We start from the raw sequence: 288358 nt of genomic DNA on the forward strand, positions 1-288358 counted from the left end.
GGTGTGTGTACGGACACAAGCAGGCTAAGAATTCAAATTTAAACTTCATGCTATTCCTCAGAGAGTTGGGGGCCGTTTTTGCCTTCCTGTCCTTGTCTGCTGAGGGTCTGTCTCTGTACCACAGACTCCAACCTTCTCTGGCCAGCTCTCCCTCGGAGAACCGCCCCTTCACCCAATTTCTGAGATAATGTGGGGTGTTACACGCTGTCCTGAAGTGTTAGTGTACCATACCTTAGGCTGAGCTACTAGGATTTGCCCTTAAGCCGAGAATGTAACACAGGGAGAGAGAAGACGCCCAGGTGCATTCCCGGACTGCCTCAAGAGAGGGATCAAATGGGGGCTGGGCTGTGCAGATGCTGGGCGAGGGGAAAGGGTGTCTGGGTGGAGGTGGAACCCTCTAACGCCGGTGCATACGGGAGGTGTCTCAACTGGATGAGAACACAGGGATAGGGATTCAAAACCAGTCCTCAGAGTGCCAGGTCGCCAGAGAAGCCTGCCCATAGCCTTCTGGCTACAGCCGGGTCCTGGGAACCCCACATCGAATCGCTCCAGGAAAGACGCTGGGTAGTGGGAGGTGGGGAGTCTGCCGCTGGGATCCCGAGTCTGTGGTTGCCGCTGCCCGCGCATTTCTTCGAAGTCTTACCTCGAAGGGCCGGGTCCATCCGTGCGCCCTGTGCGCGCCTGGAGAGTTTCCCGCAAGCCCTCGGCGCCACGCTGGGGAAGACCCATGCGGGGTTCGCCCCCCGCCCGTGGCTCAGGAAAACCCTGGGAGCCGCCCGGACTCGAAGCGTTTTCCGGAAACCCCCTCTCCAGGCGAGTTGCGGGAAAGCAGCCGCTCCGCAACCAGGCGACCGACACGCCTCCCCAGAGGAGGGTCCGAGACCCTAGCGTAAAGAGAGCGGGCCAGGCTAGGAAAGCCCCAAGCTCGCGGGAGAGACTGGGAAACCCCGCCCCCCAGTATTGAGCCCAGAAGGAGCCCTCATTTTGGGGGGGCGCTCTCAGTCCTTGGTCAGCAGAAATCATTACGCGCACCGGAGTAAGGACACCTCCTACCTCAGTCCCTAAGGGCTGGCGAGGTTCCGCCCCGCGCCCCCCACCAGGCCCGCCCCCCGCCCCCCTCTATGTCTGGGCTGGGGCGCCGCTGCCCCTTTAAGAAGCCCAGGTAGGCAGGCCAGGCTGCGGGAGCCGCTCCTATGGCAACCCGCGAGCTGCGGCGGCTTCATGAATATTCCGGGGCGCGGGAGCCCGAGCGCTGCCGGAGGGCGCTCCGGGAGAGGCGGCCGCTGATGTAAGCCCGGCGGGCCGCTGGGCTCCGCTTGGCTGCGGCGGGAGTCCCCAGGACCCGCCCGCCGGGCTCAGCCAGAGGAGGCAAGGCAAGATCGTGGGGTGGCCGGCCGCAAAGCCCGGGTGGCCACACACACTGACAGCCCCAGCCGCCCGCCGAACGCACGCCCGGGAGCCACGCGGACAGTGCGCTCTCGCTCCAGAGCGGTTCCCGGAGCGCGGCGGCCGCAGCGCCGCTGCTGCCCGCGCCCATTGTTCCCCGCGGGGGCGGGGCGCCTGGAGCCGGGCCGCGCGCCGCGCCCCTGATCGCAGGAGGGAGGGAAGAGAGGGAGGGAGCGTGGGGTCCCCGCGCCCAAGCCCGGCCGGAGAGGAGGCGCAGCGCGGCGAACCCGGGGACCCGCGGCCGGACTAGGAGCCTCCCCTCGGCGCGCAGTCGGCGAGATCATGGGCTCCTGAGGCGGCCCCGGGTCGGCAGCGAAGGACGCGTCCCCACTGGCCGGCGCACCTGGAGCGGGTCTCCTGTGCCGCACCCGCACCACTGCCCCCGGCCCAGCCCCTGACACCATGGACAAGCTGCCGCCGTCTATGCGCAAGCGGCTTTACAGCCTCCCGCAGCAGGTGGGGGCCAAGGCGTGGATCATGGACGAGGAAGAGGATGGCGAGGAGGAGGGGGCCGGGGGCCGCCAGGACCCGAGCCGCAGGAGCATCCGGCTGCGTCCACTGCCCTCACCCTCGCCCTCGGTGGTCGCCGGCTGCGCGGAGTCCCGGGGTGCGGCCCTCGGGGCGGCAGACAGCGAGGGGCCGGGCCGCAGCGCCGGCAAGTCCAGCACTAACGGTGACTGCAGGCGCTTCCGCGGGAGCCTGGCCTCGCTGGGCAGCCGGGGCGGCGGCAGTGGTGGAGCAGGGAGCGGCAGCAGTCACGGGCACCTGCATGACTCCGCGGAGGAGCGGCGGCTCATCGCCGCCGAGGGCGACGCGTCCCCCGGCGAGGACAGGACGCCCCCGGGCCTGGCGGCCGAACCCGAGCGCCCCGGTGCCACGGCACAGCCCGCAGCCTCGCCGCCGCCCCAGCAGCAGCCGCAGCCGGCCTCCACCTCCTGCGAACAGCCCTCGGCGGACACCGCTATCAAAGTGGAGGGAGGCGCGGCAGCCAGTGACCAGATTCTCCCCGAGGCCGAGGTGCGCCTGGGCCAGACCGGCTTCATGCAACGCCAGTTCGGTGCCATGCTGCAACCTGGGGTCAACAAATTCTCCCTAAGGATGTTCGGCAGTCAGAAAGCGGTGGAGCGTGAGCAGGAAAGGGTTAAGTCAGCCGGGTTTTGGATTATCCACCCTTACAGCGACTTCAGGTAAGAGGCCAGGTGGGGATGCTGTGGATGCCTTGTACAGTTGAAGGCATGCTTTCTTCCCAGTCCTGCCTCCCAGCCTGAGTTAACTTTCCTTCCTTGTGCTGGAAGCTCACAGAGAAGTGGGGTGCCTGTAGCATCGCAGACACCCCCGGACCCCTGCACCACACTGGGAACTTTCTCAGTCTTCACGTTCCTGCCACCTCTTTTCTAGGGTCTGGGCTGCATTGGAGACAAGCTCAAAGGTGTTCTGTGCCTGGCCTAGCCCTGCCTGCAACCCGGGTAGAGCTCAGCTTATCCAAGCCATGCACCTCCCCCTTGGAGGCTGCAGAGTCAAGGTGGCCATCCTAGAGGTAGTTCCAGGTCATTCAGCTTGCAGAGAAGGGTCATGGAGGGAGATAGACATCTTAGCAGCTGGGCCAGCTCCTTGGGTGCTGACTGCAGGTATTAATGTGGTTGCTGGGCCTGTGAAGCTGCAGCCAGATTCCTGGAGGACTGAGGTCACTGGCACCTCAGGCCCAGGATGAAAGCCCTCTGCACACTTTACCCAGCCCCTCATGCAGAGTGGTGGGACAAGGAGCAGGGACCCTGATACAGCTAGCTTTCACACTGGCAGGGCAGAATGACCTTGCTCACAGTGGTCAGTGAAGATGTCTGGTGTCCTGACCGACATGCAGCTGTCTATTGATCCCCAAGTAGTCCAGTGTCTCATTCCCATCTCTAGGGGATCCTGTCCCCTCTTGCATCTCCTCAGTCAATACCAATGATCAGTGGATATGAATCGGGCCTGTGGACAGAACTCTGTGGAAGGAGAGGCTGTGAGTTGCCTCTGGTTTGCAGCAGGAATATCTTTATCCCGGTCATGGTTCTGAGCTCCTGCTCACAGCCTCCTGAGGCTTTCTTAGCCCACCAGTTTAGATGAAGATCTAACCGGGTTTTCTTCCTGTCTCTCTCTCAGTGTCCTGCCCCGTTTGTCTCCCTTGCCTGCCTACCTGCTGGCCTCCCTGTATAAAGGAACATTTGGCCGACCAGAGCCTCTTTACAAACTCCAGGGAAGCTGGATTTGTAATGAGAGCAAAGCTATTTTCCATCCAATGAGAGAGATTTCTTTGGCTGGGAATGACCAGTCAGACAACACTTTGGTGGCTTAAAATAGGTGGTGAATAGAGAGGCAGCCTCTTTGGGTTCCTTTCCCCTTTTCCTTTTGAGAAATTGATTGTTCTTTCTTTCTGACCCTCCTGTCCTCAGATAGCAAGGAGGCGGTAGGCTTGCTGGACAGAGCTCTAGCCTTCAAACTGTGAGCAAAGGTGGACCCTCCTCAGGATCGTTAGTGAGCCTCTGTGTCTAGGACTGGGACCGGACGCTCCCATGTTGCCCCCGCTGTCCCTGGGTATCCCAGGCTTCTCTTCCCTCAGTGGTGGTGACAGTTAGGTCCAGCACCGTCACTTGAGACTGCTGAGGTACTTCTATCAAGTGCTCAACTTTTCTGCCCATCTTTGTGCTGGGAAACTTCTATTCATGGTTCTTATCTTCAAGCCCATTTGTCAGCCCCAGGCATGTCTTACATGCTTACAAGCACTGATGGAGAACCTCCTGGCTGCAAAGCCTTGCCCTCCCCACCCATCTTCCCTTAGATGGTCAAGATCTGGGACTGAAGCACCCCCTCCCTGCCCCCCCCCAGCCAAAGCTTTCCTAGTCTTAGCTGTGACATCCATAACATGCTGGTTTGCAGTCCCCTTTCTGTAGAGCCTCCACCAACACAGGCTTTGGGGACACTGGAGAGGGTGGACACAGGAAGACAGACAACAGAATAATGGGCCAACCTTTTTTGTTTGTTTCTTTCCTTTTTTGAGATAGGATTTCTTTGTGTAGCCCTGTCTGTCCTGGAACTCTCTCTATAGACCAGACTGGCTTCTAACTCAGAGATCCACCTGCCTCTGCCTCCCAAATGCTAGGATTAAAGGCTCGCACTGCCACTGCCAGCCCAACTGGGATTTGATGTGGGTTTTTTTGGCAACAAGCAGCAGAGACTAGCAGCTGGAAGTGCACAGCTTCTATGCCCAGCCTTGCAGCTGGCTGATGCTGAACCTGTAGGAAGGAAGACGGTTCAAGGCAGACTGTGTGCGTCTCTGGAGGGCAGTGGTCATGCCCCTTCCTCTTCTTAGGCCCAAACAGCTAATCTTGACTTCAGAAATCAATGAGACAAGGGACTAGCTGAATCTAAGCTTAGAAATCACTTCACTCCTTCCGAACTTCCACTCCCCCTGGAGAATCCAAGCTTTGAATCATGAAGTTTCAGCCACTGGCCTTGGGCCTTTATCTGGAGACAGCCATCATTACCCACCAGAGCTTCTGCAAGTGCTTCCTAGACCCACTGAGGATTTATTCATCATTTTGACTGGCAGGAAGCATTGATCCAGCAGAATTGGTTTAATAAAGAATCAGTGGCAAACTATGATAGATTGAGTTTGCGGTTTGAAGTTCGGGGCTGGCTATGATGGGCTGCTTCTGACATCTTTCCTGGGAGAGAAGGGCTGGGTACCCTTCCCTGAGAAGTCATAGGCTGAAGTCACCAGAACCTGGACCATGGCTGAGAGAGACTAGGTGATTCCTGACTATCCTGCTTCTTGCCTGTACCATTCTCATTACCCCAGGCTCCAGACTTCCCTTCCTTTCCAACACTCCATTAGCCTTTCGAAGCTCATACTCACAGTTTGTTGATGGGGGAAGCCAGCGTGTGACAACCCTCAGGACATTTTCTCTCGGCCATCGCTGTTGACCAAGGTGCCAGAACCAGTCCTTTTTCCCATGGGAGCTCTGTCCTTGAAGCCTGGGTTTGATAGTTGGACCCTAAGAACACATAGCACATTAGCTACGTAATTCTGGTTTCCCAAGAAGACGGGGAGGGGCAAGAGAGAGCAGGGACCCTGAGAGAAGGCGTAGCTGCCTTTGTCCTGGAGGCTGATTAGCCAAAATTTCAAACGCCAGGCTCAGGGAATTGACCTGGGAGTGTGTATGTTGGAGATGTGTGTCTGAGACTGTCTTGGGGCTGTGTGGGTGGACACAGTGACTATCAGGGAAGCTCTTATCTGAATATTAGCTCTGGAGCTACTGTCGTGCCCTACACAGTAGCGAGTGGGCAAAAGCATGTTTCTCTACACCTCCTTGCCCTCTCCTGGCCTGATCCTTTTAAATCCAGGAGGAAAGGAAGAGACTGAAGGATCTAAAAGCATCCTTTTATTAGGGCTGAAGCAGTTGGGCTTTGAAACTCTGGCACTGAGATGATGGCAGGGCCTAGGGTTTGCCTAAGCAGACTTCTTGTTGCTGCACCAGCTCAATGCCATTGCTCACTACACATCCCTCCCCATCCTGCTTGCTATTAGTCCCTGCTTGAGTTATTAACCTGTGAGCCTCACTTTTCCTGCCCAGAAAATGGGACTTCACTTCTCTTGTTCATTTCCGTTAGACACAAACTGTGCAAGTGTAGGCACTCAGAGGTGAGAGTCTACAGTGAGCAGCCAAATATCTTCCCTGCCGTCACTCTTTCCTCCCCTTGGTCCTGGGAATAACACACGGATCTCTGTCCTGGGCTCCGGCCATGAGTTCTGAACCAGTCTGTTGTCAGACCTCACTGAGAGCCTGCTAGAAACTACCAAGTCAGTATCTAGAAAAATACACATATATCTAGGCACGTGCAATGTGGCACACAATTTCCTGCGTCTGGGGTTTCCCATGAGAATCATGTGGGGGCTGATGGCTGTGGATTCTATTGCAGGTCATGGTAAGAGAGTCTAGGCCCTCTGGGGGTGGGGCACCAGCCTTCCTTGGAATCTAGTATGGTGTGTGGGGGGGTGTCCCTCTGTAACCTAGACTTAAACTTCCCCTTGCCAGCAGAGTGCAAAAGCAGCCGGGGATCAGACTCAGAAGACTGAGAAAGAAAAGATCTGTTTGGCAACCCATTCCTTGACTTACTCCAGTGTACTCTCCCTTGCAGGCTTGGGAAGGACTGGAAGGAGGCAGCCTGGCTCTGGGTCTGGGAGTTTGGAGGCTCTTTCTCAGGAGGGCCTTTCTTGGGCCAGCTGCTCCTGCTGGCAATGTGGGAAGCAGGGTGAAAGGCATGGCAGGCACAGGCAGCAGGGATGGGAGGGCGCCATTGGTGCAGAGGGGAATTCCAAGGTGAGCTGCCTGCGTGGTGCTGTTGGCTGGCACAGTGGGTAGCGGACTCCCCAGCTGTGCAGCCTGCCCCACCTCACAGGGTTAGAGCTAGTGACGCTTGGGATGTGCTGTCTTCGTAAGTGCAGGGGCCTGGAGACCCACTGGGCCAGAGGGCTAAGCCCCTTGGCTATCTGACTCTCCCTGTAACTTGCTTCTAGCTCCTACATCTAAAATAACTATCATGGGTCTGGGGGCTGCCTTCTCCTGTTCGGTCTTGTCTCTATCCCTTTGGGTTTTTTTTGTTTGTTTGTTTTTGTTTTCGAGACAGGGTTTCTCTGTGGTTTTGGAGCCTGTCCTGGAACTAGCTCTTGTAGACCAGGCTGGTCTCGAACTCACAGAGATCCGCCTGCCTCTGCCTCCCAAGTGCTGGGATTAATGGCGTGTGCCACCACCGCCCGGCCTATCCCTTTGGTTTTATGAGCCAAGGATTTCGTACTAGTAGGTAGCAGACTTCACATAGGGAAACCCAACAATGCTCTTCTGTCTATTCATCTCCTCCCCAGGTTGTAAGGCTTTGCATTCCCACGTCCTTCTTCCACTTATCCAAACCATCCATCAGTCCCTCCTGGCTACTTAGTGGAATTGGGTGGAACTCCGGTTGTTTAAATGCAGCTCCGCATTGGGATGTTACCCATTTCACTCTGGAACTTTGTTAAAATGCAGCTTCTAGCGTGTAATCGTGTTCCTGGTGCCCTGGTACCAGGTGTGGAGTCCTGAGCTTACAACCCAGATGCGTAGGCCATGCTTGCAGAGCTCTGAGCCTGTTCCTTCTGCCTTTGGCAATGGAGCCCTTGGCCTCTAACCCCAGTCTCAGCTCAGGGCAGGATGCTGTAAGGTAGGTGGGCCAGGCCTCAGAGATCAGCTTGCGCCCTGGGATGTCAGATTCACAGCCTCATCTCCTGTTTCCTACGCTGTTGTTTGAGGTTTAGTTGGGTTTGCTGGCTCTACATGCTGTCTTCTAGGGAGGCTGAAGAGCAGGAGGAGACGAGGGGACACCATACAGCCACTTTTTCAGCTTCTCGCCTATCCTAAGGGTCAGAGGCAGGAGCCTGAGAGAGGGAGAGAAGGAACAGGGTACACAAGGATGTTGTACCGCAGTGAGATTTCTGAACGGCATTGTCGATGAGAGTCCAGAAGTGACAGGGGTAACAGTGGCCCGCTGGGAGGGGATGAGGCACCCTGAATAGCAGCTGCCTTTAGTACCTTGAGTGTGGGATCTGTCCCAATCCTGTGTTCACCTTTCCTGCCCCTGGCTGTGGACAGTAGCCTCTTCTGTGGTATAGGCTTGCCTGTCAACTTTTTTCCCTCTCCTGGCCTCCATTCAGATAACAGGGAGGAGGACAAGTGTCATAGGAGCTCGAGTGGCCCTTGTGTCTGCCAAAACATTGGATACCAAGGGGGAAATCATGTAGAGCCGAAGGTCCTAGCCCAGTCCCCTAGGTTCTTATCGTATAACTGAGGCAGCCGTGGTTCCAGCCTGACTTGAGAGCGCTTACAAAGCTGGGCTGTCAGCTGCTAATTAATAGAAAGGCCACAGAGGCCAGCCAGGCAGTCCTGCTTGGGCCCAGGGGATGCTGAAGAATCCACGTTTCCCAGCCAGAGAGTGCCACTGGAGGGCAGGGGCATTATCTTGGCTTTGGAGAGGATGCTCCCTGCCAGCCAGGCTTCCTTGCTAAGAAAGCAGTGCCAGGGACCTGGAAATCTGTGGTCCCAAGGGCCAGGAAAGCACTCAGAGATACTTTCTACCTTCACTGCCATCAAAGGCTGGGGCAGGAGACTGCAGGGAGACATGGTGAGTTCTCTGGCTTGAGAATGCTCAAGATAGCACAGAGAGTACTCAGGTACTGATGAACAGCATCCCGTGGACCACATACAGTGCAGAGAGTACTCGGGTACTGATGAACAGCATCCTGTGGACCACATACAATGCATAGAGTACTCAGGTACTGTTTAACAGCATCCTGTGGACCACATACAATGCATAGAGTACTCGGGTACTGATGAACAGCATCCTGTGGACCACATATAGTGCAGAGAGTACTCGGGTACTGATGAACAGCATCCTGTGGACCACATACAGCACAGAGATGAGCTGTTTGGCTAGCATGGTGCATCGTGAAAGATCTGAGTCAATGCGTTAAGATAGCAAGATAGGACATGGCACTATAGGGGCTGAAGACATGGCTCAGTCAATAAAGTGCTTGCTGTGTACATACTGGGGACATGAGTGTGGATCTATAGCACCCACATTAATAATTTTTTTAAAAAAGCCATGTGTAATTATTTGTGCCTTTAATTCCAGTGTGGAGGAAGAGACAGGAGGATATCTGGGGCTTGGTAGCCAGCCAACCTAACCAAATTAGTGAGCTCCAAGTTCAGTGAGATACCCTATCCCAAAAACAGTAAGGTAGGGAACAGTTGAGGAAACTGCCTGATGTTTGGTTTCCACACACATGCAAACACACGCACGCACACACACACACACACACACACACACACACACACGGTATGGTTGGGGACTTCTCTTGAAAATACTGAGAACAGATTTGGCTTCAACATCCCTACCTCACAGCCAGGAGAGCCAGGGGAAACCAGTGGTTCACTATTTAGTTGGGCCCGTGTTGTCCATCTTGTTTCTGAACCCTAGCTGTTCCTATCTGTCTCCTATCCAGCCTTACCATTTGCCATCTACTACCCTAACCCTTATCACTTCAAAGTTCACAGCCCTTCACTCAAATTGAGAGACTAAAGTCAGGTCATTTATAGACCATTAACCACCATTGTGTAGCAGCTGCCATATGCCAGGTTGTTCAGGGAGCTGGGTACATTTTATCTCTTTGACTCTTCAGAGTGACCCCAGATGGTTTCATCTTGCTCATCTTATGGACAAGGCTGATGTGAGGGTCAGGGAGAAATTTATTCGCAGTCACATCATTGGGAAGAACCAGGCCTGGCATCCAAACCTCATCTGTGGGACTCTGAACTTCCATCCTCTCCCCCTCCTCTTCCTCTTCCCCCTCACCCTCTTCTCTCTAAAATTTTAATTATACAAGTATTTCTAGAGAATCAAAAATATGGAGGGCCTCAGAAAAAGGGGTGATCAGCAGGTACAGGAAATCCATTAGGTCGCAGAGCCCCAAAGGAAAGACCTGAGCAAATCCTCCTCTAAAGCCGTCCTTGTGTAGACGGAGACAGAGGAGCTGAGAAGGCCACAAAGGAAGTTCACAACAAAGGCAAAACCAGAACCTACTGGGTTATGTGACGTCTCTCTACAAAGGCCTTAAGACCCTATTCTCCCTCTGGCTTTCGAACAGGGCTTCCAGCCAAGTCTTCCTGAATGGTCCTCACCCCAGCCTCATCCTTCATGGAAACATACACCCGCGCTGTGGGTACAGCTGGGCGGTAAACTGCACACCGCGCTCGGCTACTGATGATGCAAAGAGATTGGGAAAAGGGAAAAAATGTTTTAAGCTCATCTCGGGAGCAGAATCTTCCTTTATCTGACAGTTCAGAGCATGGGGACTTAGCCATATTCCAGCTCCACTTCAGGGCTGTCACTTTTGAAGTCCAGATGCCCACCCACCTCATTGTCCCCTGGCAGGTCTTGACTGATGGGTAGACAGTTGGGATTTTGGTAGCACACCAGGGTACCATCCACATACCTGTTCCAGGAGGAGAGGGACAAATAGCCAGGGTAGACAAGAGAAACAAACAGTGCTGTGATTTGTTTATCAAATCCTTTAGAAAAATGAGGCTGTGGAGTAGGTGTGTAGATTAGTACTTAGCTGAGGCTGATGTCAGTCTGCGATCAGGGTCAGAGTTCTGTCTTAGAATGTGGTCTGGACTCAGAGTGTGACCAGTAGGCTTAGTTTGTGATTAGGATCAGGGCTCCGCTTATGATCAGGATAAAAAGTCATTCTTAACTGGGATCGGGGGCTCATAAGTTAAAGGCTTGGCTCAGGTTTGGGAGCAAAAGCCTCTGAACCAATTTCTATGTCCTGGAGGGCCCAGAGCTTGGAGCAGGATGGAGAACACTCACCGCCAGGTGCTCTCCTCGCCTTCCCGGAGCTCCCTTGCCTCTTCCCATCGGAGCCAGCTGCCTTTGGTCCTCTCTGGTAGGCAAAGAACAAATTATCAATAAGTGTCAGTGCCCCCACTGCTGGAACTGCCAAGTCTCACACATGACCACTCCCCACCCTACTCTGCACCCTCATTGTTGGGGCTGGTGTCTGGTGTTCCCAGCCAGGCAGCAAGGCCCGAGGTGCCCGGAGAGAGTATGGGCTCCATTATGGAACTCCCTTTGCCCAGGGCACCTAGAACTCTAGAGAGCATGCAGCAGGGGTTCCAGGTCTGATCCCGGCAGCTGCGGGGGCCCGATAATTGTACTGGTGATTCTGCGTCTGTCTAAGCATTTACCCATGTGGGTGGATGTGTTATGTCTGCGTGAACGAGGCTTTCAGAAATTAATACATAACGGGGCTGGCTAATGCGTTCTTTTCTCGGCTTGAAGAGGAGCAAGATAAGAGGATCATGCCCTCCGGGAGTCTGTATGTTCCAGGACTGTTTCCATATGTTGTGGGAAAGAGGAGCCACCACTCACCTGACAGGGGAAGATGCTAGCTCCTTGTAAGGATTCTGGGTCTGGTTCGGGGGAAACAAAAATGATAGGCCAGTGAAGGAAGTCAGTCAGAACTAGATCTGAGAGAAAACAGTCCTGCTCGCTTTCTAGGAAGAAGATGGTTGGAAGCTTGGCCACCTGCTTGGGGTGGACGTTGTCTGTCATAGAGGGAAGGTGATCAGACCCTTGCTCTTTGAATCTGCACTCCTTAAGCAGTGCTTTCTCAACTTCCAGGCCTCTGGCCCTGTTACCTGTCTGCTCCTGCTGTTGCTGTGTGTGCACAACGAGCCTGCAGCTGCCTTGGAGGATGCTCCCTCCTCCTTCCCCACAAGGCCCAGAAGGCAGACACTGCTATCATAATGTCACTGAGTGTGTGGCCTGGAGCCCAGAAGTAATTACCCTGCAGTCCCCTTGAAGGCTGGAGCAGCCTTTGTCAATGATTAACACAGGTCCCTGGTCACTGACTGCCCAGTCAGCCATAGGTTTCTCCTTTCTGCAGTCCCTCAGAAGATAGGACACACCTGTGTTTCCCATGGGCACAGCAAAGACCTGCAGGCTCCCAGTTCTCATTGAATTTAGAATTGTGGTCTAGCTGAGAAGTTTTAGCAGATGAGCTAAGGTTAGTCCACCTGGAGTCCTTGCTTTTCCACCCTGCATTGACCTAAGTGTGAGTCCTCCCGTACCAGGAGTTTGTCCTCCCATCCTTATCCTGCCTAGCCATGGAACCCCAGCAAGCTCCTTCCCTCTCTCAGCATCCAGGGTCAGGACTTGGGCTAAGCCTGAGAAGAGAGCAGAGCTAATTGCACAAATAGGTATTGAGCCTGCAATCCTGACGCCATTAGTGCAAATTGAGCCAGCAGGGTCCTGCTGACCAGTGGAGCTGATGAGAAAGTACCTTGACTCTACTGAGCCATGCCAGGCCAGATCCTGCAGTTTTATAGCCTCCAGTCCTGGAGTAGTGGGGGCGTCTCTGGCATCTTTGTGCTGAGGACTTGCTAGCCCTTAGATGCAGGGAGCTTTCCATTGGTGCCCAGCCTGTAGAGTTTTAAGAAGACTTTCTTTGCTATGTTCCTTGGGCAGCCTCCCCAGGGACCAGCTTGGGGCAAGGGCTTCGTGGAAATGAGCTGAAATGTCATCGTGTTGCCTAAGGTCCTGACTGTGTTCCCATAGCTCCTAGGGGCAACGCCAGAGACTTGTCCACTCCTGGAAGCTCAGAGCTGGCCTTTCAAGAGCTCTCAGTGTTAGGACTCATGGAGACTGCAGGTCATGCTGGGTGGCTGTGGATGGAGGAACCCAAGGGCCAGTAGGTCTAACAGCTACAAAGTGACTGCCATTCCAGCCTCAGAGGCTCTTGGAACGCAACTTCTAGGACAGGGCCAGGGAAGAGCATGAGCATCAAAGGCGAGTCTAGCCATGCGGGTTTAGCTAAAGTCTTACTTCTCTGGCCTGTTTTCTCCATTTGAATATGAGAAGGACTAGGGTCGCATTTTACCAAGGTCCCAAAGCGTGGGTGGTGGCCACTGCAGTGTCTCCACGGGCTTTATGTAATCACACTGACTGGCCTCCCCAAAACGAGGCTAGGCAGGTTCAGTTCTAGGAAACACTCTGCCTTCCTTCACTTTTTTTCTGCTGTGGTAAAACACCATAGCCAAAAGCAACACGGGGAGGAGGGTTTATTTGACTTATGCATCTAGATCATAGCTCATCATGAAGGGAAGTCAGGGCAGGAACCTGGGAGCAGGAACTGATGCAGAGGCCGTGGAGGAGTGCTGCTTATGGAGTTTGCCCCTTGTGGCTTGCTCGGCCTGTGGTTTGTCTGTTTTATCAACTCAGAACTACCTGTCCAGGGGTAGTACCACCCACAGTGGTCTGGGCCCTTCCACATCGATCATCAATCAAGAAGATCACTTGCATACAGGTAATCTGACAGAGGCAAGTTTTCAATTGAAGTCTCTTTTCAAGATGACCCTAGCTTGCATAAAGTTGATGGAAACATAGCCAGTGCACATCTCTACTGCCTCGTGCCCCTGTGTGGTGGGCTCCCCTAAAGGCTGTCTGACCGTAAGCACCTGCTGGGATAGTTTCAGCTTGCCTCAGTCTTGTATTGACTCCCCAGGGCCCTAGTCAAATTCTGACTTCTCTGCCCATGCATGTCCAGTCCTGTCCCTCGTCTTTAGTGAACTGTGCCTTGCCTTTTCTTACACAGGCTGTTATAAAATCGGGCTGGGAGGGCCTTCGAGGATCTCAGCCCTCTCTTAGCCTCCTTGCTAAGATAGTTTTCCAGGGGATAACTAGAGACTCATCTGGCCCCAGGCCCTCAGAGCCCATGTTCTTCAGTGTGATCCTTACTGCTCAACTGACCCGTCTCGGCAAAGCAGGGTGGACAGCAAAATTTCACTTCCTCAATGGAGTCACTGTGGTCCAAACCCATTGGAGGGTGGGACAACTGGAGCCGTTTTCTCCTCCACTCTGATAGGCCTTTTTGCAAGGGCAGGTGAGCCTGGCTACCTAATTACCCTTGGGGGTGGGGTGGTTTTCGTGTGTCCTCTATAACAATAGTCTGTTTTTGTCTCACTCTCCTGAAGAGACGCGCAGACGGCTCCTAGGCAGTGGGACCTGAGCCTTCTTTGATTCTAATAAGTGTATCTAAGTTTGTTAAATGTTGGTCCTTTTCCCCATTTTCTTCAGACCGTCTTCTCTCTCTGGGTGTTGGAGCTCTAGCCTGAGGGAGCTCAGCATCTGACAACTTGGAGTATTGTAGAACAAGCAGATGTTCCTTGTTGTGCAGTTGTGTGTGTGTGTGTACTGTGTGCACACACGCATATGCATGTGTATATATTTTTAGTTTGTGCTTGTGTGTACAGACAAAGCATTCAGAGAACTCAACCCCTGGGAAAAGCAAGGCGTTATCATCTTGAATTCTTAGCAGCCAGGCTAGGAGGAAGACATGTCTTCGAGAGGTATAGTTAACAGTTCGTTCCCAGGGAAATCTACAATCCTCATGGCTCCTGAAGCTCCCAGAAGAACCCTGGCTCTGGGCCTGCCTTTCAAGGGGTCCCTGTCTTTCTTCCATCCAGGCATCAGGCTGAGGCCTCTGAGCCGCACTGTTTTCCTTTTCTTCTCCAGGCTCAGCCCTCTCCTCGGCCTCTGTGGCCTCTGTGGTACCTTCAGTGTGCCTGACCTTGCCCTCTCTGTGTACTTATGGGGACTCTGAGGAGGACTTTGAGAGAAAGGGAATACCGAGAGACACAAAGAGAACTGAGATCCTGTGGGCTCCTGGCCCCATCTTCTTCCATATTGCAGGCCTCAAGCCACAGTCCTGATCCCTGGACACACTACCCTCCCCCACCCTCGGTCCTCTTTGAGACTGTAGTAGCTAACAGGCCACACGGTCCCATTTTCCCTTTGAGCCTCAACTAAATTCCCTTCCGGCAGCCCACAGCTTCTGGGATGCAGAGCCAAATAAGTCCCATCTTCTCCCCCAGGTTAGGAAACAGCAACATTTGCCACTGAGTTGGCCTCCAGGTCGTCTCTCCTATGGGGCGGGTCTGCCCATCTCTCAGGCTGATTGCTGCTTGGCAGAGACTTCACAGGGTCCCCACAGCTCTCAGGTTAGGCCTTTTGTTGGCACAGAGTGATGATGGTGGGGATAATGGCCAGCGTGTACTGGTTACACACGCCGTATAGTGTGTTAGAAATAGTATCCCGCAGCCAGGGATACAGCTCCATTGATAGAGTGCTTGCATGGCACACTCAAAACCCCAGGTTCAGGGCCTGCCACCGCGTAAACCTCACATGGCGGCACACACCCGTAATCCCAGCACTCTGCAGGGAGGGAGGCCAGAGAATCGGAAGTTCAAAGTCATTCCAACCTAGGCTAAAAAAGACCCCAGGAAATAAGAGCATTTTAGCTAATTGCACCAAGATCACTGATGTAGGGACTAATGATCTTATTTTAAACCTAAGAAAACAGGTTCAGACAGTTGAACGTGACTTACCAAAGGCCACGCAGCCTGTCAGGAAAATAGCAGAGTACCTAGCCGCCATCCTGCTGCAGCCTGGCTCCTCAGAGTGTGCCCCTGGCCTAGCAACCTCAGCACAGCATGGAGCCTGTCAGCAACACAGATGCCAGGCTCTATCCTCAACTGCTAAGGCCAGGCCTTGGGCAGCCCCCCAGCTGTCTGTATCCCACCGCTGAAGGAACGTCATTTGGAAGGGGTGGTTCAGTCATTGTCCACAGTCTGCCTTGCCCCCATTGAGTAGCTGACACCAGTCTTCACTCCATCATGAGGGGCTGGGACCTTAGCCTTAGGAGAGAGAAGGAATAAAGGATCATTCAGGGGCTTACTATGAGAACTGAACAATTGTTACCCAAGTGAATGACAATTGAGGAGACAGTGGAGACACATGCTCACAGCCCAAGCCCAGCTGGCAACTCTTGGTTTTGAATCTGTGTCTGCAGCAGCCTAGGCAGCTGGGAGCAGCTACCTGGGAGCCCTGTGATTCTGAGTCAGAGATATTGAGGTGGGTTAAAAATAGAGCTCTGGTGGCCAGGCGGGGATGGGAGGAAGAGAGCAATGGCTCCACTGTTGTGGGGAGCCCCTAGGGCCTGAGGGGGGCTGGTCAGGAAGGAGGGGTAGAGGAGTGTGCTCCCCTCTAGAAACCTGAGCTGAGAGGGTGAAGGGAGATGGATAGGTCAGCTATGATTGGGGTGACATTAACATGCAAGCCCAGGGCAGAAGCCAGCAGGGTCTTCTCACCAGCAGGCAGCAGCCAACATATGACTGGGGTGTAAGGCAAAGGAAGGGGTAGCCCTGTCTAGGGGCACAGCCAACAGGAACCTGCGCAGAGAGCTGAGGGTGGCAGGGGTTCTGCCACAGTGGCCTGTGGCCTGCGGGCTGGACTCATGATTTTGGCTGTCGTCTTTAGAGAGTTTAAAATAAAAGGCTGAACTGGTGAAGTAGCTTGACCCTTGCCAAGCATGTGTGAGGCCTTGGGTTCAATCCCCAGTACAGCATAAAACCAGACGTGACAGCATGTGCCTGAAATTCTATCACTCAGGAGGTGGAGGCAGGATATTCGAGGTCACCCTCTGCTATACGTCCAGATGGAGTCTAACCTGGGATACATGAAACCAGTGAGGAAAAAAATGCTGGGAGAGGGGAAGGACTGGTGATGGCAAGAGAAGGGTCCAAGGCCCCTGGAGAGGGAAGAGGTCGATCTCCAGAGGCCGATGGAAGAGCCACAAGCTCCTTTGGGCTTAGAAGGAAAGGAAGAGAATGGAGAAAGGAGTCTAGTGGCAGAACGGGAAGGGAATCCTGGTGTCTTATCTCTTCTCGGTCGAGTGGAAGGCAGTGGTGTCTGCTAGTAGAAGGGACAATAGGTGACTTCAGAGTTTCTGGAAGAGGGGCCATGGGTTGGGGCGGGGCATCTGCTGTGGTCTCCTGGAAGGACCTGGCAGGGCTGAGGGCCCAGCTGAGAGTGGGGACAAGGGGTGCTCAGGAGCCTGGTTGTTTAGTTGAATGGGGTTGGGGCGCGTCCTGCTGAACCCCATGCAGACATGGAAAGGGAGATGCTCACCCAGGCCAGGGTTGTGTTTTTGTGAAGACTGTTCCAGAAAGTCAGCGTGACAGGTGAGAATGTGCTTAGGGAAGTGGTAGGGCTGGACAATCGTGTTTGGGACAGGCAGCTCTTTGGGGGAGGATCTGAAGAGTCAGCAGACTGTAGCTCCTGGGACCCTGAGGCTAACCAAGCACAACTGCAGAAATCAGGAGGAAGGGAGGGCGGAGAGGCCGTGCACTGAAAATGCAAAGCTGGAGCAACTGGAGGTGCCTGCTGGTCTAGTGTGTGTGGCTGCAGCGGACAACTAAGAGGGGTCGTTATCACTGAGACTTCCAGCTCCCAGGAGTCTGGGTTTGTCTGAATCTGTGGTATAGAATGGAAGTCATCTAGAGTGGTGGCAGGACAGAATGCAGCAGAAGGTTGCAAGCCAGGTGCCGGGATTGCCACAGTCCCCATGGGTAGCAGATGAATGCTGGAGGGTGGCCAAGAGATGACAGGATGCCCAAAGGATCCGACAGACATTTCTACCAGAGGCAGGTAGTGACAGCAGGAGGCAGGGGAGGATGCTGGCTCACCCTGACCTTGAGGTTTGAGGGGCTCGGTGGAGAGTGATGGTCTAGGTTTGTTAAGCGGGGGAATGTGGATGGGTCAGAAGAAAACGAAGAGGCTGAGGAGGAAGGAATCATGGAAGAGTGTCCAGTAAAGAATTGGAGGGGGGCAGAGTTTGGGAGTAATAAAATACCGCCAGCCTAACTCCTATTTCTGTGGAGTAGTTAGGGCAGGATTCTGGAATCACGCTGTTTGCCCTTGAATCCTTGATCCACTGTATATATAGTAAGTTCTCAGCCTGATGAGCCTCAGTCTCCTTGTCTGTAAAAAGGGCATAACCAGTGTCTGCATCTTAGTGTCTTGCAAGGACTAAAGAAGACAGCCCACATACAGATCAGTGCCTGGCAGGTAGCAGGTGCCTAACAGCTCCTGACTGCTGCCCCACATCTTACTGTCTGTTGCCACAGGGAAGTTCCTTTGCTGAACAGAAAAACTGGCAGGCAGTACACGATTGGAGGAGATTGTCTCAGCTCCTGTCACTTTTCTGAGACTTGACGACTTCTGGGTTCTGTGATTTGTTGAAGGGCTAGCAAGGAGAGTAGGTGGAGAAGTTGAGGATGAAGGGGCGGGGGGAATCTGCTAACACAGAAGCCCAAGGCAGGGAACACAGGCCAGCCTTATGAAGATGAAGACATTGAGCCTTGGACAAGGGGGACAAGGGAGAGGACTTCAAAAGCTAATGTCTTCAGAGGAGCAAGACTGTGGATGAGAAGGAGCCTGGGAGGGGAGGACCATGGTCTTGTTGGCTACTTTGAAGGAGCTAAGAGTCAGAAGAGGGAAGGGGTGGCTGGGCTGCCAGGCGAAGGAGCTTGGGCCTTCTGCAGTACAGGTTCCCATAGGGTTCGGATCAATGGTCACTTGCTCATGACTTGGAAAGTTAATGCAAGAATGGAGGGTGGGGGCCAGGTAAGAGGGAGGGGCAAGGGTGCAGAGATTCAGATCTGTGGCAGAAAGGGTGCTTTGAGACATCATAGGAGAAGCCAGAGAAGACCCAATAACTTCCGAGGGACTTGTGAGGACAGGTAGGGTAAGGGAGGTGTGTAGAGAGCTGCTAGGAGATTGTGAGCCTTGGGTGCAGTGACAGATACGCAGGTTGTACCTTTCAGCTTGGAGGAGGATGCTGAGTTCAGCTGTGTACTCACTGGGTATAGAGACAGCTGGCCCTCCAGGTGGGCACATTGCACAGGCAGGTGGGAAGGTAGGTCTGGTGCTGGGAGGAGAGTGGGGGCCTGGAGCAGGGACCATCTGCACACAGGAACACGAAGAGATGGGGTGCTGCTTAACAGGGTAGAGGACCAGGACTACAGTCAAAATCCAGGGACCCAGGACCAAAGACTTGCCCTTCAGAAGCCTGCTGCCTGCTAAGAGGTGGGGCCAGGCCTCAAGCTGGCCGAGACTTTGGGTTAGAGGTTAAAGAGGCCCAGAGGAGGTAGCTCAGATGAACATGGAATGATGGGAAAGATTTGAATGGCAAGACGGTGGCATTCTCTTTCTTCTGGCAGACAGAATTCGTGGGGGATAATCATTTGTGCCAAAAGATGTGTACAAGTGGGTATGGCTGAAGGTGCATGTGAGGAAAATGGGGACACAGACAAGTGTTTACAAAACACACACGTGTGTATGCATGATGTGCAGTCTGTGGTGCACACACACGTGTCTGTTTGCCTACATATTTGCTCACAAGCAAGCATGAGCTTGTGGGGAAACGAGACTAGAGGAAGCCATTTTCTTCAGCCCGCATGGAAGGAGAGGGTTCTTTGTCTAGTCCCAGAGTCTCTGAGTTCAAAGTCAGGAGCTGCCATCTTCCCTGCCCTCATCTCCATAGAGGGTAGCTCCTCCCCATGGGATACCCATGGGGTAGACCACCCTGTGAAGTAATCCAGACACCATGGCAAAGGGCTGTTTGCCTATCTGCTATTACTCAGTCACTCTACACATGGGTCCTGGTCCCTCCGTGTCAGCTTCTGGACCTCCACTCCCAGCCATCTGCCTGATCGATCCAAAGACGAGGTAAAGCCCAAGGCCTGGGAGACAATCTGACACCTAACCTGACCAGAACCCAGCTGTTGCTTTCTGACCAGAACTCATCCGCACTGGAAGGGACAGGCACTTGAGCGCCGCAGAGACCCAGACCTCTAATTCTGTCGTGTACCAGTCCCACAGTGTCTTGGTCTGACTGCCTATTGCCTCCCTATCGCAGCCTGGTGCCTGCTACCATGGTTGGCCATCTTGGATTGTGATGTTATTTCTGAGTGGTGTTGGGGGCAGCAGTGTGCTGTGGGAACATTGGGCACCTATCTTGTGGTTTCAAAAATGCTACTATCCCCTTTGACTTTAGTTTTCTCTTCTGAAGGATAGGTACAATTGTTTCTGGCTGACAGTCAGCTAATGACCACGTGACTTTTAACCCTGGAGAGATCTTCTGTCCCCCCCATCCAGACCAGACCTTAGGAAGCCCTGATATCAGGAAGCTCAGTCCTCTCAGATTTTCCCCAATAACCCTTTCTTCTTCTGCATCTGGGGCAGGGGTGCATGTACCTTGGTAGGACCCTCTCCACCCTGACTCAGTTCAAGGAAGGTTCATCTGTCCCCTGCACCCCACAGAGCTGCCTAACCCCCAACCCAGACTCTGGTTTAATTGACCTCTCCGAATCTTGTCTCTGCTCCTCATAAGCCGTATGGCCCTGGGAAAATGCTTCTCTTTGAGCCTCGGTGCTATCATCTGTAGAGCACAGACAGTGGTAACTGTGGTACAATTGTGAGAGTTAGATGGTCCAATTCATGGAAAGCACAAAGTTAAGTACTCAATCCTTGTGGAGTGTTTGGGGACTCTTTACAAATAAAGGCTTTTCTGTCTTCAAGGAGCCACCAATAAAAAGTCCTAGTCATGGGAAGGATACTTCTGGCCACCCGGACTGGGCGTGTAAAGAGACTACTGAAGATGCCAGCAGGGAGGCTGTTGCCAAGCTCCCCTGGCTGGGCCTGCAGACTGGGGCTGGCAGGCGTGACGGGCACTGTCCATGGTGCTGAACACAATTTTGGGCTCAATTCAGAGATTTGTGCAACCATCTGGCAAAGAGCATAGAGTCACTGTCTACAAGGCCAAGGGCAGTTCCCAGAGCCCGAATCTTCTCACCTTCTCCGGCAGCGCTTTCCCGGTTTCTCCCGTCATGGTTACCAAGAGCCACCTCTTCAGATGCCCAGCTGCATCAGATGGTTTCTTAGACCCCAAGGCTACTCCTGCAAGGGGACCGTGAGTCCCCTCAAGTCAAGGCATTTGAATGCAGAGGCAAACAGATGCTGTCATCTGATCAGTCAGGTGCTGTGGTCCCTGGCTTCTTCCGTTTATTACAGGTTCCCCTCTGGCCCTACTTCCAGTAGAAGTTTTGCTCCAGCTTGTCACTGGAGGGTCCATCTTTCACCTCTCATATCTTTCCTGCCAGTCGATTGACAGAAATCATTTATTTACCCACTTAATAATAAGTGGCATGTGTCAGAGCATTTTCCTGGTCTCAGTTTACTTGGTTCTTCTGACAAGTTTTGCTGGCGCGGTGTGTGCGTCAATGAGAATCTGAACAGATGAGAAAAACAGAGGCAGGGGCAGATGCAGGGTTGGCCAGCCCTAGAAATCTAGCCCTTCCAGCAGGCTGATTTGCCCCTCACATAGCTTCTGGGATGCTCTGGGATGGTAGAAGGGAGAGCCACTATTCCGACCCCAGCCCAGATCGGCCAGAAATATCTGGAGCACCTGGAAACTCGAGATTGAAACAGTCAGAATGTAAGGAAATGGGTGGTTTCGTCTCATGCAATTTAGTTTTATGAAGACCAGTAAATGCAAACATTCTCCTGTTAATTACTGTCTTGAATTTGGTCTGTAATTGAGGGAACTAGAGCTGGGGAGGGGTGGGGTGTAGAAATCCGCCGGAGTGGCAGGCCTGCTGGAGTCAGCATTCCCAGCCGCTCTGCACCCAATCTGTTAATTTTAGAAACTCCTCTAGCCTGGGTATATTATTAGATTTGTGTACGAAGGGCCACATGGCCCTAAGTGGCTCCTCTGTGCCACCGTGTTTTTGTTTGTTTGCCCCAGGAGATTAAATGAAAAGGAATGATGGTTCTCTCTCTCTCTCTCTCTCTCTCTCTCTCTCTCTCTCTCTCTCTCTCTCTGTGTGTGTGTGTGTCTCTCTCTCTCTGTGTATGGGTGATTTCATGCTGTGTGCGTGTGTGAATGGGGATACCTAGATGTGACTTTAATGAGTATATGCATCTGTCTTTGAGTGACTCGTGTGTGACTGGGCAGAGTGTACCCAGATCAAGAACGCTCCGTAGAAGCTGAAGTTTGACCCACAGCTCACTGGTGGATGCGCCGTGTGTATGAAGTGTGTGGAGGTGTATGACTGCTGGGTAACACCCCCATATCCATGTGCAAACTGGGCAGAGAGATGGGAAAGGCATTTTATGAGGAAGAGGGACGCTGTAGAGCTGAAGTGAGAGAAGTTAGGTCACGATTACAGGACTGCACAGTGAGGAAACAGAGGCCTAGACTGAGGAGCGTGGTCCTGCTGGATATCACATAGAATAACAGTGACAGAATCAAGCTGGAAGTCAAGCTTCTGCCTCCCAGGCACCTGCTGGGCGAGTGGACATCCCCTGGTCTCTTGGTCACGCTCTGTGGCATGGCTGTCTGACAGGCAGTCTCAGCCATAGCTAAACCTCGGGGAACCTCAGACTAGCCTGAGCCTGGGGAAGATGATGTCAGTTTCTTCTGTCACTAAGAAGTAGTTTCCTATTTGTCCCCTGAGGTCATTGTTTGGCTTGTTTTTCAGCTTGACTCTTTGGGGTGGGCTGAATGGGAAAGATGTGACACCTGAGGAGCTCACTGGAAGACAGGGGGTATCCTGGGTCACTGAAGAACCTCTGTCTGTGCCGTGCCCCGTGTTTGCAACCTCCACCCTTGCCCTGAGGCTCACATGCCTGTGTCCCCAAGTGCCTCAGAACCCCCCAGGCTCTTCCCCATGTGCTTTCCCACAAGTTTCCTTTCTACTCTGTAGCTCATCCTCTCTTTCAGGGTGACTGACCCCTTGTTTCTCTGGGCAGATTTTACTGGGACCTGACGATGCTGCTGCTGATGGTGGGAAATCTGATCATCATTCCTGTGGGCATCACCTTCTTCAAGGATGAGAACACTACACCCTGGATCGTCTTCAACGTGGTGTCGGACACATTCTTCCTCATTGACTTGGTCCTCAACTTCCGCACGGGGATCGTGGTGGAGGACAACACAGAAATCATCCTTGACCCACAGCGGATTAAGATGAAGTACTTGAAGAGCTGGTTTGTGGTGGATTTTATCTCCTCCATCCCCGTGGACTACATCTTCCTTATCGTGGAGACTCGCATCGACTCCGAGGTCTACAAGACCGCGAGGGCTCTGCGCATCGTCCGCTTCACCAAGATCCTCAGCCTCCTGCGCCTCTTGCGGCTTTCCCGCCTCATTCGGTATATCCATCAGTGGGAAGAGGTGAGTCGTTGGACAGAACCTCTGCAGGAAGGCTGGGTTCCTGCCAACAAAGCAGAGCCAGTGGGTGCTCTCTGAGTGCCACGCACTGCACCCCTGTGTCTGCACTCTGTGCGCTGGCACCCAGTTCGCTTAGGGCAAGGGGCAGGAGGTTAAAATACACAAACCCACACAGAGAGAGAGACAGCGACACGGGTCATCCTTGAATTCCCCAAGAATGCCCCCTTTATTGTGTTCAGGGGCAGATTATGGAGAGATAGCCACGCCCCAGCCAAATCCACCTGAAACCACTCTCCTGCATCAGGAACTCCTGAAGGTCTCGTGCTCAGAGCTGCTGTAGGCACTCAGATCAGGGGATTACAAGAAATTCAGGATCTGGGGTCTCACTGCTTCCAACATCTGAGAATTGGAGATGACTTGCATGGCTATAGACGGCATGCCTGTTCCAAAAAGCATGCAAGCAAGCATTAGCAGTTTCAGGACTTCCTAGCCTGTTTCTATACAAAGCACTTTCCAGATTGCATCTCATTCAAGCCCATGATGATCACAAAGGGCACCACACAGATACCTGTAGACACTCATGCACATGCTATGTAGGAGTGGGACTGGGTTGTTGATGCTACAGAGTTATGTTAAATGCAGAAATCTGGATTTGGGGGGTACAGATTTTGTTGGCAAGTATCTTAGATTGGGTTTTTTTTAGAATGTTCTCCAACAGCCTGGTCTACAAGAGCTTCAGCCTGGTCTACAAGAGCTAGAGTTCCAGGACAGGCTCCAAAACCACAGAGGAAACCCTGTCTCAAAAAACCAAAAAAAAAAAAAAAGTTCTCCAAGATGGGGATTTTCATGAAAGTGATATTGTAGGGGGAGGGGAGGCATCTTTAGGAAAACACAGCAAGGAAAAAAGGGCAAGAGGGCCAGGAAAATGAGAAGTCAAGTGAGGGGAGACACCAAAGACCCGTGGGGAGTGCTGGCACAGTGCATACCACACCCTGGACTTGTCCTAGTCAGGAAAGTGTTGTAATAGGAGCAGCGGGGCTGCTTCCTGCCACCCGGCTAGCTTTAGCTTTACCCGAAATAATTACACGGAAACTGTATTCTTTTAAACACTGACTGGCCCATTAGTTCCAGCCTCTTATTGGCTAGCTTTTACATATTGATCTAACCCATTTCTAATATTCTGTGTAGTACCACAAGCTAGTGGCTTACCAGGGAGGATCTTAACCTGCGTCTGTGTCCTCCAGGAGAATCATGGCGACTGCCTGACTCGGCATTCTTTCTCCCGGAATTCTGTTCTGTTTACTCCGCCTACCTAATTTTCTGTCCTATCAAAGGCCAAGCAGTTTCTTTATTAATTAACCAATGAAAGCAACAGATAGATACAAGACCCACCTCCATCAGGAAAGGAAGCTGAGATGTTTACATTCCCTTGCTGGGGAGTCAGTAGTCCTGGGTATTCCAAGGTCTTGTGCCCACAGCCGAAACAGTTTCCAGATTCCACATAGGTGCTGGCTTCGGAGCCAAAAGTCCCTGGGTCACGGGAGTCCTGTGTATAAAACTGTAAGGAAATTCAAGAGTCTGAGGGCTATGGTTACAGAAACTAAATTTAGGAAAACCTCAGATGAATTTGATGGGTCTACACCATTCTGGAGATTTCAACTCACTCTGAGCTGGAGCGCTGGTCCATATAAGGCAAAGAGAAGGGCTAAGGCGTGGGAAAAGAGATGCCGGTGACTTTGCCGAGTGTTGGGGACTGAATTTGCTACCATCCTCGTTTGCTTTCTGTTGTTATAAACACCGTGACCTAAAGTAACTTAGAGAGAAAAGGGTTTATTTCATCTTAAAGCTCCACCATGAAGGAAGTCAGGGCAGGAGCTCACGGCAGAACCTGGGGGAGGTCACAGAAGAACACTGCTTAGTTACCAGCTCGCTCCCCAGGGCTTGCTCAGTTTGCTTTCTCAGACACCCGAGGACCACCTGCCCAGCCCTTTCCCACAGTGGCTGGTCCTTCCCACGTCACTCTTCCATTAAGAGAATGCCCCCAAGGGCTAGCCTGCAGGCCACACGGATGAGTACATTCTCTACTGAGATTCCTCCTCTCGGATGACTCTTGCTTGTGTCAAATTGACAAACACTACCGACACAGGTTCCCCATTTTGTTGGTGATAGCCAGCAGGCCTGGCTGGGAGCTTTCTCAGGTGTGTGTGTGTGGGGTGCGGGATATGCTGCATGAGACACTCACCTTGGCGTGCAGTTTAGACTGTGCTAAGCAATCTCATTGCCAAGGTGCCTCTCCCCACGGGCCTCCCTGTCTTCAGAACCCGTGCTTGGCTGGGCTGAAAGCCCACGATCAGGTTCCGACGTCCCTGCCCTCCAGCCCTGCGGCTGACGGCAGATTCAGGTCAGAGGCGTCGTGAACACACGTGCTGTGGAAGAAGTGTCTACACCAGCTCGGCAGAAGCTCTCCGCAGCAGAAATTCTCTCGGGCTTGGAAAATTTGCATGATTCCTGCTGACGAAGAGAGGCAATGACTGAACCAAGGTCACAAAGCGGCCCACTGGCAGAAGTGAGGCTGGATCCAGTTAGCTCCCTTGGCTCCCAGCAGTGTGGTTGTGCCTGCCTGGTGTAACAATACTTGGCTTTTAAATCCAACACACACACATTGCTTGACTCTGTGACCTTGGTACCACCTTGCATCTCTCAGCCTCATTTTTCTCTACCTATAAAATGAGTATAAGTAATATCTGGGTTTTTTTTTTTTTGGAGGCTTTTTCATGAGGTTTTCATAGAGAACTACTTAGCAAATGTCCCTTGGCACCAGTCTTAGTTATAGTGAACAAGGCAAATGGCAGAGTTCGTCACCCTCGTTTTCCAGGTGAAGAAACTGGTAATTGAAAGGTCCCCCTGCCCTACAGGTAGTCTTTATGGCCATGGGTCCCTGTCTCCTGGCCCATGACCTGTGATCTAGTAACATCCCCTCTGTTAGCAGGGAGCAGCCATGACGGGTGCCTGGGTTCCATTTGGTCTGAACCAGTCTTGCCAAGCATCTGCCTATGTGCTTTGTCCTGGACAGAGCCCTGGGTACTCAGCTGTAATAGCGAATACCAGAAGAGGGGTGGATCATGGGGAATTGAGCCTTGGTGCATGATGGGCTATATTTGAAGTTCCCAAGGGACAGCCAGTTACACAGAAGGACTGGTGAGCTGACCTACCGTGAGTGTCTGAAAGAAAGGAGGGTGGTATTTTTCTCAACGTGACCTGGCAGGCTTCTCTCCTTGTGGAAAGACAGGACCCAGGTGAACCCTTCAGACCCAGAGCTCACTCCATCCCTTCTCCCTCCCCAGGCCCACGGCTAGACTCAGGAGTAGCAGCCCTTTCCTTTCGTCGGCATTGGTTTGGGTCACCAGGTCCCATCACCCCTGGGGTCAACCTCCCTCCTTACCTGGTGGGAGTTGATAGAGTGGCCTGTGGCTGGGCTAGCTGCCCCTGGGGCAGAGAAAAACCTGCACTGTCCCTGCACCCTAGGCTATGGGAACTCAGACCCAGGGCTGCTGTCTCCGTTACCCCTCCGGCCTGGCTGCCCTCTGGGTTATCCAGACCTCACTGGGCAGGCTACAGTCCTAGGCCTTCCCTGGGGACGACAGAGGTCCCAGGGAGCCCGAGGCCCTGAACTGAATGCTGCTTCCGCATGGTGTGGGCAGGAAGGAGATCCCAGGTGGCCAGATGGACGGCTCCATACTCCTGCACTCTCGCCCTTAGCTCTTCTGCAGCTTAGGAGGAAACTGCTTTGAGCTGGTTTCTGCCTGTACTCAGCCCAGCCAAGGGCTCCCCTGGGATTAGAGTGGGGTTTCCCAGCTGGCCCAAGAAACCCCACCTCTGGATCCCTCGTAGCCCATTCTTCTCTCCAGGTGTCTCCCAGCCTCAGCTTGCTGGACAGTGGCATCAGAAAGACCCTCTGACCCATATCTACGTAAGAGCTAGGGGATAGAACAGGTGGGGATGTAGACAAAATCCTGTCCTATCTCCTCTTCAAATCCCTACGTAATTTCTTTCTTTGGGGGGCAGGGTTCAATTTCTAAGGAATCAGGAGTGCATTGGTGTTTTCTGAGGTTGGGGTGTTCAGGCCATGGTTGTCTTTCTTGGGAGTGGTGGTGTTAGCTGACCCCAAGGGCCTGACTGACTGACAGGCCCTGAAGGAGGAAACTCTAGGGTGGGGCTGAGGAGTCAGCTTGCCCAAGGCTCCCTAGTGAAAATGTGGAGTCTCCAGGTACCTGATCTCCCGGCCTTCCCTGAGTCCTCCAGCCAGCCCAGCCCAGTTTTGCTGGAGTTTTCCCTAGACTTGGTAGCAGGGTGGGCAGAGTGGCTTAGGCTGGGCATAAGCTTCCTCTGTCCCTAGCGATCTAGGTCAGCAGTCTCCCTCAGAGCCTCTTCCAGCCAGCCTCTCCCCTCCCTCTGAGGTGTGAGCTTGTCGCAGGCACGCAGGCTATTGTTAGAAACCGTGGTCGCCCCCCTTCGGATGTTCCACTGCAAGCCTCAGCACGCCAAGAGACCCATCCCAGAAGCCGCCTTTCTCAGAAACCTGGCAGGATGCGGGCTAGGAGTAGGAAGCCAGGCCAAGGAGACCCCCTTCCTGTAGGACTCAAGTTCACCATCTCTCTCAGATTCTAATGGTTGACATCTCTGTGGGAAGCAGCCCTGGAGGACTGGGGCTGGCCCTACCTGCTAATGTCATCGTGGGCCCCCACTGTGACCCTCAGCCCAGAGCTGCAGGCCAGACACCCATGTACTGGCCTCTCTTGGATCTTGGCTGGTCCTTCATGTAGATGGTTGTTCCTCAGATGCCAGTAGGTGCTTGCTTATTTCCTTCAGGAGAAAATGAGTCTCTAGAAAAACTCAGCCAGGTCCAAGAAGAGGCCTGACTGGAAAATCCATGGCAATCTGAGGTCTGATCTATGTTGAGAAAGTAGCTCTGAAAGGGCTGGGCAGGAGACGAAAGGAAAGGAGCCAACATCCGTAGAGTACCTACTGTGTGCCACCGTCGGCCATTATTTCAGCTACTGCCCAAGATAGCTTTGGGTACAGGAGCTGGCAGTTAGAGGCCTGTTCCACAGGCAGGGAAACCGAGGTCCCCAGGGGGCATGCTAGGACATGGAATACATGTTGCTTTACCAGTGAAGCTGAAAAATTGCAGGAGTGGGCACAGGTTCCCAGAGTGCCTGGCAGGCAGAGGGTGAGTTCACTTGCCACCTGCCTGGTGAGTCTCTAGCAGCCTAGAAGGAAAAATGCTCAACCCCCTCGTCAGGGCCAACGTTGTAATAGGACGCCTTAATGAAATATAAAGCGCAAGGCAAATATTTGCCCCGTGCAGCTGACTGGCAGGTGGCATGTGGCCCTAGCCCGCCGTGGGGACCCAGCGCAGAACAACTTCTTTCAGCAATGGCCAGCCTCTCCTTGGCAACCATATCCTGGGTGCTGTCCAGTGAGGCAGCTCACACATGGGCATTCTGCTTCACTTGGCTCTGAGGTCACACACTTCTCCCCTACGTCCGGGTCACCTCAGCATCCACACCCTTCATCACTCGGTGCCGTACAGCGCTGCCCCAGGCTCTCTGTCCACCTGGAAGACAAGACACCATTATTCTTTCCGAAGAGGCCAAAGCAGGCTGTTTGAGCTGCTCTGCCTAGGCTGCACAGCCCTTTGGACAGCCGTGTATGTACTGGCTGGTACCTGCTTATCTTCAGCTCCATCACTGCCACTGTCTCCTTCACCTCTGTCTTTAAGCTCCCCTCGGTTTCCGAGACTCCGCCACGTGCTCCATGCCATAGTAACGGCGGAGACTGTGATGAAGGCGAAACTAGACAGGCTTTATCTTTGAAGAAGGTTGGTTATGAAGAAAGCGCAGGGGAGTGGGGCTGGAATGTGGCTCAGGGCCAAAGCACCTGCTGCGCGAGTCCGGGCACCTGAGTTCAGACCTCAGGACCCACATGAAGCCGGAAGCTGAGGCTCATCCTTGCCATCCCAGTGTTCCTTCAGCTAGCTGAGGGACCAACAAGGTGAAGGCTGTCCTCTGACATCCACGCATGTGCACTGTGGTACATACAGCCCCCTAAAATAAAGTATCGAGGGTGCAGAGAGGAGGCTGCGTGAAACATGTCCATCCTGATGCTTCTGTCTTTATGACCCAGAGTGATTTGGAGAAAGAGCAGGAACTGTGGGCTGCGACAGTCTGAGATACTTTGCAGCCAGGCCTGAGGCTTCCTTTGGCTTCCATATGGTATCTGTTCATTCATTTAAGCACACACACATGCATGCAGGCAACCAACAGATGTTTTGTGTGCATTTCATGGAGGAATACAGATACAAAAGCCAGAGGGGGGTGTGGTTCGTTTTGTATGCCAGTTAATACGTCTCCTTTTAGATAGAGACAATACCACAGATGAAATCAGTCAGGGGAGAGTCCTGGGAAGGGCAGGAAGAGAGGGCCACTGTCTACTTCACATAGCAGTATGGGAGACCTTTCTGTGGATGCAGTAAGAGTCGGAGGCTGAGGAGCCAGAAGGACATGGGCAGATGGGATGGCAGACGTGACACTGGATCCCTGTGGCCCAGCAAGAGCTGGCTGGGGCGGGCATTCAAGGACCTGAGGGAGGCCACCGTAGCCAAAGGCAAAGGGCCAGGGGCAGAGCAGAGGAGATGAGGTGAGAAAGTAGCTGGGTCCCAGGATGCTGAAGCTATGGTCAGCAGGTGGTGTGTGATTTGAAATACCGACGGGGTCACTGGAGAGCTTCAAGTCAAAGGTGACACATCCTGCTTATATTTAAATCTTGTTTTTTATATAACGTGTTTTGATCATATTCTTTCCCCTCCCCAGCTGCTCCTCATCTCCCTACTTATCCAAATTCATGTTCTGTCACTCAAACCAAAATCAAAATCAAAACTAGAAGAAAAAAAACAATGAAAACATTGCTCATCTTGAAGAGCTAAATCTAGTTGCTTGGTGGAGAATGGGCTGGGGGGATGGAGCCCCACACAGTGTGCAGATTGTCCCTGTTTGATGGCTGCACAGTAGACACTTGAGGATGTCTCTACAGGAAGAGGAGCCTGAAGATCCTGTTTATGTTGCTGGCCTGTGCAGCCAGGGAAGAAGAGGCTTTGGATGTGTCCGTGTGTAGATAGACAAGGAAACAGCTGGGCACGCAATCCAATCTGTCACTCTTGTCTATTCATGTGTCCTAGACATAATCAACAAAAATAGGTCATCTCTGGGGCAGAGGGGAGAACAGAAGGAAGTTGCCCTTTCTCCAGTGAGGAGGTGCATTGTAGCTCTCCTTTGGAGGTCTCTTGTGATGGACAGTGGGAATACACCATGGGGAGTCCCTTCGACAGTGAGATTCTATATAGGGTATAGCTAGACAGGTCCCCTCTAATGCAGTCCATAGCCAAGAAACACTCCACAGAATTGTGCTGCCCTGATAAACCAGGCGTGGGAGGAGGCAGGAGCTGTGCTGCTAGTCACAGCCTCTGACTTCTCTGACCTTTGGGCCCCACTCAGCCTCCTCTGTTGCTGGATTTCCATGTTCCCAGATCTCTTTTCCTGTGTGTGGCTGACTCTGAGCTTGGGTGGGCAGGGGCAAACTTCCTCCCTGCCCCCGCCCCATATGGAAGGGGCTTTCTTGGGTACCAACTAACACACAGTGGCCTCCTGGAGACATGGAGTAGTAGAGAGTCAAGAGTTTTTCTGAAGGCACAGCCTTGAGATTGTCCTACGAGCCCTTCACTCTAGAGGGACCTCTGCCTGCAGGAAAACACCTGGAAGGCTCACTGAAATTCTTTCTAGACCACGCAGTGCTTGAGGGGGAGGGTGTGGTATTGGAAGCTAGCATCCCCTAGCTAAACAGTTCAAAGCTAACTTCTGGAGCCTGTGAGATCTGTGCTCCCAGTGTCCTGCCCAGTGCCTGTACCTGAGATCTGTGCTCCCAAGGTGCTGCCTTGTGCCTGTACCTGATATCTGTGCTCCCAAGGTGCTGCCCTGTGCCTGTACACTCCCTTGACCTCAAGTCATTTGCCACAGGGACAGTCCAAAAAGAGGAACTAGTTGAGCCACGCTCTGATATGGTCCCCTCCTCTGTGTGTGTGTGTGTGTGTGTGTGTGTGTGTGTGTGTGAGAGAGAGAGAGAGAGAGAGAGAGAGAGAGAGAGAGAGAGAGAGAGAGAGAGATTTCTTGGTGTCATTTTTCTTGTTATTGAGACAAAGTCTCTCCCTGGTCTAACCTCACCAAGTAGACTAAGCTGACTGGCCCGTGAGCCCCAGGGATCCTACTCCTCTGCCTTTTCAGTGCTGGGATTACAAGAGCATGCAACTACCTAGGTTTTTAATGTGGGTTCTGGGGATCAAATGAAGGCCTTCAAAGCCATCTCCCCAGCCCCTGGTGTGGTTTTCTGGCAGTTCTAGCTTTAAGCCTGGCTCTTCCTCAGGGCGTTGTGCTGGTAGGGTCTATGAGAGTGGGGCCAGAGAACATACACTGGTTAACAGTTTGTCAGCCCAGTTCAGCTGTGAAGATCTATGGTTTATGGAATTCCCTTGTGCTGCGTTAGGGACAAGTCTGCTTCTGTGGGTCCCAGCTCATACACACCCTTGAGGCTGCTGCCCTGCCTGCTGTGGCCACTGTCTCTGCTGTTAGTGCCTTAGGGCCCTCAGACCAAGAACTGAAATACTAGAGTCTGACTCCGGACCTAAGATTCCCCTTCTGGAATGGGCTTGGGTCTTAAATGGCATCTCCAGGTTTATAATTTGTGCCCAAAGCCACCCATCCAGAAGGAATGCATTTTTCTAGGGACAGTATGGAGGGATCAGAACTAGGGACAGATAGCTGGAGGGCTCCCAGCGTCTCCCAGACTAGAGGCAAGGCCAGACCTTCTGCAGACTTCCTAACCTCTCCCCATCCTCTCCCAGCCCTGTAACCTTGGGGTCCCTGACAAGCTCAAGTCTCTGCTGTACATTGGTGTATGGCAGCTTTGGAGGAAGAGCTGGGACCAGAGAGGCTACAATGCACCCGTCATGGCCAGACCATGCCGCACTGCAGCTTGGCACACAGAGCCACACATGGAGATGGACAGGCTGCCGTGGGCTGGGGTGGAGGCACTGTGGTTCCTGATTCAAGTGTAAGAAACAGCAGTACTACTATTGTGTAAGAACTAATCATGAAGGTTAATTATTAATAACATTGTCTCACAGTGGCTTGTGATTTATTGAATACTTCTAAACTCAGTACTAAGTATTTCATATGTATAATTTAATTCTTTTGACAACCACTCAGTCATGAATTTTTCTCACCATTTTCTGTGTGAGGAAACACGATTAAAGAGAGATTCCTTAAGGTTTCACAGCTAGGAATTGGGTCAGAACTAGGTCTGGGGTCAAAACCTATCTGAACATGGAGCCTGTGGGTTCCCAGGACTGGGCCCTGATATTCCAGTAACAGATTTAGGGAACACTCATGTCTAGGGCCTGACTCCAGAACATGGTTCAAAGCATGCCTCAGGCTACGTGGTCTGTCCCTGGTGTCCACAGGCCCTCAGCAAGCTGATGAGGTGGCCTCTCTGCCCACGTTTTGTCCTGGAGAGCGGCGCCTCCCACGGGAGAATATCTATATCTGCATGGATGCCGGGAGTGTCACCACGGCACCCTCTGTCTTGACTCTTCTGAGCCTTACGCATCATCTTCCCTACCCAGCCCCGGCCTGCACACACACACACACACACACACACACACACACACACACTCTAACCGCTCACTTGTCTTGGCCATGGCTTGCCTCCGCAGATCTTCCACATGACCTATGACTTGGCCAGTGCTGTGGTGCGCATCGTGAACCTCATTGGCATGATGCTCCTGCTCTGCCACTGGGATGGCTGCCTGCAGTTCCTGGTGCCCATGCTGCAGGACTTCCCCCATGACTGCTGGGTGTCCATCAACGGCATGGTGGTGAGTACACTCCTTCCTCTGGGCACGGAGTCTCCTCATCCCTAAGCAGGGATGGATAGAGAGGCTGTGCAACTCCTGAATCCCAGCATGGGGGTGGGACCCTCTGTTCTTTTCCGTTTGAGCTGCCCCTCCTGACACAAGCAGCCATCCACAGCGATCTTGGCTGTGGATTGTTCTTGCCACCTTCTAACTTTTCCCATTTCAGTCATGCACTGTAACAGCTAGTCTGGCTTTACCCAAGGAGACTGAGATTTGGACTATCCTGAGTTGTGGGAGTGTGACCGAACTGAGCTGATGGCTCCTGCCTCCCTAACCACGCTCCCTAGAAGCTGAGCTGAGAAAACCCAAAGGCCACGAGGGCGCTGTTAGTAGCACAGACTCCAGGCTTGCACACAGCCACTCACTGCATAGCCCGAATGCTCCAACCCCCTGAATAGACCCACCTCCCAGCCACCTGGCAGTACTGAGCATGGCAAGTGGGCAGGTTGTAGAATGACCCTCTCCAACATTGTAAGTGGATGAGAGAATTGGATGATGAGAGAATTCAAAAGCCATAGGACAGAACCCCCAGCTACAAATAGGAAGGGTCCCCAAGAAGGGCTCCCTATGGGTATTTTTCTGTCTTTGGTGAACCCCCTGCCTCTCCTCCTAGTTAGTCTGGTGTGGTCTGAAAGCAAATCCCCAGGGCCCCAGGGGATGAAAAACTGGCTTTAAAAGAGGTGAAAGAGACCCCGAGGCATCTTCGGCATCAAACAGACCTTTACAAAACAGCCTTTTGATGAGCTAAGTGTAAGGGAATCAGCCAGATGGGTTGAATTTCCCTTGTTCCCAGAGGCTCAGCAGTGTGGCCGGAAGCCCTGACAGGAGGCAGTTGGGGGCTGCCCCTAATCTTCAAGGCAAGGGCCCAGGCGTATTCCACCCCTGGAGAGCATCTCTACCGACCCTACAGGCTCTAGTGGGGAAAGGGCCAAGGACAGAGTTCATCTAGTGGTCCCTCTTATGGGGGCATTTCTTCTGTGTGTGTGAAGGTAACAGGCCCACACATACCTTTAGTGAATTTGGTGAATCCAAGAGGTGGCCTTTCTGAGCCCAGTGCTCCCACAAGGAGCCTTCCTTCAGACACCGACTGGCTTCGCGGACGAAAATAGCCAAGACTCCCTCCCATCTCCCTCCTCCCGGCCCACACACTGTGGACTCAGGAGAGTCCACCTTCAGGGCCAGTGGCAGGAGAATCAGGGGCCATAGCCCTAGGCAGATGAGGGCAGGGTTCTGAGAGCGACAGGAAGCCCCAACTGCTGCTCACCCAAAATGAGGACAGTGATGTCAGCTCCTGCAGAGCCGTGCCCCCCAGGGGAAGCATCACTAGCTTTATAATTGAGGTCAGTGGGGAAATGGGCTTCATTTGGCAGCTGTTTAGGGATAGGGGATGAAGCTACTCGGTGAGGGAAGACAGCAGGGTAGTTCAGCCCGGGGCCATATGTCACCCAGCCAGAAGAATTTAGCCTTCCTCTCCCTTGCCACTGAGGTCAGACCAGGGCCGGCTGGCTCACCCCCTTAATACAACTTCCTGTGTGATCCTCGTTTCCTCCTCCCCACCCTGCTGTAATAGAAAGGCCTCGGTTTTTCTCACTGCCGCCCTGGGTTTCCAGTGCCAGCTTCCCTGTTCATCACAGACAGCAAGGCTGGGGAGCCCTATGCCTGAAGGTTGGCAAGGAATCTCGTAGGTGCCAGCAAGAAGGGCCTTCCCTGCTACCAGCCCAGGCCTACTCTCTACCCACCCCTGTCCATTCTGTCCTCCTGTGCTCTGTCTGCAGAATAACTCCTGGGGGAAGCAGTATTCCTATGCCCTCTTCAAGGCCATGAGCCACATGCTGTGCATCGGGTATGGACGGCAGGCGCCCGTAGGCATGTCTGACGTCTGGCTCACCATGCTCAGCATGATTGTAGGTGCCACCTGCTATGCCATGTTCATCGGTCATGCCACTGCCCTCATCCAGTCTCTGGACTCCTCCCGGCGCCAGTACCAGGAAAAGGTAAGCTGAGCATTGTGTACACCCAGGGCTTTCTCAGGAGGACCTGCTTAAGAGGAAGTGGCACCCAGGCCTACAACTGTCAATACTATATTGGAGAGTCTTCCTGGATGAGAACCTTGTTGGTCTCTGACTTAAACCTTCTGCTCTGGGCACAGCCTTCCTTCCTCTCTGCTGCAATGGGGGTAGGGGTGGGGGTGGGTGGTTTGTCTCCTTACTCGGAGGGACCAGTGCCATCATTATTGCTAAATCTAGTAAGGCCTTCAAGCCACACTTGACAGCAACCGGCAGGGCTCCCACTCCTTGACTTCTCACTTGGTCTCGGGACTGCTGCCTTCACCTGGCCTCTCCTCTCACCTGGACCCCAGGTGTTCTGATCCTGTTGAGGCTTCTTAGGTGCTGGGTTCTCTCATACTGCTCTCCCATGCCACGGTCATCTGTATGCAGGTGGACCCAGGTGCACAACCAGCCCATTTTATTCTCCCCTTGTGTTTCCTGGGTGGCCCATGGACCACTCACCCTCATCATGTGTAAAATCAGGGCAGTCCCACCTACTTTCCCTGCTATAGCAAACCTCCACTCTGCTCATTTGACTAACAGACCTCAGGAGCTCAGACTCTAGACAGGAGCCATCAGCCAAGTTTGGTGGCACTGTCTGATGGTCACTTGAAAGCCCTGCTTCCCTGCTTCCCTTTCTCTCTGGGTCACTACAGCCATGTCGTGACTGTAGTGACTGAGGACTATGGCCTGATTTAGTCAGCCTCGGTCCCCTTAGCTTCTCCTCTGACAACTCCGTGTGTGGTCCTGTCACTTCTCTCTGTGCAGAACAGGGCTGTATGAGATCTGCCCTGGGGTCTGTGAGGGGTAAGCCAGTTAGCACTGTATTCATACAGAATAGGTGATTCAACATTCACAAACTGAATAGCAACTTCTCTTCACTCCCGTGCATACGCCTGTAATTTTAGCACTCAGGAGGCTGAGGCAGGAGGATCAAAATTTCCAGACCAGACTAGGGATATAGCTCAGTTGGTAGAGTGCTTGCCTAGCATGCACAAAGACCTGGATTTGATCCTTGCACTGTATAAACTGGTGTGTTGGTATGTGCCGGTAACTCCAGCTCTTGGGAGGTAAAGGCAAGGCGATCAGATGTTCCAAGGCCATCCTTAGTCTCACAGGGACTTCGAGTCCAGCCTGTATGAAGCCATGTCGGACTCTATACCAGCTCTTCATATGTGTACACACACGCACACACGCACACACGCACGCACGCACACACACACATGCACACACACACAGAGAATCGTTTCTTGTGTAACAGTTCTTGTGAAGGTTTCCCGTTGCTCCTAGACAGGCATTTTCACCTTGCACGTACTGGCCACAATTCAACTAATGTTCAGCTCAGTTCATACTGGGTCTCCCACGCTCTTGGTCTCCATAGGTGCTCCTGCCTCAGGCCTAGACAAGGCTCTAACAACAGAATATCTCTTCCTTTCCTTCGCCTGCCTTCTCCACGTCTTATCTTGAACTTAACTTTCTGTGACCCACTTAGTCCCAGTCTGTCATGTGACCCCACGGCACCCTCTACTGCTCTTTCACCCCACTTTGCCTCCCGTAACTAAATAATCACATATAGCTGTGTGGTGATGGTGCATCTACCCTCCCTGCTCTGGCTCCTCAAGGGCAGGATCCAACTCCTGTCCATCGTGTTTAGCACATGGCAGACCTCAGGATCCATTGATCCTGCTGGTCTGCCTTGGCTGCTGTCCCCTGGAAGGGTGACTGACAGAGGGCATTCACTCAGGTGTGGAGGTCCAGGTCCTAGGATGTTAAGAGAAAAGCTCAGGCCAGAAGACAGTAGAAAAGCCTGTCTGAGGAGGCAGAAGGAGGAAGCAAGAGAGAATTCTAGGCCAGTGGTCATGAGGTGTACAGGCAGTGGTGTGGAGGAGGTGAAGGAAGCAGCGTTCCAGGAGAGCACTAATGGGGAGAGTCAGGGCACAGGACTCAGGCCAGGCTTAGGTGAGAATCAGTCTATAGTCAGCTCAGGGCCCAGCCTGTGGTATACAGAGCAGGGATTTGTGTAGAAATGACATTATGGTCTGCTACCCCATGACCAGAGTGAAGCTGCTTGTGACTTCTTCAAGAATCGTCTTTATTTTATTCTGGGTTCCTGGCTTGTCGAGTCTTCCTGTTTACTCAGGAAGTCATCTCAAACGTCTTACCTCTCTGGTCCCCTGCCCCCCAGCTCTTCCCTGGACTATTTCAGCAGCCTTCTCCCTCCTGCCTGGTGTTCCTCCGTTTGTTGAGATGTAATTCTCTCAAACCCAGCTCCAAATGTACAGCTGCCTGCATCACAATGGCTGGTCAGGAAGCTACTGCCCTGCCAGGGCTGTGGCCCTCTGGACTGGAGCTGCCTTTAAAAAAAAAAAAGATTCAGCCAGGCGGTGGTGGCACACACCTTTAAACCCAGCATTTGAGAGGCAAAGGCAGGCAGATCTCTGTGAGTTCAAGGCCAGCCTGGTCTACAAAATGAGTTCCAGGGCAGCCAGGGCTGCAACACAGAGAAACCTTGTCTTGAAAAACAAAATCAAGCAAAACAAAAACAAAAAGCAAAACCAAAAAAGACTGAAGGTCTCAGCTGAGGCCTTATCTACAGACACGCCTCACAAAGGGTCAGCCGTCCTCACTTCCACGTCTTGTACTCCGCCCCATGCAGCATGTACTTCCTGTCACTGGGCCTGTTCCTGCTCCTGGCGGGAGTGGGCGCCTTCTCGTCCGGAGTTGGTGACTCCAGCGTGATGTAGAAGCACCAGATGTCTGAAGGAAATTTGATCCCTCTCCCGGTCTGTGGACAGTCCCTGCTCCCACTTACCTCCATAGTTTCCCCCCTCCGTCACCCCACAGGGTCAGGGCCATTATTGTGGGTACGATGTGATTACATTACAATGAGCCAAAGTTGGCCAAGAAACTAAGTCTCTCACCACCAGCCTGGGGTGCTGGGAAGTGACGCCCGGTTCTGTTCTGCCTCTAGTATAAGCAGGTGGAGCAGTACATGTCCTTCCACAAGCTCCCACCCGACACGCGGCAGCGCATCCATGACTACTATGAACACCGCTATCAGGGCAAGATGTTTGATGAGGAAAGCATCCTGGGTGAACTGAGTGAGCCACTACGAGAGGTGAGCTGCGGACAGCCTGGGCAGTGTGTGTGTGTGTGTGTGTGTGTGTGTGCGCATGCCAGGCCGTGCTGGCACACAGTTTCCTCACCTCTTCCTTTCTGTGTCCCAACCCGTGCCATCTGTGGAGCAGGAGATCATCAACTTTAACTGCCGAAAGCTGGTGGCCTCCATGCCACTGTTTGCCAATGCAGACCCCAACTTTGTGACGTCCATGCTGACCAAGTTGCGCTTTGAGGTCTTCCAGCCTGGGGATTACATCATCCGTGAAGGCACCATTGGCAAGAAGATGTACTTCATCCAGCACGGTGTTGTCAGTGTGCTCACTAAGGGCAACAAGGAGACCAAGCTGGCTGACGGCTCCTATTTTGGAGGTGAGGCTGCCAGGGGCCCCCAGGAGGACAATCATGACTAGAAGCAAAGCTGGAGGGATTCCCTGAGATCATAAGCACAGAGGGCCCTTCGTGGCCACAGCCTGGGCGTGGCCACAGTCTGTGAGGCATGCTATACTAAAGTACATAAGGCTGGTGGCTTACACACCATAGAACTTGGTTTCTCAGCTCCGAGTCACAGGCCAGGGTGCTGGCCTGGTGGGTTCCATGGAGGGTTCTCTTAGTGATAGACTATTGCTTTCTTGTGTCTCAGATGGCAGAAAGAGCATGTGTGCTGTTTTCCTGGCCTCTTCTATTACATCGGTGTGCATGCATGAGCCTGCATACACCACCCATACCACCCATACTCACAAACCATAACATCTTGGTTAGGGGCTTAGGAAGTTAGGGGACAACTTGGGGCAGCCACGTCTCCTCTTCCACCACGTGGGTCCTGGGCATCCACCTCACATCATCAGATTTGACCAAGTGCCATACTGCTGAGCCATCTGACCTGCTCTTCTCTAACCTCTTCTGCAAGGGCACGGATCACCTCCCAGAGCCCCACTTCTAAGTACCAGGTCGTCTTGTGGGGATTTCATCACAGGAATATGGGGTGGGCACAGGCATTGAAGAGGGGTCGGCCTCAGAGATAGAAACAGCCCGACATCTATTGGAGGCTGGGCTGGTACCTAGTATGGCTGCAACCCAGCAGACAGCTTTGTGAGCTCACTGTACCGAGCAATGGGGACCAAGGTCGGGATGGCCAGCTCTGGGTGGCTCGGATATTCTGTGTCTAAGTAACCCTGAGTCCTGCTATGCCCGCAGAGATCTGCTTGCTGACCCGAGGCCGGCGCACAGCCAGTGTGAGGGCGGATACTTACTGCCGCCTCTACTCCCTGAGCGTGGACAACTTTAATGAGGTGCTGGAGGAATATCCCATGATGCGAAGGGCCTTTGAGACTGTTGCACTGGATCGCTTGGACCGCATAGGTGAGGGGCAGGATGGGCAAGCGGGAGGGCAGGGAAGCAAGTGAGCACATTCTCCGCATTCCACTCCCCTCCCCCACCCTCGCGGTGGCCTGAGTGTCTGCTCTTGTTCTGTGGCTCAGGCAAGAAGAACTCCATCCTCCTCCATAAGGTGCAACACGATCTCAACTCGGGCGTCTTCAACTACCAGGAGAACGAGATCATCCAGCAGATCGTGCGGCATGACCGAGAGATGGCCCACTGCGCTCACCGCGTCCAGGCTGCTGCCTCAGCCACCCCAACCCCTACGCCCGTCATATGGACCCCACTGATCCAGGCGCCGCTGCAGGCTGCTGCTGCTACTACGTCGGTGGCCATAGCGCTCACACACCACCCTCGCCTGCCCGCCGCCATCTTCCGGCCCCCTCCGGGACCTGGACTAGGCAACCTAGGGGCTGGACAGACACCGAGGCACCCAAGGAGGCTGCAGTCCCTGATCCCTTCTGCGCTGGGCTCCGCTTCGCCAGCCAGCAGCCCATCACAGGTGGATACGCCATCTTCATCTTCCTTCCACATCCAACAGTTGGCTGGATTCTCCGCACCTCCTGGATTGAGCCCTCTCTTGCCCTCCTCTAGCTCTTCCCCGCCTCCAGGGGCCTGCGGTTCTCCACCAGCCCCCACACCATCCACCTCTGCAGCTGCTGCCCCCACAGCTGGGTTCGGCCACTTTCACAAGGCGCTAGGTGGCTCCCTGTCATCGTCTGACTCCCCGCTGCTCACCCCATTGCAGCCAGGCACTCGTTCCCCACAGGCTGCTCAGCCGCCACCCCCGCTGCCTGGGGCCCGAGGAGGCCTGGGACTCCTGGAGCACTTCTTGCCGCCTCCGCCCTCCTCTAGGTCACCATCGTCCAGCCCTGGGCAGCTGGGCCAGCCTCCTGGAGAGTTATCCCCAGGTCTGGCAGCGGGTCCACCAAGTACACCAGAGACACCCTCACGGCCTGAACGGCCATCCTTCATGGCAGGCGCCTCTGGGGGTGCTTCTCCTGTAGCCTTTACCCCCCGAGGAGGCATCAGCCCTCCAGGTCATAGCCCGGGCCCCCCAAGAACTTTCCCAAGTGCCCCACCCCGGGCCTCTGGCTCCCATGGTTCCCTGCTCCTGCCACCCGCATCCAGCCCTCCACCTCCCCAGGTCCCACAACGCAGGGGTACATCGCCCCTCACTCCGGGCCGCCTCACACAGGACCTGAAGCTCATCTCAGCCTCCCAGCCAGCCCTCCCCCAGGATGGGGTGCAGACTCTCCGCAGGGCCTCCCCTCACTCCTCGGGGGAGTCAGTGGCTGCCTTCCCACTCTTCCCCAGAGCTGGGGGTGGCACCGGGAGCAGTGGGGGCCTTGGGCCTCCTGGAAGGCCCTATGGTGCCATCCCAGGCCAGCATGTCACTTTGCCTCGGAAGACATCCTCAGGTTCTTTGCCACCCCCACTTTCTTTGTTCGGGGCAAGAGCCGCCTCTTCTGGAGGGCCTCCGCTGACTGCCGCACCCCAGAGGGAACCTGGGGCTAGGTCTGAGCCAGTGCGCTCCAAACTGCCGTCTAACCTATGAGCTGGACCCTCCCGCCTCTTCTTTTTTCTCCCTCCTTTCTTCCTTCAGGTTTAACTGTGATTAGGAGATATAACAATAACAATAATAACCACTAAAAAAAAATACCCCAGAAAAACAAAAAGACAGCAGAAAATAACCAGGTATTCTTAGAGCTATAGATTTTTGGTCACTTGCTTTTATAGACTATTTTAATACTCAGCACTAGAGGGAGGGAGGGAGGGAGGGAGGGGAGCAGCAAGGCCCAAAGGAAACAGCCAAAGGGAGGCAGGCAGGGTCTCTGGGGCCTGGGCAGGGGTGGGGTGACCCATGTTCAGGGTCCCAGCACAGACCTGTCATTGTATTGTTTTTAGAACAAGAGCTCATCAGTCCCTTTGCTGTGAACTTGGAGCCCACTCTGCTGGGGCTGCCCTAGGGTGTGTTCTCAGGAGCCTCCTGTGCCAGAGTCCCTGGGACGCACAGGGTCCTTAAAGGCCCTGCATTTTTTTTTCTACTGTAAAAGTAGCAAGATATGTATATGAATATGTATATGTATGTAAGATGTGTCTATGTATAGCTATGTAGTGCTCTGTAGAGCTGTGTAGATATCGGCTCCCACGTGCGCACGTGTGTGTGCAGTCTAGTTTAACCCCATGTTGCCAGGACACCCGGATCACCTTACATCAGCGATCTGCTGTGGCCCGCAGACTGGGCACTGCAGGCTCTGGGGGGAGTCCTCCCTCCCAGCCCTCAGGGAAGGGATCCCCTGGACCCGTGCAGCAGACCCTCCTTCCCTATCTCTGGGCTGCAAACCCAGTTCTCGACCCACCTCTAGTCCCACCGAAGGGGAAGACCCCAGGCTGAGCCTTTCACCTCCCAGGGCCTCAAGCACACCCGTCTCACCTCCATGGCCCTCAGTTTCTCCAGCTGTGCAATGGGAGGTGAGGGGAGCTTCTGTTTATTGAGTCTGTTCTGTGCTAAGCACTGGTTACGCTTACCCACAGGCTGTGAGGTAGATACTTTGATTTCCCCATTTCACAGGTGAGGGAACTGAGGTCGAGGGGGTCACTTTTCCAGACACACATAGCCGGGAGCGGCAGAGCTGGGCTGGGCCGAGCTGCACATCAATACTTCCCTAAGGCTAAAGCCTGTACTCCTGCCATCAGAAAACAGTGTTCCATAGAGCCCTGGTTTTTGGTCCCTAAGCAAAGTACAGAAGGAAGAGATGGGAACTTGGTGGCAGTCAGGCATCAATACGAATCCTAGCTCTGCCACTTCTTAGCTGTGTGGCCCTGGGCAAGTTATCTGACCTTTCTGTTCCCTCGTTAGTGAAATAAGAACAACTATGGAACCTCCTCACAATGACCAGTGAGAACCAGATAAGAAAAAAGGCACGACATGCCCAACCCAGTGCCTGGCACACAGCAGAGTAGGTGCTCAATAAATCAAGTTTCTTCGCCACCCTTTCCCCATAAACTTAGCTCATTGCTCCAGTGAACTATGGCGAGAGCCCAGGGAACTTCAGCTGACGGCTCCAAGATTTAAAATCTCAGGACTCGGGAGGTGGCTGGGCCTCCATCACGGCCCCAGGAAGGTGCATGGCCAGTGGTGGGCTTGAGCCAGGCCTTGAGCCATAGGAAGAGTGGGAGAGTAAGTAAGGAGGAGGAGGAGGGAGTGCATGGGGGGAGGCTACTGTAGTAATGTGGAGTTGTGGAGCTGGGCTATGGGGGGTGGGTGGGATATTCAGGCTGGGGGCCAGAGGAGGGCCTTGGATGACAGGTCAAACTGGTGTGTGGGTTTGGCTTCAAAGGCAGCAAGCAGCCTGAGCAGACTCCAGAGACATGAGAGCAACTCTGATGTCTCCTGAGGTTTGATCAGCTTCTCCAGCAGGACCTTGTCTATAGGTTTAAGCTGGTAGGGCTTTGAGGCCCAAGATGAGGAGGGCTGGTTCTACCATGCCCATGGTCCCCATGCACTGGCCAGAATGGTGGCATGAGCAGGTTTGGCCCTGGGATGCCCCCAGGGAACCCCTCTCTTATGGTCTGTAGGGTGTGGAATGCAATAATTTAGGGGAGAAGGGATGAAGGCCCTAGGAAATCAGCAGAGCCCTAGTCTATACGGGGACCAGGGAAGCTTCCCCAGACCCCAGCAGTCCTTGGACCTGAGTTCTGTATCCTGCCTTCAAGGAAGGCGGCTCAAGGAACCAGCAGGACTCCACCCAAACCTGTATCCCATTCTAGGACATAGGAGAGGAGATGGAGGGCCTGGGATATGAGGAGTGAGGAGTCCCTTGTCATCAGGCCTGGCCTAGCCACTCTTCTCTACCGACACATGCATTTTATAAACGCTCTGACCACTGGCCAACTCCTTGGTGACTACGGAGAGGCCAAGTCCAGTCAGCAGGACCTTCCACCCCCCAACCTCTACAAGCAATTTTCAAATCTTCCACTTTTAAAACAGAAAACGGTTAAACACGCCGTCTTGTATATTTTATTTAAATAAAAAAATTCCAGCAAATGCTGACTAATTTTGGAGTCAGAGATGGGGGTGGTAAGGTTCACAGGGAGACCTGGAGTCTCCAGAGAGGGTGTGGAGGGTGTGGGACACTGCCTCTTGAGCACCTATGGGTGCACATGCACGGACCTGCCCCCCACCAGAAGCGTGGAGTTGAGTTGCATGCAGAAGTGTGCGTGGGAGTATGAGGCCTGACTAAGAGACAAGTGTGCACCCGTGTACAACCTTTGGTGGCCCTTGAGGAGGGTGAGAGTTTATTCCAATGTCACTAGTTTAGGGGGAAGTAGAGATGGGGACCCTGACATAGGTCCTCCTCCCAGCCTCTGCCAGGGCTCCACAGTCTCTGTGAAGGAGGAGGAGGCCAGTACATGGACACATGAACTCCATCCACCTAGATGCTGAACAGGGACATGGCCTCTTTCTACAAGAGGGAGGGCGCGTGTGGGCCGAAGGTGACCGAGTACAGATGTGGGGCTCCAGCACCCCAAGGGCAGACCTGGAGCTTGGAGGTGGTATTGCACCAACTTCTACCTCACACACTACCTTTCTACCTAACGCTTGGCTGCAGAGGACACCTGAAGGCCTTTGGGCCGTGACAGATAGGGCAGGTGTCTGGGATCGGAAGACCAGTTTTCAGGTTCCTGGTTGATGGGGGAATACCATCCTGTCTGCCTAAGGAGGGGGAAATCCTCTGGAAAGAGCAGGGAACCTGGCCAGTTGTTCCCCATCACTGCTTGCCTAGGCTGTTTCCGTGGTGACAGACCTGGGAGTCCTGTTGCTAAGCAGACAGCTCAGCAGGCCCAGCGTCCCCATGACAACTGCCCCCTGTGGCTATGTGGCAGTGCTTCCTCTAGGGACCCTACTGGCATGGCATAAGCAGGGCTATATTCAGCTGCTGTGGAGGCAACTTGGGCTGGACCACAGTGACCTCTGGGGCCAGGGGAAGCCTTTGCAGGCGTAGTGGGATGAGGTGGGATTAGAGGCAGGTCCTAATCAAACTCGAAGTGGGTGGCTACACCAGTTAACTGTTTTGTTCCTAGACTTCACAGGGGGCAATTAGTAAGTGCTTACTGTATGCCAAGCGCTGGGTGTTTCCTGTTGTCTCATTTTATTTTCCCGCCAACTCTAAAGTCAGACGGAGCCTCGATAACTAAGCCACGGAAAAAGGGGTGGGAGGCTCAGAACTGCTGCTCACCAGATGCCCCTCAGCCAGAGTGACGGAGCTGGAAGCTTACTCACCCAGGAGACTCAGGCCTTGCCCATGTGCTCAGCAGAGGCAGGGGGGGGGGAGGAGCTCTGGTCCTGGGCGCAGACGATTATAATATAGAGTGATGGTCTGTATAGAATTAAAACCCACAGTGAACATGGCGGTTGGTTTGTTCTCCTGTTATCCTGAACTAACAGTTATAAAGAGTCGATAAAATGCTCCTTCCTCCCCACATCTGGAGATTCCACCTCTCCCACAGCTTTAGCCTCATGGGACAGTTACTTTTCTTCTGGCGCTCAGAAAGGTAAGAAGGCACAAGGCTCTCTTGAACCTCAGTGGCACTAAGGTGGACTGGAAAATTCAAGTGTGTGTGTGTGTGTGTGTGTGTGTGTGTGTGTGTGTGTGTGGTGGTGTGGTCCTGGGGATCAAACCCAGGGCCTTTTACACACCAGGCAAATACTGTACCACTGAGCTATGTCCCCTGTGTTTTGTTTCTTGAGATAGGTCTTGCTAAATCACCCAGACTAGCCTTGAACTCAGTCTGTCGCCCAGGCAAGCCTTGAACCAATGATCTATCTGCCTCCGCTTCCTCTTGAGTAGCTAAGATCTGCATCAGGCCTGGTTCAAAAGACTTAGAATCCTCTGATCCTCCGTGGAAGCCATGTCTCATCCCAGGCACTATGCCTTGCTTTCCTCAGCAGAACTGCCTAAGGGTGTTCTCAACTCTCTGGCCTCATTTCCTACCTTGGGGGTCACTTCTTCCTAAGCAATGCGGCTTCCACTTCTCCCCGGGAAAGGCTCTGAGCCAGTCCTCTAGGTCCACATAGGAGAATCCAGGGCTGGTGTTCATGCCTGGACTTGCTGTTCTTCTCAATGTCAGACCCCATTGGTCAGGTTCTCTCCAGATTTGGGGTGCCAGCTCTCCCTACTCAACCCAGACTCAGCTGTAATGGGTCCTCTTCTTCCCAAAGGTTGGTGCTGCTGGGGCCTCTGGTTTTGGCCCTATCTTGTCACTCCATATACCCCTTCTAGAATGACCTCACCCTGCCCAGGGCTTTCTCCCTATGAAGGCAGAAGCCTCCCACATTTCATCTCAACCCAGGCTCCCCATGCCCTGAGCCTTGTCTGAGACTTCCTCATACTCTTCTGATGGATGTAGGCGCTTCCATCCACTGCTGATCATGGCTCCCAGTGCAGCTCAGAGCTTGCTCCTGCTGACCCCTGCCTTTCCCTCCCTCTGCCCCTGCTGAATCTGCCCCTTCTTACCCCTGCCTGCCCCTGCTGACCCTTGTCCCTCTTGACCTCTGTTCCTGCTGACCGCTGCCCTGCTGACCCTTGCCCCTGCTGACCCTTGTCCCTGCTGACTTTGCTTCTTCAATTCTTTCTCTCGAAGGTGGAATATTTCAGAGAGGCAGAAGACACAGTCCATGTGACGATATTAACAATCCTAACTATTTACTAATCACCTAGTTTAAGGAACAGAACATAAAGAACACCTTTGACGGCATCTTCTCTGTGACCATCTGCGGCCCTACTTCCCCAGGCAAAACCACTTACATGAGCTCTAGCTTTCACTCCTCCTTACTACGGAAATAAGGCCTCTATAGAATGTACTTGGTTGCATGCCAAGGCGAGAATTTAGAAGGAGCTTCTTGGTCGGGTGAAGGACGCTGTTAATAATTTTGTTCAGAATTTCTGTATGTGATAAAAGATAGTTTTGTCACTGTTTTAAATTTCTCCACAATGTTGGTCTCTAGGCTTGGGGATGTCACTCAGTTGGCAGAGTATTCACCTAGCATGTAATAAAGTCCTGGGTTCAACCCCCAGTACTGCATAAAACCAGGTGTGGTGGTACATACTTGAAACAGGAGATGGAGGCAGGAGGATCAGGACAAGACTAGCTTCAGCTACATAAACAGTTGGAGGCTAGCCTGGACAACATAAGCCCCTGTTACAACAAGGAGTATCTTTTTATTGTCTGTAATGGGGTAGGACAAACTCCCTTTATCTCTGTATTCCACTGAACATATTTATAGTTTTAAATGCTTGTTACGCAAATGATACCATGCTGTGTATGCTATTATGTTTACATTGAAAAGCATCACTTTGGGATGCTGTGGATGCAGAGAACTCATAGCCTCTTCTTTACTTGCATAGGACTCCAGTCTGGGGACGGGAAAGGCAATTCTAGTTCTCACCCTTGCAGACGCTGCTATAAAAACTCCTGATGAAGGCTCCCGTTGAAGCTCATCCTTAGGCTCCATATCCAGTAGTGGAATATATGAGTCATGGGCCAATTTATCTTCTTTTTATAAGATAATGCCAACTTGTTTTAAGTAGTTCAAACAATTTACACTCCCACCTGCAGGATATGAGTTATTCTTGCTCCACATTCTTGCCAGTAACTGGAGTCATCAGGCTTCTTACTTCCCCCAGTCTAGTGCTATTAATTGTGTTTTAATGAGCAGATCCCTAATTACTAGTGAGGTTGGGTCTTTGTTCATATACTAATTTGCCATTTATGCTTCTACTTCTGAGAAATATGAATTCATGTGTTTGCTCCATTTCTATTGTCATTTGTCTTTTTGTTGATTTGTAGGACCCTTTTTTAAACACACATCTATTAGGAAAGCAAAATAAATATTTTATTAACTGTGTCACAAATATCTTCTTCCTGGGTATGGTTGGTATGAATGCTCTCTCGTGCTCTCTCTCGTGCTCTCTCTCTCTCTCCCTCCCTGTCCTTCCCTCTCTCCCCTCTTCTTTTCCTCTCTCTCCTCCCATCTTTTTTTGACACCAACACATACATTTCCAATGCTGGAAAGTTCCTTAGTGCCATCTTTGCTTATGATACCACTCATACTCTGTTATGTATGTGATTCACTCACTTTTCTCGTAGCCCATTGCCTCAGGGCCACAGCACAACTACTAAGGAGGTTGTATGTGTAGGGTGGGGATACTTAGATTATTTGCCAGTGTCAGTTTATTTTGTATATTCTATAGTCATGATAAAATAAACTGACTAAAAGCAAAGGGGAGAAAGGGCTTGTTTGCCTTACAAGTCCAGGTTCGTTATCACAGGGAAGTCAAGGCAGGAGCTTAAAGTGCCATACCAACAGTCAAGAGCAGAGAGAGAATGGACACATGGCTCCTGGCTTACTGCTTACCTTCAGCTGGTTTTCTCCTTTTAGACTGTTTAGGACTCCCTGCTTAGGGAATGGTGCCGCCCACAGCGGGCTGCATCTTCTTGTATAATTTTCAGGTGATTCTGAGCTGTCTCTGCCAAATTAATAGTTAAAACAAATTAGCAACACCAGTCCTTAACATCCTGGCCAGTTCTTTCAACATGGTTTTATAATTGTCTTCATCAAGGTTTTTATATTTCGTTGGATTTGTTCCTAGCTTCTCATATTTTTGTTACTATTGCTAATTTTATCTATGTTTCTTGCTGAGGTATAATTCATGTGTGGCAAAATTCACCGATTGTAAGTGTCTACTTCCACAAGGTCTTACAACCACGACAACAATTAGGATATAGAATGTTTCCATGGTTCCGTCCCATCCCCCTTCAATTTCTTCCTCCTGCTTGATTCCCAGCAGTCTGTTTTTCATGTAAGTGAACTCATGGAGCACTTAGCTTATACCTGCCTCATCCTTCATCTACTAATGCTTCCGAGCTCTGCCTGTGGGATGCTCTACTCCCATGTATGGCTCAGTCACAATTTGTTTATTCATTCAACCATCGATGAACAACTGGGCTGTTTCTATTTTTGGCTATTAAGAATAAAGCTTCTACAAATATTTGTGTTCAAGTCATATGAATGTGGATTTTTAAAACACTTAAATTGACAAACACAAATTACATGTATTTATCATACACAACATGAGTCTTTGAATTATGTACTTAGTGAAATGGCTAAATTGAACTAATTAACATGTATTACTTCATATATCATATTTTTGTGGTGAGAACACTTAAAATGAATTCTTCTAATGATTTTGAGATGAATATAGGTTTTCATTGATCATAAATACCCAGGAATGGTTCTCTTGAGTCATATGATTAGTATGTTTGTAATTTTATAGGAAATTGCCAGGCTGTTTTTCAGACTCTTGCATTTCACCAGCAATTTTACAGATATCTTAGTCACCTCACATCCCGACACTTGCAGTTGCCAGCTGCAACGTCACTACTCTACAGGTATGGAATGCTAAATCTGCGTTTCCTCAAGTACTAAAGATACCACACATCCTTTTAGGTATCTGTTTCCTATCCAAATATGTTCTTTGGTAAAATCACTATTTAAATTTTTACATGGTTGTTTCTATTAAGTCTTTGATATCATTATTATTGAATTATAACTAAAATAGTCAACACTGATATTCAACATTGATTCAATATTCAACTTTATAAAACAATTGGGAAATATTTTCTATGAGTTTGTGACTTACCTTTTTATTTTCTTATGTCTGTAAAAGGTGAAATTTTTTTAAAACATATTTTTTTATATTGGGTCTTTGAGAATTTCACATCACATATCCCAATCCTGCTCAATTCCCAGTCCTTCCAAATCTGCTCCTCACACCCATATAATCTCTCCCAAAAGAAAATTTTTAAAAAATAATTAAAACAAGCAAAACCCCACATTGTTCCTTTGTCTTTCCCGCCTCTCCAACACCTCTTCATCCATCTTAGTGGCCTTGGGAGCTGCAGTGTGTCCACTCAGCTTTACTTGCAAATGTTCATTGCAATGAGTTGTTGGTTGGGGTTAAGGCCTCTGGCTTCTAGTACACCATCAATGCGGACCCTCATCAAAACTCCTGATGTCCTTCATGCACTTGGGCAGGCTACAGATGTGTAGATGATGGTGTGTGCCTTGGATGTGGGTCTGGATAGTAGACAATCAGGTCAGTGTGAGCCTCTGGGACTGCCCCCATCTGGGCAAGGGGCAGAGCCAGCTCCTCTACTCCCACACCCAGTGGTGAGAGGTGGACCATCTATCCTGAGTGTGGGGCCAGTTCTCTTGTCGGGGGGAGTCAGGTCTTCTGCTTCAGTGGCCAGTGAGAGGCAGAGCAGGCTCTCCCAGGACCAGTGAAGGGATGTGCCAGCTCACCTCGATCCTTGAATATTTTTGCTGATGTCCAACTTGCCATTTTTTTAAAAAAAAATTGTGTTTTATGGGTAGATAACAAAAATGGCAAGGTAGAAAATATCGGTATCACAGAAAAATCAGAAACAGCGTGATGAAATGATCTTAAAAAACAAGACACAGCCGGGCGGTGGTGGCGCACGCCTTTAATCCCAGCACTTGGGAGGCAGAGGCAGGCGGATCTCTGTGAGTTCGAGACCAGCCTGGTCTACAAGAGCTAGTTCCAGGACAGGCTCCAAAACCACAGAGAAACCCTGTCTCAAAAAACCAAAAAAAAAAAAAAAAAAAAAACAAGACACAGAAAAACCAAATAGGAAAATGTCAGATGTAACTCCTACCATATCAGCCCTATCAGCAAGTGCATTACATGTAAATAGACTAAACACTCAAATTAAGAGCAAAAGACTTGCAGAACAGATTAGAGCCCATGATCTAGCTATATACTGTCTACAAGAGATAGATGTTATCTTCAAATATCTCACCAGGTTGAAAATAAAAGAATGTGAAAGATAGACCAGGAAAGCAACAGTCAAAAGAAGACCAGAGTGTTATTCTAATACCAAAACGTACTTTAAAACAGAATTATTGCTAAAGCCAAGGGCATTTTATAAAGAAAAGATGGTTAATCAATAAAAAATGTAACATTTAAAAAAATACATACCCTCAAATGCATGAAGTAAACCTGAAAGAAGTAGACAAGCCAACAGTAATTGCCTACTAGTGCTCCCTTTCAGCACTGGACAGAGCAGATAGATGGAAGAGCTGCATGAAAGTGGAAGGCTTAAAGCCAGCTATGGTGGTGCACACCTGTATCCCAGGAACGGGGGGACGAAGGCAGGAGGATCAGAAGTTTAAGGACACCCTGGACTAATAGGAGAGCCTTTCGTCAAGAAACCAAACAGTAAGTGGACGACCTAGACAACTTAGACCAACACTTACTCCAACAGCATGCTGACGTGCATACAGAACCTTGTCCGAGACAGACCATGTGTTAGACTACAGGTTTTAATAAATTAAGAGATGAAATCATATAAAGTATATTCTCTGGTCATAAGGGAATCTCTCTCTCTCTCTCTCTCTCTCTCTCTCTCTCTCTCTCTCTCTCTCTCTCACACACACACACACACACACACACACACACATAAGGCAGACACCTTGCCACACATGGGATTCAGAAACATCGGTAAGAGAGAAAGGTCTCACTCTCTCTTCCTTCATTAGAATTAGCCCTTATTCTCTTTAGAAAAAAATCACTTAAAAACATTTAATTTATCCAGTTGCCTGATTTTTTTTTTCTTTTCAGATCTGGTCCAAACAGTCCTGAAAGAAGCTGTTCCTTCTTGAGTGGGTTAGATCATTCTGCTAAGCTGCTTCATGACCCCTAAACCTCCGGTCAGGGCTGGAGAAGCCGTTCTTTGCTAGGCCGTTGCTCAGCATTTTCCATGCTGGGTGGCAATTTCTGCTGTGAAGTACCCATGCCTTCCTCTGGGCTGGGAACAACTCAGCAACAGACTGTCTAACTCATGGGGCATCCTCAGCATACGCTGCACTGTATCTGTAGGCTGCAGGAGGATCTGCAAACAGTGTATAATTCCTAGAGTTTCTGGTGAGAAAAACCTGTTCTGACTGGCCCAAAATATTCCTTTCTTCCTATCACATGCCCACTCCATGTTCTCCTTGGCTCTATCTAGTTCCAGCTAGCTTTCCTTCTGTGTTACTCTAGAATGCTCATAAGCAGTTTCTTTTTTTTTTTTTTTTTTTTTTTCATAAGCAGTTTCTTCTGCCTACCCTCTCCCAGGTAACTTTGTCTATGGAGCCTGCGCTGTCATTTTGCCATCAAGAATTCCAGCTCTCCTGTCCTTTCAGGAAGCTATACATTACCAAGAATTCTCAGCAAGACCCTTGTGTGTCTGTGCGCAGTTCTGAGGACAGAGCACGGAGACTGGAGAACTTTGGTCTCACCTTCCACCTGTTAGACAGGGTCTCTTTTATTTTATGGATTTTTATTAAACTCTACATTTTTCTCTGCTTCCCTATCTCACCTCTCCCCTTCAATCCTCTCCCATGGTTCCCATGCTCCCAATTTACTCAGGAGATCTTGTCTTTTTCTACTTCCCATGTAGATTAGATTCACATATATCTCTCTTAGGGTCCTCTTTGTTGTCTAGGTTCTCTGGGATTGTGATTTGTAGGCTGGTTTTTCTTTATGTTTAAAACCCACTTATGAGTGAGTACATATGATAATTGTCTTTCTGGGTCTGGGTTACCTCACTCAATATGATGTTTTCTAGCTCCATCCATTTGCCTGCAAATTTCAAGATGTTATTTTTTCTTCTGTGTAGTACTCCATTGTGTAAATGTATCACATTTTTCTTATCCATTCTTTGGTCGAGGGGCATTTAGATTGTTTCCAGGTTCTGGTTATGGCAAACAATGCTGCTCTGAACATAGTTGAGCACATGTCCTTGTGGCATGATAGAGCATCCTTTGGATATATACCCAAAAGTGGTATTGCTGGGTCTTGAGGAAGGTTGTTTCCTAATTTTTGAGAAATCGTCATACTGATATCCAAGGGCCTGAACCAGCTTGCAGGAGTATTCCCTTTACCTCACAACCTCTCCAGCATAAGTTGTTATCAGTGTTTTTGATCTTGGCCATTCTTACAGGTGTAAAATGGAATCTCAGAGTTGTTTTGATTTGCATTTCTCTGATGACTAAGGATGTTGAACATTTCCTTAAGTGTCTTTCAGCCATTTTAGATTCCTCTGTTGAGAGTTCTCTGTTTAGGTCTGTACCTCATTTTTTATTGGATTATTTATTCTTTTGATGACAAATTTCTTGAGTTCTTTGTATATTTTGGAGATCAGAATTCTGTCTGATGTGGGGTTGGTGAAGATCTTTTCCCATTTTGTAGGCTGTCGTTTTGTTTTGTTGACTGTGTCCTTTGTTTTACAGAAGCTTTTCAGTTTAAGGAGGTCCCATTTATTGTTTCTCTCAGTGCCTGTGCTACTGGTGTTCTATTTAGGAAGTGGTTCCCTGTGCCAGTGCGTTCAAGTGTACTTCCCACTTTCTCTTCTATGAGGTTCAGTGTGGCTGGCTTTATGTTGGGGTGTTTGATCCATTTGGTCTTGAGTTTTGTGCATGGTGATAGATATGGGTCTATTTTCATTCTTCTACATGTTGATATACAGTTATGCCAGCACCATTTGTTAAATGATTTTTTTTTGCTTCTTTGTCAAAAATCAGGTGTTTGAAGATGTGTGGATTAATATCCACTGGTCTTCCTTAGACAGGGTCTCTTTGTTGTTTGCTGCAGTGTATGTCAGGCTAGCTACACCATGAGTTTTGGGGGAACTCTATCTTACTGAAGTACTGCAATTATAAGCATGTGCTACCTGCCTAGCTTTATGTGGGTTCTAAGGATTTGAACTTGGGTACTTTACTTACTGAGCCATCTCCCCAACCTCAGGACTTGTTTTTGAGATCATGAAAGGTACCCACTTTATCCTTAACTTACTAGGTTGACCCCCAGCCTGCAGCATCTGATCTGCCATATGTATCTTGACTGGATCCAGTCTTGTGTCCTTGAGTATTCCAGAAAACACTCTGTGGGTGGATAAAACCAGCTTACTCTCTCTAACCAGATCTGTGCACCCAGCTCAGCCTCTGCACTGGCCTGCTGGAGTTTCAGCATTGACCCCAGTGTCAAGAGTCTGAGCATAGGCCTGACACGGGATGCCTAGGAGCTGCCCTCTTTCAGGCGTCTACGTAAAGTCAAGTACCTACCTGCCTGTCTTCCGTTTTTTAGGTTCTCTTCTGACACCTCTAACTCAGCCCAGGCATACTTCTTCTGCAAAGCCTTCCTAAGGATGTGCACCCTTTCAGTAAGAGCTTGAGCTGTGACAAGTTCCCTCAGCACTGGGTCACGATGCATTAGCTCTCTGACTCCTGGTCTTACCATTTTCATAGGGGAAACTCATTTAGTAAAAACCTACAGTGCGTTAGGCACCAAGGTCGAGAATTCAAACACATAGTCAGTCCTTAAGGAGGGCATTAAGTATTGGAAGAAACAAAAACCGAAACAAAAAAGAATGGTTAGGGGACTGGTTAAAGATGAATACACAGCTACTGACAGGGAGCCAGTGGTGAGGTGAAGAGAGGAAGAAGAAACAGTGCAGAGGCCACACAGGTCTATTATGCAGAGGCAGTCTGCTCTGTGGCCAGGCCACACAGGAGAAGAGATGGGAAGAGGCCAGGTGGGTCACACAGCTATTCTGCAGGCCACTGCATAATGTTGAGCAAGGGAGACAGAATTTAAGAGTTAGAAAAGATACTGACCTGCTGTTAAGGGTCATCACCAGATTGCTTAACAGACAAGGAAGTGGCACTCTGGGAGACATTTGGGAGGTAGGGCTGACAACTGGCTGAGCAATGAGCTGAAGTATGGTGTGGAGAGCTTAAAGTTGTTCCCACATTCCCATCGACAAGAGGTGTTCATAGAGTGCACACACCTAGCAGCCATGTGACAAGAGCTCTGCTCTAGGACCCCGAGGATCTGCCATAGTCCAGGACCTTTTAGGACTTGGACACTGTTGGCCAGGGTCTAACTGTTCTGAGCACAGGTCTTGAGCCGCCCCTTGATACCATGGATTTCTTAGCTTCACTCTGAACTGAAGGTCTGGCTTTCAGAGAGCCCATTCATGCCAAGCTCTTTGATGCTCATCTTCTCGTTGTCTAGATGCTCTAATCTCAATTTGGGTGGTGCCTTGTGCCCAGAGCAACTGTCACTTAAGACTCGGGAGTTCCAAGGCAACTACTTCATACAAGGTCAAATAGCATTGGGAGACACCACAGATTCTCTCTCACTTTACAAAGCTCTTCCAGATGCCTCAAGCCATTTTTTTCTTGATCCCCCCCCCCCTTAGGAGCACCACCCCAGTCTTCTTAAAGGTACAGTCTTCCAGGCCCACCCTACCCATAATTAAGGAAATTTCAAGTTACTCTTTCTCTGAAATGTAAACTATTCAGCTCTAGATCTTTCATTTCCCAAATGAAAGTTGGGTAAAGGACATATTAACATGAACATTAGCCACTGGGCTTAAGTGTAGTGATATGTTTTTTAAAAGATTTATGTGCATTGGTATTTTGCCTGCATGTATATCTGTATGAGGGTGTCAGGTACCCTGGAACTGTAGTTACAGTGAGTTGTGAGTCTCCATGTGGGTGCTGGGAATTGAACCCGAGTCCTCCAGAACAGCCAGTGCTTTGAACTGCTGAGCCACCTCAATAGCATTTTATTCCACTATTACATAGCATGGAGAATTTAAAGTATTATTTTATGCCCTTGTTGATTTTAACTGTCAACTTGACATGGCATCGAGTCATCTGAGATGAAAGTTTCCATGGAGGAGGAATTGTCTAGATCAGATTGGCCAGCAGGCAAGTCTATGGGGGACTGTCATAGTTTTATAGGAATGCCCAGCTAACTGCAGGTTGGCACTATTCCTAGGCAGGTGGTCCTCAACTGTCTAAGAAACTAGCTGAGGATAAGCTGGCCTGGGGGCCAGTCAGCGATCAGCATCTTTCATGCTTCTTTACTTCCCTGCAGGTGAAGCAAGTTCCTTGCTTGAAGATCATGCTGTGAAATAACAAGCAGGTCTGCTTAGACTTCTCTTGTGATGGGCTGGGACTAGGAATTGTAAGCCCAACAAACCCTTTCCTCCCCTAAGTTGCTTTTGGTCAGTGTTTTTATTATAGCAGCAGAATGAAACTAGAACATTTCCCTTCAGTTAGTATCTCATACCTTTCCCCCTACTATCCCAGGATTTCTTTTCACTGGCTGCTAAAAACCTAAAGTTCTAAGTATGGCACTTGTTGGGATCTTTAGTGTAGTCAGAGGTGGCTCCTCTTGGCTTCCTGCTTGTCTACATGGCCACAACCAACCATTTGGTGGCTTGATACTCTCTAGTCTTTCCAGATGGTACTTCCTATTCCTGGCAGGAAGGTGGCCAAAACTGTGAGAGGATGACTGATGGATCAGGGAAGCCCTTCTTTGTTTCTTTTCCTCTTTTTCTTTTTTCCAGAGCTTTGTCAATGTTGTTCAACTTGGAGCCAGTCTTGAAAGCTCAGAACAAAGTTGTGGGAACAGCATTATTTCTTAGGACTCTGCAAGGCAGGCAGCTTATCTTTCAAGGGCACGCTAGGGCTTCAAATGGGCAAAGGTGCTCAAGTGGGAGGGACCAGGTACTACAACACTAATGACCAATTAGGGTCCCTGCAAGGTACGGAGGAGCTATGGAGTGAAGCCTTCCAGCTGGCCCCAGACCTTATCTTTAGGGTTGCTTGTCCACTCATCCAAGAGAAAGGCATCTGCTGTTGTCCGAGGCTGCATCTAGCCCGAGGCAGTCAGAAAGCAGTGAGAAATTCTTGGCTGTATTGAGATCACCACATGCCTGCAGAAAGACTCACAGAGCCAGCACTGGAAAATGTGCCAAGAGTGCCATCTAGGGATGCAGAGGGGATAGCTCAGGTGATTGATGGGGCTGAAAAGGGATGGATGTGGAGGAGACAACCATACAGGCAGCTTTCTCATGCTGGTGTAGCAGTGCATCTGGTACTGGACCAGAGGTGAAGGCAGACAAGCATCCTGGGAGCTCTGGGGGCTCAGACTTTATCCTGAGGCCAACCCAACACCACTAATGGGGATGGTAGGTGCTATCTAGGTTTCCAAGAACAAGATGGCAGCAGAGCAGATAGACACAGGGGTGGAAGGACACCACACTCTATCTAGGCTAACAGATGGCAGGGGGCACTATTCCAGGCCTGGAATACAAGGAATCTTACACAGGGAATGCAGTCTCTCCAGCAAGGAAAACCAGCTCAGCCGGTGCTGTATAATTCAGGGTGCTTTTGGTGTCATCTGTCATTCTTCAGGCTACCTAGTCCCTCAGGGTAGCAGCAGCAGGAAGGTGACAAGAACAAGACACATCTTTGGGGCTGGTAGTCAGATACTTCTTGGATCACTTGCTACCCCTCCCCAGGCTGTCATTTCCAACTCCTGTCTTTATAGCAGTTAGAGCCACAGGGAGGTTACTGGAGGCTAGGAACAGGGGCCCCCAAAGCAGTTAGAGCCACAGGGAGGTTACGGAGGCTAGGAACAGGGGCCCCCAAAGCAGTTAGAGCCACAGGGAGGTTACTGGAGGCTAGGAACAGGGGCCCCCAAAGCAGTTAGAGCCACAGGGAGGTTACTGGAGGCTAGGAACAGGGGCCCCCAAAGCAGTTAGAGTCACAGGGAGGTTACTGGAGGCTAGGAACAGGGGCCCCCAAAGCAGTTAGAGCCACAGGGAGGTTACTGGAGGCTAGGAACAGGGGCCCCCAAAGCAGTTAGAGCCACAGGGAGGTTACTGGAGGCTAGGAACAGGGGCCCCCAAAGCAGTTAGAGCCACAGGGAGGTTACTGGAGGCTAGGAACAGGGGCCCCCAAAGCAGTTAGAGTCACAGGGAGGTTACTGGAGGCTAGGAACAGGGGCCCCCAAAGCAGTTAGAGTCACAGGGAGGTTACTGGAGGCTAGGAACAGGAACCCCCAAAATAGTTAGAGCCACAGGGAGGTAACTGGAGGCTAGGAACAGGGAATCCCAAAGTCATTTTAAGGGAAAGAACTTTTTGACCAGACCACAGTTTGATTGGATTAAAAAAGTGTATTGGATTTCCAATACTAAATAAAAACATGAAATTGTTTTTAAAAAGCCATAGAGATTTTACAGCATCAACTACAGAAAAGGCCAAACAAGTGTGTACAGAACCCAGTCCCAGCAGTCCTCCGGGCCCCTTGAGCAGACGGCAAGGCAACAGACACTTTGTTCCACACCCTCCCGAAGGAAGCTGCTGAGCTACAGCTCAACTAGGACACAAGACACACAATGGTTTAGTTTCCAGAATCACAGGAAAATATAAGACATGTATGAAATTGTGAAATGGTGTAATACAGAATAGCTTTGCATTTTCTGAAGTTAAAAAAATCCCCCAACTTTTAAGTTACTTTTTTAAAAAATATGTCCCTCCCCCACCACCGCATTGCAATTCTGTGGCAGTATCCAGGTACCAAGGCCCTGAGGTAACAGAAGTGTTGGGGTTCATGGGAAGGAATGCCCTAAACATCTAAAGTGTTCTGTGGGCAAAGGCTAGACAGTTTCTGAGGAATCCAGCCTCCAGGTGGCCAGAATGCTGACTGCTTTCTGTAGGACAGTCAAAGCACACTGGTTGTCCCCAGAACCCTTCCTGGTGCCATCCTGTGACCAGCTAGAAAAGCAGCAGGAGTTAGATATCCCCCCCCCCCCCCCAAAGAGTTCACCTTGTTAAAAAGTAAAAATGGTAAAATAACCCACGTTCAAGGGTAGGTAGGCTAGGGAATCCACGGGTGGTCTGAATAATAATCTCACTGGCTATAAAGTCCAAGCCCGACTTACTTTCTATACGGTCTTCCAGGATTTGTTGGGGGAAGAAGACGCCTGAGGGTTAGTCTTATACTTTTCATTGTATATTAACATTAAAAAACAAAACCAAACACACACCTCAGCTTCTTACCTCTTTAAAGAAAAAGACAAAAACTCTGCAAAGGCAAAGGCTTCTGTGTGTGGCTACATCCTCAGCACATCTGGAATCTCCCGCTGCCTCATTCTAACTGGGGTTTGGCTGAGCTGCTGGGATAGGGGAGGTGACTGCTTCCACTGACCCTCTCTCCACTCTCTCTGTCCTCTGCTCCTTGCAGAATCATGTTCCAAAACATGTGAGGAAGCCCCATGGGCACCACACCATCCTGCTCCATCCTGGTTGATGCTTTTCAGGAGAGCCTCTGCAATGCAGAAACGAGAGCTTCCTGGCTGAGGACTCCCGAGAAGCAGGAGTCCTATTTGGAATAGAAACCCAAGCTCCTTCCTTAACTTCCAACCTTCCAAGCAGAACCAATGACAGCAGCACAAAGGGGTTTCCACCCTGTGCTTTCTGATTTCTCAGAGCAGTCAGGCTCTGGTTCTACTTGGCATCACTCAAGTAACTAAAAACATCACTGGGGTCCTCAGTGTGGACATTCCAAAAGGACATGACCAAGACACCAGGGCAGCTAAATCATCAAAACCACCCACCGTACAAGAATTTATAACCAGATCCAAATAAAACTCCAGTTGCTATGTAGTGAAAAAAAGATGGACATGCCAGGAAAGGACACTAAAGATGCTGCTTCCATTCTCTGCAGGCTTCTGAACAATGTACAACGACAGAAACATTCATAGGACCTAAGCAGCCCCTCCATTTCCTAGTCCCAATCCCCAACCCCACCCCAATACTGAATCTGCACAGAAAACAACAAACAAGTCTTTTCAATGTTACATTTCTTTCAAATAGATCTGTAATCTCACAGTGATGAGAGGAGAAAGTCAGGCCTTTAATAATTACAATAAAAAAATAATAAAAAAGCTTACAAACAGCAATGCAACGTCCCCCAACCCCAAAGTGATGGATTAACAGCTGGCAGAGGATGCAATGTCTCAGAATTAAAAAAATAAAAACAAAACCCCAAACAAGCCAACCCCTGTCAATGGTGTCAAACAACCCCACTGTCAATGACTTTCCATAAGTAACTGGAACCAGCAATCAAGCGTCAACTGCTTGCAGAGAACATCACAGACTTCCTTGGCTTTTGATAGTGTTTTCTTTAAGATAAAATAAAATAGGACACAAAATTGTACATATAAATGCCAATGTCTACACTCCATAAACGTGATGCAGCTGCAGCACGAAGACACAGCCACTGACCACAAAGTGAAAGGCAGGTTGCACTTCTTGCCTCTTCCCTGGACACAAAATTTTGGCCCATGGTGCCCAGTCCTGCAGACTATCAGCAGGCAAAGGGAAGCTGCCTCAACAAAAGCGTCATCCAGGCTGACCAGGAGAAGGCAGGTGGCTGTGCCTGGAGCCAGCCCCATGTGGAGGCACTGGCTGGTCTGCTGGCTCCTGCTCTCAAGTGCTGTCCTCTCGTACTCTGTACAATTCCTTGTTTTCAAGGTTAAGTTCCAAGACTTCTAGACTCAGGCTTGGAGTCATGTCCAGGTGAAGGTCATCAAGCTGTTGTGATGGCATTTAGGTCCTTCATTAGTCCTTCCAGGTGGGCCATCTCTTTGGTCAGCTCATCTGGTTCATAGCTCTACAGAAGGGAGAACACCATTACTGGGAATTACCCGAAGAGCTGTCCAGAAAGGAAAGCCCAGAGTACCAAGTGGACTGGCCAAAGCTGCCCTGGGAAGCTGGCCTACTGAAACCAAGGATAGCTCAACAAAGTCAGAAGCAGCAGGATATACTCAAGGCCATTAAGAAAGATAGCATTTCTTGACAATTCACAATGCCTTTCTCCCTACATAAACACACCCCTCAGCCCACAATGAACTCACAAAGCAGAGGCCCTATTGCTTTTCTCTTCTAGATTTCTACCAGACCAATATAGTCTGTGTGCCCTGGCATCTCTGGGCTTACGCTTTCTCTTTCGAGAACCCCATATTTAGAAATGCAGATGTGTTTCTGGGGTTTGAAAACAGTCTTAGGTACTTCCTTTTCCAGTATCCTCCTCAGTAAAGGCACAGAGTGGAGCTCAGGGGTGAAGGAACATGTGTGGTTCACAATGAGAAGGGACCAAGTAGAGGGGACAGAACTGAGAGATGTGCATGACTACCTGTGATGGGACGATAAGACCTATCCGAGTAGGTATGGAATCAAACCAAACCCACAGCAAATTCCCACAGAATGTGGGGATGCCCCAAGGATACCTGCCCAATGGGTGATTAAATGGCTTTACAACTATGGGTGGCAAAGACCTGAGCCCACAAAACAGTACAGTCAGTCAAAAGCATGCAAGCAGTCCCCTTGGGTCATCCTGGCTAAGCTGAGGGCCCCATGAACTTACACTCTCGGAGTCTTCCAGCATCCTGGTGGTCTCCTGTACTTCCGGGGCACTGGGAACAACCACTGGCATAGGAGGCCGGCTCCTTCCTAAAGTCCCGATGGAGGCTGTTTTGACTGAGTGAATGTGGTGGTTCAGAGCTGAGGGGTAAAGGGCATTATCAGCTTGTGGCTAAGGTTGCACCCCAGACCTCAGAAGTCCACTAGAGGTCTGAATGTGGTCAATGTGAAGGAAGCACACAGGGATCCTGCTCTGAAAAGTTATTGGAGCAAGATGGAAGGAGCGTTCTAGGGTCTCCAAGATAGAAAACTAATATCCTCACCCAATGGTTCTCAAAGGTTACAGAATGCCTGGGAGTCAAAGCCATTCATTATGCCACTTAAAGTAACATTTGCCTTTTTCCTGTTTTGCATTTTTTTATTTTTTTAGGGTGCACAGCAACATGGGTTAAACTGTTAAGAGCCTTAGAAATGAAGGCAGCAGCCATAAACTGAACTCATCCAGGGGCATGTTCTTATATTTAAAAAGCCAGCTTATTATTCTTAATGAAGCAGTAAAAATTTGTTTTATTAAATCTTAACTCTCAACTACATGACTTTTAAATGCTGTGTGTAACCAAATGTAAATGTTCCTGCTGTATACCACAAATGGCACCGTCTTCAAGAAGGGCACCATGACAGATCGACTGCCAGCTGAAATTCTAGCATGTAATAACAAAACTTTTCATTTAAAGATGACTGGCAAACGGGCCATTCAGATATTTTCTAGAAATGGAAATAAGTGAGCTATAAACGTAAGGAAAATGATGAATACCGCCATAGTTAAAAATCAAAGTTTTCAGTGTAACATTTTGAAAAACTTGTCACCTGACTGTGAAAACTTATATGCAAGGAATATATGAATATTTGGAGGGTTTTCTTCCAAATGTCCAATGTGTTGTTTCAGTATTATACATCTGAAGTGCAAGCCAGATCAAAACCACGTAGTGGAATGGAGTGTGGAGTCCAAGGTTGATACAGGTTGCACAGTCTAAACCAACCTTTAAGGAACTACAGTTTATCACATTTTTATCATATCAGAAAATACCCAGACTGGATTTAGTGGCAAGTGTCTGAAATCCTGACACTGAGACAAGAGGTCTGAGAATTCTAGACCAGTCTGGGAAAAACAGAAGTCCCTCTTTCCAAGAAAGAATGCCTGTAAGTATCTGAAAGGTGGCAGAAGTATGCTGCTGCTTGCTGACTACTGTCTATGAGGGCAGATCTGTTGTGCGATTTCAACCCCTTCAGCCAGTGGCTTCTGGGGGTTACAAGTCATAAAGTATCTCTTGTCTGCATACACAACTGATTAAAGCTGAGGGGAGGGCTCTCTCACTCTACACTTGCTTGCTCGCTTGCTCAGGTGGTGGGGCCAGAGGAAGGAGCAGTTGGATCAGCAGCTGGATCGTGGCAGCATCTGTTCTGTATCAGTGAGTGTTTACTTAAATCCTTGGGACCCTTTTAACACGTAACACGGATTTTTAACAAACAAAACAATGGATTACAGCAGACTGAATGTAGGAGCTGATATGAGAATCCAGTAATGATGTGGGAAGGTTATTTGTCAATCTGTTGTTTCACTGGTTAATCAATAAAGAAAACTGCTTGGTCTGATAGGTCAGAAAATTAGGTAAGTGAAGTAGACAGAACAGAATGCTGGGAAGAAGGGAAGTGAGCCAGACGCCATGCCTCTCTTCTCTGGGTCAGACGCGATGAAGATCCATCCCAAGATGGACATACACTAGAATCTTCCTGGTAAGACACCACCTCGTGGTGCTACACAGATTATTAGATATGGGTTAAGCAAGATATGAGAGTTAGCCAAGAAGAGGCTAGATATAATGGACCAGGCAGTGTTTAAATGAATACAGTTTGTGTGTTGTTATTTCGGGGCATAAGCTAGCCAGGCGGCCAGGAGCCGGGTGGCAGGAACGCAACCCACAGCTCCTTCTACACAGTTGCCTTCCATCAAATCAGTACTAACAATGTTAGAGAAACTCTAAGACAATGACATCGGTTCCCCCAAAATGTGCTATTTATCTTTTAAATGAATTAATTAAATACTGAAAAATGTTTTAGTTCCTGGTGCTAAATACTGACACGCTCCATATGCAGAAAAGGTTATTTTGTGTTCTCTGTAGCTTTTGAGATGAAGAGGTTTGAGACTAAAAAATTTGAGAACCACAGACTTACTTGTTATTACAGACCACAATAAGCAATGGCCAGTCCATGGCTGAACTATGAAGTACGGCAATGAGCGCTCCCTATCTTGAGACTCCTGGTTTTCAGCCCTGACCTCCAGGCCCTTCTTTAGCCCTGTAGCATCTTTTAGAGTAAGGTAATTTCAGGGGCCTATACAGACCAGCTCTGTTGCTCAAACCTGTGTCACTGGATTTTTAACACTAAGGAGTCTACATGGAAAACAGTTAAAAATTCAGCTCCTCTCACCAAAACCTTATGCTCATACATATTCCCAAAAGGGAGGCGATGACATACAGCTTCTCTAAGTTGCTAGGAAAACCTGGAGGGTATTTGATTTTCTTTTCTTTAAAATGGGGGTGTGGGAAGAGACTTCTACCCTAAACCCGAGCCAAAGGGTCTCCATCAGTGCTGCTCTCCTCACTCACCTTGCTGGGACAGTAATGGTGTGCTTGGCAATGCAGGATCATAGATAGGAGGTCCTGGGGGTGGGATTGCTGGCACAGCAAAGCTTTTTAATGGATGGGAAGGGCGAACGTGGGCTGTGGGAAGGCTCTGGCCTGAGTCTTCCTCTTGGGAGCTGGCCAAGTAAGAGGAGCTGGTAGCACCTTCAGGATCCTGGTGATCAGTGCAACATGTTTGAGATGAGGAGGCTGGCATGGTGTCCGTGCTGGGGGTATTTCGAACAGATTCTATAGCAAGAAAGCATAAACATTAGTATTTCTTTACTATTAAATACACATTTTTGGCACTTCCAAGGGATTCCCTAAACCTGTTCAATAAGCACTTGAAGAAATCAGTGCTAGTTCAAAGACACATGGATCAGGACTACTGCCAAGGCTAAGAATGGATGGCCTAATCTAAGAATTCTAAAACAATCTTGTTTCAACCAGCTGTTTCAATTTTTTCACTTAGATACTTAGGTAGTTCTAAGTTTGTAGATGTAAAGGACTTATTATGGAGTTAATATGAAGGCTCCTAAGACTAGTGTAGAGAAAATTTCAAATTTCATTCACCAACTGACAGTCTTAGAAACTAAACTAGCCTTTCATAGACAACCATGTCTAGTAATAAAGGCTGGATCATACCTGGTAGGAATTAACTTTGCCAACAAGGGTTTGGTGGTATCTGCAGATGAGGCCAGTGCTCAGACACTGCACAGTCATCATCATCACCAATGTGAATGGTTTTGGCACACAACAATAAAGCTTCACAGTAGCCTAGAGGTCTACATACAGCTGGAGATTATTTCAAATGAATGATATGTTTATCCAAAGGGAAAAGGAAGGGTCAGCCTGGAGAACGGAAGACTCAGGAAGAACAAGGCAATAACCTCAGAGGTACAAAGAGGGAGAAGTGTCCTGAGAGCAGCACAGTGGGGCAGGAAGAGCACCAGCTCTGGAGTCAGCCAGTCCTATACTCTACTCTGGGAATACTAGATGATCATTCATTCACATATGGCAAAGTCACTGAATTGCTGAGTCTTAGTTTCATCTATAAAACATGGAGACAAACACATAATTCATTGAGTATTAAATGAGATGTATAAAAAGATCTGAAACATAGGGCCTTAACAGAGAGGATATTTCTGTAGATACTGAGCATTTATTCTATGCTAAGCACTTTATATTTATTCCTCAGAGTAACTTGGGAGGTACTGGGAGGGTAAGTAAGCAGGTTACCCATATTAAGGCCCAATAGAGTAGAGCTTGAGTCCCTGTTCTAACTCCCAGGTTCAGGTTCTGAATCCCTACCTATTTCTTGTCTTTCTATACCTAAAGTCACTTGTCTCTCTCTGCAAAGTAGAAACAGCAATGCCAGGGACTGAGGAAGATTTTCATATAAAGTGAACAGGGCAGAACCACCATCACATCCAGAAAAGAGGCAAGGAGACCAGTCTGGGAACAGGCTGCAACAGATAGTCTGAAGTTTTTTGTTTTTTTTTTTTTTTCCCTCTGATTTTTATGAGTTCTCAGTCTTAAAAACAACACAGAAGCCATCTGCAGCAATCTAACATACTCCCTTGCCTTTGTGAAAAAGCAGTCTGTTCCCTTAGGCTCTCAGGAGACAGGACAGACCACCTCTTTAACGTAGATGAAGATGGACACTCATGTGCTGTCTCCCACTGCTACTCCAAGTGGGCTAGAACAATCTTGCCAGGTTTAGACACTTCTCATCCTCTAAAGGCTATGCTAAGGAGGCCACTTCTCAGCTTGTTCAAGTCAGCTATCACTGTGGCTGTGCCTGTGATCCAGGCACAGGTAGAAGCTGGTTATGAAGGAAAATAAGAGGCTGTGAGAGAGAAATGGGTCTAAGTTCTGACCGTATCACGAGGTAACAGAAAATATGATAGGTCAGCTCTGTGTACAGAGGCCTAACTGCCTCAATTATCTTTAACAAAGAGATGGCAGGAAAATAAGAAAGGAAAGCTCAGTTGTTTGCATAAGTCACAGCCTAGCTGCTGCCAAAGACTGGGGTTGCCATGTATCCTCCAGAGCAGGGCACTAGCACACTGCATTCTCAGGAGGATGCTCTCTCACACAGTATCATTTGTACCTACTAAGACACTAAGTTCTAACTAAAATACAAGGCTCTGTAAAACTTCTGCTTTGGTGAAGAGTCCTTACTTTCCAGAGTTGTTTAAAAACACACAAAGTTCACAATGGTCAAAGAGAAAGTGCTCTCCCCATGGTAAGTAGTAGCAAATGTCCCCAGAGCAGGAACTACTTGGCCGGGCTCCAGTTCTGTACAAGTTTCAAACCCAAGGCTATGAAAATAGCAGTCTAAGCTCTACTGACATAAAGTCTTGGGGAAATACAAAGCAGGAGAACTTGAATCACTTCTAGAAACTGGTCTATTTTTTATTTTTCTCTCTATTTTCCCAGAGCACTTTCTGTCCCAGCACATATAGAAGAGAACTTTACCAACAAGAGTAGAATACTTGGATGAGATTGGTGAGAACTTCCAGTCTTCTAACTCCCAAGCCACTTCCAGTCCAGGACAAAGAAGAAGAGGGATCATCAGGCCAGGAGAGCTAGCCATACACTCATGTAGTTCCTTATATGAGGATTGTGTGGGCCAGATTCCTTAGCCTTCAAAACAGCAAGTGTGACTGGGCACACAAAACTGTCTTCCTCAGAGCAGGGTTGGATTGAAAAGTTGATTCTGGCACTTACTGTTCTATGACATTGTGTCTGCAAGACAGACTTTGGTTCCCATGCAGCTGGCTGGAATAACTATATATTCCTAGTGTAGATCTGAAACCTACATTTGGAAGGAGATACTAGGCAGGCCAAATTCAGGCATGGGTTCATGCAGCACCATCCAAACCAGAAATAACACTGGCAGAGTGCAGCACCGAGAGCCACTAGACAGTCCTGCAGACAGCCCCGAAAGCTCTGACCTTCATTGGTATTCTGGGTGTATTAATGACTGATCAAAATTTGAGGTCAGAGAGATTGTAAGCAGTGGTGACTCAAACTTCTAAATATTAAGTTTTGAGGCTCTTTAAAAAATGGAGCTCACTAGAATTTTCCTCATTTCTTAGAACTTCCAACATTTTTTTTTACCAGTAATAATGGTTAATAGGCAAATTTCAAATTATGAAATTGTAGTTGGTACATGTAAGATGTTACTAGGATTTGCAGCTTAACACTAGAAGATCAAAACAGTCCATTCTTTTTGCTATTTCCTCCTCATTTTCATTCTTTCTTCCCTAAAACTGTCTGATGAAGCTCTGTCTTAAGATTTCCATTGTTTGTCTGGCAAAGCATTTAAGACACACAGAAGACTGTTATTCCAGTTTCCTATATTTTGAAGCTGTGCCCCCCTCCCCCAACTTTCAGTCTATTGGCAACCTAAGGTGGCCCTGCTCTCTCCTGGATGCTTCCTTATTCTGGTCAATAGGGCAATAACCTGCACCTAATGACTGTCCTACAGATACCCCTAACATTAGAGTGACTGAGACAAAGGCAACCACTGGTTTCTAAAAGCCACTCTGAATACACTTCCCTTTCAAATGGTAGAATTAAAAAAATTGAAGTTGCAAAAAGGGACAATGGTGCAAGACTTGTTGGAAGAAGAGAAGCTTACTCAATTCAAGTTACTGCTGCTTTTTACTAAGATAACACCTTGCACTGAGTAAGTACTTCAACTTAGGGAGAAAAATACAGTAGATCTTACAGAAAACAAACTTGAATCCATCACAGAAATGTAATGATAAACAAGTAACAGTGACAATTTCTATATATGGCAGGTCCTTCCCCATTTCCACTTGCCAACTCTTGGAATGCTTTCAACATCTGGGCTTGATCCTCATCTCTCACCTGTGGAATTGGCCCTGTCTGAAAGGGACATGGATGTGCCAATGGGCCATGGGCTGCTTGGGTGGTGGAGATGGCTGCGGGCTGGAGAAGCGAGGCTGCTGGAGTGGAAATGGTGGTGAGGGTTATCGAGGGAATGGATGGGATGGGCACTAACCACAGCTGTGAATGAACACAAGACAGAGAGATGCTTAACATGCTTGCACAGACACATACAAAAGTCACCCTTCCCACCTCCCTCTTAACCAAATCTTTACTTTGGCTTTTTGGTGGTAGGTGGCTAGACAATCAGCCATCAATTTTATATTTAACTAAACAAATGAACAAATTTCTAGGTATATTCTATATTTGTACAGAATAAGAAAGTCTGAGGGATATATTCTGTTAACAGGAGTAATTTTTCAGGAACAGGGTGTTAGGATTAAGGAAGTATTTTTTCTTTGCCTTATCTGCATTTCTGAATTCTTCTATTATAAACATGAATCACACAACTATTACAATATCTATCTGAATGTCGTAAAATGTAAGACCATAAGTAAATATTTCTATTATTTTTTCTGTCCTGCTAAAATGACAATTAATTAATTAAAATGACATTCACTCTTGATTAATGGGTATTAATAAGTAGCTGTTTAATCAACTTTAATATATTAAAAGGAATGTAAATAAAAATTTTAACCATCATACCTCAATCTAGTAATGAAAGTATGAATTATAATAGCACAGCACCACTTTTTACTATGTCCAGCCTGGGGCTCAGTCTACCCATTAGCATTTTAAGGCATAAATGGATGTTCCTAGTTTCCTTTCCCTTTCTCTGACTAAAAATTCAATTTAAGTAAAGAAGAAAGTTCTGAATAGGTTCCATATGGAAATTCCTATGAAGCCTCTTTAATAAAGCTTCCTGTTTAACTTGAGATTTAAACAGTAAAAAGCAATACACCTAGAGTCAGAAAATACATTTTTCTTAGGTATGCTTTAGAGCAGCTGAAGAACAATGTTTATGATCAAGGTAACTAGCTGCACATTGCCCAAACAGGCAAACATGCAGGTACGGTAGACAAGGAACATAGGGATTCCCGTCTCCTTTTCTAAACAAGGTTTTCATAAATTTTAATAATCAAACTGCATTAGCACTTTGGAACCTATTAAAATATCTTCTGTTTTGTGGGATCTCCACAGATCTTTGTGGGGCTATCAACATCACCTTAGAAAGAGAAACCCCAGACCATGGAATAGATGCATTTCTTCTCCAGAGGCTCTAGCAGGTCCATGGGAATAAATTACAACCATTAAAGTTAGCTGAGAAGGGTGATCATTATTCTCAGATCAAGATCTCCCCCGGGGCAAGAGAAGTAGTTTGCAAAGTGAGATGCTTAAGAATCAGTATTTTCCACAATTCAGGCTAGGGGGAAGGAGTAAAATAGAGCTTGACCTAGGATGTGCAATCTGAGAGCATTCTAGGGACAGATGGTGAAATAAAACCAGAACGGACTTTGTTTTAAATGATATTTCAAGTGTTTCCAAATACATAAATAAAAAGTGAATGTGTTGGTATAGAATGAAGTTAGTTGAACCGGAACTTGATGGGTCTGCATAGGGTTTGGATCTGACCTCATCCCTATGCCAGCAAGCCCATCTAGCTCTGCTCAGCTTCTCAGACCAAGGTATGTGGATGCACCAGGGGCACAGCTGCTAGGTGGGTTTCAAAAATAATCTCTCAAAGCTCCAAGTGGACCCCAGCACCTTGTTTTAGATTCTTTTTTTTTTTTTTCCTTTCTTTTTTCTCTTGTTGTCTTTTGAGATAGGGTTTCTTTATGTAGCAGCCCTGGCTGTTCTGGAACTCACTCTGTAGACCAAGCTGGCCTTGAACTCACAGAGATCCTCCTGCCTCTGCTGCCCGAGTGCTGGGATAAAGCTGTGTGTTACCACCTCCCGCCAGGGTTTCAGATTCTTTTTTGTTTGTTTTTTTTTTTTTTTTTTTTTTTGGTTTTTCGAGACAGGGTTTCTCTGTGGTTTTGGAGCCTGTCCTGGAACTAGCTCTTGTAGACCAGGCTGGTCTCGAACTCACAGAGATCCGCCTGTCTCTGCCTCCCGAGTGCTGGGATTAAAGGCGTGCGCCACTACCGCCCGGCTGGTTTCAGATTCTTGAATGAAAGATTCTAACAACTACCCAACTATTTGGGCACAAATTACATAATACTGTGTATTCATGCGTATTTCTTCCTCACAAACCAAAACCAACCAACTAAAACAAAAGAGAGAAAATGATTGCAATCAGAATTGTATCTTTTTTCTTTAACATATTAAATAAATAGTTTGATTTTTTAAGTTTTAGAAATAAGCCAGTTCAGGTAGAAACTGAGCCCTTAGAACATTCAAATTACCATCTTCTTATAAGTAAAAAACAAAAACAAGGGAAGTAGATTAATTTATTCTTTTTTTGTGTTTTTTAAACTTGAGGTATCTATATAGGAAACCTATTAAAACACATAAAATACGTTTTTCCCCTGTATGATTCCAAGTGTAAGTCATTCTTCCTGCTATGGACATTAAGCTTAAGTTACTTGTAAAAACTGCTTATTTTGAAACAGCCTTATTCTTTCAGAGCTGATCTCCCTTTACAATCTAGTGTCTTCTCTGGTTGTGCACTGTGAGGGTGTGTGAGTGAAGGAAGACAAACGTGCACGCTCGGAGTTTCCATCAGAAGTGTGGATGAGACCTTTTCCAAGTAGAGGATTCAATGGCACCGGTGCCTGTGTAGGACATTCAGAGCTGGTTAACCTCATTATTTGAGTGATGTGGCGATATAGTCTCTTAACTGCAAGACCCACATTGCCAGCTAATCTGAAAGGCCTTTTTACACTGAAACAGAAGCACGGGAAAGGAGAAAGTAGACTGAAAATGATGACTCATCTTTGTCTTTCCCTGATCTGGAGACAGGATCTGACTGTGACCTTGAACTCCATTCTGACTCAGTCTCCTGAGTACTGGAGTTACAGGTATTTATCACCATGCTTGGCACTTTTTGATTTTTAAAAAGATTAATTTTATTACTTTAAGCTATGTGTGTGTCTGTGCACATGAGTGCGATGTTCACAGAGGCCAGTGGTGAAAGATCCCTCTGCCGTTGGAATTAGAGTTGGTTGTGAGCCGCCTGATAGGAGTGCTGTGAACTGAACTTGGTCCTCTGCTCTAACCACTAAGCCGTCTCTTCAGCACATTCCTCTCTTTTGATTCTCAATACTAACATTTAACTTATTTTTAATTTCAATTATTATGAAAGGACTTCTAGTAACATAACTGCATGACAAAATGAAGTATGGGTTAACAGAGCAAAAATGTTTTAAAAACTCCATGCTGCATTTTTTTTTTTTTTTTTTGGTTTTTTTTTTGGTTTTTCGAGACAGGGTTTCTCTGTGGTTTTGAAGCCTGTCCTGGAACTAGCTCTTGTAGACCAGGCTGGTCTCGAACTCCCAGAGATCTGCCTGCCTCTGCCTCCCAAGTGCTGGGATTAAAGGCATGTGCCACCACACCCGGCTCCATGCTGCATTTTTGAAACAACTTTATAAAGTCTACTAAATAAAAAAGTTAAAACCCCACAGAGCTATCAGTACTGATCACATGCATGACTTTTGGCAAAGCCCAGTTGCAGTATCAGGAGATGCTTTCCTGTCTCTCCTGGGAGAGTACAGAATTTATTTTTTTAAAAATGATCATGTGTGTGTGTAGGCATACATGTGCTATAGAATGTATGTGCTATTATGCAGGTGGAGAGGTCAGAGAACAGTTCTTGAGAGTTGGTTTTTCTCTTGCTACCACACGGGAAGCTGAGAACCAACTCAAGTTCTTAGACCTGCACGTAAGCATTGCTCTTCTCTGAGCCATCCTGCTAGCTGGGAAATTAGCTTTTGAATCTATCTATAACTTAAAAAATGTTACTATCAAGAATATTTAATTTTTATTTTTATGTGTATGGATGTTTTGCCCGTATGTGCACCATGTATATGGCTGGTGTCTGTGAAGGCCAGAATCCCCTGGTCAGGTGTCAGGATCCCCTGGAACTGGAGTTAGAGATAGTTGTGAGCTGCCATGTTGGCACTGGGAATCAAACCTGGATCTTCTGGAAGAGTAGTCAGTGTTCTTAAGCACTGAGCCATCTTTTCTAGCTCAAAAATAACATTTACTATGAAACAGAACAATACTTTGTTATTTCTTCTTCCTGTAAGATGCCACAATATTGTCAGTTGATCTGTATCTTGCAATTAAGAGAAGTTAAAGAGACTACTCATCGCTATTTCCCACCATGACATGGAAGACTGGTAGCAGTGGGGGAAGACAGACGCTTCTACTTACGCTGAGGTGGCTGAGAGTCAAAAGGCATCATCATTTTTGGTCTCATTCCCCTCCTCCCAGCCAGTGTAGACATGCTGTCCTCTGACTCATGCCCTAGACATAAAATATAGAGGTTAGTAGTAAGTGTACGCCCTAGGCCTCTGAGCAGCCTCAACGGTTACACATTTCCAGTGAAGGTTTTGCGATTCACAAACAATGTACCAAGCCAAGGAATTTACATTTGTAGCATTAAGCAAATTCCTGCTGAGATTCAAAAAAGATGATACGATGGTGCACACTGTACTTTAGTGAGATGTGTGTATAAGCATCCTTATCACAGAGGTTTTGAATGCCACAGTGACAGCTGAAGTCCAAAGGAAAGGACACAGCCCAATGCACACACATGAATTAGGTGCTTCAAATACTCAACTAAAGCCTGATAAGAGATTTAAAAATATCTAGAAGGCTGCTCGTAAATGATACATAACCTCTCCCTTTCTCTAACAGCTAGCTATTGTTCATCAAATACTGAAGAAAAATAAAAAAACCCAAGATAAACATTTTTTTTCCCTTCAAGACAGGGATTCTCTGTGTAATAGCCCTGGATGACCTGGACCTCACTCTGTAAACCAGGCTGGCTTTGAACTCACAGAAATCGGCCTGCCTCTGCCTCCCAAGTGCTGGGATTAAAGATGTGTGCCTGCAATATACATTTCTTTAAAATTAACCTCTTACTGGAATTGTCAAATTCAGGTAACCTTAAAAAGTGGAAATGGTACCTCTGTATGAATTCCGCCTTTGATGGATATTGCTATCCATGGAATTGTCGACTGGTGTGATATCTTGAGAGTTTCGAGGGATTGGAGTATCAGTCATGACAGGGTTTGGATCTGGAGACTTGTCAATAGGCTTCAACTCCAGTCTCTCATGATGGATCCATAGATCTGGGGGCTTCACGTCTTTGCAGTTGCCCTTATACTTATGGGAACCATTCACTGATTTGCAGGCAGCTCGTTTCCTAGGCACAGAATTAAGAGTAGTCTTTAAAATGTATTTCTTTTGAACATATTTGTTAAAGCACTATGTGATTAAAACTGATTTTCTGCTAAGTATGGTGTCACTGGCCTATAATCCCAACTAGTTAGGAGGCAGAGGCAGGAATATAAAATAGTCAAGGCTTGCCTGGCCTAGTTCAAGGGCAGTCTATGCAAGTTAGCATGATTTACTCTCAAAATAAAAAGTAAAAGGAGGGACTGGAAATGTAGCTGAGAAGCAGAGTATATGTTTAGCATTGGGAAATCCTAAATGCAATCCCCAATCAAAACAAAAAAATACTTCAACCCAAAATAAAACAACAAACTCTCTAAAGTATCCTGAGAGATACTTTAAACAAAGGCAGAAATGGAAACAAACAGCAGCAGCAGCAACAACAACAAAAATCAGAGACAATTATTTCTGGAAATAGTAAATGTGGTCTTGTTTGTTCATATATTATTTGGATACTATGTCAGAGCATATCTGAATATTGTCCTTTTTTTTAAAATTAAGAGAGTGAGCTAGCATTTAAAAATAGAACCTCTAAAGCAGAAGGTTCCTCTACAAGTTTCCACTAGACAGAGAAAGGACAAGATGTAAAAATACAGTAAGAAGAGGTAAACACTAATGCCCAACAGAGGATGGAGGGAGTCATTTTCTAGGACCCCACCAGGACTATAAATAGGTGGCGTCAAGAATGTGACAGCAGTCCCCACTATGCTGTGGTGCCTTCCTTCGCTCATTCACTCACTTTCCCAGTCACCTTGTTTCTGTCAGATCCTGTGCTACACTTCTGTGTCCTCAGCACTTTTGATCAAGTGAGGAAAATGACACCAAGTATTAATCTTAATAGTTGGAGCTTAGGTAGACAGGGAATGTGCAGAATAAGTGACTTTTATGCCGAGACTTAACGGGGACAGCATGTGTATTCCAGGTGGTGAAATCAGCTTATGCAGAAGCCCTCAAGTGGAGCAGCAGCCTGGCCTACTAGAGGGATTCTGTAAAGTCCTGAGTGATGACAGGGCGAGCCATGAAGAGAATGAGGGAAACAGTGCTCAGGAGGCAGCCAAAGACCAGACCATGAAGAGTTTTTACAGCAGTACTAAGAATATGAACTTCCCTCTATAAGAAAGGAGAAATAATTTAATGGTTTTAAGCAAGAGAGAAAGAAGGTCAATCTTGAGTTAAAACTTTATCCCTACCATGTTGTGAAGAATGAGCTTGTGAGGTGGAGGCAGGAGAGAGTCCATCGTGCTGGCCTGTGGCAGTGGGAATGGAAGAGGCAGATTTGAAAGGCATTTTTAGGAGTCAGAAATGATAGAGTGAGAGGTGAACACAGACTGGGTTCAGATAAAGAAGAAAAAGAAGTAAATGGTGAGGCCAAAGCTTCTGACGCAGGCCACTTACACTGAGAATAGTAGACTAGAAGAAATTTTACTGAAAACACTAGGAATTTTGGTTTGGACATGTGTGTATTAGGTACTTTTTCCATTGCTATCTGGTGTGAAGCAATTTAAGGAAGGGAGGGTTTGCAATTTGAGGAGTACATCCCACCATAGCCAGCAGAGAATTGCTGGTCCTGTAAGTACAAAGGAAGAGACTACCCAAGAGGTGGGGCTGGGCGAGGCATCCTCAAAGCTAACTCTCAGGGCACACTTCCTCCAACAAGGATCCATACCCTTCATAATAGAGCCACTAGCTATGGACCAAGTGTTCAAACACAGGAGCCTATAGAAGTAGGCATATTCACATCCAAGCTACACCCTGAGTTTAGAGAAGAAACGTGAAAGAAGCAACAGGGTGTGTGCGTCTGATACTCAGAAGAAAGAGGCCTGGCTGTAAATAGAAATAGTTTCTGGGAAGCATACAATAGATGAAACCACAGAGGCACATGAGGTCATGTGGAAGGGCTTGGAGAAGAGAGGAGGTCCTGACTCAGGCTCTGAGGAAATGTGTGTAATCCACTGAGAGCAACTGTGCTGAAATGGTTGGGACAGAAAGGACAAATAAAGCTTCAACATGTAGTGAAGAAAAAAAAAAAAAGACTCCAAGCTAGTAGAAACAAATACAATGGACCTGCATACCTGTGCTTCACAGTTTCAGATTCAACCAACTTCAGTTGTAAATATATTGCTTTTAAATTTCACTGAATGTGAACTTTTCCTTGTCACTCTTGAAGCAATAGTATAAAAACAATTTGTACAGCAATTACTTAGCAGTCACATATGATTAAGATGGGGAGAAATAAATCCCTCATGTTGTTTGGTGAATTACAGAGTACACCTTCACGGCTGTTCTGTCACTAGGTGATGTGACCTTACAGGACCACTGTGTCATATGTGGAATCATTATAGGCTGAGCATTCCTAATCTGAAAGCTTGAAAATCACTGGGCACAGTGGCACATACCTGTGATGCCAGCAGTTTGGAGGCTGTGAAGTAAGTGTTTTAGCTTTGAGGCCAGCTTGCTGTAAAACCTTGCCTCAACATACCAAAAAATTACTCAGAAAATTTTAGTTAGATGGTGATATGAAGAGGTAGCTCTCTCATCTCCTACAGTTTGGATGTGGTTCGTCTCCCCCAAAATTATGTGCTGGAAAGCTCTTTAGTGGTAATAAGAGGTAATGGAATCTTTAAGAGAGGAGTCTAGTAGGAGGGAATTAAGTCAATGGGACATCACCTTGGAGGGGACTAAGTAGTTCTCACAGGACTCGAATAGCTCCTAAATAGCAGGCTGTTATGGTGGAATCTGGTATGCATTCCTGGGATCTTCTTTTGTATATAACTTTTTGTTTCTCTGTCATCCTGTGGCCAGGGACCACATGCCAGAACCATGCTATTTAGACCGTTCAGGCCACCAGAATCTTTAAACAAATAAAGCTGTTTACAAAGTGACTACCCTTAGGTATTTTAATGTAGAAACACAAAATACACTAATACATCATCTGACAGCTTCTCTCTTCTTGAAGTAGAATCTTGGGTAATCTGTGGAGTCAGGGAACTAAAGAAAACGTGTTGAAAAACAACAAGGGCCTAAACTTTAAACTCTCTATTGATGTTGACACTGTAAATTGCTATAAAAGCCACTACCTGAACAAGAGATACTTCAAGTATTAAAGAGGAAGAAAAGAACAAGAAAGACTCATTATATTTCAGTGGCTAATAGAACACCCAGAAGCAGCTTAAGGGGAGTTGAGGGGCAGTGCTGCAAAGATTTGATGCAATTATTTTAAACAAAGGGACCCAAATCTGTTGGACTTGCAAATTCAAATACAGAATACAGAACCTATTTTCCTTGTTTCAGTCTGAAGACCCTCTTATTTTTTTTTTTTTTATCTACTTTGAATTTTAACTCCTTCTAAAGCACCATGGAACTCTTTATTGTGAGTGTTTATGTGTGTGTGTCTGCCTTAAAAGACCAGGCTGGTCTCAAACTCTCAGAGATCTGCTGCCTCTCTCTGCCTCCTGAGTATTGGGATTAAGGCGTGCATCACCACTGCTTGGCTTAATTTTGTTTTTTTATATACTATTAAACATCCCAAAAATACTAACATTAAATATAAGAGCAAATTCATATAGATAGATAAGTGAAGCACCAAATGCAGAAACCTGCAGAAACATTCTAAAAAAGCTGTTTTTCAGGCTTTTAAGAAAAACAGTTTTCCATAATCAAAAGCAGACAAGAGGCATAGATAAAGGAGCCATTCTTGTCTTAGAAGAGGTCTGTAGTATAAACTATGGAAAGCTATTTGACAAGAGAGATTTAAAATTTCACATAACCTATTTGACATAAAATAATTCAAATAGCAGTTACAAGGGAGCATATTACCTGTCCTATGTATGGGAAATAAATACATTAGCTGGGTATGGTGGCACATGCCTTTAATCCCAGCACCAGAGGCAGAGACAGGTGGATCTCTGTGAGTTCAAAGCCAGCCTGGGGGCTGGAGAGATGGCTCAGCGGTTAAGAGCATTGCCTGCTCTTCCAAAGGTCCTGAGTTCAATTCCCGGCAACCACATGGTGGCTCACAACCATCTGTAATGATGTCTGGCGCCCTCTTCTGGCCTCCAGGCATACACACAGACAGAATATTGTATACATAATAAACAAATAAATAAATATTAAAAAAAAAAAGCCAGCTTGGTCTATACAGCAGGTTATTGGCCAGTTAAGACTACACAGTGAGAGCCTGTCTCAATTTTTTTTTTAAATTATGAGCTATAATATTTTATATAAGTTCATAGTTTCTTCCACCTTGGCTGACACACAGGCTATGAAAAAGCCTATTGTAGGTCTGCTAGAAACTCTATGTGGTCTGCTTGCTGCGTACATATACAGATGTGCTTTCTGGATTTTGCGGTAAAAAGTAGATTTATTTTTTCTTCATCCCATTAAAGTTTTATTTTTATCAACTCAATGTTTTGCTTTTTGTTTCTTTCATATATATGCAAGCGTGTATAGAGTCCAGAGATTGACACCTGGTGTCTTCCTCTATACTCCACACTGTATTTTTTTAAACAGGGTCTATCACTAACCTCAGCTCTCACAGACAGCAAGGCTAGCCACCCAACAAGCTTGAGGACTCTGTTTGTCACCCCCTTTCACTCCACTCTACTGGAGTCAGAGATGTGTCCTGCCGAGTCTGACTAAAACTCAGGTCACGTTTGCATTTTAAGCACTTTAATCACTGAACCACATTCCCCAGCCCATATTTTTAGTTTTGTAAACACTTTTTTGTTGCTATTATTGTTAAAAAAAAATAAGACACAAGGCTGGAAAGATGGCTCAGAAGTTAAGAGAATAAACTGCTCTTGAAGAGGACTTGAATTTGCTTCCCAGTACTACTGTAAGTTGGCTCACAACCATCTATAATTCCAGTTCCAAAAGTATCTGAGGTCTCTGTGCTATACCTACATATAGATATACATACACATAACTAAAAATAACAATAAAACACCGGGACACAAACATACATATCAGCCCAGGCTGTACACAGAATCAAATCTTTGATGCCACTGTCTTGTACGTCCATTGTCCATATCTTGTCCTATTGGAAGGTCTTTGGAGAAAACAATATGTATGCCACTGTGTGGTCTCCTATGATTGACAGTGCCTTCTTCTAGATGCCCTTCTGAGGACCTGCCCCACTTCCTGATCAGGTCTCTCTACTTAGAAATGTCTATGGTGGGCTGTTTGGTTTATCTCCTTTCTTCAACAGATTTTTTTTTTCCCAACAGAATTTTTAATTCATAAACAGCACACCAAGGATATTCCTGCTTGTAGATGCAAAATTTTTGGCCTGGGATAGGGGAAGATATTTTCAAACTTTTTATTTTTTAAAGACTGATTTTTATTTTTAATTATGTGTACACTTCTGCAGAGACCAAAAGTGGGTGTCAGATTCCTTTAAACTGAAGTTACAGATGGCTGTGAACCACCCAAAGCAGGTGCTGGGAACAGAACTGGAGTCCACTACAAGAGCTGTACATGTTTCTAACTGCTGAGCAAGTTTCCTAAACCCACTCACTTTTCAAACTTTTTCAGGAGCTTGCTGAGGCTCACAAAAGCCTGTTAAACCTTAACTAAATTTCTTGGCAGGTCTTTTTATTCCTCCTCCCATGGTTTCATTTTTTCCTGTCTCTTCAACTTTGTGTTCAGTAGATGGCAGGAATATTTCAGCTCCATTTAAATCTTGTGGGACCTTGCATAATATACATATTCCCTAAGACATTCCCATGATAGGGGCATTGTTGAATTTAAAGTGGCTCTTCATGTACTTTATGGTCTTTAATTCTTTGCATCACTCTAAAAACATAAGCAACATATAAGAAGCAAAAAACAAACAAAAAGTCAAAAAAAGATATACTACAAGTTTATGGGTGTAAGTTACATTTTAGGGATCCTTACTTCTTCTGGTGAGAAGTGGTACGCCGGGTACAAAAGACAGCGATGATCACAACCACCACAATGGTGATGACACCAACAGAGACAATGATGACCAGCAGCATATTGCTGTCTAGAGGAGAGGTGGGGCTCCCATGAGGGCTGTTGCTGCCTGCACAGGGAAAATGGTACACCTGTTAATTTGTTAGGTGATTTAAAGATATACATTCAATCAGGCTATTAAAGCATTCCAAGGTATTTCATGGAAACTTCCTTCATACCAGCTATCAGAGTTCCACATAATGTGCCACTCAAGGAAACTATTTCTAGATTCTAAGTTCCTAGGGATATGGGAGTTTGCTCCCCCCACACCCTCAGGGATTAGCACAGAGGTTTGCTCAAAGAATAGCATTTCGTGGAAACCTTCAAGGGTACTGACATGGTAGAGCTTCCAAAGCTCGAAGGTTCAGATACTTTCTGACAAGTATGTCAGAGATCTTGCCTCTCTGGTGTCTTGTAAGATGTGCAGATTCATTTTTAAAAGCTCCATGCTGAGCTGCAGAGAAGTGTGAGTTCCTGGGTTCTATACCAGAACCTTTGGGTATGGTGACACAAGCTTATAATCTCAGTGCTGGGGAAGCAAGGCAGGTAGAGCTCTGGTAGGCAGAACATTGGAGCACAGGGATTGGTCAGCCGAGCCCACTTTGTGAGTTGCAGCCCAGTGAGAGACCCTGTCTTAAAGTGTGGACAGAACCTGGGCCTCTACATGGACCATGTATATAACACCCACCCACCGCCCAATCACCATTTCTAAATTCTTTGGTTTTTTCTTTTTTCTTTTAAAATCATATAAAATGCATATTCCTATAAAGTAAAAAGTTTTCCTTAACATACAGATGTCTGAAATTACAAAATCAATATTTGAAAACTAATCTTTTTTTCATAAGCATACAGACAATACAATTTCCTTATTCTACTTCAGCAGGAAGCAGGTCTAGACGCATGTATTATTTTGACAATTATTTATTGAGCGGTTACTATGTGCCAGTTATTATTGTAGGTATTCTAGATGCAACAGTGAAGAGCAAAGATGTGAATGCTGGGGGTGGGAGGTTGGCACAAGCAATAAACAGATAAGAAACTCTAGTTCAGCTATGACAAAAGCAGGGGAAGGTGCTACACTGCGGAGTGACTGTGTGGGTGACTTAGACTGAGTAGTCGAAAAGCTTTTCTGAATCTAATGCGGCTCTGCCTCAAGTGTAAGGTCTCTTTCTTTCCACAATGTTGGAGAAGCAAGGCCTGGAGCCTGCACCTGCATATCCCTGTAGACAGCTTCTAGAACACACAATCTGGACTCTAAATTCAACTTGTTTTCATTTGCATAACTGTATTAATAATTTTTTTTTAAAAAGAAGCTTCTCTTAGAAATGGCTTTTGAGCTTATAATTAGACAAGAAGGATCTCATTATACAAAGGCCTGAGGGAAGACACAGAAGGGTAGTGGTTCTTGACCTTTCTAATGCTAATGCTGAGACCCTTTAAGGCAGTTCCTCATGTTGTGGTGATCCCCAACCATAAAATTATGTCGTTACTACTTCATAACTGTAATTTTGCTACTGTCTGAATTGTAATGTAAAATATCTGATATTTAGGATGTCTGATATGTGATCCTGTGGGGATTGTGACCCAGAGGTTGAGAACTGCTGCTCTAGAGGGAGGGAACAGAAACTAGAAGGACCCTCAGGCATATTTATAAATCTGTGTTCCTCCCAACTTCGGTGGGCTAAACCTCTCATTGCAGTGTATAGAAGTCAATGAAGAGATGCATTACTACTCAAAGTGCTACAAATAAGCAACTATGAATGCTCAGCTAGAGATGGAACATCTTTATCAACTCTTGGTCCCTAACCCCAAAGGCTCAGAACATTATGGAAGAGGTGACCCTTGCTTAGCACTAGAATTTCTGTTAGACTGTTTGGTGGCACATGCCTGTAATGTCAACCCTTTGAAGACTGAAGCAGGAAGATTACAGTAAATTGAGTCCAGTTTGGGTCACACAGTGAATTCCGGTCTTACATTTGGTTATAGAATGAGCTCCTGTCTCAAAAACTAATCAACCAACTAACCAGAAACAAAGTAATTAAGAAGTAGGATGTTGTAGAAGGAACTTTTATCAAGAAGGCTGGGGAGACCACTCAGTGGGTAAAGTGCTTTGACCTGAGTCTAAATCCCTGGCACCCACAAATAAACTAGACATGGTGGAATACAATTATAACCTCAGTATTGGTGGGACAGGGACAGGCAGATTCCAGGGCTTGCCAGCCAACCAGTCTAGCTGAAAAAAGGAGCGCTAGGTTCCTAAATCAAAACTTTTCTCGTTGTGTGGGAATCCCTTCCAACAACACTGGATTATCTGACCTTCCAACTTCAATTCTATGATTTTACAGACATTTAAGTACAGTGCTAAATCTGAGGCTGATTTAGAATGGCTTAAGAGCTTATTCTTCTACATTTGGTTCAATCATTTTTATCTTTCATTTCTAAGAAAAACTTAAGCAAATAACTTACACTGTACATACTGACCTTCAACGAGGTAACATTTTTATATTTGGGAAAGACTACAGTACTAGAACCAATAAAATTAACCATACTGCTAACTTAACGCTGCTGTCAACAGAAATACTAAGCTACTGGGCTAGATTCTTGCAAGATGGGACAACCTGGTAAACCAAAAGCTAGGGAATTTGGGACATAGAGAACATCACAGGTGAAAGTATTTCTTTTCTGCATTCAACACAAATAAGTTTTCATTTACTTGGATTTAACTTCTAATGTTATGAGTCAGACAAAAGTTTCTAAGAGTAAGAAGGGGCCATCAAAGGGGCTGTCAACACTCTTGCCTGAGATCATTGTTACATGTATTTCTATATGTCTGTCCTGGATTACTGGAACAGTTTCCTTTTCCCCCTGATTTCATCTTCTTAGTTCTCAATCAATTCTTCATGGTTCTCAGACTAATAATAGCAGATACTGATAAATGGTAGTCTTAGTTTATCAGTACCGTTAGACACTCTACATATGTGATTTGTAGGAAAAAGTCCAGATTTCTTACCATTGCTATCTGGGCTGTTGTCAGGCTAGTTCTAACCTACGTGCACACCCCACTCTACTCCAGGCAGCAGGGCCCTAAGGAAAGCAGGTTAGGCTGCTATGCCTTTGCATGTGCTGTTGGTGCATCCCAGAACGTCTGATGCCCATCTTGACATTTAGCAGGTTTTTTCCTCTAAAGATTATTTTTAGTTATGTGTTTGTATCTGAGTGTCTGTGTACATGTGTGTGAATGCCTGTAGAGGCCAGAGGAGGGCACTGGATCTCCTGAAATTGGAGATATAGGTGACTGTTAACCATACAACCTGGATGATGGGAACTAAATTCCAATCTACTATATAAACAAGAAGTGCTCTTAATTACTGAGCCATCTCTTTAGCTCTGAATCTTTTATGTACCTTTTAGGATATGGAATAGATAGTATCTCTTTTATAAAGCCTTCCTAATTTTCTATCAATTGCCTTTTTACTTTCTTCCTCCTCTGGTCTGCCATAGAGTCTGAACCTTCAAAATACAAAGTACAAGTGGATATCTAAATGAAAGAAAAGACAGAGGAAAGTTACTTCCTTACAGTCTTGACACTTATACTGTCTAAAGTCAATGTGCAACAAATGCATAAAGAAAAAAAATTCTAAACAATGGTAGTATAAAACTTTTAGAAGCATTCAAGTGTGTCTGGTTCTTCTAAATGTCAGCTGATTTCCCCAAAGCATGGGCATTAGACAGACAGCTGAAGTGTACAAAGTTATTCACTGTACTCCCATGTTTATGACGAAGAGATGATGAGACAGTGAAAACCAATTCTAGTGACTACTGTTTGGACATTTTACCACCTGGATACTTATAGCTGGCATAGAATCACCTGCATGTGACAGAGAAAAAAGCGCAATCAGAAGACAGAGGTCTGAATTTTGGTTGTATGCCAGAATTAGCGGGTGGCCTCAGACACACCACTTTTCCACTGATTTTCTTACTATATCAGCTGGGAATAATGCAGTGTGTTCCCTTAATTCCCGGAGTGCAGGAGCAGTGGTAAGTTTAAGTGTGAAAGTAACTCAGAAATGCTGAGTAACATTCTGTGGAGAAGGAAGTGACCTTTTAAGAAACAAAATTATTTATTTTTTATTTAATGTGTACAGGTGTTCTGCCTGCATGTATGTTTGTACATCACATTCACACAGGGTCCAAGGAGGCCAGAAGAGGATGTCAGATCTCTTTGAACTAGAGTCACAGACAGCTACCATGTGTGTGCTGAGCAATAAACCCGGGTCCTCTGCTCTTAACCATGTCTACAGCACCAAGAAGGAAGTGTTACTCAACTGAGGGTACTAGCTTGCAGAATGGTAAAAAAGTAGAATTTCCCCCCCTAAAATTCACAAACTAAAAATAAGTAAAGGAGATGTTGAGATTCTGAAGCAGTTCTCTGGCTTGTGACAGGTAATAGCTAATTCTACCAGAGGGCTAATTTTTGAAAGCCCAACTCTTTTCTGGAGATAGTAGGGAACAGATGGTTTGTTTAGGCATCAATCTTGTCTCCTGCCAGCTACATGGAGAAACAAGATTCTATGATGACTAGGCTTCCAGTAGTAATTCAGCAACATTTGTCGCAAAATGGTCAATGCTAGATCTGCTAAATGAAACACTACATCAACATGCAATAACCCAACACTGAAGCTATAAAACACATTTGAAAAAATTAAGCAAAACTTCCATAATGTCTGTAGCAAGCTGAAAAAAGTCTTAGAGAGGGCTTTACCACTCATTGGAGGTTTGTAGTCAGATCCTAGGTCTGGCAGTCGGCTTCCTTTTCCTGCTGATCCTAAGGCTGAAACAGAAGAAATCATGTCAATAACAAGTCAACATGTAGGTGTGACAGTCCACTTCACAGCTAGTTGAGTGCTTTCTAAACACAAATCATCTCAGTCTATTCTGTAACAAAATGTAACAACACAAATAATGGGTAAATGCAATTTGTGCGCCAAGGTAAACAAATAGCTTTCTGTGCAAGAAGGTATCTAGAAGACTGATGTCTCTGTTTCAAGGCCATGACCAGACAACCACTCTGTTGATCAGAAGTGGAGGACTCTCCCATTTCTCTAGCCCAGGAAGTGAGGCTCAGAGCAGACACATAGATGTAGTTTCTTTTTATAAAAGAAACCAAGGGAATAAGTGAAGCTGATGCTTGTACCAAACAACTGTATTCTCCAAAGGACTTGGTGATGCTGATCTAGCTTGGCTGGTATCAGTACTGTTCTGTTTTTTTTTTTTTTTTTTTTTTTTTTTTCCCAGTTTATGAAGTTGCCCTTCTAAATATAAAGTTAACCTAAGCAAGGGCAGGAAGGTAAGCAGAGGTTCAAGTCGTATTCTCACTTTTCCTTTTTCTTTCACCTAAGCATTAAAAAACAGAAAAAAAAAACAGCCTTCCTTTCAGTTGCTTACATAGGTCACTGTCATCTGATCTTAACCCCAAGTTCAAATAAGTGAGGCTGCTGATTCAGGCCTGGGGTCTCCCTAAGCAGCAGACCCCAGGAGACAGAAACATCAGGTTTTTGATTTATAATCCTTATTCTTGGTTTTCAGTCTCTTTCTTCACATTTATACCAAAACTCCTTAGGGGAAGCCCTTCCTCCATAAAGTAAAGGTATTCCTCAATTCTAAGTTACTAGCCAGAAGTTAGCAGCAGCAAGCTCTTGAAAAGAGGCCCGCAAGGATGGTAAATACAAGCTACTCCTTCCAGTTAATAGCACAGAGTGCCTAAGAGATCGCCCTTGAACACCTGCTCCACTACACAGCAGTACTTTGATGTTGGGCAAGTTATTTCATCATTTGTGCCTCTTTTTCCTTAAGTTAAAGCAGGGATACCAAAAGCACCTACTTTAATACACTGTTGTGAGGCTAAATGAAAACTTAAGATCATGAAAAACTATGAATACTACTTGGTGTGTAATAAATGATCCATAAATGTTAACTATTACAAACATAATAAATTCAGGGAAGAATATACTCTTTCCTTTTATGGAGGCAGAGCACATGGAGCGCTAGTAAAGACTTTTGAGAGACAGTGTCACAAATAAAGCTTGATTAGAAGTGTATAAACTACAGTTATTTCTGCAAAACATTAGCACTAATGTCAATTCCTCTTTCCTCTTGGAAATTATCATATTTTAAAAGAAACAAAAGAAACCCAAATATAAGGCTGTGTAAGTGGTTCATTTAATAGAATAAATCTAGAGGCTAAATATAATTTGGTATGTTCTCAGAAGCCAAAAACCTATATAAGAAAGGAAAAGAAGTTCTTGACTCCTATGGTACAGTTTCAAGATTTCTAGGGCATATTTTAATTTAATTTAGTCCCTGACCCCTTTTCCATTGTTCATACTTATTACTTTATCCTCTTATTTCTGAGGCTATCATTTCTCCCAAGTGACACACACTACACATCAAGATTCCAGTTGTACTTCATATGCTATTACCTCAGGCAAAATCTAATTGGCAGAGATACTTGACATTTTAAGGTTCTTCATATTTAAATGTTCATAATCATTATGCAGGCTACATTTAAATTAAACTTTCCAGAGCACTGCATCATGTAAGAAAATAAAACAAAACAAAAACCAAAAAAATTGTCAGTGAACATGCTTTGCCAAGATTATTAGTTTATATTCCTGTATTTCCTAATATTTTCTTTAATAATTAAAGAATAAAAAAGAATTTCAAAGGATGAATCTAGTACCCAAAACACGAAAAGGTAAAGAATTTTAAATAGCAGAGGCATGGAACAACTAAGTGTCGTGTAACAGTTACCAAGTGAAGGAAGAGAGCAAAGCACATTTATATTCTCTGCATATGCAACGTAATGACTTGTGAAATCCCATTCTTGCAAATACTCACTAAAAACTATGCTTGAAGTTTTCTCCCATGTACAACAAAAGACTTGTTGAATACAAACACATGTCCAAAGTCATGAAACTCAATAATACCTCAAGTTCTGACTCTTTCTTGTATTAACTAAGATCCAAAAACCTTGTATTTCTGATTACTACTCTTAAACCATGAAAGAAATGATCAAATTTACTTTCAGCAGTCTTTTGCAGTATGGAAATCCTCAGGGATAAAAGTCACAAAGTACAGCTACCATGCCACCAGAGCAATTACAAAAAAAAAGTGCTGACCAATGATTTCGAGACTGATGGCATTAAGGCTCATGCTTTGTAAGTGTTCAGGCCGTATATCTTTTATCCTTTTATAAAAATGGCCATATTTAATATTTAAGAAAATAAATAGAAAGAGCTGTAAATTAACATATTGCAAAGAATTCTTGGTTGCAGATAAACACATATTTAACAGAATTTATGTATGTGAGAAGGAAAATATGGTATTTGCTGAATTTGATATTAACTTCTCATTTAAAGAAATAAAATTCTAAATGTTACAAATAAGGAAGGTTGGTATACTGATCACATTACGCCTCAAATGCTTATCACTGTTTATAACACTAGCATCTTAATACCTAAGGATAACCTGACATTCACTTAAGGCCAGCCTTGAGGTTATCCAACTCAGTTTTCTTCCACCAATGGATTTAGCCTCTAAGTAAATCCCTCAGCTTTTCAGACATCCCAAGGGAAATAAACATGGACTCAACTCTACTTTGGCCAATAAGTATGTGTGTGGTATTTAACACATGGTACTAATTTTCATGGGGAAAAGATGAAACAAAAAGCTCATAATAGGTCACAAAAGAGAGAAATGAGAGAGAGGCCATCTACTCATTTACCTTGGTCATTAGGCATTTTATCAGAGGAGTCCGCTGACAGGCCAAGCACAGGGGAAGAGGAAACAAGAGCAAGGATCACCAGCTTTGAAGATGGACAGACAGAAGTTTTAAAGGAAAAAATAAAATTCCCACAAACTTCCAAATAAATCGACAATAGAAATTTAGGTTTCCATATTTCCACAGACTCAGCACCCAACTCAATTTTATTATCTAAGTTTGCTTGGCTTATTATTTTATATTCATTTTCTTGAGCTTTACATAAATAACCCCTTCCAGTCTCATTCTCTACAACGATTGCAATGTAACGGTTTTATGTTAAGAGCCTGCGTGTGTTGAAAGAACATCTGTCACAATAATATGTAGTATAACTCTATTGAAACCAAAAGAATCACTTCTGAGTTCTCAGATAAAACTTTAAGATCACTGCAATTCTTCTGCTCAGATATGTAGAGCCAAAGTTCCTGCCTATGTGGACTGGGAGAGTACAGATTTGGCAGTCAGTGGGTAGGAGACGAATTCTTTGGAAGTCTTCACAGTGAGGTTGGCAAGTTCATTACCAGCATTCTCCACACTACCCACAGTTTCTACATGCTGCAGTCCCACTCTTTAGACAGCATATTGAAACCCTTGGCTCAGGGAGCTTTACCTTTAGGTGTTCTGAACTGGACAGCTTCAGACATGGGCCCCATGCCTTTGGAGTTCCGGGCCTGGATTTTGAAGTAGTATGGTGTATCAAGTGTTAACTCTTGAATCTGGTGAGTCAGTCTGTTTCCCACAACAGGTTCAATGACCCAGTCATGTATCTCTGCATTCACATCTGTGCTGTAATAGATGATGTAACCTGTCCAAAGCAATTAACAGGAAAAGAAATTCCATTTCTGTTTTTCTTTTAGCAATCAGGGAGTCAATAAGTGCCTATGATTTAAAATAATATAGTTTTGAGACTTAGGAATGGTATGACATGATCAATTAGCTCCAACCAACGTCATCTCTTAGGAGAAAAATGCTTGGTAGACTGGAAAACCTCTGACAAAGTTCTAAAATTGGGACAGGTGAGGCCACAGAAACATGTCACCAGATACTTCCACCAGGGGGCACTCAATCCCTATAGACGAGGCAGAAGCATACCTGACTCACACTGCAAAAAAGTGATTTATTGTTTAAGGTTTTAAAAGACAAAGTAAAAAGTAATCAGAGTCAAGGTATTTCTTTTACAGAAGAGGCAATGTAGGATCCTAAAAAAACAAGAAACAAAGCCTAGAATTTACAGAAAAGGACATCGTATCCAAAGTTATAGGAACACGATGGAGCACCCCTTTAGTCCCCGCAACTGTGAAACAGCTACAGAGTGAGTTCCAGCCAGGCTATACAGAGAAACCCTGTCTCAAAAAACCAAAACAGACAGACAGCCCCCACCCTCCCCACCCTACTCCACCCCTGCCAAAAACAAAACAAAACAAAAACAAAGTTACATGAACAAAATGCTAAGAAACACATTATCTTTCTCAGTCTTTAGGCCACCTTCCTCATATTTCAAAGGGTAAACTGGTTCTTCAGGACACTACTAATATGGCAGAGGCTCCAAACAGCAGACAGTATCTTCTCTATTATGGGAAAATTTCTCTCCAAAGCCCAAGAGAAAAAAACTACAGTTCCTTTGTAGACCTAGGATATTCAAGCTTTTAATTCTAGTAGTGAGAGCACAGAAACCTGAAGCAGCAGTTTGGGATACTGGTGGTTTAAAAGCCTAATGGGTTTGGGGGGCTTTAGCGTAGAAGAACAGTTTATGCATATTAGGTAATTCCCATAGAACTAAACACACAAGTTCAAAGCCAGTTACCTGGGCACTGAACAGCTTTGTGGAAAATAAACATACCCACCAAGCTGCAGTAGCACAAAGGCTGTACGCATACTCTAGCCCCACAAAATACTGTTAAGCCAAACTACTGGCTGGCCACTCAATTCCGTGCTACTCTGGGCAGATTGCACTCCCTGCTCCAATTTCAAGGACCAACATGGCTCATAGCACTCCCTACAATGACCAAGTCAGCCACACACTCCCACTTCGACTGACAAAACAGCTCTTGCCTGGAGTCGTGCATGGTCTAAGGCATCTCACCTGTAATCTTGCCGTTAGCTTCAGAGGGAGGCTGCCAGTTCACTATTATGGTCCTAGGTTTTCCTTCTTTACTCACAACGGTCACATCTTTAGGTGGAGAAGTAGGAACTACAAAACAACAAATACTGTCCACTTCAATATAATTCACAATTTTCCAACTCTTTTCATTGATAAGGTACAGTAAATGTATAGGACAAAGACAAAACCCTCTGGTTTCAATACCTCAAGTCTATGTGTAACCAACCATTTCTAAGAAAAAGAAGACTATACAAAGTATCAAAGGAAAAAACAGAACAAAACAAATACTATGAGGACAGAGAAAGGGCCTGTGGGCTGGAGCCAGGGATACATACTCAAGGGAATCAAAGGCCACACTGCTTTCAAGCACAGACTCCTGTTTGGCATTGTACAATCACATCTCCTTAAGGCTTCAAGCTAGAAAGGCATGTGTAGTCAGGACACCAAACTGAGAGTAGTTACATAACTGGTCCCAGATTGTTTCCTCTCACTTGATTTGGCTTATCTGGTAGGACATTCTAAAGTGTGAAATAGTTTTCTCTCTTGCTTCAAGCCAAATAGGGCTTTTAAGAGCTCAATTCCCTCTAAGAAAAAATTTACAATTTGGTATTTTTCATTTTAAGCTCTCACTGAAAGCATACCACCAACTGCTGATATTACTGCTCTAAATAAAAGCTGTTCATCATCAGAAAAGCCAACAAGAAAATGACCTTTCTGTATTATACCCGAGAACTTTAAATGTAAGGCATGAGTAGGAAAACACTCAAATCAACTTCCTAAAACACTGGGAAAGCCTAGTGAAACAAGCATCCTAAGGGAAAATAAAAATTTCACTTATTAGTCAAGAAGCTGGAAGTAAAGCAAAAAGATATTATTAAAATAGAGGAGCTGAATGTAGTGGTGCACACCTTTAATTCTAGTATTCCTGAGGAAGAGGCAGGCAGGATCTCTGTGAGTTGAATGTCATCTTGATCTATTCAGTGAGTCTGAGAACAGCTAGGGCTACACAGTGAGACTATGGCTCAAAACAAAGCCAAAACAACAAGCAAGCAAGCAAGTAAACAAACAAAAGAAACAGAAAAGAAAGCAAACTAATGACTATTTACCTTTTTATATACTATATTCCTAACTTTGCAGTTCAGTCCCCTTTCCTGTAGAAATTCCAAGCAACTGTGCAGAACACCCAGAATGTGGAAGTTTAGTTTTTCATTATGCCAGAAACAGGCCAAACTATACAGATTCTCAAGGTCATTTATATCCTCATCACAGCAAAGCCCAAAGGAAGTGAAAGAAGGGGCTTAAAAAGAGTGAGAAAAAGGAAACAGATCTCAAGGCTAGCAGCATACTCTTTCTTTAATCTGCTTAGTTATCCTCTCTCCCTTACGTGTATTTACAAATACCAAAGGCTAGTTCAGTTAAAAATCTTACAGAGCTGCTTTCCAATAAAGCCCTGGTCTACCAGTAAAGTGTTCAGACTAGGCAAACAAGGCTGAACAACTGCTTGGTCAAGGGCAGATCAATTCATTTTTTTCAATTTCAATTTGTCAGTGAAGCAGGATTAATGACAATAATCTCTTATATCTACCCACAAGCTTTTCCATCTGTTCCTCATTTTACCTTATAATACTCTTCTAAAGTAGAAAAGGGGTCGATTCCACCCAAAATGGAAGAAACTGAGATTCAAAAGGATTAGATAACATGCTCATGTGAGCATAGTCAAAAGAAAGCTGACCTGAGATTAAATTCAAGTCTCTTAATTTCTAAAACCTAGACTGTCTTGGATTATACTATTCTGCTGTTTACTAATGTTCTGGCAAAGTGATCCAAACATCCACAATAGTTGAAATGGAAAATAAAACTCAAACGCAGCTGTCCACTGGGTTCTGTAGAGATGTCAGTACGTGTCCTCCCCTTGCATAGTAAAGGTGGTGATAAGATGTCCCATGGCTGAGAATGTGGCACAACAACAGCGTGAACTTCTACAGGTTTTCATAGTTTACAAAGAAAAGAAATGCCACATGACATGGTTTTACACTATACATACCTAATTCAAACGTAGCTCCATGAGCTGTCATACTCCATGTGCTTGATCTTCTACCTTTGGTCACCATCACAGAGAATTCATATAACGTATTCGGCTTTAAGCCAGTAACCAAATAGCTTAAAGTTGTTGCATTTGCAGTCTGGAAAAGTACGAATCAAGAACTTTAAAACAAGAAAACACCACTGATTAGCTTTTTTTTCACCCATAGCAAATGTTTAGTACCTTATACTTGGTGTTTGCTGGGATGTTGGTCTTCCACCGGACTGTGTAGTAGCGGGAATCTGTAATCTTCTGGTGTTTGGGCAGGGAGTTGTCCGCCCATGTAATCCTTATGGTGTCATGACTCAGAATGGAAGCCTGAACTCCCACTGGTGGCATCATGGGAGTGGGATCTGGCACTGGAGTGTATGGAGCATTAATAACAAATAAATCAACTTCAGAAGTGTCTGGGTAAAAAGTAATTAAGAAAGGGAAGTGGCATTTTAACATAAACAAAAATAAAAGGGAATGCGGGGAATATAATGGAATGGAAGATGAAAAGTGGAGAAAAAGAAAGAAAATCCAGAGTTAATAGACAGCCCTCATTCATTTAGAATACTTCTACTGTGTTTTTTTTTTTTTGTTTGTTTGTTTTAGGAAAAGAATTGCAGAAAATGTTAAGCAAATTAGTACTTGACTATATTCTCAACCATACTCTAAACACTGAAAAATGATAACTGAGTGATTATGTTAACATATATTGCTTGAATTTTTGTTGAATTAACTGAAAACATTACTGTCAAAGGATTATAGAAAATAAAAACTGCTCTTAAAATCCAGAGTATAATACCCGAATAAACAATAAAAAGCTCATGTTCTGTTTCAGATTTTAGTAACGTTTATTGCATGGTACATGAGTTACTAGTGCCCATCACTGGACATATGATGGTTCGTCTCTCAAAGCTGAATGTCAGTCTATGGTTAAGCAAATTCAGGCTTGCTGGCATTTGGAGAGCAGAGGCAGTAGAGATATGGCTCATAGCTGAATAAATCCAAACACTCATCTTCCTTAAGAGAAGGTAAACTAACACCAAGTTGCACTGTCTGCTGTATTTTCTCCAGCAGTCAGAATAAGGTAGAGAACAAGTCCCCATCAGTTACAATGCCGTAATTATCATGGGTTCAAGTGCACAGCACTGCCAGGATCACAGCACTTGTTTGAGGAAAGGAAGAGCATACTATTGCTTTGTTCAACGCAGCAAATGCACTCTTTATTGCAAAACAGAGAGGAAAGTGAGTAAAAAAACAATTATCAAGGGCCACAGCTGGAGTGCAGGAGAGTGGGATCTCTGGGTTTTCCCAACTCCTAGCTAGATTTTCTAAATACACACACTTGTATTAAAAGTTATCATTTTAAAATAATTTATTTAAAAAATTCAGGTTTTAAATGTTGTTTCCCCATATAATGAATGTGACTGGTTTTATACATAACTAAAAATTGGAAATGACACAGTCCCTGTTTATGAAAAATTGCTACACTAAAGAAATCATCTTCATGTGTGTATTTTCTGTACAATGAATACTAAAAATAACAGAGGGGCAGTCTAAGACTTTGTTCTAAAGCTTGTCAGAATACATACTAATTAGTTACAATGAACCTTCATATGCAGAAATAATTATTCTTTAAGGAACATCTTATATGTGACAACTCTTGTGTAAAATAACCAAATTACATGACTTAGAAGCATTTCCTTGTACATTTATAATATTTCTGCATTCTTAAACCATGTGAAAGAAAAAATTCTTTTCTATTGTAGTTCAATTTAAGAAGGCAAAGGTCACTTTTTGAATATTTTTTTTTGGGGATGAGTAATAAGCTGGCTTTCTTTGTACAGAATTCTGTTAGTTCCTGGTTTTCTCACCTGAACTATTTCTAACAGAACTTTTAAGTGGTAGGTACACAGGCCAGAATCATGGAGTAATGATGTTTGTACAAAGTAGAGGCTTTAAAAAAAGGGACAAAGATTATCTTTTAGTAAGCAAGAACACTGCCAAGTCTGTACAGTTACTTAAAGCATCCTTATGTCAGCTTGTGATACTGACACAAAGTCATGGTCAACAAATGGAGAAATGCATTTATAAAAAGAAATTCTTTTGTATTTAGGATTCTATAAAATTATGTCTATCAGTGTTTTGCCTGCATGTATATATATATGCATCATGTGTGTGCCTCGTGCTCTCAAAGGGCAGAGGAGGGAGTTAGATTCCTGAAACTGGAGTTATGAATGGTTGTGAGTCACCATGAAGGTGCTGGATATGGGATCCGGGTCCTCTGGAAGAACAAGTGTTCTTTACCACTGAGCCATCTCAACAGTTTCCAGTTCTAGGATTGTTAAAAAGTTCACAACTCTAATATACTGACTTCAATAAATTTTCTCATTCAAATCTAAGAAGTTTTACAACAGTACAGAAATTTTACATTATATTTATATTCTTTCAAAGATATTTAAAATATTATGAGTGATTACTGATCTCTTATAATAAATATAGCTGATCATATGGGTAGTGTCTTTGATTTTTATCCCTTTACATGAACTTTATGAAGGTCACAGAAAAAAATATTTTCCTAACCAACTCAGATATCTGACCATAAACAAATGTTAGCTTCACCAAACACACACATATATATATGTATGTATATATATATATACATACATATATATACACACACACTTATTGATATGCTATGATGTGTAACCTATATTAATATGTGTGTGCATATATATATACATAAAACCCTTCATTTTTGATTCATTATAGTTATACCATGTCTAAAAGATGAGTTATAGTTAATTTTCTCAAACTGTATATTCTAGATTCTAACATATTAAAAACATGTATATATCTACAAAGAATAGCTTACATGACAGACAATAGTTTAAATGAGAAAACCAGGAACTAACAGAATTCTGTACAAAGAAAGCCAGCTTATTACTCATCCCAAGTCTGCATTTCGAGTTGCCATGTATTTTTCCTTCACAAACACCCATCATACTCTACATAAGCAGCTGTGAAAGTGCAGATGACCAAAAGAAACAGGATGCCCTACCTGTGTGAGGTCTGGTCACAGCACTCTCATAAAGGGGGATGCCTTCACCAACATTGTTGAATGCTTTCAGGGTAATCACATAATGAGAGCTTGGATCTGAGGGAAAGAAGTCCAAACAATTTTTTAATGTTCTCTACAGGATTTAAGAAATACAACAGTGACTAACTAATCATGGAAAATTCATAAAAGGGTTAGAGTTTTTAATGGGATTGGTTATTTTGGAATATGAAGAGATGTGTAGATAGCAGTACATGAGGACAAAAAAAATGGTTGCATCAGTTTCTTGGATTTAGTCTTCAGAGTGGAGGTAGACTATTTTTCCTCTCCTGGAGTTTACTAAGGTTTAAGATGCACATTGTATTGTATAAGGCTTTTGTGTACCAGAAGCCTTCAGGTGCAGCTTGAAATTAAACCCCTTCTATCCCGGACCACAACACCTAAGGTAGAGAAACAGGAAATAAACTGAGAGTGCCAAATGTCTCCAACATTCCAGGGAATCTCCTAATCCAGAGCAGCCAACTTCTTGATGAGACAAGACATGCCCAGGATTTGATGGCCTGTAGTTAACTCCATAAGATGAAGAGAACAATCTCTCTAGGGCAGTGTTTCTCAACCTGTGGGTCTGAACCCCCATAGGGTTGCAGTTCAGACATTCTGCATATCGAAATTTACATTATGATTCAATGTCAGCAGCAAAATTACAGTTACAAAGTAGAAACAAAATAATTTTATGGTTGGGGGGTCACCACAACAGGAGGAAGTATATTAAAGGGTTGCAGAATTAAGAAGGCTGAAAACCATGGCTCTAGGGGATCCTTCAAATTTTCTTGTTAAATTCCAAGAGGTGGCATTAAGCAACAGGTTGGACAGCATTTACAAGATAGAACCTGAGAGTCATTAAGCCCTCCCTTCTTGCTGGACAGTGGTGGCACACACCTTTAATTCCAGCACTCGGGAGGCAGAGGCAGGTGGATCTCTGTGAGTTTGAGGCCAGTGTGGTCTACAAGAGCTAGTTCCAGGAAAACTAGGGCTGTTACACAGAGAAACCATTTCAAAAAACAAAAAACAAAACAAAACAAAACAAAAGAACTTTATTCTCGGCAAACAAACAAGACTTTCTGATTCTGTTCCTCACTATTTTCTCCTTGTTCTCAGTGTTTCCTCTTCTCAGGTCGCCACCATTCCCCATTCTGAGGGCACTTTCAACCCTCGCCCTATACACACGCTAACCTATCCATTCAGAAAGGTTCATTTTACAATGGTAACCCCTCTAGTTATATCACCTGTATCACCCATTCCCCCTTAGAACTGTGAATACATCATCATCGTTTGGGGTTATTGAGACAGGGATTCATGCAGTCCTAGCTGGCCCTGAACTTGCTATGTAGTTGAAGTTGGTCTTGAACTCTGGTTCCTTCTGCTTCTACTTCTTGATTGTTAGGATTATATATGCATGCCACCATGACCAGCTCTCAGATATTTTTAAAATGTATTCTTCCTAATAGCTGCATAATGTCTTTTTCTTTGCTTTCTCTCTATACAGTGTCTCAGACACTGTAGTTGTTCAATAATCATCTGTTAACTGATCAAAAAAAAAAAAAAGGGTTTGGGCAAAAGGATACAAAGTTTAGTTTAAATTTTGGGCCAGGTGGAATATGGGTTACAATCTAGATGTAGGCGTCCAGTGGGCAGATGCTTGTATTGAACATGAAGTTCAGAAGACATCTTAAGTTAGATGAATTCCTAAATGAACTTCTTCACCTCTGACTTCTTTCACTAAGTATTTTATGAATCTATTAGACTAGTAAACCTATTTTATTTTATGCCAAACTTATTTTGTTTTTGCTATTTCTCAACATACATAATTCTTTTCTAATAGAGTCTACTGCTTATTCTCTTTAGCATAATCTGTGTTCCTTCTTGCTGCTCTGTTTCAAACACTATTCTGGTTCAAGCTTTCAAGCCCAGCTAAATTTCTTCGTGGACTGTTCTATGTACCGTGTTCAGGTTTTCCTGCTCTGAATGAGCACACTTCACTTCAACTTACTTTCCTGTTTCCTAGGTTTTCCTTTGGTTCTCCCACGAGACTGAAAGTTTCAGGAAGTCAAGGACTAAGTCCTGACTGCACTGTAAAGGACTTTTATTTTAGAAGTCTCATAAGGGAAACAGTAGGAGGCTGGTCATCACAGGAACATTTTTATCCACTGAAAAGCTTTGGTTTACCTATCCAACAATTGCTTATAAGACTACTCATGTGGAGAAGCCTCCTGGGTTTAGTTGATCTGTCTCTTTTTAGAAAGAAAAACAGAAAATATATTTTGTTTTTGACTACATTTATAAAATATTGCCTATTTTCTTCCATTAAAAATTTGGTAACTCATTTGTCAGGCACTTAAAACTGTTCTTAGAAAAGGTGTTTAAAAAAGCAATGGTTTGAAAAAAAAATCAGCAGAGATTATGAATTAAGAGACAAGTTTTTCAGAGAAATATTAACAGTGACAATCCAATTTGGAAAAGTTATCATACACACCCAACTCAATTCATTATCATCTTACTATTATAATATTAACTTTAAAAATTACATTTATTTATTTATATGTAAGTGTGTGGTCATGCACAAGCTACAGCACATGTTTGATGTCAGAGGACAACTTGCAAAGTTGGCACTCTCCACTATATGGCTCCTGGGAATCAAATTCAGATTGTTGGGCTTGGTATCAAGTACCTTTACTTGTGGAGTCAATTGCTGTTCATAATTACTATTATAAGAAATTAGTAATTCTGACTTCTTTGCTTTTAAAATTAACTGAGATATTAGTAGTATAAAATAAATGTATTTAAATGGATAGTAAGTTTTGATAAATTTATATATCCATGTAATTTATACCTAAGTAGAGAAATTAAGACATTTCCAAGTAGCTATGCTCTTGCCATCAATTCTTAGTACTCAGGGTTCTATGAAACCACTGGTCATAATTTGTCACTTGTAGATATATTTTGTCTATTCTGAATTTGATAAAAACACAATAACAGACTATATTATTTTGTGTTTGGCTTTTTACTCAGTATGTTTCTTAAACTCATTTCTGCTATGTGTACTGACAGCCAATTCCTTTTAATTACTGAGTAATTTCTATGAAAGGATATTAATTTACTAATAATTAATAATGACAGAAATTTATAATTCTACCCCCTTGAGGCTACTATAAGTAAAGCATTCTTTTCAAGCTTTTAAGTGGTCATGTGCTTTCATTTCTCCTGGTTAAGGATCTATGAGTAGAGCTGCAAGGTTGTATGGCAAACTTCATAAGAAAGCTCTATTTTATAAAGTAGTTGTACTATCAGTATTTTTTACCAGCAACTGTGAGAATTCTAGAGAACGTACAGAGGTTTTTTTTTTTTTTTTTTTTTGAGATTTTATACTTGCAATTCTCTGACAACTAAAACCACTTGTATGTCTTCTTTAGCATAGTGTCTAGCCAAGCCTTCTGTTAATTTTGACTGGGTTTTCTTTTTACTGAGTTGTAATAATTTTTATATATTCCAGGCTAAAACTCTGTCAGAGTAGCTAATATTTTCTTCACATCTGTGGCTTACCTTTTCATTTCATTTTTATTGATTTTTTCAACTACTGGAATCTTAAGATTCACCAGTAACATATATATATATATATATATATATATATATATATATATATATATATATATATACACATACATACATACATACATACACTTACTAGTAGGTGAATCTGATGGGAAACAAGATATTTGCACAAAAATCAAGTTATTTCCTTAGTGAAACACATACTAATTACAAAGAAAAGTGATAATTAGCATCAGATACCATTTTGTGTGTCTAATATGAAGCACTAAGAAAAACCTAACACTTGTCATTCCAGAGGTACTGTGGAAATGTTAGACAAGTCAAATCTGAGGGACATAAATTGCATATATATATATATGTATTTCTAAACGTCTTTCACCAAGGTCGGGGAAAACAACACAGAACTGGTTCTAAATAAAGGCTAATGAGACACAATGACTAAACACAGACCCTGAACTAGAAAGTTGTATTTTCCTTTTGTCATTAAGGACAATGGTGAGAAAAGTGTCAAATATGAAAATTCTGTCTCAACTTTAAAGTCTTTATTTCAATAAGTAGACTATTTAGAACAATTTTTTTTTTTTTTTTGATTTTCCTAGACAGGGTTTCTCCATAGCTTTAGGTTCCTGTCCTGGCACTAGCTCTTGTAGACCAGGCTGGACACAGAGATCCGCCTGCCTCTGCCTCGCGAGTTCTGGGATTAAAGGCGTGCGCCACCACCGCCCAGCTATTTAGAACAATTTTAATAGCATTTCATGTTAAAGCTAATGATTAGTGAGAACTGTCATGTCTGCAACTGAATTTATGCTTCAGGGGAAATGTGTATATAGGAAAACAGAAAAGGACAAAGGAAATGTGGAGAAATGTTAATCCTGCATATGCTAGGTGAAGAATCTAAGGAGAATATGGAAAAATCCTTTCCACAAGTGTTGTAATTTTTCTGCAAATAATGTAATGAAAGTTATAAAGAAATCACATACATGACTATCTCTTTTACTTAGCAAACATACCCAGGTTTTCAATGGTGTAATAACGTTGTTTATAGTCCACTTTGATGGTCTGTGCATGAGGGCTGCCAATGCCATAACCGATGGCATAACCTCGAACCACAATGTTCTGGTTCTCTGGAGGAGTCCAGCTTACTACGATGCTAGTGACAAGTGGACGGACATGAAGAGAGCTAGGCACTTCAGGAACACGAGATTCTGAGAAGAAGCAAAAACAAAAATGAAATGTACTTTCCTGTAAAATGTTTCACTATCCTTGGGGGAATGATGTTTTGCTCCTGTCACAATAGTGGGCTTTAATAAATTTCTCCCCATTTCGGATCAAGAATTCAATGAGAACCTATAACTACAGTGAAATATAGCCAGTGGTTTTATTTTTTTTCTAAGACCCAAATGGTTGCTCATTTCATTCCCTAAACTCTATAGGTGTAATGAGAAAGGTATGTCACCAACAAATTAGAAACCTGCTGTTAAAAGATCGATCAAGTATCATATTACAACAATGGCACCAATTATTTCTTTACCTAATCAATGATCTAGAAAAAAATGACACTGAAGCCACAACTGATTCAGTCATTAGATGATGAAGAGGCTTTAAAAGGTGACAGCTTAAGGCATCTTTCATGTATATTACTCAAGGCATAAATTGCTACCTTAGTTCAAACTCAGAATAGGAATACAGGTCTTTGATCTCCCCAAATCTAGCACCATCACTGCTAAAGGAACTAACTACACATAACCACATGGAGTTATGTATAAAACAAACAAGTGAGAAAAAGCACAAGGTTTCCAGGTCTCAGAAAAAAAGGGAGCTGCAAATGAAATATAGGCACAATGGATGTGGCTCACCCTTAAATTTTAGATTATCTATTTACTTACTGGTTTCAGTAAAGAAACCCAACTTCAAATGTCTGTACATTTTATTGTTCTGAGCCTGCTAACTCTGATACTTTTTTACAATGTCTGGAAAACAACCCCTTCAGGAACTCTGTTGCTTCACAAAAACAACAGCAGTATGTCACACTGCTTAAGCCACAAGCTTAAGCCAAAGTCAGTGGCTTTCCAATCTGATTAACTGACAATAGTTAATATCTACCATGTGCCATTATGTTTAATCTTACCATCTAGGTCACTTTCAAAAGTTTCAGCAGACAGCCAATCAGTTGCTGGTCCTGTACCATTGACTGTGAGAGCAGCTACTCGGAAGTTATATTCTGTCCCCCGATCAAGACCTGTGAATCAAATAACAAAAAAATATAAGCTGAAACAAGAGATTTGGAAAACAGAAAGTTAGTAGTATCCTATAAAATGAAATACCTCTGATATGGGATTTCCTCTTTATGCTGTGGTTACCATTAATGAATAAAGAAACTGCTTTGGACCTATAGCAGGGCAGAACTTAGCTAGGCAGAGAAAACTAAGCTGAATGTTGGGAGGAAGAAGGGCAGAGTCAGAGAGAAGCCATGGAGCCACTGAAGACAGACGCTGGTTGGAATCTTGCTGGTAAGCCACAGCCATGTGACAATACACACATTAATAGAAATGGGTTAAATTATATGTAAGAGCTAGCCAATAAGAAGCTAGAGCTAATGAGCCAAGCAGTGATTTAAATAATACAGTTTCTGTGTGATTATTTCGGGGCTAAGCGGCTGGGAACCAACAAGTGGCCTGCTGCTACACATCACACCTATTCAGTTCACAGCTTAATAAAGTGTAAGTTCATAAATAACAAGCAATATACAATACAGGGTAGCTCTCAGTGCCCACACCACCTAGGAGAATGCAGAAAGCAGCAATAACTAACCATATCCCAGGAAGTTAGAGGTTTTTTTTTTTTTTTTTAGAGCATGAAGGCAACTTTGGGATTACTTAATGCAATGCCTTTGATTTTGTTAAAAAAAGGAAGCCATGACCAAAGATAATGAAAGAGTTGTTACAAAGGAACAAAATCAGCTGGTTTCAGAAGACACCAAAACCCAGAAAAGAATGTAAAGATGTAACTCCTATCAGGTTACCTCTGTTCTTTGAGACCTGCTATAACCACAGCAGAAATAATTTAAACATCAAATATGGCCTAGAAATCTATTTTTCAACAGCCAGTTGGCCAAATGTATTTATAGTAAGTAAAAGAAGAAACCCCAAACTTTCCTATTATGCAACTCTTTATTTACTACCAGCTTTAATAAACTGTAAGATTTACCAATACAAAGGCAACAAAGATTCACATATAGAAGTCTACCTACAAAGCAGGATGACAGTTAATATGACGAGTTATGCATCCATTCATGCATACATTTTTAGAATACTTAAATACAAGACACTGACCATTAGGGTTATTAATATTAGTCTACCTCTCTATACCCAAATAATTGGGATCTTTGGACAGCAACACAGTACAGAAACCCCAGTCAAGGCAGAAATATTAAGAATGCAGGTAACTAGTCTGGGATGCGAGGCGTGCTGGAGTTAAGGTAACCAACCCTGGCACATGATGAGAAGAGACAGAAAATTCTGCTCTGTATGTGCCATCCTAAATCTGTCTGATCACAAACAAGCAAGGACAGAGAGAGGAACAAATGCTGGTTCAAGTCAATTCACCTCCCAATTCTTGTTATTTATTATCTTATATGTATGGGTGTTTTGCCTGTATGTCTATGCATCACAAGTGTGCCTGGTGCCCTGGGAGGCCAGAAGAGGGTAATTGACTCCCTGAGACTGGAGTTTGACTGTTGTGGACCTCCGTGTGGGTGTTGAGAATCTAACCCAGGAACTCCTGAAGAACAGTCAGTGCTCTTAATGACGGAGCCACTGCTCCAGGCCCATTACCCATTACCATCTTGTCAGAGAGTGCTAAAGAGGGCTGCACATTTGTTTGTAATTGTTAGTGGACAAAACCTTAGAATAAAAACAAACATGGCACAACAAAAATATGAAAGAAACCAATTATTCAGTTACCATTCCTTGACCTCTAGAAGGGTAAGAATATATGAAAGAGCAGGCAAGAGAGAGTCAAGTAAACAAAGGCTAAGTTCCTCTCTCTCTAAATAACAGAAAGAGCTTAAAAAACAAAACTAAGGCACACAGTAAACATAAAGCTACAGTAATGTGTGCTAATGTGGCAGTGTAACCGTTCTGTCCAGCTATATATTAACTGTACAATCCAAATGTATTTCTGGTTAATGCTCCAAGGCACCAAGAATCTGTTTTTGTTCACATTGTATATTTAATGTTAGTTCACACAGATTAAAGCTTTTCATTCTGTGGATACTTGGGACATGCTTATAGAGAATAGCTATCCTTTTCTAGATTCTATCTTCTGTTTCATTGGCCTTACGTATTCAGATTCTCAAGATTCCCCTGAAAAGGAGCCATACCCTTTCTTAACCAACTCTATTTTTCATAGCTATATAAAAAAAGAGAATTCCTAGTGATCTATAGAATGATCCTTTATTAGATAGGTATTTGGGTTGATTTTTATAAGATACACTTCATTCTGTAATATATAAAAGGAAAATGATACAAAACAGTATTTCTGATAGAATTTTCTAACTTCACACTGCTCATAGCAGCAAATGTAATTATAATACTGTAGCTATTCAAATACTCTACAGGTCACATGAATCTGGCACAATATAACAAGTTTTGTTACCAACTAGGTTGAGTAAATTCTCTTAATTTTTACATTACAAAATAAGTGTTATATACTCAGAAAACGAGACAATAAAAAGGAAATAAAAATCAAACACAGTTCAAGCCTCAGAGATGGAGGAATTGGCAAGAGTATTTTCCATTAATCTGCATTAAGTTAAAAATGAATTATTATAAGTTTTCGAGAACCATTTTTAATTTGTTTATATAAAACATTGCTTAGAACAGTTTCAGACTAGCATAATTTAAAGTCTGAGAAAGAACCGCCTTTTGGTCACTGACTATATGCAAAGGAGCTTACCTTCAATCAGCTGAGATAGCTGTGTCCCAGTTACTAAGGTCTCAGTGACATCACTTTTTCGGGAGGCCTTTCGGTAACGAATCTTGTAGCCAATAATCTGCCCGTTTTGTGTGGCTGCAGAAGGGGGCTGCCAGTGAATCACTATACTCTGAGAAAAAGCAGTACAAGGAAAAGACTGAACACTTCAAAGGGGTGGCCTTAACTATGTACACTATTAAGTCCAATTTCACTATAGAAAGAGGAGAATAAGCACGTAAGAGTTCACGATACTTGAAGCTTCATCAAATTATCTATTTAACAGTCAGTCAAAAATAATTCTAACTTACTGGGCATGGTGATGCACATCTTTAATCCCAGCACTTGGGAGACAGAGGCAGACAGAATTCTGTGAGTTTGTGGCCAGTCTGGTCTATAGTGAATTTAGGGTCAGCCAGAGATACACAGTGAGACCCTGTTTCAAAACAAAACAAAATATAAACACAAAAACAAAACTTTAATTAAAAACTCCCAATGATCAACTGAGGGGAGATAAAAAGCAGGTATGTGACATGATGCCATCTAAAAAAATTCATGCTTGAGAGCCAAATGATAAGAGAAACTACCAAAAACCCCTCATGTTTTAAGTCTATGATTTTTGTGTTGCACTGCATAATATCTAACCTTGGGTGTATGCAACCCATGGCCACAGCTTGGACATGCCTGACTGAGTCTAGATTTATCTCCTAAGTATTTTATCTGAATGAAAACATTAAAGTTCCGGAAAAGATTTAGAGAGAAAATAGAAGGTCAGACACATACAGATTAAGATTAGATTATTGTTAGGTGTAAGAATTATTTTCCTTCTTGAATACAAATTGGTTGTTAATTAAATAATTTCTATGGACAGGAATGGTGGAGTGTAGGTAGTCCCAACCTAGAAAGGCAGAAATTGCAAGATTAAAAATATTTGAGGCTAGCCTGGGCTATACAGTAAGTTCCAGGCCAGTCTGAATTATATACATACAAGTAAGACCCTGTCAAAAACAAAACAGAACAAAAAACAAAAACAAAAAAATGAAATGAGAGAGTGGTAAATGTTTCCTGAAGAAGCATGACATAGTACTTTTTGAAAAGACTTCTTGAGTATCAGAGACGTGTACATGGTGGATATGCTGTGAACAGACACCAAAATCTATGCCTACCCGTCTTTGGTTTATACTGGCATCGTGTCATCATAAGCAACTTACTTTTTTTTGCACAATTTTATATGGTTAAGATCTAAAATATCATATTTACATAAAAACAGCAATTTGCTTTGTAGAGAAGCTAAAGAAGTTTTAGTATCAGAGAAAGGAAAGAAACAGAATAAACAAGTGGAGCTCTTAGCCCAGCTTTATACCTATGCTGTCTTATCTTCCTGCTTGATTTTAAATGTTTTCAGTTACATCCTAATTTATCAGGTTGTTGATGTTGTTATTATTATTATTACTTTTATTTTTCAGGCAGGGTTTCTCTGTAGCTTTGGAGCCTGTCCCGGAATTAGCTCTTATAGACCAGGTTGGCCTCGAACTCTCAGAGATCTGCCCCTGCCTCTGCCTCCTGAGTGCTGGGATTAAAGGCGTGCGCCACCACCACCTGGCTAGGTTATTTTAAAAAGCAAATGAGTTATTGAAACACTAGCCTTCATTGTTTTAATGTTTGTCTAAGGGAACTCTGGCTCTCTAAGCCCCTCTAAAGCTTAGTATGCCAGTAAAGAGAAGAGAAGCAAACTTTACCTTTGAATTCCTCACTTCTAAGGACAGATTCTGAGGAGCAGCACTGGGAACTAGACAGGTTAAGAAAAAAAAAAGGAAATAATTCAACCATCCACATGTTATTGTTCTTGGCCAGACTGAGCACAAATGCACATCTCCAATACTAACTATGTGACTAGGTCTGAATTCAGATAACAATGTCTTATGCTGATAGCTCTAGGGCTATCAACCCTAGTGTGGCCATGCTTGATTCATGTTTTAAGGTAAGACCCTTTCATATGAGTATCCATCCTTACTCAAATCAGGCTGATTCTCTGGAAATCACATAGTTACTTCAGGGGTGTACAATGTTTTTGAATCTCTAGACCAGCAGTTTTCAACCTGTGTGTCATGACCCCTCTGGGAGTTGAACAACCTTTTCACAGAGAGGTTGCATATCAGATATTTATGATTCTTAACAATAAAAAATTACAGTTATGAAGTAGCAAAGAAATAATTTTATGGTTGGGGTTACCATAACATGAGGAACTGTATTAAAAGGCTGCAGCATTAGGAAGGTTGAGAACCACTGCCCTAAACCCCAAACTTCTAGACTTCACATATATTCTGAACCTTAAGCATATTTATTCTCAATATCAATCATAGGCAAGAGTCTCACATTTTCTGGAACCAAGTCTAATAAATGTGGCAAGTGACTGAATGAATTATATAATAATACGGACCAAAATGGGATAGACACACATCGGCAAGTTTGGCTTTCTTATGGACTTTGTAAAGTGGTTTAGAAGGCAATTCTTAAGAAGAGAAAAACCTTTAAAAAAGGAAAGCTGCATCCCGTATCCCCAAGATCCCCCCCCATCCTCTCCTCCCTTTTCTCTCCCCATTTCCCCTTACCCCCATCCCACCCCACCCCCAAGATAAAGGAAGGTTGGACAGGGGAGCAGGGAAGCACATATCTTAGTTAAGGGAGCCACCTAAGGGTTGGCAAGAGACTTGAACCTGGAGTGGCTACCAGGTGCCCAGGGCAATGTCCCCAGTTAGTTCCTTGGGCAGCTGAGGATAGGGAACCTGAAATGACCCTATCCTATAGCCATACTGATGAATATCTTGCATATCACCATAGAACCTTCATCTAGCGATGGATGGAGATAGAGACTGGAGCACCGAACTGAGCTCCCAAGGTCCCACTGAGGAGAAGGAGGGAGAACATGAGCAAGGAAGTCAGGACCACGAGGGGTGCACCCACCCACTGAGACAGTGGGGCTGATCTATTGGGAGTTCACCAAGGCCAGCTGGACTGTGACTGAAAAAGCATGGGATAAAACCGGATTCTCTGAACATGGCGGAAAATGAGAGCTGCTGATGAGAGGCCAAGGACAATGGCACGGGGTTTTGATCCTACTTCATGTTCTGGCTTTGTGGGAGCCTAGCTAGTTTGGATGTTCACCTTCCTAGACCTGGATGGAGGGGGGAGGACCTTGGACTTTCCACAGGGCAGGGAACCCTGACTGCTCTTCGGACTGGAGAGGGAGGAGAAGAGGAGTGGGGGGAGGGGGAGAGGGGCAGGAGGAGGGGGAGGGAAATGGGAGGCGGGGAGGAGGCGGAAAATTTTTTTTCAAAAAAAAAAATAAATAAATAAAATTAAAAAAAAAAAAAAAAGGAAAGCTGCAGCAATGTACCAGAGCACGCATTTAGATGTGAAGAGTCTGGGTCTGCTGGTCAAACAGTTACATAGCTAACGTTCTTACTATACTGGAACTTAACACAAGAACATCTAAAAGTTGATGGGCCATGTTCCTTCCTACATCTCCCTCCACATAATGATAGAGAGCAAAGAAAACTCAAGCAGACATCATTAGTTTACCCTCTATTCACCAAATGCTAGTTCTAGCATTCTCACCTATTCCTCTCATCAGGACCTTAGGTTCTCTATCATCTGGTGACCACATATCAAAATAAGGACCTACTGAACCTCTGTCTAGGAAAATGACATGGGCCTCAAATCAGAGTCAGCTGTACAGGTCTGAAGTAGGACCCAGCATCTGTTCTGAAAACATTTCCACCCTCACAGCCAAGATTTGTTGCAAGCTACAACGTGGCAAGTTCTCACTCCGGACAGTGCTCTCACAGCAGTTCACTCCTGTTTCCAGTTCATGTGTAAGTTATCTACAAATGAACTTGCATGTGATCTACTTGATCAAGGTATTCCTTTTAGGTGGCCTAAGACCTGGGATTTACCTTACTTCTAAGTGCTGTCTTAAACCCCCATGTTAAGAAACTTGGTTCCACTCAGTTTTCAAGGTACTGTGGTCAGTAGGCCAACCTATTTAAGTACAGTTAAAATTTGGCTTACATGTAGATTTAAAAGGCCTTTTTCCATAAATTTTTTTCCCCAAATCATGACCAACTGGTTTATGCAGTTAGGTAGCCCAACTATAATTTATATTGTATTCCTCTTTTTTATCTGAAAAATTCTCAAGTCCAAAGAAAAGAACAAAGCATAGTACAATAAACACTGTATTCTCTTTCTAGATTCACTAATTACTAACATTCAGCAATTAGTAACATTATTTTTCCATTATAAATATAAATGAGAAATTGCATAGATATAGGCTTATCCATTGTTTCTGAATTATCTGAGAGATGGCTGCAAATCACTGCGACAGGTCACTCTGAAATACTCTAGTACATATATGTCTTAAGAACAAGGGCAGGCTCCAACAAAACTAAAACACAACAATCATATTTAGAAACTGCAATTTTGATATAAAAACGGTATCAAATATACATAAATAATATGTCTAATATTTAGCAAGCTTAATACTAATTAGTGTATTGACAGTATCCCAGAGATGCTTTTGTCCCTACTATCTAGGAACCAAAGATCACACATATTTTATATCCCATGTCTTTACTCTTTAGATGATTTTTCTATAAGACTAATAATACATTTTAAGAACTGAGGTCAGTTTTTATATTAAAAAAAAAGTTGCAGAACTTTTCTATATTTGACATATCTGTTTGCTAGGCCGAAGTTAAATTTTTGGGTAGGAAAACAATAGAAGCAAAGTTGTATCTTTATCCATGCTTCTTTCCTAGTGATGAAATGTTCAATCATCTGCTTAACAGAGTCAAACTATAGCTTTTAAAGCATGCATGTTTATATATATGAGCTATATACAAAAACACATATTTAAAAAACAAAGAATACTGAATTTAGATGAGTTTTATCAGAGAGATACCCTTACAGTAAACTGCTATTTTCTTTCTTTTTTAAAAAAACCCCATTGATTTTGACCTATGCAATCACTGGCAAGCTGTAGTGAAAGTACTTCTGTTAGTCATGGGTATGTGCATATAATTTAGTTTAAAATATAGTCACAGGTGAGAAATCAAACTGTCACAAGATATCTATTAGGAAAATAAGTATGGCTGGTATGTAGAGTAAGGCTAATCTTCCAACTACCATGAAATGGTCTGTGCAGTAACAAGCAACAGAAGTCACCTACATAGAAGACAAAGACTGTACTAAAAATAGCAAGAACCCATTTAGTATTAGCTACCACAGTTGGTGTTACCTAAAGCTGACATAAGAAAAATACTCAAAAAGGTTAAGTGACTTGAGCTGTAAGGGGGACAATGGGGCTATGAACAGAATTTTCTTGACATCAAAGCACATGATTTTACAACTAATTAGAGTCACTAAGAATGGTATTTTGTTGCAAAGAAAAAAAAGCTCACCATCTGATAATGTTCGAACAGCAACATCTTGTGTGGAGACTCCAGGACCATGTTTATTGTAGGCCACCACTCGGAAACTATACTCTGTGTATTTTTTCAGTCCATTAATAGTGTAGGAGTGACTTGAAACATCAACATCCTTGAATGAAATAGAATACTGTGTGTGTTGTATACACACACACACACACGCACACACACACAACACACACCTCTCAAGCCAAAAGAAATGCTACAAAATGACTAAACAACTTCTGCACAATACAGAGTTTTAGCCCTCTTACAGTTATTTATAGCGAAAGCATATTAGTTAATCATAAATAATAATTATTTAGAAATATTATTTGACATTTAGTAACCCCTGCTGGTAAAAGCTACAAAATAAATCAGCACAACAAAACAATACCATCAACATTTAATTTCCTGTATCTCTCCCTCACTTTGATTTCTAATCAACTACCGAGCTTTGGAAGATCTGGGGGTTGGGGGGTACAAAACTAGTGTATCTGTGCATGCTAGGCAACTGTTCTACCACTGAGCTGTATCTGCAACCCCTTTAGTTTTTTAGAAACCAGTGGTTCTAAAAGATCATGTCATTTTATACCTGTTCTTTATCAGTCCCTTTTTCCATGTAGTACAATTTGTAATTCTGAATTTCCCCATTGCCGGACAGTGGTGTTTCCCATGTGACAGTGATAGAAGTAGGTGACGTGGCATGAGCTCGGATATTAGGTGCTGGGCCAGGGAGCTGAACTGAAAAGAGAATTTCAAGAGCTCAAGATATAAATCATGTTTACTGTAGTTCTTAATCACTCTCGGTGATACTGTCACAATGTCACAAACAAAAGCTCAGAAGACAATTGATTTAAGTTCTTATAGGAGATATACATTTTTCTTTACGTTAAGTCAAAGTCAGAAATTACCTATGACATATCTTCAATTTATTAAAAACAAGAAAAATACACAAAGAATTCCTTTGTCACTTACAAACTTTCAAGAGTATGTTTGTGTATGTGTGCACGTGTGTGTGTGTGTGTGTGTGTGTGTGTATTCACTGGTACAGACTGTGGAAACCGAAGGTCAGCTAGGGTGGATGGATGATCAGAGCCCTGGGACCCACCTGTCCCCCATTCCTTAGCTAGAGATGAGGTATATGCCCAGCCTTATATGGGTGCTGGGGATCCAAACTCCAGTTCTTAGACTTGCATGACAAAAACTTGAATCACTGAGCTATCTTCCTCAGCCCCCAATCTGGTTTTGTAGAGGAATAAGGTAGCACACGAAAGCAACCATCACTGGAGGATCTCTTTCTTTTGTTGGGTGCTAAACAGGCCCACAGGGATGGGCAGAGGTCTCCTTCACAGGAACTCCCAGTTTAGCACGGAAATCAGGCATATTAATAAATCTCAACAGATTCATTTGGTGGCTGTAATGAAATAGAAAAAGAGTACAGGATTCTGTTGTGTGAAGGGTTGCTTAGGTAAGGGGAGGGAAAGGAGGGCTGGTGAAGACTTCTTGGTATTACAAATAATCTGTCTTCTCAAACAGCAGAGAGAAAATTATTTGTTATTGGGGAAATCAAGGGGATAAGTGGAAAGACAATATTATATGACTTGTATGGTTGTACCACAGAATGGTTGTGGAAGAAATAATGTTGAAAACAAGAGCCAGACAGTGAGGACCCTTTGTTGTTCTGCTATAGAGTTTAGATTTTCCCTAACAGTCAGACCCATGTTTAGAAATGATGTGTGGATACATGCACAAAAGAAAAGCAGCAAAGCAACAAAACTAGTTAAAGGCATAGCATTTGCTTTAGTAATAGTCACCATTAATTAGTATTATTATTCCCATTATAGATGAGTTTTGAGGTGAAGAAGCTTTCCAAGTGATGGGAAATATATAATGGTGGAGCCAGAAGTTGGTCACTTTCTGAGTCTAAAACATAGGACTTCATGGAGATCAATAAGAAAACTGGGAAAGTACCTTCAAGGGAGTGGCTGTCCTCTGTGGACTCCTAATTTCCACAATGGCTCATACATTAATCTTTTCAAAATAGTCTTTTCTTATGACTAAGAGTTCTTTCCCACTGGTATACCAATCCTAGCTAGCTGCCCATGCCTACACTTTGGGAGATGTCCTGTATTTGAAACTAAGTTTTCTAGCACTAATGTCTCCATTATGGACACTGTTAGATTTAAGGCCAAAGAAGGGGAAATAAGTTAAAACAAACTGGTTTACTCAAATAGCAGCACTATGTCTTAAGACGTGTTTTGCTTCAGAAGTAGATCTGAATGTAGTCACTTTTAACAGCTGGTTGCTTTATTTAGTCATGAACCATGCAAGCTATTTGTTCAACATTAATAGCACAGTTCAACATTAATAGACAGGTAGGGTTTGTCACATTTCTGTTGCTGTGAAAACTTTCTTCTAACTTAACTAAAGAGGGGAAAACAAAATAGTTCATCAATTCTCTTGACATCACTTTCAATATACTCATTAATGAAGTGCAGGCAAATATGATCCTTAAAAAAGGCACTAATGATTCATTCAAACCAGCTGTACAGTGGTATAATAAACAGAAGTCTTAAATTGACTTATAAAGCTAAATAGTCAAAGTACTTCCCAAAGACAGCTAATTTAACATTCAGACCTCTCCATATACTTCATACCTTCAGGAGGAGCAAGGTCCTCTTTACTTTACATGTCTCTATTGTCAAATTCCAAATGCCAACTGGGAAGTGGTGACACAGGCCTTTAATCCCAGCACTGGGGAGGCAGAGGCAGGTGGATCTCTGTGAGTTTGAGGCCAGCCTGGTCTATAAAGTGAGTTCCAGGACAGACTCCAAAGCTACACAGAGAAACCCTGTCTTGAAAAACAAGACAACAACAACATCAAAATTCCAAATACTTCATCAAAACTGTTTGTTCCTACTGCTTATACCTCATTTAACTGGTCTTTCTTTCTCTGTTTTCTTTGAGACAGGTTTCTCTTTTAACTGTCTTGGTGGCTGTCCTGGAACTCGCTTTGTAGACTATGCTGGCCTCAATCTCACAAATATATGCCTGCCTCTGCCTCCCCTCTGCCAACTGACTGCTGGAATTAAAGGTGTGCACCACCACCTGGCCTAACTGCTCTTTCTTGACCATAGCTCTTCAACATGTCATGGCAGCACCTCACACTATTATGTATTTAACTGCCTGTTTCTGGTATTATTTGTAAATTCCTTTGGACAGAATCAAGGCTTACTATTCTTGTAGGTCTGAACTACCAAACACAGTGAAAGACACACAGTTAGGTACATAATAAGGTCTCTTTTCCATATGCTGTCTCTTTCACTTCTAAACTTGGCAATGATACTTCTAGTTCAGAGGTTTTCAACAATTTGATCACAAGTCTGAAATGTTCATGAAAGCTATAGACTCTTTCCAAGGCGAATGTGAATATATATAGACACACAGATATTTTCATTTTCAGAAGGTTTACAGCACCAGGACAGACTTCTGCACCAGAACAAATCCAGTGGTCCTTCCTTCATTTTCATCATGATTCACTTTGCATGTGAACTGTTTGATCCTATTTTTGGGATTTGGGTCATGCAGCTTTCTTCCCCAAGAATGCTTGTGCTATGTCAAATGTTTTAAGGTCAACCCCAGGCCCCATATTTCCTAGGTTCCTTTCTATATTTTTATACAACTTCTTCCTTGCTCTGAATTCTAGTTCAGTATCGTTCATGTATGGTACCTGGACTTAAAAGCTAATGACGGATAATGGAGTCTAAAAATCAAATGGACAATTCCCACACTTATCTGAAAACAGTCAACTGTGAAATTTAACACCCTACCCTGAGATGAGAATGCATTCCCCTTAAATCAACTCTGGAGACTCTTCAAAACTCTTATGCTTTTGCCTAGTGTCCAATACTATGGTGATCAAAGTCCTCTTTGCATATCTACTACTGTTTACCCTTAAGGACAAATCTTACTTGTTACCGTTCCTGTATCTCCAATATTGTTCATAGAACCTGTCATAAGAGGTACTCAAATATTTGTTAAGTAATTTGCTATAATATGAAAAATTGAAGGCTCTTAAGTTCTTTCCTTTATCCCTGAATTATTTCTGTTCCATTATTGATAAATTCATCCATTCTTCTAAGTTCCCAGATAGAGAGTTTCTACAAATGTATCTCACATGTTCTCCACTAAAACAAAGTCTTTTTTATTTAGGCTCATGAACACAGACAAGCTAGTGTAGGTACAATAAAAGTAAACTATAGAATATTCTAGGGAAAACATGGCTTATGGTGAGAGGCAAAACTTCAAAAAATCTCAGGAAGGGAAAACACTATATGACATTTCTTACAAATACAGGCCTGTAGTTTATAATCCAAAGTTAAGGCATACAGGACATTTATAATATAAATAAACTTGACACTTGCCTTAGTCACAGAAAGCCTTAGAAATATAATTAGAGGTAACACTATTGAGCACAAAAGAACACAGATCCAAAGTAAGAGCACCAAGAAGTTCTAACTAGTGAGGTATGCTAACATAGGGCACTCCAGCTGGTGACAAGTATAAATACACACTTCCTGTGCAAAGCACAACATTAGACATTACAGCAACTGTTCATAAATAGGTTATATGAATAAAAGCAACTGAAGGCATGAAATGATGATGTATCTCAGAATCACACAGATAAAAGAGTACAAAGGATCTGAAGACAGGTTCTACAAGACTTTTAAACTAAGTCGTAAAAGATCAGTGCAATACGAACATAAAGGAAGTAGAAATACACTGTCCTTTTACTTGTTAGTGATTGACAGAAATTCATTTTCACATTCAGAAGGAGCTTGAAGCTATTATGCAAGACAAAAAGCTGACAGGACTCCAAATTGTCTCCCTCTAGGTGCGGCCAACAGACAGGTGAAAGACTTACCTTCAGGCTGTGTTTCTACTCTTAGAGGAGCTGAACTCTCTCCAGAACCATGTTTATTTTGAGCCATAACTTTGAAGATGTACACGGTTGCTGGCATCAAGTTTTGAATAGTCACCTGCATCTCTCCTGGCTGACTGGTATTCTCAACACGCTCCCTTTGGATAAAGAAGGGGTTTTGAAAGAACCTGGTCAATACAAATATTTTTAGATAGTTTCAATTTCTAGATCATGTGAAAGTTCTAATTATTAAGTTTCACTTATTCTCAAAAGGGTTACCAGGAAGAACAGTATATGGTGCAGACAGAAGAGCAGATCATAAATACAGGAATGATCTTGATTAAACATTACTGGCATCACTGATTATAGCTAAATACACACACACAACCCAGCAGTGTGTGTGTGTGTGTGTGCGTGTGTGTGTGTGCGTGTGTATGTGTGTGTGTATAACGAAGAGGCCATGAATTGGAGTGGAGATAATGAGAAGAGTTGGAGGGGAAAAAGAGAAAATGAAAACAAGGTAATCATATTTTCAATAAATTTTTTTAAAAAAGAATCCAGGCGATGGTGGCGCACACCTTTAATCCCAGCACTTGGGAGACAAAGGCAGGAGGATCTCAGTGAGTTCAAGACCAGCCTGGTCTACAAATTGAGTGTCAGGACAGCCAGGGTTGTCTGAAAGGTGGGGTAATGAGAGAAATCAGAGGCATTACTGAAATCTGGAACAAATTTCTATAGAATCATTATTTTAAAAAGTCTATGTTATATTAAGACAGTGTTGGATAAGAAGCTAGGAAACTGAATTCCAGGTACGGTAGGGCTGTTTGCCAGCCAAAAGACTATGATCAAATCACTACCTCTTTTTGGACCCCACTTTCTTTAGGTATTTAATGCAAAAATGAGACAGCATGGGCAAGCTTTTTTTAGAAGTCCATATGGTAAATTCAAGCTTAGAGGCAAACACTTCCTTATATAAAGATTAAAAAGCCACTATTTTAAAATATAGATACAACTATTAACTCCTGGATCATAAAAATAACAACTCTGATTTGGTCGTGTATCCATAATATGAAACTCTGGAACTAGACTAACAGCTCAAATACTTCATCCACCTTGAAAATGCTTTTAGTCCTGGGAATAACTCTAAATTCTTCATTTAATAGCCAATACCAGAAAAGAACTGCATTTTTTAAAAAATAAAGAGGACAAAATTTCATAGAAATTTCGAAAGGCAGGCAACGGACACTCTGGACTACACAATTTAGGTACCCAATAGAACTACTACTTTTGACCCATGCATATAGTGACATCTGGTGGTTATGTTTTTAAATGCAGAAGTAGAGAAATTTGCCTATAAGGTCTACATTCTTACACTGTATTCTTAGTATACTGTGTAAAAAAAAATGTATTCTTCTCGTTCTATGAATGACAAATATAAGCTCAAGAAGGTTAAATAGTTTATATTATAAAACAAAAATAATCACAATAGATTTCTTTTCCATTTTTAGACTTCTTTTATTCCTTCATTGCTTGTATTTAGAAATCAAGTTTATTGAAGCAACAAAGTTGGCCTCTTAAAGAATCTTCTCCAATACGTTTACCGTATTTGCCTGACCCACTCTATGTCTCTGCTCTCATCTTCATCCAGGCTATCAACTGCTTGTGTCTAGATCAACATACCTTCTTTCTCTCTGGTTTTATTTTTTCTTCTTCTTCTATTATAACCTTAAAAAGTGCTCTCAAAACACTGATAACTACAAACTGTTAATACAGTCAGAGGGCATAACCGCTCACAGGTCTAAAATGGTCCATTCTCATTTGATTATGCCAAGATTCTAACTGGCACTTCAACATCTGGTTCCAAATTTTATTTTTAATCTCAAACTAATTTCTACCAAAAGCTCTGGTCAAGGAGGCGAGCTTTATGGTCTCATCCTCACACCAGACACTCTTGTGCCCTAGCATTTGTCATTATAAATGTCTCACCTAGCCCACTTGCAGCTGCTAAATGACATCGTCAGGTTTGTAAAATTTCCTGAAAAGGTAACAAAGGGCATAGAGATAAGCTGTCTCTGATACAGTGTAAAAGTGAGTGGACACTTGTCTGTGGGCCTTTAGATAAGGCTGAGGAATGTGACAGACAATAAGCCAAGTATAATTACTTGTTTGGAAAATGTATCTATGGTAGACGGATTAAAAAAGGCAAAGTTCCTGCTCGGGAAACAGTGTGTGTTATGCACAGGAATAACTAGATGCCTTCTTCCCTTTGTAAACTCACATGACATTTGCAGTAAAATGCCAAAATCACCTGTGGGTTATTTTGACACTCAATTCCCTAAAGTCCATGTAGTACTACTGCATCCTTCAACTCTGTGGGTGTGAGTTTGGGTTTTTCTTGGGGGAATGCTTTGCTTTTTTGTTTTGTTTTGGGGTGTGTGTGTTGTTTTATTTCTTATTTTTTGCTGTTTTCTTTTTCAGTTTTCTTTTGTTTTCAGCCCTTGCCACTCTCTAATCTTCCTCTGTTGTTTTATTTAATGTCTTTCTTGTTCATTGTACTAGTAATATTGTATATCCTTTTACGAATAGGACTGTTTGTTCCCTTATCTTTGTAAAATCTCAAGCATCCTGTTTTCAGCAAGCATTATCCAACAAGCAGTCCAATCTATCAAAATAAAATTATGCTAATGAGACTTCTGATGGGGCGAAATCACTGGGCCCTGCATCTGCTGAGCTTGGTAGACTGGCCATAAAAACAGTAAGTATATAACAATTACAGAAATCCCAGTATAAAAGAATAAACTGTACTTGATGTATTAGGGCCCTAAGCTGAGCACAATGAAAGAATCTACAACAGTCAGCAGGTGAAATGGGTTTTTCACAGAGTTTATGATTTGGTGGGAAAACAATATAATATAAATACCTTAGGTTGATCAAATATTATTATAGTCAACTGTCAATATTAGGCATTTTAATATATACGGAGAGTAACAGTAATGTGCTGAGGCAGAGACTGTCTTGAGAGGGATTCATGTATAGAAGGATTAAGGCATGTAGTTTTAGCTGGGAAGAAGAAAGGAGAAGGGAGACTGGGAACAAAGGTTTTAGTGATAAGTAGACTGGCTTCACTAGAAAATGAGTTTAATTGAGAAGAAAGAAAATGAAGGTACACAGAAAATAAAGCCAGACTGTGGATAAAGTGGTCTGGAGATTCTAGACACCCTCATGTAAACAATTTGAGCTCTTGAGATGGGTGGAGATACCAGGGAAAATTTACCAACAATGCTCTTACAGAAATTACTCTGAAGTACTCTTGTGACATCAAAGAGATTCTGTAGGTACAGAACTACATTCATTTGACTAATAAATTAACCTATTTTAATCTCTACACTTTCTGCTAAATCATGAGAAAAGGATAAAGTTCTAGAGTTAAGAGATGTGTTTCAGTGGCAGTTTATCTAGCGTGCATATTGATTTGATTTGGATTGAACCCCTGAACTATAAACAGAAATCAAAACATACCAGCACAGTCCTGGCTGTATCTGAATGCTTATACCTAAATAGCTCTGCTTTCTTTCATTATTTCAGAAAGATAGGGAAAAATACTAGGACTTCAGTATGCTTGGAGTTTACATAATGACCCAAATGACTTTAGGGAAAACACATTTCAATAATCTTATTTTCTGGACTGAAAATTGGTACAAACCCTGTATGGATAAAGCAGGGTGGCTATAACTAGGCAGGGGTGTAAGAAGATGCAGTCCACTGGCCTAAACATCCAGGCACTTACCTAGCAATCCCTTCTTTGGTGTAGAACACAGAGTAGGTGAGGTTGTCCCCATGAGGATCTGATGCAGGTGTACGCCATGTCAATTTGATAAAGCGGGTAGAGACCAGAGAGGCCACGACATCCCGAGGAGCTGAAGGCAGTGGTCCAGTTGTGGCTGGTGCTAGATGGTCAGTAGTGGCACTGGTCAGTGAAGTGGGAGGTAATGTTGGGATGGCAACATCTTGTCATGTGCAAACATTGGGGAATATGAAGGGCAAACCACGACGGTTTTTAAAAAGAGAACAGAAAAACAAAAAACAAAAAAGAAAAATAAACAAAACCACGATGGAAATAAAATAAAATGAATGAACATAAAAAAGGTCATTAAACTGAAGGCTAACATGCAGGCATGGAGCAACTACTGCAAACTAATGGGATTTTTCAAGACACATCACTGTAAAACAAGCAGATTTTCTGATCTGATAAGGGTTGTGGGTAAGGTACAGGGAAGTGACAGTTGAAAATAACACATCTCAAAGGACACAGCAGTGCCCAGGTGATTTTCTTAATATTGAAAGCAGCATGCAATATCTGTCAAACTTTGTATACAACTTTCATAGTTTGGTGGACCTCAGTATCTTCTACTTTATCAAAATATGGAAACCTATGTACAATGACTATAGTATAGACAATCCTCATTACACTCAACAAATGGCCCCAAGGGAAAAGTCTGAGGATACGGTAGGGCTGTATGACTTTGATATAGAACTAAAAAGATTAGAAAGCTAAACTTTCAACTTTAATATTAAGCTCTGTTCTCCATATTGGCAATATCCAGGGAAGTGACAGCTTTCCTCATCTTGATAAATTATACTTCATTCGTCATTATGTCAATCCATTTAACTATAACATTATAAAAATTGCATCACAAAAATTCTAAGATCACAAAAATAGTATAGGTAACTTAAAATCCTCTGCAGGATCTTCACCATAATATAGGTTAAAACAGTCGTGGACATGAGGTACTGGTTGCAAGAGGTGAAGCAGTGGCACAAAACATCCATGGCTAACTTGATCTTCCTTTCTAATTTTACAAATTTTACTCCTTATACTCAACCTCTTCTTTTTAGAGACAAAAGGTGCAAGTTTAATCTCACCCTACCGCGCCTGAGAGAAGGTCTCATATTTTTTAAAAAAGTTACTATACACTTCCTGAGGAAACTGATAGAAAACAGGCAGAGATGAAACAATTAGTAGACTTTGTGACTCCCACAACCACCCATTTGGTGGAGATTGAACCCAGGGCCTCCAGTGTGCTAGAGAAGCCCTCTTATCTTACTAGTTTTGAATTAAGTGGTAGAACAGGGAACAGTCTCCTAGAAGTATTTAAGCCCTTTCCATACGGAATTCTGCCTCTTTATGTGGGCCCGTAAATAATTACAACAATTCTGTCATCTATACTACCTTACTGCCTTCATCTTAGAGAGGAAGGCACTCTGGAGTTAAAACCACCTGTCCTGGGCCATAGCAAGTAGTGGAGTAGTAAACCTAACTTGGACTTTTAGTTTAAAAGGGCTCTGAATTTAGCCAACAGAAGACTGAAAACTTGATTTCCAGTTTGGGTATGCCACTTACTTGTATCATTTTGGGCAAATTGCTTATTTTTTCCTGCTCTCTCCTTTTTGTGTCTACCTCCATAGAAGTTTAGTCTGTCAAAATGTAAGATTATAAAGTTTTCCTTCAGCTGTAAGTACACACTTTAATGAGACACATATCAATATGGCAAGTCAAATTTGAATAGCCACTGAGAATGTGTTCATGTCCTGCATGCCTTGATAGTATGTTGCCTCAGAGGAAATGTCTGCCTCTCGTTCACGGCTTTCAGAGTTCTTTTATGTCAGTTTGTTTACATAGCAGCTTAGGAGGTGGGGCAGAAATGGACTTAGATGCTGAGAGGAAAGAATCAGGAACTTTCAGGTTTCTGGCTTAGCAGACTGGGCTGGTAGAAGAGAAAATATAAATGAAGACAAGGGACTGAGGAGTAGATGGTTTGTCTTAGGTAACAATCACCTATATAAGAAATGTATACAGGCAGCTGCAGATATGTATCTGATTATTATTTTTTAAAAAGTCACTAAAAATCTTTGTAAGGTTCAAAGAGTAATCTAAACACAATTGCTTCTAAAACATATAAATATACTTTAAATGTTATCTGTCTTACTAAGTCCCATTTTCTCCTTATTTACTGACTGGAAAGCAGAGTTAGTCCATCATATAAGAGGCAGTAATGTCTAGTGGGAAGAGTCTTGGATTGAATTCAAAGATTCATGTTTAAACCGTGACCCAGACACTTCCTAGTAATGCCAGCGTGGCAAGTCAGCCTGCTCTGTGTCAGTTTCATCTATAAATCAGGAGCAGTAGCACTCCCTACCCGTGTCCCATATAACAGGAACCAGATGAGTGCTAAACAAGAAAATACATGTATAATTGGCTTTGAAAGGGCAATGTGCACAATACTTCCCCCACTGAATGGGATGAAAGCAGCTAGGGAGATAATGTAAGCAGGGGAAAGCAGGGGAAGGGCGTATTGGGTAAATCATTTAGACTGGGAAGTTTGGTTGTCCTCTGATCTTCTCATGAACATTTCTGTAATTCATTAACATCATACAGCATTTATTTACAACACCCATGTTCACACTGTACCACCTCGTACGAATCTACAAGCCCCTTAAAAACAAAAGCTCTACTTGTTTCATCTTCAAACCACTCACATCCTCTGTCTACTTTAGATAATCAATAAATTCATATTACTAAATTAATAAGTGGAAGAAAATTCAGGAATGCTTCAATGGAGACCAATGTTTCTAAAAGCTCATCCAACATTTTTATCTTTTTAGTAAAGCATGAACAAATAACATTATATAAGCAAACTAAATTTTCAAAAGGGACATTTATTTCATGTACATCTAATCAAAGTGTAAACATTACCAGATTATTGTAATAATGTAAACAATCCCTCACTGATCAAGGTAGGACGAACCTATGCACACTGCAGCTCACCTTCCCAGGTGGGTTCTATGTCCTACCTAAGCAAGTGAGGGAAGGAGACTTATGTGACCATATAGACTCAAGGAAGAACTAGCTTATACCAGCATCTACAGCAAAATAGTACAGACTGGGACTCTGGGCTTCTGACAAGATGATCTGAGGAGGTGGATGACAAAAATCTCATCCCCAACAGCAATGATAAAACTAGACAAAACTGCCCAGACTTGAAATTGACCAAAGGCACAACACAAGCTAAAATGCTGTGGAATAATCCTTCTGTACACTGTGACGACATGCTGCTCTCATTGTCAACAAAAAGCTGAATGGCTGAAGGCTAGGCTAAATTTTGGGGGTAGAAAGAATGTTGGGGAGAAGGAGGAGGAATCTGGGGAGACACTATGAGAAGAGCAAACCTTGGGGCAGCACACAGATTAATAGAAATGGGTTAAGTTATAAGAGCTAGTTAAAAAACTTAAGCTATTGGCCTAGCATTTGTAATTAATATTAAGTCTCTGTATGGTTATTTGGGGAGCAGCTGGTGGGACAAAAAAGTCCACCTATACCAAGAAGCATTTGTTAATGAAACTAACATTGAAGGTAAAAACAGTGTCTGGGTTATCATCCCATTTTTGTTCAAGTGGCCAAGCAGGACACAATGGGCTCTGAAAATCAATGGTTTTGCTGTCATTGTCAGAGAGGGCTCACTGATGTGCAGGAAGAGCTAGTACTTCCTAGCCTGAGGTGATCTTTTAGGGGCAATGAACAACTGACCAACCATGGTACACGGTATTCCATGAGGTAAGAAAGTGCTACGAAAGCACTCTATACATCACAGGATGACTGAAGTGATGTGTATATGCTCCAGAGACTGAAGGTCCAAGTCATCCATGTATCCCCAGTTAGTGAAGTCATATGTGTAGTCATGAGACAAACAAGAGCACTTAGCACAGAACAAAGAATGAGGCAGCTTGAAAAATAACTCAAAGTTTGAAGGTATTCCTCAAACCACACCAAGATCTACCAGTTCAGAGCTTGAAGAATTTGGACATAATTTTAGACTAATTTTTGGCTAACAGTTTATATAGAGATAGAGGTGCTGGGTGTGGTGGTTCATGACCACAACCCTAGCACTTGGAAGGCTGAGGCAGGAATCATAGGTCAGTCCAGGATCAGGTGGGGGAAAAAATACAAGACAACTTTCATTTATGAATGATGTAACTGTCTATATAGAAAATCCTCTGGTTAGAGAGATGGCTCAAGAGCACTGGCTACTCTTCCAGAGGTCCTGAGTTCAATACCTAGCAACACCATGGTGGCTCATAACCATCTATAATGGGATCTGGTGCCCTCTTCTATCATGCAGGTAGATATTTACTATATCTACCTGCATAGTAAATATCTATGTGCATAGTAAATAAATAAATCTTAAGAAAAAAACCCTCTTACATCTACTACATCTTACTAAGTTTAGTAAGGTCAGAGGATATAAAACCTTGTATTTTTTACATCTGAGAAACAAGCAATATAAATATGAAATTAAAAAAACAATTCAGGAGCTGAGGAGATTACTCAGTGGTTAAAAGTACTGGTTGCTCTCCTAAGGGGCCCAGGTTCAATTCCCAGCATACACATGGAGGTTTACAGCCATCTGAAACAGCAGTTCTAAGGTATCTAAGCCCTCCTTTGACTTCTATGGGCATGAGGCATACAGACAAAATGTGACAAAGCAAATACATATACATGTAAGCAAGATACCCATACACATAATTAATTTAAAAAGGATTTGTATTATTTTTTATAAAAACTCTAATCATAAATTTCTTTCACAATAGCACAAAAAAGTCAAGTCATTTAGTAATAAACTCAATACAAATATAAGAATTATACATCGAAAACTACTGTGACAAATTAAAGAAAGCCCTAGAGACACTTTTATGCATTTGAAAGTCTAAAAAATGATGAAGGCAAATCTTCTGAAAGGTTATTTGGGTTTTAGTATTAGAATGTAAGCTAAATAAATTTCTGGGAACTCTTTTTATTTGTTTGTTTGAAGACAGGTTTTCTTTGTGTAGCTCTGGCTGTCCTGGAACTCACTCTGTAGACAAGGCTGGCCTTGAATGCAGAGATCCGCCTGCATCTGCCTACATGTACAGCCACACTCAACCTATTACTAAATAACAGACATGATGGCATAAACTCCTCTTTGTATTAAACAGAAAAGTATTTCAAGTAAATCAAAATGTATTACGAAATAAGGCAGATAAGAGGAAAGTAAATTTAATGGAAGAAATTCTGGGATGCTAAATACTTCAAAGGCTCAGATTGACAAGTCACAAATCAATAGATCTTGAGGAACTATCAGTACATCTGGAAGCAGGGATGACATGAAAAGAGGAAGTATATGAAAGTGTGTAAAGGAGCTATGAGATTTCACAATCTTCCAGAACATCTATACTTAGGAAGCCATAGGAGATCTGGGGTGACTACAAAAGAATTAAGATGGAAGATAACACCTCAGTTACACCATCAAGGTTGACATCACCAAACACCAAGCACTGATGGATATCATGTACCCTGATACAAAAGCACTGCAAGATCACTTCTCATTTGTATTTCTTTAGAAAAAAAAAATCACATTGGTGTAATCATAAGTCCATTCAGAGAACATTATATAAAATACTTGACAAATATTTTATTTGCTAAAGTGTCGAAGATATGACAGATCAGAAGTCTACAGAATTTGTCAAATTGAAAGAGATAGACAAATCATTGTTATGATATATTTTCCTTTTTTACACTGTGATGCTGTATTGCTCTCACTGGTTTAAGTAAAGAGCTAATGGACAATAGCTAGGCAGGAAGAGGTGAGGAGGGACTTTTAAGTCAGGGAAAAAGAGTATGAGGAAGAAAAAGGCCAGGGTCACCAGTCAGACACAGAGGGTGCAGGTCATGTAGAAAATGAGGTAACAAGCCATAAGGCAGCACATGAATCAATAAATATGGGTTAACTTAAGTTGTAAGAGCTAGTTAGTAATAAGCATTAGCTATCAGTCAAGCACTTATAATTAATAAGTCTCTGTGTTGTTATTTGGGAGCTGGCTGGCAGGATAGAAACTTCCACCTAAAAAACATAAATGTAACATGGTATCCAAAAGACTCAAGAGGAACAAACTCCCTACAACTCTCCTGAGCTTCTTTCTTGCATATTTTTCTCCAGGAGCCTGCTCTATAAAGTCTATCTTTCTTTTTCTTTTTTTTTTTTAAATATTTATTTATTTGTTATGTATACAATATTCTGTCTGTGTGTATGTCTGCAGGCCAGAAGAGGGCACCAGACCTCATTACAGATGGTTGTGAGCCACCATGTGGTTGCCGGGAATTGAACTCAGGACCTTTGGAAGAGCAGGCAATGCTCTTAACCACTGAGCCATCTCTCCAGCCCTAAAGTCTATCTTTCTAAACCCAACCCTTCCATCTAGCTCTCTGACCTTGCTAGGTGGTCTGCTCCCAGCTTCCATAGGTAAGAGTGCCATTACCCACCCCAGGCAACAGGAAGTACTTCAGGAAAATAGATGGGGCTCACTTCACTTGTTTCCCTAATCTTAGTGGTCATGATCCTAACATGCTTTCAAGTATTTAAAATAATTACTTTATTCTTTGTCCAGTTTTCTGGTTGTTTACTGCAGAAGGAAGTCCAGAACTACTCTGTGATAGTCATATGTGATTTAAAAAGACTGCAGAAATTATTAGGTAATTAAAAAAAATTTCTTTCAAATAATACCATAATAAAAGTTTCTGGATCATGATAATAACCACAACATATAATTAAGTACAACAAACACAAGAAGCATAGGCTTTCAGGATAGTTTGTATCTTTCAAGAAAAGGTAAAAGAGGAAATATATTCAAGATTGTAAAACTTTAATTATCCAACATTTTGCTGGTTAAATGTTATGTTATTAATTTCTTGATGCTAGTGCTCGATTTTTATCTTCACAAAAAGAAAAGAGGATAATAACAAATCAAAAGGAGACACATATACATGGGAGTGTGGGGGGGGTGTTGAACAGTGGCTATGGTAGCACATGCCTATAATCCCAGAACTTAGGAAGTGAGACAAGAGGAATATGGGTTCCAAATTAGCCTAGGCATCTACACAGGGAGACCTTGTCTCAAAATACAACAAATAAAGTCACCTAAATTGAGGACAAGGATCAACTGTAAATTGTAGAGCCTAGTATGCTGGGGACCTTTCTTGTTGCTGTGAGAAAAATACCTGTAAAAAGCAACTACCAAAGAAAGGATTTATTTGGTCTCATACAGTAACCATAGCAGGGAACTGTGGCCATAAGACCAATTCTAGCTGTGTCAGCAGGAGAATGATTACATTATGCTCCACTCAGGAAGAAAAGAGATGAATGTGTTGTCTTAACAATGGTAGGATCAGGTAATGTAGTTCAGGCTAGTTTCTATAGCTACAGGAAACATTTTAATCCCACCAAGTTCTTTGAATTGAGTGTAGAAATGGTTTGGCTAAAGACCACCACCACTTTAGGAGTAAAGCCAGTGGAGTCATCCTGATAATATATATGGCACGATATTCTAACAAAAACTTAAAAGATACCCTATCATTTCAGATTCTATCTATCAAGTAATGTCTTCACAATATCAGCAGGGTAGAGATAGGCTGTTTTTTTAGGTGCCATTAGAAAATCAACCAAATTGTTAGAGATGCCATTCTAAAATTACTGGCAGGATAGTTCGTTTCCCCTGTGGCAAACAGCTGAAAGGAAGCAATTAAAACAAAACAAAACAAAACAAAACAGAAAAAAACCCAGTAACTTTTAAGAAGCACAGAACAACTAGAATTCAATAAAACAACAACTCTAAAAGATGAGAGAAATTCAGAAGACGCATCCACATTCAACTAGGGAAACAACTGTACTAGGCTATTAGTCACAGCGCTTTATTTAAAATAATAACAGTAATGGAAGGATAGAAAAGTCATATATCATTTGCTCCTGAGAGCAATTTGTCACTGACAAATTAGAAGCCACTGACAGGATGGGGTTGTTACAATGACTTCATGCTGTATGTAGTGCTCCCAATAGTGTTTCTCAGTGTATTCGACAAGTTTCACAACTTGGTAGTGAGACGCGTAAGAAATGACAGATTTTTTTTTATATTAAAGAAGCTTTAATAATCCTTTGTCCTGCTTTTAAACTCTCTTCATGGTCCCTCTGACAACCATACTTTTTTCCCACCTCAAAGCTCCTCCTCCATCTTCCTCATTCTCTCCAACTTCCTCAATGACAGATTTTTTTTTATATAAAATTCATTACTATTCCCAAATTTTAAATATGATAAAGAAGCAAAGAAAATTAAAGCAAAGGAATAATTCTGTGTAATGATGATGACTGGGAACTAACATTTTCATTGTCACAGTTCTTGTCAGGACAAGAATTTTTTCATCAAAGCTCACGTAAGGAAATTTTATTAATTCTAATATTCTGATTTTCAGGTAAAAAAAAGTCATAATACAGCCTGGTCTACAAAGAGAGTTCCAGGACAGGCTCCAAAGCTACAGAGAAACCCTGTCTCGAAAATCCAAAAAAAAAAAAAAAAAAAGTCATAATAATTTTCAAGGATCCTATGCTTAGAATAAGGCTAATTTGAAATAGCACACACTTCTTAGTTATGCTTGTGAAAAATCTAAGATGAATTTTAAAAATGAAAGATACATTGACTTATAAAACTAAAAAACCCCCTTTTCCAAGGTTTGTATGACAGAAACAATGATTGATTTGACACCTACTTTCGGCCTGAAAATCATTTCCCTATTATAATCAGTATTATTTAACTTCTAGAAAGAGAAATAGCAAACTGTCTATAGTGCAAATGACTCCCAAATATCTTTGAAATTTTCATGCATATTCAAATAACCTTATTGGTGCCAGTGTAACAAGGAAGGTTTATCTAATTTTAAAATCATTTGCCATGTCTTTAACATTCATAAAAGTTAATCCCAAGGATTAAAAACAGATATATTCAAAATCCTTTATCATATTTAAACAAAATCCATACAATTAATAATGAGTCAACAACTCTGATATGGAAACTGATTTAAGAGAGTACACTTACAAATTAAGGGCAGAAATTATAATAAGTAAATGAACTCACTGACTGTCGATATTTATTGAGATGGTACCTGTTCAGCAATGACAGCAAAGTTCTATGACATAAGTGATACAAACAGTAGACACAAATCCTTTTCTTGCAGAAAACATAAAGGAATTTTGCACATCAAATGACCGTGCCATGCATAATACAGAAAGTAGGCCAAATAAACATTCAATGACATCAGATATTTCCTTTCTGGTAGAAGCCAAGAGCACTAGCAGCTAAAATGGCATTTAGAATCAGGCTTTGACAAACAAACAGGATTTGATCATGACGTGGGGGGGGCATCTTAGCATACCAAAACAATCTAAGTGATAATGTGTAAGATGAATGAGGACATAAACTTAACTAATTTGGGGGCAGGAACTGTATGTCTACAGTATTACACAGTGTTTAATGTAGTTGTTCTCCTGTAATTCAGACAGGTGAGAGCCACATCCTAGTTCAACAGATATACTAGATGTGTAAGCCTCAATAAGTTTACTTAACAAGTTCAGGCTTCAGTTCTTACAGTACATACACACAGGAGCAGTAGTCTTATACACTATCTATTCATGAGGGGAGGGGGAAGGGACAGAGAGAGAGAGAGGGGGAGAGAGGGAGAGGTTCACTGGTAGAAACAAAAGAACAGAGAAAACCTATATCTAAATTTGTCAGAGGTTTACTTTTCAAATGAGCAGAAACAAGAAAAACTGGAGATATTCCACAAAGGATGCAAGAAAACAAATAAGTAATTAGATAGAAAAGTATCCTTGGAACACCTTAGAGTGTGTCCTCCTTTTGCTCATACAAGTGACAAGTTGTACTAGTTTTATAATCAATCCAAACCTTTAATCTCCTTCCCTCCAACCTATCTTTGGTTTTTGAGACAGATCTTATTATATAGCCAAGGCTACCTTCTAACTCACAATCCTCCTGCCTTAGCCTCTCAAGTGTTGGGATTACCAGCATGTCACCACATCTGGTTTACTTTTATTCTTTTTTTCTTTGTGGCTGGAGAGACAGCCATGGGTACTGGGAACCAAACTCTTACATTTTTGGTTGTGAGCCTAGCCTTTAACAGCTGAGCTATCTCTCTAGCCCTTACTTTTATTCTTAACTGATCTAAAATTGTAACTGTATATTTAAAACATTAACAGTAAAAATGGATTGGGATTAATATATCATGCACAAAATGATTTATCACATTAACATCAATCAAAACAAAACTGGCACTGGACAAGAGGACAGCAATCAATACCACAGTGCTTATTTAACATGCTCAATGCACTGGGTTTGATCCCTAGCACTATAAAACAAAGTTTTCTTAAAAATAGGACACAGATTTAATTATATCAATGTACCGATTAGCTATAATAACTTTAAGAAAAGACTTCAGGCCGGGTGGTGGTGGCGCACGCCTTTAATCCCAGCACTTGGGAGGCAGAGGCAGGAGGATCTCTGTGAGTTCGAGACCAGCCTGGTCTACAAGAGCTAGTTCCAGGATAGGCTCCAAAACCACAGAGAAACCCTGTCTCGAAAAACCAAAAAAAAGAAAAAAAAAGAAAAGAAAAGACTTCAGAACAAGGAAGCTTACCCAGGGATAGAAAACAGTCTTCCATAGTAATAAATCTATAAAATTTTCTTTCTTTTATTTTTGTTTTTTTGAGACAGGGTTTCTCTATGTAACAGTCCTGGCTGGCCTTGAACTCACTGAGATCTACCTGCCTCTGCCTCCCAAGTGCTAGGATTAAAAGTGTGTGCCACCACCGCCGGGCCTATAAAATTTTCAAGAAGACATAATCTTAAACATGTATGAACTCAACAAGAGTACCAAAGTTACAGAAATTTATAGCATGGATGCCTATGTAAGAAAGGAAATTAGTGACAATCAAAGGAGAAATATTAGAGAAAATAAAATCAAACTAAAAAATAAACTTGTACCCAGCATCAAGGCTGCAGGGAGGAGGTAGAAGAATAACACAGACAGAAATTACTAATATTAAATAGAAGCAAAAATGGCTGACCTCGCAAGAATAAAAAGTGAATACTACACATAATTTAAATTAAGCAGGAAGCACCAGGCTCCTCTCTGCCCTGCATGAACCAAGAGCCTATGATCAGAGCAAGGGGGAAATTTCAAGCCCTACTTGTTAATTATGTACATGACTTTGAGTCTTAAACCAATCAGATGGGGAATCTGGGAAGGGGGCAAATTCTGCTAGCCTACTGTCAGAGAGGGATTTCTCACTACTTTATAAAATCACTGTCAAGTGTCAAATCAACATGTCAGCCATTTTTGCTTTGCTACTAGAGACTGGCATTCCTTTCTGCAGAATGACATAAAGAAAACTGTTTCACCCTCCTCCCCAGTCTCTTGAATTTTTATCTTATTTCCAATAGTTGTATATAGCTAGTTTCTTACAAAATATACAATATGGAAAAGGGAAAAAAGTAACCTGATAGTAAAGAAACCTGACAGCAATACATTTGCCAAGTAATTGGGTTAGAATCATTGGTGCTCACTAAAAACACAAAGGATGGTGACTTGTACTGTACCCCAAAACAGAAAAAGTGGTATTAAATAAAAGCAAAAACACTTGAATAAAGTGTGGACCTCATAATAAAAAGGTTCAGTATTGATCAACAGCAACAAATGAGAGAGAAGTAATGTAGGTTATCTGGGGACTCTTTAGTTATCTTTTAGGTGCCTATGGTGCTTGGGTCTATGAGCATGTGAGGAAATCACAAGTGGGTGTCCAATGTCCTCCCTCCACTCTCTTCCTTTTAGGAAGTCTCCCCTTAAATCTGGGATTCCTTTTCTCTTGGTTAGGCTGGAAACCAGCAAGCCCAGTGATCCTCCTGTCTTCACATTACAGGCATTATGCTACCCATATTATGTGGGTGCTGGAATCCAAATTCTAGCCCTCATGACTGCACAGCAAACAAAGCTGAGTTCCAGAACAGTCAGAACAGTTATATAGAGAAACCCTGTCTCAAAAAAATCAGAGAGAGGGAGAACGGGAGAGAGGATGAGAAGGGGGAGGGAGAAAGGGAGCAAGGATGAGAGAATGAGAGGGGGAGGGAGAAAGAGAGGATGAGAGAATGAAAGGGGGAGGAAGGGGGAAAGAGGGAGGGAGGGAGGGAGGGAGGGAGGGAGGGAGGGAGGGAGGGAGGGAGGGAGGGAGAAAACTGGAAGTGTATGGATTTGTTTCCAGTAGTTAAAAAAGCAAACTTGGGGGGAAGAAGAGGGTAGGAAGGGAATATAGGAAGTGACAGTTAAAACTAAGGGCTATCTGAGTGTTGTATGGAAACATACCACAATAGAAGCCCCTTAAAATATATACATATATGAAAGAAACCTAAATGGAAAGACCAAATAATGGGGGAGACAAAGCCCCAACTAGACATCTCTTGCCACCAAATAAAACTTGCAGTGCTGAGAATGGGTTATATCTAATCACATTGTTGGCCAATGGCACCCCATGAAAACCCTCAAACAACCCAGGCTTTCCCAAGTCTATTGGTTGCTCTCCACAAACTGATAGTAAGGCCCTACTGCTGAATACAACACATTAATTCATTGAACACAGAGAAGACAAGCTGGTGCCTACCTAGAGCCTTTATCCCTACTGACTAGCATTCATGGTTCTGGAAGGTATTTTCCATGCTACCAAAGGAGAAAGGTAAACACTAACCTTTAGATCTGCAATAATGACCTGCCTGCAAGCCATGCTGGTGTAATGGTAGCACAGAAGTTGTGGGAGTACAACTGCCAAACAGTCAGGAGTCTGTGTTGGGATGAAATACAATGTGAACCACCAACACAGTCAAAGCTATGTATTCTGAGTACCTGGTTTCAGTGCAGGGAACAGAATTCTAAGGATCAACTCACAGATTTAGAGGTCTTTCTCTGAAGAAATTAACTCACCACTAGTAGAAAAGTAATTTTATCATCTAGTGGTACTCTGTTTAGTTATTATTACTATTATTATGTGTGCTCTTGTAGTGAACTGGTGTTTTAAACAAATGACTTATAAAAACAATTGAAGGAAGCTATAAAATAAAATACTCCGCCCATTCTGCATGCACGAGGGATGTTTCAGTATCAAGGAAATCATCTGACTTTTTCCTGACATTAAAAAGATTCATTTAAAAAGGTGTGTCAGATGTCAATGACGCACCTACCTCAGCAGTGAGCCCCAGAAAAAGACAGCTTTTTCTTTCCATTCTAAACCAAAATGCTGTCTCTCAGATAAGATCTCAATACCCCAGGGGAAATGAGACAAAATGTATAAAGGGATTTCTATTCCTTACACATTTTGACCAACAAAAAAGAAAAATCAATTTTGCTTCAATGAGCTTAATAATTTACATTAATTATAATCATAACAAATTTTCAAGATGTTACATATAAAAAACATTAGCATTTTTGAGATTCAGTTTCAGAAACCAAATTCTAGCAATTAAAAAAAAATCTCTTCAGATTATGTATAAAAAGCAAAAGAATTCAAAGAGTCCTAGTAAGATCTTTTACAAGACTACTTTAATGTACTAAGATTTATGAATATGAGAAGGAGAAACCAAAAATTAGGGGGAAAACCAAAACCACCACCACCAAGCCAGAATTCATATAAAAAGCCTTTATATTTACTTTACTATTTGGCATCTACAATACTTAGGTACACCCTGCATAAAAGAACTCAGATAATAATGCTGGTGCAAATCCCAAAGCATCAGGACAACTTTACAGTACTTATGAGGCAATAATAACATTGAATGTGATAATATTAAAATTTTTCTCAAATGCATTTCAACTATACTTATTTCTAGTGATTTCATATGCATGTATCAATTAGGAGGGAGATAGTCTCAGTGCCAACATTCTTAAATCTAAAATGAAAAAACACAATGATCCAGAATTGACTTGTGTGAGATCAAACCCACAAGTATCCAGATTGTCAGTAATGCCTTTCAGACTCAAATGATATTCTGCCAATTATGACATTGCTGTATAATTTAGCATCTTTTAAATATATCTTCCAATTAAATTAAAGTTACACATAGTATCCTCCTGGTATCTTTGTGCTGCATAACATTCTGCTACTAATAGCATCAAATTCAAATTTAAGTTTGCTCTCTGAAAATTTTCAACTGCATCTTTGAGTCTGGAAAGCCCATTTTCAGGGCTTCATCAATTTAACTACCAAACACCAAAAATTATCACCAAGGCTATAAGTTGCTACCTGGGTCTCATAAGTTCTAGTATTAAAATCTGTGACTGATCATTAGCAAAGGTGAAATTCATGTTAAACATTAAACAAACTATACTTTAAGTTAGCTTTACCAGTTACCTAAACCTAGCATGTATTATATTATAGCTCAAGCATAATGACAACCAACTTTCCTATCCCCAAAAGACTAAAGATTATAATTATATTATATATAAAATTATATTATAATTTATATAACCCTTCTCCCTTACACTAACTCAATAAATCATAGATCTGATCCTATCTTCTTTGGTGGGGACATCTATCCAACGTTTAATGAATGATTACCATGTAAAAATCTTTAAGTAACACAAAGAAATGTTCTTGTTATCACTTAGTTGAAAGCTTTCAATTCCACATGTAATTGGTACAGAACTGTTAACAGAATTACCTCATTTTCCTCCTTGAAACCAGAAAATACACCTCTTATACATTAATTGTCTTTTTGTGGTACCTCTGCATGTACCTAAAATCTGCTAAGGTCCTCCAATCGCTAGGCAAACCCCAATGCTATCTATGACTAGCTACTAGATTATCTGGTTTATATATGCCTTCTTGAGATGTTGACTTCTGTAATAATTTCTCTGAATTCTTTTAAGCTGAGCTGCCCGTTATTCTCCCAACACATGTTAAATCTTTCTACACTTTGATATAACTGAATTGCCTCATTTTTTTCATCTTCATGTAACCTGATGAATCTAGAATCCCATCACTTATCCTTCTGGGCTCAATTCAAATGTTAGTGTTCAAAGTATTCTTTATCTTGAAAATTTGACAGAAACGATTTCTTCCTGTTTAAAAACAGTAATACTTTGGCATTCAGCAGAGCTTACAATACATTATTTAGACTCAAAGAATAAAACCTCTACCCTGGCATTTTGAGAACCTTTCAGGTTCAATCAATTTTCAGTTATTAGGGTGACCATGCAATAATATTATATATACTCTGACACTTCTGAGAGTTACAGAAAGTTTTTTTTGATAATTATGACAGAAGTAAACTACAGTGATCTCAAGCCTACTAGACACTTAGCCATCTTTCTAAAATGATATAGCTGACCAACCTTGTCAGTAAGAATAACCACAACACTGACCTAAAAATCTGATTTTTGAAATGAAATGGGAAAACACACACTTTTATCTTAGAAACATTAAAACTTGCTAATGTAACATAATTCTAAAGTTAAATCAGGTGTCAGTTCTGACTTTCATGCTAACTACTTATTTTAAGACAAATCACTTAGTTGAATCTCTAAGTCTGCAAAACTGAACACTTAAACTAAGATCGATTCTAGCCAGACTGATTTTTTTTAAACATCACCTCCCTTACTAGTCTGCACAGACTTGCCAGAGAGCTAAGAATATCTATTTATATAGCACATGTACTCAGTAAAATCCTTGGTTTAACAAATCTCTTTGTTTTTGAAATGGGGTTTTGCAATTTATCCAAGGCTGCTCTTCAACTCAACTATGTAGCCCAAGATGGGCTGGGACTTGAATCAATCATCCTGACTTAGCCTGGATCAAATTTGCTGTTAACATTTTAATAAATTATACTTTACCATACCATTTGTATGATATGATTTGTTATTCAGGAACTATCTAACATACAATGTCTAACAATTACCGATAGTCGTCAAATATGCAACCTACATTTTTTCTTTCATAGCACTGCTTCAAAAATTAAGAACTCCATGAGCAAGGAAGTTAGGACCGCGAGGGGTGCGCCCACCCACTGAGACGGTGGGGCTGATCTAATGGGAGCTCACCAAGGCCAGCTGGATGATGGAGCATGTGATCAAACCGGACTCCCTGAACGTGGCTGACAAGGAGGACTGACTGAGAAGCCAAGGACAATGGCACTGGGTTTTGATCCTACTGCATGTAATGACTTTGTGGGAGCCTAATATGTTTGAATGCTCACCTTCCTAGTCCTGGATGGAGGGGGGAGGACCTTGGACTTCCCACAGGGCAGGGAACCCGACTGCTCTTTGGACTTGAGAGGGAGGGGAAGGGGGATGGGGGAGCAGGAGGGAAATGGGAGGAGGGGAGGAGGTGGAAATTTTTAATTAAATAATAAAAGAAAGTAAGAACTCTTATCATAAAATTACTTCAAAGTAGAAACTATGACAAGGAGATTAAAATATTTTATGTATAATTTCTAATAGTATAACTTGGCTGCCTCTAAATTTACTATACAAATTTTGCCATTTTCTGAATGCTTAGATTACAAGTATGAACTATCATACCCAGCTCAGTTTGTTTTATTTATCATATAACTTGGATATTGTGCTAGCTAGTTTCATGTCAACAAGCTAGCATCATCAAAGAGGAGGAGGCCTCAACTGAGAAAATGTTTCCAGAAGACTGGACTATAGACAAGCCTATATGGCATTTTCTTAGTGATGGATGTGAGAGAGCTTGGTCTATTTGTAATGGGGCCATATGTAGGCTGGTAGTTCTGGGTTCTGTAAGAAAGCAGGCTAAGCAAGTCATGGAAAGCAAGCCAGAAAGGCACTACTCTTTAATGGCATCTGCATCAGCTCCAGCCCCAGGTTCCTGCCCTCACTGCTTTTGGTGGTGATCTGTTACATGGAACTGTGAGTGAAATACACTCTTTCCTCCCCAAAGTTGTTTTGGTCATGGAGTTGCATCACAGCAATAGTAACCCTAATTAAGACAGATATTTTCCATAATAGAACTCCTAATTCTTTTTAATATGTTTTAAAGCACTGTCTTTTATTGGTTTAATTAACTTGGTTATTTTCAGATTTAAGCTAATTTAAAATATAAATCTTTAAACAGCTTGTAACTATAGCTTCAAAATAAATGATTAGCAGATTGTTTGAAAAATATGCTAAATTCTTTTTTCTCAGATGAGCACCTATGTATTACAGGCTGGCCTTGAACTCACAATCCTCTTTTCTTTTTCTCCTAAATGCTGGAATTATAAAAGATGGTATCATCACACCCAGGTAAACAGGAAATTATTCTTCAGCTGTACTTTTTTTTTAAGTATGCTATTAACAAGAACTCAAAAACATGACTAATAGGATGAGCTTAATAGCAAAAAGAAAATAAGCACTAATATGTCCATTAAATACTGGGAAATGTAAAAATCACAGAAAAACACTACTGTAGATAACAAGTTTATATGTGAATGTAAATATATGTATGTACATAAAAGAACTATGAGCTCCTTTGGATCCTTCAAGTCTCAACTTGAATATCACCACTTCAACAAGGCCCTCTTTTAAATATACTTATTTAAAATAATTCCCACTCTATCCTCTAGAAGTTTTCCCTCTGTTTTTATTTTATGTATATGTGTTCTGCTACAGGTGTACCTGTGCACTACATGTATGCAGTGCCCAAAGAGTCCAAAGAAGGCACCTGATCCCCTGGGGTTAGATTACATGCTGTGAGCTGCCTTGTGGGTACTGAGAGAACCCGGATCCTCTGGGAGAACAGTCAGTGCTCTTAACTGCTGAGCCATTTTTCAAAAACCTCCACTCCCCCTTTTTTGAGCCTCATGCTGTAGCTCAGGCTGTCCTAGAGCTCTCTCTGTGTAGTTCTGGCTAGTCTTTAATTTATGGCAATCTTTGTGCCACAAGCTCCCAAGTACCAGGATTAAAATTATGAGACTCCATGCCCACCTCCTTAATAATTCTTTGTATATGGGTAGTGGTAGTGGTTGTATGCATAAGTGTCCATATATTTAGTCCAGATTTCAATGTTGAGTGTCTTCTATCACTTTCCACTATTTTTTTGAGATAGGGTCTCTCAATAAATGTGGTGCTGACTCAGTTGGATTGGCTAGTTAGTAAGCTCCAGCACTGAGAATACAGGCACACACTGCCATATCCAGCTTTTCATGTGGGCGCTAGGGATCTGAATTTAGGTCCTCATGCTTGAATGGCAAGCACTTTACTAAATGAGCAATTTCCAAATCCCAAATCCCAATAATTCTTTATCAGTGTACTGGTTATTTTTCTTGTCACTGGGGCAAACTAATAATACACAATGGAAATAACTCAAAGAAAGGAGGTTTTAGCTCATTGTTTCATGGCAGAAAAGGCAGAGCAGCTGGGACTAGTCTGGGCCTACATTTGTGAGTTCTACATGTGTGAGGCCTACATGAGGACTTTCCCTCACATCTTAGGCTGCCTACAACTCTCCAGCGAGGCTGCTACATCCCTGTACCTACTAGCCTTGCCTCATGCCCACAAGTTCCACAACTTCCCAAAATAGTGAGACTAGGTTAAGACATATGGGCCTGTGGGGGATTGATTTTACATTCTTTGAATTTTCTTTAAGCATCACAAAAGCTTTAACTATTTTGTTTATATTTTAGTTGCTTGATGTTTCTCTAATCTAACAGACAAATGTTCTATGAAGGCAGAAGACAATGTCTTCTTGTTGGCTATTTCAACCTTACCACTTAGCACAAACTACGTTTCTGTAGGTATATGGGATTTTACTACATATATATGGATAACTACTTAAGTGAAGTTCGTTAACAAGGGCTAGTTCTAGAAAGTGAGACCAGGGAAGAGTTAACAGTACATTACTTTTTTATCAATCAATTTTACACATTCATATTTTGACAATCAACATGTTAGATCTTTTAAAAAATAGTTCGTTAGTTTTAACGAGACATTTCAGATGACTTTCAATATGGTCATAAAAGATTATTTTCTTATTTCACAAACTTAAATGATATAAATATATTAAGTAGTTTTTTTTTCTTTTTTTAAGTTCTACTTAAAGAATAGCTTCAAAGTTTGCTTTGTAAAATTAGTCTTCTTTATTTTCATCTGAGGGGCTGTAGAGGACTTTGTGGTTAAAAGCAAGCAAAAATCACTCATACTTAAAATTAAATAAAAAATAAAATCACATCTAACATTAAACTTACACTCTTAAAATAATTACATGAAGTGGAATATTTGAAGTGATAAAAAATTAACAATCACCTAATTTAATTCCTTCATTTTACAGAACACAAAAAGCAAAGAATTTCAGTGCCAGACCCAATTGAGTAAGTCAGGACTAGAGAAAACACTGGCATTGGATAAACCTGTAATCTTAGACAGTTCCTAGACAGAAGGTGGGTGTGGTGGTACAGGATTAATCCTAGCTAGCACTCAGGTAAGACAAAAGGATTGCTGTGAATCTGAGGCCAGTCTGGGCTACACAGTGACTTCCAGGACTATCTGGGTTATAAACTGAGAGTCTCAAAAACATAACCAAGAAAGTTCTTAGATACAGTAATCACAATTAAGAGTCAAATTATACCAGTTATGTGGAGTAAAACTTTTCCTAAAGTTATAATTACTAATAATTAACAAAATAATAAATTAGAATTAACCCTTTGATCAACACTAACCTTTACAAGTAATGTTTTAGATTTAAAATATTCCACCAATGACTAATAAGTTCTTGCTACTTAGCCAACTTTTAATCATGCCAAGCGATTAGTCATTTTTCCCAGAACTTCTATCATCCAATCGCCTCAGAACTACATGGAATTTTTGACAAATGTTTCAGTCAAATAAAATAATAATAAAATAAAACAACAACCACTCATACTCTGTATGTATCCTTATCTACCATGGCCATGATACCCTAAAAGTCATATAATGTCTTAGTAAGTGTGAATTCCCTTTACTACAAACAAGCTTATGCTACTTTCTTTTCATCAACCCTTTCTCCCCACAGCAACAACAACAAAAACACCTGCCAATTAATAGACCCTATTGACAGGATATACATCTAAAAAGTTTACTTCTGTTTTTTACATTCAAGAAAATTTGGAGGCTATTTTTAAATTCAAACAAACAGGAAGAAAGGACAATGAAAAGTGAACAATATTTTCCCTCAGGTTTTGCTGCTTCAGCATACCTGAAATGACCTCCCCACCCTCCTCCCTCTCTCAAGATATAGTCTCCCTATGTAGTTCAAGGGTGGCCTGGAACTCATAATTTTCCTGCCTCTATCTTCCATGTCCTAGGATTACCAGGCATGTGGCCCCAATACCATTCCACTAAGATGCACTGATTTTACTAACAATTAAGAAAATCTTTCAACAGACAACTATTAAAAACAGGCACTAATTTGAAATATCATAATATAGAAGTAATTCCATTTTATGTTCAATTAAATAGTTTAATAAGAGTCTTTAAAACCAGGAGATGATGCTACCAGACATGATGGTAAACAATGAAATCCCAGCACCTAGAAGGCTGATGACAGTGAGCTCACTGCTAACCTGATTTACACAGGGAGATATCTCAAAAACAAGCCAAAAACCAATACCAACAACAAAAGAAGTAGCAACAAAGAGTGTTTCTGTTACTGAAAATGCATAAGATTTAAAATATACATATTTTAAATCATATTTTTATTTCCTAAAATTATTACACTTTGCTTATTTGTGCAAATGTGTACATGTGTATGTGTGGACAGGCATAGCATACATATGAAACAATGAGAGAACAACTTGAGGGAGTTAGTGCTCTCCTTCCACGCTATGGGTTCCGGGGATTCAACTCAGATCATCAGGCTTGGTGGTAGGTGCCTTTATCCACTGAGTGATCTTGCCAGCTTCATCTTACATTTTAAAAGTTTTGATTAAGAAAATACTGAAACTTCTCAAATTCTACCTCCTAATTCAGTAAGAAATTGTGTTTCCTGATGCCATGACAAAAAATACCTCACATCTGAACATAAAGAGCACTTCACTGGTTTCCTTCACTGTGCTGCTCCTGGGAAGGATGCACTAACAATGTACCTGCAGTTCCTACTTCTCCCCGACAGTTTTCATGGAGTTGCCACACATGTCCTCCTAGATCTGTCTTTCCACTCCTGTTCCCATCCTTGTGTTTTATTCTTTTACTTCTCTTTTCCTTTACTCTGCTCCAATGTTTCCCTTTAAAAGGTCTTAAGTGAGAAATAACTTAGATCACAAACTATTAAACATTTGTAATGTAGTCTGATAGCTGGCAAACATTTTCTATAAAAGGCAAGAGAATATTTTAGGTTTTACAGGCCATTTGATCTCTATCTAAACTACCAATTTTTGTCATTATAGTATGAAATGACCACAAACAAGAAACAGATAAAGACAGAGATAATCTGCCAACAAATGTGTATGTCTATGTTCCAATAAAAAATGCAGGAAATGGATGAATCCAGTCTGAGGCACACTGTGTCAACCTTAATCTAGTCCATTTTTGAAAATTATTTTTAAAATATTAATAAATCTGGTAAGAACAAATATCAAAAAACTACACAAACAAGAAGAATACAAGGTGAGAGGATTTAGGAATTGCTATATAGCCATAATGTATCACTTCTGGAGGTCACAATGCCACTAACTACAAAGGTAAAGAGGTTCAAAGGAGGCTAATTGTAGAAGGAGAGCCAGCTAATTTTCATCATCCCTCTTTGATGCTGTTCAAGTCTCTGCCTATATCCTGCCAAATTAAAGGATATCACTGGGGCCTGCCAGAATCATCTCTACTTTATGCAACACACCTTCATTGTCCTCCAAACCTCTCATATGCTTCTCCCAGCTTTCTTTCAAAGTGATGGCCTCTTTTCTCACTAATTCTTATTGTATATATATTTTTTCACATACAAATATATTCCTAAATATAGCATGTTGAGTTGATATAATGCTACTTCTATTATGTTTTCAGAGCTGACCATTTGGCAGTGGACAACCAATTGATGTACTCTACCCTTGAGAAGACCACCTCTCCTGCTCCCAGCTTTACTCAGTAGCCTACAGCTCTTTGTGTAGGGTTGAGACTCATCTAGTTTGGGATGCTCATTGGTGTCATTTTTATTCAGCTCATGTTTGGGCAGTCGTTTTGGTGAAATATTCTGGCTATACCTTCTGATGCTACTAGAAAACACAATCTCACAGCAAACTTCCTGATCCTCTGGCTCTTAAATCTTTTCATTTCCTCTTATACAGTGTTCATTGAACACTGGGTATGAGATTATTTTGAAGATGTATCTCATGGGACCGTTTTTGATTTGCTTTGTTATCTATCTATCTATCTATCTATCTATCTATCTATCTATCTATCTATCTATCTATCTATCTATTTTTTGAGGCAGAGTTTCTCTGTTTAACAGCCCTAGTGCGACTATTTTTTGCTTTGTCTGTCTATTTATTTATTTACTTATTTATGAATTTTCAAGATAGTTTCTCTGTTTAACAGCCCTAGCTGTCCTGGAACTAGCTCTTGTAGAACAGGTTGGCCCTGAACTCACAGAGACCTGGAACTAAGAGTGTGCGCTACTACCGCCTGGCTTGTTTTTTTAATTCCACAATTTTCTTATGTTTGGTTTTTTAGTGTTTAACCATGATGCATGCAGGTCATTTTCTTTCACTGTCATCACCATTATTACCATTATCACTTTGGAGTTAAGCTTACAATGGGGTAACTGAGCTTCTTTTGGGGATCTGTGGTTTTATTCTCTCCCTTGCCATCTAGTACTGGTTACTCAACCAGGGCCCCACTCACGCAAGGCAAGTCCTCTACCACTGAGCTACATCCTCTCATCCTGTGATTTTAAAAATCACCATCTTGGACTAGAGAGGTAGCTCAGCCATTAAAGGCTAAGGCTCACAATCCCCCCACCAAAATCACAGCTACTGCCTAGTTAACTATTTCCTTTGCTCTGTTCTTATCTTCTTTGTCCTTAAGACCCACATTTACTTATGGTAGCCTATCTAACTAAAACACGCCCAGGCAATAATACTCCACAGCTTACCCATGCACATACTGAAGACTATCTTTGTTGTTCTAAGTTGTGGTGCTTGGGGATAAAGGTGCTATAAAGACTTGAGTGCTCATTTCATATGGATGTAATTTTCCAACTTAGGCAAATACCAAGAAATAGGATTGTTGGACCATGTTAAGTATGGTATTATCTGGTTTTCAGTTTTTTGTTTGGTTAATTTTGTAGGCTGTAAAACCATGTCTGAGTAGTTTTTAAAAGAAAAGTCTGTAAGGAATGGCAAGTGGGTGGTACACTTTCTAGTATCTTTGCACTGAAGTTATATAAAGAAGTAAAAAGTTCTTGAATCTGGTTCTGTTTACTGTTGTATCTTTCAACACTGAATAGGCTTTTTTCCTTTTCTTTTTTGGGAGAGGTCTATAAATTTTTCACTGAGTGAAGAACAAAGAATGCAGAGCTAAGTTAAGAGTTAAGTGTCATTTACACCTTGGCACAGCTATGCCTGTTCTCTGGTCAAACTATTAGAGTGAAATTTAGCCAACATAGTCAGAAATTGAGTCTGGTATAGATTTAGTTTTTACAGCCACCTACTGTATACCACAAGCTTCAAACTGCTCTATAGACAAGACTACCACTGTCGTGTGTCCAGAGACAGAAGGCTTCCCAACTATTCTTCTTTCCATTAGCTTTGAAACATTTCTGGACACTATTACAAAAGCAATTTCTCATCATGTTATAACCTTTTTCAAAATAAAGGCTTTCTGCCTCGGTGCTAGTCTCATGGATAAGTAGATGAAATTCTTTGCTGTCCTTGTCCAGCTTAGATAGGCTCGGTGATTTTTTCTATGGCAGGCTAAATCTGCTTTGTACTATGCTGATCTTAGGTGGGCATGTTCTTAATTTTAAATACTCTCAAAAGGGCTTCTTGATATCAGTGCCTTCTGGAGCCTAAAACGTAAAAAGTAGAACTTTATCTTCTATCCTCCCCTTCAGTAACAATGATTTTTTTTCCCCCTGTGTTCTGAGTTCCTTCCAAGGGCAGAGAGTGTGTAGTTTAGTAACAGAGGATTTACCCAGCATGTGCAAGCCCTTACACTTTACATTCAATCTTTAGTATCCCCAGGGCAGGCCCAAGAGGTAGGGGTGTGTGTGTGTGTGTGTGTGTGTGTGTGTATGACTGAGAGTTTCCCTCACAGAAGGAGTTCAGTTTCTAAACTTTCTCCAGAAACATCTGAAATAAGCAAGTTTTTTGTTCCTTTTCCATGAGTTTGAGGCTTACAAAACTATCCGAGGAAATGTGAGAAGCTTGTGTCTACCTCCCAACAGGACTGAACATCTTCTTTATTTCTAGACCTGAAAGAAAACTTTTGATCCTCCTATTCTGGATTTCTTCTCAACCGGGAATAGTATGTAGAACACCAGGAAAATTTATCTGAAAGGAAACAAGAGATCCCTTGGTGTCTGGGTCCTCCATATCTTCCAAACTAGTGCATACTTGGCCTTAAAGAATTAGTTAAAATTGAAAGCTCCACCCTCTAATTTCTGGCAGCCATTTCAATCTTTTGTGGTAAGCTAAAACAATTCATATAACCCAACACATAGGCTGTAGAGCAGGGAAACTTGCCCTACTTGGCTGTTTTATCAACTCAGCTTTCAGATGGGCTAAAGGAGTGTGGATTCTTAAGCATCAGTGAGAGCAGCTGGTTCTTTGTCTTTACCCTACCCCTGCCCTCTTGCTGAGACAGGCTCTTGCTATACAATTCTGCCCCCTTGGCCTCTCCAGCGCATGCACTACCACATCCCACTTGCATAATTTTTCTCTGACTTGCCTTCTGTTTCTATTTTTTCAGTTTGATTATCAATCTTCCAGTCACTATATAAAATCTTGGGAATATCTCTGATTTTTCTGTAGTGATATTTAATTTCCAACCTGCTGACAATGTCTGAATGAGAAAGATCACTAATATCCTTTTATCAGTCATTTTTTAGATAAAATCTAAAAAATTTACAGACAGAATACATGTAATTATTATCTCACAACAGTTTCCTACCTAGTTTGTACTCTGTTATCCCATTAGAATGTCTTAGTGCTGCTGTATTGCTTTGATTTTTAATCGTAGGCATTATCTCTTCCATGCTGTTTTATTTGTACCAAAAAAAAAGAAAAAAAATGAAAGCAGCTCCACTAAGGTTATAAAATCTTACTTCTTTTACTGTACTATAATACCATAAAGAGAGTTATCAGGTATTATAAATTGCTATATTCAGTCTTTTAGCTTTCCTACATAAATATTTGTCTTAAAAATCAAAACATTAAGGGGCTGGAAAAATGGCTCAGCAGTAAAAAGCACTTATAGCTCTAGCAGAGGACCTGAGTTCAGCTGCCAGAACCCATGTTAGGTGGCTCACTATCACCTGTTAAGTCCATCTCGAGAGATCCAATGCCTCTGAATTCTGTGAGACCTGAACTCATATGCATATATTTACATAAAGACACATACACAAAACTTAACAATATAAAAATAATCTTTATATAAAACATCAAAAGCCTGGGATGGTGGCGAATGTCTCCTATAGTTCTAATTTTGAGAGACTAAAGTAAGAACATCATTTAAACTAAGGAATTTGAGACCTGGGCAACACAGTAAGACACATACTATCCTCCACTGATGTAGGATTCACCTCTGTATGCTGTGAATATGTTTTATTACCATTGGTTAATAAAGAAGCTGCTTTGGCCTATGGTAAGGCAGAATATAGCTAGGCAGGAAAACTAAACTGAATGCAGGGAGAAAGAAGGTGGAGTCAGACAGACACCATGTAACTGCCAAAGGAGAAAGAACTGCCAGAAACTTTACTGGTCAGCCACAGCCTCATGGCAATATACAGATTAATAGAAATGGATTAATTTAAGATGTAAGAGCTAGCTAGAAATACACTTGAGCCGTTGGTCAAACAGTGTTGTAATTAATAAAGTTTTGTGTGATTATTCAGGTCTGAGTGGCCAGAAAACCAAAAGTGCAGTCTCCATTTACATAAAATGGCTCACAATGTTCAGCAACATACATCCACACAAAGTCTAAGAAAGCATAAAAAAGGTGCTTCTAGACCCACAAACAGGAGTCAATTGCAGCATCTTTGTTTTTCTTTTTGTTTTGTTTTTTTCAGATAGGCTCTGTTTGCTGGCAGCAAGTAGAGGCACGGTTTAAGAGACAGCTTCCTGGTTTGTGCTGGTAGCACAAAAGGCTCTAGTTCTTTAGGGAGGCCCTGCTACTGAGCACTTAAATGGTGTTTGTGAGCAGCATGCTACTAGTTGCTTAATGGCGACATAGACCTGCTGCGTCCCTGGAACTGGGGTGGTGAGCATGGCTTGCAGAGGCAGTGAACATACCTCTGCCATGATGGATAGTTAGGGCAGAGCCAACAGGCAAAGCTGCAGTGTTAGTCCTAGTCATGCCCATTTAGCATTTTAAAAAGTGCTCCTGGTCAGAAAAGGATTACAGATTCACAGTAAAGACAGATTCAGACAAAAAAAGGCGTCTAAATGAGTAAGTCTGATTAATGTCCATGAGCTTAAGACAGATAAGATAAAAGACAGAGTCATAAATAAAAAATAATTTAAGGATATTAAGCTGAAATTCTTTTTTTTTATTAATTAATTAATTTAATTATTAAAGATTTCTGCCTCTTCCCCGCCACCACTTCCCATTCCCTCCCCCTCCCCCAATCAAGTCTTCCTTCCTCCTCAGCCCAAAGAGCAAGCAGGTTTCTCTGCCCTGTGGGAGGTCCAAGGACCACCCACCTCCATCCAGGTCTATTAAGGTGAGCATCCAAACTACCTGGGCTCCCACAAAGCCATTACGTGCAATAGGATCAAGAACCCATTGCCATTGTTCTTCAGTTCTCAGTAGTCCTCATTGTCCATTATGTTCAGCGAGACCGGTTTTGTCCCATGCTTTTTCAGTCCCTGGCCAGCTGGCCTTGGTGAGTTCCCGATAGATCATCCCCATTGCCTCAGTGTGTGGGTGCACCCCTCGCCGTCCTGAGTTCCTTGCTCGTGCTCACTCTCCTTCTGCTCCTCCTTTGGATCGTGAGACTTCAGTCCAGTGCTCCAATGTTGGTCTCTGTCTCTGTCTTCTTTCATCGCCTGATGAAGGTTAATATTCAGGGGGATGCTTATATGTTTTTCTTTGGGTTCACCTTCTTATTTAGCTTCTCTAGAGTCACGAATTATAGTCTCAATGTCCTTTATTTATGGCTAGAAACCAAATATGAGTGAGTACATCCCATGTTCCTCTTTTTGGGTCTGGCTTACCTCACTCAGGATAGTGTTTTCAATTTCCGTCCATTTGTATGCAAAATTCAAGAAGTCATTGTTTTTTACTGCTGAGTAGTACTCTAATATGTATATATTCCATACTTTCTTCATCCATTCTTCCATTGAAGGACATCTAGGTTGTTTCCAGGTTCTGGCTATTACAAACAATGCTGCTATGAACATAGTTGAGCATATACTTTTGTTGTATGTTTGGGCATCTCTTGGGTATATTCCCAATAGTGGTATTGCTGGGTCAAGAGGTAGGTTGAACCCGACTTTCCTGAGAAACCACCACACTGCTTTCCAAAGTGGTTGCACAAGTTTGCATTCCCACCAGCAATGGATGAGAGTGCCCCTTTCTCCACAACCTCTCCAGCAGAGGCTATCATTGGTGTTTTTGATTTTAGCCATTCTGACCGGTGTAAGATGGTATCTTAATGTTGTCTTGATTTGCATTTCCCTGATTGCTAAGGAAGTTGAGCATGATCTTAAGTGTCTTTTGGCCATTTGAACTTCTTCTGTTGAAAAGTCTCTGTTCAGCTCAGTGCCCCATTTTATAATTGGATTGATTAACCTTTTACGGTCTAATTTCTTGAGTTCTTTGTATATTTTGGATATCAGACCTTTGTCAGTTGCGGGGTTGGTGAAGATCTTCTCCCAGTCAGTGGGTTGCCTTTCTGTCTTAGTGACAGTGTCCTTTGCTTTACAGAAGCTTCTCAGTCTCAGGAGGTCCCATTTATTCAATGATGTCCTTAGTGTTTGTGCTGCTGGGGTTATACGTAGGAAGTGTTCTCCTGTGCCCATGTGTTGTAGAGTACTTCCCACTTTCTCTTCTATCAGGTTCAGTGTGTTTGGACTGATATTGAGGTCTTTAATCCATTTGGACTTGAGTTTTGTGCATGGTGATATATATGGATCTATTTTCATTCTTCTACAGATTGACTTCCAGTTTTGCCAGCACAATTTGTTGAAGATGCTCTCTTTTTTCCATTGTATACTTTTAGCTCCTTTATCGAAAATCAGGTGTTCATAGGTTTGTGGGCTAAAGTCAGGGTCTTCTATTCTATTCCATTGGTCGACTTCTCTGTTTTTATGCCAGTACCAAGCCGTTTTCAGTACTGTAGCTCTGTAATAGAGTTTAAAGTCAGGGATGGTAATGCCTCCAGACAATCCTTTATTGTATAAGATTGTTTTGGCTATCCTGGGTTTTTTGTTTTTCCATATAAAGTTGATTATTGTCTTCTCCAGATCTGTGAAGAATTTTGATGGGATTTTGATGGGGATTGCGTTGAATCTATAGATTGCTTTTGGTAGAATTGCCATTTTTACTATGTTGATCCTCCCAATCCAAGAGCAAGGGAGGTCCTTCCATTTTCTGGTGTCCTCTTCAATTTCTTTCTTCAAAGACTTAAAGTTCTTGCCAAATAGATCTTTCACTTCCTTGGTCAGAGTTACCCCAAGGTATTTTATGCTATTTGTGGCTATCGTGAAAGGTGATGCTTCTCTGATTTCCCTCTCTGCTTCCTTATCCTTAGTGTATAGGAAGGCAACTGATTTTTTGGAGTTGATTTTGTATCCTGCCACATTACCAAAGGTGTTTATCAGCTGTAGGAGTTCTTTGGTAGAGTTTTTGGGGTCGCTTATGTATACTATCATATCATCTGCAAATAATGAAAGCTTAACTTCTTCCTTTCCAATATGGATCCCCTTGATCCCCTTATGTTGTCTTATTGCTATTGCTAGAACTTCAAGCACTATATTGAAGAGGTATGGAGAGAGTGGACATCCTTGTCGTGTTCCTGATTTTAGTGGGATGGCTTTGAGTTTTTCTCCATTTAATTTAATGTTAGCTGTCGGCTTGCTGTAAATAGCTTTTATTATATTTAGGTATGACCCTTGTATCCCTAATCTCTCCAAGACCTTTATCATAAAGGAGTGTTGAATTTTGTCGAATGCTTTTTCAGCATCTAATGAAATGATCATATGGTTTTTTTCTTTCAGTTTATTTATATGGTTGATTACATTGATAGATTTACGTATGTTGAACCAGCCCTGCATCTCTGGAATGAAGCCTACTTGATCATAATGGATAACTTTTCTAATGTATTCTTGAATTCAGTTTGCCAGTATTTTATTGAGAATTTTTGCGTCGATGTTCATGAGTGAGATAGGCCTGTAATTCTCTTTCTTGGTTGGGTCTTTGTGTGGTTTTGGTATCAGGGTAACTGTAGCTTCATAAAAGGAATTTGGCAATGACTCTTCTGTTTCTATATTGTGAAATACATTAAGAAGTATAGGTATTAGCTCTTCTTGGAAGTTCTGGTAGAATTCTGCATTGAAACCATCTGGCCCTGGGCTTTTTTTGGAAGGGAGATTTTTGATAACTGTTTCTAATTCCTTGTAAGCACACCTTGGGATGCTACACACTTTATTAGAAATGGGCTAGTCCAGGTGCGAGAGTTAGCCGAGAAGAGGCTAGATATAATGGGCCAAGCAATGTTTAAAAGAATACAGTTTGTGTGTTGTTATTTCGGGGCATAAGCTAGCCAGGCGACCAGGAGCTGGGGCAGCAGGAACACAGCCCGCAGCTCCCACTTCATCTGGCGCCCAGACATGGGGCACTGAATCTACAGAAAGCCTGAGAAAGCTTGGGAAAGAATAGAGTAAAGCATGTTTTCTTGGTAGCAGCAATTTCTTGGGTCTGTTCTGCCTGCTAGAGGCAAGCAAGCGCTCTCATCTAAGAGAGGCTTCCTGACTCAGCTTCAGCTGCAAAACAAGAGGTCCTGCCACGAAACACTTAAATGGCATTGATAAAAGCTGGCTGTATGTTTGTTTGTTTTCAGCCATAGCAGGAAAAAAGCTGCGCCGTTTAAAAATGCCGGCTTTCTGGGCTGTCCTGCCAGGGCAAAATCTTACTCTTTAGAGCAGGCGTTCCTGACTTCGGAGCTTTTTGAGTGTTGCTTAATAACTGTTGCAGTTTGTTTACTGGCAGGGACCTTGAAATGCCTAGAGTTGTAGCGATAAACATGGCTACAGTCGGTACCTCAGCCAGGAGGCTGGAAAGCTAAGGAATGGGCTGGATTTAGCTGGCAAAGCCATGGCTTTAATCCTACCCATATTGCTCAGTAATTTAAAGACTCATGTGGTCAAAAAAGAGACATACACAGTAAAAGAAAGATTCAAAGTCAAAGAAAACGTCTTAATGATTTACAATGTGTTTAAAAATATATGCAGGCTAAAAATTAAAGTTCTTAACAGTAAAAAAGAAAGAAAGTAGTTGGATGTGGTAGTACACACCTTTAATCCCAACACTTGGGAGGCAGAGGGAGATTTACCTCTGTGACTTCAAGGTGTGGTAGCACACGCCTTTAATCCCAATGCCTGGAAGGCAGAGACAGAAGGATCTCTGAGAGTTATTCCAGGTCAAAGATATACAGAGAACCTGTCTCAAAAAGCAAAAAATAAAAGTAAAAATAAACAAAATAGAGGTTAAAATAAAGCCGCACAAAGATGGAAAATACACAGAAAATCTTTATACTGTATGCTATTATGCTCTCTTTGAATTGTTTGAATTCTGAGAAAAGAGCAACAGCTGCTAAAAGTTATTTGTTTATAAATGCTGCTGAACTAATCCAAGATAGATATTTTCAAAATACCTTGACTTCAGAATTTGGATCTAAGGATATGATACTTTGGAAAAGAGATTTTTCTTTTGTTTTCACAGACGAGACCCTGTGTATGCTTCTATTCCAACATGGTATGATAGACCACGCCCTCCTGGAAGGTTGCTGTGAACATCCTCAAAAAATTGCTTCGCTCAACTGCCAACTGAGATGAAACTAGCACACAGGTTATACCCTCAAAGACCTGATTAACAGCGCCACCATTCAGCAGGAAGCAGTTTGGAGAGAAATAACTGTGCCCATATTCCCAAATATTGTTTATAAATGTTCTTTTACATTTAAAGGGGGAGATGATACAGGTATGAATAATTTGCATTGCTATAGATTTTAAGGTCAATTTTGTTATATGTATATGTATTTCTGATATTGATTAAGGTATTGTGATTGTGTAGTTCATTTAAAAATGTAATGTATATAGGTTGTTAATGGATAATTATCAATAATAGTCAAGCTTGTAGTCATGTTAGTTAAGATTTTCTAGATGCACATAGATATATTTTAGATGGACATTCTTCATATCTTTCAAAGACTATGGAATATGGCATTAATGTTTTAATAACTTAGGGTTTTTCATGACAATGAGACATGTCTGCTCCTGGCAGCACCAACCTACTTAAAGAGGAAGATGGGCATCGAAGAGGATCGTTATGGAGTTTGATAGCCTGATAGCCATTTGGGCAAGAAACTGCTCTTGCCTGGACTATTGCATAAACTGGACACAGAGAACCCGCAGAGAGAGGACTACTGAACTTGCCTAAAGGTGAGATGATCTTTCGAGGTTCCTGATTCATGAAGGAGTCTGCAAGACATTCTTGCAGGACACAGCAGATAGTGACTGAACTGCCTTTGAAATTTCCTGCTTCATGGAAATGTCTCTAGATACTATGGACCTGTAGGCCGAAGATGGATGCCCCAATGGTACAGAGGAACTTTGGGTGACTATCCAGGCAGCGAGATGTCTCTGTCATCTCTAGAGTTTGGAAGTTGCTTATTTCTTGTTTGCTTAGGTAATATTGTATCTTTCTGGAGTCTTTGATGGAGTTGAAGAATAGTTAGTTATAGTTTTCCTTAGTTATGATAAAAGATAAAATAGATGTAAATATTGTAATTTTTACTTGATAACTGTTTTGTTATATGTAATCTTGATATGTTAAAGTTAAAGCCTTCCTTTTTTTTGTTTAAACAGAAAAAGGGGAAATGATGGAGGAAGGTCATTGGTTAAAAATAAAGAAACTGCTTGGCCCTCATAGGTTAGAACATAGGTGGATGGAGTAAACAGAACAGAATGCTGGGAGGAAGAGGAAGTGAGCTCAGATGCAGGGCAGCTCCTCTGAGAGACAGACGCCATGCTCTCCTCTCCAGGGCAGACACGATGAAGCTCCGACCCAGGATGGACGTAGGCTAGAATCTTCCTGGTAAGCGCACCTTGGGGTGCTACACACTTTATTAGAAATGGACTAGTCCAGGTGCGAGAGTTAGCCGAGAAGAGGCTAGATATAATGGGCCAAGCAGTGTTTAAAAGAATACAGTTTGTGTGTTGTTATTTCGGGGCATAAGCTAGCCAGGCGACCAGGAGCTGGGGTGGCAGGAACACAGCCCACAGCTCCCACTTCAGGCTGCCTCAAACTTAAGAGATCTGCTTGCCTCTGCCTCCCAAGTGTTGGTATTAAAGGTATACAACACCACCTGGCTATTTACTTATTTATGATTTATTTATTATGTATACAGTGTTTTGCCGACATGTATTCCTGCACACCAGAAGAGGGCACCAGATCTCATTATTGATGGTTGTGAGCTACCGCGTGGTTGCTGGGAATTGAACTCAGGACCTCTGGAAGAGCAGCTAGTGCTCTTAACTGCTGAGCCATCTCTCTAGTCCCTGTTTTTTTTTTTTAAATGTGTGTATGTGTGTGTGTGTGTGTGTGTGTGTGTGTGTGAGTGTTTCATCTGAATATAGATATGTACAGCACATGTGCTACCCAAGGAGACCAGAAGAGGGAATCAGATCTCTTCCAGAACTGGAGTTACAAATGGTTATGAGGCGCCATGTGGGTGCTGGGAATCAAACCTGGGTCTTGTGAAAGAGAAGACAGTGCTCTTACCTGCTGAAGCCCTCGAAGTAATTGAAGTGACAGAAATGACTTAAGACTGCTGCTCTTTTTCTTGTAGTTGTGTCACATCTGGGCTTTACCAAGCAAGCTAGCAATCACAAAGCACCCTGGAGTAACAGTGCCTCCAATATCAGCTCCTTCAGCTTGCTGCTACTCCCCTCTTACCATGCTCAAGGATTATCAGCTGGGCTCCAGATTGTGCATTTCCAACATCATTCTCAGCAATGCATTGATAGAACCCTTCATCTGATTTCACCAGACCCAAAACTTGAAGATTATGTTCCTTCTAAGAAAGAAAAACATACATAAAATTTTATGACCTCACTGATGGAACATAAGTTTAAAATATCAAGGATATGTTCTTAAGGAGACAGAAGAAATAATGTTCTTAGCATAAACATTGCTTTAAAATTTAACAACATGTAAATACTGATAAAAGAAAAATGCTAATTTAACTATAACAAATTGGTTTTTTAATGTTAAATACGCAGAAACTTTTTGTTAACATGAGATTATGCATTTCAGAAACAGAAAATACCTCCCCACAAAAAATGAATTACTTATAGGATAAATCTGTAAAATGACATTGTCTTTAAAACACTATAATTATTTCTAAGCTTTTTACTAAGTATTATGTAAAGACCTTTAGGTATACCAGTAATATTTATTACTAAAACCTAAATAATCCTATTAGTAGAATATTAGATAATGGTACTATTACTAGATAAAAAATATCTACTACATACCTAATACATATGAAATAAAAAGCATAATTGACAAAGAATTATTAAATAGATCTAACATCTTTTTTTCTCACACTGGGATCTGAGAGACTGACTGGCCAATGAGCCTCTAGAATTCAGTTGTCTCCCTCTCCACAGTGCTGGCATTACAACACAAAATGCCTTATGTGGGTTTCTCCTGGTGACTGTCCTCAGGTCTTCATGCTTACATGGAAACATTTTACAGACTGAGATATCAATCCAGTTCCACATTTAACTTTCTGAACTTACAATTTTGCCACAGTTTTGAGACAGCCTCAAGGAGTGACCTAATCTGGCCTCCTGCCTTTACCTCCTGAGGACTGGAATGACACACAAGTTATCACCATATTTTGCTTGTACCTACTTCAAAAATTCTTTTAATACATGCAAATTAAATTAAAAGGCACTATGTGATGATGCACTCACTGTCTAAAAGGGTTTTTGTTGTTAGAACTGTTGGCATGGGCTCTTTCTTACTTTGAAGAGTATGTGCACTGAATTATAACTTTTTGGTTAGGCTTTGTAGTTTGTTAAATAAATAACTGATGTTTTTCAAAATTATCATCTATCTATACTTCCAGAGAGACCAGGATGGGGTGGCATATGCCTTAATCCCCAGGTGGATCTCTGTGAGTTCCAGACCAATCTGGTGTACATTGTGAATTCCAGGGCAACCAGAACTACAGTGAGACCCGGGGTGGGGTGGGGGGAAGAAAGGGAGGAAGAATGGGGAGGCAATGAGGAACACACACGTATGTATGCACACACTGTATTTCTCAAGAAATGCTGATGGTAATTTTCTATTTTGTTATCTGCAGTAATTTGAATTGGTATATATAAATATATCTTTTAGTTATATTTTAGACACTTAAAAGGTTTCAGAAATAAAAGTATTTCTTTGAAAAAATACTTACTACAATTTTAAAATAATCACTTGGGATAACCACATCCCCATTCTTGACCCACTTCACAGTTGGAGTTGGCTTCCCAGTGACTTCACATTCAAATACAATATCCATGGATTCGTGAGCATATATGTTAGCAGGTTGTTTCAAGAATTCAGGTGGAGCTTCAAAATATAAAAGAAATTAAAATAAAATTAGGTAGCTATTCACATATCAACAAATTTTTAGACCACAGAATTCATAGTATTTACATAGTATTTGAATGCTCTATCAAAGTGAATTTTATTCATATTTTATTAGGTATTCCTAAACGTTTCAAACATTTTGGTGCTGAGGGACACACTCTCACCAGGAGAGGTGACACCCAGACCCATCTGCTGCCAAGGATCATAGTCCTACTATGGCTGGGGTCTCTGCTGCCACCAAAGGCCACACAGATGCCCACGGTTGGGCTGCAATCTGATGGTGTCTAGCAGCCATGTGGCCGACAGAACCATTCCTACCTGAGTGGCCATTCCTTCCACCCAGAACCAGAATGTCGTCCAGGCCCAAGCTGCTGCTGAGGGCCATGTTTGGGTCCATGGTACAGCTGAAGCTGGGGCCTGTACTAATATCTATGGCCCGCGTCATCTTAGAAGGCCTTAGGAATCATGCGAGATGAAATCAGGGGTCATGCTAAGTTGGCCACGCCCTTCGCTGGCCCTGGGAAAGCTTGCCTTGTCTCTCATTGGAACTGTAGCAAGAAAACTGACCCCTGCAGGCTGGAGAGGTGGTTCCCACCCCACAACCACAGGCAAGGCTAAACCAACCCTGAAAGCATGGCTCTAGGGGAGCTGACTCCGCCCTCTCACCTGAAGCAGGTGTACCCAAGGGCCCAGACTGACCAGCTGCTACCAACTGGGCCCACAGCCAGGCCTTAGGTTGGCCTACCCTAGCATCTACCCCATCTAGGACCTGCAGGAGTTGGTGAATAGACTGGGCCTGTGGAATGATAGCCTCAGGATCTCCGAGGCTTAGAGTGGAAACAGAATATCCCAGAGGAATTCTGGTGAAGATCCAGGGATGATGGTGTACCAGAAACCAAAGGCATTGAACCGGACCAGCAACTCATTGCAATGAACATTTGCCATTAAACCTGATGGAACAAAGGGGTTTACTATATGACACACCAAAGCCCCCAATGCCACCTGGAGGAATGAAGATATGTTTGAGAGAAAGTAAAGAGATTTTTGTTGTTACTGGTGTTTACATTTTGTTTGGTATTTTTTTTTATTTTTGTTTTGTTTTTTACTTTTGTTTGCTTGCCTACTCTGGTTTCTTTTGAGGGGGGTGCAGCACGGGTTAGGGGAGGATACGGGGACACTGAAAGGTGAGCAGAATTGGGATGCATCATGAACTCCCAAAGACTCAGCAAAGAAGCTAAATTTAAAACAAAACATTAAAGGTTAAAAATGTTTAAAAAAATTTACAGTCCAATTACTATTTCACACTTATCTGAATAACTTTCAGCTTAAGATGTACCTTTCTGTGTGGCTTTACTCTGTCAACTAGATGCATATTTTAAATCATTTGTTTAGTGTTATTTTCCGCCCTCAGAAGTCACTTGACAAAAATTTAAATCTACACAATGTATGTCCAATTAAATTCAGCTTCCATCCTGGCCTCATAGTTCACTCCATAAGTAAAAATCTTTTAAAATGTTATGGTTTATCCTTCCAATTTTTTGTTTGTTTTTTGTTTTTCGAGACAGGGTTTCTCTGTGGTTTTGGAGCCTGTCCTGGAACTAGCTCTTGTAGACCAGGCTGGTCTCAAACTCACAGATATCTGCCTGCCTCTGCCTCCCGAGTGCTGGGATTAAAGGCGTGCGCCACCACTGCCCGGCTATCCTTCCAATTTTTTAAATGTAAAAACAACTTGTCTCATCTCTCTCCTTCAAATTATAAATAACACACTAAACTTTTTCTGCTTTCAAAGCTTGTACTCTTAACTAAGATGGTACCATTACCAAGGAACTGACATACTCCTTGAGTCCAATGTTAATACTAGGGAACCCTTTTCTAAAGTAGAATAATTCTGTAAAACACAGAAAAATGAGTTTTTATAAAATTAAATAATTTTAGTATGCATTTTCAGTAAACAGACTTTCAAAGACTATTAGAAAAAAAACCATAGTGCTCACCATTTACTTTTCCCTCTCGTGAATTATAAAGGAAATACTCCTCTGGATTATTTTTACTCTTTATATAGTATTCACCAATTAAATATAGGAGCAGATGTTTGTGGTTAGCAGATAACCAGATAACCAGAGATGTTTGTGGTTAGCAGATAACCAGAGAACAAATGAGTCAATTACCATAAGAAAATAAGTATTGCAATGGAAGATTATGTATTTTGTTACCAAAGAGATAATTAAGCTTCAAATTCTGTGACAGCTCCCTTCCCTTCTAATACCACCATCATTACAAGAGTCATTTTAATTGCTAAATACACAAGTGATGTGGGAGAGTTTCTGTTTTGTGTTGATTTCATTGGTTAACACGAGCAAGGAACTCAGGACCGCGAGGGGTGCACCCACATACTGAGACAATGGGGATGATCTTTCGGGAACTCACCAAGGCCAGCTGGACTGAGTCTAAAAAAGCATGGCATAAAACCGGACTCGCTGAACATAGTGGACAATGAGGGCTGCTGAGAAGTCAAGAACAATGGCACTGGGTTTTGATCCTACTGCATGTACTGGCTTTGTGGGAGCCTAGGCAGTTTGGATGCTCACCTTACTAGACCTGGAAGGAGGTGGGAGGTCCTTGGACTTCCCAAAGGGCAGGGAACCCTGACTGCTCTTCAGGCTGATGAGGGAGGGGGATTTGATTGAGGGAGGGGGAGGGAAATGGGAGGCGGTGGCGGGGAGGAGGCAGAAATCTTTAATAAGTAAATAATCAAGAAAAAAAAAGAAACTGCCTTGGCCCTTTAATAGGACAGAAACTTAGGTAGGCGGAGTAGACAGAACAGAATGCTGGGAGAAAGAAGCTGAGTCAGGCAGTCGCCATGATTCTCCCACCTGACACAGATGCAGGTTAAGATCCTCCCTGGTAAGCCACCTCGTGGTGCTACACACATTATTAGAAATGGGTTAAAGCAAGATGTGAGAGTTATCAAGCAAGAGGCTGAAACTAATGGGCCAAGCAGTGTTTAAAAGAATATAGTTTCCGTGTAATTATTTTGGGTAAAGCTGGCCGGTGGCCGGGAGGTGGGAAGCAGCCCGCTGCTCCTTCTACACAAGTAGAATGTTAATATCAAAACAAACATTATACTTCCAAAATTCTTTTGCTAAAAACATAACTTAATTCCAGCACTGCAGAATAATGTTGGAAATTGCCACTCAGTTCAAACAGACAACAATATTGTACTGGCTAATACCAAAGTTACAAGATCACTTTATTATGCTACAATTTGGAAGATAAAGGCTTTCATTTACATTAGCTCTCAAATGCTGGTGTTCGACAGTTTGATTTTTAATTCTTTGGTACTAAGATTCTCAAAGGGCACTTTAACTAGAAAAAATACTTTTTTTTTCAGTTTTATGTTAAACTATACATTTGATGGTCTTAAGTTTTTTCTACAATTCACAAATTGACACCCACATCCTTAAAAAACAACTGACAATGGACAAAATCTCTTCCAAGCAAGCATTTAAAACTGAAATCTTTTTAGAGATCGTTTAACAATGTAATTGTAAATATAAGTACTGGCTGTACTAAACAAAGATATATTAGAAATCACACACACATACACACAGTCTCTGTCTCTGTCTCTCTCTCTCTATTTCCAGAGAAAGCTTCCCATTCTACCAAAGGTAAATAAATAGGTTCTTCTGTATTCCAAGAAAAATGAGGACATCAATTCTGCAGAGACTGTACCATAAAACTGTCACCAGACTTTAATATCCTGCCCTTTTCTCATGCCCATACTTAAATTTTACTCTCACTCCTTTTCCCTAGCCCATCCCTCCTGATTTAGTTAACAAGTAGATATCCTGTAGATCTTAATTAAAAGCAGTTCCTTAAAGAAGCACTGTCTCCACTGGCCCATTTTCTCAATTTCCTTACCCCCTCACTACCTCATCTACCACTGAAAACAGAGGAGCCTAAATTAAGCAGGTAATCATCAAATATTAGCTGAAATCCACTAACCAGCACTATCAGCGAATTAGATGGTCATGCAAGATTCTTTTTCTCCAAACAATGCATAAATTTCTCAAGGATGCAATGTTTATATGCTAGTTTCTCATAAGTCTTCTTTCTCTGTACTTAACAGACATCACACTTTTTTTTACAGTATAGCTGGGATCATGCTTTTCTGCAATTTGTGTCCTCTCTTAATAATCTTACATATGAATACATATACAGTCACCCCTGAACAGGAGCACAATATGACCACATCACAATTTATTTACCCACCCTCCTACTCATGAACATTTAAGATTATCTTTGACTTTCTACTACAGGTAACTATTATGAGCTTTCTTGTATAACAGTTTCAGGAGAATAGATTTCTAAATGGAATAACTAAGTCAAGGAGTTTTCATATATAAAATTTTTTAAATAACATAAAGGCTATACCAACTCTATATTCCCACTAGAGACTCATTATCAATGAGATTATTTAAAATCCTATCGGAGGTAACAGCTAATCCAAGAAAATATGAAAAACGAAAGACATAAATGAGTAGATAGGATTGGAGGGTGGCCCTCTTCAACACACCATTTACAAAGACTATCTATTAAAGGAACATCCAAGAAAGTCTCAGATAAATTCTAATGTGCATTACTGTAATAAAGGAAAATTCTTTAGTGATTATTATGAATGATTATACAAACCATGAGATAAGTGGGTGTATATGTTACAGCCTTCCTAGTCAAAGTGTAGCATAGGATGGTAGCACTGGCACCCTCAGAGAGCTTACTAAGAAAATGGAACCTCTGTCTCCACCTCAAGTTCTCTAAATAAGTATTAGTACTTTAACCAGCTCTCTAGGTGACTGACATGCATATATGAAAGCTTCCTATGTACCAGTTTAAACTGATTCTAGTTCTATATGTACAAAAATGGAAAACTCTAAAGACAAAAGCTACAAGGCCTATACAGAAAAAAAACTAAATAATTCTATTCACTAACAAAAATGTATATTTCTAGGTATTCATGGACCTAAATGCTTTTGCAAAAAAAAATCTACAAGTATACATACTAAACTGCTGTAGAAGCACCTTCTGCTCCTTCAGCCAATAGCTGCTGAAATACCAGCCTGGGAGGCAGAGACAGACGGATCTCTGTGAGTTCAAGGATAGCCTGGTTTACAGAGGGAGTTCCAGGACAAAGATACACAGAGAACCTGCCTCAAAAAACCTAAAGTTAAAAGTAAAAATAAAAGAAATAGAGGTTAAACTAAAGCCACATAAGGATGGAAAATACAGAGGGAATCTTGATACTGTATGCTATTATGCTCTCTTTAAATTGTTTGAATGATGAGGAAGGAACAACAGCTGCTAAAAGATACTTGCTTATAAATGCTGCAGAATTAATCCAAGATAGGTATTTTGAAAATACCTTGACTTCAACATTGAAGTCAAAAGGTATGTTACTTTGGAGAAGAGATTTTGCTTTTGTTGATTTGTGCCATTACTAAACTAATAACAATAGTTATCCTCTGAGTAAAAGAATAGGAGTGGGGAAAGGATATTTATTGCTGCTATGTTTGATTTTTTTTTTTAATGGTGGTATTGTTACTTACACAATTTTTAAAAGGAAAGGAAAAGCCAGGAAAAAAAAAAAACCCTGAAAATTAATTCGGACTAAATATAAAAATTTGGCAGAGTAAACAATTAATGTATTTTTGTCGTCATTTATATGTTCAAACAACCAAAACATAATGTAAATGTAAATTTAAAATATAATTCATAATAACTAAAAAATAGGTATATATGCAACCACACTTAAAAAAAAACCTTTCAGAAATTAATGAAACTTTGCCAAAGGACATAAAACGACAGAGGAACAAATAAGGTCCTAAGTATGTAAGAAATTCCCATGATTAGAGAGACACATTAAATCAGAGGAAAAGATGCATAATCTCAATGGTCTTAGAAACACCACCTGGAAAACAGCACTGCTAGATTTACAGTTCCCTACATCAAATAAATTATATATATATAATTTTACATTTACATATAAATATTTTACATATATATTCATGTAAAATATTTAATGATTGCACAGACACAGACCCACAGCGGCATAAGAAAAAAAAATGATTTAAGTGCTCTTGGAGGAAGGAATAGGAGGATACTAAATCAGAGACACTAAAATTAACCATGTTCAACTTTGGATATTGTTAATATTCATTAGGTATTCATTTTACTGACACAAATCCCAAGTCCATTAGATGGCAGCTTCTTTTGTTTTAATGAGTCAACTCTTGGAGAGCTGAGACTGCCTCAGGAAAGAAGCTGGTGACCATAGGAACCAACCATGATTAGGCAGAACTTTGAGCACCAGATCCTAACCTGAAAGGAAATGAAGGTTGAGTTTATTACTAATGGCCGCTGACATAATCAATCATGTCTATGCAATGAAGTATCTATCAAAAATCCTCTAAGACAAAGTTCTGGAGATCTTCTAGACAACTCAATGTGCACCTGGAGACATATATCTCTAGGGCATATACCCATGTCTTTGCTCTACACATCTTTTCCACCTGGCTTTTCATAATATCTTTAGTATTTCTATTATAGTAAATGAATGAGTACAAGTTAAGTGTTTCCTTGAGTTCAATGAGTCACTCTAACAAATTAATGGAACCCAAAGAGGGAATTATGGGAACACTAACTTAAAGCTGGTTAGTCAGAAGTTTTGGAGGTCCAGACTTGTGACTGGCCTGTGAATGGGGAGAGGATATAGTCATACAGAATTGAGGCCCAAACTTGTAGGATCTGATGCCATTTCCAGTTGGAACCAGAACTTCTTAGGCTGACATATACAGGAGAAACAAACATGCTCACTGGTATAATAAAAACAATCTATGTAGGGTAATTTAGCCAACTACTATGCAAAATCAAAATTGCATGTATTCTTTAATAATTTTACCTTATGAGATCAATACAACAGTCACATAAATACATGACAATAGTTTCTGATCTATGTTTGAAATAGCAAGAGGCTGGGACCAACAAACAGTAAGCTACTGTACTATTTCTGTGTATGGCTTCCTATTGTTGTCACTTTTGAGAAAGGACCTTGTGATAAGGCCCAAGTTGGCCTTAAACTCACAATTATCTTGCTTCAGTTTTCCTGGGTGCAAAGATGACAGGATACGTTACCAAAACAAGCTGCTACATTGATGCACAATCAACTAAAAATGGTTATGCTTCCACCCTAATCCCTCTTTATCATAGTAGATGGTGAACAGGCTGATGTCACTGCTGAGATTACAGGAAGCCAAGGGGAAACTGAGCCACACATACTTTTAGTGGGTTCAGTGAAAAGCAGGGATACAGTCTATCAAGACTGCTGCAATATACTTAAGTTATCACAGTATAAGTACAGCTTCCATGAATATTCCTGTGCCTCATTATTTTAACTGAACTCAGTAATAAGATGTAAAGGTTTAGGTTTACATTCACTTGAATAAATCCTAAAACCAAGTTTGACTTCTACTAAAACACAAAGGTACCTTATAAAATCACTGGCACAAGGTAATAAGGCGGAGCATTATATAATTATTATATAATTAAGGTAGATTTTTGTACTGTTTGTAGTATTTAGCAACTTAAAAAAAACGAATCTGCTGTCATTTCTTTTCTCACTTAAACAACTACCCATTCCTTTCTTTTTCTTTGTTCTTTCTTTGGTTTTCAAGACAGGATTTCTCTGTAGCTTTGGAGCCTGTCCTGGAACTCGCTCTGTAGACCAGGCTGGCCTTGAACTTGCAGAGATCCACCAGTCTTTGAGTGCTGGGATTAAAAGTGTACCACCACTACCCAGCTTTGGTATTCATTTTCTTAAGCAAGGTTTTTGAAAATAGTTTTCTTTTCTTTTTTTTTTTTTTTTTGAGACAGGGTTTCTCTGTGGTTTTGGAACCTGTCCTGGAACAAGCTCTTGTAGACCAGGCTGGTCTTGAACTCACAGAGATCCGCCTGCCTCTGCCTCCTGAGTGCTGGGATTAAAGGCATGCGCCACCACCGCCCGGCTTCGAAAACAGTTTTCAATCCAGGTCCCAGCAATCTGTTCCTGATGACAACCATCTCTAAAGACTGTCTGCTATATCTTTCATGCATGCCTGATTACTTGAACAGACATAGAATACTTTTGCAAGGATATAAGAGAAGTCCTAAACATAATAAAGGCAATTTGCAGCAAGCCTGCAGCCAATATCAAATGAAATGCAAAGAAACTTGAAGCAAGACAAGATGTGTACTCTCTCTATATCTATTCAATATGTACTTCAAGTCCTAGCCAGGGCAATAAGACAACTGAAAGAGATCAAGGGAATACAAATTGGTTATACATATATTAAACATTAAATTTACATCTTCATATAGAGAATAGCAAATTACAGCAGTAGAGCTGCTTAAAATACAGATGCTACTTTAACATACTTGGAAAAAGCTATTTGAAATCAATTCATATGTCAAAGAATTAGTATTCAGAAGACATTTAAAAAAATTCAACTCAATAAAAGCTTAAAGGTGGTCAAAGAATGGACAATTAAAGAACAAACACAAATATCCATAAAAACCAGAAGATATTCGACTTCCCTAATAAGATGTATTCACACAGAATATAAAACTTAACACCAATACAAAGAAGTTGTGGAGAAACCACTACTGCCTCATTATTCGTGGGTAAGAGAAGTATCCCACATATCCATGGGGCAATTCGGCAAGATGTGTCAATACTTAACATAAGTACCTTTACTTTAACAATAGCAGTTGTAACAGTTAGATCTGGTTGTCAAGTTGATTACATCCTAAATGAACTAAAACCTAAGCAACTAGGTACACCTGTAAAGGGTTTCTCTTGGTTGTATTATTTGAGGTGGAAGACCCACCCTAAATCTGGGTCACACCCTCTGGTAGCAGCCCACATAAAAGAATATGAAAAAGGAAAGCCTTTGGTTTTTGTGTGCTTGCCTTCACTCTGGCTAGTAAATTCATCTATCTTGTTCCTGAAACATCCCTTCATTGGTGGTAGAACCTACTTTTTCAGGATTCTAACACTACAGTGGAAACTGGGCTTTCTTGGGAATTCCAGCAACAAACTGGGGCTTAAGATATCCAGTCTCATGGACTGAACAACTACCAAATCCTTGGCCTTCCAATAAGGAGACAGCCATTGTTGGATTACTCAGACCATGACCTGGAAGTCGCTAACAAATTTCATATATATATAAAATAAAATTTATGGCCTGGCAATGCTGAAGCATGCATGAGCAGCCTGCATATGGGGGTTCTGTTGAATTTGTCCATGTTGGATTTCATAGTCCAAGTTGATGAGGACGACTCACCAGGTCTCTTCCTAAAGAGGGCACCAGATCTCATTACAGATGGTTGTGAGCCACCATGTGATTGCTGGGAATTGAACTCAGGACCTTCGGAAGAGCAGGCAGTGTACTCTTAACTCATGAGCCATCTCTCCAGGCCATATATTATTCATTCATAACTAATTTCACTACCTTTTCATCCCATCAGTTCTGATTATTTAGAGAACCCTGACTAATACAGCAGGGCCTGGGAGGAAAAAAATCACAAAAAGATAACAAGCAGGTATACAATTAGGCATACACAAATACATCCAAAACTCTGTTACTTATAATAGAGAGACTCTAGAAACCATTAAAAACTAATAATGAGAACAGAATAAACAAAGAAGCATACTGGAAGCATACTGAAGCATATTTCACCAAATAAGTAGCCCATTTTTATAAAGAAAATTATAATTCAAAAAGTAGCCAACTCGAATCGTTTAAGCACTCTGTGGCTGATTTTCTGATGTACCGTAAGAGCTGAGAAGTTGCAAAAGCTGTAGAAAGGTCATTAAGACCTTTTTTTAAACCTTTTTTTTTTTTTTTTTTTTTTTTTTTTGAGATAGGATTTCTCTGTAGCTTTGGAACCTGTTCTGGAACTCATTTTACAGACCAGGCTGGCCTCGAACTTACAGAGATCCACCTGCCTCTGCCTTCCAAGTACTGGGATTAAAGGCGTGTGCCACCACTGTCTAGCTAAAACTAACATTCTTACTATGTTTTTTTTTAGAGGTTGTTAAGTCTGATATAAGGTATTATGTATAAAATGCAAGTTTTATGTCACTATGTAATGTAGATTTGTATGTTGTCATAGAAAGAGCCATGACAGACAACATAAAAAATGCCAAAAATGAATAGTTTCATTTCATTTTAAGAAAAACATGATCTTGTTTATAAATATTTTAAATATGTAAACTATTTAAAAGCAGCATTTCTGGTTGGTTGAGATGAAAGGTAGCTTTTTGCCTATGTACTTTTTAGAATTACTGATAATCTGGGAAAGAGCACTGTTATTTTGTAGCAGTAGTTTATAGTCTAGAGAAATGATTCTGTGAGTGGATTACAAACACTGGGTACATAATTCCCAAGATACAATCCAGGGAATTCCAGAGAGGAATGTGTACTCTCAACAGTGCTCTATCAATCTGTTAGTGATATCTATTTTCTATCCTTTGCCATCCATGAAAATTCTTCAGGCCTATTAAACAAAAAAAATATTTTATAAGTTTTCCATATGCAAACCGAAGTACATATTTTTTAAAATTCCACATAGCCACTGAAATGAGCATTTTAGCTCTTAGGAACTGAATAAATCATTAGATTTACTGTCCATAATAAGCTTCGAAAGTTGGATAGAAAGCAGAATATTCATTTTTCAAATTGTTTCACCCACGGGCAAAGTACAGGCAGTTCACTGAGGATTGCCAATTCTGATGCAGACACTAAAGGATGGGATACACTGTAGAATTTTAGATTGATAATTAAACCCTCTACTTTGGTTATCAGCATTTGCTAGCAATCCTAAACAATGCCAGTGATAATATGGCTCTCCCAAGTAGAGGAGACAATTCCCATTCCCTTGTCAAAATGACTTACTTCTGTCTCCAGAAAATGAAATCTTACAAGTATGTGACAGAAAACAGTACATTTCTGGTGGTATGGGGAGGCACTGCTTTGTAAAGACAAATGTACAGTCCTATACATTAGATCATAGCATAAAATTCCTATTTGGATTAGCTTAAAAGCCACTAGGAGAGAACAAAGACTATTCAAGTGGTATTATTCTATATAAATGAACTACACTAGGATTCAAAAATTCTGGGATTTTAAATTAGGATTTCAAGTATGTTTTTAGGTATGTAATCACTTTGCCTTGGAGGCTATAAGATATATGTGAAAATATATTCCTGTTAATAGGAAAGATAATTTGGATAAATTTTAGGCATATTCATGTAATTCTATATAATCCATGTAACATATGGATTATATGATGAAAATAAGGTAAAAATTGTTTGGTGTTACTTCTACTATAATAAATTAAGCAAATCAAAATATATCATACTTCCAAAATCCTAACTATTCCAATGTTTTCAAATGTAGCAATATTCAGCATGCTAAGGCAAGAGTTTAAGAAGGAAATATAATATGGTGGATTCCAGAAGCTCGGTGAATCCATAGATCAGTAACCATGTTTGTCTCTGGGGTTTCACAGAGAAAAACATTTTGTTCAATAACAAATGTAAGTTAGGTATTTAAACATGCACTATTAAATCTCTTTATAACTTTAAAAATAAAGTATATGAACAAGTGAAGTATAATTCTCTTAAACATCCATTGGTAATCAATCATTACAGTCTCACTAAGAATTGCTGAAGATAATAATGCCTTGAACCTATATAACTTGCTTTTATTTTACTTTCTAACTTGAACATACTGGTGTGATATCTAAGAAACTCTACACTTCTCTTTGACTTGGACTCAGGCAGAGCCAAGTTATTTCAATAATTTACAAGTGTAGGAGGTAACATTATCTAAGGATAATTTGACCCCGTAATTTAAGTACTCAAAATTAGATGAGTAACACTATGATTGTAAATTGTGAGTGTCAACTTGACTGGGCAATAGGGTGCCCAGGTATCTAGATCAAGGTTATCTCTGTGTCTGTGAAGAAGTCCCAGAGAGGGACATTTGTACTGATGTATAAAGAAAAGAAAGCTCTCCTCCCCAGTGTGCATGGGTATCATCCAATCCATCAAAAACAAAAGGTAAAGGAGGGCTGAACCTGCTCTCTACTCTTTGTGCAAAGACACTCAGCTCCTCTTCCTCTTATGTACTGTTGGCTTATAGGGCTTCTGACTCATATTAGACTATAAACCATCCACTAGTCTGACCATCACACGTCACAGCTTTCTTAAGTTTCCAACAATGGTAGGCTGAGACCCCTCAGCCAGCCTCTAATGTTAAGTATTTATAGTAAGTCTCTTCCCTCTTCTTTAACTCTCCCTACACCTCTATTTCCTGTTGGTTGTTTCTCTGGAAAACTCTAAGAACATACTATGAAATTGTAATAATAGGAACAGTTATTAAATACTTCATGTAGGCAAAAATATTTGAATTTATTTATAAATTATCTATTTCATATTACTTCAAGAGAATTTCAAGGGGCTACAGTGAGAAAAATTTCAAATCCTAAGCTAAAAACAAATGATAAAGAGCTAAAATTCAGCTATTTTTAAAGACATAAAGCTTAAAATTCAATCAATATTTAATGTTAGTTTTTTATATTTTCAATTGTCCATTTCTTTTAGGCTCAACAAATAAAACTCTCTAATACAAGAGTTTAAGAATTCTCTTTAATATGGCTATTTCACATACTATCTACATAGGAATGCAACACTTTAGAAAATACCTCACAAACGATGATACTACTGAACTGAGAAAGACAATAAAGTACTTACCACCACTAATCATCATGGAAGCATAATAATCACCAAACTAAAAAATCAGCAGTTGCCGGAAGGTGGTGGAACACATAATTTAATCCCAGCGCTCAGGAGGCAAAGGCGGGTAGATCTCTGAGTTTGAGGCCAGCCTAGTCTACAGATTTCCAGGACAGCCAGGGCTACACATAGAAACCCTGTCTTGAAAAACCAAAGAAACAAAACCCTTCAGCTGTTAATAAATACAACAACGTGGATGAATCTCAAATGTTAAGTTTTGTGAAATAAGGCTACAGTGCGAAATAACACTACAGATGATATGACTGCTTCCACGTGAAACTTCAGAACAAGCAGATCTAGTTTATAGTTGAAAAATCAGAAGAACAGATGCACTGAGAGTCATAAGAAACGGCATGTGGGAATTTTCAGCTATGTCGGTAATATTCTACATCCTTACAGGTGTTTTGGTTTTATAGGGAAGAAGAACTGATGGAGCTCATGAACAGTAAACTTAATATTTGTATATTCTAGTGAATATAAATTTTATTTCAAAAGAAGACAGAACTACAAACAAAACAATAAATTCCTGGGACAAAAAGACATGACTTATCAGTTAAGAGTACTAATACCTTTGCAGGATCCAGATTTTGTTCCCAGCACCCACACAGTGGCTCATAACTCCAGTTCCAGGGTATTTGATGCCCTCTTCTGGACTCCACAAACACCAGGCACACATATGATGCACATACATATACACAGGCAAAACACTCATACATAAAATAAATCTAAAAAATCCTCTTAAAATATTAAAATTCTACATAATAATATGAATGATGAATTCTCTCGGTATACCTAAAACTTTAAAATTTTATCAAAAAATTGATACTGAATCAGGAGGTCATGGTGTATACTTTTAATCCCAGCACTTAGGAGGCAGAGGTAGGCAGATCTCTATGAGTTCAAGGACAGCTAGGTCTACAGAGTGAGTTCTAGGACAGCTAGGGCTACACAGAGAAACCAAAGAGAGGCAGGGATTAGAATAATGAATAGTTGATAAAGCAATTATCATAAAATATCAATTAAAGATGGTTGTAAAGTTATTTCAACATTCTCCCACAGGGCAGAGAAACCTGCTTGCTCTTTGGGCTGAGGAGGAAGGGAAGACTTGATTGGGGGAGGGGGAGGGAATGGGAGGTGGTGGCGGGGAAGAGGCAGAAATCTTTAATAATTAAATAAATTAATTAATAAAAAAATTTTTAACATGTTGAAATGTTCTAAACCCAGTAAACTTTTTCAGCCTTGACTCTTAAAGCTCTGGATGTGTTCTATACACTACCATAGAAAATTTGTGTTTTATTTAGCATCCAAGAGAACTTAGAGTTCCAAAGAATGACAGCAGAATGCTGGCTGATTATCATGAAGGAAATGGGAAGAAAACAGAAGGTCAATTTCTTAATGTGGCTAGAGATTTTTTTAAAAAAAAATGAGATGAGTAAGAGGAGAATGGTATGAGGCTGTGGCTTCAGGAAAGATGGTAAAGAGGCTGAAGAGATGGCTCGGTGTTAAAAGCACTGGGTGCTCTTTCAGAGGACTGGGTTCAATTCTCAGAACCAGCAGTCACAACTGTCTCTAACTACAGTCCCAGAGTATCCAATGCTCTATTCTGGCTGTAGGCACCAGGCACACACAGCACATAAAGACATACATGCAAGCAAAATGGCCCATACCCATTTTTTAAACTCAAAAAGAAAAAATTGGAACATTAGTTGTAGATTAGTGATAATATTAACACTGTCATGAAAATGGCCAATTCAGAAATTGTCAATTTGTTCCCAGAACAAAAGTGGAACAGAAGTGGAAATTTTTCTTTGTGGAGTAGATGGACTTTATCATACACTATTACAAATGCTATGAGAAAAGGGGAAAATTCCTCTATTTTTTTTTAAAAGCAACTCATGACCCATACTAATAGCTATCAACAATCTGAGATGACAGGAAATACACCACCAGCTAATTCACGTCATAGCATGAGTAGAAATCCCAAGAGTTAATGATAAGATAGTAAGTCTGAAATATTTAACAGATGAAGAATGAACTTATAACCTTTTCTGCAATAACACTCACTATGGCATTTCCTACAGCTATAACTTCATAAAAAATAACAAAAGAGACAAATTTGACTGCATTTGTATATACATACATAGAGATATTATGTATGTATGTGTGAATACACACACATATATACACACACACACACACACACACACATTTCTCATCAACTATTTTCCCCATCAGGAAAAAATAAAAACTTTCATTATGGGACAAGGCTCAAAACAAAATTTTCCAAATGGGTTTTTGTAGTACACAATAACTTGTCTGTACTCAGTAAAGAGAGAGAAATGACTTCACATGACACCCATGAACAGCTTGAACTCTACTACCCAGATTCAGAAACAAGGCATTAATACAGCAGAAGCCTGGTGTTGTAACATTCAGTCATTATTCTGCCCTGCTCCAAACATAATCATTATTCTTTTTATTTCAAAAACTGTAGATTAATTTTACCTGGTTTTGAATATTATAAAAATACAATTATATTCTTTTGTGCCTAGCTTCTTTTAAGAGTGCTTCTAAGATTTTTCTTATGCTTTTGAATATAGAGGTGGCCTGCCAATTTCCATTGATGATAAAATGCCATGCTAGGTTTTGATGGACATCTGAATCATTACCAGTTTTGACTTCTTGTGAATAAATATGGCAGGAAGGTAACTGTGCATGACTTTTAATGCCCCAGTGTTGCTTATTATAGCATACTCCACTATATGATAGGACACTTTTATGTATACAGTTTTAATAGATTCTGTCAAACAGGTTTGGTTTTACAATATTGGGGATCAAACCCTAGTGATATTTGTAGCTCTCCAAACAGTATTTTTAAATGTCATCAGTGTATATACTTATCAATAGTTTATTAAAGTCTCTAGTGTTCCTCATCCTAACACTGGATATTGCAGGTCTTTTGAATTAGCACTTGAGTAGATAAAAACATTTACTAAATATATGGGAGCCTAGCCTGAAGTTTATCAACACTGTTCTTTGCAAATAACTAACTCTGGCTTTATTGACTCTGTTTTGATGCTCTTCCAACCCTCCATTAACTTTTACTTAACATTTCCTTTTTTTTCTATTTTCTTTGGTTTAAATTTGCTACTTTTAGCATTTTTGAAGTTAATGTTCAAATTGCTGATTTTTGAGAAACACACACACAGAGCGGCGGAGAGAATCAATTGATCTTGAAGGAGATGACAAACTTCCTTAACTTTGACTAGTTCCTGTCAATATTAGTTTATATGATTTACTAAATTTTGTTGTTAATTTCCTTTGTAACTCATGGATTATTTTAAGATGACTCACATAAAGCAATATACTCCCAAATAATGAAACATGCCTATTTAATTGCTGTATAACATCATGCTAATGTCCATAATATTTTTTTTACAGTTTAGAACAGAACTATATGAATGCTAGGCAAACACTTTACAACTGAGCTGTAACTACAGTCATACAAACATCAATAGGTCAAATTGTTACCTGTATTATTTAGTTGTATTGTAAGTATTTTTGCATTTATTTCTGAGTTTTTATAACCTATTAGTTATTGAAGTGATCACTATGATTACAGTTTTGCCTATTCATAGTCTTGTCAATTTTTGATTTGCATATTTTGATATTATATTATGAATTATGTATATCTTTAGGCTTTTAATTTTCCTGTTAGGTTAGCTATTTTTTTCTTTTATTTTTATTCTTTTTAATTAAAATTTCCACCTGCTCCCCGTTTCCCATTTTTTTCTTTTATTTTTATTCTCTTTTATTAAAATTTAGGTTAGCTATTTTTAAAAATATTTGTAAACCAGGGCATGATGCCTTACACTTGTAACTAAGCACTTGGAAGGCCTAAAGCAGGTGGATCACAACAAGTTTAAGCTCTGCCTGGACTACAGAGATCCTATCTTTAAAAAAAAAAGTACTTAAATGTTTTCAACTTTAATTAAAACTTTAGTTAACAAAATTTCTATATATTTATGTAAGATATATTGCTCTGATATATATAATCATAGAATGGCTAAATTAAACTAAGATATCTATTATCTCATATACATATTTTTTAAGTAGGTAATACACTGTAACCATTCTGGCTCTTTGATTCTATGAGTTTGAGTATGTCAGACTCTATTTATAATCACATCATGCAGAATTTGTCTTTCTGTGCTTATTTCTCCTAGTATAATGTCCTCCAATTTCATCCATGTCATTGCAAATAACGGGATTTCCTTCTATAAGGCTGTGTTTCTACTGCAACAACTTTGTCATTCATTCATCCATGTTGAACACTAAGTTGATTCCATGTCTTAGCTAGTGTGTAATGTCCTACAATGAGCATGGTTGAATAAATTCAGTTTTTTGACACAATGATCTAACTTTATCTGGATAGATATCCATATAAGGAATTATTGGATCATATTGTAGCTCTCTTAGGTGTGAAGTGATTAAGGATTTAATTTGAATTTCTCTAGTGATTAGTCACATGGCCCCTGTAAGAGCAGCCAGTGCTCTCAACCCCTGAGTCATCTCTCCAGCCCTGTGGACCACTTTGTCTTCAGGAAATGTCTTTTCAGGTCCTTCGAACACTTCTAAAACTAACTTGTTTTCTTTTCTTGCTACTGAATTGAATTCATTGTCAACTCTAAGTATTAACCTCTCATCAGATGTATGGTTTGAAAATATTTTCTCTCATTTTATAGTTGTTTCTCCAAGATTCCTTTATCCTTTACTGTGCAGCTTTTCAGTTCCATGGAATCCTATTTATCTATCTTTGCTTTTGTTGCCTGTGATTTATAAGTCGTATCAAAAAAAAATGGCACCAATAAAAAGTCTTTCCTAAAGTCAACATTGGAACTTTTTCCTCACATCTTCTTTTAGCAGCTTTAGAGATTGAGTTTTCAGTTTAAAACTTTAATCCACTTTGAGTTGACTTTCATATGTGGTAGGGTCCAACCAACTCCAGCCAGACTGGGAAGGAACAAGCATAAGACCAAACTAGTTCCTCTGAATGTGGTTGACAGTTGCAAGGCTGGGGCAGACTGAGGGGCCACTGGCAGTGGCACCAGGATTTATCCCTACAGCATGTACTGGCTTTTTGGGATCCTATTCTCTTTGGATGTATACCTTGCTCAGCCTAGATATAGTAGGGAGGGCCTTGGACCTTCCACAAGGCAATGTGCCTTATCCTACTTTAGGATTAGAGGGGGGTAGAGTGGGAGGAGTGTGGAGGGAATGGGAGGGGAAGGAGTGGGAACTTGGATTTTTTTTTTTTAATCTAATAAATTAAGAGAGGGGGGGTCCAATTTTAGTCTTGTCTATGAGGCTATCTGTTTTCAGTACAATTTACTAAAGACTACCCTCCTCACTGTATATTTTTGGCAACAAGAAAAAGCAACATACATGGCCTTTAAAATATAAATTCCAGAAGTTACACATCATTTCTACCATAACTCCAAATAAAGTCTACTTGCATTAAAGAACAAGAAACATGAACCCTAGCCCCCAAACAACGGGGTTGTGTGATGCTCAATGTGGGTACTGGGAAATGAACTCAGGTTTTCTGGACATCTTCTAGAAGACCACCATCCCTCTTAACTGTTTGAGCCATCTTTCCAACCGTTTTTCTTAACTTCTATCAAAGATAATACCAAACATGATTCTATTTATTCTTTGTCTTTATACCTTTAGACTCTTCATTTTCTTCCAGTTGAAAAGCCTACTATTCTTATAACACTACATATTCCTTTCCCTGCCTTAGAACTAAATTCCCACTTTTATATTTTAAAAATATGTAACTGTCCTAGCAGGACAAAAAATATTCTAAGACAGATATTTATATAGTTCTCTTTTACTACCACCCTAGCAAATAATGGCCACCCAGAGACAGAATTTCTCCAGGAAGTTCACACTGAAGCCTGGTACCAGCCAGAAGGAAGCTACACATACAAGCAGGGCTGGACTTCTCTAAAATTTACAGAGACAATCCCAAGGAGTTTTATTGGAAACAAATATTAGTGACAACATAGACAAATCAGAAAAGAGAATCAGCACTCTGCAAGTACTTTTCTAAATGGAAAAAGGCAGGACAGACAGGGATAAAGGTTTGTGCATATGCCACATTTATCTTCCTTGATTTCTAAACCAGGAAATCTAAAAAGGAGAAGTGGGAGTATAGAGAAAAGGGAAAAATAACTAATCTTGTAGATGTGCTTTATCAGTTTAGAAGAGAAGGACCAAACCATCAAGTGAAGAGCCATGGAAAGGCATCACGCAATCCTTTTAGCCTGAGTATTTGTCCCAAAGAAGGAACATAAATGCTCAGAGACATGGTTCCGGAACAGAGAACAGACATCTTTAGGAAAATGTCCTGAGACAATAAAAAAGTACAGAACCTTGTATATGCCCCAAATCACACCTTCCTCTTTGACCATATCGTTACTGTTACCACCACCACCGCTGCTGCCACCAATACTATAACAACCAAAAAAACAGTAACTAGGCGGGGCGGTGGTGGGGTGGCACACGCCTTTAATCCCAGTACTTGGGAGGCAGAAGCAGGTAGTTCTCTGTGAGCTCAAGGCCAGCCTGGTCAGGACTAGTTCCGGGACAGGCTCTAAAACTACAGCGAAACCCTGTCTCGAAAAACCAAAAACCAAATCAAACAAACAAAAACAAACAAAAAAATGAAAAACAAAACAAAACAAAAAAAACCCAATAACTAACGCTGAGCTGGGAACTATTTAAGGATTAGCTCTTAAACTTCAAGATAATCTCAACAAAGTAAGTACTCTTATTTTCCATTGTACAGGTGATGAAAATGGAGTTCAAGAAGGTTATATAAATTTGTTGTAATTGGAGTAGAGGCGATAACGACTCAGCAGCTAGAGCACTTTTTATGGAAGTAAGAGGATGAGAGTTTACATCTCCAAATGCCAGGTAAACGAGGCAATTCACCTTGGAAGGCAGAGACAAGTAGCCCCACAGAAAGCTGGATAACAAGAATAACTTTATCAGCAAGCTCTGCCTCAAAGAATATGATGAAGATTCCTGTTATCATTCTCAGATTTCCACATGAATTCCCCCAACATGTATATCCAAATAAAGGTGAGCATGTGCGCATGCGCACACGCACGCACCACATACACATGAAAAGAAAATTCTATTGTCATATTTGGGAAATATAAGATCAGAATTTGAACCCAAGTGATGTGGTCTAGAAGTTTGTGTTTTAACTATTATGCTGTATTCCCTTTCCCATATTACTGTTAAACAATCAGTAGACCTAGAAAATACACAATATTTTAAATTACACAGTAAATATTTACATACCTTGCACAGTAAGCTCTGCCTGAGCTTCAATTGTCTTATTTCCATTATCAGCTATACAAAAATAAGTCCCAGCATCATCCTCAGTGATGTCAGTAATCTCCAAACTACCTCCTGCTAGCAAGACCAACCTTTCAGAGCTGGATTAAACAGACAAAATGATATATTTTAGCATGAGGGAAATAATATCTGAGAGGGTCTTCTCATAATAACAGAGAAAACAACTGGACAGTATTGCTATGATGATGGCTACAAATATCTAAGATTAACAAAAAAAATCAGAATTTAATTTTCATTTGTTTTTCTTATATTTTGTATGCATAAATACCACATATTTTGTATGTATAAACAACTGTCACAATCTCTGGCATTTCTAGCTATTCCAAAAGATTTACCACTTTTATAACCAATGCAACTTCTTTCAGCCTATTCCTGTCTAGACATTCTGCCCAATTTTTTGGAAATTATGTATTTTAGAGTCTGCAACCAATCCTCAGATCCAACTTCACCACAGCTGTGTCACACTGATATTACTAATAGACATAAAAATAAAAAAAAGGAAAATGTCAGATCAAACAGAAAGTCATGAGGCAGTGACATGGAACGAAAGTTTCCTTTGGTGGCTTGGCTAGGAAATGGGGGAGAGGGGAGGTAAAAAAAAGGCAGGAAGGAAAAGAAAAGGATAATTGCCATTGAGCAGCTCCCTAGGTGTGGTCCTGGCCACAAATCAGCCACCATCCATCAACTCTATTTACAACAAGAATGTTTAATACTTTCATAAATCTACAGAGGTATAAAAACTAAGATAATCCTGTAACACAGAGAAAATTATAAGCCAATATTCTCCAATTTTTATAAAGTTAAAAAGTTTAGTTAATCTGAAGAATTACAAACTTGATCAATAAGTAAAGACACTAAGCAAGGAATATAATTCTACAAGTACATAATTAAAGCCACCACTTCTATTTCATTATTATTTCAGGTTGATGTTAACTAAAAATGAAGTCTTGAAAAGTGAACTCCGAAGAAACTGCTATACTTGGATGATCCTTTAAGTATGAGCCAGTCATTACCAAAAAAAAGGAGAAAAGAAAACCCTAATTTTTATCTTACCATCACCTGTTAACCATGTGCTTTTACAACTATGACCTGTTCCTTTGCACCTGGACTCAGACCTATAATTCCCTAAAATTAGGAATTATTTGATCACTAAATTACATTTTGTTTGCTGCTACTCATATGTTCTGGATCCTTTTCAAAACAGAACCATTGCCACCACCCTCATCCTATTTGCTTTTTTTATCCACACATATATGAACAAAATTAAATAAATGCTATTAATTCTTAGACATTTATAAAAACAACCTATGTTTTTATGTGTTTGTTTTCAAAGATATAATAAAGATGCCTAACGCTTAGGACACTTTGTTTTTCTAGATAGCCCAGCACTATTGAGATTTCTAGACATTTTCCCCCTTTAATTGCAAATCTCAAATCTGAAATCTAAAAAATTTATAGTCTACTCACAATTCTTCTAAGGTCCTGGCAAAAATAAAGACAGTATGAATAATTACCCACATTGAACCTGAAGGACTCCTGTGTTCTATTACCTACTTCTAATTTCTCACATTATATTCAGTAATTCAGACAAAATACATTGTGGGACATTTTGCCTCCCCAGATATGTACCAAACACTGTGAGGATCTGGAGAAGCCAACATGAACAAGCTGACACTGGTAATCTCCTGAAGCTCTCTGAAACAGTGACACAACAAGGCAGTGTTTCTCAGACTTTCCTATACATAATCCTATGAGTATTTTGGTGCCTAGAGAACTAGAAGCAGAGAAACATCCAATTGTTTTTCAAAGTCTCCTGGTTTCCTGGTTTAGCTTTAAAATTCATAGAAATATTCTTAAACATATTATATTCACATTGGATTAAAAAACACTTGCTCTCAAAAACAAACTTCAAATAAAACTGGGAAGATACGTAACTTTCCTATCATAATTTGTTTCTAATGGCCCACTTAGACTCCACCCTGAGAATTACCTTTCTATGAGAACAATACTATACCACTCCATTTACAATATCAACCCCATTCTGCCTCTGTAATCCCTTGAATACTACATCTTGAGTTTCCTCAGAGTACTTATTTCAACATGACACTTTATATGTCTATAACTATCTCATTCTTCCACTCTAAAAGCAAAAAAAAAAAAAAAACACGTTACTGCTTGGTTCTTAGACCTATGAATGTACCTCGAATAGCATTTAATAATAATTTGTTGAATTCTTACTGTGTGTGGGGGGGTGATGCACAAAACTCCCCACTTCTATTCATTACATAAAAATAATTCTGTATCTTGCATATACCTTCATAAAGCTGTGGTATTATGAACTACATTTTACTCTAAGTAGTATCCAACACAAAATATTACTGTAATAGTATCATACATAGATATTGCTTTGGCATGGCTATCAGAAAACATTAACTTACATCTGAGGTATATATTACATTTATACTGGAAATGCACTACTTTGAAAGAGTCATTTTCAACTAGGGATAATTTTGTTCCTCGAGAGACATGCTTTGGATCATCATAATTTGAAACTGCTTTGGGCACCTAATGGGCAGGGGTCAGGGATACCTGTAAATTTACAATGCTTGTTAACGGCTATGTTTTAGAAACAAAACACCTAAGTATTAAACCAGTGTTTTTAGAGAATACAACTAAAAAAATTACCTATTTCTAAAGGAAGAGACAAGGGATGCAGAAGATGAAGAGCAGTAACAGAGATGGTTCTTGTAGAAGATACATAACTTGTAAATACAGCATACGGCTTGGTAGGACTTTGGAAAACAATACAAAGCCAGGTGTGGTGACTGCCTCTAATGACAGCACTTAGAAAGAAGGAAAGTGTTTACTTACACTGTTTGAGCAAAGGGAGAAACTTTCATAGTGCATGTAAGAGGAAAAAAGACTCATCCTGGTGAGGTCTGGCAGCTCATCTAACAATTTAGGGAATGAGACCCAGTAAGCTCAGTATGACAAAGCTTAACAACAACAGTCCTCACTATTATGAAAGCATGCCTTTTCTGTAAACATTGTTAGATACAGCATAAAAGCACATTTCAAGGAAGACATGAAAACTGCAATATGCTTAAACAAAGTAGTTTTTTTTTTTTTTTAATGTATTGATACTTCCAAATAGGATTAGACCAAGTCTCTAGCTAAGGCTATGAAGGGCTCTTAGGCAGACAGTATTTACCTTTCTGTGTCAAGCACCTCCTCATTTTTCATCCATCTAATAACTGGAGAAGGAAGTCCTGAAGCAACACATGGCAACACTGCACTCTGACCAGTAACTCTGATCACAGAAGATGGTCGCATCAAAAACACCAAGTTTGGTATTTCCTCAGGACCTAAAGTAAATTTAAATGAAAGAATGATTAAATAAAAGACAAAGCACCTCACAACTTTACTCATGAAGAACAGCTGATTCCTAATCAGTCTGTGGCATTATGTGACAAAATAATGCAAAACATAAGAAAATTACATCTCAACCAGTAAACATTTCCCAAATACATTCAATATGCAAAGTATTGTACTATATGCTAGTTGGGGATCTTAAAGATATGTAAGTGACAGTTCCCACTTATACAGTACTTTCTGGTCAAATGAGCAAATCATGGCATAGATCTATACAACACCACGTGAAGGGTACAAAAAGCAGTGAGTCTCCTTTCCTTTCTTATGTCTATTATTTATAAGTTTAAGTTTTCAGCTCTTTAAATTAGTCTGTCAAGTCTGTCATGGTGATGCATGTCCTTAATCTCAGGAAGCAGAGGTAGGAGAATCTCTGTTAGTTGAGGCCAGCCTGGTCTACATAGGGAGTTCCAGGTCTACTAGGGCTACATAATGAGACCCTGTCTTAAAAAAATAAAAAAGAAATTTAATCTATCAATTCTTTGATTTTGTAAAATGTAGGAACTATCTAAATTATGATATCTGTGTATCTACCTATATTCATGCTTTAGAGTTGTGCTCTTGCTGACATATGACATGGCCACACTCCTACTGACAAGATAAGTGCTCTACTTAATAGTGTTTTATTAATATAGAATTTTGGAGAGAAAGATCATTCTCAGGTAGAGATGTAACTCCTGTCTCTACTGGTTCAAGGTCATTCTGCCACAGCTCCTCAAATGCTGGGATTATAGGCATATGCCACTATGCACAGCTATCCTGATAAATTTTCATTTTTATTTTATTTTGGTTAATTTTGTTTTGCTAGATTTTTTAAGACAGGGTCTCTCTACATAACCCTGGCTGGCCTGGAACTCAAGAGATCATCCTGCCTCTACCTCCTGAATGCTAGGATTAAAGGCATGTGCCACTACACCCAGCTTTTAATAAAATTTTAATAATACATTAACTAAACAGTGAGGTTTGCTTTTTTTTTTTTTCATTTTTTTTCAAGACACAGTCTAACAATGAAACTCTGGCTATGCTCTGGCTATCCTGAAACTCAGTACGTAGACCAGTCTGGCCTCGAACTCACAGAGACACACCTGCCTCTGCCTCCCGAGTGCTAGGATTAAAGGTGTGCACCACTACACCTATCTTTATGAACAGTAGATTTTGATGGCATTTTCCCCATTTTATCTTTTTAAAAGAAATTGAAATGACTATATTAATAGCAATAACTCCCACATTTTAATGGTATTTATTTTAAAAATTATAGCAGAACAACTTTATCCAGTAAACACAAAACCAACAGTTCTGACCATGGGTTAATACCTTGAAGAACTTTCAATTCAGCTTCATCACTATACTTTGGTGGCCCACCACTTTCAACTATGCAGCGGTAGAGTCCTCCATCTCCTTCAGTCACGTTGCTGATAACCAGTGATCCACTTGGAAGTTTGACAACCCTGTCATCCAGAAGAAGAGGCTGTCTATTCTGTTCCCACTTTACAAATGAGATTAAATCTGCATTAACTTCACAATTCAGAATTGCACTGTTTCCAGCATATACTGAGGAGGAAGGTTCTGGTTGGCTGGTAAATCTCGGAAGACCTTGACAATAAAGGAAAATAAAAAATCATTAAATATTAGTCTATAGTCATACAGGCTAGCACCAAGTCAGCGCATGTGACTACAACATATGCTGTCATCAGGACCAAGAAGTCCATAGATCAAAAGTTTAACTAGATACTGAGATACAGCAAATAAATAACTGCATTAAGATACCCTGGGTCAGATTCCTCATAGCTGGAAAAGCAAAGTGTGATGTAAAAAAGGATAAGTATAAAATAAATGCTATATCATATTCCATGATGAAGGTATCAACATAGACTTATAGATTATCTGACTATAGATATAGAACTACACAGCTATAAAGGCATGGATAAATATACATTTTATATAGATAATGAACTTACATTAATACTCAAACACACACATATACCACTTACATATTCCCTAGTCCTAAATCTATGTCACTTCTCTAACAGGCCAAATGGTGACTTTATTTTGACTTCTAAATATCATTCTCCACTGCAAGGAACCAATGTCCTAAAGTGGAGGCTGATTCTATGGGACAGGGAAAGAACAAGGTAAAGTAGGTCATTAGATGAAGTTTTAACCTTAAAATATATATGAAAAAACTATTTAGCGCAGTAATCAAGATTGAAAAGTTTCTGAAATAATGACACCAACACATTATTAATCCATAAATAACAATCTGCTGACTTGCACTAATATCAACAAACAGTGGTTTAGAAGGAAAAGACCTACTACATAAAGATGACAGAACTAGGAACAAAAGCCATTTGCCAACCACTATCTTAAAATAATTGATTCAGGCAACAATCTTTCAATGATGTTACAACTATTAGTGAAAACTGATGAAGCACAACGAACTTATAAAATCCTAAAATACTTCTTCCCAAAATACTAACTATTAATTATAAAAACACACCTTATTTTGAAGTGGAGAAATACTACACAGATCATCTTAAGTAATAAACCAAACATCATTAACAACAAAACAGTACAATACTTTGGTACATCACGCTGAAAACATTAAACTACTTCCATAGTATTTCTCCCCAGAATGTAAAATCTCAATCTTCTCATAGTAGGAAATCAAACTCAAAAAATCAGACAAGGAAAACCTGAGGTCCTACTGTATATCAAATGAGTATAAGGATATAATTATAAAATGACACATGCAATCTTAGACCAGAAAGGAGGGTTTCTGCCCTTTTATTTTTCTATGATCTATGAAATCTAAATTAAATGACAGTATTAATTTCTTAATTCTAATGAAAATCTGTGGTTATTTAGGAGAATGTCCTTGTTTTCAGAATGCATACTTAACACATTCAGGCAAATACAACATGTTTGTCACTTACTATTCTTAATAGTTCAGGTAAAAATGTGTATTTGAATAATGTGTTGTGTAGTTTTGTATCCACTTGGCACAAGAAAGAATTACCAGAGAAGAGGGAACCACAACTGAGAAAAAGCCTCCCTAAGACTGCCCTGTCAGCAGGTCTGTGAGGTGCCATCTGATGATTGATGTGGTAGGGCCCACTTTTGCAGGGAGTAGGTGGTGCTATCCCTTGACAGGTGGTCCTGGGTGCAGTAAGAAAGCAAGCCAAACGAGTCATGGACAGCAAGCCAGTATGCAGTACTCTCCATGGCCTCTGCATCAGTTCCTGCCTCCAAGTTCCTGCACTGCTTGAGTTCCCTACCCTGACTCCCTCCTGATAGAATGTGACCTTAGAGTTGTAAGTAGAAATAAATCCTTTCCATCTTTTATCACAGCAATGCAAAACTAATTAATAAAAGGATGGTAAAGTAGATGTTGAAAAATGCTAACTGGGAGATCTGGAAGGCATACAAAGACTTGTGAATGCACATGAGATTTTTTGGTTCCATCTTTAAGTTTTAAGTTCTTTAAGTTTGAAATGGTTGTAGTTTTAAATATTCTATAGATGCCACAGAACATAATGGCTATGAGCATTAGTTAGCCACTGGAGTCTCAATCTTGAATTTAAATTAATTCTACCTTTCATGGTTATGTAAAGTTGGTAAGTTACTGATTCTAAGCCTCAGTTTCTTCATCAGTTATATGAAGATTAACAGACCACACAGAGTGGTTAAAAATGTTAATCTAAGTAGTTCATACGGTATACTGCCTGGTATATAAACACTCAAGTAGCTACTAGTACTAACAATATCTTAAAGGTAACTCTCATGTGCTCATAACACAACAAAATGTTTTTGTAAAGAATAGGAAATAAATTTTGAACAATTATTCTAGGTTTTTTACTTTTATGATCGTGAGTTAGTCAAATAATAACATCCAAGTTTTCTAGTACCCCTATGTATTTTCTTTGATTTTATGTTATGGAGATTTTCAAAGGAAAGAAAGATAAAGTAGTCCAAATATCTATTTGGTACAGAAACAAACAAAAACATCATGGAAACGGTAACTAACAAAGACAACACAGAATCTAATAAAGTTAGGTAGGTGGAACCTAATAAAGAATTGTCTTCTAGCCGGGCGGTGGTGGCGCACGCCTTTAATCCCAGCACTCGGGAGGCAGAGGCAGGCGGATCTCTGTGAGTTTGAGACCAGCCTGGTCTACAAGAGCTAGTTCCAGGACATGCTCCAAAACCACAGAGAAACCCTGTCTTGAAAAACCAAAAAAAAAAAAAAAAAAAAAAAAAATGTCTTCTAGTTTGCTTTTTAAAAAAAATAAGCCGGGCGATGGTGGCGCACGCCTTTAATCCCAGCACTCGGGAGGCAGAGGCAGGCGGATCTCTGTGAGTTCGAGACCAGCCTGGTCTACAGAGCTAGTTCCAGGACAGGCTCCAAAGCCACAGAGAAACCCTGTCTCGAAAAACCAAAAAAAAAAAAAAATAAATAAAATAAAATAAAATAAAAACTACTCCCTCTAAGGTCTTGTGAAAATGAGTAATTTTAAAAAGCATAAGGCCATAACAACATATGGGGATTTGTCAGACAAAAAAATTTCAAAAAGTTTCTGAATAGGAAAAGCAGATGGATACACTAGTAAGTGACATATCAAGGCAAAGACTGCTTAGCTTCCTGTGCTCCAGCTGCCTCTGGAGAAGTGCAGGAGCAAAAAGAGTGGGAGTGAGACGTACAATTGGCAAGGATGGATCAACGCTGTCTGTATTTAGAGCATGCCATTTCCTAACCTTTGAATACAAAACACACACAGCCAGGCTACTCTCCAGGCAAAACAACAGAAATGTCATTTGTGTAGAAATGAGAAGAGCTCAGAGAAAAGAAGCCTTGTATTTAAATCTACGAACTACCTCTTTAATAATCTCAAAAACTTCCTTGCTTTCTGGCCATGACTAGAAGTAGCTCTGCTTGCAACCAAAAATATCTGCAGTCTTTTAAAGTGTCAAAGCTGGCAGTATCTTTTTTAAATGATTTTTGAGAACTTTTTTAAATAAATAATTTATAAACCATGACGTTTCACACTTGAAAACTCTATATAAACAGAGCTATGTGAGCATCTCCATAACCTAACACCATTAGCATCCCCTGAAGAAACTACTCATTTCCCACTTGCTGTCAGGTACTTAGCCCTAAGAAACCAACCAATCCATTTTCTTTTCTACACATTCTGGGCACTTTGTATATATGAGCATGAACAGTGCATAGCCATTTATGACTTTGGTCCTTTTTATTGGTGAAGAACATTCCACTATATGGAAATTTCCTATTTTGATTATCTATTCCTCATCTGGTGGACATTTGGGTTACTTTCACCTTTTGTTTATTATGAATAGTAGTCAGGTACACTGTTGTGTGGATGAATGTTCTGAATTCTGGCTAACATTGTAAGGAACTGTAAGACAGAACGGTGAAAGTGCTCTGATCCCAGAGTGGAGACTGGACTTGAAGGAGACCATGAGGAGGCAGTGGAGCAGGTATAGCCTGGGGTAAGTAAAGTCAAGGGTCATCTCAGGAAAGAGAAAGTGGACCAATACAGAAAAACCAGGAGGCAGAATACAATGGTTTTGGTGGTGGGGTTTAGAGGACAGCAAAGAGAAAGGAAATAAGAGTAAGAGGCCAGAAAAGAGATGTAAGAGCATAAATGACAAGCAGAAGCTTGGCCTGAATGAATTATCAAGAAGTCACTACACCAATTTACTTATTTTACACATTGTAGAAAGAATGGGGGAGGAGGAGAAAAGAGAAGTGAAAAAGACAATTATCGCATAGGGTTAAATTGTGACCCCCTACTTTTATTTTTTTCCACATGTGATTGTGGATGATTACTATAGCATTAGGTCATACCCAAATTAAATTTTGAGTATTTGACTCCAAAGACAAAAGGGCCAAAATCCTCTAAGTCGGGGTTCTCAAACTTTCTAACACTGCAACCCTTCAGCAACCCTTCAATATGGTTCCTCATGTTGTGGTGACCCCAACCATAAAATTATTTTTGTTGCTATTTCATAACTGTAATTTTGCTATTGTTATGAATTGTAAAGTAAAGATCTGTGTTTTCCAATGGTCTTAGGTGACCCTGTGAAAGTGGTTCTCAACCTGTGGGTCATGACCCCTGGGTTTGTCAAATGACCCTTTCATTTCATAGTAAGAAGGAGCAGAAGATGACTAAAACCGTCCGGTTCTATCCTCACACACCTGCAGTTGGCCAAGGTGAGTCAAGAACACGGCCCTCCCACAAAACTGCTTCACTTGGTACTCAAGTAAAGAAACCCTATCTAGAGAATGCTAGTGTCTACTCTAAAGCAGGCATGAAGTATTTGGGAAATACATCCTATTTCTCTTGAGCCTTAATTTCTCCACATTTGCCATCATTTAAACAGAGACTCTTGAAAATGAGTTAATATTCTCTTTTTACAACTTTCTGCTTTCACTCTGCCTTCTATAGTGATATATTAATGACACTATAGATTTCTAAATAAATACTGTTCATTCCCTAAAGTTTAATGTACTGACTTCCTCTAACATCATTTAGTCCAGGTTTCTGCTTATCATTTATGCGCTAAACATCTCTTTTACGTCCTCTTATTCATATTCATATCTCTTTTCTCTTTGCTGTTCACTACCTCACCACTAGGAACCAGGATTCTGGCTTCACTAAAGTTTTACTAAGCCACAGTGTTTTGATGAGTAGGCTTTAAAGCCACCAATTTTCCAATATAAAACTACCTCTTTCATTACAAGTTAAGAAGAAAAAACTGCTTAGCCATTCTCATAGCAACTGTGAACCTTCAGACAAGCAGAAAAGTGCTAGTTTATTCTGCATAATCCTAAGCACATGAGTGTAGTCCATAAAAAGGGTACATGCATAACTGACATGCTAAATGACCTATTACGAATTAAGTGAGAACTACAGCATACTGTTTTATTTAGATCTTATTAAAATAGAAAGTCCAGGTAAATCACTTAGTAGGACTTACCTGCTATTGTGAGCTTGGCTGTTCTGCTGACAATAGTTCCAAGATTATCAACAGTGGCTACACACTGATAGAAACCTTCATCGGGCTTATTGTGTTTGGAATGCACCACACTGCTGATGAATAAAGATCCATCTGGGAGAAGCTGGCGGCGATCATCTGATACTAAGTTTAAAAAAGTTCCATCTTTCTTCCATTCAATTTTTGGAGCAGGCTCAGAATATGCTGAGCAGTTTAATATAACAGAAGAGCCTCTAACTGAGAGCGTATCCACTGGCTCCACCAGAAAATAAAATGGAGTGAATGTTCGAACACTGGCTCCTACAAAAAAAAATGAAAAAAAGACAAGCTAAATAAAAATTTATTGTTATTTCTGTAAGAATAAACAACATATTGAAAGATTATTCTCAGATGATTGATTTTTTGAATACAATACACTATAAATGCCTGATAAATAAAATTTACTAAGAAACCAAATGATTCATTTAGAAAAAGAAAAACTTGAGACCAGCTTTACTAGATAGCATAAGTTGCTAATAAAAGTTTAAATTGCGGATGATGGCACACACCTTTAATCCCAGGACTGGGAAGGCAGAGATAGGAGGAGCTCTGTAAATTCGAGGCCAGCCTGGTCTACAGGGCAAGTTTCAGGATAGCGAGGGTTACACAGAAAAACTGTCTCAAAAAACAAACAAAAATAAAACAAAAAATAATTTCTTTGAGTGGAAAAATGACTCAGTGGTTAAGAGCACTGACTGCTCCACCCAGGTTCAATTCCCAGCACCCACACATCAGCTAACAATTGTATCTCCAAAATCTGACACCCACACACAACATAAATGCAGGCAAAACACAAAGGCACATAAAATAAAAATAAATTATTTACTGAGTGGTGGGGCTTCAATCCCAGCACTCAGAAGGCAGAGGCAGGCAGATCTCTACTGAGTTCAAGGACAGGCAGGACTACACAGAGAAACCCTGTCTCAGAAAAGCGAAAGAAAGAGGTAGAAAAACTTCTTACAAATAAAGTCTCTCATACATTAGTTACTTATACTCTGTTCCTAAATTTGATAAACATTTTGCACATTTTCCTAGTAGGGTATTCAACCTCTTGACTTAAAAGCAACAACTGATGATAACAATCACATTTCCAAATCTTCCCCTTGCTATCTGACTTTATAATTTTGTTATAAGAATTTTTCTTGGACTGTAAAGATGGCTCAATGGGTAAAGAACCTGCTTGCTGCACAAGCAATTAAGCTCAGATCCCCAGTGTCTACATAAAAGCAGAGCAATGCAAAGCATGCCAGTGGTTCCCAGAAACTTGTGGGCCAGCCAGTCTAGCCAAATCTAGGTTCAGTGTAAATAATCCTGTCTTACAAACTAAGGCAGACAGTGATAGAGAAAGATACCCAATGTTGGCCTCTGATCTCAAGCCTATGTAGGGATGGGTACATTTATCACACACACACACACACACACACACACACACACACACACACACACGTGCATGCACACACCCAAGTAATTTTCTAAATAATATTTTAAACTACATAAAATTGTTATTCTTAGCCAAGTTTTCTTAAGAGTATTAAATATTTAAAATACTTTTTAGGTTTATTTTATGTGTATAAGTGTTTTGCTGCATGTATGTGCACCCTGTGCATGTAGTGCTCACAGAGGTCAAAAGAGGGAATCATATCACCTGCAGAGTTATAGATGGTTGTGAGCTACTATGTTAGTGCTGGGAACCAAACCTGAGTTCTTAAGCACTAAGTCATCTCTTCAGCTGCTATCAAATTTTTGTAAGCTTTATTCTACTTTGTTACATTTGTGATTTCATTTTCTACATTTAATTTTCATCAAGAACTCATTTTGATGTAAAGAGCACAGAATTCAGTTTAATCTTTTAAGTCTTTGGCTGATACTTTAAACATATGAAGAAAAAAATGACCAAAAGAACATTTGCTATAAACTTAGGCAGATAAAGCTTTGCTTTTTATTTTTTTTTAAAAAAAGTCCAATTGGTACGTAAACAACTCAAGCTATAATCAGGCTTCATCTACAGCAAAGTCTAACTGAAACAACGACACTAAGACCAATATTTACAAATAATATTGTGAATTTAAGACACATCAATCCTGTTTTATGAGTGACTGGTTCTAAATAAATATGAAATAGGACGGTAGTAGGAAAAACAATAAAGAGAAACCTTTCAACTGTTTAAAAAGTTTCCTAGCACTTAGAAACCTAGGCAAATTCTAAACTACTCACTCTTCTCCCCAAGAACCACAAGAGAATATTAGAAAAAAGGTTCAGGCCAGGAAGTGGTGGTGCACACCATTAATCCCAGCACTTGGGAGGCAGAGGCAGGCGGATCTCTGTGAGTTCAAGGCCAGTCTGGTCTACAAGAGCTAGTTCCAGGACAGGAACCAAAGCTACAGAGAAACCCTGTCTCGAAAAACAAAAACCGAAAAAAGGTTCAGGTCTCCATTCCCACACAATGAGGACTATGAAATGTATGTGTCAAGTCTTAAAACCTCTGGAAATGAACTTAGCAGTTTTTGAAATGTAACAAATTATTTTAGTTAGTCCTATTAACATGTCTACTGCATTAACTTTCTAGAACTATAGAAGGTACAAAATGATAGGTAAACTGTACTCTTATCTTCCTGTGTGTTACACCTGCATTATACCACCTGAATCTAACATAGAACTCAAAAGATACCACTTTATTAGCAGGACAGTGAAAATATGCAAGTTTAAAAGTGTTTAAAATATACTAATATATAAAGCACAAACATAATTTTTAAAATCATCAGTACAAAATCTCTACCGTTAAAAAACATATCAAAATAAACTAAGCATAATCTCAGCACCTGACAAGAGCTCAGAAGTTTAAGATCACCCTCCACTAAGGCCAGCCCTGGACTACATAAGAAAAACAAACAAAAACAAAAGATGGCAGCAACAATTTAAGTGGCTTATATTTTAACTCAGTCTTGTTTATTTTATTTTGTTAAAAAAAATTCACATATAACTCCCTTCAAGTTCAAACCCCCCGCCCCTTTTGAGATAAAGTCTCAAGATGATCAGGTCTTAAACCCTGAACTTGTAATGGAAGGTGACTCTGATTCTCCTGCCTCAGCCACCCAAGTGCTAGTATCACAAAGATACCTCAGCTATCACATGAAAATAGCACCGTAGGGCATCAAAAACGATTTTGAAATCAAGATTCACAGTTTTCTGCAAATGTTGCTATCCTTCAAAAAGTCTGAAATACCCTTGGGAGCTCTCTGAAGTGCCCTGGGCGGTACCTCAAGGCAATTTGTGATCTGCTAGCTAGGGATTTATATTTTTACAGCATTTTTTATTCAATCATATTCCTAATATCCTCCTCATGGAGTGGACAGGCTCCACCCCTAAATTACATAACATAATTTCTAAATCCAAGCCCATTGGTTAAAATATTAATAAATTCACAGTCTCTAGTCTAATTTTAGCTAATTAGCAGTATGTCACTCTCCCATGCTAAAACTTGGTGATAGATATTTTGTAAGTGCTGATGAGTTTCTAAAATATTACACAGAAGAAAAGGGAAATCTAAGAAAGGCAAAATAATTTTATAGAAGAAAACGAAAGAAAGAAACTCCACCTGTTAGGTGCCAGGTCTTAAAACTATGGTAATTAAGCAACCACAGTTCAGAAAGCAGAGGATTATTTATTTATTTATTTATTTATTTGAGCCATAAAGTAGATTTCTAGCCTTTTCAGGGATCTCCATATTAACACATTGTGGACTCGTTTACATTCTCACCAGCAGTGTATAAGGGTGTCTTTTATCTGCATTCTCAATGGCATTTGTTATTATTTGTTTTCTTAATAAATACCATTCTTAATGAAGTAAGATAAAAAATCTTATTGTAGTTTTAAATTTGTGTTTCTTAATGGCCTGTGATATGAAATGTTCTTTTATATATTTTTTAATTTCTTTTCTCTTTAGACAAGATCTCGCTATGTGGAACTTGATATGTATACCAGACAGGCCTTGATCTCACAGAGATCCACCTGCTTCTGCTTCAAATGTTGGGAATGAAGATGTACTCCAACATTCTTGGGTTCATAATTTGTTGCCAGTTTGTACTTCATCTTTTGAGAACTGTAGGTCTAATTCATTAGACCAGTTTTTGATTAGGCAGTTTAGTTTTTTGATCACTGGTGATCATGTTTTTGAGTTGAGTATTTTAGATTTTAACCCTCTGTCAGATGTATAGCGGCTAAGATTTCTCCCATTTTGTAAGCCGTCTCTTCGTGAAGTTGTTTCCTTGAGTGTGCATAGATTTTTCTTTTGTTCATGAAAACCCATTTGTCATTGTTGGTGCTATTTCTTGAAAGACTGAGTATTATTGAGCTATATATTTTTCTCCATTCTCCTCCCTTCCATCCTCTCCCATGGTCCCCATGCTCCCAATTTACTCAGGAGATCTTGTCTTTTTCTATTTCCCATGTACATTAGATCCATATATGTCTCTCTTAGGGTCCTCTTCGTTGTCTAGGTTCTCTAGGATTGTGAATTGTAGGGTTTTTTTTCTTTATGTCTAAAAGCCACTTATCTGTGAGTACATATGATATTTGTCTTTCTGGGTCTGGGTTACCTCACTCAATATGATGTTTTCTAGATCCATCCATTTGCCCCAAAATTTCAAGATGTTATTTTTTCTGCTGTGAAGTACCCCATTGTGTAACCGTGCCACGTTTTCCTTATCCATTCTTTGGTATAGGGGCATTTTGGTTGTTTCCAGGTGCTGGCTATGACAAACAATGCTACTATGAACATAGTTGAGCGTATGTCCTTGTGGTACGATTGAGCATCCTTTTGGTATATACCCAAAAGTGGTACTGCTGGGTCTTGAGGTAGGTTATTTCCTAATTTTCTGAGAAATTGCCATACTAAAATACAAAGCAGCTGTATCAGTTTGCACTCCCACCAGCAATGGAGAAGCGTTCCCCTTTCCCCACATTCTCTCCAGCATAAGTTGTCATCAGTGTTTTTGATCTTGACCATTCTTTACAGGTGCAAGATAGAATTTGGTAAAGGTAAAAGGTCTCTCTAGTGGCTGACTCCTTTACTTTTCTGATCTTTCAGCATTTACCCTGATATATGACTCTTGGTTTTATTAATAAAACCAATTAGAATTCACACAACACACATTTGCATCACCCATTTGTGAGAAATAGTCCTAGTATCATCTCCACTTCACAGAAGAAAGCAAGACAGAAATATTAATTGTCAAAGGTCACACAGGTTAAGAATAGAACCAAAGTCTAAGATCATGAATATTATAGCGTGTCACTAAATGTATCCATAAAAAATATTCCATATATATAGAAAGTATGTAATAAAAATCACAGAAAAAATTTTAGGAAAAAAACAAAAATAATCTTGGAGTTTAGACAAATTTTTAAAATAAAACAGGAAACCTCATAGAAAAGGAAAAACAGATAAACTTTAAGTTTCTTGAATTTAAAAAACACATAATTAAACTTTTGCAAAACACAGAAACAGGGCAGGCAAGCAATAACTAGAGAAAATGATTTTATATACAAGAGAGAATTTAAAAGTTCAAAATATTTAATAGAAAAAATGAGTGAGGCTATATTCCAATAAAACCATCACATGCGGCACGATGGACTGGATCCACTCACTGTAGTTCAACGGAGCCCATGTGACTTAGAGTACTGTCCAGCAAAAGCTGAGCTACAGTTCGGTGGAAAAGTAATACTACCAATGAATGTAAATTACAGTTCCACGAGTATGTGATTACACAAACATTAAGAAAGGTAGGAAAGTGTGTCGGTTTGTTACTACTGGCTACTGTGAAGGATCAAGTTGGGAGGATAGCGGAGTAAAAATCTCTAAGTACATATAAAATGGTTTCACAATTTTTTTTTAAACAAATCAGTTCATTGTTTAACAATCATTAGCAGAGAGCGTGGAAAAACAATTTATTTTTTTAACAGTTTCCTTTGACAATGCAGAGGGCTCTGAGATATTCCTGAGCTATGACTTTGAACAAAAATTGACCTGTACTTCTCACCACTCCTCACACTACATCTACTTTATTCCATGCAGTATTGGTTTACTAAGACCAGAGTCACTAGTCAAAATATGTTGAAATAAGCTTAATGGATCCTGTCTGGTATCTCCTACATTTCCAGGTCTCTACAAATTTCTCACTTCTTAATAGAATAGTTCTCACTTCTTAATAGACTATTCCTCACTTTGTGATAGATTATTTCACACCTCTTGATAGAACACCATCTTAGGAAAGGACATTGTCCACGGGGAATTATGTTCAGTTACAAGCACCATCTCCCAGATACCAACAAATCTAACTGTATGATTCATACTAGCTGTAAATTTTGTAGTACCCAGAGTAAGATATCAACACATGGTATTTTAATACCAGCAGAAATAAAATCCCTGTTCTTCTGCAGGAAGAAGTGCAAAATTCAACAGTGGAAAGGCAGAGCACAAAAGCATTCTGTGTAACCTTCTTCACTACAAGAAAATTATCTTATTGCAAACTGTCAAGTGACTTCTTAGTTTCTTACACCTTAATGTAAGCACATCCCATCCCATTTCCCAATGTGACATTTCATCTTATTCTTTTGTATTTAGTACCACCATATACTTCAGTCTTAAGTTCTCAATTTTTAATTTAAATAAATGGAAAATTAAAATAATTCAACATTCAAAGAACACAACTAAATATATTTATATTACCAATTATATGCAGATATTTATGAAGTGACAGATTTTTCTCTTCCATTTTACTACATAATATTTTAGCAATTCCAGCTCCACTCTGCACAGCTAATTCTTCCAAAGACAAAATTTACCTTAAACACAACATCTTTTGGTTTTTTTCTAACCATGAAACTCTTTTTCTGGAGAAAATATGTTCATATTAATCACAAGTTTATAGAGCAAGAAACTGAAGGCAAAAGTAGAAGATACAAAACAGAAATAAAGAATCCAGGATCTAATTTGGGATTCACTAAGAACATCCAGAGGTACTTCGACAATAATTATGGACGAAGTCTAAAGATATAAAAATAATAAAGCCTATTGAGTGTTCACTATGCACCAGGCACTACTTTCAGGCTTTACAAGCATTTTCTCAATCCACTTTGTTAGTGGCAAGAATTACCAGTTCTGATTTAAAACCTTTTGGCACACAATAAAAAGGCCAAAATAATTAAATTGCAGAACCAAGATCTTAACTATTACATGTGCACTATCCAATATGGATAATGTGATATACAGCCATCAAGCACTTGAACTATAACTAATCTTCATAAAATACATGTAAAAAAGTAAAAACTACACATTAGATTTTAGAAGGCATGGGTTGTACGAATGCAAAGTAATAATTTTATGTTGATTTATATGTCATTTTGCAAATATTTACTTAATATTAATACAATTAACTTTTTTCTTTTTTACTTTTCTAGGGGATATCCAGAAAATTTTTACAGTATGTTTTTGACTTGTGCTATTATTTCTATTGAGAAAGGCCTAGCAGTAGATTATGTTTTCCTTCATCAACACTTTAAAACAATCAAATTGTGTAAAGAAAAAAATCGCAATATTTTTTCAAAGGGTAAAGAGTTAGTGGAATTACGGTCGCCAATAGAAAAGATCAAAGTCAAGCTCCTTCTTAGATGTCAAACGTAAGTAACTAGTCTGCAAGATGAACAATGAAAATTAAGACTTTTAGCAGCTATCAGCATGTGATTTCTAACACCTACTTAGAAACAAACCTTTAAAGAAACTTCTCATTTAAAGTTTCAATAATAATTTATTCATTTTGCTGTATCAGATGGCTGAAGGAAAGATTGCTGGAACAGAGGTCATTTACAAATGAGTTATTAATTACAAAAGACGAACTATGCCTTCATATTGCACAAGCCTGGGAAGTCACCACCTTAATTAAGGGACCAAATTGAGTACTGGCATTAGTGAGATGATCTGAGATTGTATACTCCTGATGGGACACAACCCAAAAAGCATATAGTATCTTTACCAAAACTAAATCAAAACATAAAGATGTAATTACAGAAATACAGAATATGAAACATTTTACAAAACTACTCTTCACTCTCAAAGAAAAACAAATGCAAGAGGGCTATTCTAAATGCAGAGATAAACCAGTGAGGAGAAAAACAAATGTACTGAGTAGATCATTACAGGAGCAAATTTGGGGAGCAACAGGGTGGTTTAATTCAGGATACAAAAACAATAGTAGTAATTTTAACTTCCTTAGATGTTATCAGTAATATTACTATATTTTGTTTCTATTCTATAAGCTGTACTCTATGATAAACAAAACAACACTTAGTAATGTTATGGCACTAATGGACCACAGGTCAAATTATTAACATTTAGTTAACTTACTAGGCATTTTTGCACATTCATAATTTTAAAGTTTCAATTTGCAAACCAATACTATCTCAAATGTGTACACCTATGCCAGAAAATGCATTCACCTGGTAAAGATTTTTGGACAGCATTCTCCATCCTTCAGCATTATTTTTGTTGTTGTTTTGTTTTTCTAGAGAGCTTTTCTCTGTATAGCTATGGAGCCTGTTGAGGCACTCGCTTTGTAGCCCAGGCTGGCCTCCAACTCACAGAAATCTATCTGCCTCTGCCTCCCAAGTGCTGGTATTAAAGGCGTGTACCACCACCCAGCCACCTTTAGCATTTTAAAATACATCATGTATAAATAGACATGTTGCCGTGTTTATAATGCATATATATACACGTTCAGATATGAAAATATACTTAAAAATATCCACATTTGGGATAAAAACGTATCTTTCTTGTCTTAGTTAGGGTTTTCATTGCTGTGAAGAGATACCATGATCACAGCAATTCTTATAAAGAAAACATTTAAATGGGATAGCTCGCTTACAGTTTTGGAGGTTCAGTGTATTATCATCATGGCAGGGAGTATGATGGCGTTCAGACAGATATGGTGCTGGAGGTGACAATTCTTACATCTTGACTCAGAGAAAACAGGAAGTCGACTGAGACACTGGGCAGTATCTTGAGCATAAATGAGACCTCTAATCCCACTCCCACAGTGACACACTTCCTCCGACAAGGCCATACCCACTCCAACAAAGTCCTACCTCCTAGTAGTGCCACTCCTTAAGAGATTATGGGGGCCAGTTACATTCAAACTTCGACACTTTTTAAAAAGCAATTTGCACTGTATATAAAGACTCTTAAAACTCTTTAAATTTCTAGAAAATACTTTTCAGAAAAAAAAATACAGAAAAGCTATTAACACACTTACATGTTCAGCAGTATAAAATATTTATGAAAAATTATGGCATATGCATACAATGTAACCAAGCAGCTATACTGGGCCCATCAGCAAAATGGCATTCACTGCATGATTCTTAAGTTTTTAATATTCATATCAATGCATGTTTGTGTAATATACAAGTAGTACACAAAAGAAAAACTTCTAAAAGTTAATAATAATCTCAATTGTGACATAAGGCATACTAAATCATTATTGATTTCTACAATTTCTATGTTTTAGACAATGTTTCCTATAATATTTATTAGTATTCTGATTAAGAAAGTCAATTTTTATGTTTATAAAAATGTTTTCAGGAAGGTAGCACGGCGAAGGTGCTGGCTCCACCCCCTGCTCAGCAGTGTCAGAGAGAAAATGAGGTGATAGAAGTATCAGACTGGAAGCATCGACAGCAGTGGCTTCCAGAAACTATATTAAAATGTCCCTCTGGGAAAGAACACCTGTGTCCAAGACAGCATCCAGTGCCATCCTCTGTACAAGATACCCCTCTGCACCAGCACCCACTGGAGCCACAGACCAACCAAGAGGAGCAATCATCAGAGCCCTGACTCCATCTGCATCTGGAGGACCTACCACCTGAGCCTCCGGCTCACCTGCACCTGAAGGAGTGTTCGCCTGAACCACAGTCACCAACTGCACCAACTGGAGGAAGAGAAACCTCCTGAAGCACAGGCTCCACCTGTACCAACTGGAGAAAGAGATGGGTGCACAACAGTGCAAGAAGACACTCAACAACATAAAAAGCAATAGGCACCACCAGAAACTAGTGGTTCTATAACAGCAAAACCTGAACATCCTAATGCAGATGAAGCAGAAGAAAATGGCCTTAAAAATAACTTTATGAAGATGATTGAAACCCTTAAAGAAATGCAAAAATTCCCTTAAAGAAATGGAGGAAAAGACAAACCAAAAAATTGGAAGAAAGAAAACCAAGAAGGAGCAATCAAACAGGTGGAGGAAACAGTTCAAGACTTAAAAACTGAAATAGAAGGAAGCAATAAAGAAAACAAAAACTGAGAGAATTCTGAAAACTGAAAAGTTGAGTAAATGACCAGGAACTACAGATGCAAGCATAAACAACAGAATACGAGCAATGAAAGAGAGAATCTCAGGAGTTAAAAGATATGATAGAGGAAATAGATTCATCAGTTAAAGAAAATATTAGACCTACTAATGCTTAACACAAAATATCCAGGAAATCTAGGACACCATGAAAAGACCAAACCTAAGAATAATAGAGATAGAAGTTCAGCTCAAAGGCATAGAAAATATATTCAACAAAATTTTGAAGAAAACTTTCCTGACCTAAAGGACATGACTATAAAAATACAAACAGCTTACAGAACACCAAATAGAGTAGACAAAAAAGTTTCCTGACCACTTAATAATCAAAGCACTAAACATACAGAATATTAAAAGCTGCAAAGAAAAAAGGCCTCCCCGCCCCTCTCTCTCCCAGCCTGGCTATATTCTGTTAAGCCATTGGCTGAAAGCAGCTTCTTAACCAATAAAAGCAACACATATACAGAAGGACTTCCCACACCATTTCCCCCTTTTTAGTATGAACTTACTCAAACTAATAATAATAATAGTGAGTAATACAGTGAATACTTGTGAGCTATTATTTATAAACAATTTACATTGGTATAGTTTGTATAGTTTCTTGTATATTGATACAAGTTCAAATTGTATTTATTTCTGTTTAAAATATTTGTACACCTATGCAAAATCAGATTGTATGTATGCATGTTTCTACTTCTGTTTAAGACATTTTGTATATTTATACAATTTTTAGGATATATATATATATAAATTATATATTCCTACCTCTGATCAAGATACTTATACATTGTTTACATTTTGAGGTCATTGTCCTCATTTACTGCACAGTTGTTTACAGATTATTTAATATTCTGATATGAAGTCTTAGTCTTTAAGTTATACAGGTATCAAGTATTATAGATCAATAATTATTAATATTATACATATAGTCAGATTAATTAGGTCTTTTAAATACACAGAGATTGTATTCTACATAGATAGGTAATCTTCAACCACTTCAAGGATCTGTAGAACATGGTATTTAAATAACTTAGGGTTCTGTTGACGTAAGACACGAGTGCTCCTGACAGCACTGATCTAGTCCCAAAAGAATGTTGAGCACTGAAGACACTCCACCTGGAGTTTGTTTTCTTCTTGTGACAACTGGCCATGCCTCAACACCTGACAAAAGTATATGGTGTCCGGACTGGATAAGCAGGACACAAGGGAAGACTGTCAAATCTTGCCAAGACAGGGTAAGATGGTCCTGAAAATTTTCTTGCCTCTGAAAATGGTCTGTCAGTTACTCTACGCCCTAGCCAAAGTTGGTTGTTCCAATATTGCAAATGAGACTTTGGGTGATTGCTCAGACAGCTAGTTGTTTCTGTCATATACTTACTACACATTTTGGAAGCTGCTTGATTGCACTTCCTGCCTACTCAAGTAACATTAGTTCCCTTCTCAGGCCTTCAATGGGGTTGAAGATTAGATAGTCATATAAATTCTTATGATTTAGCCAAGCCATTTCCAATATAAGTCTTAGACTCTTTAGGATAGAATGTTTATTAAAACATTTAACATGTATTCCTTGCTTGATATTGTTTATGCTGGTTGTAATCCTAATTTTATATTTGATATCTGTTCCTAATGTATATTTTTTGTATTGGGTTTGGAACTCTCTTATTTAGACAAAAAGGGGAGGTGATGGGAAACCTCTGTTTGCCAATGACTCTTCAAGAGGTTGGACAGGTAGAATGTGACCTTTTGGGTACCCAGAAAAAAACACCAGCCTTCCCAGGGGCTCTCTTTCTCTGATTCCTGCATTACACACCTGAGGTCGAACTTCTCATCCCTGTTCTGTGTGTTTGTCCATTATAATAAAAAAAATAAGTGAAATATTTTGGTGTTAGCTTGGGATTCTTTGACCTGCGTCCTCACCCCCAACAGGCAACAGATAATCCCACACTAGCAAATCACAAAGAAGGGAAACGCACACACAATACCAATAACAACAACAAAAACAAAAATATCAGAACTAGCAATCACTGGTCACTAATATCCATTAATATCAATGGACTCAATTCACCTATAAAAAAACATAGGCTACCAGACTGGACACAAAAACAGGATCCATCCTTCTGCTGCATATAAGAAACACACCTCAACTTCAAAGACAGACATTGCCTCAGAGTAAAGAGTTTGGAAAAGATTTTCCAAACAAATAGACCTAGGAAACAAGCTAGTGTAGCTATCCTAATATCTAACAAAATAGACTTCAAACTAAAGGTAATCAAAAGAGAAGAAGGCCATTTCATATTCATAGCAGGAAAATCCATCAAGATAAAGTCTCAGTTCTGAACATCTAAGCCCCAAATACAAGAGCACCCACTTTTGTAAAAGAAACATTGCTAAAGCTTAAATCACACATCAAGTCCCATAAACTAATAGTAAGAGACTTCAACACTCCACTATTATCACTGGAACAGGTCTGCCAGACAGAAACTTAGCAGAGAAATAAGAGAACAGATGTTATGATTCAAATGAACTTAACAGACATCTATAGAACATTCCTCCCAAACACAAAAGATTATACCATCTTCTCAGCACCTCATAGAACCTTCTCTAAATTTGACCCATACTCCGTAACAAAGCAAACCTCAACAGATAACAAAAAATTAGAATAACCCCCTGTATCTTACTTATTATGTCACCATGAATTAAAGTTAGACTTCAACAACAACTCAAATTCTAGAAAGTCTACAAACTCATAAAAACTGAATAATGCCCAACTGAATCACCCCTGGCTCGAAGAAGAAATGAAAGAAATTAAAGACTTCCTAAATTCAATGAAAATGAATGTACGGTATACCCAAATTTATGGGACACTATGAAAATAGTACTAAAAGGAAAGTTCACAGTACTAAATGTCTACATAAAGAAATTGGAGAATACCATACGAGCAAAGTAACAGAACACCTGAAAGCTCTAGAACAAAAAGAAGCAAACTCATCCAGGAGGAGCAGATGCCAGGAAATAATCAAGTTGAGGGCTGAAATAAATAAAATAGAAACAAAAAATACAATAATAATAATAATAATAATAATAAAATAAAGAGTTGGTTCTTCAAGAAAATCAACAAGATAGACAAACCCTTATCCAAACTAACCAAAAGGCAGAGAGAGAACATCCAAATAAAATGAGAAATGAAAAGGGAGACATAACAACAGACACTGAGGAAATCCAAAGAATCATCAGGACATACTTCAAAACCTTTACTCCACAAATTTAAAAGAAAAGGACAATATTGTGGATAGGAACCACATACCAAAGTTAAATCAAGACCAGGTGAACAATTTAAATATACCTATGATCTACAAAGAAATAAAAGCAGTCATCAAAAGTCTCCCAACCAAAGAAGCCCAGGACCCAATGGTTTCAGTGCAGGATTCTACCAGAATATCAAAGAAGAGCTAAATACATATACTACTCAAATTGTTCCATACAACAGAAACAGAAGGAACATTGCCAAACTCCTTTTACAAGGCTACAATTACTCTGATACCAAAACCACACAAAGAGGCAACAAAGATAGAAAACTACAGACCATTCTCTCTTATGAACATTGATGCAAAAATACTCTATAAAATACTGGCAAACTGAATCCAAGAACACACCAAAACAATCATCCACCATGACCAAGTAGACTTCATCCCAGAGATATAGAATTGTTTCAACATATGGAAATCTGTCAATGTAATCCACCATATAAACAAACTCAAAGAAAAAAAATCACATGATCATCTCATTGGATTTTGAAAAGGCCTGACAAAATCCAACACCCCTTCATAATAAAGGTCTTGGAAAGATCAGGGATACAAGGAACATATCTGAATATAATAAAAGCAATTTACAGCAAGCCAACAGCCAACATTAAATTAAATGGAGAGAAACTCAAAGCAATTCCACTAAAATCAGGAACAAGACAAAGCTGTTTACTCTTTCCGTATCTATTTAATATTGTACTTGAAGTTCTAGCTAGAACAACAAGACAACAAAAAGAGACCAAGGGAATATAAATCAGAAAGAAGTCAAACTATCACTTTTCTCAGATGATATGATGGTATACATAAGTGATTCCAAAAACTCTACCCAGGAACTCCTACAACTAATAAACAACTTCAGTAATATAGCGGGATACAAAATTAACTCAAAAAAATAAGTATCCCTCCTTTACGTAAATAAAAAACAGGCCAAGAAAGAAATCAGAGAAACATCATCCTTTACAATAGCCACAAATATAAAATATCGTGGGGTAACTCTAACCAAACAAGTGAAAGACCTATATGACAAGAACTTTTAAGTCGCTAAAAAAAAAGAAACCGAAGAAGACATCAGAAAATGGAAGGTCTCCCATGCTCTTGGATAGGTAGGATCAACATAATAAAATGGCAATCTTACCAAAAGTAATCTACAGATTCAATGCAATCCCCATCAAAATTCCAACACTATTCTTCACAGACCTTGAAAGAACATTATTCAACTTCATATGGAAAAACAACAACAAAAAAAAACCCAGAATAATTAAAACAATGCTGTACAGTAAGGGAGCTTCAGGAGCCATCACGACTCCTGACTTTAAGCTCTACTATAGCTTTAAAAAAACAGAGAGATCAGCCTTGGTATTGGCATAAAAACAGACATGTGGACCAATGGAATCAAACTGAAGGCCCTGACATAAACCTGTGCACATATGAATACCTGATTTTGACAAAGAAGTCAAAAAGGTACAATGGAAAAAGGAAAACATCTTTAACAAATGGTGCTGGCATAACTTGATGCCAATATGTAGAATATTGCAAATAGATCCATATCTATCCCCATGCACAAAACTCAAGTCCATGTAGATCAAGAACCTCAACATAAAGCCAGTTACACTGAACCTGGCAGAAGAGAAAATGGGAAGCAGCCTTGAACACACTGGCACAGGAGACCATTTCCTAAATATAACACCATTAGCATAGACACTGAGAGCAACAATCAATAAATGGGACCTCCTGAAACTGGGAAGCTTCTGTGAGGCAAAAGACATGGTAAACACAAAACGACAGCCTACAGAATGAAAAAAAGATCTTCACCAACCACACATCAGACAGAGGCCTAGTCTCCAAAATATATAAATAATTCAAGAAAATAGACAACAAGCCGGGCGGTGGTGGCACACGCCTTTAATCCCAGCACTCGGGAGGCAGAGGCAGGCGGATCTCTGTGAGTTCGAGACCAGCCTGGTCTATAAGAGCTAGTTCCAGGACAGGCTCCAAAACCACAGAGAAACCCTGTCTCGAAAAACCAAAAAAAAAAAAAAAAAAAAAAAAAAAAAAAAAGAAACTAGACAACAAAATACCAAATAATCCAATTAAAAACAGGACACGGATTTAAATAGAAAATTCTCAACAAATGAAACTCAAATGGCTGGAAGACATTTAAGGAACTGCTCAACATCCTTACTCATCTGGGAAATGCAAATCAGAATGACTCTGAGATTCCATCTTACACCTGTCAGAATGGCTAAGATCAAAAATACTGCAGATAGCTTATGCTGGAGAGGATATGAGTCAGGGGAACACTCCTCCACTGCTGGTGGGAGTATAATCTTGCATAGCCATTCTGGAAATCAGTATGGCGGCTTCTCAATCACCTCAAGATCCAGCAATAATCACTCTTGGACATATACCCAAAGGATACTCAATCATATCACAAGGACACTTGTTCAACAATACTCATAGCAACAATGTTCATTAATAGCCAGAACCTGGAAATAACCTAGATGCCCCTCAACTGAAGAATGAACAAAGAAAATGTGGTACATTTACTCAATCAAGTATTACTTAGCTGGAAAAAAAAAAAAGATATCATGAAATTTGCAGGCAAATAAATGGAACTAGGAAAAAATAAAAAATACATAGCTCAATTTTTTAAAAGTAAAAAAAAAAAGCAAAAAGGAGAGAAGAGGAGATGACGCTGAGCATGACAACCACCACCATTGCCATGGAAAGTGACCAAAGAAGACACCTTCAGGTGACCTCAGGCTAGGGTGGCCCCTGACCTCTACATACATGTGCACACATGTGCACTCACTGAGCCCTTATCATATCGGCTTTTAGGGGAACAGACCATCACCACATGTACTTTTTCAACTGCCTGATAAAAAATGCAGAAATTGGCCAACAGGCCCCTAAATTGTGTTGGTGGAGCAAGCCCAGGGCTGCATCAGAATCCTTCACGGACTTGGTATGTCCTACTTCTTGTCCTCATTTCTGGCTCACTAATAGGAACAGCCTGAGGTTCATATTACAAGGGCATCTCTACGGTTTATGCTACTTTCTACAACCCCTCAGAAACTTCTGTAGCTTTGCAGCCTGAAATAAGGACCCACACACTGTTGAGAAGTGAGCACGCATGGGTGTTCAGCCATGACTGGAAATGCACAGAGCTTTGTGGTTCCTTTGGCACTTATCCCATAGCTTGGCCTGGGAGAAGTGAAGCAGAAAGACAGACATGCTGGGAGGTCCCAAGACTAAACTCCTGGCACTGACCAGAGCCCTTGTACTGGCTAGTTTTTCCATGCCACAACTTAGAATCACCTAGGAATAGAATCTCAGGTGAAGACCCATCTAGATGAGGTTGGCCTATGGGCATGTCTGTGGGGGTTGTCTTGATTGTTAACTGGCCCAGCCCACAGTGGGTGGCACCATTCCATCTGCTGGGCCCTGAACTGTATCTCAGCATAGGCAGCAGCGAGCGAGCAGACAGCCTGAGTGTTTTCATTTCTCTCCGCTCTCCACTGAGGATGTGATGGGACTAGCCGCTTGCGTTTCTTCTGCCTTGGCTTCCCCTCAACAGTGGGTTGTAACCTGGAACTGTCAGCTCAGTGAACTCTTCTCTCCCCTGAGTTGCTTTTGCTCAAGGTATTTTGTACAACAGCAATGAAATCGAGCAGCTTTAGAGGTCGTGCTGCTTAACATGGAGCTCCGTCCTACATGTTTAAGCCGTTCTACCAACACGTGTGGCACTGTTACTTTACTGACACAGAAATTTGACAGGTCTGTTAATACAAAGCCAGAGAGAAATAATCACCCCTGTTCTGTTCAAATCGGAAAATTAGCCATATTTAATTAAGTCAAATTAACATGAGACGAGGGTGACGATTAGGATCCTTTGAAGAAAACCAAGCAACCCATTAGCGCACTGCCATGAATCCCTTGGAAATATTGTCTCAGCCCTGTTGGGGAGAGGTTTGCAGTTTGAGTGAATGGCGTCTAGAGGGCGCTGCTGCATGTTTTGCTGAGCTGGCTACAAGTAAATTTCACTAAAGATTACTAAAATTTCATGAGTTTGTGGTGGAAACATTAAACTATGTAGATTCACAAATCAGGAAAAATAAAAATCACCACTCAGAGCTGTAACTAGTATTATGGTGCTTGGAGAGCCACTTTCTCAGAGTGTCCATGGTGAAATAGTTCCACCCTCAAAACTGCACTGCAACTTTTCTTCATTTGACAAGTAACCAATATAGCAAACCAGTCAATGTCAATAAATATTTGCATTTATTTTTAATAACACATTATTTATTTAAAAAATGGTTTTAGTTGCAGTACTGAATTCTACCAAACATTTAAAAAAGTTTTCTACATGATCTATTACAAAAGACAGAAAAGGAAGAAAAGTATCAAAATTCATTATGTGAGTTTAGCCATTACCTTGACAATAAAACCAAATAATACAGTGCAACTAAAACCAGACAAGACAAATACAGAGCAGTATTCCAGAGTGAAATCTGCAACATAATACTAACAGGCCCAGTTCAGTAAAACATAAAAATAAAGCTGGGTATGGTGACTTATACCATAATTGCAGCACCTGGGAAACTGAGAGAGGAGGACTGCCATGAGTTTGAGGCCACCAGGAGCTACATAGTGAATTCAAGGCCAGTCTAAGCAAAGAGTATAACAATGAAGGAAGGAAGGGGAAGGGAGAGAGGAAAAGGGAAGGGAGGGGAGGAAAGGGAAGGAAAGAGAAAAGAAAAGCAGAGCAAAGTCAAAGCCAAGTTAGGAGTCATCTCTTCAAAATCAATCAATATTTGGAAATCAATGAAAGCTGCCATAAAATAACAAGCTAAAAGGGAAAGCTGTATGAGCTTATCAGTCAATTAAAAACGTATCTGACGTGGGGCTGAAGAGATGGCTCAGCAGTTAAGAGCACACTATCTGCTCTTCCAGAGGTCCTGAGTTCAATTCCCAGCAAACACTTGGTGACTCACAACCATCTGTGATGAAACCTGGTGCCCTTTTCTGGCCTGCAGGTGTATATGCAGGCAGAACACTAAATACATAATAAACAAACGAACATATCTGGAAGATTTTAACTCCCATTCATGATAAAACCCCAGGATACTAGTATGAAAAGGACCTTCTTTAACTTGTCAAAAGGTATTTAAACCTAAAGCCAGGTCTTACCTATTGGCAAAACACCAAATGCTCTCCCCCTAAGAGCAGGAACAGTCTATTATCTTGCAGTATACTGAAAATCCTAACCAGTATTAACTAATCAAGAAAATTGATTACAAGCATACATATAACAAAGGAAGAAATAAAACGGTCATTATATACAAGCAATATGATTACTAATTGAAAAATCACAAGATCTATAAAATAGTTTCTGGAACTGACAGTTTAAACAAGAACATAGAAAAATTGGTCCCTCTATACTGCCAGTCAATAATCAGAAATTAAATTTAAACAAAACCACAGGATAGCTCTACAAACATAAAATAATAGATTTGGTAAAATTGTAAAATGCTGATAAAAAAAGAAACCAAAGGTGAGTTAAGCAAACGGAAAGGTGTATTAAAGCAGGGACACGCCATACTGTCAGGTCTCTCAAATTCCTTATGGCTTTAATACAACTCCAGTTACAACCTTCCCTGGGACAGCTACAAAGTCAAGATGACTAAATTTTGGATGGAAAGACAAACGAAGTATAAAAGCCAGACCATTTTTAAAATAAAAACAAAGTCTGATATTCAAACTATGAGTATAAATCTCAGTATAAAGAAAAAATAATTGAAACAATGTGCAATTAGCAAAAGGAGATACTGATCAATGGAACCAAGTAGAAAATTCCAGAAATAAACTCATACAGTTATGGCATGTCAATTTTGGATATAGGTGCAAATACAATTCAATAGAGAAAAAATAGTATTTTCAATAAATAGGGCTGGAAAACAAGACATCTCTAAACAAAACAAACTAACATGACTTTATATAACCTCAAAATTTCATCCTATGCTAATTGTGAAATGTAAAACTAAACTCCAGAAAAAAAAATATTTGTAAATCAAGAATATGAGATGAAAGATACTAAAAGAGACCACGAGGCGTGCACCCACCCACTGTGACAGTGGAACTGATCTATTGGGAGCTCTCCAAGGCCAGCTGGACTGGGACTGAATAAGCATGGGTTGAAACTGGACTCTCTGAACAAGGCGGACAATGAAGGCTGATGAGAAGCCAAGGACAATGGCACTAGGTTTCGATCCTAATACATGAACTGGCTTTGTGGGAGCGTAGCCTTTTGGATGCTCACCTTCCTGGACCTAGATAGAAGTGGGAGGACCTTGGTCTTCCTGTAGAGCAGGGAATTTGGACTGCTCTTCAGTATCGAGAGGGAGGGGGAGTGGACTAGGGGGAGGAGAAGTGGAGTGGGGATAGGGGGGAGGGGAGCGGGGGGAGGGGGCAATATGTGGGAGGAGGGGGAGGGAAATGGGAAACGGGGAGCAGTTGGAAATTTTAAGTAAAAAAGAATAAAAAAAAAAAGAAAGATACTAAAAGAAGCGTCACTTTCTTAAAAACTAATAAACTGTACCCAATGATATCTAAAACTTTTGTTCTGAAAACTACACTAATTATGAAAAGGTAAACAAGAAACTGGAAGAATATACTTGTAAATCACTAGTCAAAGCAAACTATATAGAGTGTAGTGGTACCCAGAAGACAAAAGGAGGCAACGCTCTACAAGCTTTAATTTAGTGAGAGACCCTGCCTCAAAAATTAAAGTGGATTTCTGAAATGGTCTCCATCTGCTGCAATGAGAAGCCTCTTTTATACAGAGCAAGAACTGTACTGTGGTATAAAGAAGTTTCAGAACGCAGTTAAAAACAATGCTGGTCGAGGAAAGTGGTGGTAGTAGGTTCTCCAGTATCTGTGACTTCACTCACTCCAGTAGCTGGCTACATTTCCAGTACTAGGCATGATTTCCTTCACGTTCATTGAGCCATAGTCCAATTAAATAGCTATGTTTACCACCCAGATATGAGTACTACTGTTACATGCTGTTTATTGTTGTGAATCAAAGGCATCACACCTAGACAGGACTACTGACTGCCTCCCTCCCTTGGCAACTTGCATATTATGAAATTACACTGCACAAAAGAGGCTTTCAAGTTAATTACAGCTCAAATCTTCCAAGTCCTATGTTCAAAGTGTGTGGTGTCTTTAGCAATAGGGGTTGCCTTCAATCTTTGAAAAACAACCAAGGAAAACAGCAATAGCCTATTTTGTTTTGAGATTTACCTGGTTTACCTTAACTAACAACTTGAACAAGGTTCTCATGACTGATACCAGGGTTAGAGTTTATGGTTCTTGCAGGGAACAATGTCCAAAGTAGCATAATTTCATTTAAGACACACATATACACGGGACATACACGCACTCACACACACATACAGACACACTCATACATATACAAATACATACACATATACACACAGAAAGAAAAAGAGAGACTTGTAAGCATTAGATAGGTAAATACTCAGTTGATCATGGGAGCCCAGTCCCAACAGATAGCATAATTCCTACACCTAAGGCTCAGAGAACAACACAGAAGAGACATCCAGGATACTTCAACAATATGGCTGCTTTAAAAAGACTTGAACAACAACAATAGCAACATGTATACTAAAATGGAAGGGAAAAATATTACAGGGTCACACCCCTAGACAACACACAGGCACTAACAGCTGCGAGAGAGGAAGAATAGTCTCTGCCAGGATGAATTAGTTCTAGTACAAAGCGGTCAGCCCTGAAATCACAAACAATATGAAAGAGTTCAGCAGGTTGCATTTATATTTATGCATATAAAGAGAGGGTAACAGTAATAAAAGAAAAAGAGCCAGGCAGTGGTGGCACATACCTTGAATCCCAGCTTAGGCAGGTGATCTGTGAGTTCAAGGCCAGCCTAATCTACAGATCAAGTTCCAGGACAGTCAGGGAACACAGAGCAGCCCTGTCAGAAAGAAAGAAAGGAGAGAGGGGAGGCCATGAATCTGAGAGGAAATGGGGGGTGGGGGTGAGTGGAAAGAGTTGAAGTGAGAAGGGAAGTGATCTAATTATATTTTAATTTTAAAAACTTTTAGAAGAAATCCCAACATCAACTTCTAGCCTCCATGCGCAATCATATGGATGAACACATTTACATATATATACACTTGTGCACACACCACACACATTCACGTATATGGTACACACATGAAGAAAATTTTATTTGTTTTTCAAGACAGGGTTTTTCTGTGTAGCCCTAGTTGTCCTGTAACTCACTCTGTGATCAGGCTGGCCTTGAACTCAGAGATCCACCACAGCTGGACTCACAAATAAAATTTTAAAAGGGCAATTAGCATAGGAAAAGATATTCAACTTAATAATTTGTTTGGAAAATGAAAATAAAAGCTACAGTAAGACCCCACTATGTATCTATCACAATGACTAGAAAAAAAACTGAGGCCGGGCGGTGGTGGCGCATGCCTTTAATCCCAGCACTCAGGAGGCAGAGGCAGGCGGATCTCTGTGAGTTCGAGACCAGCCTGGTCTACAAGAGCTAGTTCCAGGACAGGCTCCAAAACCACAGAGAAACCCTGTCTCGAAAAACCAAAGAAAGAAAAAAGAAAAAAAAACTGAGAATATCAAGTCTTTGTAAGGCCACTATACAACTAAAACTCTCAAATGCCACAGGTAAAATTCCAAAAGTGCAATCCATTTGTGGGAATATTCAACAGTTCCTTATAAAGTTAAACATTTACCACACAACCTAGTATTCTCACTTTGAGAATTTTGCTGCTGAAAAGTTAAAACATGTTAGCAAAAAAAAAGTCTATACACAAATGTCCCCATAAACTGACTGCAAATCAGTTTCCTTAAGTGGATACAATATTATTCAGTAATGAGATAAACAATTTATTGGTACATATAACACACTCATAGGCATTATGCTCATTTAAAGAAGATAATTTCAGAAGATTGAAAACTGTTGATTCAACTTGTATGACATTCAAATGTAAAACTATTGGGGTAGTAAATGCATCAGTGGTTGCCAGGATTAATAGAGAATGGGTTTGACTAAACAGGGCTAGCAAACATTGGGAGTGATGGCTCTGGCCTTTAACTCCAGAGGCAGAGGCAGGTGGATCTCTGTAAATTGTAGGCTAGTCTGATCTACATAGCAAGTTCCAGACCAGCCAGGACCACATGATGAAACCCTGTCTCAAAAACGAGGCTAGCAAGCAAAGGCAAATTTGAAGAGTAATGAAACTGTTTTCTGGTTGTGGTGATGGTTAAAGAATCTACAGTCTACATGAAGAAATATGAAAGCACAGCTCGTTTTATAATACACTAACAAATTTTTATTTTTATATCTTTACTCCACCCAACTCCCACTCCTGCCCCCAATGTTTTTATATACAGTAAAAATTTGCAAATAAGAAATAAAAAATTAGAAATAGAACTATTATATAACCTACCTGTTTCACTTCTGGGCATATGCCACAGAACTCCATACTCTACCACAGAGACATTTGTATCCCTATGTTTATAGTTGCTTTATTCACTATATATAACAAGGAACTGGAATCAATACAGTTGTCCAACAGATAAATGAATAATGGAAATGTACAGACAGACAGACAGACAGACAGACAGACAGACAGATAGATAGATAGAAATATAGATATATAAAATGGAATACTATTTAGCTCTAAATAAAAATGTAATCACAAAAGTTTCAGGAAAATGAACAGAGTAAGAATATATATTAAACAAGGTCATACAATCCCAGAAAAGGAAAAAAAACAAACATGTTCTCATATGCATGTATATATAAAAACCAATGTACATCTGGGTACAGCAGAACAGGGAGAAAAGAGAATAAGGAAGTATAACTATTAAGGATGGAGAAGAACCAAATGCAGGTCACAGACATGAGTTGGGAAAGAGGATATAAAGCTAACTGTCCTTCTAGTTCTGTCATGGATTTTTTTATTTGACGATGGATAAGGACAAATGCAAGTGCATACTTCATCATCTGGATTTCCTAATCAGCATGACTCATCCAATGGATCCGTTGCTCCATCAGTCAGCTGAAGACTCTGTGTATCTGACTCACAAGTTCCACATCCCATGCCTGATATACAGCAGATACTCAGCAATATGTATTATGCAAATGTGAAATCTAAGTTGCTAATAAGATAGTAGGAAGATTTATAGTCACTAAGTACAAGAAAGCACAAAAAGTAAAGTTTAGTAAATAATGGACTGTAAAGTTGTTACAGAAAACTGTGAGGAATACTCAATTAAAACTACCAGCAATCCCAATCTGTACTGGAGAAAATTAAATCAATGTGTCAAAGACACAGCCACACTCAATAGCCAATATGGAACTATCCTAAGTGCCTATCACAGATGAAAGGGTAAGAAAAACATGGTTCAGACACAACAGAATATGATTTGAGAAAGAGAATATGAATGCATGTGTTGAAGGATTCTGACCCTAGGGTCTCTACATGCTAGCTAAGCACACTTGATCTTTAAAAGGAAAAGAAAAATCCACTAGGCATAGTTGGAGCATACCTGCAATCCCAGCACTTGGGAGGCTGAATCAGAAGCATCCTGAGTTTGAGGTCAGCAAGGAAGAGGGGGAAGCAGGGAAAGAGAAGCTGTTTTTCTTTCTGAGATAGCACGTTGTGTAAAATAAGTCAATGACAGACAAACAAATATTGTATTATATTCTCAAAACACTAACAGAGTGGGGTACTTACTACAAAGAAATATGTGAAGTAATGAGTATGTTAGCTTAAAAATATTCCCTAATACATACATATCTGAAAGCATGTTACACATGATAAATGTTTTATCAATTAAAATAAATTTTAAAATGAGAAAAATCAATGGGTTCAAACAGGAAAGTCAAAGTTTTTTCTTCAAAGGAGACTATAGGCAAAATAAGAAAATACATGACAAAGGAAAATGACTTACTGTGTCTACAAACAAGAACGGTATCAGGAACAAAGAGCTATAAAGTATTGAGACTAGAAACCTGGCACAGAAATGAATATGGGATAGCATCACGGAAATACAGAAAACTGCAATCACTGCAAAACTCGCTAGCAATCAAAAATGCAAATTCAACCAACACGGAAGTAACTCTTTATACCAATTGTTAGATGGCAGAATTAAGAACAGTAAGTACTGTCAACTCTTGGCATAGACAGGAGATGGTAACTAGATGTAATCCTGGTGCTATTACAAACTAGTACAAACACTCTTTAAAAAAAAAAACAGGTCATAACTGACAAAATTATATTATATTTATATCATGTGATTTAAAACTCCATTCTAGGATTTACAAAGGGATTCATGGCAAAAAATTCCCACTGCAAGTATATCTGAGGTAGTGTGAGTTAGAATGAACCTAGGAAATAAGGCTTGACTACGAAGCACTGAGCAGTAACTAACTAGATGTGTTTGTAGCAATATGGTTATATCCCTAAAACACCATGTGGAGCAAAAGGAAAAGAATAACAACAAAAAGGACATTTCAAAAATTACCTCTTAACCCTAGCAACACAAAACAAAGGGAGACATTTAAACTACAATATTTTCTCTAATTGGTAAAATGCAAAATAAATCAAACCAATGATATATTTTGAAAATAACCAGTACACTTACAATCTGCATTTACACATCAACTATACCTACATTTCAATATCTCAACTAAAAAAAGGGGAGAAGAAAATGCCACATATCTAAAAAGTTTAAGTAGAGTTTAAATATTATTAAACTTCGATAAGTTAGGATTTGCTATACAATTTCACCACCAGGTGGCAGATCCATACAACTTTCTAGAAATGTTATTAGGCCAATCAGAAAGAATTTTAGGAAAAGCTAAATAATTGTAAGCATTTTTTTGAAACTGAACTAGCTAACCACAGGCTAGATACAGCTGGCTCTGGGAATATTAGACTTTAACTGGAAATGAAAGTTTCTAGGTATGCAGAATACCCAATTATCTTTAAAGAAAACATAACAAATGCAATTTTAAAATACGGTTATATATAATGGTCATCCCAAATCCCCTACCCCTTCTTGACCGTTTCAGAGGAAGCAGATGTGGCCCTGGTGCTGGGAAAAGGATCCCTGGCCACTCCACACTCTGTAAGTAGAGTGGTTCTCAACCTTCCTAACGCTGTGACCCTTGTATATAGTCCTCATGTTGTAGTGACCCAAACCATAAAACTATTTTTGTTGCCACCTCATAACTGTAACTGTGCTAAATATCTGTGGCTTTCTGTGGTCTTAGGCGACTCCTGTGAAAGGATAGTTTGGCCCCTCCTCAAAGGGGTTGAGAACCACTGCTCTATAGTCAATTGCTCAGCTTCCTGGTCAGTGCTTACTTCCTAGTAGTCTTTACCAAACCTTCCTCGGCTACATTTAGAAACCAATATCCGGAGGGCTGGAGAGATGACCCAGTGGTTAAGAGCACTAGGAAGGAAGGACGGAAGGAAAGAAGGGAGGAATGAACGAATAAACAATCATCAGGGCTGGAGAATTGGTTCAGAGGTTAAGAGCATTTGTTCTTGTGAAGGACCTGGGTTCAATTCCCAGCACCCACATGGAGGCTCACCACTTCCAGGTATGAATCTGGTGCACAGGTATACATGCAGGAAAAGCACTCATATGAATAAAACAAATCTAAAAACACATTAAAAACAAGAATGAATGGAAAAAGAAAACAACACCTAACCTATACCACAAACCAGGGCTGATTTGCAGGGTTTGAAGAATACAATTGTAAAATCTAACTATACTAAGTACAGCACTGGGGCCTCACACAGGTTTCAGAAGAGGACCATCCAAGTGATGGATCCAGAGCTTATCACTACAGTAAAACTATCTGACATGAACCAGAGCTTATCACTACAGTAAAACTATCTATCTGACATGAACAGAGAAGAAAAAGCAAACTAAACTCAGCTTGTTACAAACAAGTACAATTCCATTCAAAAAGGAAAAACAGAGGCTAGTTAGTTACAGTGACAAAGATACGAGAGCAAAATGGAAAACCAGAGAGTAAGGCAAACTACCAAGACGTAACCAGAAAGCAAAGCATGGGGAAGAGAAACTGGTCATATACTGGTTTGTTTCACACCCCTGGAGTGCAAGGCCACCCACCAGCTATTGTAGGACTCTCCAAGAACAGGTTCCCCAGTGGATTATTGACTTCAGAAAGCTCTCACATTTTTCTCTGAAAACAAAAACAAACAAACAAAACCCTCAAAGAAAAAAAGAGGGACTCATTCAAACAGCTGCAAGAAATTCTTTCATTTATGCATTCTATACTCTAATATTCTATATAATCCAAAGTCTCCAACTACTGGAAGTCACCAAATCTTTCATTACTCCCAGTAATACAAACTATTTTGATATACTCAAAAGGTCTCAGCAGCTTATCTGAATGAACAAGAACATAAGTTCTTGTTTCCTAACAACTTCCTGAATATTTTATTATCGTTTCCTCTCAGGAAATTTATTCAATCTTTGTAGCTCCAACACTAACAGTTGCCTTTTGAAAGGAAACTATTTAACAATAGCAGAAGCTCACAGAAAAGGTTATTTCCACTAACAGTTGTTTAACTGAGCATATGAACAAAAATACAAATTAAAAATACACACGGGAGAATAAGGCCATAGCTCAGTTGTGCTGCACTTGTCTAACAAGTATAAAGCGCTCAATTCAATCCCAGCACCATAAAAACAGGTGTGGTGGTACACACCTATAATCCCAGAATAATGAGGTGAAGGATCAGGCATTTCAAGGCCATCCTCTTGTACACAGAAAGCTGAAGGCTAGCCCAGACTACATGAAAGTAGGGACTCACACACACACAACAGCTGACACCAAATCAAATCCATGTGAATTTTACAACAAATATACAGAATATAAAACAAAGGGAGACATTTAAATTACAATATTTTCTCTAACTGGCAAACTGCAAAATAAATAAAACCACTGATATATTTTGAAATTTTACCAGTAATTTATAATCTGTATTTACACCTCAACTATGCCTACATTTCAATATCTCACTGAATAGTCCTAAAAGATTCATGAGTAAACTTGGCAATTTTACTTGATAACAAAAAATACATTGTTAGTATCTTCCAGGGAAAAAGATCTAAAGAAAGTATCTCGTAGGTTTTAACTCCAGGATTATTTCTTTAAGCACATAATATTTATTCCTAGGGTAACAACCTCAGGTCTACTGTATGACAAAACAGCTTACAATGCCTGCCAACTTTTACTGTAAAACCTCTGTTCTTTGGAGCAAAGGGTAGCACAGTAAATAACCAGTATCAGTAATAGTTTAAAACAAAATTTGTTAGAACACTCTGCCACAGCACTTCTGAGATTAGAAAAGAGCTGCTTTTCTATCTCCTTAGAAGAGGGGAAGCAGCTTTAACTAAACAAATGGGACAAGAGCTAATGCACTTTGGAGATCAAAGGAATTCCAGGAGAGAAAACCAGTTTAGTACTTTGTAATACTGGCCCGGTTTCAAATTCTTGCTTATCACTTACTGGGGATATAACCAATAAATGACTTATCATATGTAACACACACTAAAAACAAACAAAACAAACAAAGACAGTCTCTTCCATAGCCCTGCTGGCCTGAAACTCACTATGCAGACACCAGGCTGGCTTCAGACCTGTAGCAATTGTCCTGGCTCTGCCTCCCAAGTGCTTAGATTACTGATGTAAGCCACCACTCTTCCACAGTCTCTGGCACATAGTACTTTACACATGAGAAACGAAACACAGAGTAGTTAACCAACTAGTCTAAGATCTCCCCTCTCCAACTCTAGAAGTGTCCAGTGCTACTAGCAAGTTGAAAAGAATTTGCAAAACAAAACATGGAAACTACAACCAACTGTACCTTAATACAAAGAAACAGAGAACAAATACATAACTGGTAGCTATCCATGTCACTGCACAGGATTCTACTGTTCCTAAAACCTCTTAAGACCCACTTCTTGTTGTTGTCTAGGTTCTCGGGGATTGTAGTTTGTAGGATACTAAGAGAGACTTTCATAGATCTAATCTACATGGGAAGTAGGAAAAGACAAGATCTCCTGAGTAAATTGGGAGCAGGGGGAGGGTTGAAGGGGGAAGGGGAGAGACAGGGAGGGGAGTAGAGAAAAACGTAGAGTTCAATAAGTCAATTAAAAAAAAAAAAAGAACCACTTCTTGGTGTGGCCTACAGGACTTGTTCAAATTCTACAATACCCAGAAAGTTTACACTGACTCGCCCTGTCAAAAAGAAATGTCTACTTTTAATTGTCCAAGCACTGTGCACTCCTTTTACAGCACCCATTATCACTTTATACACAGCATTATGATTATTTTTACATATTAAATTAATTTTTATTTCTCTATTCACGTAGCACAGTGCTTTGCAAACAGTAGCTACTCGATAAATGCTTATTGGATAAAGAAATAAGTTGCAGGATATTTCTCATTGGAGAATCACAACAGTTTTTAATAAACATGGAATTTTCCCTCTGAGAAAACGAACTACTTGAAGTTGTCGAGTGCTGTATCTCAAACCAGGGCAAGTCACTTGGCTGGACAGAGCTTCATTCATTCAGGTATGTGCCTTTGTACCTACCGAGTCATGTCCTCTTCTCTGTGAATAAGTCTTTATACTCCCAACACTGAGGAGAGCAAAGACTATAACTGGTCGTTTATTTTTTTTAATGCAGCCAATCAAAATGAAGTTATGGCAGGCTGATAATGTGACTCTAAACTGCTCTGCTGATGTAAGAAATTTGATGTCATTTATCCTACCAAGCTTTTCTTTCTTAATCCTTACAAAAAAATGTTTCTGCTTTTCTGAAAGCTGAGTTCTTTCCCAGATACTATCTCCTATCCTATAACATGACCTGAAGAGGGAACAAAGAGCTAATAAAACACAGTTGTCCTACAGACCAAAACACGATCCCTCTAAATCCGAGAAAAGTTACGAGAGGAGGAAAAGGCAGTCATACCAACAGCAAAATAAGCATGAGAGACTGACCTTCCTTGTAATGAGGAAAACAATCATCAGAAGGAAAGGACTGCTTTGGAGCTTACTGAGAACATGTTAAGGAAAGGCGAGTTAGAAATATACACAGAACACAATGAAGGTACTTATCCTTTGCAATCTGTAACATCCCAAGGACAGGGCTGAACAAGGAATAAACAGATGTCCCCCAACAGTTTTTAAAAACGGTAGTGTTAGTGAACTATTACATACACACACACATATGCACGCATGCATGCACACATGAGTGTTACTACATAATTCCATAACAGGCCAGTACTAATAAACTTAACTGTCTTGAAAAAAACTCTTAGCTGATGACATGACATAATCTGATATCAAAGAAATTACCAACGGTCTCACCATTCATATAATTTATACTAAGAAGCTCACACTCGTGTAAGTCAAAAGGAGATAAATTATCAATGTGTACTCTAGACAGTTTCCCCAACTCATTCTGTTCATACAGTCTTGAAGAACTGAAAACTGCATACCTTTCTAATGATGGGCACTGAGCATTAATTGTTTTAATTTTATAAAGCTAATGCTTGGGAAAGTATACAACTTATTTGGTATTTTATCATGCAATGTATTGACGGTAATTCTTACATTATATTACACAAGTTCCTTGAGGACAAAACTACGTCTTACATGGTTCAGTATATGCTACAGCACAAAAGAAAACAAAACACACACTACCACACAATCCCTACCCCTTGCCCAATAACGGGTGTTTGTCAGGAAGCTGTTTTCTGGGGTTTATTTTATATTATATTTTACTTAACACATAATATTTAATATTAGATAATATTTCATATTGCATTTATTTTATATTTACTTACCTCTTTGTATTATCTAAAGCATAATTAAGCCAAACAATCCATTAGAACTTAAGTAATTGGTCATGAACATAAACCTGATTTTTCTATAAAGGCAGAAAAAAGACTCAAATGGTTCTTCCTATGACTGGAATTTTGAGTTAGTCTTTCATTCAAAAACAAAATGTTAAGGGCTAGGAAAGTAGCTCAGTGTTAGAGGCTTGCCTGGCAAACACAAGACTCTTGGCTCAATCTCCAGCACTGAAAAGAAAAAAATGTCTTTATAAAACAAAGTATTTCTGAAGACATGTCAGGCAATGTAGTAGGCCCTACGGATAATAAAGATAAAAAGCTACGGCTGCTACCTAGAATGGCGTGTAACTGACGTCTCCATTTGGCCTCTTATCCCAGTCCTACCAGCTGTATTTCAAATGCATGGAGGAAAGTGGTATGGGCAATGACAAGAAGAATGGAGATAGGGGATGTTGGGAGAGCTGTGGGTACCATGTGCCTACACTAGTTCACACAGGAGAACAGAATTTCATCTGCCTGTACTGTTAAATGGCCCCATAATCTAAATAACATGAGGGTATCCTCATTAAGATCATCACATCAAGAACTCATTTTATTGCACTAAATAATAGATAGTGGCCATTTCTGACACTCCAAACAGGCACAGAAACTCAATATTAGAAAAAAAGAAACAAAACTTCATATCAGCCATATTATATACATCTTCTGCCTTTCTTTGCCTTATCTTATTTAAGTTTAGAATAACCTAAGCTGGCCAGGAGAATAGATCTAAGTGGAGTGAGAAACAAGAGGATTTCATAATATGAAGACAAACAAACTAGATAATCAGGCTATGAATAACTAGAAATTGCTTACAAAAGTGCTCACTTTCTGAACAGTCTAAAAATGAACTGCCCCAGGTCAAATTCTGGTTGTATTTACAATGTATCTTAACCAAGTCTGTGCTGCTACCCTTATCTGTTTAAATAAGGATTGAATCCTCAAATGAATGAAATCTGCTGTGTAAATCAGGTACTTAATTAAAGAAAAAGCTTAGTAGGCTACAGGGAGAGATTTGTTGGCGTGGTGAATTAAACAATAGTGTAGGAAGGGGTGTCCTCTCCATTTGCTATTTTCTATCATTAGTCTACAAATTCATGTCGGTCAACAGTCGTTACTGGTTATGCATAAATATAATTAGCACATTCTAAAGACTACTGTTTAAACAGGTTGAAGTGAGCTAAATTGATGTGTGTGTGTTTGGTATCTATACACACATATGTGAGGATGTCCTGGGTTCATGGATACCAAAAGAAGGTGTCAAGGTCTATCAATCTTTGCCTAATTTCTCTGAATATTTCAGAGTCTCTCACTAAACTTGGAGTCAGGTTTAGTTGCCTAGTGAGGCCCAATGATCCTCCTGCCTCCACTCCCCCCCACCCGCCCCAGGGCTGAGGTTACATGCACTCACTTTTCCTTTATTTAATGTGAGTGCTATGAATACAGACTCAGGTCCTTTTGTTTGGACAACAAGCTTGTACCACTCTGAGCCATCTTTCCAGTCCTCTGCACAATTTTTGACAAGATCAAAACCCTAGAAGAAAAGAAGGGTGAGGACCTGCTGGAAAGAAAGGTAACCCCCTACACTGAAGATTAGGGTCTCAAAGGACTGCCTAAGAGGTAAAGGTAAACCACGTATTTCAGTTCATAGTCTCAGAATTTTAAATCAGCTCAGTCCCTGAACAGATTGAAATGATCTGAGATTGTTAGTTCCTCTAGCATAACCATTTACCAAAGCAAAGGAAGACCTTTTTAGAGATGACAATGCTATTCATATAATCTCTCTAATTTTTTGTATACAATACCTGGCATTCAATCACAAACAAACATGAATACAAGACAATCTCGAAAAAGAAAAAAAAAATCACAAAATATAAAAGCATACCACCACCAGCAGGAACACATATGAGAAAGAATTAAGGTATAAAACTATAAGCAGAAGAAATTTGAAAACTATAGGACATAATGGAATTCTAGAAATGAAAACAAAACTAAAATAAAGAACTTGATAAATGGAAGTGCTACCTCTGACAAGAGCATTGAGAATCTTAAGAAACTGTTGCTCTTATTCTAACAACCAAGGCAGGTCAAATACAACACAGAACTACAGCTGTTCTAAACCTGTCAGAGATGAGAGTGCAAAAAATCTAAATGAACTAATTCAAAAGAGACAGAGTATTTGAAGAAATCAGTCAAAAAACTCTCCAGTTGATAAAAGTGATTACGCTACAGTTACCAGAAGCCCAACAACACATAAAGGAAAAGAAAACCACAACTAGAAATCTCGGAGTCAAATTTCTGACAGTTACATTAAAGGGCAAATCTAAAGGGAGGCTAACAGAGGGAGGGTAAGTACATTATCCACGGGGGAAAACTCCACATACACCTGACTTTTCAACAGAAAAGATGGAGTCCAGCAAACAACGGAATGGCATACTTTAATGGCTGAAGGAATAAACAAAACAAAAGGAAACACAACCATCCAACCTCTGAAAACATATAGAATTAAACTAAATACAAGTGTTTTGAGACAGATAAAAGCTAAGAGAATCATCTCCAACAGACCTACCTAAATACTAAAGGATATTCTCCAGGAAATAAATCCAGATAGAAGCTCAGATATGCAGAAAAAAGAAATGAGAAAAGAATATGAGCTAATCTAAATAAATGATGACCTGTTTAATAACAGTAGGACTGAAATATTGAGAAAACTAAAATATACAAAATAACAAAATTTGAAAATGAAGTCAACTGATTGTAAAAAGTTTTTGCACTGTGCCAGAAATTATATAAAGTACAAGTTAAACATGTTTTTGGAAGCACTGAAACAAAGAGTAAAAGAAGTAAATTGGCTATTACAAAGGAGAATGGCTAACTAAAAAGAACCACATGAAAGAAGAAAAGGACTAGAGAAATGGTTTATCCCAGTAAAAGCTTGCAGTGCAATCCTGGCAACCTGAATTTGATCCTCAGAAGACAAATGAAGGTGGAAGGAGAGAACTACAAAAGTTATCCTATAACTTCCACATATATACCACACACATGTATGTGCAAAACAGATCAAAACACATCACACACACACACTATATATATATATGTATGTGTATGTATGTGTGTGTATATATATATATATATATATAAGCTGAGAGGAGTTGAAAAGATGGCTCCAGTTAAGCAGTTAAGAATACTTTTGCTCTTGCAGAGAACAAGGTTCAGTTCCCAGATCCAAACTGTGATTCACAATTACCTGTAACTTCAGTTAGAATCCAGCATCCTCTTCTGGCCTCTGTAGGCACTAACCACACATGTAGTGCACTTACATTCATAGACATAAAATAAAAATAAATCTTAATTAAAACAGCTGAAAGAGGCAATTCTACCAAAAGCAATCTATAGATTCAACGCAATCCCCATCAAAATCCCATCAAAATTCTTCACAGATCTGGAGAAGACAATAATCAACTTTATATGGAAAAACAAAAAACCCAGGATAGCCAAAACAATCTTATACAATAAAGGATTGTCTGGAGGCATTACCATCCCTGACTTCAAACTCTATTACAGAGCTACAGTACTGAAAACGGCTTGGTACTGGCATAAAAACAGAGAAGTCGACCAATGGAATAGAATAGAAGACCCTGACTTTAGCCCACAAACCTATGAACACCTGATTTTCGATAAAGGAGCGAAAAGTATACAATGGAAAAAAGAAAGCATCTTCAACAAATTGTGCTGGCAAAACTGGAAGTCAATCTGTAGAAGAATGAAAATAGATCCATATATATCACCATGCACAAAACTCAAGTCCAAATGGATTAAAGACCTCAATATCAGTCCAAACACACTGAACCTGATAGAAGAGAAAGTGGGAAGTACTCTACAACACATGGGCACAGGAGAACACTTCCTACGTATAACCCCAGCAGCACAAACACTAAGGACATCATTGAATAAATGGGACCTCCTGAGACTGAGAAGCTTCTGTAAAGCAAAGGACACTGTCACTAAGACAGAAAGGCAACCCACTGACTGGGAGAAGATCTTCACCAACCCCGCAACTGACAAAGGTCTGATATCCAAAATATACAAAGAACTCAAGAAATTAGACCGTAAAAGGTTAATCAATCCAATTATAAAATGGGGCACTGAGCTGAACAGAGACTTTTCAACAGAAGAAGTTCAAATGGCCAAAAGTCACTTAAGATCATGCTCAACTTCCTTAGCAATCAGGGAAATGCAAATCAAGACAACATTAAGATACCATCTTACACCGGTCAGAATGGCTAAAATCAAAAACACCAATGATAGCCTCTGCTGGAGAGGTTGTGGAGAAAGGGGCACTCTCATCCATTGCTGGTGGGAATGCAAACTTGTGCAACCACTTTGGAAAGCAGTGTGGCGGTTTCTCAGGAAAGTCGGGTTCAACCTACCTCTTGACCCAGCAATACCACTATTGGGAATATACCCAAGAGATGCCCAAACATACAACAAAAGTATATGCTCAACTATGTTCATAGCAGCATTGTTTGTAATTGCCAGAACCTGGAAACAACCTAGATGTCCTTCAATGGAAGAATGGATGAAGAAAGTATGGAATATATACATATTAGAGTACTACTCAGCAGTAAAAAACAATGACTTCTTGAATTTTGCATACAAATGGACGGAAATTGAAAACACTATCCTGAGTGAGGTAAGCCAGACCCAAAAAGAGGAACATGGGATGTACTCACTCATATTTGGTTTCTAGCCATAAATAAAGGACATTGAGACTATAATTCGTGACTCTAGAGAAGCTAAATAAGAAGGTGAACCCAAAGAAAAACATATAAGCATCCCCCTGAATATTAACCTTCATCAGGCGATGAAAGAAGACAGAGACAGAGACCAACATTGGAGCACTGGACTGAAGTCTCACGATCCAAAGGAGGAGCAGAAGGAGAGTGAGCACGAGCAAGGAACTCAGGACGGCGAGGGGTGCACCCACACACTGAGGCAATGGGGATGATCTATCGGGAACTCACCAAGGCCAGCTGGCCGGGGACTGAAAAAGCATGGGACAAAACCGGTCTCGCTGAACATAATGGACAATGAGGACTACTGAGAACTGAAGAACAATGGCAATGGGTTCTTGATCCTATTGCATGTAATGGCTTTGTGGGAGCCCAGGTAGTTTGGATGCTCACCTTAATAGACCTGGATGGAGGTGGGTGGTCCTTGGACCTCCCACAGGGCAGAGAAACCTGCTTGCTCTTTGGGCTGAGGAGAAAGGAAGACTTGATTGGGGGAGGGGGAGGGAATGGGAGGTGGTGGCGGGGAAGAGGCAGAAATCTTTAATAATTAAATTAATTAATTAATAAAAAAAATCAGCAAGAAAAAAAAACAGCTGAAAGATACATTAATAAATTCCTAGCAATGCATTCACTCACTAGGAAGACAATTATAATTGTGTATGCATTGCAACATTGTCTCCAAATATAAAAAAATGACACAATAAACTGGGCGGTGGTGGCGCAGGCCTTTAATCCCAGCACTCGGGAGGCAGAGGTAGGCGGATCTCTGTGAGTTCAAGACCAGCCTGGTCTACAAAAGCTAGTTCCAGGACAGGCTCCAAAACCACAGAGAAACCCTGTCTCAAAAAAACAAAAACAAAAACAAAAACAAACAAAACAAAACAAAACAAAACAAAAAAATCCCAGCACTGGGGAGGCAGAGGTAGGCGGATCTCTGTGAGCTCGAGGCCAGCCTGGTCTACAAGAGCTAGTTCCAGGATAGGAACTAAAAGCTACGGAGAAACCCTATCTCGAAAATAAAAATAAAAAATTGACACAATAAAATGAGAAATAAAGTACCACAGGGGGGGGGGTGACATTTACCTTTGGAATTCCAGAAAGAAATGAAAGTACAAGCAACGAAAGAAGAAACTTTTCCTACCCTAAAATATGTTCACAAAAAACAAAAGAAAAATACACTAAATACAGAGAATATATACACAGCATATATCTACTTTAGGTAAAAATAATTTAACCATGAGAGACAAAACAATAAGCCAAGTTACATCAGCATTATCTAATTTTCATGTCTTTTAGACTCTCCTCTCAATCTAGTACAGAACAACAAAACAAGAATGATAACAGTTTATGTTTAATGGACAATTAAGATAAACCAGGCTCTGCTTTAAACATGGATATATATCAACTCATAGCTTACCTCAGCAAAACAGGGTGAGTGTTAAGTTACTGTAATTGTCATTTACAGTAAAGAATTATCCAGAATAGTTCTTAGAACCCTCTCTCTCCTTGTCTAGCACTCTAACTTTGGGGCCACAGCTGTGACTAAAGAGTTTTAAAAAGTACCAAAGTTATCTTAGCACTATTCCATTTATCTACTTGGATGTTGCTCAAAAAACTATCTTGTAGGCGAAATAAAGCTCTTTGTCTTACACAGCTCTTATTCTGGGTACTCACCTAGCTTTGGTACCAATATCTTCTGCAAACATAGGGCATTTTCCTTCCTTTGTAAACCCAACTCCAATATAAGTTCCTAAATCTTTGCTGTAGGTTGGGTTTTCCCCCCTTTCCAAGTAGATATATTTTCTTGATATGAACTGTGATCATCACTCTCTAATAACTCGTGAACATACATTTCCAGCCAATACCTCTTCCCAGATCTCCAGTTCTGTAACACAGTTATAAATACATCCTGCTGACAATTTAGGCTGAAAGTCTCCTAAATGGAAAACTGTACCCTGCCCCTCTGTATTAGCCCATTTAATATCATGATAATGAAATACTGAAGCTGAGTGGCTTATAAAGAAAAGTTCATTTAGCTAACAGATTAGTGCTGACTGTAGCCATTTGATACATCACATCATGGTGGGTGGCAGCACTAAGAACCCAAATTGGAACTCCAACTCCTTTGTAATAAAGGTACTACAGTATTACCCTGAACTCAAAAAAGTGGGGAGGAAAATGTGAACAAAAGGCAGACAATTCTCAGAAAACAGTATAAACTATCAAGTAAAACGTGAGAAGATGCTAATTCTATTAGTAAATGTAAAAATAAGGGCTGGGAAGATAGTTTTGGGGGAAAGCACTTCTGTGAAAGCACTCGGACCTGATTTTGAATCCTCAAAATCAACAAAACCAGGAAGATGTAGTAGTACACATCTGTTAACCCCATGGCACCTTAGGCAAGATGGAAAACAAGAAGCCCACAGGCCATCCAGCCTGGCACATAGAGCTCAAACAATAAAGAAATCCTACAGCAGGCAGGCGAGAAGAATAAGACAAATACCCGAGGCTGTCCTCTGACGTCCACACGAGCACCATAGCACATGTGTAGCAACACTCACATACACCCTACAAAATAAATAAATACACAGAGACACTTCTGCTTTCATCTGTCAAGTTGGTAAAAACTAGTAAGTCTGGATGAATAACTTATCGGCAAGGGGATGAAGAAACAGACACTCTCATTTGTTGTTAAGAATCATCTTTTAGCCGGGCGGTAGTGGCGCACGCCTTTAATCCCAGCACTCGGGAGGCAGAGGCAGGTGGATCTCTGGGAGTTCGAGCCTGGTCTACAAGAGCTAGTTCCGGGACAGGTTCCAAAGCTACAGAGAAACCCTGTCTTGAAAAACCAAAAAAAAAAAAAAAAAATCATCTTTTAGGCAAATAATTTGCAAATAACTACCAAAAGTTAATATACACTCACATAAATACAAAATCGAAGATCATTTTCAAATTAATATAAATGCCCTCCTACCTCAGAGTTCCACAACTATTTGATGTACATAGGCACATGAACATAAAGACATCTACAAAAAGTAGTCTCATTATATCATTTGCTAGCAATCAAAAATTTAGGGGCATCAAAAGACAACTAGTTATGTAGGCTGTATCAACAAAATACTATATGGCTATCTAAATCACTGTGGCACATTTGCATGCACTCACAAAGAAAAAGGACCTACAACAAGCTGATACACAGTATGGGCAGCATAATCCAACTTGTCATTTTTGTTTAAGATATATTGTTTAAGTATTTAATTATACATACTCAATATAAAGATCTATATTATTAAAAGTGATGATCTCTGAGGACAGGTTTGGAGTATAATTTCAAATTTTACTTTACACATTCATTCGAAATTTTATAATTTAAAAAAAATTAGAGTCAAATCAACAATTAACTTTACACAAAAAGTAAAATTCCAATTAGCAATCAGGTTTAGCAATGCTGTTCATAAAGATAAATGCCATGGCAAGAGGAAAAAGGAGTACCACCTCTACTATTCACTCTCAAGTCACTCCAACCTCAAATGCCACACTGGAGATTTCTGAGGGAAGATGTATCCTTCCAGGCATATATATAATCTACATAATCTGAAAGGGTAAAGCGAAGGCAAGGGACAAATAGTACCCAGTAGTATTAATGGACAGAAAAGGAGATTTTCTTCAATTTTGTTGAAACAATTACTTCTGTTTACGGGAAGAGTTTGTGTTCTTGTGCTTGTTTAAAATCTCAACTGCAACTATCACAACCTCCAGTGGTCAAGAGCATCCAAGACAATCTTTCCACCCACCTCTGGTCAGCTACGGACTCAGAAACCTGATTATCCTGTTTATTAAAAGTGTTTATAAGAAAAGTGTTCTCAGAAGGGAGACCTCCAAGACTGAGGAACTTTCTTGATGCAGGGACTTCAAAAATTCCCTTATTCCTCTTCTTCAGTTACATTAAGGTGCATAAAGGCTGAGTTCCATATAGTTCTGGTGCTATTAATAAAGGAGGCCATCATCAAAACATTTCTGTATACAATTCATTGAATCAAATATACAAATTTAAAATTAACAGTCCCTACTCAAACTTAAAAAGTTTTCAAGAATTAATCAACAAGATGTTCAAATTTTAATTTATTTAGTTATATTATAACTTAATAATTATATATGAAGTTTACAAATTATTATTCTATTCCTTAATTGTTAACTATAATAACATTTTCTTAACTATACCTTATATATGAAAATGCACATTGACTTTTTTTTAATTCATTCATTCCACAAGAGAAAAACAAACATTCTCTATTCACTTTCTATGTAGCGTCGTTTTTAAAATTCGCTCTGCTCAGGAATCCTCAGTAAGTTTTTACCAACTACTGTCAACTAATAATCAGTACTGAAAGCAAAACAAAACAAGCAAACAAAAAAGAACAACTTGTCTCAGATTTACAGAAGAAAGGCTCAGGCTGTAGCTCAGTGGTAAGAATACTTGCCTAACATCCAATCTTCAGGACTACAAGTTTAATTCCCAGTACAAGCAGCACGCACACACACACACACACACACACACACACACACTCTCTGCAGGCACAAACTCTATCTATATAGAGATACATAATCCAGAAGACATTGTAGTAGTTGAACTCCAAGTGACTTTATTAGGGCATCCTCATTCACGTAAATCTTCCAGGATCACTCTGAGGAAATGAAAAATAACTCACTCTTAAGAGCTCCTGTCTACTGGCTTCATAAACTAAGTAGGACTACTCTAAAAGTCCAGATCCAGAATTATCAGGGAAAGCTGCACTATTACTTGATCAGCACTGACATAATTCGAGAATGCTTTCCAACTATAGCAGTAGTGATGTTTGCTCCAAATCAAGTTTTTGCTTGTGGTTCAAAACGGGGTTTCTCTGATTAGACTAGGCTGGCTTTGAACTCAAAAAGTTTGGCTTTCCTCTGCCTCCCAAGTGCTGGGATTAAAGATGTGCACCACCAACGCCCAGTCACCTATTACCTGTTTTATCTCAGCTATTAGACCCAAGGCATCCTGAGGACAGAAAATACATCCATTTCACCTTAACTATCTATCTCCAAAGTGTGTGGCTTTATAATTAGCCCTCAAAGATGTGTCTGCCACAAGCCAAAATTATTTAAAACTTAAAGAACTGTCTGAATGAAAAATTAAATTTAAAATCTTGCTATCCATTTCAAAGGTTATGTCTAATGGTATTTTAAAGAAAAGTAAAAACATACAATCTTATCTAGAGACTACCCAGATGCTAACTCCTTATGAAGCATTATTCAAAAGTACTGATTTCATTACAACAAAACTAGACATGGTAATACATGCATGTCTATAATCCCAGTACTCAGAACCCTAGGGCAGAAGATCACAAGTCTGAGGTCATTCTAGGCTTTATTAAAAGACCCTGTCTCAAAAACATTTAAATTAATATAAAATTTAATATAAAACACAACCACACCTTTAGAAGAAGCAAAACTTGCTCATTCCAGCCAGCTCTATAACCTCATCAACTTATTTTACACTCCAAGCATGTCTGTTCCAAGCCTGAGAGTAAGCAGCTATTATTTCTGGTAATACTGTAACTTAAAATGCTTCACAATTACTTAACACTGAACTTCTGTTTCATGAACTCGGCCCTGAAGCTATTTTTACACATATAAAATGAAATCACATACAATCATTTATAAGCAATGAACAGATTTTCCCAATCATAATGTTACTTTATACCTGGAAAAGATATATAATTAAAGTAAGTCTTACAGAATGACAGAAGGTTAATTTGCACATTCAAAACAGAAACCTCCAGTTTTCAAATAATAGAACTACATAGGTCATTCAGCTGAGATGAAGCCACCGCTCAGTTTTATACTGAAGACTAACTGTAGAAGTACACAGCTGGAGGATTCCAGATTACCTATTAACTAGCTCCACCCTTCAGTGAACACAGAAAACAGACTATGATATCTGCAATTAAAATAAAAACATTTAATATGAAATATTCACAATTAAAAGTAAAAAAATCTTGAAAAAGTTGTAAATGTAAGCCATTGGTTTTTGTTGTTTTGTTTGTTACTGTGGTACTTACAGGTTTAACTCAGGGCCTTCAGCTACATCCCCGTAGTGGGCTGCTTAAGAGATATTATTCCTAATGTTAACTGTATTGTTCTAGAGTGACTGAACCCTTAGTTTCTTTTCCTGATGCCTGTGATAGCATAGCAAGGCAAAGCAACTTATTGGAGAAAGAATTTATTTTGGCTCACAGTTTAAAGGGGCAGTTCATCATGTCCAAAGAATTCAAGTGGCAGGATTTTGATCAAATAACATAGTTCACAGTTATTAAGTAAAAGAATGAGCCATATAATAGACAGCAACTACAAAGAAACATAGCAGGCCGGGCGGTGGTGGCGCATGACTTTATCCCAGCACTCAGGAGGCAGAGGCAGGCGGATCTCTGTGAGCTCGAGGCCAGCCTGGTCTACAAGAGCTAGTTTCAGGACAGGCTCCAAAGCTACAGAGAAACCCTGTCTTGAAAAAAAGCAAAAAAGAAAAAAAAAAGAAAAAGAAAAAAGAAAAACAGTATTTGACTAGTGAGGGTCTCATATACAATGTTTTTAATGAAAATACTCTTTATGGTTTTGGTTTTTCAAGACAGGGTTTCTCTGTAGCTTTGGAGCCTGTCCTGGAACTAGCTCTCATAGAGCAGGCTGGTCTCGAACTCACAGAGATCTGCCTGCCTCTGCCTCCTGAGTGCTAGGATTAAAGGCATGTGCCACCACTGCCTGACTGAAAATACTCTTTATTGTAAATTAATCCAAAATTTGGCCTCTATCTTAAAATTGTATTTCACTTGACAAGTGTTTCCTAGCTTAAACCAAACTCATCTCACCAACTCTCTGACTGGTCAATCTCACTTCTAGTCATTGCTCCTACTATTCTCCTGTTATGAATGCAATGTAGTATGGTACCCACACTTCACTAAAGGCATGGAAATCAATTAGCAAAGTATTTGGGTAGACTATAACACAGGGCGTCCATAAAAGAGATGTACTGACATTATATTTTCTCTACATCAAAAAAAAATTTTCCTTGATGTAGAGAAAATAAAAAGGCAAAACTAACAATAATCAACTGAGACAAATGAAAAACCTATACTTTCAAATATCGAACTCAGGGGGCTAGAAAGATGGTTCAACAGTTAAGAGCATGTATTGTTCTGCTGCAGGACCCAAATTTGATTTCCAGCACCCACAATGAGCAGCTCACACCTGCCTATAAGCCTAGGTCCAGGGGATCCAATCCATTCTTCTAGTCTCTACAGATAACTGCATATACTAACACTCTCTCGCGCGTGCATGCACAACACATATACACAGAGAGAGAGAGAGAGAGAGAGAGACAGAGAGAAACAGAGAGAGAAAAAAAATAAATCTTTGAAAGTAACAATTGAACCACACTTTATTTCTAAAGCTGAAAAATAGTGAAACTATTCTACATTGGCCACATTATAGTTTCCATGGTAAGATTCTTCTCTCTCTCTTTTCCTTTGTTTTGTTTCTTTGTTTCATCTTGTTTTCCATTTTTCTTTTAAATTTGGACTTCTTTTGTGGTGTGGAGAATTATCTGTATTCTGTCAATCATATTTTAAATAAATGCTGATTGGTCAGGCAGCAAGTCAACCAGACAAAGAGTAGAGGCAGGGTGATGAGAAAAAGAGGATGCTGGGAAGGAGGAAGCCCATTCCTCCCCAGTTCCTGCCCAGACCACAGAAGAAGCAATATGTAACCTACCTGCTGAAAAAGGTACTGAGCCATGTGGTTAACATAGATAAGGATAATGGGTTAATATAAGTGATAAGAGCTAATAAGAAGACTGAGCTAATGGACCAATCAGTTTTATAACTTATGGAGATCTCTGATTTTCTCTGGGACTAAACAGCTGGGGCACCAGGTGGGACAGAAACCCCAACAAGCAGCCCCTCATGTTACAATTTGGGGGGGGGGAGATTGCAAGGGCAGAGAATGGATGAGAGGGGACAGGGCGATAAATGGGATAGGAATAAATGATGTGAAATCTATAAAGAATACATTTTTTAAAAAACTATTCTATACATATATGATATTTTATAAGCAACTTTACATCTCATGTAAATCCAGTTAGGTATGAAAGGAATTGTTCTTGCTTGCCTGTAGTCCCCAATTTATAGATATATGTATAATTGGAGAATCATGAGTCATACCCTCAAATCGTTGCCTCCACATGAAAGCCCTTTCTTCATCCCACATAATGTATTAATTTTCAGACAACTTGCTAAGGAGCACATTTCTTATCTCACCTGTGCATTTACCCCAGAAATATATGACCTCTTTTGTACCTCATCCCAGCAGACAGGCAGAGCAGAACATCAAATCTTTTTTATAACAACTCTGGAAAAGCCATGTAACCTTCCAAAAAATGACAAAACTGATAAAATGGTAGCATATCTAAGAGGATGATCCAAGCTCATTAAAGGGTTAGAAAATACATGAAGAGTGGCTGAAGAGGGGAGGAGAGGGAATGGAACAACTGTCACACATGCATATCCTACACAAGAATCTGTCATCAAAAACATAAAGGAACCATATTTATGCTCTATGACCCAGGAGTTCAAAAGTGGCTGGGCACAATGAAACAAACACTGGTTTTCTCCTTTCCTAGTTTACTTTCTATTACTATGATAAACACCATGACGAAATACAACTTGAGGAGGAAAGAATTAATTTCATCTTACAACTTCCAAGTCACAATCTGTCACCTAGAGAAACCAGGGCATGAACTCAAGGCAAGAACCTGGAGTCAGAAACAGAAGCAGGTACCATGGAGGAGTGCTGCTTACTGACTTGCTCCTCCTGGCTTGCTCAGCTTGCTTTCTTACCCCAAAGGTTTGCCTACAGGCCAATCTGATGGCAGCATTTTTGTCAATTGAGGCTCCTTCTTCCCAGATGACTCTAGCTTGGGACAAGTTAACAACTAACCAGTGAGCAACCTATGCTTCAGGTATACCAAGGATGAAAAGTGAATAAGAATGTACCAAGCCTCAAGAGGTTAAGAATAGCAAAAGTGACAAGAAAATAAATAATACAAGACAAAGAAAAGTATTTTAAAAGCTACAGGAACACAAAGAAAGGCAACCATTGACTCTCTGGGGGAGAAGCCAATGGGGGGAAAAGGTTTCTGTTAAGATAGGAGTTAAAGAAGTGGGATTTGGCTTTAACAGGAAAAAAAGAACAGCATGTGCAAAGGCCTGAAGGCACAAAGCTCAACAATTAATCTGGAGTGGGAGAACAAAAGGTACCTAGAAGAGTGAGGAGAAGAGACTAATTTAAATTGGGATTGTTGGGGACTGTTACAGAATACAGAGGATCTCCCATCTCTATCCCAAAGCAGTTAGACTACAAGACACTACAGGACACTTACTACTAATAAGACATTTTAACTGGGCGTTCCACACCCAGAAATATATTTCAGAAAGATTATTGCAATAGGAAATCGCACCTCTAGAGGTTAACAGTTGAGACAGATTTATTACAGTGCCACTATTGCTAGTTCAGGTATGGATACAGATGAAAAGGTACAAACAGAAGAAATTCCTAGGAGGTAAAGGTCAAACAGAGTAAGGTTTTCTAGATCTTAACTTGGGAGAGGGCATGGACACTCATGGCTAAGACAGGTAAAACAAGACAAATCCACGCAATCATTCTAACAAGTCCTGGCCAGGGACTGGTTCTTTACCACTGAGAAAAAGGGATGGGGGAAGAGGAACGAAGGTGAGTCTACCTTTGGACCTGCACCAATGAAGCTACCAAGGGGGAATTAGGGGAGGACTAGGAGAGTCATTAGCTTACTGGCAAAAATCAAAGACAGAAGAGAATGAGACAAATGTTAGAAATCAGTATTGGAGTGAGTAAAAGAAAAACATGAAAAAGAAAAGAAAAAACAAGAAAAAAACAAATACTAAGTCAAGTGATACAGGTTGGTGCTGACGAAGGCAAAGGAGAGCTAAATTCAAGAGCAGGGTGAACATTACTCTAAATGTGAAGCAGGGTTTTCTAAGAGACGTTACAAACAGAAACAGACCACCTTATGCGGTAATGTGTCACATCAAGTAACTGCCTGTCGGAACCTGTGGTCCTCTATGAAGAATGTCTACTCTCATCGGAGAACATTCGCAATTCACCGGGTGCCCAGTCAATCCATCTTCCCCAAGGGTCACTACAAATCTTTTCAGTGACCAGCCCTCCCTTCCCAAAACCTGTGTGCGTGCGGATTCATTTCCTCACCACTAACCATTTTCTAGCATGATCCCTTCATCTGCTTTTTTTCTCTTCTTCCATGTGTCCAAATGTCTACCCTAAAATGTAAAACACTCATTTCCCTTATTTCCTCTACTTATTACTGAACATCCTCACTCCCCTACCAAAAGTGAAGTCTATCATGCTTCAAAAATAAGTACAACACTGGCAAATGGTATCTGATTAGAGACAGCTTGATCCAGCAACTGCTTACTCAGTTCCCCATCCCCTCGATCTCTCCCACAGCTCATGACAGAACAGACTACCCCCGCTCAATGCAGTGATTTTTTTTTGTTGTTCATTTTTGGAATGAGACAGAGGGGTTAACAAAAATCTTTTGAAAGAAGAATAAGAAGGCCTATCAGGGAGAACCAGACCTGTGCTCTAGACTCTGCTGCACGACTAATTAGCTGTGAGCTTTCTTCCCTCTACCCCACAACCACCTCAAATCTGAGAAACCCTGACACTGGCTAGGTAAATCACCCCAACACACGTTCTCAAAACCTAGTCTCCTTTGCGGTACGTGTCACAATCACTCAACTATGTAATTAGTAGTTGAGAAGCTGTCTTCCCTTATACACCACACTGAAAACTCATAAAAAAACAAATGTGTTGCACCTCATCATTGCAAAAACTTTAAACATAAACTCCAGCTACAACCTCGAATACACACACGATGAGCTACATAGAAACCTCTATAGGAAATTAAAGAGAGGAAGAAAAACTTGTTTTCCAAAATCGTCACATTTCTCTTGCCCATTCCTGCATTTCAAGTCTGAAAACTGTGCCCAAAACTTTGTACAAGTGCGTATCAACATCAATGATCCAATTTAATTTTAACACCGTGTTTACCCGTTTAGATAATACATACTGGTGTGGATTTAAAACTTTTCTTTTAACACCGGCAAGTCAGAACCTCTGTACACATACATATGATGCAGAATTCCAGAGTTTATCAGTCAAATCATACTGCGACATGATTTTTAATGATTTCATAATATCAAAGGAAAACAAGTTTTTGGTTTAGGAACTACAAATTGCCATTGCATTCCATCAGGCGACCTTCAGTTGTAAAAAATTTAAATCTCATGAAAGTTGTCAAGTTGTATGGCTCACCACCTTAGGCAAATAAGGTTAGCAAAGCACAGGTCAATTTGCCCTTCAACTGTTGAGTCCTGCTCCTCAACTATCAGAGGCTCGGACTGACACCCTTAAATAAGTAAGAATGCAGGTGATTCCGGTACTGCGTAAAACACACACACACACACACACAAAGGGGCTTAAAGCATCTATGTTTATACTGCCATTTAAAGACAATAGACAAGTATTTATTTAAAAATCCGACGCCTGAAATTCTTCATAGGTTAAGAGTGGGCAACACTGAAACATAGTTGAAATCCCCAGTAAAGAGGCGTTTCATAACGGAAGCACTGCTCCACAGAATCACTTGGAGCCGCTCTCCAAGGCGTTCTCATAGCTAAGTCAACACCACTGATCACCAAGGGGCAAGTGTGCCCCTTGGCATCCCGCTCTCCGGAAGACTCGGGCTCCAATCACTGAGCGAAGAGTCCCTCGAGATCCAACAATGCTTCCTTGGACTTCAGGAGCTGGGCAACCCGTGGCCAGGCCAAAATATAAATAAAGAGTTCAAGACCCCTCCTCCATCCTTGCCTGAAAATTAATGAATTGGCTGTACGATTGTTTATTTAATGAGGTGTGTAGTGGCCTCTACTGGTGCTTGTGTGAGCACAAGAATGTCCCACTCTTACAAGTGGGATGAGCCTGGGGGAGGGGAAAGAGGCGAGGGGTGAACCTGCCTCTCGGTACAAAGCACAGAACTGGACCCCCAGAGCTCCGGGCCCGATCCCGAAGGCGCCCCTTCCCCGGCAAGGGCCCCTCCTGCCCGCTCCGCTTTCAGCAACCGGAGCCGAGACGGAGAAGTTCCCGCATGCTCCCCTCTGGATCCTAAACAACAACAAAAAACCCCCACCGCAGCGGCCGCGGGAGCCGGTGCCGCGCCCCAGCCCCCACGGCGTCCCGGGCCCGGCCCCACTTACCTGCGGACTGCGGCGGGGAGCCGCTCCTCACGGCCGCGGCGCCGGACAGCAGCGGCCGCGGCAGCAACAGCAACAGCAGCAGCGGTGTGGGGTAGCAGCGCCGGGAGGAGGAGGTGCTGAGGAGTCGCCTGGCTTCGCGCTCTGCCGCCATCTCTGCCCCGCGAGCGGCGGCGGCGGCGACAGCGCCGCGGAGCGCTCGCGCCCTTCCCTCAGCGCGCCTCAGCCGGTCTCTGCGCCGTAGGCTCGGCTCCAGCCCGGCCCAGCCCGGCCAGCCCGCGCGGCCCCCTCGCGCGCCCAAGGGGAAAGACTTCGGGACGCCTCCCTCCTGCAGCAGGGCGGAGAGGAGAGCAGAGAAGGGGAGTCAGTACATTCCGGGCGAGAGCTGGGGGGGGGGGGTGGTGGCTCGGTCTCTCCAGGTTCCAGGCGCCGCCACCCGCCGCCGACTCGGGCTCCTCACCGTAGAGCGAGGGGGGCGGAGACCGCAGGGTGGGGGGCGGGCGCCGGAGCGCGCCGGGCCGCGCACGCGCACAGCCGCGCACGCGCGTCTTCCCTCCCTCCCTGCCGGCTCCCTCTTTGCGCCCCGCGGCCTGCCGGGCTCCAATCCCGGCGGTCGCTTCGCGGGCAGCCGCGGCGGTGGAGCCGAGCTGGCGCAAGGGCAGGCGGCGGGCCCGCTCCCCTCCCCCCGCCTTGCTCTCCGGAGCCGGGCACGGGAGCGGAGCGCGCGCGCCGGGCGCTGTTGCTGCTGCTGCTGGCGTCAGGGAAACCCCGGAGAAGCGACCCGCCTCCTGTCCTCCCGCCTCCCGCTCCTAATCCGAGGGAGAGATTTCCCCTCACCTCCGCGGGCGGCTTCAAAGGGTGCGGAGACCTGAGGCAGAGCCGCGAGCCTGCGCGCACCTCTCTGCTCCGGGCCTCTATATAGGGCCTCGGAGGAAACCGAATGGCCTCCGGGAGGAAGCCTGGGTGCGCAGAGGGTCGGCGCACGGATTTCTGTGCTCGCCAAAAACAATAGCGAGCCGCCCGGTTCTTGACTGGGGACCTGGCGCGGTTCCCGTGGGAGGGGGCCTGGCGGCACCGTGCCGACCTCCGGCTTCCTCTAGGGTGGCACCCGACCCGCCTGGACCACGGAGACCCATGTCCCTGCCGTGACACTCGGCCCTGGCTCAGACAAAGGTGCGGGGAGTCCACTTCTCCATCGGGTGCCCAGGCCGGGACCCAACCCCGTGACTCTCCCCGGAGCTAATTCTCTGCAGTCACTGCAGCCTTTTACATAGGCCCTGGACGGTCACTTTGCATTTTTTGTACCTGGGAATCAAAGTCTCTGACAGTAAACCCGGAGCATCCGGGTATTGACTTTTCAAGCACTTGGTACTACTAGAGATCGAGATACCCAAAGTTAAGAAAAAAGCGTCTGTGGTCCACTGCAGATGAGTGTGCCCATACTCTTCTCAACTGGTTCTTCACTGAGTCATGTTAGCTTGTTAATAGGAGTTGCATTTGTATTCTCCCTTGTGTGTACAGTCAGTATCCAAAATGCGTTGTATCCTGCAAGAAAGACTATTTTTTTTCTAACAACCCCCTACCGTGTCTTCTCGCTCTTGTCACTTCATATTTTATTTTATTCCAGAGTTCCAAAATAAACAGTATAAATCGTGGATTGACATGGGGAATGAAGAGCTCAGAAACCTCATTACAAGAGTGAAATTGGGCGCCTTCCCTTCTCCCAGTTTCCATGAAACAATTGGCTTAAAAGAGCAAACACACGCTTATTGTTTTCCACTAGGGAAACCATTTAAATATCTTGTTTTGGTTAGAGTTATTAACCAGAAAAAATATTTCCTAAATACCCCTGATTGACCTGTTAAATTAGAAATAGATTACCTCCCAATTACTCCACAAGTATTTGCTTAATTAACCTTTAATAATCACATCGTTATTCAGTTTTCTGAGATAATTGATGAGAAAAGCTCTTTGGAAACTATAAATTGCCTTGCAAATGTTAATTTTTGGCTATCTAAGATGGAGGGTTTTTTTCATTATATTAAAATTGTGTATAATGTGACTTCTAAAATGAAGCTTACATTTATCTCCCATCTTTGAAAAAAAAAGGAGTTATAGCTAATAAAATAGCACACTGATTTTCATGTCTGACTTCTGTGAACCGTCTCATTAATTTATCAGCCTACTGTGTATATTGAGTTTATATTAAAAAGTTTAAAGCACTTTCTGTAAAATAGAGTGACTAAATCATATATTTCTGACTAGTGATTAGATCGAAATTTTCATAAAAGCCACTCTATAATAAACCACTAATAGAGGAGCTGCAGATTAAAAAGAGGTACTGATTCTAAATCAATTCGAGAGTAAGACTGTAAAGTAACCCTTGCTCATACTGCAATTCAGATCCGTTACTTCATTTCAATGTCAATGCCATCGTTGACAGAGCCTTTAAGAATCATCATCTGGAGTCATTAGCCTGCCCCTTGTTTAGTAAGGCACAGCTGAGATAGGGGTCTTCGGGCACCTCATTCGTCCTTCACGTTCTCTAGTATAAAATTTTCAACAAATACCTAAGTCCACCTCTGCGCCTTAGCAACCTATTTTCACAAAAGTCTGGGCTATAAATCTATGAAGAGATATTAAGCTGTTGCTGAAATTAACATTTTTTTCATCTCAGCAAAGTTAGAAAATGAGGTCCATGTTCAAGAAATAGTGCACAAAGAAACTGTAGAGCTAAGAAAACAGAGTGGCCATTGTATGCTAGGATAAGTTACCGAAGCGCAGGCCAAAAATAACTGGACCCAATATTCTTGTGAAATGTATTCTAGGTATGTTTTGATATAAACATTAAATGAAAATTTAAATCCTATGAATTGAAAACTTGGTAGGAATCTTACTTGCTGAAGTAAAAGGATTATTTTTCAGCATTAGGGAGGCAAGAGCTCAGTGCTTTAATTGCTGCCAGTAATGAAAAGCTGCAACTTGTTCCCTCGCTCCGTCCAGGAAGAGAGCTAGCCCCTAGCTAGTGAATCCCGGGAGAGAGCACAGCATGTTTCAGCTGGGACTTACCCATCTCTTCAGAACATGATTAACTCCTGCACAGACACTGGTATTCTTACATTTGCTCTTTGCATTCCACTAGGTAAGAATTTTTTCTCTCACCTTTTCTTTCAAAGGCCACCTGTTCTAGGGAGCCATCTCTGATTAATTCTAATTATGAAAGATAAGTACTTCTTAAGGCCAAAACAGCACTGCATTAATTTTGCTTATTATATGTGATTCAGCTAATCACATATCTTTAGTCCAAGAACCAACTATTAATTTAACAAATATTATTGAAGACCTGATGTTTTTTCATTGAAAAAATTGACTTTATAAGTTTACAGGTACACAGCCACAACTGTAAGTACCTGTGCCCATAAAAAATAATAAGTCATTGAACTACATGCAAATACCTGCTTTGCCAAGTTGTGATAAGTGCTGGGAATAACAAAATTATTGGTTCATTTTTTTAACATTTATAAAGCACTTACAGCATCTCGAGTCCTGCCCTGTGTTAAGTGAATACAGTGATGGGCCTGATTGACAAGAGTTCCCAGGTTAGCAGCAAAGATAATAATAACAAAGACATCTGAGGAGTGTTATGGTAAGGAAAGATAAGGCATATGGGAAAACATAGTGACAACATCTCATTTCACTAAACTGGGAGTGGGGGAAGGTGATGGCTGATGACAGGTTGAGATCCAGCACTCTGCAGTAGAACTTGGTCTCAAGTTTACATTTTAGGAGAAATCAGTCAGGCTGCTTCTTGGAGTTTAAGTGGGAAGGAGACGAAAAGGAGAAAATTAATTCAGGTTTTGTTACAGTACTGTGGGGAGCAGATGATGGCAGCCTGGGGTAGAGTAGAGGGAATTAAGAGACTTCCAACAGAGAAGAGGGCCTAAGAAAGATAAACAGACAGACAGATAATCCAGGATGTGTGTTAGGGGAAGAGATGTTGGTGACTTGAGTTTCAGCTCGGGCATTTGAGTAAATAAAGAGACAATGTCTGAGAGATCAAAATTGGTTCGGGAGGGTTAAGTTTTAAAAGTATCCATTGAATGTCCAAATAGAAACACCAGTAAACTGTGAGGTATATGGTTCTAGAATCTAACAGGAAGATAGAGCTGCAGAGATGTCATTAGCAAATATCAAACATACCTAATTATTAGGGTAGTCCCATTTTTCCAGTTAAAATCTATTCCAACAAGATTTTGTGACCAATCTCCATATATAAACAGAGTTATAAACTAAATTACCAGGTTCTGCTATAACATGAGTGTACTAATTTTACTCAAATACTTGGTTATGTGTTTATATTATGAAGATAAAACTTTTAAAACAATTTTACTGAAACTGCCTCTCAAAGTGTTTCTGTCATCTCCAGCATCCCATTTTGAATCTCTGATGTAGGTTTCCAGGATAGATAATCCCGGTGGTTTACATGAAAATGTCCTCCATAGGCTCAGGTATTTGAACACTTGGTCCCCAGAATGCTAATTGTAGATGGTATGGAAACTTTAGGAAGGTCTTGATGGAGGAAGTCTAATGCTGAGGATGGGCTTTGAGAGTTTGAAGCCCCACCCAACTTCCAGTTTTCTCTCTCTGCTTAGTGTTTGTAGGTGAAGATGTGATCTCCCAGCTTCCTGCTCTGGTCACCTGTCGCCATGGCACTATGGACTCCTGATGTGGGATTCTCCTCTGTATGCTGTGAATACCATTGATTAATAAAAAAACTGTCTTGGGCCTGCACAGGGAATAGAGGTAGGTGGGGAAAACTAAACTGAATGCTGGGAGAAAGAAGGAGGAGTTAGAGAGAAGCCATGTAGCCCCACTGGAGCCAGATGGAACTTTACCCGGTAAGCCACAGCCACGTGGCGATACACAGAATACTAGAAATGGGTTAAATTAAAATATAAGAGCTAGCCAATAAGAAGTTAGAGCTAATAGGGAGGGCAAGCAGTGATTTAATTAATACAGTTTCTGTGTGATTATTTTGGGTCTGAGCTGCTGGGCGGCTGGGAACACACTAGCAGCCTTTTACAAGAAATTGGCACTCCAACGTATACTAGCTAAATCCATGTAAAACCTGAGAAAGCTTGAAAAGGACATAAACTCTTCTATAAGCCACTTTTTACTGGGAGCACAAAGGTCCTTGTGCTCACAGATAAGCCCTAGGGAAACCAAAAATGTTAAACAAGCATGGTTGTCTCTTCAAAGGAAGAGGTGTGGAACCTGTTTTCCACCCAGAAGGCTCGAAATGGAAGCAGCTAGTGCTCTAGGTGACATCTAAGCTATCTGTGTAGCCAGGGGTTCCCCCAGACTCCCATAAACAGGTTCAGAGGTGGTCGATAGCCCAGATGACCTCTGTGCTCTCTGTATGACATAGACCACACCAAGTCCTCCACTAGGCCCTTAAGATAACCTTTGAGATTGTCATTGAGGAAGTTAGGAGAAAAGAGAAGGCTTGAAGACCAGAACTGAAGTATGCCTGAGAACTGTAGTCTAGGACCCATCTAAAGGAACACCCACGTGTTGAATGTATAAAACAAACAAACAAACAAAACCTTAAAATGAACAGACATGTATAAAGAAACCCCAAGAACACATGGTATCACAGAAGCCAAGGGAAGAAAATGTTTCAGGATTGCTTGAGTGGTTTACAGTGTCATGGGTCCTTAGAATGTCGAGGACTGTAAGACCTGAAAACCACTTGTTGGTCTTAGTAATAGGGCAGGTGGTCAAGGGCAGCCTTACCAAAGGGAAATGAGTCAGAGAATAAGGCCCCCTGATGGCTTTCTCTTGCTAATGATTAGCAACAACCTCTTGGAGTTTACCTGTAATGGGGAGAAAAGTTTCATAAGTTAGAATGCTTATTGTTAGGAAGGAAGTAGTTTTAGCAGGAAATAGAGGAGGAAATGTGCAAGATTCTAAAGGGAAAGTGATAATTGATAGCTTTGGGAACAGTGCAGTAGGATAAGCTTGTGACTGTATCTCAGCCAGACCCACGATTATCTGACCTCACTGGTCTCAAGCAACTACCAATAGGCAAAAGAACTTCACAGAAGTTGCACCCTGCTCCTGTAGTTTCCAGGCAGCTGGATTTGAGAATGTTTTCCTCTCGTAGCTTCTTAATGAAGCCTGAAAATAAGGGACAACATACATGCTACTTCCTCCCTAAAAATCTATCCTCAAAGCACTTATAGTTAGAACCCAAGAGATAGCAGTCACAAAACACAGCAGGCCGCCTTGTCAGCAAGAATGACAAGAGCTTGCTTTTTGACTACATGCAATGAAAATCTGAAATTCTACCTTAAGAGAAAAAGATTTTTTGAAAAGAAGGACCCTGGAATATTTTCCTTACCTCCTACCCCTTTGACAGGAACTCACTATGTAGCTCCAACAGACTGGGATTCTCTGGGTAGACCAGTCTGGCCTCAAACTCACAGAGATCCTCTTATCTCTCCTCCCAAGTAGTAAAATTAAAGGTGTGAGCCACCATGCCTCATTGATCCTGTATCTTTAGACAATGGTAAAAGAGGGCCTCAGAGAAGACTGAAGAATACAGTCTTCTTAAATCTTTTGTCTTTGCACCTCCCTGCACATGTACCAGAAAGCTTTATGCTTGCACAATGGCCCTTTCTGTGTCTGAGTTCACATAGCAGTAACTGACTACTGCCAGTTTTCAAGTGACTCTGCCAAAGTCTGATTCTGAATCAGAAACACATTTAATACGGATTGAGAAATTAAATTTTGGAGAAATAGCTTCGCTCTTTAGAGTGTTGGGTTGTACAGACTGCCCAATAAACAGATTCATGGCCAGTATAACCTGCCCACCTGAACTCATTCAGGGAGTGGCTGTAGTTACATGGCAGCCTCCATTACAACCAACCAGCAAAAGAAGAAAAGGACAGTTTATAGAAACTACAGGCAGACAAGTGAACGGGAGCCTTCAGTAGCTGGCTTCCTTTTGTCACCCTGGTTTAGTAGACCAACCTGGTACTTAATAAATATTTGTCTGAAGAATTAAATATTTAGGGCTTATATAAAGATTTTTTAATTATGGAAGGGAATTTGATAGCAGACCAAGGATTTGCTTACAGAAAAAGAGCCAGAAAAGAAGGGGCTATGATGCAGGATGTACATGTTGGACGGGTTCCCAGGTGAGAGGACTAGGAGCTATCTATGAAGTAGCCAAAAGGTCATCTGCCACAAGAGGAGAAAGGATGTGACCGGTGTTTAAAGAAGAGTGGAAAACGTCGGGGGAGTTGCACAGGAAACTGGAGAGGGAGCTATATAAGGTCCAGCTGAAACCACGACATTATTGGGATTTTTCTCCACCTGGCATTGGTGTAGAAAGGGGCAAAGGTAGATGGATCTAGAGCTGAAGGTGTTGGTAGTGAATGAAGTAAAATGACGAGGATTAAGAGTACAGCATATGGAATAAGCCCAGTGACAAGTCACATGGTTAGGGCTAGATAAGAAAGGAAATAAATCGAGAATGGGCAGAATGCCCAGGAGCAAATGCGGGTGTCCAGGAGTTGGAATACTCAAAAGATTGCGCAGTGCCGGTGTGACAGTGAGGAAGAACAGTGAATGTAAAACTAGAAGGCTGACAAAATCAAGGAATTTCTGGTGACACTGGCCTCTCTCTCTCTCTCTCTCTCTCTCTCTCTCTCTCTCTCTCTCTCTCTCTCTCTGTGTGTGTGTGTGATCACTTGTATGTTTGGAAATGTTCTGTTTCCTTATTGCTACTCTGGATCTGGCTCTACCCATTGTTTGCCACCGAGCTTGTACGCGATACACAGATACACAAACTCCATTGGCACCCAGCTACTTTCTGTAAACTGCAGTGGCCCAAAAGAGAGGTTATCAGAAGACAGCTAGCTGAGACCACCCCCTTACTCTCTCTCTCTGTCTCTCCCTCCCCCCCCCACCCCTTCTCCTGTAATCTGCTCTCCAACAGCTGAACCGGACAACATAAAAGCCTCGAGAATCTGTTTGTTTAGATTCTGTCTTATAAAAGCAATCTCTGTGTGGTCTCTTTGCTCAGCCCTGCTGGGAGAAACTGCTGAGAAATCCCCAAGCAAAAGATACCCTCAATCCTACCACTAACAGTGAGACAAGAAGGAAGAGTTGTCTGTCCCCAGGTTCTGCTCTTCTCCTGTAGAGGGAGATAAATAAGAATGCTACTTCACTGGGGTGGCAGAATACAACTGTTATCCCAGCATGAGGGAGATGGTGGCCGGAGAGCACCGTGACATCCTGCCTGGGATACATGAAACCTGTCTAAAAAAATAAAAATAAAAAGACTGCTGTCTCATATTGATCTTCCCCTGCCCTGTTTGTTACCATGCAATCTCCTCCTAGGCATTGAGGACAGAGAAAGGAGAAGGGACACTGTTTTCAAGATTGGTTGTCTGCTGGGTGGTAGTGGTGTCACATGCCTTTAATCTCAGCACCCGGGAGGCAGAGGCAAGTGGATCTCTGTGAGTTTGAGGCCAGCCTAGGCTACAGAACAAGTTTCAAGATAGCTAGGGCTGTTAAACAGAGAAACAGAGAAACTCTGTCTTGAAAAACAAACACAAACAAAAAAAGTAAAAAAAAAAAAAAAAGAACTGGTCACCCATAGGTCAGTGAAGTCACCCAAGATGGCAAAGACTAGGGCTTAGATATGTTTTTGGTTCTTGTTGGGAGCGTGGTTCTTAGTGTGACAATATTGGATGTGACCCTTGAAGAGGTAGGGTCCAATGGGAAGTAACCAGTCAATGCCCTCAGAATGCCCTGGTGATAATTCTTGTGACAAACCCTGCAGTTCTCAGGAAAGAATTCTAGGCCCCTCTTCTAACTTCTGTGACTTCCTTAGAGAGCTCAGAGAGCTGCCTTGCTCCCTCTCGCACATATTCCTTCCCTGATCTTACCCACCATGGTGTAACGCTGCCAGAAGGTTTCACCAAGCCAGACCATGATGTTTGGACTTAGAGCACTCAAAACTCTGAGTAAAACAAACTTCTTTTCTTTATAAAGTAATCATCTGGCCTGAGAATTTTGTTGTAGTTGTGGAAAACCAATACATGACGACAGGAGGTGACAGGAGAGGAGTGAAAGACACTTTGCACTTAAGATAACTGAGAAGTGACTCGTAGATCAGCTAGGAAATAACAAAACAGAAAAAGAAATTGATGGAGGAAAAAAAAGAAAGCAAGACAAAATACAAATGGACTCAGAGCTGCTGCCATGTAATATAGTCTTGATGCTTACCCCTCACCTCATCTGGATGATGAAGCCTAATCGCCGATGGGATGAGACTTGAGAGGGGATTAGATCATGCTATCTGAGGCTCCAGAGAGCTCTCTCCCCTTCTGCCATGTGAAGATACAAGAGGGTGACTTTTCTGAGAAATCTGGGCTTCATAAGATTCCAAATACGCAAAAGCTGTGTTCTTCAACTCCCTACCTTCTAGAACTATAAGAAATAAATTTCTGTTGTTTTAATCGGTTTGCTGGGTTTGATTTGGTTTTGGATGGAGAATGTAAGGGAAATGGTTGGGAGTAGGGGTGGCCAGGGGAGTGGTGGGGGTGGTGGGAGATGCATGTAATACTACTGACTGGCCACTTGAGATCCGGAACGATGAGTTAGACAGAAGAGACTTCAGAGACAGGTTTCCCATAGAAAAGGTAGGTGATGAAGGTCGTGCCTGTGCAGTGGTAGGTAGGGCATAAACGTTTGTAGTTCAGTGGGCCCTCCAGGGGGCCAGAGAGGAAATGGTTAAGGGGGAGAGTTAATACTGAGAGTTTATATCAGTGAAGAAGAGACCAACCATTACTAAGCCAACTGACCAGACGGAGACACTAGGGTGAAGGGTGGTCCCATATGTGGGTACAGTGGACGGTGGAAAGCCTTTGATGTCTGGGTCGGAATGTGAAGACTCACAGGGAAGAAGACAGCCAGTCTAGAGTCTCCTCATGCAGCCTCACGCATGAAATGCTACAGCCACATGTGGGAGTAATGACCTCAGAACAAGTAAGGAAGGAGTCATACCCAGGGGTTCAGAGTACTGCCCCTAAAAAGTTCTCCTGGCCACTGAGTCCCATTACCCCCAAATAATCCTCCCCCAGGGACTATGTTCAAAACACACAGATTACTCCTAATCCCTTGAATTAGATATTCCTATATTCTATATTGTCAGAAATCATCTGTTAGCTTCAGGATTTCTATATAGGAGAAACTTCAGGATGATAGTGTAGTTGGGTGGCCGAATTAACAAAATAGGCTGGCTTATAGTACAGTAACTGAAAGGATTATCAATTTCATAGATTTTAAAAAACCATTTTCTTTGTTTTTATTAGATCTATTTATTTATTGCTGAGTGGAGAGGGTACGGTAGCACAGAACCTTGTGTCATGCCGTAGATGTGGAGGTCAGAGAGCAGCTCCTGAACGTGGTTTCTTCTCTACCATGTCATCCTGGGAAGGAACTCAGGTCATCACGCTTGGCAGCAACTGTGCCTTTACCTATTGAGCCACCTGGACAACCTCAATTTTCATATTCTTAAATCACAAATGTATTTATTAATAATTACCCTGAAGATATTATAAATATAAATTTATAATTCCCTATTTTTAGCACTTTTAAATTCTCATTTCCTTCTTCCAGATGATGACTATTTTAGTCTAAAATATACCCTCTTATCACTGATTTTAAAAAAATCTTCTCTTTTGACACTGCATTTATGGATTGTTTTGTTTTATTTTGTTTGAAGCAGAGTCCTCTAGTCTATCCCTGCAGTACTCCTGCTTCTGCCTCCTGATTAAAGGTATGCGCTACTATGCTTGGCTCAAATTTTCTAATATGAAATAAATGCACGTTATTGAACGCCTGGCAAATGTCTGAAAGTAGGGGAAGAAATTCATTTTCCTCTGCTACTTTTTCTTGTTGTCCTGTACTGAGAATTGAGCCTAGGCACTCAGGAATGCTAGGGTGATCAATCATCAAGCTACATCCCAGATCTTCTTCGTAACCTCCCCCTCCAACCCCTCCACGCATACACCAGTGTGTATGAATGTTTTGCCTACATGTAGTTCTGTGTACCGTGTGCATGTCTAGTACCCATAAAAGCTAAAAGAGGGCGCTGGATGCCTCTGGAACTGGAGTTACATACGGTTTGAACATACAACCGGACCCAGATCCTCTAGAAGAGCAGCCAGTGTTATTAGCTGCTGAGCCATCTCTCTATCCCTCCTCTTAGTATTCTCTGTTGTGAGACAGTGTCTCACTAGTTGCCCAGGTGGACTTTGAATTTGTGATCCTGCTGCCTCAGCCTCCCACGTAGCTGACAAATCTGCATCACAAAGCCTGGCTTTCTACACCATTCTCAACGCTCCTTTAACCTTTGCCCCATAGGGTATGTCTGCTAAAGCTCTATATTGAGTGTCTTCCTCAGCCACTCTCCACTTTATGTTTTGAGTCTCTCACTGAAACCGGTGCTCACTGATTCAGGTAGACTGGGTGGCCCGAAAATCCTCCTCCAAAGCACAGGCAGATGCCATTGTGCCTCTTTCAAATGTGATTTCTGGGCATCAAATTCAAATCTTCACGCTTCACAAGCACCTTACTGACTGAGCCAGCTCTCCAGACCAGTGTTTCTTTTTCTTTATTTATAACCCTACTGTGCAGTCACATGTCATTTAACACCAGACACATAGCCTAAAAATGTGTCTTTGGGTGATTTAATCATTGCATGAACAAACAGTGTAGTTACACAAACTTAGGTGGTATATTCTGCTGAACATCTAGGCTATATGTGTGTGTATAAATATGTGTGCATATATGTGTAGACATGTATATATATATATATATATATATATATATATATATATATAATAGCCTATTACTCCTAGGCCCATGATGAATAAAACATGATGAGTTAATCAAACACAAGAGAAAATTATGCAATCAAGAGTCATGGCAAATGAGATATATATGAGACCACTATCACTGTAACATGGCATAATGCTTCATAGCAGACATTTTCTTTAATAAGTAGAAGGAGCACATTCTAAAATAAACATAAAATATAGTATAATAAATATACAGGCCAATAACATAGCCATTTATCACTATCAAGTGCTATGCTCTGTACATAACTGGACATGCTCCACTTCTACATGATTAGTAATGCGGGACTTTTGTTTACACTAGCATTACTCAGACATGAAAAATGCACTGCTATGACAGCTAGGATGATCACTAGGCAGTAGGAAATTTCAGCTCCATTATAATCTTATGAGACCACCATCCAATGTACAATCCATTGTTGATCAAAATGTCATTATGAGTTGGGGATGTAGCTCAGTTGTAACTTCTTGGTTAGCGTGCATGGAGCCCTGGGTTAGAGCCACAGCACATTGTAAATTGGGTGTGGTGACACAAGCCTGTAACCCCAGTACTTGGGAGGTAGAGGCAAAAGGATAAGTTCAAAGTCATCCTTGGCTGCATAGTGATTTGGGGGCCACCCTGAGCTCCTTGAAACTCTGTCTAAAAAAACAAAACAAAACGAACAATTATATGTGTAAGATATATTCATTCTTAAATGTATTTAATCATAATTATCTCCCATATTGTTATTATTATTGAAAATACATATTATAATTTCACAAAATTGTGTAGATAGATTGTGATTATCTAATCTTTTTTTTCTTCTTGGATGTTTAGAATTACCCTTCCATTCAGTAACTATCAACTTGTTACTGTGCTAAACAGGATTCTGGGACCAGCAAATATAGTAGTGACCAAGGTAGGCAAATTCGCAGGGGCTTACGTTATAAGGGTGTGGGAAGGAACTGGTAATAAGTGTCTGGTGATAATAAATGCCAGGAGAAGGGAAACAGGAAGAGTGTGTCAGAGGAGGAGAGAGCCGCTATTTTACATAACATTGTGAACAAAAATAAGATGGTATAAAGTGACTTGTAATACTTTTTGGTCTCTCAGATTATTTTGTCAGCAAGAGGAAAGCTAGTTCACAGGAAGACAAACTGCTAAGTGTGTGACCATTGTCGTACTCTGGATGTGTCTGCTCACTGTTTCCAAGGGCAGTGCGATTTGTTACCACTTGCTTTTGATGTAGCGTCCTTGAATGTTTATGCTGCTTAACCAGCCTTGCTTCTTTGCACTTCTTGTTGATTTGAGTTCGCTTTTAAAAAGTAGAGACATGAACTGTTAATATATTTGCTACAGCTTTACCAGATTCTTGACTGATCTTTTTCCCCTGTGGCTGAGGGTTGAACCCAGGACCTGACACCTGCTAGACCAGTGCTCTGCCACTGAGCTATGTCCTGCTGTCCCTCAAGCACCCTTAGCTTTAGTGATGTGCTGCTCTCTTCATATAACCACCACCAGTTGTACCAACGTTTTGCTGGATAATTATTTTTTCATTTGTGTCATATCGGTCATCACGTTACAAAGCTTATTGGGGGCTTTTTTTTTTTTAAAGATCATTTTGTTTATCTGTTTATTTTTGCTTTGTTTTGATTTGTTTTTTGGAGACAGGATCTTTCCATGTAGTCTTAGCTGTCCTGAGACTCACTCTGTAGACCAGGCTGGCCTCAAATTTATGGAGATCCACCTGCCTCTGCCCCCTGGGTGTTGGGATTAAAATCCTGACTTGTCTGTCTGTTTTTCAATCACTACTTTACTACTTCAACCATTCAAGTATGAGACCGACTAATATCCAATAGTGCTAACTCTTCCTCGTTTTTGCCTTTAATGTGTGTGTGTTTTATCATTTATTCTAAATAAAGTTCAAACCAGTTTGATCAAATATTCATTCTAGGCTGTTTCACAGCATTATTATATCTTAATGCTACTAAGAGTGAGATTTCTTTTTTAATAATATTTTAATGTTATTGCTCTTATACAGGCTAGATATTGATTTTTGTCAATTTATCTCATCCTATCACTTTATTGAGCTCTCTTTTTATCAATTCAAATAGATTTTTAATGGAATCTCTTTAGTTTTATAGGCATGCAATTTATTTTCCCTTATACTTGTAATAGATTTTTACTATATTGATATTTTACTTGGGTACTTGATGTTTTAATGGTTATTACTATTGTTTTTATTTGAAAATATACATCCTATCAAGATAAGGAATACTGCACCTGATGAGTGGATTTGACCTTGAATTTGACTTCTTAGATGATTCCCTCATTGTATCCTGTATTTTCTTTTATTTGTTAGTGTTGTCTTTTCTGTTCTAGCTCTATGGAAAGGACTTCTCTGGGAGGGTTTGTCATTCACTTTTCCTCCAAGCACTCAGTTTCTGCCAGAGCTGTCATTATTACAGTATGCCTCCCATCTCCTAACCACCGTTGATTGGGCTTGTTTGGGACACCTGACCCAAGCTTGGTGGATTTCAGTACATATCTCCACTGCTCCAAGTATGGGTACCTGACCTAAATGGAACCCATCAGAGATTCTTTAACGGGGAGTACTAGGAAAGTACAACCCAGTAGTTTACAATTTAAAATTTAAACCCCAGGAATTGGACTAGGTCATGTTTGCAACATGTGGAGAAAACTAATGTCCAACCAAAGAGAATCAGGAAAAGGGAGATAAGAAGACTCGGCAGCAACCAATGAGTTAATAGCTGGATGACATTCCTGTCCCAGTATCTGGTACTTCTGAGGTACAACTGCATCTCGAACCTCTAGCCATTGAATTGTTCTTTGGTTTAATAAAATATCTCAGTCTTTATTCAATTAATATTTCCTTTTTTCTTTTGTAACCAGCCTGGATTTCCTCTCTTTCAAAGTTTACTTATGTGTGTGAACATGTATATGCCATGGTACTCATGGAGAGGGTAGAGAACAACTTGTGCCAGACAGTTCTCTCTCTCAGCCATGTAGGTCCCAGAGACGGAACTCGGGTCATCAGACTTGGTGTCCAGCACCCTTCCTGGTGGGCCCTGGACTTGGATTTACTCTTGAGACAGAAAGAGAGAGACGGCTTTCTAACTTCTTGAGGTAATAATTGTTTTTTTATTTATACTGGTCTGGTCAGATCAGGTTAGCAAGGCGATAAGAGAGGGAAGAACATAAAATATTGCTTTAGGCTGTCTTGCTCCACTCTCCTTGCCAAGCCAGGCTTCTTCGGCTGTCCTGAGGCCCAAGGAAGTCCCAGGCTCAACGTGACCATTTTTCCAAAGCACCTATCTGAGCAGCAGATTGATTTCATAGCCTTGGGATAATGTGAGGAGAGGTGACCAGAGTGATAGCCTTTGGGAGCAGCATGCTCCCTTCTGAAATACGGCCACAGTGCTGTCCCCAGGGCTATCAGCTGGACACTTTGCCAGCCATAGGCAGGAGGGAAAGAGTTGCCTCTGGGAACTGACTTTCAAAAGCAACACCTGTCCTGTCACCTCCCAGCACTCTCGGGGAACTGATAGTTCAAGTCTGAGTCTCCGTGGAACGACAACGAGGGGCACTGTTCCCAGGTGAAGAGCAGATCAGAGGTCCTCATGCTTTCCTGACAGCAGTGCCGCCAACAATGTCAAGATCGGGACAAGCAATTGCCATTTTGGATGCTTTTTAAAAAAGTCTCTTACTCGAAGCTTAGAAATCAAATTGCTGAGTGCTAGAGGCCGGCCCCACATTCCCTGACTAAGCCACTAAATCAGACTAATTGAAGCAGCAAATATGCCTGAGTGGAGCTTCCTAGAGAAAATGCAACCCTCGGAAGACGTGGCATTTATTCCCGACTTAGCTAGACATATTGATAAGTAGGCATTTCTGAGACCACTTTTTGTTTTATATCGACTAAAACCAATACAGAATGAATGTTAAGAGTCTGACTGTAACTTTGTCCTGATTCAAACACAAACAGGAACACCAAATGGAAATCTGTAAGAACACACGTCCAGGTCATGTCAGTAACAACTGATCTCTTTGATCTCCTGACAGCAGCTTTTAGATCTATATGAAATGATTTGAAGGATTTGGCACAGGTCATCATGGGCCAAGTGTCCAGTCACAAATGCCTTCCAGACATTATTACAGTTGTTTGGCTCCTTTGCTGGCGGTCTCCCCAGGACAGCTAGGAGTCTAAGGTTACCATCAGCGGACATTCCCTTTTTAGTCCTCATGTGGTGCTTTGAAGAGCGAAGTGGGACAAGGACAAATAACTTTGTTTATTCACACCAACTTGACAGCACACCTCAAAACTTACTGTCTGGCCTTTCCAGTCGCAATGAAACAAATATTAAGGGGCTGGAGTTGGGAGGCTCCTTTAATAATTACACCATAGAGTTAAACCACGAGAAGGAAAGCTTGTGCTAGAACATGCTGTGATATGATGCAAAGGCGTCTACCCGCAGCCCAGAGCAGCACAGGGAGGGGAGGCATTTTCTTGAAGACTGCCATGCACCATGCTGATATGCTAAACAGGCAGATATTTTAATCAATGCCTAGGACCCTAAAATAAGCGCAAACGATATTGAGATTTTTATTTTAAATGAATTATTCATGGACCACATAGCAAATTAAAAATAACGCGATTGCACCATCCTTTTTCGCCAACACAAAAACTTTGAAAGTATAACCATGGCAAGTAGAATAACTTCAGCTATAGTTCAGAAGCACTGGGTGGGGTTCTCTTTGTTCCTAGTGGCATCGCTCACTCCCTAGGTTGCTTTCATAGATAATCCTCAAACCCCTGCGTCTGCAAATGTCAGATTTTAGGGAAACAACATCAGATCTGAGAAGTACTGTGAACTTGATCAACAGAGAAAGTAATTTGTAAACCACACAATTCATTTTTCTTCTAACTTGGTTTCAAGAGATATTTTAGGAGAGAACACTATTATCTTCTAGGCGGGTCCTAGCTAACTCCAGCTTCCTTGATTGTCAATTATAGAGACAATTTACACATTTTCCTGTAGGGGAGAGAGCGACCCTCCTAAAGCATAGCTCAGTAAGTCATGCGGTTGGAAGAGAAGGTAAAGCCACTCTAATTGGAGCCAGGAGACCAGGCCTTGGCTTCCAGCTCTGTCCTACTTGTGCTTGCATATCACAACTTCATCTGTTGCCAGAGCAGATGGTCTCTGAGTGCCACTGAGGCACAAAGGCCAGCTCTCCGGGTTACAGTTAACGCTGGGCTACTGAGTCCCTTAAGTCTCGCACTGATGAGTAGGGTCCTGGGGTTGAGTTCCAGGGCCTTTTGGCCACAAATATATTCAATAGTATATCCCAGTATGCTGGAAAATGTTACCAGTTTCTATGGGATCCATGATCTTTTCATTTTCAAGACAGTGTGTCTCTGTAGCTTTGGAACTTGTCCTGGAACTAGCTATTGTAGACCAGGCTGGCCTCAAACTCACAGAGATCCACTTGCTTCTGCTTCCCCAGTGCCGGGATTAAAGGTGTGCACCACCACCGCCCGGCTTCAGGACCCATGTCTTAAACAACAACAGCGACAACAAAAAACCCATAGGCTTGTATATCATTGGCAGTTGTCAGTCCGTCTAGAAACACAAAAGCCAAAATAAGGTGTTTTTAAAAGCATGACATGAGACCTGGAGAGGTGATCCTATCTGTAAAGTGTTGGCTGAGCAAGCATGAGGTCTTGTGTTTGGATAATTCCTCCTCCCCACCCCACCCCAGCACTGCTGCCACCCTAAAGACTCTGGCCTGGGAAAGGTAGAGAGAAGAGAATCCTGGAAATGCTGGACAGCCAGTCTAATCAAACAATAAGAGAGAGACCCTATCTCAGATAAATAAATAAATGAATGAATGAATGAATGAATGAATGAATGAATGGAGGGGGTAGCGAGATGGCTCAGCAGGTAAAAGTGTTTGCTATGCCAATCCAACAACTCGAGTTTGGTTTCTAAAACTATGTTAAAAAAAATTCTGGGTGTGGTGGCATACAACTGTAATTAATCCCAGCACTCCTGTGGCGATATGGAGAATCTCCCTGAAGCTCACGGGCCAGCTAGCCTGGTTGAAGAAGCCTGACAGAAACAAGAGAAACTTTACCTCACTAAAGTAGAAGGAGAGAGGTGACTTCTAGAAGTTGACTTCTGGCTTCCACATGCACGCTGTGTCATGATAGCACTCCCCAACACACACACACACACACACACATACACACACACGCACGCTGTGTCATGATAGCACTCCCAAACACACACACACATGCACTCTGTGGCATGGAAGCACTCCCAAACACACACACACACACACACATTAAAAAATCAATAAGTTCTAAAAAGCATGGTATGAACACAGTGACAACTTGTGCGCCTTGGGTTTCCTGTCTCACTTGCCTCCTATTTCCCATTGTTAGCACAGAAGATCTTCGCACATACCCTCCTGAAATCACCCAAATGATGCATAGGTCCATAGAGAAATGTCCAAATATGGCCTAGACATGTTCTTCCTCTCGGCTGCACCTGTTTCTCCAGGCTCATCTTCTATCATGGTTGCAGACAATCCTGCACAAGCACCACCTGGCCCTGTTCCTCAGCCACCCCAGGTATTTGCATGCTTTCTTGCCTTTGCTCAAGCTGGGCCTTTTGATTAAAGTATACATGTCTAATGAATCCAACCCATCTTCCAGGCTTAACCTCTTCCAGGAAGCTTTTTTTCAGCTCTACCATCTCTCCATCACTTGTTCAGCTGTTCCCTCTTTTGGGGGACCTGTCTAAATTTCTGTATTCACTGACCACCACATTATGATATATAGCTCTGTCCCTGGCTCCAAAGCACTATAGAAGAAACTACCTTACTTATCTTGGTGATAGGACTGGCACTGTGGGCATCAGGATAATGTTTGTTGGGCAGATGGGCACACCAACAGATGGTTGAATGGATGGATGAATTCGGCTCAATGTGGTCCTGTTTACCAAAGCTCTGGTCTAAGAGATTCATGAATAAAAAAAGACTATTTTACATAGTGGGTACGCATGTAGTACAAGGCATGCCACAGGCTATCCTTTCATAATCCTTTCATAATCATTTTTTTTCTCCAAGGAGATGGTAAATTACCAATGTAGATACCAGTGAGATGTGCTATAGGTAACATGAAACTTAATTCTCCCCAGATTTGACATTCTGAGAGTCTGGTCTTGTAAGAAAAGTCTGTCTACTTCTTGTACCAAGGTCTTCTTGGGAATAGAATTGTGTAATGGGTGGCGGGCTAAGCCTGGGGACAAAGCTTTGTTGGCAGGGCCAAGGGGCTGCCTTCTTGTTAAACTCTGGGGGGGACTCCCACGAGTTAGTAAGAAACCGAAACTTCCCTTACCTTAGCTGCCGAACCTAGAGCTTGGCTAAGTACTAAATAGAAGGAGAATCAAATGTCTGTGTTTCCTCTTCAATCCAAAGCATTATTTCTAGATAGAATAATGGAGTCTTCAGATTTTTTTAAGTGATTGCCAATAAGGAAAAAAAAATGGTTGCTACACAGAAGGAAAATAGCTGAACAAAACAGAGCCTGCGCATTGAGCCAGACTTATCTTTCTATGCCATCCTTGGCCTCTTGGCACAGGGAGGAGGGCACTACGGCAGCTGCGGTGCCTTTTTCTACTGTCCTTGCTTCTAACCTAAATCAGAGGCACAGAATCAGGGAACTGCAAGGAGCTAGTGAAGCAGGACTTTGTGCCACCGAGGAAAGCAGGCTGCGACACTCGTATAGGGACAGTCAGTGAGGCCTCTGTCTGTGGCGTTTCTGGGAATGCCAGCCCCTTCCTCCTAGGTGTCAGGTTCTTGCTTTCAGGAGGCATTTTTGACTGCACAAAGACGGGAGTGTCTTTTTGAGTTTGGACTTCCTAACCTTGGGAAGGAATTGACGAGCCGTGCTTCTTCAGGGTGTGAAATGAGCAGATGGTGTTGTCTCACTCCAATTTGTTTTGCATGGACTGAGAGAAGGCTGTGGGGGAAGGGACAAATGTGCTCTATTCCCAACTGCTAAATACAACTTATTGGCAAATACAAAAGAGCTTCTTCACTTGTGTTGGATCATTTACACCCCCCTCTCGTGCATATGTGCATGTGTGTGTGTGCGCGTGTGCGCGCACATGCTACACACATGTGGTAAGGATTTAATTCAGGGCACTGGGCATTCTAAATCATGGGCTGAAACTCATGATCCTCCTGCCTCAGCTCCCAAGTGCTAGGATTACTGGTGATCACTGCTGACATGATCTGTGAGCTCTCTGAAGTCAGGGAAATCTAACACATGCTTTTAAAAAAATACCAATTGTCCCTCTACAGGTTATGTTCAACTCATTTTAAACTTTACATTTATCCCATCAACACAGAAACCCCAAAGTGTCCCAAGGGAACTAAGACAAGGGTCTGAGAAGAAGACCCTGCTAAATTTCCAGTGATCTCTCAGGTGGTTCTCTGGATGCTTAGGAAAGGTCATGACCTCTCACCTTCCATCTTGTATCAGGAAGCTTTGGGACCTTCTGCCAGGCAAGCATTGGGAACTGCACCCAAGGAGAAGGCTGAAAGGCTAAGCAGGGACTCAGGGGTGCATCAGCCGGGATGGTGTGGATGCTCACTTTCCACTGAACCTCACCTTGGTGCTCCTATAGCACCTTTTTATGACCTGCTTTTTCAAACATGGGCCCCAAGGCACCACTAACTAACATGGAGCTGCTGACGATTTCTTTGGGGAGACAAAAAGGAGGAGGAAAGAGTTAGCATCCATATCTCCCAGAAACGCTCTCAGACATCATCACCTACATAAATATTGAGTTCTCTCTGTAGAAAGTCTCTAAGGGAGCTCCCTTTCCATTTTGCTTAGACTTCTCAGTACAACCCTTTGCAGTTATTGGATATATAACTATGTAGAAAGCATCTGGAGGGAATCTCAGCTCCACCTCCAAGAACACTGAACAAGAGTCAATAGCTTCCCAAGGGCAATGTTGTTACAACTTTTTCTGTACCTTGGTACCAGCTCCGTCCCAGTCTCTAGAACCCACTGATTCTACTTCCTACTCTGTTGGAAGGGTCTGCTCCTCCCCCGTATATCTTCTGTTTCTTTGACTTATTTTCCTCCTCCTGTAAGTCACCCAGGTGCACCCAAGTCCTTCATTGCTTTGGATGCTCTTCTTGCTGTCTCACAAGAGTAAGGATGCACCAGCTGCTGCCTCTGTGGAGAGCGATAGTCTGCCACTTCCATCCTGCCGGGATCCCTTGCTGATGATGTCGGGCCCGGGGGCACTAAATCACATCCCAAGTGAGATTAATGCAGCATACAAAGAGAGGCAAACAGGTTCACTCTCCACTAGGACTGTCTGGGGATAGACACTGATTCTGGAATCCCTCCTGATTTCCACTGTTCAACTTGCTGGGCCAACAATTGTTCAATTAGACTTGGCTCTGACTTTTGGAAGGCACAAGGACCCAGCTCCTGGCCCAGCAGTTAGCATGGAGGCTGCTCTCTTGGCTTAGTTAGCCTTGCTTGAACCAGCTGTGGGAAGCTGGTGTGAGTCTCTTTCCCAATCTAGTCACTAAGGTAGCAGAAAACATAATGATTCAGAGAAGAAACAATATGATTTTACATAGGTTTGCCAAATGTCTGGTATTGAATTAAACAATCTGGAATTTTAACTTCTGGTCTAGGTAAAAATAAATAAATAAATAGGAAGCCCATATTTCTGAATACTTTCTAAAAGGCAAAAGGACTAGTTCTATAATAAACATGTATATGTATATGTATATGTATATATATATATACACACACAAGTATCAATATAAAGCATTTTAAAATATGAATACATTATTTAAATAAACAGTGTTTACATAACCCTTTCTTCTCAATTTCCATGTGGGTCTGGTAGTTTTGTAGAAAAACCTAGAAATTTTTGTTGGACACTAAAACTGAGGGTCTGACTCAGTGGAAGAACATTTGCCACACTAGCATTCATGAAGAATGTGGTTCCAACCCCCATCTTATCAAAAGATAAAAATAAAGAAAGTAATTAAAGAAGTTATTCTTGAACACCATACCCTTTCCACGTTTACTTTTAAAGGCTCTATAATTTTACACAACAAAGTCTGTAGCTTGGGGAGGAGCCACAGATAGAATTGTGTCTTGAGTGATGCAGAACTATTTTCCAATGTTTGGTTTCCAGCAGACTATAAAATGTGGTCTCCCTGGAATTTCTCTCCTAATCTTAAAAGTCCGGATGGGTTTCAGAGGCCATTTAATCGTGCTCTTCATTCCTTTTCACTTAATAATGTATTTTAAAAGCGCTACTCGATATCTAAGAGAACCTCATGAATTCTTTTAGCAATTTCCCGTTTTGAACTAAGAAACATTTTTGAAGAAAAATAAAGTTGGAAGCTACAAAGGTTAGGGACTGCATTAAACAGCACCGACTTTTCGCTTCTGAAAGTGTGCCAGAATATTGTCTTCTCTGGTTTATAATTTCTGAAAGTGTGCCAGAATATTGTCTTCTCTGGTTTATAATTTTTCTCTTTCCCTTGTCACTTACCAACTGAAAAGAAGTTAAAAGGTCATATCTTTCTCATCCCATCACCAAAGTAAACATTTCTCCAATTACCCATAAAGGGCAGATGTTTCCAAGGAATTATTTATTGTTTATTAGCAAAAGGCAAAGGCAGTAAAAGAAGGTTCTGTGTTACAATATGAATTCTTGGCAGTGACATTTAAGTACCCTAAGCCTGAGGGAAGAAAGAAGAAAAAAAAAAGAAAGAAAAATTGTTATATCTAGTATATGTTTAAAAGTTTGTGACCAAGCAGGGAAGTAGTGGTGCACGCCTTTAATTGCAGTACTTGGAGGCCGGGGCTGGCAGATCTCTGAGTTCAAGGCCAGCTTGGTCTATAGAGCTAGTACCAGGACAGCCAGGGCCACACAGAGAAACCCTATCTCAACAAACAAACAAAGTTTGTAACCATCTGCCTGCTAAAATGTATGGCCACAGAGGATCTGAAAAGTATACTTTAACATTTTTTTTATTTTAATGTTTTATGTTTATGAGTCTTTTCCCTGCATTTATGCCTGTACACCATGTGTGTGCCTGGTTGCTCATAGACTGGAGTTACAAATGATTGTGAGCTTTTGTGTGGGTGCTGGAACAGAATCCAAGTCCTCTAGAAGAATGTTCTTAGCTACCAAGCCATTTCTCCTTCCCCCAAAGAATCTTTTTTTAAAAAAAATAAAAAACAACAACAACAACAAAAAAAAACCAATGTTTATTTGGGTCCATCCTATAACCCAAGGTAGCTTCAAACATCTGGTAATCCTCCAGCCTCAACCTTGCAAATACTGAGACAGTAGACATGAGCCATCTCACCCAGCAAAACAGCATTTTGTAAGTATTACCTTCACAATTCATTTGTTTCACAAATGTATCTCCCCTGGTACCGTTAGAGACAGCTGAAAATAGAGCAGTGAAGAACAGACAAAAGTCCTTGTGTTTTGCAGCAGCAGAAGGAAGTCTGTTTCCTTAGCTGTTGGAGCTTATTTAGAGGTAAATACTGTATATAAATTATTACTAAACTCCAAAGAAATCCATGCTGTTAGTCCTCTAGAAGGGAAAACTGAGATCTGTTTCCACATTCCTCCTTGGTCCAGATCAGAGTTGCTAAGCTCAGCAATTATACATGGCCCATTTCCGGACAAAGAAACTCTGAGTCCCTCGAACAATTTTCTGATACATCTGAACTTGACCTGGTTGTCCACATAAGACAGTCATTTGAGAATGTGTATACTTGTGTGCTCAGGTATGTAAAAAGGTCCACCACTATTTTTTAGTTAATGATGTATGTATATGCACATGTGTACATGTATATGCACATGTGTACAGGTGTCCATGGAGGCTGGAAGAAGTCACAGGGTCCACCTGTCTATGCCTCCCCAGTACTGGGATCACAGATGCACACACCTATATCCAGATAGGTCTTAGGGATCCGAACTCAGGTCCTCGTGCTTGCCTGACAAACACTAACAATTGAGCAGTCTCTCTATCACACCATTTAGAAAATGCTCTGCTATGAGAAAAAGAAGTTTTTTGTCTTTTTATTTTTTATTGAAATGTAAAAACATTGAGCAAGGAGATAGTCTCATGTTGGCCACATAAATACAGCCCTATGGGATGCATGGATTATGAGATAATTGGGAAGAAGCCACATCTAACCCAGATTCCCCTCTCTCTACATCCAGTTTATCTCTTCTGCTCACGGAACAAACACCCACCCTTGGACGAGTTGTTACTAGCCTTCCTAGATTGCCGCCTGTGTGGCCTCGTGGTTCAAAGATGCAGAGTTCTCATCCTCTGCTAAATCACTGAAGCTGGGGGCGGGAGAGAAGGAACGCTGGTGTGCAAGCTGGATGCAGGACACTGCACATGTCATATTGGTTTAGTCCCACAGTGGGTCCTAAGAGCAGGTTTCCTCTGAGGCTCGGAGAGGTTAAATGACAACCCCTCTGGATCACATAGCCATCAATGCTGAAGCCAATCATCAACACGACCTTTCCTCCCCTCCGTCTGAGTTCATTTCTCAAATTCCTTCCCTCTGTGCGCACAAAACCCAAGGACAGCCTCGAGAGTAATGAATGCCTGGCACGAGGGTTGAAAGTGAGCAGCGAGAACAGAGAAACAGAGAAACGAGAGGAGAGACAAGAAGGAAACATCTTGCTGACTCGACAGCTTGCTTGGAGGTAGGATCCAGGAAAGGGCTGTTATATTCTTACTGCTTTGATACAATTTCTGATTCTCAGAAATACTGACTTGGCAGGACCTTAGAGGTCATGCAGTCCAACCCGCCATTAAACGCTTTCTTCAGTCATTAACTCGCTTTATTACTGTTGGTGATCTGGGAAGTAGTGTCATTGACTTGGCAAGTGTGTGCATTTCTCTGAACCACAGTTTTCCACTGTCTCACTGAGGGCTTGCCTGGAGAGGCTTGACTTTAATAAGAATTCTTTACATCTGTATAGCCTTTCACAGCTGTCAGAAATGCTTTTGTTCATATACACTACGCTCTTAGGGGGGAACCTTTTATGGTTTGAGAAAAACTAGAATGCAGCGTAAACCTGGATTCAAATTCCCACTCCACACCTCCAATCTTGTTAACCAGGGCAGGACATTTAATGTCTTTGAACTTCCTCCTTGCTATCTTTTTGGGTTAAGGCTCCAAGTCCTCATCTGGAAAGTGGGGATCACAAAGCCTTCCGCATGTGACTGAGTTAAAAGTTAACTCAAGTCACATATATAACTGGACTTGATCTTGACAGCTCTGGGTTGATTGCTTTTGTCTTTTTTCCTTCCATAGCTCAGAAGAAGGAACTGAGAGGAGGCAAAGTCACCCTCCCAAGATAAAACAGCCAGCAGTTGGTAAGCAGAAACCAGGCCTTCCTTCCAGGCACTGCACCGTCCTGCCTGGACTTTCTCCCTCCTCCCTTACATTTGGTTGATGAACACCTTCCACTTTCTACCTGAACTCAGGGAAAGGCCATCTCCACTTTCCTTTAACCACACTAGGCTTTCTGCTTTGCGCTGTCTTGCTGTTCACCATTGCCTCTTGCCAATTGCCCGTGTTTTCTACGCTTTTTGGAAGTAGAAGACAAACGGGCAGGATGCTTTCAGCCATGCCTCCAAATGTGAGATCTGGTTTTCTGATAGGACACCAAGCAGCTGTGATGGCATCCAGGCAGATGGGCTCTGAGTCTCCTGGCTCCTGGTACCCGGCGTGATGTGTTGCCGCCTGCCTCCTGGCTTTTGATTACTGCTCCCCTAGCACGGCAGCTTTCCCAACCCTTCTCAAACAGGCTGTGATTTAAATAGCCCTACCTTCAGCCTTTCACATACCCTTGAAACACAGAGTGCTGGTGCAGTCCACTGGGAGCCCCTCGAATGAATCACTGTTCATGGAATTGGTGCTTCCAAAGAGGTCACTCTCCCCAAGCTACACAGATATGCATGCGAGTCTTGAAAATCTGTCTTTATTTGGGTCATTCAAATGCGTGGTCACAGTGTTGTACTGGATTGAAAAATAAATGTGTAGGCAAGTAGATTTATAATATAGCATGCATACGTAGAGTGTTTTTGTTTATTTATGCAGAATACTTAATAAAAAGATACTGGTCATTCAGTTCCTTGATCAGAAATTCAAGTAGTACAACTGGAATATTACCCAGCACAGAGAAAATGTGGTGTCACAGATGTGAGAGAATTCTCAAGAGAGCTTCGTGTCAGCCTACCTGGCTATCTACAAGCAGAAGAAATTCCTAAACTAATCAGAGTTGAGAGTTAATGGGCCCTGAGGAAGATCTCTACTCCACTGTGAAGCTTATTTGCAAATCTGATTTTTTTTTTCTGCCACTAAATGGCAACCACTTGAGAATTCCCATCGATGAAAAAGATCCTATCTGTTTTATTGGGCACTACTCTAGAGACACTCTCCCAGAATTTGCTGAGAAACCCCATGTCACAGCCTCACTCTCTTCCTCTAGGTCTCCTCTCTCATTGTCTCATAGGGGGCCAGGTACTTACCTACCATGGCCCAGACCGTGCAAGGCCCAGTCACTGCCTGGTGCCTCTAGACTGGTGATTTCTAAAGATCTCGGTTTTCAGGGAGAAGAGAACAAAATCTATTTAGCTCTTGACAAGTGTTTGTTGCTTCTGCTCCACCCCCCAAGGGCCCCCCACCCCCCACTCGACCTGAAACTCATTGCCAACTCACTTCACTCATCCTGTGCTACTCTCTCTTGTGGTGGAGTTGTTTTGAAGGGTAGTTCGGGTAAATAAAGTTCTGAGGGTAGGGCTCCCCGTGGTGAGACTAGTGGGCTTGGTGAAGACAGGGATGGAGATGAGGAGATGGAGGAGGAAGAGTAAATGAAAGAACAAACTGGGCTTACGTATTTGCTCTGTCTTGTCGACACTTGGCTCTTTCCATGTCTTGACACAGCAAGAAGCCTTTCACCAGCTGTAAGCCCTCAGCTCTGGACTTTCCAGCTTCCAGAATGGTAGGAAAATTCTTTTCTTTGTAAGTTAACAGTCTCAGATAATGTGTTAGAGCATCAGAAAATGGACTGGGACCCAACCCCAAAGCTCTGACTAAGCAAGAAGAGAAGGGGAAGGAGAAACTGCCCAGTGAGCAATGGGGACGGCTCCTTGGTTCCACCGAATCAAGATGGTGTGCCTCGTCTTCCATGGCCTCTTATCCCCAATCCTGGTCCCCCTTCAGTTGAGCTAAGCAAGAAGCCAAAGCAACAGAAGGCAAAGCTACAGAGTTTGTGTGTGTGAAGGTGGAAAACAAGGAACCTTTCCCACGTTCTACCCAACCTTCTACTGTGCTCTCAAACGCCCTTGCCCCGCTGCCAGAATGCATTTGAAAATGCAACTCGAATTTACTTCCTTTCCCCTGGATTCCCATTTATCCAGAAAAATTCATAGTGGCAGTCATCTAACCTTTGTGGGGTAACAAAACATCAACATTTCCCTGAAACGTTTTCAAAATATGCTTACAAACAACATTGTTGAAATGAGGCAGAAGCAATTATGCATACAAATCTGGCACAGCCATTTTGTGAGCTGATTATAGAAAAAGAAGTCTAATTGTCTTTTTTTTTTTTTTTTTTTTCCTGGAAGAAAGCAGAAACCGGTAAGTGTCAATGAGCCTTAAGAGTGGGCCCTTCACAAAGCCTGGTCCCAGTCTACCTGCCCCCACCTCTAGGCTCTAACACTCACTCCCCATGGACCCCAGCCACTGGACACAGTGGCTTCCTTCTAGTTCATACATTTAGTTAGCACACCATTAGTATTTTGGTATTTGTCATAATATGAATAAACATTTTATTATTTTACCCTCTCTGACATCCCCATCTCTGGCATACTTCTTTGATATGTGCTAATATGGTGTTTCCTTTATGTGAATATGCTGCTGGTGTCCCTGTGTATCTAAATTTCCTGCTTTAAAACTTAAAAGTTTTATGTATATGGGGGTTGTCCTGTATGTATGTGTGTGTACCGTGTGAATTCAGTACCTTTAGAGGCCAGAAGAGAGAGCTGGATCCCCTGGAACTAAACTGCAGGTGGTTGTGAGCCACCTTGTGGGTGTTGGGAATTGAACCTGAGCCCTCTGGGAGAGCAGCAAGTGCTTTTGACCACTGAGCCATCTCTCCAGTCCTAAGTTTCCCATTGTTTGGTTTTGGTTTTGGTTTGGTTTGATTTGGTTTTTCAGGACAGGATTTCACTGCATAGCCCTCTCTGTCCTGGAACTGGCTTTGTGGACCAGGCTAGCCTTGAACTCACAGAGATCTGCTTGCCTGTGCCTCCCAAGTGCTGGGATTAAAGGTTTGTGCCACCACCGCTCAGCTCATGGATTAGATTGGGTTATGATACAATCATAAATACCCTTATTTTATTTTATTTATTTGGCTTTTTGATACAGGGTTTCTTTATGTAACTTTGGCTGTCCTGGAACTCTGTAGACCAGGTTGGCTTCCAACTCACAGAGATCTGCCCTCCTCTGCCTCCTGAATGCTAAGGTTAAAGGCGTGCACCATCACCACTCAGTCCTAATACCCTCATTTTAATGCAATCAGGTTTACATAAACTTGGAGTGGCATATTTTAGCCCATAAACAGCAGATTCACACACACACACACCCCGCCCCCGATGTGAAAGTGTCTTCCTAAGACAAAGGAGGGTGTCCTGACCACCACATGAGTTGCTACCTTAGATTAGCAACAGTATCTGGAGACATCAGTCATGCGAGGGCACTGAGTTGGTTTCACACGAAGTATAACATATACAAGAGAGAACTGGTCTGGGCCACTTTCCATAAAAGGCAGCCTCAGGTGTGGCGAATGTTTCTGGGCTTCCTATGGCTATCAGCTGCTGGCAGTATTTCAGGTGCTCCTTCCTTCCCCACCTGCCAGGTGTCCGTCCTGGACACAACGGTGTGACTATGCCCTGCCCACCCAGCTTACATAAGCCATCTCCAGGCCTGGAATCTATTTGTCTCTCCCTGCCTCACTTGTTATGATCCATCTAAACACACATACACACACACACACGCCCTGTCCTGGTGGCAGAACAGTAGCTCCTTTGTAGACCAGTTCTCTTGGCTTTGCCTTTCTCTTTTTTTCAGATTCCTTCCCATCAACGCATGAATCCCATGAATTACTTTCTAGGCCACATTTCTCTCGCCCCAGCACCTCTCTAGCTATCTGCTTTCTTGGTTACCATCTTGCCTACTGAGCACACAGTTCCTAAGGTACAGAGATGGGGTGACTGTAGCTGGCACAAGAAGGAGGTTCTGGTTTTCTGGGACAAAAATGGTAGAACTTCACTTGGTAATTCTCAAGGTAACAGAAAACAATCTTTCTAGGATTAGGAGTGCCTGTCCTTTGGGAAAGCCAAACATGTGCACATAGACTTGGCAGTCTGCCACCCCTCCTCAAGCATGGCAGAGTTAGAAACGTCTACGCTGGGATGGGAGAGAGGGACAACTCTGGACACTAGTCACCTGGCTAGATTCTACGTAGACTGATAGGCTGAAGTCAGAAAAACCTAGACTGTTGCCATGGAAACCTGCGCCTGGTCCTTTTGCTGCCATCTGTCCAGGGGGACCTCTTTAGCTGTCCTTCAGATGCCTGGATGAATTGCAAAGCCGCTGCCACCACTGCCAATGCCACCACTGCCGCCACCACCACCAGAACATTTTCATTCCAAACTTCCGAAGACGTCGTGCCAACCTTGTCCTCCCTGTTGTTCCGAAATCCCTTCCAAGCTGTCTTGCTTAGGCAGGATCTTACAAGAATCTCTCTTTTTAAAGAAACTCCCTGTTCCAAGGAAGGCCATGAATCTTAGCATTTCCTCTTCACTCATAGTTTTAATGCAGACTGCTCTCACTCCCAGGTACTTCTCTACAGTGGGAAATGAGGGTAAAAAAGAGGGTGGAGCTGGACTGTCTACCCCCAAAACCTGTTGCATTGGGGAAAAGAGTGGAGGTGGTATCATCACTCGTCTGTTACAGATGAGAAAACTGAGACCCGGTGTACTAAGTGTCTGGTCCAGGGTCCCAAACCAGTAAATGAAAGGGCCAGGATTTGAACCCCATCATCATTCTGCTCACCAGAATAGTCTCTGCGCACAAAGGATTCATTTTTGTACAGTAGAGGAGGAAGGTGGAAAGAGAGGCAGATGGGCCAGTGGTTAAAGTACTTGCCACATGAGCCCAAGGACTAGAGTTTGGATCCCTAGAACTCATGTAAATGTCACAAATGCCACCTGGGATGCTAGATGTAGAGACAGGGGATCCCGGATCCCCAGATCAGGCTAGCTAGCCGGGCTAACCCTATCTGCAAGTTCTGGATTCAACTGAGAGACACTGACTTGATGAATAGGTAGATAGTGATCAACTTCAGGCCTCTGCATGTACTCCCATATATGTACATGTGCCCTGCACACACCATGTATCCAAACACACATGTGAACACACACCACACATGCACACTTAACATACACATATATACGAAAAGGAAAAAGGGGGGGAGGGGAATGACTCCGGAGCTTGCTCCCTCATTCAGTGAGCTAGCTGCCTGCACACATGTGAGATTCGGATTTCTCGTTGGTATGCCTGGTCTCTGGTGCTTCGTCTCCTCGCTTTGCTGCGGTCCTCGGCATCCGTTCACGGTCGTGTTTCTAACATGTGCGACCGGCTAATGACAGACTTGTAGTCTTTTTCCATCACACTGTTCTCAGCTTTCAGGTCTGCCCTCATCTTCACCTCCAAGACACTGTCCTAGGCTTGTTCTCCACTTCTCTGAAGTGTTCTTTCCTCAACCAATTACTGTTTCTCCTTTGTAATCTCCCTCCGCCCTGACTGCCTATAAAAGCAGGCTAGAAAGCCAGCCTGTAAATATAGAAACGAGCCTTCCATTTTGTCATTAGGCATTAGGCTTTAACCAAATAAAGGATGTCTGCCGAGGACCCGGGAACCTCTTTAGAGATGGTTTATATGCCTGAAGCCCACGAGTTTCCATCTTCCCGGTGAATCGGCACTCCCACTTTGCTCTCAACACTGCAGCAGTAACAAGGCACAAAGCCTGTCAAGCACCGGTCCATAAATGACTTTAAATGCACCAATTATTTTGCGGTTTTCCCAGCTGACTCCTGCACCGCTCAATACTCTGTTCTAGGCAGCTGCAAGTGTCTGCACATCTTGCTGAAGGTTCGCGGGTTTGATTTCTTGGGTATTTAGAACTTGGGAGAAAAGCAAAAAACAAAAACAAAAAAACCCAACAAAATAAGCAAGCAATTCTTATTTGAAAAATCATACTTTTTTTGTGCTCCTTAAAGGGAAAACTTAAACTCAGTGTCAACCAAACTCCAATTGGCCCAGACGCACAGTCAGACTGCATCTGTGAAGATAAGCTCCAGTGAGAAAACCAGGCTGACACACCTCTCTCACACTTGAAATCAACCCTCAGCTGTGTGTAGCTGTCTGCCTCGATGCAGAGAAGCCACGGGAGGCACCGTCATTCAGCGTAGCTCGAGCACAATTATGATTTCTTTGGGTTCTGAGGGTTGTGATCAGATGTGTTTGGGTTAATTCTTGCCGTCACTTCTCTGCTTCTGCTATGGACTCCACCAACTCCTTTTCTGTCCCCTTCCCCTTTTTCTTTTAAGTGCCTGTCTTTTCTAGGCACTGTGGGAGGGAGCTGCGAGGAACGGTCAAATAGACCCTTTCAAGAGCTCTCAATACCAGTAATGTAAGCAGATTGTATCACTGGTGGCTGGACCCTGAAGAGAATTTCAATTCTAGCAGAAGCAGACGGAAATAGGCTTTTAAAATCTTTCCTCTCCGGATTCTAACCTGCTTGGGAGCTAGCTGCCCACTCTTGCTGGTCTCCTAGCAACCAAGCCCCTTCCTCTGCAGGCACTGCTGCTGTCCATGGGGCCAGGCTTGGGAGAGTCAGCCTCTCCCTGCCCTCCCTGGCATGGCACAGGGATGTTACTGAGGGAACCGGTGTGAGCGCTTGGAGAAATTGTTAAATGGTCTGTAAAATGCTCTGTGAGGGTGACAATCCAAATAGGGGCACCTTTTGCACGTTTTAGGGGATCTTGGGATTTCAATTCATCCTTCTGCTTCCTTCCAATAATAGCTTGCACGCATGGAGTGCTTTATATTTTACAAAACCCTTTTGCATCCATTACCTCATGCAATTCCGGAGGAGGACCTTGAGAGACCTCCACAGTGAGGGAAAGCTTAATAAATTTTTGTTAGTTTTGCTATTTTAAAGGACTTGGGAAGAAACTCCAGATCATACAATTAATAGAAGAAACAGGGAATTCCAAAGGCAAGCCTTCATCATCACCACCATTAAAATTAGGGCTGGAACCACTTAAGTTGTGCCTTTGTGCCAGGAGCTTGAGTACCCGGGCAAAGGGATGCACTCTCTTTTTCCCTTCAACCCTATTATCCTCCTTCAGAAGCCACCGTGGGCATTAAAATTGTCGAGGAGAACTCTTTGTTTATAACGTTCCTATTCTGTGTCTTAGCCATAATATTTTTTTTCTGTGATAAAAGGAAAAGCAGGAGAGAGAAAAGGATTCTGTGAGACCTGCAGAGGCTTCCATAAGCAAACATCCCAGACTAAGTGTTATAGACAACATTTCTCAGGGGTCTGAAACTGTGGGTCCTAGGTAAGGTGCGGCAGAGTTAGTTTCTGCGGGAAAGGCCTCTCTTCCTGGTTTTCTGAGACTGTAACTAGTAAAGAGAGCACACAGGTATGCCCTCCTCTTCTAAGGGTGTCAGAATTCTATCCTGATGGTCCCACATAACTTTATCACATTCTCAAAGGCTCTAACTCCAACACAGTAGCATGGACGACAGATCTCCAATACATAAATCTGAAGGGGCACAATTCAGTCCATAGAAAGCTCTATCTTTCTCCTGCATGGTGGAGGGCAGAGATGCAAACTCTCCTCATTTAGCTCAGAAACCTACTGAGTCCTCCTGATCAGAAGATGGAGATTTGACACTCAGAAAATTTGTCCCAGTGATAAAAATCTGTGTTCTCCTCTCTCATTGCAGATTGGAACTCTTCATGAGCGGTTATCGATTCTCCGTGGCTTACGTGTTTATCATTTTAATAGTGTTCAGACAACTAGCGTGATTGTCCGAGCAGAGTCTGGAGCAGGGGTGAGGGTGGAGGTGGATCTAAGAACTCAGGAAGGTGCTCCTATGGCCTTACTTACTAGGACAGTTCCTGGCAGTCTCTGTTTGCCAAGGGAAGGCAGCAGCTGCAGACCTCAGGGACCTCCTTCACCATCATCACCTTCCAAACCAGCAGATGTGGTACCCAGTGCTACCGTGGTCCCCAGTGGCCAGGAAAGACTGGCCTTGAACTCACAGAGATACACTTACACAAGACTTTGCTTGAAGGCAACCAAGCCAAGTAAAGTTGCAGCTTCACAGGTTCATGAGTCCATCAAGAGAACATGTGAATGTAAATTTTAAAACTATTTTCATGTTGATGATCTTGTTAGTTTACAGAAAAATTCCAAAGATGGTGCAGAGAGTTCTCCATACCCCTCCACTCAGGTTTGGAGTCCCCGGGGTTCTCTCCCATTACCAAGGTTTATTTGTTTAAGAAACCAAAATAAGACAAGGAGGAGGTGGCTCAGTGGTTAAGGGTGCTTGCTGTACAAGCATGTGGACCTGAGTTTAAATTTACACACTCATGTAAAAAGCCAGGTGTGGCACACGCATGTCAGTAGCATCAGCACCATGTAGGTGGGGTGAAGATGGGAGACATGGAGGCTGCCTGCCAGCCTAGCTCTAGGTTCACCAAGAGACCATGTCTCAAAAGAGTAAAGCAGGGACGGGGAGGTGGCTCGGGAGTTAAGAACACTGGCGCTCTTCCAGAGGACCTGAGTTCTGTCCCTAGCACCCACATGGCAGCTCACAACTTTCTGAAATCCAAGTCCAAAGGACCCGATGCCTCTTCTGATCGCTGTAAGCACCGCTTGTAAGTGGTGTACAGACATACAGGCAGACAAAACAATTTTTTTTTCTTTTTCAGACGTGATTTCTTTGGTAACCTTGGCTGTCCTAGAACTTGCTCTATAGACCAAGCTGGCCTTGAACTCATGGAGATCCACTTGCCTCTGCCTCCTAAATGCTGGAGTTAAAGGCATATGCCACCACTCCTTGGCAGAAATAAAAAAATCTTAAAAAGGGAGGCAGAAAGTGGTGGAGTGACAGCATCCTCTCTCTGCCCCTAAAGACGTGTGCAGGTACCACATACACTTATGCATGCGGAAAAGAGTCATTAAAAAGTAGAACGTTGATCAAATAAAGAAGCATTTTAAACTCACAGAATTCTAACTTAACTTTTAACTTAAAATTAAATTACTTAAATTATTTAATCACTTTGTAACATCCCCATTGTTAGAGGAGATACTGCACTCCAAGCTGTCCATTTCAACAGCTGTGCCAAGCAAGCACTGGCTTTGCTTCAGAATTAGATTGCCACTTTAGAAAGATTGGGAACAGAAAAGGAAAAGAGAGGGAATTAGATTCCTCTATAAAACAGAAGACGAAATATTTTAAAGGTATTTCAGGCCTTTGATATTCCTTGTCCTGGCTAGAAATGCTGAAAAAAAGTAATGTCACATTTGATAACACGGATTGCATGGGGGAGGGGGCTCTTAAAGTACCTCTTTTGGACAGGGGGAAAGAATTTGATTGGGTTCTAGAAGTTTGCTTCTAGAAAAGAAATACAATAAGCAAGCACCAGGAACCAGAACTAGGGAGGTGCTCAAAGCGAGAGCTGGATAGGTGAATACATCAAAGTGCAATGATCATTCTAGAACCAAGACAAAAGCAACCATCAGATAAAAGCAAGCCAGAAAACCTTACGAATATGAGCTTTAGTTTGTTTTTTAAAAAAGTAAAACAATTACAACAATTAAATCCAGTCTAAAAGGTATAAAATGTCTCCCTATTAAATCCTTCTGCCATTCTTGGAAAAAAAAGTCAGTGAATAATTTCTTGTGTTTGCAAAGGTAAAAAACAAAAAACAAAAAACACAGGAAAAGACCATTGCTGCCTTCTAACAAGAGCAACCAGGCTAGATGCCAGCAAAGTGTCCATCAGTAGTGAATTAGTGAAATAAATTACAGCTTGCCCATACAATGGGATGGTACTGCAAAGAAAGAATTCATTAGAGTGCTTTCACTGCAAGGTCTGCAAACAGATCATTCAGGGAAGAATGCCGAGGTTTGTAAAACATGATTTGTCTCTCTGATATAGGGCACATTAGCCTCACTCAAAGGCAACTGGGCCAACATTACCGCCAGGGTGGGTCTCATTTGAAAATCCAAATAAAGAAGTCACAGACTTGGCAACAGTATATTGGAGAGGATCATACCTACAAAATGATGTCACCACTGCATTGTCATGAATCTTAAATGTCAGGTATGCTGTTCCTCCCATTTAACCCACTAAATCCTGAAATACCTTGTTATGAATGTCATTCTTCATTTTTTTGATGTATGTATGCATGGGCGTTTGTGCGTGTGGGGCGCATGTGTGAATGTGAGCACATCTGTGAATGGGTCAGACACCGACTTCAGGTGCCATTCTTAGAACTACCACCCGCTTCCTGAGACGGGGTCTCCTTATTGTGGCGTTCAACAACTAAGTTAGGCTGGCTGGCCAGCAGTCCTTCCCCACCTCCCCGCCACCAAACCTGCATTTTATGTGTGGATTCTAGAGGTTTGAACTCAGGTCCTCATGCCTTTGAGGCAAACACTTTACTGACCGAGGCATCTCCCGCCCCTGCTCGTTGATTTTAGACTTGATGTTTTGGGTCACATTTTAATGGCTCTGAAGTCAGGATATTGCTCAACATCTTTCTTGGCTTGGCTGCAGCTTGTGACTGAGCTCTCAATGTTGTATGTGTGCAACAAAACCTGCAGAAGAGGCGTCAGTGATTGACATATTTGTGGAAACCTCTTTTTAAAAATGTATCATGGAACTGTCTCAGCAGTAAAGAGTACTCGCTGCTTTTGCAGAGAACCCAGTTTGGTTCCCAGTACCCACATCAGTCAGCTCACAGCCATCAGTAACCAGTTACAGGGAATTTGATGCCCTCTTCTTGTTTCTTTGGGTACCTGCATGCACATGTGCAGTGTAATAAACTCATGCAGGTATATGCACATCCAAATAAAAATTAAAAAACGAATCTTAAAAAAGTTGAATGTTGTATCCCCAAAATAACATGAAGGAGGAAAGAGTTTTTTGGGCTCATGGTTCAGAGAACTTGCCACCCATCTATCCTGGTGGGGAAGGCACAGGGAGGGTGGTGGGAGCCTGTGGCTGGCATGAGCTTCTCACATCACATTGTACCAGGGGCCAAAGACAGAAGGCCAGCACCAGGGATAGGTATGATCTTCAAAGGCCTGAATCCAGTGACACCCTTCAGCCAGCTTCATCCCAATCCCTAAAGGCTCCATAGCCCTCCAAAATTGCTCACAAGCTAGGCAAAAAGCATTCAAACCACGAGCCTGTGGGGACATCTTATGCTGAGTCCATAACAAGGGTAATGCTGCTCATCTCAACCACACCTCCTTACTTTGCTCAGCTAGTGACCCCCACAGTATTTGCCTTTCAACTAATACTGGGGCCATATTAGAATAATCCTCCCAACTGTAGCTTTCTCTTTGTCTACAACCTTTTCCAGCGGACACAACATTCTGCTGTTGGTAGAGGTAGCATGATACCTTGTCCAGCTGAGATGTCCATAGAGCTATGCTTGTGAGGTCAGAGAACAACTTATGGGAGTCATTTTTCCTTTCCACCATGAGATCGAACTCAGGCCATCAGGCTTGCCTCCATAGCAACCACAGTTGCTTCTGCTATCTGTAGATTAAGATGTAGAACTCTCAGCTCCTTCTCCAGCATCATGACTGCCTGTACTCTACCATGAAGATAATGGACCAAACCTCTGAAACTGTAAGCCAGCCCCAAATAAATGTTTTTCTTTGTAAGAGTTACCATACTCATGGTATCTCTCCACAACAATAGAAACCCTAACTAAGACAAAATCTCTTGTGTGAGGTTTGTTGTGTGGTGTGACTTTGTGTCATTTGACTCCTGACTGACAGGATACCTTTCCCATTTGAGTTAACAATCATTAATAAAGAAAATATCTCAAACCTACAGATCAATCTGATGGAGTCACTTTCTCAAGTAAGGTTCCCTCTTCCCAGATGATTCTAGCTTCTGTGAAGTTGACAAAAAACAAACAAAAAAATCAAAACAAACAAATGAAACCAAACTCACCATCACAATGTCTTTTGGTCAGTTGTATTTCTCGCTGTTTATTTTGTTTTCTATATTTCATCCTAAATTCTGTTATACTAAAGTAATGATAAAAAAATAAGGCTTTATTTGCTTGAATTCTTTCTTTTTGCAGGAACATGCTCCTTATGGTCTTTTTTATTTGTTTTTTGGTTTTTCAAGACAAGGCTCTGTGTAGCCCTGGCTGTTCTGGAATTCAATCTGTAGACCTGGCTGTTCTGGAACTCAATCTGTAGCCCTGGCTGTTCTGGAACTCAGTCTGTAGACCTGGCTGGTACAACTCATCTTCTTTTTCATCTGTTTGGTTGGTTGGCCCTGGAAAAGTGAAGCAAATAGCTCCAGACGGTCTGCCAACAGGCAAGGTGTGCAGAGTTCTGCCCTTTAGACTCACAGCCTTACCACAGGGCTGGCAGAGGTAGAAGAACCCATAGTATTTCTAGGGGACCCAGAGACTCATCCAGTCATCTGTAGTCTAGCCTAACCTGAAGATCTCTACACAAGACAGTCATGACCAGATGGCAGCTTCTCTTCAAGCAATATCATGCCAGCCACATGCTCTCACCATCCTCTGTGCCTTCCTGCCATAGTAGACTGGAAGTTCTCTGAAAGGATGAGCCAGAAGAAGTCTGTCCTCCTTTGAGTTATTCCTCTTCAGTGTTTGATCACAATGATGTAAAAATGGCTTATGCAGTCCTTGGTGTGGTTTCTAAGAAATGACAGACTCCATCAGTCGAGTCAAGATGAAGGCTGGAGTGGGCCTCCTCTTCTCAGCTCTGCTCACAATGCTCAGGATGTGGTACTTCCCTGCTTGCTCTGCCATGTCTGTCCTAATGCATGCTGGGAATTACAACCTGCAGATAAATGGGAATGATAAAAAGCTGAACCCAGCTCATTAATAGTGTGGCTCCTCCATGGTTAGGAAATGACAATTTGTTCTTCTAAATTGCCAGGTCTCTACCTGAATTATGTATAGACACTGAAAGAAGATGCCAAGAGATTCCTTCCTGTGCAGGGACCGTCTGCTCTGCTCCCGCAATGGGTAAAACATGCTCTTTAGTTCTCGTTTGTCTGCAGGCTTATCTCATTGTCTTACAGTACACTGTTGCCAGTTTGGTATTAATATTTTGTTTTACCCTCAAGACATTTTAATGGGAAGGTAGGAGGACCTGTATAAGGGGCTGCATTGTGCTTGTCATGCTAATCCAGGAATGTTCTCTCTCTTCACCTTCTACGTGTGTGTGTGTGTGTGTGTGTGTGTGTGTGTGTGTAATGCATGCATGTACATATTTCCAGGGCGAGTGATGTAACTTAAAACCTACCTAAGACAGGAAATGCAAAATTTGCAGTTCTTTGGGGAACATTACATCATCTCTGCATCCATTTAATATATTTTACATAAGTCATCAAAGATACTTCCAACCTTACACATATTAATTCACTAGTCACGGGTTAATATTGCATTAGGACTGAATTAGATATTTACAGATGGGCATACTATGGGTGACTACCTTAAGAGGGTACTAATTGAGAGAGGGGGAAAACTCACCCACTTCAAAGAAATGCATACTAATTAATTATAAAGGCGCTTCATTACGAGAGAGTAAATGGTTGTTAGATTGTGTAGGTTTGTTTGTTCTAGTTGGCCATCAGTAACTTGTTGTTTTAAACACAGGAGTTCTTTTTTTTTTTTTTAATTATTATTAAGTTTATTTTTTTTATTAATTAATTAATTTAATTATTAAAGATTTCTGCCTCTTCCCCGCCACCACCTCCCATTCCCTCCCCCTCCCCCAATCAAGTCTTCCTTTCTCCTCAGCCCAAAGAGCAAGCAGGTTTCTCTGCCCTGTGGGAGGTCCAAGGACCACCCACCTCCATCCAGGTCTATTAAGGTGAGCATCCAAACTACCTGGGCTCCCACAAAGCCATTACATGCAATAGGATCAAGAACCCATTGCCATTGTTCTTCAGTTCTCAGTAGTCCTCATTGTCCATTATGTTCAGCGAGACCGGTTTTGTCCCATGCTTTTTCAGTCCCCGGCCAGCTGGCCTTGGTGAGTTCCCGATAGATCATCCCCATTGCCTCAGTGTGTGGGTGCACCCCTCGCCGTCCTGAGTTCCTTGCTCGTGCTCACTCTCCTTCTGCTCCTCCTTTGGATCGTGAGACTTCAGTCCAGTGCTCCAATGTTGGTCTCTGTCTCTGTCTTCTTTCATCGCCTGATGAAGGTTAATATTCAGGGGGATGCTTATATGTTTTTCTTTGGGTTCACCTTCTTATTTAGCTTCTCTAGAGTCACGAATTATAGTCTCAATGTCCTTTATTTATGGCTAGAAACCAAATATGAGTGAGTACATCCCATGTTCCTCTTTTTGGGTCTGGCTTACCTCACTCAGGATAGTGTTTTCAATTTCCGTCCATTTGTATGCAAAATTCAAGAAGTCATTGTTTTTTACTGCTGAGTAGTACTCTAATATGTATATATTCCATACTTTCTTCATCCATTCTTCCATTGAAGGACATCTAGGTTGTTTCCAGGTTCTGGCAATTACAAACAATGCTGCTATGAACATAGTTGAGCATATACTTTTGTTGTATGTTTGGGCATCTCTTGGGTATATTCCCAATAGTGGTATTGCTGGGTCAAGAGGTAGGTTGAACCCGACTTTCCTGAGAAACCGCCACACTGCTTTCCAAAGTGGTTGCACAAGTTTGCATTCCCACCAGCAATGGATGAGAGTGCCCCTTTCTCCACAACCTCTCCAGCAGAGGCTATCATTGGTAAACACAGGAGTTCTGAACAGAGCTTGCAGGTATGGAAAAGTATAAAAGCTGGAGCGGAGTAAGAGAACTGGCCAAATATTTAGACAATGGAGTCGGGAGGAGGCAAAAGTAAAACCTTAATTTTTTTCCTTAGACTTAAAAAAAAAAAAACATTGTCTCCTTGCCACAGCATGTGGGTAGCTTCATGCCTTGTTATTCTAGCACTTGTTTTTTTTATAACTTTGTCTCTACTGACTGTACAAGCCTGAGCATGTCCTGCATCTGAGTTCTTTGCTGTAAAATAAGGCAGGGCTGCATGGGGTACAGGGCTGCATGGGGTACAGGGCTGCATGGGGTACAGGAAGCGGTTGCATGACAGCATTGAGCTCCAGCGTTTATTTGGCAGATGTAGCCAAGGCTTGGGCTGCGATTTTCAGAGAGTCACAGATCTGAGGAGAAGGGAGTGGGGAATAAACATTTTTAAATCTTTGCTAATAGGCCCTGACACACGAATCTGTCTCCTAGATCTTGCTAGCCTTAGGGCCAGAGGACCACAATGGGAGCATCATGTGCACTCACTCAGGTAGAAATGTCCTGGGGAAGAGTAGCCAGGTGGCAGAAACGAAAAGAATGGAGACACTGTAAGTAAGAGAAAAAAAAAAAGATTAAGAAAAAATTCCAGTTTTAAAACTGGAATCTTTGTAGTGGCTCCAGACAACAACAGATGCTGTCATCTGTCTCTGTAGCTCCAAAGGGGAAGGAAGAAATCTGGAAACCCAGGGAGAGAAATGTGACTCAGTGTAAAGCGGGATTTTCTCAGAATAGAGGTGGTTTAGCCATGAGAGCGGAAGCCTGCTGAGCTGTTGCTGTTTTCGTTTGCACTTGGTTTACGTGTTAAGTCGGAGGCTGTGGAGACTCAAATCAGGATTCCTAATTGGGGAAATAAATAGCTAGATGATCACTAATGTTCCAACTCTAAGATTTATTTTTAAATCGTGTGTGTGTTTTGTATGTGTGTATGTAGGTGCTTGTGGGTGTGTGTGTGTTGTATGTGTGTATGTAGGTGCTTGTGTGTGTGTTGTATGTGTTTATGTAGGTGCTTGTGTGTGTGTGTGTTGTATGTGTGTGTGTAGGTGCTTGTGTGTGTGTGTTATATGTGTGTATGTAGGTGCTTGTGTGTGTGTTGTATGTGTGTATGTAGGTGCTTGTGGGTGTGTGTGTGTTGTATGTGTGTATGTAGGTGCTTGTGTGTGTGTTGTATGTGTTTATGTAGGTGCTTGTGTGTGTGTGTGTTGTATGTGTGTGTGTAGGTGCTTGTGTGTGTGTGTTGTATGTGTGTATGTAGGTGCTTGTGTGTGTGTTGTATGTGTGTATGTAGGTGCTTGTGGGTGTGTGTGTGTTGTATGTGTGTATGTAGGTGCTTGTGTGTGTGTTGTATGTGTGTATGTAGGTGCTTGTGTGTGTGTTGTATGTGTTTATGTAGGTGCTTGTGGGTGTGTGGGTGTTGTATGTGTGTATGTAGGTGCTTGTGTTGTATGTGTGTATGTAGGTGCTTGTGGGTGTGTGTGTGTCATGGTGCAAGTGTAGAGGGCAGAGGACAACCTCAGGTGTCATTCCTTGCTTCCACCTTGTTTGACCCTGGGTCTCATCTCTGCTGTCGAGCTGGCTCTTGAGCTCCCTGGGATTCTCCTGTTTCCATGTCCCATCTAGCAGAAGGACTATAGGTGCATGCTACCATGGCTACCCTTATGTGGGCTCTGAGGATCCAGACTCAAGTCTTGATGTTTACAAGGGTCCTTGTTGAATATTTGTCAACTTTCATCTGAGAAGAGGAGTCTCAGTTGAGAAAAGTCTCCACTTGTCTCTAGGCAAGTCTGTGGGCATTTTCTTGATTAATAATTGAAGGGGGAGGGTCCAGCCCACTGTAGGCAGTGCCACCCCTGGGCAAGTGGTCCTGGGTGGTATAAAAAAGCAGGTTGAGCAATCCACGAGGAGCAAACCAGTAAGCAGCACTGCTCCATGGCCTCTGCTTCAGTTCTTGACTCCAGGTTCCTGCTTTGGATTCCTGTCCTGACATGCCTTCTTTCTGGACAGTGATCTGGACATGTAAGCCAAATAAACCCTCCTCCCCAAGTTGCTTTTGGTTATAGTAAAAGTGATCAGCATGGCTGGTGATAGTGCACAGACCTTGAATTACAGCACATGGGAGGCAGACACAGGCAGATCTTTGTGAGTTCTAGGCCAGCTTGGTTGACATAGTGACTTCTAGGTCAGCAAGGGCTTCATAATATGACTGTCTCCAAGGAGGGAAAAAAAAAAGATTAGACCGGAGATGAGAGGAATAATAGTATGGGGGAGGTGGAACAAGAGAGTGATGGAGGGCTGGATATGAACAGCCTGCAAGGTGGAACAAGAGAGTGATGGAGGGCTGGATATGAACAGCCTGCAAGGTGGAACAAGAGAGTGATGGAGGGCTGGATATGAACAGCCTGCAAGGTATGAATTATGAAAATGCCATACGGAAACCTCTATTTCACACATTCATTCAAAAAGAGATCAAACTGAAAAGTAGGAATTTTCCTGGGTTCCCTGCATGTGGCTGGTCTCATAAAGAGCTGTAATGAAGGAGCTAACAAGAGACGTTCTCTTTGCAAACCTGTGTTAGAGTATGAATAAATCTTTTGCCTCCATTATGGATGTCAGCAGCATACAGTTGTGACATGACCTTGTAGAACAGGCACTTGCCACTGCCCAGGGTGGTCTTGGACACAGAGGAAAGCAAGTGATTATTTGCTAAATTCGCAAATTAGCTAAGACCCAACTTTCAGTCACAGGGTTGGAGAATATTTCTATAAACTCGGAAATATTATTGCAGAAATATTAGTCACTTCCTTGGTTCGATGCAGGTTCTCTGGGGAATCTGTGCAATTCAGTCGTGTCTGAAACAGGACTAGCGAGATAAGGTATCTCATCAGGGAGAAATTGAAAAGAAGAAATGGAGTAGGAGGGACTAGCATTGGGAAGGACCGTGTAATAAAGGTCACTGAGAGGAGATGGGAGGGAAAAAATCAATGAAGAGCTGCAAAAGACAGAAAAAAAAATGTGATAGCTGAAGTTAATTTAAGACAAGACAAATGGAGCTGCACTTGGGTTATGGGTATGAAGCTGAGTACAGTCCATTTTATTTTTATGCAATATCCTTAAAACTCCATGTCATGAAGCACTTAACATAAAACACTCAATAAGAGAATCAATTAAAGACTGGGAAAGACATAAAATGATTTTAATTTTTTTCACTTTACATTTTTATACCAATTAATTTCAAAACGAGTTGCTGGGTTGTTGATTTGCATTTTTGCTATGGACATAGCTTTGTCCTTTGCATTGGCCTAGCTCAACATGTTCACAACATGGAATCAAAATCCCTGGAAATAATTATTTCACAGAATGCTTCATGATAGAATTTCTGCAAGAAATACATGTCCTCCGCAACCCAGGTACTCCTTTCCTTCTCAGCCATTTCTCTCAGTTCTTTTTATTTTATCCACACAGATGTATCTCATATCTGCCAGATCAGACTCTCATACCTCTTGCCTAAGCCAAGATTGAAAAATACAGATAATCTCAATCGCAGGAGGCCCAGTCTATTTCACTGAATGCCAAACTTTGACTAAACAGCTCTATTTTCCTAGCGCTCTCTCTCTCTCTCTCTCTCTCTCTCTCTCTCTCTCTCTCTCTCTCTCTCTCTCTCTCTCTTTCTTCCTCTCCTTCCCTCCCTCCCTCTGTGTGTGTGTGTGTTGTACATGTTCATAAGAATATGGAGTACCTCTCTTTTTTTTTTTTGTTTTGTTTTTTGATGTCTATGTATCCCTGGATAGTCTGGAATTTGCTATGTAGACCAGGCTTGCCTCAAACTTACAGAGACCTGTCTGCCTTTGCCTCCTGAGTGCTGGAATTACCAAGTGTGCACAACCATGCTAGGCTCCCTCTCCACTTTATTTTTTGAGGCAGGATCTCTCACTGAACCTAGAACTTGCCGATTGGCTAGAATTACTTACAAGCAAATATGCTTGGGTCTACTCTCAAGTGCTGAGGTTACAGACACTGATCACCACACCTGGCCTTTTACATGAGTGCTTAGGACCCAAACTCAGGTCCTCATATTTGAGTGGCAAGAACTTTCCCAATGGAGCCATTTCTCTAGCCTTCCACTGTTATGTATCTAATTGACCTCTCAAACTACAATTTTATTTTATTTTTTATTTATTTATTTTATTCTTTTTTAATTAAAATTTCTGCCTCCTCCCCGTTTCCCATTTCCCTCCCCCTCTTCCCACATATTGCCCCCTCCCCCACTCTCCTCCCCCTCTCCCCACTCCTGTCCCCCTCCCCCCACTCCATTCCCCCTCCCTCTCCATACTGAAGAGCAGTCCAAATTCCCTGCCCTGCGGGAAGACCAAGGTCCTCCCACTTCTATCTAGGTCCAGGAAGGTGAGCATCCAAACAGGCTAAGCTCCCACAAAGCCAGTTCATGTATTAGGATGGAAACCGAGTACCATTGTCCTTGGCTTCTCATCAGCCTTCTTTGTCCGCCATGCTCAGAGAGTCCGGTTTCATCCCATGCTTATTCAGTCCCAGTCCAGCTGGCCTTGGTGAGCTCCCAATAGATCAGTTCCACTGTCGCAGTGGGTGGGTGCACCCCTCGTGGTCCTGACTTCCTTGCTCATGTTCTCCCTCCTTCTGCTCCTCATTTGGACCTTAAGAGCTCAGTCCGTTGCTCCAAATTGGGTCTCTGTCTCTATCTCGATCTATCACCAGATGAAGGTTCTAAGGTAATATGCAAGATATTCATCAGTATAGGATAGGGTTTCAGGTGCCTCTCCACAGTTGCCCAAGGTACTAGCTGGGGACCTCTCCTCAAACTACAATTTTAATTAATCATTTGTGTTTCAAGCTATTTGTTTGTTTGTTGTTTTATTTTTGAGACATGGTCCTATGATGTAGTTCAGGCTGGCCTTGAACTCACAATCTTCTTGCCTTAGCCTCTCAAGTTCTGGGATTCTGAGCATGCACCACATCCCCAACCCGAAATATGTTTTTGAGGCAGTCTCAGCAAATGGCAGTTCCATTCTTCGCATTGTTCAAGTTTCCAAACCTTGGTGTTTGGGAGTTTTTCATTCTTCCACACTGCTGCCCATCTCTTATCATATGGTGCAGGTACTGCCTTCAAAGTTCAGTACAAATCACCTTGTGTCATTTCAGTTGTCCCCTAGGCCACGCTATCAACATGCTTCATCTGAATATTGCAATACCTTGTCTCACTTGCCCTCCCTAGGGCAATCAGAATGATCTCCCTAGGTTATACCATACTTAATCTCAAAGCTTTTCAGTAGCCTTATTTATACATGCCGAAGACAAACACCACAGCCCTCACTATGGCCTATAAGACCCTTCACACAGTCCCTCTCAAACCTTACCCAATTTACCTCCTACTTTCTCTTGTCTTACTTCATTCCAGACACACAAAAAGAAAAACTGGCACGCCCCTACCTGGGAGCCTTTAGAGACCTCTCAGACTGAACCATGCTTCCCTGAAGAGAAGCTTGGGTTGTACCCTTCCTCCTCCAGGTTCCTGTATCGGAAGCATCACTTCAAGGTGCTTTAGAAGATTTCCCTTAATAAAATGTAGTCCCTCACTCTTTCCCTATCCCACCCCTCGCTTCCTATTTCACCCATTCTGCTTTCTCCATAGTCCTCTACGTGCACGTATCACCGCTTGTCTGGTTCTGGAAGCTCCTCACCTCCAGAATGCAATTTTACCGAGTGACACACAGGAATTTTTGTCACTTTATCCCCAAACTCTAGATCACCTGGCAAATAATAGACAGAGAAGAGGTATTTGTTGCATGGTTAAAGATTATGTACATTTTCTATCCCTGGGAGTTCATTTTCTTTCAGGAAAGGTCTATGAAGGTTAGGAGGGGTAGTTGGTCTAAGTGGTCCTACATAGACAACTCCAGACAGTATCCTGGCAGGCCACATCAGAGGAGCAGACATCGTGAGACCATGACACCACTGCTTTGTGACACCACTGCTGTCCTCTTCTTGCTCCTGCTCCTTTTTCTCTCTTTGCCATCACCATCAGCACGATCAAGAGGCCTTTATGATTTGATGAAGCCCTTTCTAGCTCTAGGCATCTGCCGAGGGGGGCTGCAGGACTCTAGAGTGTGGGTCACCTGATGTTTTTAGACAAGGACAATGTTCAGCAATGGTTTTACCCAGTGAACTGGGACAGAAGGTTGAACCACCTGCTCAGCCACTCCAGCATAACCTGTGTCTCTAAGTCTTGTTAATAGACTTGATCCAATTTGTTCTTGTAATTAAAGACAGTGTCGTGAGCTCACTGATGTAGAGGTTAAGTGTGGACTTGGGCACATCCCAATTTCAGTTTTGCTACTTGACTGCTCTGGGACCTTGGGAAAAGCCAGGTTTCCTCATTCATGAAAAGGAAATCAAATGAAATTTGCTCGAAACAGCCTCCGTAAGGGTTAAATGAGCACTCCCCCATCAGACACATTCTGCACAGTGCTTGGCCCAAAACAAGGACTCAACTAGCCCCAGATGCTGTGGTTATTAATCTCCACCCAAGTTGCATAATAAAGCCCATGCGCCATGAGAGATTCCGGATAAGGGGAAACTCGCTTACCTCCCCTTCTGCCCTCAAGGTTATGTGGGCCATTTGGACTCCGGGATTCCAATGACACTGTGGTGTCCTTGTGGTTGTTGAATGGCGGAAACTGGGGAGAGTCATGAGACTACATCTCAGGGAGTAAATGTTTACTGTGTTTTATGTGCTTGGTCTACTAAAGAGGGCTGTTTTCATTGACTTGGCCCAAATTGATCAGTCATCTGCAAGAGGCCTCAACTATGTACTGCTTTCTATAAAGTTGATTTACTTGTCTTTTCTTAAATTGCTTTGGTATTTGGGGATGTTTAGAGGTCGCTCTGTCTGTTAACATCAACCAAACACTAACAGTCCTTACTCACACACAGGTCATCCACGGCTGAAGGAAACAGGCCCTGACATCTTGCAGGGATCCTGGATTAGCTTCTCCTTGGCCTGGTGTCTGTTGGTGTAGTCTTTCTACATAAACCAAGCTGGAAACTCTTTGAAATTAAATACCTGGACTAGGCTATCAAGATGGCTCGGCAGGTTAAGGAGCTTGCAACCAAGCCTAAGGACCTGAGTTCAATCTCTGGCACCTGCATGGTAGAAGAAGAGAAAGTAAACCCGCAAGTCATCTTCTGACCTCCCCCAACACACGTGGCCCCCGTGCTATTCCCACACACCCAGATCCTGAGGTACACCTTCCTTTGACTCTCCTCCACAAAGCTCAGCTCCACAAGAGATTTTCATATATGTGGGTAAGTGTTTGAATGTGTGAATGTTTAGTGAGACTGGATTCCTAACTCTGATCACCATTAGGTCGAGTTGGAGCTTTTGTGTTGCAAATGCCCTTCCCCTCAATCCCTTAACAGGTGTTCCTTCTCGTTCTCAGAGTCACGGCTCTCTGATATTTACTTATTTGTTTAATTATATGCTTGTGTGTGTGTGTGTATGTGTAGAGAGAGAGAAAGAGAGACTGAGAGAGAGAGAGAACACATGTGTTATTCTGGGCCTGAGAAGAGATTCAGACTGACTTAGAAATGCCTGATAAATGGAAGGTCAGGCCCACAGTAAGGAATTGATTTCTATTTTGGTTTAGTATGAAAGAGAATGGAAGGCATTTGTTGGGGCTTATGAGAAAGGAGAGCCTGATGCTGATCTGGGTCACACACATGCATCAAACTTGCAAGGTCTCGGGCCTGGGATTGGTGGCGAGAACTTGGGAGAAGCAGCCGTTCTACAAAGGCTTAGAATATCTATCTTGACCACTGGACACCTCCCGCGTAGGAAGGGATTCTGCTGATATGGACATACTCTGCCAGTTTTCAGAGAGGCTCTGTTACACAAATAGCAGCGTTCTCACTAGCGGAGAGAGACATGTACAATATGTCTCTAGCAGCTGGCCCCACACGGGAGTCATGGTTCTTAGGCGGACACTAAGTGTGCCTAGGTGCCGGTCACACTGAGAGTCTGCTTGGCGCCACTCTATAGGTTCCAGATCACACACAGCATATGACACATTTGAGTTTAGAGGAGGCAGTTGATTCGAAGCCCCACGTTCTCCATCACTTCTTGACACGTCCAGGGTTCTAAAACAGAACAGACGTTTCAGAAATAGGCCCAACCACATATGAGTGTGGTCAGTATTGGAGAGGATTTATCTTAAAGAGAGAGAGAAATAATTGGTATTGGGGGCAAGTGTGCAGCCATCTTTAGAAAGGTCATTCTGAACCTGTACCTCATATTGTATGCCAGGTCAAACAGTGTATGGGTCACATAGATATTGTAAAAGAAATGCTTTTACAGGGGCCAGTGAGATGGCTGAGTGGGCAAAGACTGATGTCCTGAGTTCAATCCCCACAGCCCACATGGTGGAAGGAGAGAATCAACTCCCTAAGTTGTCCTCTGACTGCTACACGAATGCTATGGCATTGCTCCCCAACCCCAACCCTACCCCATAAGTAATAAAGAAGGCACTCAAGGGAACAAGTGAGGATGTGTGTGTGTGTGCATTTGCATGAGCATGCATGTTCTTTTATAGCACAGAGGTAGAAAAAGCCCTCTGAATGATTCAAAATAAAAATGTCAAAATTGAAGACAGATAAGCTCGATTACATAAAAATATAAAAAAGAAAAATGATTTAAAAGTGGAAGAAAATTAACTCAATAGAAGGACTAATTCCTGTTATCTAAACAGAAATAGATGTTGATAAGATAAAGACTGGGGACTTAAAATAAATTTAAGCAAAGAACATGAATTAGCCACAGAGAGAGAGGAAAAAAAACCCTATGAATTATTTAAGAAAAAAATAATTGGCCTGGAATAGTGGTACATGCTTTTAATTCCAGTACTTGAGAGACACAGGCAGGAGGATTTCTGTAAGTTTGAGGCCAGCCTGGTTTATGTATCTAGTTCCCAGACTAAATAGAGAGATCCTGCTTTAAAACAACAACAATAACAACAAAAAACCCAGACAATTAAATTTTAAAAAAGAAGAAATTGGTATTAGTTGGGCATGGTGGCACATACCTTTAATCCTAGGACTTGAGAGATAGAAGCAGGTGGATCTGTGTGAGTTTGAGGGTAGCCTGGTTTACATAGTTCCAGGTCAGCCAGGACTGTGTAGAGAGACCCTGTCTCAAAAAAGATAACATTTGTGTGTGTGTGTTCTATGTGTGCCACCCACAGCACATATATGAAAGTCAGAGGACAACTTCTACCATGTGGGACTCTGGGAATTGAACTCAGGTCAACAGTTTAGGCAATAAGTACCCTTACCCCCTGAGCCATCTTGCCACTGTTTTTTTTTTTTTTTTTTCACATGATAAGATCTCACTTTAACTCATAAGAGAAAGGCAATGAGATGGTGTGCTGATGATGCTGAGATACTGATGTTTACATATCTGATTGGCAAAAATCCAAACACTTAATGGCATCTAGTATGGTGAGGCTGTGGGAAAGAGGCGTTCCTTTACACACACTATTGGTGGGAGTTCCTAATGCCACCGCCCTGTTGATGATGCCTGTTAAAACACAAAAGCTGATTTCTAACCAACAAGCCTGCTCTTAGGGACTCCCACTGCAGATCCATTGGCACTGCAGATGATGGGTTCCCACGTCATTACAGCATCACTGTGTGGCAGATGGGCAACCGCTCAAGTGTCGATCACTTGCAATCTGGATGGACTAGAGTAAATACACACAATGGAATAGTGTGGACTCGCAAAATGAAGAGAAATACAAGGGGATCTCCCTGTGTGTGGATTTGTTAGAATATACAGGGAAGGGCAGACTGCCAAGCAAAAGAACAAGGTGTAGCATGTGCATACAGTTGATCTTTTTTAATCATTTAATTTATTTATTTTGTGTGCATGTGTATGTGTGTTGGGAGAGGGAGCATGTGCATGTCATAGCATGCATGTGGAATCAGAGGGTAAGCTGTAGGAGTCGGTCCTCTTCTAACATGTGGGTTGTAGGAATCAAAGAAAAGTTGCTGGGTTTGGCACCTTTACCAGCTGAGTCGTCTGACAGGATCACGGTGTGTTACCTTCTGAGTCAGAAACAGACGAACTAAAATCATGCATTCGTGTTAGCATGAAAACAACTGGAAGGAAGCACAAAACAGTAAAAACCTTAGAAGCCAAAGGTACCCCTGAACGTATCTACCACAGCCTATGAGACAAAGGCTCTCCCTGACCCTGGAGCTCAGGGTTTTACCTCTCTGGCTGGCCAGCAATCCCTCCTGAGTCCTCCAATCCCAGCACTGGGACTATGGGCACATAGTGACACACCGGCTTTCTTTGTTGTTCTTGTTGTTAAATGTAGGTGCTGGGCATCTGAACTTGTGCCCTCATGCTTGGGTAACAAACAGTTTACCTACTGAGCCGTCTCCCTCGTTCTGGGTTATGAGGAGGAGGAAGTAGAGAATATGATGGATAAAGAGGGAAGAGAAATCTGTCACCCTTGAATTTTCTACAGGGTTTTGACTTTTAAGCCATGAGACTGTATTAGTTAATAAAGACAACCTATCTCAAACAACTTTTTATTGCCTTCATATTTATTTTACCAATTGCTCTTTTTCAATACCCTGTGTTAATTTTAGTTCTGGATAACAAGTCTGACCTAGTTTTGGTCTATCTTCAAAACAACAAACTGATCCCAAAGTTACTGATTATGCGAATTAGAACAGTCAGTTGTATTTGGTCCAAGAGTGTGGTCAGCAGAGCCTGAGCGGACAATTTCTTAAAGACTGTAGGAAATTTGAGACTTATTAAGGCAAAGAATGACAATAATTCAATTTAAAATAACAAGTGGCTTTTCCTGAGAGAAACAAAGCTTCAAGAACATTTTCTAGAGGGGAGATTCATGTCAAAGCCACTACTGGCCCACTGGTGGCATTTGGCAGCATCGGGCTTGCCTGAACACATTTGACAACCAATGGAAAGAGGATAAAGAATTGAGATCACGGACAGGGATAAGGCAGGTGGATTACACTTTTAGCCTCCATCACTTTGAAAGACAACAAGGGGGATTAAAATTAAAGGAAAAAAAAAAAAGCCCAGGTGGACAAAAGGAGTCGGTGACTCAAATCAATAAATATTAAATAGGAAAGAAAACAAAGAAGCTCTGGAGTGTCTACTTTGCCAGCATTTTGGTAAACCCGCCAAATATCCCTATTAGACAGGTTTAATTGAGCAGTTTAATGACAAGGAAACAGATTCAAATTAACTGAGCCCAACTCAGGAAGTAGTCATTAAGCTATGGTCTCGCTGATGTCACTGCTCCCTCCTTCTTGTAGTATTGCCTGCAAGTTTGCACTTTAGCAATAGGCTGTCTAGAAGTTGTCACCCTTCTGCAAACAGCCCTACATCTCCTGACGTCCCTAGCTGCCACTTGCACCAACTGACAAAACCTGAAGCCTCCTGAGGCTCCGCCTCCTGTGCGGCAGATGGTCTTGCTAATCATTGGCTTTCTCCCTGCCCTGCCCTTGACCCCACATAGTTGGAGTCCTGGCTTTAAAACAGTTTTTAAAAAAGGACTTACTTATGTGTATGGGTGTGTTGCCTACATGGATGTCTGTACACCACGTGAATTCAGTGCCCCACTCGGCCAATACAAATGCCTGATCCTCTGGAACTGGAGTTACAGACTGTTGTGAGCCACCATGCGGGTGCAGGGTACCAAACTCCCCATCTCGTACTAACTGCTGAGTCTCTCTTCAGCCCCTTGGGGCTGTAGCTTTTATGGAGGCCTTCTTGAAAGAATGAGCACATTGCCTTAAACTTTCTGATTGTTTTGAAGCTTTTCCACTACAGGAGTGTGCTCTGGGTGGGCTAGTTTCCCTGTCCAGTGGTTCCGAGGTGTGTTCCATCCATGCTGTGCTTTCTTGTCTAACATACTAGCAAGACTCCATCTGCCCCCTGCTCACTCGTCTCCTGCTTATCACCCGAGGAAACTCTAAAATGTGTTAGGAAGAAAATAAGGCCTTCTCTTTCAACTGAGAGACCTTATTTAGGAGCAGAGGGGTCCTGACTTCATCTCCTTTTGCTTTGAACTGTGGGCCTTGATGCCAAGCCTTAGGGAGCTGTGTTGTATTTCTGGATCTGCCCATTGACTTGTGTTCAGAAAAGCCTGCAGCCATTTTTGGCTGGGGAGGTTGATGGCTAATTTCTTTCAGGCCCAGCACCTCCCAACTCCCACCCCGCAGAAGCAGCTCATCCTTCTCTTATTTACAACCTACTCCTTGCTGACCGCCCAGCCCTCCTTTGATATACTACCCTATCCAGAACCAGTAAAACTCAAATATATTTAATCACTTAAATACAAGTTTTGTCCCTTTGTTTGTCTGGCAGAGGCATAAACATACAGGTATATACATGTATAAAACAGTCAAATCCTGGCGTTTACCCAAAATCATATGCCACCCACTGTCATGGGATGCTTTCACCATTTTCCCCCGACTGTGTCCCTTCATGACAGCCCAGGGACCTTGTCTCAAACAAGGCCGTATCTGTGAAGTCAGAAACCTTCCAATGCTGCACACAGTTGGACTAAGCCATAAAGGGACAGGCACAAGCCCTGACTCTTTATAGATAAATTTAATGCATACATATGCATCATCCCCTGTGCCCGAGATTAGAGGCCTTTGGAAGAACACAGTGTTCATTTATATTCTTCTCGTAGCTGGGAGCCGCGTGAAGCAGTTACTTTTTTATTGATGAGCCGTGAGCCCACAGGCCTGAGTTCCATCTACTGATGGTCACTCCTCTGGCCAGCCTCTTTGGGGAGGCTGTGAAAGCCATTTCCCATCTTGGAGTGGCTCAGAGGACGTAGGAAAACCAAGTTTCTGGGAAGAGAAGCCACAGGCAGTTGCAGTCCCTGCTTGAACTCTGGGAAGCAAACCACCCACTTTCCACACTGTTGCAATTTACTACAAGTCTTAGCAGGAGCAGGCCCTGTTTCAGCCTGGCACCTAAACGTCTGGGGTTTGGAAATTTATAATTGGTACTTGAAAGAGTCATAGCACTTCTTGGGGGGAAAAAAAAAGGTTGAAAGGCTTTCTCGCCAACACTGTTACTTGCACATGCCAGGTAATTTATACCATGAGTCCTCATGACTGTAGTGCCCACGTGAGAGCGAGAGTCTTCCTGGGGAGGACATCTGTGCCTCTCAGAGACCTGATACTACAGCCAGCTTCTTAGGGCTCTTCCTTCCCTCCACTCTCGAAAAGGAGGCACGAGTGGAGACTCAGGCAGGAATGCTCTGCAGGTACAAATGCATCTGCCAGCCATGACCTCACAGTCCTGCTTGCATGCGAATGTCTCCTAAGATTTAAACACAGCGAGTGAGAAGCCGGAATCAAGTGATCTACTTTCTTCTTTAAGGCTTAGGTGGAGTAGCTTGAAGCTAGCTAAGTGGATGCACAGCCCTCAGTATTATAAAGTCCCAACCCTCTCATTTTAAATAGATGCTAGATAGACTTTAAAAAATAAAAGGAGAACAAAGCATGTCTGTAAATTTTTTTTTTTTTGAAGAACTAGAAGTAATAAGAAGAGGGAGAATTCTCAATCACCACCCTTCCATCCAAAATCAAGCCAAGAACATTTGGGCGGAATTTCTTCCAGGCCTTTTTTTTTTCTTTTTCTTAAAGCTCTGCCTTTTAAGATTTTGTTCTTTTAAAAAAATTTATTCTTTTGCCAGTATTTGCCACACCAAATACAAAGTAGATGTTGTAAGGCAGCTCAGAAGGGTGTGTCAAAGGAAAAGTCCCTATTCTCAATCACCTTCTGGGCTCTGTAGACAGCCTCGGGGGCTCCTTCTCTGCAGAGCCATTCTGAGAGTAGGGGCTGGAGCTCTTCACAACCTAACGGAGAGCCTTCCTCTCTATCCGTTGTTTTCTCCTTCTGTGTGTATGAATGTGTATATAGGTGGGGAGGCCAGAGGCAGATGCGGGGCATGCTTCTTGACTATTTTACACCTTCCTTTTGGAGACAGTCTCTAGACTGGCTGGTCAGTGTGCTCCAGAGCCTCCTATCTCTGCCTTCCCAGTGCTGGGACTACAGTACAGGTGTATGCCGCTGGACCTGGCTTCTTATGTGGGTGTTGTAGATCTCAACTCATCTCCTCAAGTCTGCACCTCAACAACGGAACCATCTCCTCAGCCTGTGACTGGCGATTTGACAGACAAAGTCCTCTCCTCTTCCTGTGGACCATGTACCATCTATGTGCTGGTATTTTTGGTCATTGTCTGTGGTGCTGGGGACCAAGCCCAGGGTAAGTCCTCTACTGCTGAGTCTACTACAGCCCAGACATCACCCCTGGGAAGTGCTGGTTAATTTACATACTGCCCTTTCTATTCAGTCAGAAATTAGCAATTTCTTCCTTGAGGAAAACAGGTACCCTTAGTAGTGGCATGCCTTGAAAAGAGGGCCAGAGCCTGGGCAGTGCACTGCCAGGAAGTTTCTAGGGGTCAGTTCTGTTCCAGAAGAGTGCCACAGAAACCCAACAAGATTAATAGCATGTTAAGGAAATCTAAACCCAGGCTGGAGAGATGCCACAAAAGTCATTAGCACATGAACACACAAACGCTCCCCACACCCCAGCCTGTGCCATCAGATCCCAGAAGGGCTCCCACTGCTCAAAGCCGAGTGAGAACTCCCTGGGAATGTATGTCTGAGGTACATGCAGGAAAGGCTGCATAATCCATGAGTCCAGCAGAAATGAAAACCATCAAGAGTTCTTACGGAGGCATCAAACCATGGGTGTTCACATGTCTCCATGCTCTGGTTTGCACAGAGAGAACCCTACTTTTTTTGTTTGTTTGTTTGTTTTTAAATAAAGGAGCATGGTTGGACTGTAGTTACAAAACCAAATAGAATAATCTTGAACCCTTTCTTGTAATAAACTCTGGTTAATTCAGGGGCCAGGAATTAAATGAGCAAATAGCCAAGAGATTAAAACAACAACAAAAACAACTGATATGTGGAGTAACTGTCTGTATCTCCCATTCTGCTCAGAATTACACTGCCTTCCTATAAGTTATCTCACGTTTTATATAAAGAGACACTTATTCTGGGAAGCGATCAGGAGCCGGGTTCTTGTGGGCTTCACTATGAACTCTGCCAAGGCACTTAGCACTGTGCTTGGCATTCACTCTCGTTGGATGAATCAGTTTGGGAACTGCCAGAATGTCGGGTTTTGAGAAGGAAAGGATAAATGGGGGCCTAATGCCTTTATTTCTAAAAGAAAGAAAGAGAAGAAAATGAAAAACCTCAAAGTTGGAAAAAAAAAAAACAGGAAGAGTTTTTCTCGGTGCCCAGGCAGAGCAGAAGGAGACACAATTGCACCACAGGCAAGCTTCGGTGGAGAGGACAAACAAGGGAGAGATTATACATAATTATAGACAATCATGTTTCAGGGGATAAACAGCAATCAAAAGCAAGGAGGTGCCTAAGCCTGGCCCCATTCCAGTTCAGCCCAGGAACGAGCGGTGGAACGGGAGATCTGGTAGGACGCCTGCCCCCAAAGGAGCTATTTTCAGCCAGCCAGGCTTGGCCTCTTGAGCTGTTTTGATTTCACTTTTCTTACCCAGGAGTTCGGGTGGGCAAGATGGAGGCACTCTAGCTGTTCTCTCATACTTTAGATTTTTTTAAAAAGTACCCTAGGCCAAAAAAAGGAAAAAAAAAAAAAACTACTCTCCAAAGGAACACTGAAACCAAAGCCAAACCATTCGAAATGCTTGGCTAGAACAAAGGAAAAAAGAAAATTTCTGAACTAAAATTTCTCCATTTGTTTAATATAGTGGGGAACATTAAAATGCATTGTTTGAAAAGCAAACATATCCTGAGAGATTCAGTTTCTGAAAAACCCGAAGAGACAAATATGTTTCTGATAACTCAGAACCCCAAAACATGTTTCGAAGAGACATTACTTTTCATTTAGCTGATTTGATGATCAAATTATTCCAGTTCTGAATAGATCTCTGCTAAATGCTATCGACAGAGACTCTGCTGTCTTCTGAGCTTAGGCAAATTGACAGCATTAACACTTAATAGGATGCTGTCAAAACCGACTTGGGAATCCAGACCTAAAGCACTGTCCCAGCGCCAGATGGCTGTGGCACAGGCCTGGATGGGAGCAGCTCTGATGGCCTGCTCAAAATCTGCTCTGCACACCCTGAGGCCCAGGAGTATCAGCAGGGTAATCTTTACCCCTGTGCTTAAATTAAATGTGTATTTCACACATAATTACAGGGTTCTGTGGGACTTCCAAGATGGTATCCACCTGAATTAATCACGCAAAGCTTCTATACAGGTAATTAACCTGGTAGAAATAGCCCAAGGCCTCGAAATTACCAAAACTGCTTCAACTGGGACATTGAAACAGACATTGAAGCATCCTCAGTGGCCTAGCAAAGTCAGGCCCAGAGACGGTAGTCTGCATGTGCCGACATCACCTGGCAACTTGCTCGCCACGCAGAGCTATGGGTTTCGTTCTCGGCATTGACTGGGCACCAAGAGGGAAGCCAAGAAGGCACAGGGTCCAGAGCCAGGCAAGCAATTCCACTTAAAGTGCTCAGAGGCTTACTCAACAGACAAGCAGGCCTGCAAATCAACCAGCAGGGCTGTGGCAGTGCAGGCTCAAGGCCCCAGCTCCTAAGCTTCTGACTCCAGTGGGGATAGGAGATCACTGACTGGTGCATTGGTCACCCAGGTGAGAGGTGGCTTCCAACTGTGCATGTTGCGGCCTTGAATGCAGGACAAGCCTTAGAAATAGGGGAACAGAAGTTCCCTAGGTAGCTAGCTGAGAAGGTGTAGAATCTCAGGTCTGTTTGAAGACTATCCTTCCAACAAGGTTCCTGTTGGCGCTGCTCTGCCCCAGACCCCTCATTTTATACTTTACTACTTTGAGCCCTTAATATTCAAAGTATGTATTCCAGAACAGAGGTGTTAGCGTCTCACTGAAGCTTGTTCACGATCCTACATCTCCGTGTCCACGCCATGCAGCTGAATCCCTAAATCAGGCTAAGCTTTTTCACTAAAACCTCCAAGTGACTGTTATCACAGGTGTTTGGAGATATGCTGACTCAGGTCACGGCAGCAGTCTGCAACCTTAAGGACACATTGGGACCTCCTGGAAGCTGATACCTGGGACCCAGCTCTAGAGAGGTCTGATTTAGCTGCTCTTAGTGTAGCCTGAACATCCAGAGATTTTAAATCTGCCTAGGCAATTCAGATATAGAACCAAGGTGCAGAAGCTTTCAACCATGCTTGTTTGTTGGGAGCTTGCTAGCCTCAGAGGAGAACCTTCCCCACAGCAGGAGCTTCTGTCCTGCTTGTTGCCTT

General features: G+C 41.8%; 2 protein-coding genes across 13 annotated transcripts; one reads left to right on the forward strand and one right to left on the reverse strand.

Annotated features, from left to right (window-relative positions):
- Nucleotides 1-1607: 1607 nt before the first annotated feature.
- Nucleotides 1608-41469, forward strand: Hcn4 (hyperpolarization activated cyclic nucleotide gated potassium channel 4). Its single transcript, XM_057767343.1, has 8 exons — nt 1608-2633; nt 22729-23152; nt 32973-33134; nt 34949-35167; nt 38193-38339; nt 38470-38710; nt 39536-39700; nt 39820-41469. The coding sequence occupies exons 1-8, from the start codon at nt 1849-1851 to the stop codon at nt 41274-41276; spliced, it is 3600 nt and encodes a 1199-aa protein (XP_057623326.1). The 5' UTR covers nt 1608-1848; the 3' UTR covers nt 41277-41469.
- An 18072-nt stretch (nt 41470-59541) lies between these two features.
- Nucleotides 59542-231218, reverse strand: Neo1 (neogenin 1). Of its 12 annotated transcripts, XM_057766515.1 has the most exons (30): nt 231156-231218; nt 230699-231023; nt 182720-183037; nt 177035-177313; nt 175503-175656; nt 172235-172371; nt 151793-151947; nt 150280-150400; nt 116791-117010; nt 113007-113161; nt 108675-108823; nt 108074-108212; nt 104354-104403; nt 102600-102747; nt 99772-99882; nt 98654-98848; nt 94038-94133; nt 91172-91395; nt 90950-91088; nt 88888-88995; nt 87415-87609; nt 86769-86801; nt 83748-83816; nt 78908-79055; nt 72745-72983; nt 71987-72079; nt 67634-67792; nt 63737-64000; nt 61075-61211; nt 59542-60321 (listed from the first exon to the last, which is right to left on the reverse strand). In XM_057766515.1, the coding sequence occupies exons 2-30, from the start codon at nt 230847-230849 to the stop codon at nt 60238-60240; spliced, it is 4470 nt and encodes a 1489-aa protein (XP_057622498.1). In that variant the 5' UTR covers nt 230850-231023; nt 231156-231218; the 3' UTR covers nt 59542-60237. The 12 variants fall into 12 exon arrangements, with proteins under 12 accessions (XP_057622498.1, XP_057622489.1, XP_057622487.1 ...); XM_057766506.1 differs by lacking the exon at nt 231156-231218 and having other exon boundaries at nt 116791-116950; nt 230699-231141; XM_057766504.1 differs by lacking the exon at nt 231156-231218 and having other exon boundaries at nt 91172-91347; nt 230699-231141.
- Nucleotides 231219-288358: the final 57140 nt, after the last annotated feature.

This window comes from Chionomys nivalis, chromosome 4 (genome assembly GCF_950005125.1).
Source record: "Chionomys nivalis chromosome 4, mChiNiv1.1, whole genome shotgun sequence".
NCBI lineage: Eukaryota > Metazoa > Chordata > Mammalia > Rodentia > Cricetidae > Chionomys > Chionomys nivalis.

Coding starts and splice junctions, on each gene's coding strand:
- Neo1 (XM_057766515.1), bottom strand. CDS start 230,849: ATGGCGGCAGAGCGCGAAGCCAGGCGACTCCTCAGCACCTCCTCCTCC. Junction 108,213..108,674: donor AAGGGACTGATAAAGAACAG/GTATAAAATGAC, acceptor ATTTCATTCAAG/GATGTTGATGTTTCAAGTCA. Junction 83,817..86,768: donor TAAAATGCCTAATGACCAAG/GTAAATGAGTAG, acceptor CTTCTGTTTCAG/CCTTAGGATCAGCAGGAAAA.
- Hcn4 (XM_057767343.1), top strand. CDS start 1,849: ATGGACAAGCTGCCGCCGTCTATGCGCAAGCGGCTTTACAGCCTCCCG. Junction 23,153..32,972: donor ATATCCATCAGTGGGAAGAG/GTGAGTCGTTGG, acceptor TTGCCTCCGCAG/ATCTTCCACATGACCTATGA. Junction 33,135..34,948: donor TGTCCATCAACGGCATGGTG/GTGAGTACACTC, acceptor CTCTGTCTGCAG/AATAACTCCTGGGGGAAGCA.